A 234,173-nucleotide genomic window follows, 5' to 3' on the forward strand; every position below is an offset into this window, starting at 1 on the left:
AATGGATTACAAAATTCACTAAGTTTCAATACAAATTACTGTACGGCAATTACAAAGGCAGTAAACAAAAGAGTGGCAGTACAATACGCATTGGCAATAAATAATATGATGGAAGTGGTCAATATCAAATACATGTCAGGAATAATATATATTCACCCAGCAGCGACAATGGCCAGGCTTCCGAGATTGGCTAGACAGGGAATGGGGGATCATGAGCGATCCTCACATGAAAGCTGGTCTTGATGGAATGAGATACGAAATGTATGAGAGATGTAAACACGCTGTTGTCCCACTATATATACGTTACCTACACCACTGACGATTCAAATGCAGTGCAGTAGGTTTGGGTTGACACGTTGATGTCGTACATGCAATACCGTCTGTGCAGATGGTTTCGCACAGTCAACCTGTTGCAAACGACCCTATCCACCATGAGTGGCAGTTTGCAACAGATTTCTTTATGCCATCATTCTGACTAATCTGTCCTGGGCCTGAATTGTTTCCCTTGGGCGGCCAGGGCGGCGTCTATCATCTAAGTCATGTCTTTGTCAGTATCGGACCCACAATCTGTCGATGACAGACTGATACACATGACAGCTTTTGGGCAACACTATTCTAACCTCCAACATGCCAATGACACATAAACGTCTAGCAGGCTGCAAACGTCGCATGATCAATGATGTTGCTGCTTTATTGATTAAATGTATTTAAACATGTGTCTATGAGCGTTGGTTCCAAGAAAATAATATGCGTCTTCTCAAACCAAGTCTGAGGGACAATGGCAAATCTGGCACACGTACCCTTGCACGTGCTGTTCGAGGTAACTTGCTTCAGGACTGTCACTATGTTGTGCTTGAGAGCCTAATATCTTCGGAAATGTTCTAGCGACATAAATCAATTACTTTAATTCCCACACATTGGTGTAAATTTCAGTTTCACCTCAAAACAAAATATTCCCTACTTTTTTCTGCATAGAAATATGTAAACGGAACGGAAAATCTGTATCATGATTGAAACTGTAAACATCTGGACAGAATGTTTGAGTTCGTGTTCACTGACAGCAGCTTTTCAGAGGAGGAATTTCGCTGATTCAGAGATGGCATACAATTAAATGTATTATTACGTGTCGATACCCAAATTGAAACAATATGTTAACCTTGTAATCTGTACCTGAAATAATTTAGTTTAAAACCAACAAACAACCAACACGTGGTATACATTAAACAATGTATTACAAAATTTACCAGGTATACAAGTAAACACAAATCAGAAATTACAATGGCAGTACACAATAGTGTGGTAGTACAATATATAGGAAATACATAATCTGATGACAGTGGTCAGTGTCAAATACAAAAATACAGTGGTAATAGCAAAAGTCAGTGATAATACTATCTATTTATCAAATGGCGACAGCGGTCTAGCTTCCGAGATGGACCGAGGTAGGGATTCAGGGGTGATGGGTGATCCTCTTGACGTGATGAAATACGTGAGCGAGATGCATGCTCTCGTTGCTGGACATTTCTACACAGTGCCTTCGCCAAACTAGTGGTACCAGAACATCACAGAAACTTCAACGTAAGTCGACGGTATACCGGAAGTAACTTTCTGACGACTGCTAACATTAAATAGTACTACATTCCTGTCAACTAATCATTGTCCAAATACAATGCAATGAGCGTCTACCGAATCTCAAAAGAAGCAATTTAACAAAAATACAATGATTCTTAAACAATGAAATTTACTGCCATATAACATTCTCCCCCTTCGGAGTAAAAAGGTTTGAACAAAGTGTCAAAGTGAACTTACTTTGCTAATAAAAATACAAACATCACCAAGTACTGCACATAATAATATATATACATTGAACATAAGAATTATGAGAAATGTCAACACAAATGCAAATCATGTTTGCAGACACAACCAACTCAAGACAATGCAATATCGTTGTCCTTGCCTGTGATATGCTTGATGGATAAGGGGGCACGGATGGCCCAGTCGTCTAAGGCGCCGCGATTCGCTGGGAACGCCAGAAACCTATGATTGTGGGTTCGAATCCCGGTTCGCCCCGATATTGTTTCTAGGTTTGTCAGCACCATACCCGTGCTCGTGGGTTTCACCCAAGTGGTAAACGCCTAAGACCTGCATCACTTCGGGCTTTTCCTCCCACATTAAGCTGACACGCCGCAATATAACTGGAATACTGTTAAAAAAGCGGCGTTAAACCCAACTCACTCACTCACTCACTTGATGTATAAATAATATTCTTTCAGGCTCTAGCGCATCAGGAAATTGAAATTTATTTATGACAAAAAGTCAGTGTATTGTGGTCAGTGTACACTTGAATAGGAAACGAAATACTACTCATGTACACTTCAATTATTTGCGAGGCTAACTATAGAGCAAGAGTTTCATTTTCAATGGTGGAATAATTACTCTGATGTTTGTCAAATTATCGTGAATAATAACAAACAGGATGATCATAAATGACTAAATAGTACTACATTCCTGACGACTAACCATTGTCTAAATACAATGCAATCAGCATCTTCCGAATCTCAACAGAAACAATTTGTCACACTTAGCGGGAATCATGGTGGATGGCATCCCAAGACACCTGTAGGGGAAATAATAACAACAAGTGTTATACAATAAATTGGTTACATGCATTATTCTTGTTTGTAATATGTACTACAGGCTATTATAACACTTTCGTTGCTTGTTCGTTACGGAACTGTAATGTATTTTATTTTAAATGCAACAATAAAAAGACCAAGCGATTTACCACATGTTACAAGTGAGTGAGTGAGTGAGTGAGTGAGTGAGTGAGTGAGTTATTATTTAACGTCACATGGGTAGTATTTCAGCCATATCGTGAGGAGAAGTTATACATTTATGATACATTTATGATACATATATTTAGACTTAAAAAAAGCTGTCAACGATGGACAGTGGAATTACTAGAATATCACAGACTTGATTTAAAACTAGTTGAGAATATTAAAAAATCAGTAAGCATTAATGAACAACACAATGTAAAAATGGGCTAGAAATCGTCAGCCACTGAAGGGAGATCACCAAACTGGGGACCGTTACAGTACCTTTGCTTCCTGCATGGAACCCTATGGGATTTATATCATCCCTTCAGTGACTGGCGACAGTGTACCAGTTAAGCCTTAGATTAAACTAACGAATATACTACGTTTAAAAGCCTGGTATGCAGAAATAACTTCGAATGATATGGGACTTACATACCCTCTTAGGGGGACAATAATTTTTACGCTACTTCAACCCCCCTCGAGAGTACAGCCACTAACAATCTAAGTTATTAAATTGCACTACCAATCTTTAAAACAATACAGTAAGTACATCAAAATTTATGAATAAGGTCTATTTCTTTTAAAAAACATCACTTCACTGTTTTTACACTGAAATATTTATCCCTTGTGATAGAGAAATCAATACTGTCAAGCAGGACATGCTTGACCGTGATTCATTCATCACAAGGGATACAAAACGGAGGATCCTCACCTTTTAACAAGTATTCATGTGTTTATCCCGAATGGCCAATACGACATCGTCGCATAATGACCTCTACAAATCTGGACTGACAGCCCAAGTGAGTGAGTGAGTGAGTTTATGCTTTACGTCACATCGGCAATATTTCAGCCATATCGTGACGAGAAGTTATACATTATTTAAACATATATGTAATCCAAATAAGAACCTGTCAGCGAAGGACAGTAAAGTTACTAGAATATCACAGATTGAATGATTAAAACTAGCATACAACAATAAAAAGATATCATTAGATAGTCATGAAACAGTACAATATAAAAAGGGGCTGTAGATCGCCAGCATCTGAAGGCAGATCACCATGCTAGGGTCCATGGGGACTTACATTACTTTTGCTACCTGCATGGACCCCAGCCGGATTTACATCATCCCTTCAGCTGTTGGCGATTTTTGACAAATTCAGCCATATTAAAGGGACACACATTCTACGATTAAAATTGTGGCGGAAAAATATACTTCGAATGACGTGGTCTGACGTACCCTCTCTGGGGGACAATCATTTTACATTACTTCAACCCCCTTCGAGGAAACAGCCACTAACAATCTCAGTTATTACATTTATTCTACCAATTATAAAAAAGTATAACATGTACACAACATGGTAATCAAAATTTATGGTACAATTCAATGTCTTTTAAAAACCCAATCACTAAATGAGAACTGATATTAAAAAGATCCCTCATTGATGTAATCTTGAAAAATTTATCCCTTGTGATAGAAAAATCAACACAGTCAAGCAGGACATGCTTGACCGTGATTCTTTCATCACAAGGGATACAAAACGGAGGATCCTCACCTTGTAATAAATATTCGTGCGTATATCTGCTGTGGCCAATACGACATCGTCGCATAATGACCTCTTCAAATCTGGACTGACAGCCCAAGTAGGTGTAACCGATATTTGGTTTAATTTCATGTAATTTATTGATACCTACTTGGGCGTCCCACTTCTGTTGCATAAGATCACGTATGTAAGATCTAATTGCAGATTTAAAATCAGTGTAGGGAATCAGAAGTGGTGTCACAGATTTGATGACTGCTGCTTTTACATCAGTATCAGCCATTGTGTCACCAATGATACATGGACATAGCTTGGCAACCAACGAAAGACGATGTCATATTGGCCAGTCGCAAGATAATGAATTTATTCGAGAATTTGGATTAAAGTGGATGTTTCGAAGTCATATTTTTAATCGCCCGAAGGCACGAAAGTGAATCAGAGAAAATAATGAATTGTTTATGTTTAGATTGATACTGATATATTTTAGTGCTGTAAAAATGGCGTGTGCTTCTGCTGTGAATATTGAACTGTTATCAGGTAATCATGAAGATATTGTTCTGGATCCAATGACGGTGGCACTTGCAACTGCGCCACCATCCTTGGATCCATCTGTAAATATAGATTTATAAGTGTCGTAAGTGTTTCTTAATTGATGCTATTCTTGTTTGTAAAAAAATTGGTTAGTATCTGATTTGTTTAGTTTTGTTGATGAAAAAGGTTGAGTAGGAGCTATATCTTGGAGGTTAATATTAGAAGCTGATATGGCAGATTTTATTCTGATTCTGAGTGGTGGAGTGAGTGTTGATTTCATATTGTAAAGATCTTCATAGGGAGGATTGAATATGCATTTAAAAGCTGGATTTGACTGATGAGAATATAATTTAGTTATGTATTGTCAAGATAATTTTAGACGGCGTTGTTTAAGAGAGGGCTCATCTGCTTCTATATATAGACTGTGAATTGGCTCCAAGGCAAAGCCTCCGTCCTTGGTGATGGATAGTATATAGTTTCATTAAATTACTTTGGCAGGCTCCACCATAGACGATGGAGCCGTAATCAAGTTTTGAACGGATCAACGACCTGTATAAGTGTAAGAGGGTTGTCTGATCCCCTCCCCAATTTAAATTAGATACAACTTTCAACAAATCGAGTGCCTTCAGACATTTAGCTTTTAGTGATTTAATGTGTGGTGAGAAATGGCTATCAAAGATGAGTCCCAAGAATTTGGCCTCCTTTACAACTTTGATAGGGGTGCCATTCAAAAATAATTCAGGGTCTTTGTACGGCTTATATTTCCTGCAAAAATATATACAGTTAGTTTTTCATTTGGAACATTTAAACCCGTTCTCTAGACACCACTTGTGAATTTTATTGAAACATAAATGTAATTGCCTTTCTATTGTGTGCATATTTTTACCACGACAAGATATATGAAAATCATCCACAAAAAGTGATCCATCAACTGAATCATTTAAAACTTTTGCCAAACTGTTATTTTTTATACTGAATTAAGTGACAGACAAAATACTGCCTTGTGGGACACCCTGATCTTGATCATGATGATCAGACAGGGTTGTACCCACTCGGACTTGAAATTGCCTGTCTGTTAAAAACTGTGATATAAAATTAGGCAAGCAGCCTCTTAATCCAAAATTATGTAAATCCTTTAAAATGCCATGCTTCAAGGTGGTATCGTAGGCTTTCTCAAGATCAAAGAAAATTGATACTACGTGTTGTTTATTACCAATTACATTTTTAACAAAGGATTCTAATCGTACTAAATGTTTTTCAATAGTACTTCTGTTTTTGCGGAAACCACATTGAATATTAATAATAAGATTGTTGGTGTCCAAATACCATACTAATCTATTATTCACCATTCGTTCCATGGTTTTGCAAACACAACTTGTTTAAGATATAGGACGGTAATATCAGGGATCTGTATGATCCCGACCAGGTTTTTGGTATAGGTACTACAATGGCATTATGCCACGAAGGAGGAAAATTCTCTGAAGTCCATATATGGTCAAAGATATTTAAAAGCTTGCTCAAGAGCGGTATGTAGCTCATGCAATGAAAATACTTCATTGTAATCTCCACCATTATTAGAATCAAAATTATTTTTTTTCTTTTCCTGTTGTTTCTGATATCCCTGAAACTCGGGGACATAATTTGTCCATGAAGAGTTTTTGGCAAGAGTTTCGCCAATTATATTTGCAATATCGAATTTATCAGTTATTAAAATGTCACCTTCTTTTAGATAATGTACAGAAGATTTTGAACCTTTACCTTTTATTTTTTAACCATGTTCCACACCTTGGATATGGGTGTACGTGAATTAAGTTTGGAGACATAGTTCTTCCAAAATTGACGCTTATTTTGTTTCATAAGAACGTCGTTCCTTGGCACTAGTAATTTTAACAGTAGTATCTTGAACAGCCTTTGAAACTACAAAAGGGTTGATCTTGAGAAGCAGACCATCAATGCCTTCTACAACTAGAAATATTGGCCATGAGTCACTGTTGGTTGGAGAAGATTCATCATCAGAAGATGAAATATTATCTACGTCAACATGTCTTCTTTTGTTTTTGCTACGAGAACCAGTGTGTTGTGGGGTATCCATAATGAGAGAAAAAAGTTTCAACAACCCTGCTCCCCACCCATCATGGAGTGTCAACAGGGACGGTGCCACAGTGGAAGCCAGGCTACAACACCAGGGCTACAGGGATGTTATACTACAGAAATAAAGATATGAATAACTGTCGTTAATAAAAGGAAGAATGTCAGGCTGGTTCGGCCCATGGCATTTTCCTACAAAAACACAGAATTCAGCGGTCAGTATCACCAGACTGGCACATGAGCCACCGCCTTCTGGCATAGGACTCTAGGTAATATTTTATTTTACACAATCAAGGTTATCATATATATTGATCAAAACCTGTGTGATAAGATATGTCTAAATTATCAAGTATTCCATGCACAGGGCATGGCGTGACCAGCCGATTGATAGAACCGGGCCCATTCTACCACCCGTCCAGGGGAAGTTAGGGTCGAAGTGGTGTGTTGGGAAAAAGGAACACTCTTCAGGCTCTAGTGCCCTCAACCACCAGAATCCCTTCCTCCACCGACACAAGGGCGCAACCCACGGCAAACGGGCTGCCCAATTTAGTCGCCTTTTATGACCAGCAATGGGGTGCTGAGGAAACATTCTACCCCGGTTCCACACGGGGGAAGAGCTATTACCGTTACCAAGCACTCACCACGGGGAGGTTGCTCTTCACGAGTGCCTGTTACAAATGAAACACAGTTACAATCATTGTTCAACAATAAAATACGCTCACATATAACAGTAACATGTAAGTAATCAGAAACATTCTGCCAATCTGCGTATTATTAATTGTTTTAATGTCTTCCATTGTAACCAAGACGATTAGTCAGAATAGCAGAAATATACCGTTGTCATTCATTGTAGGGTCACGCAGAACAAAAACTTTGACAATTTCTGTTGAATTTACCAAATCGGCTTAGTGTACCTGTTAAATAGTTCCCTATTCTTGCTATGATATTCTTCCCATTCATATTGTCAAAAAGTCTGCAACGAATAAATGAATGATTCTCTCAAAACAGGAGAAAATGCACACACAAAATTAATGTTGCTTTGATTATTTTTCGAACAAGGACAGTTCTTTGAGTGCTGTTTTCCTTTTCACACCAAATAAGTTTCGCTGAGTTTCACCTGGACAATTTGTATTAGTCACAAAGATTTGTCATTTTCCAGAGATGTATGTGTAGCATCTCAAATTGAAATGTAAGTGATATAAGGGCATACGAAAACGCGATTTTGTAAATACTATCTGTTATGGAGAAAAGTTTACATCGGCGTATTTTCTGAATGACAAGCGTTATCGGCGAAGTTTCAGAATGATTATTGGCGATATAATTTTACTCCCGAGCTCTGATATGTTAATTTTGTAACTAAAATCCTCTACATACAGGAAATAACACCGTGAATGCTGATTTAGTCGTATGTAAAAAATGTCGATATTGGCAATACAATTTCAGCGTATGATATCCCAGAACAGAGAATTCAGAACTGTGGGGTGTATTTGTGAGCGTGATACATTCAGAGCTTTTTTCAACTTCAAAGTGGTTGATGCCGAGCGTTGGGCAGGGTCAACATCTTTTAACGTCTTTCCATATCATGCTTTCGGGGATCGTCTGAAAGTACTGTGTACTGTCAACCAGCTTCAGGAGCAGAGAGATTGTTATTTGATTGTGACAACTAATTGATATTGGCATCGTGATTGATATTGGTAACGTCATTGACATTACAACGGGATTGATATTAACAGCGTGATTGATACTGGCAACGCGATTGATACTGGCTACTTCATTGATATTGGTGACGTCAATGATATTAAAACGGGATTGATATTTACAATGTGATTGATACTGACCCATGGTGAGGCAAGATGAAACCATTATATAATGGAACAGTGGCACGCACTTTGCTTGTAAACTTGTGGGCTGTTTATGATAATTCGTCCATTTTAGCTATAATGAGTAACAATGAATTGTATTCAAATGATTTAGTGGTCACAGGTCGGATACTGGTCATGGGATAGTCTTTTGTTTTATGACACAAGGCCAAAAATACCTGAGACCTCACACAAACAGTTATATATGGACACATAACGAACCCTATACTGAGAGAAATCATAGACGTACCCTTTGTCTCACAAGGTTCCTTTTATTGCTGTCTGAAGGTCCCGACTAAACCCTGTGGATCCAAGGTCTGCAATCTGACTTCCCGATGTGTGGAAGATGGATGTGGCAATGTCTGTGTGCAAGGTAAGTATCCCACGCAGATAAGTGTATAGAGTTTAGCTTAATGTTGTGTCTAATAATTTAGTTACCTCAGAGTGGAGTGGACGATCTAAAAATTATTAAAGCACTTAAAGGTTTTTAGAAAGACTTTAGATACTGCAGAGTGAACTTATGGGTACCATTGTCAAGTTATGGTCAAACTGGGAAAATGATGCAAGTATTGAAAGGTGTATTCCTCAGTAAAATCATGTTTTCGAGTTTATTCAAAATTAACATACTGCTAGATGATACCAAGACATATTTTATTTGGTTTTATTGTCTAAACGATCTTCAAATGTATATTGTTAGTCTTTAAATCGCATATCAAGTGTATATTTTCGGAAAATGGAGCGTCAGTTAATATAAGGATCCAGTTGATCTTCTGGTTATCTTACTTACTTTTATTTATCAAATAGGTGAGGTGAGGTGAAATTGGGTTTTACGTCGCGTCCAAGATTATTGCACTTATATAGCGACGTGCATGCACGTGTGTGTGTGGCTGCTTGTACTAGTCCGGACTGATGCCGATTTATAGTGCTAGCTCACTGAGATTCCATGCCGCAGTATACACTGTATACACAGTATACTGACTCCGAGCCGACCAGTCCTTGTTTTAGCCCCTTAATGCTGAGCGCCAGACAGGGTAACAACAAGTACCATCTTTTAACGTCTTTTGGTATGACGCGGCTGGGGATCGAACCCCAGATCTTCCGCTCTCCGTGCGGACGCTCTACCACTAGACCACGGAGGCGGTCTTTTATCAAATAAGAGGTCTGTGTACGATATGTGTCAGTCTGTTAGCGAAGTTTTTACAATAAATGTTTTGGTAACAGTTAAACGCCAGTTGTGACAGAGGGGATTGTAAGATAGCTGAAGCAGACAGCTCGACAGCCGTTGTCGTGCACCACTAGTTTATTTCAACGGCAGGGACCGTGTTGAATGTTACTATACTTTGGGGATTTCTGTGGCCAGTGACGGACGTAATTCAAACTCCTTCCACACTGACGCCGCATCAAAGTTATTTGTGTACCAACTAAATAACTCTTCCTGACGTGTGGAAGTGGGGTGGTAGTTCACTCGAAACGGACGACACTGTCTGTGTCTGTTGGGAGGCGTCTTTGATGTCGCCTTCAAACATACATGTAATAGAATGAACCATTATCAAAGGCAACCATGGCAATATTTCAGTCATATCGTGACTTTCAAAGGGTATGCATAATAAATACATGTAAACTATAGAAACCTGTCAACAAGGGACAGTAAAATAACTCGACATATCACAGATTATAATTCAAAACTAGCTTGGAACCATAAAATACATCACTAGACAGAACAATACATAATAAAAATACTATACACTAGGGACCATGGGGACTTACAGTACTTCAGCTTCCTGCAAGGGTCCCAGCAAGATTTACAACATCCCTTGTCAATTTAGCAGAATTAAAAAGAACATATATTCTGCGATTAAAAACGTGGTAATAATATATATACTGTGAATGACGTGGTCTTACGTACCATCGCCGGGGGACAATCCTTTTACACTACTTCAACCGAAGTACAGCCACTGACAATCTTAGTTATCCAATTTATTCTACCAATATTAAAAGACCATTTATTAATTACAAAACACATTGATCAAAATTTATGTACAAGTTCTATTTCTTTTAAAAAACTAAGTATTAAATGAGAGCTAATATTGTTAAAAAGATCCTTTAACAATGAAACTTTGAAATATTTATCCCTTGTGATCGAAAAATTAACACAGTCGAGCAGGAAATGCTTGACCGTGATTCTTTCATCACAAAGGATGCAGAAGGGAGGATCCTCACCTTTCAATGAATGTTCATGAGTATATCTCGAGTGACCAATACGACATCGCCGCATAATGACCTCTTCAAATCTGGACTGACAGCCAAAGTAGGTGTAACCAATATTTGGTTTAATTTCATGTAATTTATTGATACCTACCTGGGTGTCCCACTTCTTTTGCATCAGATCACGGATGTAAGATCTTATTATAGGTTTATAATCAGTGTATGGTAAAAGAAGTGGTGTCACAGATTTGTTGAGTGCTGCTTTTGCAGCAGCATCAGCCATTGCGTGATCTGTAATACCAACATGGCTTGGTTACCAACAAAAGACGATGTCATTTTAACCAGTCGCAAGATCATTAAATAACTCAAGAATTTTAATTAAAAATTGATGTTTGCAGGACATATTTTTAATAGCCTGAATGTACGAAAGTGAATGAGAAAAAATAATGAATTCTTTATATTTGGATTGGTCCTTGATATATTTTAGTGCTGTTAAAATTGCGTGTGCTTCTGCTGTGAATACGGAACTATTATCGGGTAATCGTGAAGATACTGTTCTGGATTCAATGACAGTGGCACTAGCAACTGCGCCACCATCCTTGGATCCATCTGTAAATATAGATTTATAAGTGTAATAAGTGTTTCGTAATTGATTGTATTCTTGTTTATAAATTAGTGGATTTGTATCAGATTTCTTAAGTCTAGTTAATGTGAGGTCCACATTTGGCCTTACCATATGCCAAGGAGGCGCTGAAAAAAGATGTGTGGGATCTATATCTTAAATGTTAATCTTCGCAGCAGAAGATTATTGTAAATATCTACGTAAATGAGGATTAAATAAGCAATTAAATGCTGGATTTGACTCATTAGAATATAATTTAGTGAAGTACTGTAAAGATAGTTTCAGACGGCGTTGTTTAAGAGAAGGCTCATCCGCTTCAACATACAGACTTGGAATAGGAGAACTGCGAAGGGCTCCAAGGCAAAGCCTCCGTCCTTGGCAATGGATAGTATCTAGTTTCATTAAATTACTTTGGCAGGCTCCACCATAGACGATGGAGCCGTAATCAAGTTTTGAACGGATCAATGACCTGTATAAGTGTAAGAGGGTTGTCTGATCCCCTCCCCAATTTAAATTAGATACAACTTTCAACAAATCGAGTGCCTTCAGACATTTAGCTTTTAGTGATTTAATGTGTGGTGAGAAAGTTAAATGGCTATCAAAGATGAGTCCCAAGCATTTGGCCTCCTTTACAGCTTTGATAGGGGTGCCATTCAAAAATAATTCAGGGTCTTTGTACGGCTTTTATTTTCTGCAGAAGTGTATACAGTTAGTTTTAGATTTAGAAAATTTAAACACGTTTTCGAGGGACCACTTGTGAATTTTATTTAGACAGATTTGTAACTGCCTCTCTATGGTATGCATATTTTTACCACGACAAGATATATTAAAATCATCCACGAACAGTGATCCATCAACTGAATCAGTTTAAACCTTGGACAGACTATTTATTTTAATACTAAACAAGGTCACAGACAAAATACTGCCTTGCGGGACACCCTGATCCTGATTATAATGGTCAGACAGGGTTGTACCCACTCGGACTTGAAATTGCCTGTCTGTTAAGAATTGGGATATAAAATGAGGTAAACGACCTCTCAAACGAAAATCATGTAAATCCTTTAAAGGCCATGCTTCCAGGTAGTATCGTAGGCTTTCTCAAGATCAAAGAAAATTGATACTACGTGTTGTTTATTTACTATAGCATTTTTCACAGAGGATTCTAACCGTACTAAATGATCTATAGTACTTCGGTTTTTCCGGAAACCACATTGAATGTTAGTAATAAGGTTGTTTGTTTCCTGATACCAAACTAATCTGTTATTTACCATTCGTTCCATGGTTTTACAGGTTAAAGATATAGGACGGTAATTTGAGGGATCCGTATGATTCTGGCCAGGTTTTGGTATGGGTACTACAATGACATTATGCCATGAAGGAGGGAAATTCCCTGAAGTCCATATCTGGTCAAAAATGTCTAAAAGGGTTTTGAGACATGATTCAGGCAAATGTTTCAAGAGCTGATAATGGATATTATCATCTCCTGTTGCTGTATCATGAGCTTGGCCAAGGGCAGTATGTAGCTCATGTAATGAAAATACTTCATTATAGTCTTCACCATTGTCCGAATTAAAATGTATTGTTTTCTTTTCCTGTTGTTTCTGTTATTTTCTCAACTCCGGGACATAATTTGATGACGAAGAAAGTTTGACTAACGTTTCTCCAAGTTTATTTGCAATTTCATTTTTATTAGTGAATAACTGATCACCATCCCTAAGATGATGAACAGAATATTTTGAGCCTTTGCCTTTTGTTTTCTGAACCATTTTCCACACCTTGGACATTGGTGTACGGGAAGGTGTTTGGAGACATAGTTCCTCCAAGATTGTCGCCTATTTTTGTTTAAAAGCACGTCATGCCTTGGCATATGTAATTTTAACCTTATCCAAATTATGGACTGTACGTAGGATGTCGGCGAAAATATTTTTCTGCTTTCTTCCTGCCCTTTCTGGCCTGTTTGCAGTCATTAGTAAACCATGGTTTACGAATATGGGGACTCGCAGAGGACTTAGGAATGGTTTGGTCAGCAATGTCATTCAGTAAATCCGAAAACGACTGTATCTGATCTGGAATATTCTCGAAAATGTCATGTTTTAATTTGTCAGTACACAGTACCTCATATAAGGACCAATTAGCCTTGGTAAAGTTCCACCTGGATGATGGTTGCTCATCAGTAGGATTAACAGTTTTAAGTATAGTGGGAAAATGATCACTACCGCAGAGGTCATCATGGACTGACCATGCAAATTCATTATACAAGTTTTATTCTGTGAGTGACAGATCGAGGGCAGAATACGTCCCAGTGGCTGGATGTAAATATGTGGCAGAATCATCATTAAGTATACACAGGTTGTTGTCAGAAATGAATTCCTCAATGGTTTTTGCTTTATGACTTATATTTGCACTTCCCCAAAGCGGGTTGTGTCCGTTCAGATCACCCATGATGATGCAGGGCTTTGGGAGCTGGTCATACAGATTTTGAAGATCAGACTGTCGAAGATGAGAAGAAGGAGGGATATACAAAGAGCACAGCGTAAAAGCAATGTGCAGAGTCAGACGAACAGCAACAGAAGATTGGTATTAAGAGGGACATGACCATGTATGATCCCCTGTCGCACCAAGATAGTAGAGCCTCCCGTTGCTTTATCTCCTAGAGGAGAAAATGAATGATAGTCATTGTACTGTCGTAAGGTCAACTGATCTGTAGTTTTCAGGTATGTTTCCTGAAGACACAATGCTGACGGTTGTAAATCCTGTATTGATAATTGCATCTCATTAAAATTATGCCTAAATCCTCTGCAATTCCACTGTATTATATTGGGCAATTGAGTCATGGTGGCTCATTTGAATATCGCTCGCGTGAATATGAGGAGGAACTACTCCTCCGCCTGTCCTGTGAGGACAGAGTAGCCTCCATGTCCAAAGGCCCGTGAGTTCTGTAACGGAACCTCTGAAGGTGAAGGGACGATCGATGTTTTTTTTGACTGATTTACTGGTTCTTTCACAGACGTTTGAGATTGTTTCTCAGACTGAATCTCAGATCTGAGATCCTGAACAAGATTGAGTTGCAGGAATAGGTCGATGGATTTGAATAGTAGCAACAGGTTCTTCTGACTTGACCCATGTCAAGTGAGTCTGACAAGAAAAAGATGATGTTGCTACTGAGGGGGATACTGTAGTGGAGTAGGAAGTAGTAGATGGAGTCGTTGTCTGGTCTTTGAATAGAATTTTGGCATCCAGGTAGGATATGTTTCCTTCACATTTTAGTTTCATGATTTTAGATTCCATTTGCCACACGGGGCAAGATTTAGACGAAGCAACATGTGGGCCAGCACACATCAAATCATGATTACAGTCAGTGCTCTCATGGTTGTCACCACAACGATGACATACCACAGAGTTACGACAAGATTTGGAACCATGACCGAAATGTTGGCACTTGTAGCATCGGAGCGGATTAGGGACATACACATCCACTCCGGTGTAGAAATAACCTGCTTTAATTGACTGGGGAAGAGATGTACGGGCAAACGTCATGGGATTAGGATTTTTTGTTTGTGAAAACACCATCTTTCTTTATCGTGAAACGTTTAACTGCAGTAACAGCCTGTTCTTCCAACTCTGTAGCGATTTCTTCTTCAAACATGTCGGACAGACAACGAGCCCTGTCACGAACAATGCCTCGACAAGAATTTAATGTTCTGTGTACAGATACAGCATCCTCAATATTGGCAAATGTAGAGATAGATAAAAGATTGAGAGATTGCTGTCTCCGTGCACACTCCACCAGAAGCGAACCACCACGGAGACGGGTGATGTTCTTGACCCAACCCAAATCCCGGACACAGCCTTAGAAACAGCAAAAGGATTCAATTTGATGGGTAAGTTATCAGTAGCCTCATGCACCAGGAATCTAGCCCAGGAATCAATATTTTGAGAAAGAGTTTCTAGTTGAAATATAAATTTCCTCAAGACGTCTCTTTTTTTCATTACGAAATGAACCAGATTGTGGTAGAGCCATGTTGAAAAGAAAATGATTCAGCACCCCTGATCCCCACCCACCATCGAGTGTCAACAAGGACAGTGTTATATTGCACCGGATATCTAGGATGCAAACACCAGGGATATTATACTCCAGGGAAGATGACACGAACAGCTGTATTTGTTTACCAACTCAATGCCAGACTGGTTCGGCCCATGACAAGACATTGGAAACATACATTATTCGGAGGTCAAAATCACCAGATTGGCCCATGAGCCACCGCCTTCTTGCATAGGACTCTAGGCAATATTTAGATTTGCATAAATTGGAGTATCACATAACATCATAAAAATTGTTGAATATGATATATATCTAATGTGGCACTTTTCCATGCACAGGGCATTGCGTGACCAGCCGATTGATAGAACCGGGCCCATTTTACCACCCGTCTAGGTGAAGTCAGGGTCAAAGTGGTTTGTTGGGCAAAAGGAACACCAGTTCCTGGTCCAGTGCTCTCAATCACCAGAATCCCTTCCTCCACTGACACAGGGGCGCAACCCACGGCAAACAGGTTGCCCAAATCGGCCGCCTTTTACGACCAGCAATGGGGCGCTGTGGACATATTCTACCCCGGGTCCACACGGGGGAAGAGCTATTAGCGTTACCCAGCACTCACCATGGGGAGGTTGCTCTTCACGAGTGTTAAATGAAAGGGCAACCGCTTAGAACCTAATTTATAAAGACCTATAACTATACTGAGCTGCTTCAGCAAATTTTTCACCCAAATATTAAATAACAGATTAACTACATTTGTTGATGATAATACCATTTTAAATCCTGCGCAAGCAGTTTTTAGAAAAGGATTTCCTACTTGTGAAAACATCTTAGCAATGCAAGTGATGATGCAAATAATGAAAATATCAAAGATGAATTTATATTCGGTTTTTATAGATTTCACTAAAGCATTCGATAAAGTATGAAAAGTCGATCTATGGCATAAAATTCAATATTCTTGAATAGAAGGGAGGTGTTTCACCCTGGCCAAGAATATGTACCACAACATAAAATTTAAAATTAGCATTAATAACCAGTTCTCCGACGATTTCATTTGTCATGATGGTGTATGACAGGGTGAAAACCTTTCATTATCTCCTATTTCCATATTCCTAAACATCTTGAACAATGAACGTAAAAGTGTTGACCTTGGAAATCTGATCGATACTAACGTAACTGTAGTTTTTTTTCAGCTCCTAATACTTCTCTATGCTGATGGCACTGTTATAATAAGTGATAACCCCAAAGACATACACAAATCGTTAAATCTGACCTCTGTGCTCTATGGAAGTTAAATGTTTATCTAACAAAAGAAAAGTTGTGATCTTTGGTACCGGACCTGCAAACAAATCGAAATCATGTTTCACTATTGGCCCCGACCCCATCGAAACTGTAGATGCATGTAACTACCTTGGCCTAAACATACACAGGAATGTGCGATGTGTAAAAGCTGTCAAATCTCTGTCAGAAAACGCAACTAAAGCCATTTTCAGCCTTCAGCCATGAAGTCCCGAAATGTTACTTTGCCATTAGATTGCCTGTTATCTGTATTTGATGCAATCGTCGTCCCTATACTAATATATGGTGTCGAGATCTGGTGATAGGAGAATGTAGCTATTATAGAAAGGGTTCATCTTAAATTTCTTCAATTAGCCACTGGACTGAAAAAAACGCGACTCCCAACTTTATGTTATATGGCAAATTTGGTTTATTGAAGTCTATAAACGAGTTATCTCCTTTTGGCATAAGCTTGCTACCTCAGAAGTGTATCATAAACCATCCCAAATACTCTACGAACACATGTATACTATCCATATAGAAGTTGAAAATGTCCTCAGGTTAGAATTGATGAAGAATGTATTAGATAATTGCGGTCGATCATAGGTATTTCAAAACCCATCGGTATGTTCCACACCATGGCCGGCCTCAATTCCGTCAGAACTGGAATTCCGTCAGAACTGGAATTCCGTTGCCTAATCGACCTCCAAAGGGTCGTATTAGAAGTTCCTGAAGTATCACTCTCATTTGAGAAATATCTATTGTTCTCAAAATCAATATTTCTCCCTATATTAAAATTCAGAACTTCTTACTATAGATTACCTGTTGGAACTGCTCGATGGTTGAACATTCCAAGGGAAGACCGCCAGTGTCCAATCTGTGATTCTATCGCTGTTTGGAGATGAATTTCACTATTTATTCCGATGTGAAGCTTTTCACCTACAGCGATATGAACTTTTAAATAAGCAATATCTTCCAAACCTGTCCCAATTTTAGAAATTTATGCTTATCTACCTATAATGAAAGTGTGACTTAACATGCATGACAGGTGGTGTGTCACTTGGGGCGTCAATCAGCAATCATCAATTACAAATGACGGACACCGTCACAAAGGATGGACAAGACAAGCTGTTACACTGAATTATATACTAGTCTTTCACACATAACTAATAGCTGTATGACATTACCCGGCCTGGTGTTAGTCTTTGCTCTACATTGAAAATAACTGACTTTAAGGGTCTATATAATAAATAAAGGTATGACGCTACCATATACACCGAGCATTTACATGTACGATAAGACAGAATATCGTGATTGTAAGATATATACAAGACTCTTTATAAATCACATACACGCTGAAACATCGTATTATACAATTTCAAGAATATGCCAATCCGAGACATACATTATCAAGACAATATTGAGATGTGTAAACATTTCAAAAGTAAATAGAAAACAAATATTGACATCGATGTTCCGTCAAATGGTGGGGGCACGGGTGGCGGAGTCGTCTAAGGCGCCGCGATTCGCTGTGCAGCGTCCCTTGGGCGAGCCAGAAACCTATGATTGTTGGTTCGAATCCTGGTTTGCCCCGATAATGTTTCTAGGTTTGTCAGCACCATACCCAGCACTGGTATCTAATAACCTGTCACACTGTCACGTATGTATCGTAAGTCAGCGAGGAGAAGGTCCTTATCCTTGGATCGAGGTTGTCCTAACAGTCTCTGTCTCGTGAGAGCAGCTAAGTGAAACCATCATCAGCTTGGCGATCAGTGAGTAGTGGACATAGTCAACTCTTGTTGGAGGCCATGGTTCAGTGACTTCGTGGCGTTTCCTGAAGAAATACGTCTGCAGTTATGGAGATTTCAGAAAAGTGAGGTTACAGCTGTCGGCTATGCGTTGCATATAACGCATGCCTGAGCGGCGACTTGAGGTCCGGTGAATACTCTGTACATGCGCAGTACATAGGCGATGCATGTGTTGCAATCACGCTGAAGAGATGAAAGGTTGTGTACCTGGAGATTGCATTTCCGACACCTTCTTAGAATCCTCTGACGGTCCTTGGGAGGTGATGACAAAGTCCGAGTCTCACGGCAATTGTTAGTTCTTGATGGATCGCTATGGTATTATTGTTACTGGTGCGTTAACGTTGGTATCTCACAAAGGACGAACAGGCAAAGCTGTGACACAAAATCATATAATAGTCTTTCATTGTGTGACGTCAGTGCGCCAACTGTGCTAGATGATAAGGTTGTACTTCAGTGATTTAACTTCAGTGATATAAATATATAACAAATGAGCTGTATGACAATATTGCCTGCACTGATTTTATAATGTATAATTTTTTATAGATAACTCAACACATGTCATCAAGGTCTAGTTGGTTTAAAATAACTGGAATTTCATGAAAGTCGCCTGGCGTTCATAAATGACTAGAGTCAGTATATGCTGATGGCTGAGATGTAGACAACTGGGCTATATTCCACCTTACAAATACCAAATATGACCCGAGCTATTTAATTTTATTTCTCGATTGAATGCTACAGTTACATGTAGATAAAACTCGGACTTGTAGTTTTTAAAATATGAGCATTAGCATACATTCAATACAATTAATATATCAGCAAAGGCAGATGCAGATTGTGTGTGTGTTGGGGTGTGTGGGTACGCACCTTTCATTGTTGTCAACCGCATGTGTATGTTGTAAGCCATGGTCTTTCTCATTGTAAAAAAACGAGAGTAAACAAGCAAAACAAACGTCTCCGTCATCTTAGATTTCCAAACTACGAAATACCTCCTAAAACATGTTTACTCAAAGTAGAGCTTTTGAGCTTTTCATCTTTCTAAAACGGTGTAGGGAATATAAAAAGTTGAAAGCGGTGTTGAGCTTTCAAGCTTCCATCTTTAAAAACTTAAGTTTGAATTGAAGTGTTACCCGGACCCTGATCTGTTTTTTTTTAACTTAAACTGTCATGTCAGATTTCCTCTTTTACGTATAACAGTAAACGTAAAACATGAATTCGTGTGCCATTATCAAAACACTGACCCACCTGGGGTGTACATAAATTTGCAGCATATCCGTTGACAATATAACGTGTATTTAAGACAAGCTGCCATGTGTTTGTACGTTCAATTTTACTTTTCAATGCATTTTAAAACGAACACCAGTTAATTAATATATTTCTCAATTTGTCATATTTTGTTTGTTTGTTGTTTAACGCCTCACTCAGCAATATTCCAGCAAAATGACGGCGGTCTGTAAATAATCGAGTCTGGACCAGACAATCCAGTGATTGACATGAGCATCGATCCATGCAATTGGGATACGATGACATGCATCATTCAAGTCAGCGAGCATGGCCACCCGATCCCGTTAGTCGCCTCTTACGACAAGCATAGTCACCTTTTACGGAAAACATGGATTGCTGAAGACCTATTCTACCCCGGATCTTAACGGGTCTTGTCATAGTTATTTAATCCAATGTCCGTATACAGAAAATAACGTCGTTTTCGTATTTATAGTACGATGTCAAAGACCTTCGCTTTGTCGCGATTATATGTCTCGCAACTTCAGTCTTGTACCTTTCAAGATGTGTAGAGTAAAATATTGTGTTACAGCACCTTCGTTCTGCGACCTCCATAGTGCCACTAGGACCCGAGACCTGTCAAGAGTGAAACTCATCTTGTCCCAAGGAAGGGCGGACATTAACTGTAAAGAATGGATTGGAAGGACACCGGTGATGTTTGCTGCTGGTAAGGGAAATATAGAATTGGTTGAGTTACTCGTGAGAAAAGGAGCTAACGTGTCACTCGTCGATAGATTCGACAACAACATCCTTCACTCTGCCTGTCTGGGAGGACATGTGGAGGTTGTGAAGTATGTCCTCTCACAGGACATTGTGAATATAAATAGTAGAGTATGGTGCGGGAGAACACCGGTGATGCTGGCAGCAGAGAACGGACATAGAGTAGTGGTAGAGTTACTTGTGAATGTAGGAGCTGATGTGACACTCGTGGATAAAAAGGGTGACAACCTCCTTCATTTCGCCAGTTGGGGAGGAAATGTGGAGGTGGTGAAGTTTGTCCTCTCACTGGGCATGCTGTCCATCAACAGTAGAGGATGGCAGGAGATAACACCGGTGATGCTGGCGGTAGATAAGGGACATAACGACGTGGTAGAGTTACTTGTAAGTAAAGGGGCTGATGTGTCATTCTTGGATAAAGGACATGGCACCCTCCTCCACTTTGCCTGTAGGGGAGGAAATGTGGAGGTGGTAAAGTTTGTCCTCTCACTGGGCATGCTGTCCATCAACAGTAGAGGATGGAAGAAGATGACACCAGTGATGACGGCAGCAGATAAGGGACATAAAGAAGTGGTAGAGTTACTTGTAAGTAAAGGGGCTGATGTGTCACTCTTGGATAAAGGACATGACACCCTCCTCCACTTGGCCTGTAAGGGAGGAAATGTGGAGGTGGTGAAGTTTGTCCTCTCACTGGGCATGCTCTCCATCAACAGTAGAGGATGGCAGGAGATGACACCAGTGATGCTGGCAGCAGATAAGGGACATAAAGAAGTGGTAGAGTTACTTGTAAGTAAAGGGGCTGATGTGTCACTCTTGGATAAAGGACATGACACCCTCCTCCACTTGGCCTGTAAGGGAGGAAATGTGGAGGTGGTGAAGTTTGTCCTCTCACTGGGCATGCAGTCCATCAACAGTAGAGGATGGCAGGAGATGACACCAGTGATGCTGGCAGCAGATAAGGGACATAAAGAAGTGGTAGAGTTACTTGTAAGTAAAGGGGCTGATGTGTCACTCTTGGATAAAGGACATGACACCCTCCTCCACTTGGCCTGTAAGGGAGGAAATGTTGAGGTGGTGAAGTTTGTCCTCTCACTGGGCATGCAGTCCATCAACAGTAGAGGATGGCAGGAGATGACACCAGTGATGCTGGCAGCAGATAAGGGACATAAAGAAGTGGTAGAGTTACTTGTAAGTAAAGGGGCTGATGTGTCACTCTTGGATAAAGGACATGGCACCCTCCTCCACTTGGCCTGTAAGGGAGGAAATGTGGAGGTGGTGAAGTTTGTCCTCTCACTGGGCATGCTGTCCATCAACAGTAGAGGATGGCAGGAGATGACACCAGTGATGCTGGCAGCAGATAAGGGACATAAAGAAGTGGTAGAGTTACTTGTAAGTAAAGGGGCTGATGTGTCACTCTTGGATAAAGGACATGGCACCCTCCTCCACTTTGCCTGTCGGGGAGGAAATGTGGAGGTGGTAAAGTTTGTCCTCTCACTGGGCATGCTGTCCATCAACAGTAGAGGATGGAAGAAGATGACACCAGTGATGCTGGCAGCAAATAAGGGACATAAAGAAGTGGTAGAGTTACTTGTAAGTAAAGGGGCTGATGTGTCACTCTTGGATAAAGGACATGACACCCTCCTCCACTTGGCCTGTAAGGGAGGAAATGTGGAGGTGGTGAAGTTTGTCCTCTCACTGGGCATGCAGTCCATCAACAGTAGAGGATGGAAGAAGATGACACCAGTGATGCTGGCAGCAGATAAGGGACATAAAGAAGTGGTAGAGTTACTTGTAAGTAAAGGGGCTGATGTGTCACTCTTGGATAAAGGACATGACACCCTCCTCCACTTTGCCTGTCGGGGAGGAAATGTGGAGGTGGTGAAGTTTGTCCTCTCACTGGGCATGCTGTCCATCAACAGTAGAGGATGGAAGAAGATGACACCAGTGATGCTGGCAGCAAATAAGGGACATAAAGAAGTGGTAGAGTTACTTGTAAGTAAAGGGGCTGATGTGTCACTCTTGGATAAAGGACATGACACCCTCCTCCACTTGGCCTGTAAGGGAGGAAATGTGGAGGTGGTGAAGTTTGTCCTCTCACTGGGCATGCAGTCCATCAACAGTAGAGGATGGAAGAAGATGACACCAGTGATGCTGGCAGCAGATAAGGGACATAAAGAAGTGGTAGAGTTACTTGTAAGTAAAGGGGCTGATGTGTCACTCTTGGATAAAGGACATGACACCCTCCTCCACTTGGCCTGTAAGGGAGGAAATGTGGAGGTGGTGAAGTTTGTCCTCTCACTGGGCATGCTGTCCATCAACAGTAGAGGATGGAAGAAGATGACACCAGTGATGCTGGCAGCAAATAAGGGACATAAAGAAGTGGTAGAGTTACTTGTAAGTAAAGGGGCTGATGTGTCACTCTTGGATAAAGGACATGACACCCTCCTCCACTTGGCCTGTAAGGGAGGAAATGTGGGGGTGGTGAAGTTTGTCCTCTCACTGGGCATGCTGTCCATCAACAGTAGAGGATGGAAGAAGATGACACCAGTGATGCTGGCAGCAAATAAGGGACATAAAGAAGTGGTAGAGTTACTTGTAAGTAAAGGGGCTGATGTGTCACTCTTGGATAAAGGACATGACACCCTCCTCCACTTGGCCTGTAAGGGAGGAAATGTGGAGGTGGTGAAGTTTGTCCTCTCACTGGGCATGCAGTCCATCAACAGTAGAGGATGGCAGGAGATGACACCAGTGATGCTGGCAGCAGATAAGGGATATAAAGAAGTGGTAGAGTTACTTGTAAGTAAAGGGGCTGATGTGTCACTCTTGGATAAAGGACATGACACCCTCCTCCACTTGGCCTGTAAGGGAGGAAATGTGGAGGTGGTGAAGTTTGTCCTCTCACTGGGCATGCTGTCCATCAACAGTAGAGGATGGCAGGAGATGACACCAGTGATGCTGGCAGCAGATAAGGGACATAAAGAAGTGGTAGAGTTACTTGTAAGTAAAGGGGCTGATGTGTCACTCTTGGATAAAGGACATGACACCCTCCTCCACTTCGCCTGTCGGGGAGGAAATGTGGAGGTTGTGAAGTTTCTCCTCTCACTGGATATGGTGGACATCAACGCCAGAAACAGCAAAAGTCAAACAGCAGCCAATATAGCGACGTCTCGAGGGCGAAGAGACATTATTGACCTTCTTATGTCACATGGTGGTCAAATGTATTAGGTGACAAGTTTGTGCAGACACGCATATTCTTACAGACTTTGACATATTGAATACATCCATGTAGTTATACACATTGATGTGTAGAATAACTTCTTGTCGGTATCGACTCTGACATGTTGTATATATTCATGTTGTTACAGGCAAACACGTTTTGAATACATCCATGTTGTTACAGGCTTTGACGTGATATAATGCCATACCGTGGCATCCTTCGTCCGTCCGTCCGTACGTCAACAATTTATTCAAACAACTTCTTCTTCTGAACCACGAATTGGAAGTGGAACTAAGAGAGAGATATCAATTATATTTAGTGGGCAACATCCCTACGTGGTGGGGATTCAAAATTGTACAAATGGTGGGGCTGACCCCCCAAGGGGCTGGGGGGCGGGGCCAAATAGGGGTAATTTGGCTATTTCCCTTTAAACGACTTTTTCTCTTGAGACAGATATCAAATTTATTTGTTTGGAAGCATCTCCGGTGGTGAGGATTTAATATTGTACAAATGGAAGGGCTGACCCCCAAGGGGCTGAGGAGCGGGGCCAGATAGGGGTATTTTGGCTTTATTAGCTCACCGGCACAACGCAAAAACGGTAGAACAACAGGGCCGATGTTCTCGTCGCGGTAGCGCTGTCCATTGAGATTTCCCTCTAACACTATCAAAGGGGTCCTCTGTCTTGCTGTAATCCCACCCCATACCATACCGCTGCCACCACCCGAACCGATCTTCTTCCATGACACAATGATTGACGTAACGTTCACCTCGACGTTGGTACACTCGAATCCGTCCATCGCTGTGGCTGAGGTGAAAACGAGACTCGTCAGTGAATAGAACTTGTCCCCACTGCATGGCCGTCCAGCGTAGACGCTGTCTGCACCACTGTAGACGTGCTTGATGGTGGTTTTCTGTCCAAATGGGACGTCTGGCTGGTCTTCTGGCGACAATCCCTGCACATCTGAGGCGACGACGTACGGTTTGTGAAGATATTCGTCGAAGGCCAGGGATGCTTCTTGCAGTCACTGTTGCTGGCTGGAATAGATTCCGTAGGTGTGTTGTTCGAATCCAGTTGTCTTGTCGATGATGGGTTACGCGTGGCCTGCCACTCCGAGGATGGTCTCTGACTGCATTCGTCTGTTGCCAACGTTGCCATAAACACCAAATGGTGTTTCTGTGGACGTTGATTTGTCTTGCAATATCACGTTGACGCGATCCTGCTTCAAGCATACCAATGGCTCGCAGACGCTCATTTTCGGACAGGCGTGGCAGTTCGTAATGTTGAATAATTGCGTAATTTTGTTGTTTCCCTGAGTGGTTGTTGTCAGCACGATTCTAAACGGACAGACAAATTCAACAGATATATATATACAGATGCTATACAGATGCTAAACAATGCATATGGAATCCCGTTTACGCACGTTTTTATACCCATTCTTGGGTTGTGAAATGCATGGGGCTTGCATAAAAGTCAGCTTTTGCATGGGATGTATGCTTTTCTGTGGCAGTTGCGTTTTTTGACTTGATTCCATACATGCACTACAATATTGAAAACCAAACTTTACTTGTTTGAAAAATACACAAATATATTGGTGTCACAGGAACTTTGTTGTTGTTGAGTATAAATATATGTGATTGTGTCTCATTCAAGATTATGTTCACTTCTTGCTTATTACGATACTCCGTGCTTCAAATTTATGCAATTTTGGTTGAAAAAGTTGTCTATATGTATATATTTTGTATATCTGTTATATTCTATATTGTAACATGATTATCTTTTAATGTAAAAGTGTAGTGTAGATGACATGTAAAAGTGTAGATGAAATTTGTATTCAGGCACCCAGTGACATGCCTTACACATCTGATGACGATTACCACCAACTTTTACAATTATTTATTTAGTGTACATGATATGTAACTATGTTTAATTTTCAGGTCCCTCAATGATCATATGGAAGAAAATAAAAGCAACAAAAACATTTCCATATTCCGTAAAAATCTGTCAAAAACGGTCGATTGTACCGACTAAAGCATGAGCATGTGTATATGAATTACTATCAAATAGTGATGATGGTAGGTGTTCGAGAAAAGTTGGCAGAAGCAATTCCTGGTGTTGAGATCCATTTTCATTTTGTGCAAATTATGTTTGTTTTCATGCAGAGCCACATCTAACGTAAATTCAATCGAAGTTTGGAATCGTTTGTGAAACCATATGAGTTAAAATATGATGAGGTTTTGTTTGACAGACAACTGAATCACGAATGTCATGTCTATTCCATTTTACTAATAAGTCCTCTCGAGTCAAGAAAATAGACAGAATGTGATCAAAACATTCGCAGTAAAACGTTCTCATTGAAGAGCACCGAAGTTACTTTCAGGCAAACATTAAACTTGTGACGGTCTATGAATTAGCACAAACTTATTTTCGGGCGCACAGAGAACTTAACAAAGTACACATGAACATACATCAATACAACCAGGCATACTGGCCTCCTCACCACGTCACACAGACGTAGATACGCACAACACAATGTTCATTCTGAACAACAGGAGCAATATCTCCAAAACAACGGGATTCAGTCCTGAACACATGAGCAGCTCAGATCAAAGCAAATACCAGCTCTGAACGTAACTACCGCATACACAGGAAATGGGCGTTTCTGAAAGAGAAAACAATGAACAAATTAACACAAAACATCTTAAAATACAACAAACCAACGCCGGCGCCAGCTCCAGCTCCAGCTCAAAGTCCCCAATACACATTACTCACAATGGCAACAATTGCCTGCTCCTCGGCTACCTGTTCCAGACACACAGGGGTCGGGACATACTGTAGCCTTACAGAGCGCCCAACAACACACTCCTATACTGCCATACCATCATCTACATCGAATAATGTATGTACGGGTGTGAACTAAATACATTTACAAACCACACACTAAAAATGACCTAACATACATCACTCACTTTTCTTCTGTACAAGTTAGTACTCACCAATAACTGGATAAACCACCAATCCAACGACAGATTTTTAATCTGTACTCCAGCCTTCATGCTGCCAACCTCTTGGCCTGATAATGGTTGAAAAGGCCGGGCCGTCCGAGACGCTCGTTGATAAACGGGAAGGATGCACGTGCGCGCTCGTGCAATTAGCACATCACAACCATCTTGTTTGTCTGCTAGGGCCTGCCTACTTCTAGGTTCTAAAATACAGTGCTGAAATATTCATATCAGTTTGTGATCGTGACACCATAACACAATATTTCAATGCAAAAGGTTTATTTTAGTGAGCGTCTCTAAACAATACATAAATAAGATGGGAATCATTCACGATTCACCGGGACAACACAAGATAGAATAACGTTCCTCTGATTCCTGAACATGGTGAGTGTAATATTGTCACGCTTTAGGAATGATTTGTAGAACTTGAACTAGCCCTAGGCTGTTGCTGCCTCCGACGAATAAATAATGGAGAACGACATTCTGTGTTCCGTCTTGTATTTATTGCCATACATACACAGGTGGTACATCAAGTAAAAAAGGGGGTCCCGACGGCTAGGTCGCCAAGGGAGATTACTCTAATATGTTATACACCATCACAGCCGCTAGTGGCATAATGCAGTATGATAACAGTACATCCCTTTTCTTATAAAAAAAAGTTGGACACAGAGACAGTGAGTGAACAGAGCACAGAAAACGACTACAAAGAGTAGACACATGATATTGATCATATTCAATCACTTCATTGATGCTTAACACTGCAAACTTGAATTACAACTAATAACACAAAGGTTGTCAATTCTTGTCTGACCATCAGAATGACACTGACACAAAATTGACTGTTGTATAGTCTTACAATCATCTTGAGCTAAAACTGGTAAAAACTTCACTGAGTCAATAACCTTGGGTTTGATAACCCGACCCGAACGAGTGATATATTGATTAATGTCATTGTCAATAACTTTCTGGGGACTGTGTGTTCGTGATGGGATCGGTGATGTTACAGGGTCATCAGAGGGTTTGACCTCAGCTGTATCACGAGTACAGGTAACGGCTCTGTCAGTCTGTGGAACACGTGGTAACTCACTACTTGTGACATCTATGTTCATTTCAGGTAAGTCATGCTTTTCACGTGTCTTTAGTAGGTGACGTCGGTTGCGACGACATCCCGCTCCATCGCCGGTGTGAACGGTGTAAGACCTGGAATTGTGCTGCTTTGTGACAACTGCAGGTGTCCACAAGTTATTGTGTTGTCGTACACGAATTGCTTCTCCTGTTTTAAGGGGCAACAGGGGCTTGGCAGCAGTTTCGTAGTAGTGCTTTTGTTTCCTCCGACCTGCTTGTAGTACCTTCTGGTACTGAGAATGATCAACAGATCCAGGCAATAGTTGATGTTGGGTACAAGGTAAGGTGGACCGTAATCTTCGACCCATGAGTAGCTGAGAGGGTGATAGATTTGCCTCCATTGGGGTAGTACGGTATTCTAGAATATCAATGTGTGGATCTCTGCCATCTGTTTTTGCCTTTGAAAAAAATGCGCTTGATGGTTTGGACAGTTTTCTCGGCAAGACCATTTGACTGGGGGAAATGGGGGCTTGATGTCTCATGTACAAAGTCCCATTTTTCTGCAAACTGAGCAAAGTCTTGTGAGGAGTACTGGGGGCCATTGTCAGATATCACCTTATCCGGTATCCCATGTCTCGCAAATACATCTTTGAGAGCATTGATGACAGTGGTGCTTTTGATGCTGGGTAATTTGCAAACTTCAAAGTACCTACTATAATAGTCGACAACGACCACAAAATCATGGGTGTCCCATAAGAAGAGGTATGTGGCCACAGTCTGCCAAGGACGACTGGGAATGTCATGTGATATTAGGGGTTCCCTGGGGTTAGAGTTTCTTCTCTCTAGGCACACAGAACAGTTGAGTACAAGACTTGTGATATCATTTGACATCTTAGGCCAAAACAAAATGTCACGAGCACGTCGGAGACTCTTTTCAACTCCCATGTGTCCAGTGTGAATTTTGTCAAGCAAACTTGTCCTCAGTGATTTGGGTATGACAATTTTCTGACCCTTGAATATGAGACCGTCCATGAAAGCAAGTTGGTCCGTGAAGTTCCAGAATTCAAGTATCGTCCCTGGACATAGCTTCCTATGTTCAGGCCAACCATCTATGATAGTTTGTTGGAGCAAGGAGAACTGAGGGTCAGCTTCTGTGGCTCGTCTAATATCCTCCATCTTCTTGTCACTGACAGGAACATTTGATACTATCACATGGGCATGTGCGTCCATACCTTCTGAAAGGTGCGGGTAGGTATCAGCTACAACTATTTCCTTCCCAGGGCTGTGTTCAACTGTAATGTCATACTTTTGTAGCTGCAACATCATACGCTGTAGGGGGCACGGGTGGCCCAGTCATCAAAGCCCTTTTTCCTCTTCATTTTCAACATAGTCTCTATCAGAAGTGTTTGGCTTGTGTTGGGTCCGACTTGGCCCGGGCGGTCAAAATCTACTTTAAACACGGGGCACGGGTGGCCCAGTCGTCTAAGGCGCAGCGACTCGCTGTGCAGAGTTGCGTCCCTTGGGCACGCCAGAAAGCTATGATTGTGGGTTCGAATCCCGGTTCGCCCCGATTATGTTTCTAGGTTTGTCAGCACCATACCCGTGCTCGTGGGTTTCACCGAAGTGGTAAACGTCTGAGACCTGCATCACTTCGGGCTTTCCCGCCCACATTAAGCTGACACGCCGTGATATAACTGGAATAGTGTTAAAAGCGGCGTTAAACCAAACTCACTCACTCACTCACTCACTCATACGCTGTAACCGAGCATGGGCGACAGCAAGAGGCTTGTTCATGATAGAGATGAGAGGTTTATGATCGGACTCGACTTTCACATGCCGACCATAAACATACTGGTGGAAACGCTTACAGCCGAATAGGATAGCAAATTTCCTTTTTCGATCTGTGCATAATTGACCTCTGCGGTGGTCAATGACTTAGATTCATAAGTGACAGGCTTCCCATCCTGTAAGACAGCAGCACCAAGACCATACTTGGATGCATCAACTTGGAGTGTTAGATCCTTGTCTGGGTCATAGTAGGCAAGAACTTACCCAGGTGTCTGTGTGATGATATCCTAAATTCTCTGAAACGCTGTGGACTGAGGATGATCCGGAAGGAGGTGTCGCAGAGGGCTGGTGATCGCGGACAGATTAGGAGCAAACTTGGATAAATAATTCACCATTCCAAGAATTGTTTCCAATTCAGAGCGGTCACGTGGTGGATTCATTGAGCATATAGCAGAGACCTTAGCTGGGTCCGGTCTGAGGCCTTCAGCACTCAAGATGTGTCCAAAGTATTGGATCTCTGTGACACCAACTTCAAGCTTCTCCTCGTTAAGCTTAATACCTTTGTCACGGGACCGGGAAAGCATGTTCCGCAGGTTGTGATTATGCTCCTCGGGAGTACATCCATACAACAGAACGTCATCAACTATGGATGCAACGCCATCTAGTCCTTCATAGCACTCGTCAATCCTTCCCTGAAATTCATCTTGTGCTGAACGTATCCCAAAGGGTAGTCTAAAAAATTTGTAACGTCCATACAGGGTGTTGAACATTGTAAGAAATGAAGATTCCTCAGCCAGTCTGATGGCCCAATATCCAGATCGAGCATCGAGTTTAGTGAAATAACGAGCCTGACAGAGGCTTGGAAGGATGTCTTCAAGTGTTTTCATTGGGTAGTGTGGACGCTGTATAGCACGTTTCAGGTCCAATTGATCCAGGCATATGCGCAGTTTCTTTGAGTGTGGCTTTTCAACGATTACTAAAGAGTTGACCCATTCAGTTGGTTCATCAACCTTTGTGATAATGTTTGACTTTTCCATTCGATCCAGTTTCTTCTTTGAGTCTCTCAGGAAGTGCGACTGGATCTTTTCTTGGTGGGTGAACTACAGGGATAGCACTCGGATCGATGGGTATCGCACATTCACCTGAAAAGAGCCCAATGCCCTCAAACACATCGGCATATTCTGGAAGAATGGTGCTCTTCTCAAGTGGTTTTCCAGATTTCTCACTCGACCCACAAGTATCAACTGCACAGGTAAGTTGGATAAGCTCCAATTCAAGGCATGTTTTGAGACTGAGTACAGGGTTTGATTCCGTCTCTACAACGTAATACTCAGCTGTGAATTCACGATCATCAATCTGACAAGGCAAGCTACATGTACCGTGAGTTTGAAGATGTGTACCGCCATATGCCTACAGGTTCTACTACACCAAATCAGTACCAGTTTTGACAGTGCGGTTTTCGTAGGGAGCCTTCAGTGCTGATCGAGAGATATCTGCAGGCTGTGATTTGAGGATATTCTGTAAGATTTGTATGTCTTTCAAATGTACATCCATCCAGTTAGTAAAGCTGACCATGTTTTTCTATATTTAGTACTGTCTTTTTCAACATGATGACTTATGCTGAATGTGACCACAGCTATTTTCAAGTAGGTGACATTTGGTGCGAAACTGGGGGTGGTGTGTTTAGCTTCCGGTACTCGGAAAAGGAGCTGGCTAAGCTAGTCATTTTTTATTTCTTTACTGCTGCTCTAAGGCCAAACTGTGCACACACGTACAGGTAATAGCTGTTGAATGCTTAGTTAATTTTTTTTTAAAATATAACGTTACTATAGAAGTCTATGGGAAAACATTTGGTTGTGTGTAACCATCAACTGTTTTGGCGGTTTACTGAGTACAGTTGTAGTGCCAATTTAGGGGAATAATCCAGCTGGTATGATATTTACCTGAAACCCTGTTTCTGTATTTGAATTCCACTGGTATGCCCTTAATTCCTACCTTCACAGTAACAAAAGCCTGGTTAGTATCCTCAGCTTTGGAGTGGACACTGTCGACATCACTAGACATATCCACGCTATCAATTAAGTCGATGAGAATGTCTGAGTCCCCTGAATCAATGTGTGCATCTGTCACAACCTCATTGACTTTTGCTGAGCGACACACAATCTTGAAATGATTTCACTTTCCACAATTGTCCCATTTGAATTGCTTTCTCGAGTGTCAATTTATCCCCTTCATTTATCAATTCAGCACGAAGTTTAGTAGATGATGTGCCGAACACTATGCGGTCGGTCCCTCACCATTTCATCAGATGTATTAAATGCACAATCTGTACCTAGCAGCTTTAATCTAGTCACAAACTGATCAAAGTGAGATGACCCCTGAACTTCGTTATTGAATTTGTACCTTGCGAAAACAGGATTCAACTGTGGCTGGACGTATGCTGCGTAGCAGGTGTAGTAAGTTTGAAGTAACTTTTTGTCATCAACAGAAATGCCCACCCAAAGTAGGAGGTACGAGCACTTCGATTCTTCCGACTTTACAGCCAACGGTCCGTGGAATATCAATTACACGTGCTGTTTAAAACGCCGCCACGCATCAGGCAGGTTTGATGCTTCCTAGTCCATAGATTCGGTGGGGATTCCGGAAAGATCCATGACTCTGACACCATGTAATATTCTCACGCTTTAGGAATGATTTGTAGAACTTGAACTAGCCCTAGGCTGTTGCTGCCTCCGACGAATAAATAATGGAGAACGACATTCTGTGTGCCGTCTTGTATTTATTGCCATACATACACAGGTGGTACATCCGGTAAAAAGGGGGGTCCCGACGGCTAGGTCGTCAAGGGAGATTACTCTAATATGTTATACACCATCACAGCCGCTAGTGGCATAATGCAGTATGATAACAGTACAGTGAGCACATCTGTTTTTATTTTATAAAAAAAATAAACAAAAATGTTACTAAGTGAGTTACTTTATTGTTTGTGACACATATACATAGCATAAATGTAATCAGTTATCATTTCAAATATTTGCATTTTAATACCCTTGTAATGTTACAGTATTATTGTTCTGCAACAGTTACCTCCTACCTCCAAACTTTATTCTTTTCTTATTTATCAGATTAAAAATTAAGACTTCCTTATAATAGGTAATTTAAAATCAACACGTTCTTCTTTTTATCTTCATAAAAACAAGACTCATAATAAATATATATTTTAGCGACCTGTTCATATATGATTTTTTTGTAATAGGTATTAAAATTAAAATTAGACATTGCTAATGTTAAAAAATGAGGTTTATGGTGAAATGTTATAAGATGATCTCTTGTTGGTCATTTCTTCATCACCCTTAAATTTGGGTTTCTCTTTACTTTGTAGCACAACAGACAATGATTTCAATGATTTCTCTCTATACGATGGTACTACTAACGGTTAGCCTTATTGCATTATTAAAGAAGTGGGGTTTTTTTCAGTAAACATGGTAAATAATAAATCTTTGGTTTAAAGAATATACTTGAGACAAACATAATTCTACATGTCTTTAATACTCTGTATGGTCAGTTAATTCTGAAAATAACACTGCAAACACGAAAACGTCCTTTTTTCCGTATATGGTCATTGGACGGAAAACGACTAAAAATTCATTAAAATTGATTAATTGCTGAGCGTCTAGAAAGTGTCCAAAAAAGGGTCGAGTTTTTCAAGCGTAAAATGGACGGAAAAACGAAGCTTTTTGCTCCTCCTTGTACAACTGTTAACGGCCAATCAGATGGCGCTGGTCCCCCGACGCACGTGATTCCTAAGGTTTCCTTTCGAAAGCTTTAGGTTTCGTATTTCTGGCATGCCTTGCTCTAGTATCTGTCGCGCGCAGTGCAGCGAGATTTGCTGATAAGCCAGTTTTAGGATATGTAACATGTTAATGGAATTCAGACACGCGCCAAGAAGTCAAACCAAACAATGTTACCAAGTTTATTGTGGTGACATATCCCTCGGCTATGAACAGTTACCCCTATCGGATAATGGGTTGTGTTTCATTTGGTTATAATAATAACTAATTTTTTAATGTGAAGTTTACAAGATATACGGCTAGGACGAGAGGTCGGTCACATGACGTTCTTCACGTGACTGTATTCTTGAAATGGCGTAAACACTGACTACTTCCACATTCCTGGGGAAAACCCTTAAAATTCCGTGGTACGAATTCATACAGAAACGTGGTTGCATGCCCGTTTAAAGATACCCTCGCTACAACCCATCCCAGAGAAAAAACAAACGAAAAAAACATCCAAACTATCGTAGTGACAATCTACAGAAATCTATGAATTTACCTTAGTATCTATTTGACACATCTTTACAATCACCTTCAACGATCGGCCAATTGATCAGTGATGACAAAGGCTTGAAATAGCCACAGGTTGATTAACAACTTCGGAAATTCTCCCGTCACGTTTATCGTGTCGGCCATTTTGACGTATTGTACTTGATGTAAATGTATTACGACGGTCTATCATTGTAATTGAATTACTGAGGTAATTCTGAAAAGATCTTCTCATCTAATGAGGATATTGTTTGGAATATATTTCTTGTAAACAAACTAAAACATATGTTCCTTGGTGGGGTGGGGTGGGGGGGGGGGGGGGGGGGGGGGGGGGGGTGAACTATTTTATTCCGGGATGGCCTATTAAAGCTAGCAGTAAGTCAAGGCACCATGCGTGTATATGATCTGTTATTATATGTGTTTAAATTACGGTTTGGGGCGTTAATAAAATACACTGACGCAAGAATATTCTATTCAAATCAATTGGATAATTGAATATGCTTTCTTTTACATATTACATAACAGCATTGTACAACATTTGAACAGTTGCAGTAACACACTACGGTAATCGCATTAAACACCATTTTCAACTGTACAGTATTTCAGTTATATCACGCTGTATCAGACTGATGTGGGATTAAAATCCGAATTGGTTCAGGCTATCCAACGGGTGTTCGGGAAAAGGTGAGCGTATCCTGCCAAACAAGTGGCACCCGTCACAAACACATGCAAGGACAAGTCAATTGTTCACCTGAACAAAGCACGGAAACACACAATGATGCCCGTCCTCACTTTTACCGAGCATGTTAATTATATTGTCCGTCAAAAACATGGACGAGTATAAACAATATGTTCATTCACGTTATACATGTGATTATACATTTTGACAAAATGTATTGACTCGGAGCATTATGGTTAATCACAACGTATAGACTCGGCATGCAGTTGAACTCATCACCCATCCTATTATTGATAATCCTTCTTAAAGATCTATGAAATCAGAAGCTGCAACTATCTTTTAATTGGCATGTCAGACTTCTATTTCATAACTCAGTTTTATTTGCACGGATCACTATGGAAGGGACATTGTCGCGTTGTCGCGTTGTCGCATTGTCGCATTGACGCCCTTACAAAAACAAGCAAAACGTGTCGAAATTAACAAAAGCGCGACAATTGGCCATTTGTCGCATTGTCGCGTGTTTGCATTGTCGCTCATTGAATAATCCTTTTCTTTATTTTACAAAAGGGTGACGATGCCGTAACGCGACATTTTCAAGGTCAAAATATGTCTCGTTGTCGCATTGTCGCCCCATCACAAATGTGTATAAAAGGCGTAAAGTTCAGTTAATGTTACAGTTAGGAAGCGGTAACCAAGTTACATCTGTCGTAGAAGTTCAACCTGATACATGTAAGTCTTGAAATGAAAACACAAGTCCGTCCGCGAGTTCATAACGTTTTATTGTGAGCTCTTCTCTAAAAGTGCTTCGACTCCCAGTTCCAAACACGTAGTACCTCATCAACAATCCACATACCTCCAGTGCAGTGGTCTTCCGGAAGATCTTACTCTTGACCGCATTAGACAACTGACGAGTGCACGCCTGACCTGTGACCTCGTTGCAACCCTCATGGGGTGTTTGCCGAAGGGAGAGGGGTAGGAAATGTGTGCTCCAGCCCAGCGCAGAGCTCGCGACACACTGTATACTGAATGTTGTATACAGTATATTGCAGTTGATATACTGTATACTGCATGTGATACTTATTAGCGGAAATGTTACAACTTTCAAGATTCAAGATTCAATTTGCATTTATTTTATATATAACAGACCGCCGTCATTTATCCCCGGAATACTGCTGAGAGCGGCGTTAAAACAATTTGTTTTCATAATGGAGCGCTGCAGTCATTTAAAATAGAACCGTAAACATATGTAGTACCAACTCACTCACTCTGTTTCGAATATTCAGCAGAAAATATATTATTAACCAGGTCTTTGGGAAAATATATCAGATTTTTATAAGCAGTCACATAGGGATGATAAAGGACCCCTCGCTGATTAGGTTTACTTAAGAGCAGAGTTGGCCATGTTAGATGATATAACCAAAATCCAGGAGCTCTGGCGGGGAGCAGGTCTTGTTAGTGTATGGTATGAGCTGTGGCGTTGACCCAAGAGAATAATGTAAAAAATGAGACCAACTCAGGTCTATCATGATTGGGGAAGTCTAGATTTCCACAGCTCTAGCCTGAAATTAAGAATTGTTCTAGGCTCCATTTTAATTGTATTATGTTCATTTTGTAGACATGGATGGACCAACCAGGAGAGAAATTGATGGAATATTAATATCACATGTTACCACTGATCCAGTTAAATTTATCACACAATAATATATTAGTATTTGACATTACGGCATTTGATTATTAGGGCATGATCATGTACATGTTCACTGTAGTAATGTACACACCAGTCAACTTGATTATAATTTTTATTACAGTGTAGCGCGGCATCAACGATTACTTTATGATATCCTCACTTGTCATCGATGTATTGACATTGAACAATGGACGACAATTCGAAATTCTTATAAATAGCTTCAATAGGGACAGCGCCGGTGTCAGTACAATTTTCCTTAATAAAAATATGTCTCTACAAAATATAATCTGAAGCAGACAAGAACAATATTTTTTTATTAATGCTTACTTTCATGGATAGAATTGAGTCAATCTAGGCTTGCCAAATCGTTCTAGACTTGAGCTGGATTCCTTTTAAATTTATTCTCTATGGTCTGGGAGACGAACGGGCGTCAGTATCGCATGGAGAACTGGGACAGCCTGAATCAGTGTAATCGGATATGTTGTTGAGTTTCGGTTTGGGGCTGTTTGCTGAATAGAACAAGGGCTCACGAACAAGGGCACAAAGTAGAGATTAAATCATTACCACCTCTCTTTATATCGGATATGTTATTGTGATTTGAAATCTCTTTTGGAGAATTGCGAGTTATGTATTCTCTGTATTCTTTCGTCATGGTAGCATATGTATTTTCTATGTTGCTTTTTGAATTATCCACAAATAATGATAACTACAATGTAAACCTCTCTTTGGAGATATACAATAATACTACTGAAAGGCATATCTGAAAAATGGGACTTATGGACAAATATTTCTTTCTTAAATACTACCCGTTACAGGCATTCTGGTCATTATATTATACTTTGTACAGTTTAAAAGTCAAATAATGGCAAATTGTGTATCTTTCTACATTTTGAATTAATTATAATTTCTGCAATAAAACCTAAGCATCAGATAGTGATATAAACGAATATGATCTATACTGTGATAAATGAATTATCAATTTCGTATTATGAATTAGATAAACAGAAATATGGTAGTAAAACAAATTATTTTAATCTGTTCGTCTGAGTAGGTAACGAGAGATCTAGCCAACTCACTAACGTAGCCATTTGTGAAAAATGAAATATTAAAAGTTTAGGGGATTGAACATGTACATTGAATGACAGGGAAGAAAGCAACGCAATAATTAAATTATGAATCAAAATATGTTATAAATATAACAGAATATATAGAAATATAAGTTTAATTTCTCATTGTTGGGAGGTGTTTAATAATAGATTTTGTTTGTTTGTTGTTTAACGCCGACTCAGCAATATACCAGCTATATGACGGTGGTTCGTTAATAATCCAGTCTGGACCAGACAATCCAGTTATTATCACCAAGAGCACCGATCTACGCAATTGGGATACGATGACATGATTCCACCAAGTCAGCGAGCCTAACCATATTTCAAGACATGTATTTGATATTCATAATAAATCCACAAAAGCTACACAATGGCGACAAAACGGTACCAGCATCACAGATTACTTTAATTAATATAATTACTTTAAAGTTAAGACATGTTTCTAAATAGAAAATTGGAAGGATACACTTCCGACATTTTTCGTATTTTGTTTTCGTTTGGAGAGAGAAGTTGTGATTGGTATCTGATGGGTGCAAACGGGTGTTCCCTTCCGCCCAGGCCTTACGGCAATGCTATAGCCCAAAATGAAACAAGCCTAGATGTTCAACAGGTTCAGGTTGAAATTTCCATCCCACTTGGGCTCCTTTTAAATTTAGATATAGTTTCTCGTGTCGATATGTGTCAAAAGAAATGAATTAAATATTACAGCACTGGTGAATAGGTTGTATGCGCATGTCAGCGTCGATCCTACAATATCCTTTTATGCAAAATACATATATGCTGATGAATTAACGTAGTAATGCTATGCAAATATATGTCAAGATGTATACATCAGTAACATCTCGTGATCTTTATTCGTGCTTTAAGCTCTTTTTCTACCGGAGATTCTGGGGTGTTACATCACACCAGAAAGCCAGGTCCAAATTCAAGTCATAATTTCATGGTCCGTCTTGTATGTTGGAAACCAATATCGCAATATGACTGAATATTGCTTAACGTGGTATTAACCCGATTACTCACATAATTTTTCCATTTTCTTCGTGCACGTTCTACAATCATCTACGATCACTATCTATAAGGCGGTATATCTATATTCATCCAAATGTACATACATATATGTCCACATACATACATGTATGTATTAAGCAAGTCCCACATTCTTCCTTAAAAGATAAATGCTAAGCATTTCCTCTGTATGTATTTATATATGTAAAAATCGTTTTTATGTCAACGTTGATGCAGTGAACGTACCCCAAACCTGATGCTAGAATAACATCTTATGTCTGATATGAACATATTTTGCAGAAAAACCCAGTTGTTAAACAATCGTTATAAACTATAATAAAAAGGAGCAAATAGACTTTCTTCATTTTGCCAAATTTTGGGCTGTATTGGACATATTTGTTTCGGGGTCTGTATGACAGACACACCTAATTTTTTAAAGTATAAAGATAAGTACATGTAAGTATAGATGTGGTATAAATTCAAATATGTTTGTGATTAACCCGACCTTGAAAAATATTGAAGAGTGACTGGTAACTATTTATGTCATTATTTCGAATTAGAATGATAGCACATCAGAAAAGCATGGCACTTTAATATACGTATCTTGTTAGCCCAATAGTGTTTTAAGTAAGAGCAACATGTATATCGAGAGTATAGGTTTGGTGCGTGACTTACCCCACATTACTGTCAGAAAGTGTGCATGCTCTGTTTATCGGGAATAAATGTCATAAGGCGATTCATGCAGGTAAATACGATTTACTTCAGAACTAGTATAGATTACTTTAGGTTAGGAGAAAATGTATGTAATTAACAGAACTTTTGATTTCGGCAAGCTTCGTGCTCAGGGGGTTGTTTGGGCGGGTTTAAAGGATTCGGGTCCTGGCTTGGTCTTTGTGTTGGACGTGTAGCTGGCATTTCCAGGTTTGACGTATCAATGACCAAAATGATGCCTGATGCAATTCTCTATTTTGATTTGTACCGTGTGTTTCCGTGCCTTTTCGGGTGAACAATTGGCTTGCCTTTGCATGTGTTTGTAGCGGGTGCCACTTGTGGATCGGGATGAGCTCGCCTTTTTGCGAGCACCCAGTGTCATCATCTTATAAGGTGAATAATGAAACATGCATGCTCCTGGTGTTGTCGGAATCGTGCAGTTGGCGCTACTTTTGGCAAGGGTTTCTTGTGATGATGGAACGGCTTATGTCGTTTTTGTCAACTGATATAATCAACTGTGATATAATGTCAGGGTATATGGTCATGTAATTAAGAAACAAACCGCGAGTGGGAGTTGTTTATTGTACGATAAACAACGACCACGACTCGTTTATTTCTTATATGAGATATCAACATTACGTACGACCGCGGCAATGCCAGATAAATCCATTTTATGAACAGGAGGGTTTGAATTTGGTCTTTCCCGCATAATCTCACAATTTTCACGTCTGTACCTTTTCTCCCAATACCGATTAACATTTCACTCTCACTTTCTGATGCGATTGTTCGGGCATTGCATTTATCTACCTTCCCCAGCTACATCTATTTGGAACAACTCACAGGACACTTCCCTCTCACAAATAACATCAAAGTTACGACGTCCTCAAGTTGCGAGTGCATGTTCGAATCTCCATAAATGACGTCATGATAGAACAAGGTTTTATCGTGAAATAAATATCGCTTTCCTTCTTCTTTGTTCTTTGCGATTGATCGCGTAGCTGTCTTATATCAAATGTCAATTTCTCATTGCTTTATCATGACGCATCCGTGTCATAACCAATCATGTAGCAATAGCAAACACAAATATAATTGACTTAGAATAGAATAGTGTCATCATATATAATTATCCTTAGGTGTGCAATATTTCCGATTGATAAATCTAACATGTGCTTACTTTTAAGAATAGCGACTATACATTTTTATATTACTTTATCAGGTCTCTGTAACATTTGCAAAATAAAACAAATTTAATAATACAACTGAACCTAAATGTATGTTGTTATATCCTTAAGTTGCTGAGAGCAGCATTAGACCATAAACAAAACATAATATCTTTAAGAATTATGTTAATAATGTCGATGCTCTCCATGCCTCTTTCTCTATGTTTAATGTGAAACATAATAACTCTTTTTAATGATCTGAAGGAAAAATAATGACAATAATATCAAAATAATATCATCATTATTTATGTTACTTATCCTCAACTGAAGTAGTCCTCAACACTATACGTTCAGAGTGAGTGAGTGAGTTATTAATTAAAGGCACATGGGTAATATTTCAGCCATATCGTGACGAGAAGTTACATTTATGATACATTTATGATACATTTATGATACATTTATGTTACATTTATGAAACATTTATGATACATTTATGATACATATATTTAAACTGAATAAAAAGCTGTCAACGAAGGACAGTAGAATAACTAGAATATCACAGACTTGATTTAAAACTAGTTGAGGATATTGAAAGGCAGTAAGCATTAATGAACACCACAATATAAAAATGGGCTAGAAATCGTCAGCAACAGAAGGGAGATCACCATACTGGGGACCATGGGGACTTACAGTACTTTTGCTTCCTGCATGGACCCCGGCAGGATTTATTATACGTTCAGAGAAGAAACCGATGAAAATATTATCAATGTAACATACATTAATGGAAATTAGATGAACAGTTAATTGAACAAATGATATTATTCGGTCGAACATCTATCAGCCAATACTACATTATTAAAGTGTGAGACTACAGTGATTTTTGCAAGGCTACTCTCATAAATGTCATGACGCATTTGAGACCAGGTTTCTTCTATACTCGCATTAATGTGCTGACTTATTATTGCGTTAATTTCATGATTTACAGTATTCATGAAGAACATTTCACGTGGGACCAGCAGAGGGAAATATCGACTATCGACTGTTTTTTTTATATTTAGCTAGCTCAAACGATCTATTGGTTTGATTTATTGTTATGGTATCCACAAAATAAGTTGGATCCGTTTTTCCGTTTTTGTTGTTCTTTGTGTAACGCCGCACGTAGCAATATTCCAGTTATATGACGGTTGTCTGTAAATAATCGAGTCTGGACCAGACAATCCAGTGATTGATATCACGACCACCGATCCACGCAATTGAGATACAATGACATGCATCAACCAAGTCAGCGAGCCTGACCACCCGATCCCTTTAGTCGCCTCTTACGACAAGCATAGTCGCCTATGACGGCAAGCATGGGTTGCTGTAAATCTATTCTTAACCGGATCTTCAAAGGTCAAGTGGGATTCAACTGATATGTTAAGATGAAATAAAACTGAATTATATGTGCTGTTTACATATCAAAGTTTGCCAAATTGTTACAAAATGTTTGGCCACAGCAAGGCTACGCATTCACAACTTATTGTGGTAGGCGCAGTATAACTCATGAGTCTGGACTGAGGGAGGGCCGTATTCCTCCTTGTGGGTCACCTGCTTGGCAATATGGGACGGGAAAACTGCAGGGGGGGGGGGGGGGGGGGGGGGGGGCAGTTAAGTTGATGGTACAGACAGATAACAGAGATCATTTTACTAATGTGAAACCTCATTCCACAAAGGAAGAGGCGAAAGCTGAAACTTGGTGAGATTTACAGAACAAAGGCAGTTATTTCTAGTTTCTTTCTGACTCTCGAGGTTACATTTAATAAAACTTCGTGTGTGCGACACGGCCACCAGTCACTAAATTTGTGTCACAATCATTCTGTCTTCTTTCATTTGTCATCTGAAATACCATCCCTTCGTGCACTTGTGCTTCCTACTCAAGTTACCAAACACATCCTGGCTACGAACACGTACAAGATATATATTTCGCCGAGGAGAATTTACAATTATACGTTGATACGTCTAACTGCTGGCCTGGTACGCAATGTCATATTTCTTATCGCCAGGGATCACAGGTGTGATACCAGTCTCCCTCAAGGAGACGTCTGATTAAACTCTTTGCTTCGTCAATGCTTCGTCTAGCCCAAACCGGTAACTGGTACCAATAGCAACGATACAATGGCGTACAAAGACTTACAATGAGTCAAGCATCCGTCACTCGATTTCCATTTTGATTGATTGTTTGATTGATAGATTGATAGATTGATAAATTGTGAGTGAGTGAGTGAGTGAGTGAGTGAGTGAGTGAGTGAGTGAGTGAGTGCCTGTTCCACTGGTATGTCCGGATCTGGGTACGGGTCACCGGCTTAGCGTCACCGATCTAGATATATCTATGCAGAAATAGGTCATCCATGCGGATAGCGTAATCTCGATTAATGTATTCAGGAACCTTTCGTGAACAACATTTATTGAAAATGCTACCGAAGAATCAAACAACTTTAAGATTTGGCTTCTGTGGTGGAATCATTCTAATATTTCACATAACCGTTAACGTACTTCTTGAATGTTGTCACGCCATTCATTCAGACAGATCTCGAAGATATGTTAATATATATGCGAGGACAGCGGATTAGATATCGCGAGGCCGGTTCACAATCCGTAAAAGCCTGTGATATGCCATGAATAGCCCATTGCATCTCGTATATACGGTACTCCACACAGAGATTAACGAAGGGCATCAATTTGATCAGGGTTATTTAAATATCTACAACAGCTGTGTGTCAGTATATCAAGTTTCTGTCAGTGCAGAAAAATATCAAGTCGGTCAGCTGTGAACACGGTTCTTCAGCATCGGACATCAGCTGTCCTTGACACGCACATTTCAGCGCATTTCAAGCTACTGAGAATGCCCCTTGCAGAGTTGGACGAACATTCTGTGGTAGCGCTCGCGGCGGTGTCAGAGGCTATCAGCAGTATTTCCTGTCCAGGTTATTTAGGTCCGTTGTGTGTGTGTGTGTGTGTGTGTGTGTGTGTGTGTGTGTGTGTGTGTGTGTGTGTGTGTGTGTGTGTGTGTGTGTGTGCGCGCGTTCGTGCGTGCGTGCGTGAGCGTGTGTGTCGGGGGGCGTGAGGGGGGAGAACGGGGGGATAGATGATGGATTTAACAACAAGTAAGGTCATCTTGAGCGGGACGGTTTTCGTAGGCAATAGATGGATTAGCATATGAACTATGATTCTCTTTAGGTAGAAGTGTGTAATCAAACCGCACAGCATTGGTCTTTGATTGACTGTGGCGTCAAAACAAACTCATTCATGTACTTGATCTGAATGTTCATCTTCATTGTTATGGATAGTCACGGAGCCGTGATCCAGAGAACAGGGTGTCATTAGATAAAAATGAAGTAATAATAGGATTACCAGAAAAACGGGGTATAACACCCAAGCCAATAACCTCCCCTCAGGAACACCAGAGTAAGTCAGTACTAGGCTGAAAACTGCCCCATAAGTATGTATGACAGGCTAGTCGGGTATTGCTACTTGTATATGTGAAAACAAAGTTATTAAAATTAATAGCAAAACTGATGAAAGTCACCAATAAACGTGTATAAGTGTTATATCGTCACTGCAAAAATAATGAGTGTTGTCTTTAGTATTAACATTCAAATACGTGATATCTATATTAGCGATATTGTCTACGTTCCGCCGGTGAGTAAGCGTTAGGCTTACTATCTCGTAGTATAAATGTTGCAAGAAATTGTATTTCTGAAATTTTTACGATGCATCATGCTTGACCAGCCTTGTGTTTGAGTAAAGCATGCGTCGCTAAAACGTTCTCCCGGACGCCTGTAGCAGTTTTATGCACTTATAAAGCGAAGTGTGTGTGTGTGTGCATGTGTGTGTGCGTGAGCATGCGCATGCGTATGCGTGCGTGCATGCGCGCTAGTCCGGACTAATGCCGATTTGATAGTGCTAGCTCACTGATATACCATACCGCTGTTTAACATGAACACCCCACAGTATACCGACTCCGAGCCGATCAGTCCTTGTTTTAGCCCTTAAATGCCGAACACCAGGCAGGGTAACAACAAGTAACATCTATTAACGTCTTTCAGTATGACGCAGCCGGGGATCGAACCCCGACCTTCCACTCTCCGGGCAAACGCTCTATCCACGAGACCACGGAAGCGGTCCTGGGCGCCTGTAGACCCTTGTGTGACCTCCAGAGCTCTCCAGAAGAAACCTTGACTCCTCTGTGAACGGCATACTGTCCCAGTCTTGTCTTCTGAACCACAGACGCTGTTTACACTAAGCTGGGCGTGCCTGATGGTGACATGGAAGCAAATTTGGGCGTATCGCTGCACTTCGGGGACGGGTGCCTTGCTCCCTCAGCCGGTAGTGGCAGAAACATACGCAGCTGGCGGGTCAATTGTTGAGCAGTAGACTAAAATGTCTTAATGTCTGTCACGTGATGTCTTGTTGCGACTTACAGCTGCTTCACAGGTGACAATAGGCTGAGGATGCTCAACGTGTAGTGGAGTGAGGATCGGTTGGACACAATGTCCACTGATTATGGGTGCAAGGTAAGGGTTTAATGACGCTTTTAACAGTATTCCAGTTATATCACGGCGTGTCAGTTTAATGTGGGAGGAAATCCGGAAGTGATGCAGGTCTCAGACGTTTCCACTTCCACCCACGAGCACGGGTATGGTACTGACCTAAAAACATAATCGGGGCGAACCGGGATTGCAACCCACGATCATAGGTGAGGTGAGGTGAAAGAGGGTTTAACGTCGCGTCCAAGATTGTTGCACTTATATAGCGACGTGCATGCAGTGGTGTGTGTGTGTGTGTGGCTGCTTGTACTAGTCCGGACTGATGCCGATTTATAGTGCTAGCTCACTGAGATACCATGCCGCAGTCTAACATGAATACCCCACTCAGACACAGTATACTGACTCCGAGCCGACCAGTCCTTGTTTTAGCCCTTTAATGCCGAGCGCCAGACAAGGTAACAAGAATTACCTTCTTTTAACGTCTTTTGGTATGACGCGGCCGGGATCGAACCCCGGACCTACCGTTCTCCGGGCTGACGCTCTACCACTAGACCACGGAGGTGATCCCCACGATCATAGGTTTCTGGCGTGCCCAAGGGACGCAACTCTCACAGAAAATTGCGGCGGCTTAGACGACTGGGCCACCCGTGCCCCCGTATCTGACAGTGGGTTAAAACCAACTGAACATGTGTCCTCCCAGTACCAACCTTCGTAGTACATGTCACAGTTGTCTCCGGCCATCCAGGGAGGACTGCATACACACTGACAACCATCGCCCAACGCTTGACCAGATGGGCAGAGAGTTTGCTGAAACAAACAGAAACACCTGATGCAAAGCTTGACAGTTGAAATTCCAGGTAGGAGTAGGATCCCGCACCTTTTTCCTCATCAGTACCAACGTCACATCGTCAACAGTATCGACGTCACCTCGTCACCCGTACCGATGTCACCTCGTCATCCGTACCGATGTCACCTCGTCACGATGTCACCTAGCGCCGTCGCCACCTCGTCGCCATTACCGTCGTCACCAGTACCGTCGTCACCTCGTCACAGTATCAACGTCGCCTCGTCACCAGTACCGACATCACCCCCTCACCTTGCCAACAGTATCGATGCCACTCCGTCACCAGTACAGACGTCGCCTCGTCACCAGTACCGACATCACCTCCTAACCTTGCCAACAGTATCGATGCCACTCCGTCACCAGTACAGACGTCGCCTCGTCACCAGTACCGACGCCACCCCCTCACCTCGCCAACAGTATCGATGCCACTCCGTCACCAGTACAGACGTCGCCTCGTCACCAGTACCGACGCCACCCCCTCACCTTGCCAACAGTATCGATGCCACTCCGTCACCAGTACAGACGTCGCCTCGTCACCAGTACCGACATCACCCCCTCACCTTGCCAACAGTATCGATGCCACTCCGTCACCAGTACAGACGTCGCCTCGTCACCAGTACCGACATCACCTCCTAACCTTGCCAACAGTATCGATGCCACTCCGTCACCAGTACAGACGTCGCCTCGTCACCAGTACCGTCGTCACCCCCTGACCTTGCCAAGAGTATTGATGCCACCCCATCACCAGTACAGACGTCACCCTAGTCGCCTAAGGCGCCGCAATTCGATGTGCAGAGGTGCATCCCTTGGGCACGAAAGAACCCAATGATTGTGGGTTCGAATCCCGGTTCGTCGCGATTATTTTTCCAGGTGTGTCAGCAACATACCGGTGCTCGTGGGTTTCACCGAAGTGGTAAACGTCTGAGACCTGCATCACTTCGGGCTTTCCTCCCACATTAAGCTGGCAAGCCGTGATATAAATGGAATACTGTTCAAAGCGGCGTTAAATCCAACTCACCAACTCACTGACATAATCACGGTATAAATCAACTGATTCAGTTCTGTAAGGACAATTCCCCGAAAGCATTCACTTGCACAGCTTCATCTTGGGTTGGTTTCATTGCTGAAAATAGCCGACCAATCAGATTACGTGTTGTTGGATTATGGAACCCATATGGTGGACGTAAGTCTGGTATTACAACATCTGGGGCGCTTTGCAATCCAAGAATCGCTTTGAGTAAGCAAATTAATCGATCATCGCAGGCTCTGCAACAGCTCGAAACGCTTGCGCACTCTTCCAAAATGGCGGCGCGAATGCCGCTTGGTTGTCTTGCTCTAATGGAGAACGTCATAGAAGGGGCCCGATGACGAGCCGATGCATTTATGACTACTTTAAAGATATGGAGCCGACTGAAAGTGCTGGCCTTTGCCCATTTCCCAGTTGATACAGTCAAGAATTTCTTGCTGTCGACCTCAGACGCCATATTGGCTTGAGAACGAAGTGACCCCAGTCAACGATCAGTGCGATTGCAGGCGGCTGACAGTTAGCGCCCCGTTGTGAGGAGAATCGCTCTAGATCGCTTGCAAGCGATTGGCTGTTTGAAACGCAACCCACTATACAGACCTATGTCGAATTCTCGTTTAGAAAAGTCCTTTTGATTGGTTGTTAATTTGAAACGCATCTGAGGGGAATTGCGTGGTAAGAGTGAGTAAGTGAGTATGGTTTTACGCCGCTTTTAGCAATATTCCAGCAATATCAAGGCGGGGGGACACCAGAAATGGGCTTCACACATTGTACCCATGTCGGGAATCGAACCCGGGTCTTCAGCGTGACGAGCGAACGCTTTAACCACTAGGCTACCCGACCGCCTGCGTGGTAAGATATGAGACGGGTGCTTGATGCCACTTCCAAAACGGGGGCGGTGGGGTAGCCGAAGACCCTGTTCCGATTGCCCACATGGTAACAATGTGTCAATAAAAGCGGACCCGTGAAGATCTGGGGTAGAAAAGACCTTAAGGAACCCAGGCTTGCCGTAAAAGGCGACTATGCGGGATCGGGTGGTCAGGATCGCTGACTTGGTTGATGTATGTCATCGTGCAATCACTGGATTGTCTGGTCAGGACTCGATTATTTACAGACCGCCGTCATACAGCTGGAATATTGCTGAGTTCAGCATTAAACCACAAAGAAATAAACAAACAAACAATAAAAGTGACAAAATCCTTTCCTTATCCATAAGATATTTCTGCTTAAAGCAGAGTCGATTGTACGACTCCGACTATATCATGAGTAAGTGTTTATGAATCACTATGGGTGAGTGATGACACCGGTTGTTCGCAAAATAGGTGAGCGTATCTTGCCCCATCGGTGGCAACCGTCACAAACTTTAAAAAAAATGCAAATGAAAGTCAACTGTTGACCTTATCAAACACGGGAACAAATGGTACAAATCACTATAGGAAATTGTATCGGACATAACCTTTGTCATCGTTGCGTCAAACCGATTTCCCGCGTTGATATACGTAGCTGGAATATTGCTAAATGCAGCGTAAAACCCAACTCACTCACTTCCCAAACGAAACTGAAGTAATGTATCCAAATAGACTGAAGAAATATAATACGCTGAATATCGAGAAAGGCTAATGTGCAGATACAATTATCCCTGGTATTATCTACGGAAGCCGTTTATGGCCATTTGTTTGTTTATTTTGTTCGTGAAATTGAAAAACACTTGCTTGATAACGGTGTTAGAACCTACACCGAGATGTCGCTCTTAATTGTAATAAAGAAGTTGTTCATCCATAAATTCTTATCCTTACTTAGTGGTTAAATCGTTCGATCGTAACGCCGAAGACCCGGGTTCGATTCCAGACATGGGTACAATGTGTGAAGCCCATTTCTGGTGTCCCCCGCCGTGATATTGCTGGAATATTGCTAAAAGCGGCGTAGCACCCTACTCACTCACTCTTGAAATTTCAAGATAATTAGTTAACATTTCAAGATACTAAGTTGAAATTTCAAGACACTATCTTGAAATTTCAAGTTGGATATCTTGAAATTTCATCTTATAATTAGTATGTATCTTGAAATTTCAACATAACAAACATAGTATCTTGAAAGTTCAACTTAGTATCTTGAAATTTAAAATAGTGTCTTGAAATTTCAACTTATTATTTTGAAATTTCAACTTAGTATCTTGAAATTTCAACTTAGTATCTTGTAATTTCAAGATAGCGTCGAAAACAAAACAAAAACAACAAAAAACACACCAACAAAAAAAACCAAACAAATGGCCATAAAAGGCTTCCGTAATTTTATATATACAAAATTTACAATTTTTATATTAACTGTATATAGGGAGAAGGCGGTAATAAGTGCTGCACTTGTGCCCAAACCCTTTGTCTTAATAAGCAACCAATGTATTATGATCAGGGTCTATTGGTATCCCTTCAGCAAGTGCGAATCAGGTCCTAACACATCTGTTTTGTCATGTATCACGCGCTATACAGTCGAACCTCGCTTATCCGGACAATTGCTTTTTCTAAAATGTTGTCCGGATAAACGAGTTTCCGGATATCCGAATACCTTGTTAACTGACCAGAAGTCCTTCCCCTACCTCAATTCTACCGAGGCATATGTGAAATGAATGGCAAAAATATGATTTATGAAGGATCGACCAATTACTAATAAAATACATTGTGCTGTACAGACCTACGCAGCATGCTGTGACAGCGCACTGCATTATTGAAACGGCTGAAGAAATGCATATGTAGCCTAGTTTAGACTATGAACTTGTTTTGTGTACAGATACGACGGCGAGGTTAGGGCAACCTGACACACATGAGCATTAATAGCCATGTTTACCTGTTCTAGTTGACTGCCAAGGTTGAACTCATTCATGCGGTCGAGGCATCTGTACATCTTCTTTGTCGAATTGCATTATTAAAGTATATCAAGATGAGACATCATATACATTCATATATATTTGTTGAGCACGAAACCTTGAAGTATAGCCAGGACATTTCCTCGAAACTATGGGCGGCCATGTAGCTTCAATAGCTTAATAAATTATATCACTGAACATAGGTCAAGGTGTATTCAGTAAACAAAGATCTGAAGGGCTGTATTTCCTTCATCGAACACACTATGCGTTCATCACAGATTGTGACGGACTACGGATACGAACGAACTAGCACTTGTTTGGCAGGTAGGTTTTGTTAAGATATGTTATCTTGTTCTCTCTCTACCCTCTACTTCCTTAATCACAATTTAAATCCCAAATAGACTTTCGGGCCTAACACTGTGGCAATTTTAGACCCTCTGTTTCTGTATTTACTTGAGCTCATTTCCCCCAATGTTTACATCATCTCATAAGACTAAGTCATCAATGATGTCAAAGCTGTCTGACATGTTTCTTATGAACAGTGTATGAAGCTAAACAATGTCCAAGTCACTTAAGCCAAAAATACGCGCTATCCATTTGATCGACGTTTGTATGTGATTTTGGGGGAGAGGAGGTGCTAACTACTACTTAAAAACAGAGATCATATTAGATTACTAATGAGATGGGGATAAGGCTCAGGTTATGAAACAATCTGAACTCACAGTCTTGAATTACTACACAATACACTGCCTGGGACCCCAGCTTCAATGGCTACAGTGTGCAAAGATTGTTTGTGAATGAGATAAGCTTTGTTAGATTTAGTTCTCAGGATATTAGTTCTTGAAATGCATGACGTAGCAGTCCTCTTATGTACTCAATATATGCTATTTCAGTATCCAAGTATCTTCAGGCGACATTTTCCAGACAGTGGAAAATATTCATCCTTATTCCAACACAATATTTACAAGCAAATGAGGAAAAGAGACAAACAATTTTTGTGATGAGTGAAGCACCGTATGTGTGTGTGTGCGCGTGCGTGCGTGCGTGCGCGCGCGCGCGCGTGTGTGTGTGTGTGTGTGTGTGTGTGTGTGTGTGTGTGTGTGTGTGTGTATATATATATATATATATATATATACTTATTGCCACTTCCATGCTATATATTGTATATAGCGCGTGGAAGTGGCAAGAAGTATTGCACTTGTGCCCAATCCCTTTGTCTCCTTGGACAATAAAATATATTTGGAACAAATAAAAAAAACACACACATCATACCATATTATATGTCTCTTATTCCTGTGTGTAGTATATTAGATACATGCAAAAAAACAGAACAAGTATGTAGGTAGACTTTATGGTCAAGTGCACAGAGCGGATTAACAGTGACAAGTGACAAATTGTTTATTTTTGTCTCATCGGAGATAGAGGTTGTAGGCATATACATTATTATAAAGGTACACTATAAAGTATCTCTGCTACCCACGATGTGGGTTATAAGAGACCATACATAATGCATAGTAAAACAAATTGAATTAAAACATATAAAAAGCAGTATAAATATATATGGTGTTATTGGTAGTGAGATTTTCTTCGAACAGCCATTTTGTAGCACATACTACCTAGTGTTGAAATAATATTATAATCATTTAGAATATATACAACCTCAATATTATCACTTAAGTTGCCATTATGGGGTTAAATACTTGTGGAAGGTGGGTAACACGAATATCATCATAAAGTGAGCAGTTGAGAAGAAAGTGAGTTTCATCTTCTACACATCCAGGGCAATATTTACAAAAATGTTGGTTAACTGGCATAGGAGGATTAGAATAACGTCCCAATTCAATATCGAGCTTCATTGAACTGCATCTTAAAGATGATAAAACCGACCTTTTTATAACGGGGAAGGAGGACATAAGGCTCTGTATAAATAGCTGTTTTAAATGTTCTATAGGTTCTCATTTTCAGTCGGGGGTGATTGCATTGGATTCTTTATTATAATCACTTGAAAGTGTTAAAATCGATTTGTGCTGAGCTCAGATTGGTTTGTACGGGATGCCGCGAAGTGATTTGTAACATGCTCTCGTGCGCATAGCAGATTAGCCAACTGAGTGGGATTGCACGGTTCCCTCCCATAACGTAGACCTCCCATAACGTAGACCTCCAAAATGCAGACCTCCCAAAAAGCAGTTAAAATTAGCTCACTAATTAATTGGGCCATGCTGGTCACACCTAATTAATGAATGGACTGGTCCACTCCCCTTCTATGAGGGATTATCAATATGTTGAGACAATGAGCAGTAGTGGACAACAACAACATTGTCTTAAAAAAACTCCTCCTTTCTTTAATCTGCTCCCGATACATCACAAATCTTATTCAAACAGTACCTGTAAACAAGTTGTGGGATTTGTGTAAGAACGTTTTGGGAAGATAGCGATTGCACAGAGGATGAAAGCTATATCATTATCACCTAAAAGTGTTGAATTTGGATTGTACGGTTTTATTGTACGGTATACATTGTTATAATGTAAAATCTCCGCGGAAAATCGCATTTTTTAAAACAGTAGTCCTCGGAAAAATCATCCTACGCGTAAAAATATAATCAAAGATTTAAAAGTACTCCGAAAAACCGTCGCGGATTATCCTGTTTTTGATAAGAGCTTTCAGCACCAAACATACCTTTATTATTATTCATAACACAATACTATTATTGTCTAATCTTAAGTTTCCGGACATCATACGTTTTCTATCACGAATACTTGCACTATAACGAGGGGCGTGGCATCACACAGAAATTGTAACTACTCCGATCATGGCTTGTTTTTATGATAACGTTGTCTTTTATAAATGAATGAGATGTTTTACAGTTGTTCATGTAAAAAAACTATGAATGTTTAATCAGCAGTATTGCTCGCAGACCTGGCGGGTGCGCTGAAGCTATTCCCCATTTTTGATAAAGTGCTGATTTAATTTCGAAATTTTACTGCATCCGCCATCTTTGTTTATTTGACTTTACTTTTGCCACTGACTTATTACATTTGTTGGTATGAATATTGTCCAAACGGCACGAAATTGAATGCAATGTTTAAAATATTTCTGGGGGCTCAGTCAACAAACTACGACTGTAAATGTATTGTACAACCGATGCAAGAAAATAACAAAAGATGTTACAAATCCAAATTTTGAACATGTGGAATATGAATACTAATACCTGTACTTTTTAGAACAAGAAATTTACACATTGACGTATTCAGATTTAATTGATATTTTGCTTTATTTATATAAATGCGAATTGCTAGCAGTTTAGGAAGTTATACACAGCATCTTGAAAATGAACAAACAGAAGAAGAATAGTTTATTTATGTGCCACTATTTAAGCACCCAACCACGTAAGCTACTAAGTAAACAATGTCATTTCTTAGTCACTATAAATTAACATTCACTGCAACACAATAGTTTATCCAACATTATGCCTTTAATAAGAAAGTGAGAAAGATTACTAAACATTGAATGATACATAACGGGCCGTGCCTGCATTATACATACATGTACATACATACATACATACATACATACATACATACAGACAGACAGACAGACAGACAGACAGACAGACAGACAGACAGACATACATTAATGAGAAAATGTATCTTCTACAGCTTTATTATTACATAATTTACAAATTCTATCCTGTAAAGGCGTGATAGGTTTAGCAAATCTACCAATTTCAACTTGTAAGGGTAATGTGCCACAGCGTAACTTGCTTAGGATACTAGGATGAAACCTGTTCATAGTACATGTAACATACGGTTCAGCAGACAGCGAGTGTTTGAACAATCGATAAGTACGAAGCTTATTTCCATTTCGTAAACCTCTATCATTCCACAATTCTGAATACCAATTATGCTCATCTAACGCTAATAACTTATATTTTAGACGGGTAAAATCGAATTGGGTTAAATGCAGACCGTCAGAGACAGTTAGATCTAAACTATTAAGCAAATCAAAAACATTGTTTACCCAGGGTTTACGGAATTTTGTAGACCATTTTCTAATCCAACAAAGAAGTCTATTTGGATCGACCGCTTGAATTCGCCGCCAAAAACGAAATATTTCAATATACTGTTTTGTATGTGGGCTTGTCCATCCTAATTCGCCACGGACTGATAGATTTGGAGTTTTGGTAATAACCGCAAGCAAGAAACGAGCAGCTCTGTTTTGAACAGAATTAATACATCTGAATTGCTTGAGGCCCCTGATTGCCGAACCGTTCGAAAGTATTGGCTGAACAAGATTATCATACAGTTTATCAAAAACTGAAAATTACATAGCACCCGCTAATTTAAATTTGCAGATAAGAACACCAAGAGCTCTATTTAATTTGCTGATGTTGCCAATTCCTTAACAGAATAAGTAATATCCAAATTATATAGCCTGCACCTTGTTGCCTTTGAGAGAGTCTGTGTCTGTAGAGCTGGTTTGGTCATTGTCTATTTGGTATTCACTCGCTGGAACACAAATTTTGGATATTAGCATTGTACTGTTATTTTGAGCATCCGGGTGCATATATGACATGTAAATATATTTCCGATTATAGTACTTGTTGTTCATGCATATGTTCTAGCAATAATCAATTTCATAAATATTCGGTTTGCTTAATTTCTACTTTGAAAAGCTTCTTTGGTCTGTATAATTTAGCACGCGCATGGTTGGGTGCAAGCCAAATTATGTTTATTTCTCATAAATTAAAAACCACCAGCGGCGGTACTGGAGCATATATATCTATTGTCATACAATACAGAATAGTACATCAAGGATGCAATTTCCATGTACAGATTATGTATTTCTGAAGCTTGGGTACATGAACTGGTTGAGTGACGTATTTTACGTGATTTACATCATTAAAATATAAAAGAATCTACACAGTGATACAGGTATAAATGGCGAGTTGTGATTAAATTTTATTTAAAGGGACACTGATCTAAAGCAATTCCCCGGGTTGTTGCCTTTGTTATTGTTTTTTCCCAGTGAGTACCCGGATGTATAGCAGAAATCTAGACTAGTTCCCGACCTCTGCTGCGCCATTCGTAAGCGCATTAGTCACTTTTATGGGTACACATTTTTTTTGTATATCCCACAGCTTCTGGCTTAACTATCGCTGCGTGACTTCTTATCAGGCGCGTCCGTGATGACGTCACACACGATAGCAATGAGACAAGACCGAGACTGTTGTGTTGCAATGAATAGCTCACGTGCTGGGTGGCAAGGGTCGTCAAGTTTCACCTATCAAGTCGACGCACCTGTTTTTTAGCAGTTAAATATTTCCGTTTATGTGATTAAATACAAAGTTAGAGTGCCGACATTTAGCGTTAAACTGTCAAGTCGTGAATGGGGATTAAATTTCGACGTAGTTAGACACACGTGGGCCCTTAGTGCAAGATAAGATATTTATCCGCGCCGCTCTTAAGGACAACGTTCCCTGCAGAATACCACGGAGAGTTGTACTGTATTAAGGTAAGATATACGAGTCTTCCACGTACCTATGCAATGTATTACATAATGAAGACACGGTTGCCATGGACGCTGCTTTTAGCAGCGATTACTTATTATTTGCAAAATGGTTTTGTCGCTTGTATAATATCACATCTACATTCATTATCATTACTAGGAAATATATAACATAGTGGTGACAAACACCTTCGATACCTAAGAGTCATTGCTTGCGATAATAGTTATGGCTTTGTCGCTTCAATAAAAAATCACTTCTAAATTCATCATTATAATTATTTGTTATATAGATTTGTTATTATCGTATCGTACTCTGTAAGTTTCGGTAAGAGAATACAATGCCCATTGAATATATCATAATTTATAGATTAATATGTAAGAGGTTTTCAAGTTATGTGAAAAGAGCCAATTTGAAAGGATTCAATTCCGAAAATACTTACTCGAGTGAAATATGCGTTAGATTGGGCTTTTCAATAAAAATACGCACTGTCAATAATTACTACAATAATTATAACTGTGCGAGGAAGGTGATCTAGTTCAACATTGATTACAAAGAATGTTTAAAATATGTAAGCTTTCAGAAAGTTTTATGGTAGACATGTAGAGGACATTTCCACAGTTGACACATCAGTGACAAAAATTATGTCCGATGGAATTCCCTATTTTGACCTGTACTATACAGTGTACGTTCACGCGAATTTTTAGGTGAACAATTGACTTGCCTGAGCATGTATTTGTGACGGGTTCCACTGGCGGGACAGGATACGCCCACCTTTCCGCGAACGCCTGGTACGATGACTATTTGATAGTGATTCATTAACCAATGCTAATGTTATGGGCGGAATCGTACTATCGACTGTGGTTTTGAGTTATTTCTCACGAATATGAAAAGGGTTGTCATCATCTTGTTTGGAAACTCAGAATATACCACTTCCCCTTCACGATGCTTAAGCACGTAATACAAATCTCATGCTCAATATGATAATCACCCAGTACTGACCATCGTTTTAAGGCCAAGAAATAAGGCCGAAATACCTTATAAATGTCGTATATTTTCCTTACTTACTCGCTAGTCAATTTCAAGATTCGTTGTTGACGAGCAGCATGTCTTTGTTGTGCTGACCTCGCTGGACACAATGTCCTTTGTTCTACTGTGATGCACGTGCCCATCACAGTCCAGAGGTAAACAAAGGCTGTGTCAACAATGTGTCGATCAGTGTTATGGCCAAAACAAGTCTGTAGAAGACAGGTCTGTAGGAGACAGGTCTGTAGAAGGGGTAGAATAGGTCTTCAGCAACCCATGCTTGCCATAAAAGGCGAATATGCTTGTCGTAAGAGGCGACTAACGGGATCGGGTGGTCAGGCTCGCTGACTTGGTTGATGCAGGTCATCGATCCCAATTGCGTGGATCGATGCTCATGATATTAATCACTGGATTGTCTGGTCCAGACTCGATTATTTACAGACCGCCGTCATATAGCTGGAATATTGCTGAGTGCGGCGCAAAACAACAAACCAATCAACCAATCATATTGCGAGAATGCATTCTGAAGACTGAAGATTGTATTACAGGAAGCAATATTACAACAAGGAGGAACTTCTTGCAGGCATCAGGAAATGTTAAAGCAACATCGCAGCACTACATTCATCTTACTCCCAATCCCCACAACCCCTTTATCCGAATCCACAAACCCCTAACCCCCAATCCCCACAACCCCTTACTCCGAATCCACAAACCCCTAACCCCCAATCCCCACAACCCCTTACTCCGAATCCACAAACCCCTAACCTCCAATCCCCACAACCCCTTACTCCGAATCAACGAACCCCTAACCCCCAATCCCCACAACCCCTTACTCCGAATCCACAAACCCCTAACCCCCAATCCCCACAACCCCTTACTCCGAATCCACAAACCCCCAATCCCCACAACCCCTTACTCCGAATCAACGAACCCCTAACCCCCACAAACCCTTACTCCGAATCAACAAACCCCTAACCCCCAATCCCCACAACCCCTTACTCCGAATCAACGAACCCCTAACCTCCAATCCCCACAACCCCTTACTCCGAATCAACGAACCCCTAACCTCCAATCCCCAAAACCCCTTACTCCGAATCAACGAACCCCTAACCCCCAATCCCCACAAACCCTTACTTCGAATCCACAAACCCCTAACCCCCAATCCCCACAACCCCTTACTCCGAATCAACAAACCCCTAACCCCCAATCCCCACAACCCCTTACTCCGAATCAACAAACCCCTAACCCCCAATCCCCACAACCCCTTACTCCGAATCCACAAACCCCTAACCCCAATCCCCACAACCCCTTACTCCGAATCAACGAACCCCTAACCCCAATCCCCACAACCCCTTACTCCGAATCAACAAACCCCTAACCCCCAATCCCCACAACCCCTTACTCCGAATCAACGAACCCCTAACCCCCAATCCCCACAACCCCTTACTCCGAATCAACGAACCCCTAACCCCAATCCCCACAAACCCTTACTCCGAATCAACGAACCCCTAACCCCAATCCCCACAAACCCTTACTCCGAATCCACAAACCCCTAACCCCAATCCCCACAAACCCTTACTCCGAATCAACGAACCCCTAACCCCAATCCCCACAACCCCTTACTCCGAATCAACGAACCCCTAACCCCCAATCCCCACAAACCCTTACTCCGAATCCACAAACCCCTAACCCCCAATCCCCACAACCCCTTACTCCGAATCAACAAACCCCTAACCCCCAATCCCCACAACCTCTTACTCCGAATCCACAAACCCATAAACCCCAATCCCCACAACCCCTTACTCCAAATCCACCCCTTCCCCCTTATATCAGGTGCATTCACCGTTGTTGCCTATCAGAGACTAATCACTCATAAGTTGTTGAAGTAGAACTATCGCGTCCCACCCATGCACCCAGACACCCAATGCAGGTATTAATCTAGACGTGCTGTGAACTTTCTGTCTCCGTTGACGACATATACAACTTGCAGCCACAATCCTAGCTACCAGTATATTCGGCTGCCACAGCTGTTCTGTGTAAACTTAAAACGGATTAGTCGTTGTGACAGTTTAAGACCGCCCCCGTGGTCTAGTGGTAGAGCTTCCGGTCGGAGAGCGGAAGGTCCGGGGTTCGATCCCCGGCCGCGTCTTACCAGACGACGTTGAAAGATAGTACTTGTTGTTACCCTGTCTGTGGCGCGAAAAGAAGGACTGGTCGGCTCGGAGTCAGTATACTGTCTGAGCTTGGTATTCACGTTAAACTGGGGTATAGTCTGGAAGTTAATTAAAGGTACCGACGTTTACTACAATATCCGAAAAAACTATCGGACCTACTCCAGTCAAAGTTGGTATGAGATTATTAAACAGTCATACATAACTGGATATTACATTTAAAGTCAATCGGCGCATGAATATAAAATCTGTCTATTTAGCTATCACTATATTTCATCTCAACTCGAATTACGCACGTTGAGACGCCCAACGCTAACACCGTATTCGTGCGTGCGTGATTCCTGTGCACCCTTTCGAGTTGAATTGATTGGTTCAACTGTGTCATATGGCCCTGCGACGCAGGGGTAGCATTACGCAGATGTCTGTTTCAGTGAATGCTCGTTCCACCGATGACTAACAGGTCTGGTTGGACCTGTGGTAAATACCGTACATATACAAGTAAGTGACACTGTGACATCTGTGTTAGTCTTTCTGTTATAAACAAAATAGCTAGATGTTTACCTCAGGTGTACATTCTTCGGGTCAATTTAACGCACCGACGTGTAGCACATGGTTGAATATGTGAAATAACGATTATAGTTGCACATATTTCACATATATACTTTATCAAAGACGTTTTACAATATATAATTTAATTCGATTTCCGTACCGTTAATATGTTAATATACATTATATGATTTCGCATATGAGTTCGGGTTATATTCGACATATTTTACTAAGCTGTAGACAGTCAGCTTACTGGGATAGAATATAGGAAATGTCAACACCAGAGAGTAACCAGTCTCGATTATCCTCCGATACGTAATCCATTGGTGCGAAAGACAAAGTGTCAGTGAAAGTAATGTGACACAGTTTCTGGCGTTGACGGTCTGTATTTGAATAAGTTTGCATACTGAGTGGTCGGGTAGCCTAGTGGTTAAAGCGTTCGCTCGTCACGCCGAAGACCCGGCTTCTATTCCCGACATGGGTACAATGTGTGAAGCCCATTTCTGGTGTCCCCCGACGTGATATTGCAGGAAAAAGCGGCGTAAAACCATACTCACACACTAATTAAGCATACATTGTTCAGATCAGCATAGCTGAAGAAACAAAAGCAGGCTTACGTCACAGTCAAGACGGCCGGGAAATGGAGCTATCAAAGCATTCAAGAAATTTGTGTTTCAAATCAGATTGTTTTCGCCGTAGTCTCGGATTTGTTGTTATGTTGTATGTCATCTTTTACTTGACTTGACGTGACGTGACTTACATGACGTGACCTTACTTACGTGACATGACTTGACCATGATACATTTCCGGGACACAATTTCACGTACTTCAGAATCATACGCATGGTAGACATCCTAAAAGATGCCAGAGAGAACGAGAGCGAGAGCGAGAGCGAGAGCGAGAACGAGAGCGAGAGAAAACCTCGTAGCCTCACTTGCAGCCGAGTGCGGGGCGATCGGGTAGCCTAGTGGTTAAAGCGTTCGCTCTTTACAACAGCATGCGTGTAGAGAGATCACTGTATGTCTGTGCCGCTCCCAGTAAACGATTGTGACATTGATTTGTCGCTAAACTGATCAAAGGTCTGTGACTTGAGGTTTTCCTAATAGATTCCCGATTCGTCACATACCTCGCTAACATCCCTGTTATAATGTACATAAATCTTAAACCATGAATTCTGCAACACGATTCGCTTCCTTAAACACGTGCCGTCAAATATGTGTACTTTCGATAATGCATCTTTCCATGTACTTATCACTTGATATCATCGTCTGGGTACGCAGTTTTGGCAGGATAAAGAAATCTTTACCGGTCCAGTTTTCAGCTCGATAAGTTGATATGTTGTTCACGATCTAAAATATATGTACTCTTATTTAAAAGGCAGCTAATCATGTTTGATTTGTCATAAAGCATATCATGTGCATGGCAGATTTGGATCGGGGATCTATTAGGGAAATACTCTGGTGCAGTCCGAAGCTCTGTGTAGTGACAAGTCAATATTAAAATCGTTTATAGGGAGCAGCGCCGAGATACGGTTACTGCAGGTGATCCCCAGGAAAAGACAAACACCGCGTCCTGGTGATCCAAACCTCGCGAGACTTAAAAATATGAAAGCAGCGATAACATACCTCAAGAGTCTCCACAGTGTGTGTAAACATTATTTGCCAATTATACTGAGGAGCGAAAAAACCCAACAACATACCTCTAGGCTGATTATACCCAGCCACATGTTGTTGTTGCAGGAATGCGTGATGGTTAAATACACAAAATCCAATTTTACTATAGTTCTTTCAATTTTCAATTACATAAAAAGTAAACTCAGTATACTTTCTTCAGCCCTAACTTTATATGCTCAGATGTAGATTATATTAATTTGTTGTAAAAGGTTGGGGAGGGGTCTACTCAATTAAGGCTCTGTTTGAAATGTTCATATAATGATTTGAAGATTTGGAACAGATTCGCCCTTGGGTGGGTCTACCTTCTTGTGTGTAAACGTTGTTAGTAGGGCTAGGGCGGGTAACTCGGGTTCTCGGGTCGGGTGGGTACTGAGAAGGACCCGGGTACCCTCGGGACTACGCGGACCTGTGATTAGTCATGTGATATATTGTTTAATGACAAAATGATCTACAACTGAATATGGTTACACTACAAGCCACTAACGTTTGCATTTCTTTGTGACCATGCTCCCATTCCATCTCACCTTTAGGTTTGAATAAAGATTTAACTTCAGTCAACTTCAGTGTATGAATGACCAGATCGTTTTATACTTGTATCTTAATACATTTTGTCTAGGTCTACGGTCAAACTATTCCCAATCAGACATTTTGTACCTATCTCTTGAGACCTGCAGCGGGTACCCGGGTATGGTCAGGTAATAGGGGTTGGTGGGTACCCGGGTAGGGTCGGGTAATAGGGGTGTGGGTACCCTGGTAGGATCGGGTAATAGGGGGTGGGTACCCGGGTAGGGTCGGGTAATAGGGGGTGGGTACCCGGGTATAAAGCAAATTTTGGCATTTTATTGCAAAAAAAACCAGTTTCCCCGCGGTTTCTAAGCTAGATAAAACACTCCTCCTCGGTTATGCTTGGGGATGTAAAACCCGAGGCGACAGGGGAGAGGAAATGTAAGACCGAGGGCGAAGCCCCTCGGTCTTACATTTCCGATCCCCGATCGCCGAGTGCGATATAAAATTTGCTTTATATTGTCCTGAAAAATTCGAGTGTATGAGAACTACGTTTTGATTCGCTGTATTGACGTAAGTTATAGAAAGTTGATCAGATCATGCATGTGCCGGTTATCACGCACTGCACGTGCAGATTGCCGATACTTGGGAGAGGTTTTACAATTGTCATGTCACGTGACCAGCTTCTTTTTAAACGTGCGCATTCCCACAGTAACCACACACTTTTACCGTGAACATGATGAGCGACGAGGACATCTTTCTAACCCATGCTCAGAAAATGGACGCTTTCTACTACTCACCATTAGCGAAACCCTAGGCAGACAGATGTTTCAGCAATTTTCCGATAGGACACAACACGCTTCAAGGCATAATCAAGCGACTGTGTCGGAATGCAGGAATCGGGGGAAAGCGAACAAATCACTCTCTCAGGGCAACATCCGCCACCAGACTATACAGAGCCAACGTTGATGGGCAACTTATTTTCGAGCAGACAGGTAAAGCAACATTTTACGGATTGAAGTTTTAAAAATATTTTTACTTCCAAATTGGTGGCAAAGATAACATATAAATTATTTGTGGGCAACTATTTTGGAGTAGTGTTATCATATGAAAGGTACAATTGACAGCGTATATGTTTCAGGCCATCGAAGCGAAACTGTGCGCACTTATAAACGGACATCCGAAGATCAGAAACTGCTGGTGTCGGACATCATCTATGGTGGGGGAAAGCAGAAAAAGTCTGTTACTGCCACGAGACCATCTCCAGATGATGCTACTGCGCCGCCGTCAGTTGCTACTGCTACTGCTACTGCTATTCCGTCATCTGCAGCACCGCCAACAGCCGTTTCCAGTGAAATTGTCTCTGATCACGACTTGCGAGAAAAAAACAAAAAAGACGCTTCGCGGAACATTTGTGTCACATTCAACTTCAGCTGAACTGTAAATGGCATGGTTTATGGCATCTCAGAATAAATATTGAAACATGTGTGTGTTGATTTATTTTAAAGAACTTATCCGCTACCCCACGCCTGGTTTGCGCCATGGGTCAGGTTAATAAATCTGTTGGTAAAACCTCAAGTGAGGGACAGGTCAATAAATATCTTGGTAAAACCTCTCCAGTGACGGACAGGTCAATAAAGAACCTGATAAACTCTACCAGAAAGGGACAAGTTAATAAATCTTCAGTATGGACCTCCCTCTGATCAGCAAGTATACTTGTTGGATAATCAGTAGTGAGCGGTACATGCAGACTGGCGGTCATTCCACGATAGCAATGCACCCACGAAACTATAGACATAATTTACCCTAGGTTTCTAAGACTGTGTAATTACCTCATCAACGCTTTGCGGCCTTACAACTTAAAATTACGACCGCTTCGTCAGCACAATACAATATTAATCGACATTACGCGTCACATGTATGGGATAATAACAAACTTGAATTTGTTGTCAGATGCAATACAAGGATTACTGAACAAATCTGTCGACACAGTATTTTCCAACATTGATAAGTGTATTGTATGCTTTGTTAGACCCATTGGACTCCTTCAGACGTGAAAAGAAAAACAAAGTTTTGAAAAAGATGCTCATGCAAATATATGGTTTGAGATTTGACTGGGTTGATGCATGTCATCGTATCCCAATTGCGTGGATCGATGCTCTTGATGTCAATAACTATATTGTCTAGTCCAGACTCGATTATTTACAGGCCACCGTCATATATCTGGAATATTGCCGAGTGCAGTGTTGACCAACCATCAAACAAACAAAAACCTGATCTCATATCACGATTTTGAAAATACTTGTGAGCCTGATAAGTTCATAGAGGCTGACCCGAACACTGAACTTATACAATAAAGTATTGATTCTCAAATATCAAGTGAAGAAATCTTGCATGCAACAAAATACCTGGGTAGGTGATAAGTATAACCCCAGCAGAGATACGAAATCAGAATTAATTAATACAAAACCTCAAAGTCAGAGAATAATCAGAATATATGACATCAGAGTTAAAACTACATGTATTATATATATTTCACAATTGAATTCTTTTTCACACCGTTGACATGTATGACTTTCAGCGATCAATCCACATTTTCACCACTATGTTGCCATTATTAGTCTGTTGCATCGAAAAATCGAAACCGTTAGTCCCTGGCGTTGACGTTTTACATTTACAGTAAACTACGTTTATAACGAACACGCTTATAACGAACTTACCGATATAACGAATTTATTTTTTAGTCCCAGCCATTTGTTGTGTATACGCTGTATATATGCTTATAACGAACTACGGTTATTACGAACTTAAATTAGTGATCCATTTGAGTTCGTTGTAACCGTAGTTTGGTGTACATATATTTCATAGAAAAAGATATAATTATGTCTTGAAGCAGGATCGTATATCAATGGTTTGTCTCTGGCACAAGCCCCCCCTTTACCGTCCCTTCCACATTATTAAACGAATTGTCTCCAATACGGCGAAACAACGATAGGCTGAGGTCTACTCACCACTTCAGAAGCCCTCACCAGGTCAACAAGTTGCTGTTTGACGCTGGGTGTATATACGGCCATAATGACCCCTAGACAAACTGTCGACCGCCTCCGTGGTCTTGTGGTAGAGCGTCCGCCCGGTCCGAGCGGAAGGTCCAGGGTTCGATCCCGGGCCGCGTCATACAAAAAGACGTTAAAAGATTGTACTTGTTGTTACCCTGTCTGGCGCTCGGCATTAAAGGGCTAAAACAAGGACTGGTCGGCTCGGAGTCAGTATGAGTGGGGTATTCATGTTAAACTGCGGCATGGCATCAGTCCGGACTAGTACAAGCAGCCACACACACACATACACGTGCATGCACGTCGCTATATAAGTGCAATAATCTTGGACGCGAAGTTAAACCCAATTTCACCTCACCTCACCTCACAAACAGTCAGTGTTGACACATGCAGTGTACGCGTGGACACACACCTCGTGGCACCACACTGGTCAGCTCACGGGTCATCTCACGGGTGGACACTGCCGGAGAAGTAACCGGCTTACTGACATGCCGCGACTTTGCTAGCCAGACTGTAGGGTAGTTACCGGATTCAGATCCAGATTCTTTATTCTCCATAGACCACCGACGGTGGTACAAGAGCATACATAAAGTACAGAGATAAATATAATATGTACATCAAGACGGCTGTGTGCATTTATATTTAGCATTCAAAGTGTTAAATACAAATAATACATATTTTGATAGACGTTTCAGCTCATTTAGTTTGGTCGTTGAAAATAGGCTTCTTAATGAAAACACTTTTGACCAAGTTAAGTATCTTCTAGGAATAAGTGCAAGTCTTTTGTTATCAAAAGCTGGACATCGAAACATATAATGGAATTCATCTGCTATTGCATGTGAGTTGCAGAGTGAACATAGACGTTGTTCTCTGGGTACATTATTCCAACGGCCAGTCTCGACTGGTAAATTGTGGTTATTAGTGCGAAATTTTAAGAGCGGGTAATAAACAGGTTTAGGGAGGTAGAGATAGTTTTCAAATAATGGCATTTCTTTAAGATATTTATAATAGAAACCTTTTGAACTCGACAATATTGAACTTCTCCAGGATTGTAGAAAATGATCGGTCAATATTCTTTCCACAGAAGAGACTAGCCCCTTGGTGTTGAAATTACATGGCATATCATAAATTTGGGTCAGGCCACAGCAGCTTTTTTAGACATTCTAGATTACATAACCAAGGGTGAATATTGGAGTTTACGTCAGCATCCATCCTTGTGAATTGATATATTAGAGTCGAAAACTTATTTTGTTGAGATCGAATAATATGTCTATGCCAAAAACCTATAATTCTCTTAGCTACTCTAATATTAAGGGTGGTCCTGCCTAATTCTCCATAGACCATAAAGGAAGGAGTTGATACTTTCAAACCAGCCGCTAATTTAAGGAATTTTAAATGAACTTTTTCAACCATATTCAAACATTCAAATCCCAACACTTCCGCGCCGTACAGTAAGATTGGTAACACCATAACATCAAATGCTTTAATAATTCAATCGAGTGGGAGATTGATATTTCGGGCTTTCTTCAGGAGACAGTACATACATTTTGTGGCATTCTCGGTTAAAGATTTGATTTGATTTAAAGATTTTGACTTTTGGCAAGTCCAAATTTCCTATTTTTATTGAATTTTATTCCTTAATAATCATAGAAGTCTACCGTTTCTAATTCTTTATTGTCGAAAATGAAGGGGGCGATTTTTTTTCTTTGTAGTACCACTGCCAAACACAACAACTTTAGTTTTAGATATGTTAACGTTAGTTTTCATTTTCGACAGTATAATAAGAGGGAGTTTAAAGAAGTTTGCAGAGATCCAGGATCCGTACCAAATAGAACTATGTCATCAGCGTACAGCAGTAACAGGAGCTGTACACAGAGAGTATATGTTTCCTCTGACAGCGTTAACTTGACACCTTGACAACAGTTTTCTATCAACCACGGTTCGAGGTCGTTAAGGAATATTGAAAATAGAAGGGGAGATAAATTTTCTCCCTGGCGAACTCCAGTGTTAGAAGAAGTTAGAAGTGTGCTTGCCTATTTGAACACATGAGTAGTTTCTACCGGATACCTCACCGGATACCTCAGTCTGGGTGTCCAGGGATCCGGCACCGAATACCTCATTCTGAGTTTCCAAAAACACGTCACAATTTGGGGGGTGCATTTTGTTCAATTAAGTGTGAAACACCTAAAAATATATTGGAAACTAACCATGAAAATTGAACATTGCTGACGGTATCCGGCTGCAATTTTTCGAGATGTTTTTCTCCTAGTAAATAATGTTAGCCTGGGCATAGCAGATAGCTGTAGTAATATTCTGTGTTATTTTAGTTGTAAATATCCTCTTAAAGTTGAGATCTATGGGCATGTACTTTTGGTGAAAACATTTTTCAAGTTCATATATATTTCATTTTAGATGTTCAGCGTATTAAATTAAAAGCATTCAGTCCTGGTATGATGGTATCCTTACATTTCATCTTCATATTCCCAGTTTGTTCTAGCCTAGTGGTTGAGGCGTTTGATTCACCACATCGGTACATTGCTTGGTGTCACCCATCATGATATTGTTGGAATTGTGCTCATAAAGTGGCATAACACCATACTCACTCTGACAAAAAAATGAAAGTCATTGGCTTTGTGCTCACTTGGGCCTTTGTTCCTGGTGAGATTAAAAGATTATTTTGGAACTGTATCAGTACTTGTTACATCTTGACAGACGAGTTTCATTGAAGTTTGAAACAGAATATCATTAACCCAAATGGGTGCATAAGACTAATGGCATCCACAGAAAACACCTAATAAAGTACCGGTACATAAAAATATCAATGTAATTTTTCTACTGACATGGAACTAAAAACTTTGTTCAGTGAGCTGTATTTATTGTAGGAAAACATTCAGGGCATTAGTATATTTGATATATGTAAGCACCTATGTTATGAATGATCAATATCATATTTCTTAAAGAAGCAAAACAAAAAAATTTGTTAAGATAAAAAATCATATTTATTGATTTTATGACATTTCATTGGTTCAGTAACCAGAGGTGTTTGCAAGAACATTCAAAAACAGAAACAGATGCTTCAATGCCATTTTCTAAATAAACAAATTGTCAAATCTCAGAAGAATTTCAAGGTAGAAGAATATCTAAAGTCAGTTATGTTTGTGCAGTAAACCACATAAGTCATTCAGATTGGTATAGTCAGCGTCAGTGTACACCAAATAAACATAGTCTCACTGCTGTGGTATTAATTCCTTTAGACTTGATTAATGTCGTAATAAAACAATCTACAGAATCACACTGATGTGACATTATTCATTCAGAATCATCACTTTCTGAGGTGAACCTGTTAGTTGTTCTGTGGAGGATTATTCAACATCCAGAGAGTCCTTTGTATGACTTGTCTGATCTGGTGTCATTGTGAAATCCAGGTACCTGAAACAATTTATAACATCTTTAAAAGCTTGTTATTAAAAATATAAGAAACACACATATATTGACAAAGGGTAAAAAGTTGGTTTCTCAAGGAGTAAGGTAATGACAATTTATCAAGCAACTGTTAACCAAACCATGTTAACCAATGTGAAAAAGCCATAGCAAACAGTAAATTTTACAGAAAATACAAAATTGTAATTGATCTTCTGAAAACAATTCCTGTAGTGCCATAACGCTCACCTGAATTTTTCTCAAATGTTTGCATTACATCAAAATATAAGGAAGGGTAAACAAGGCAATGCAAAATTGCATAAAATAGGTTCTTATACATAAAAACAGAACTACCGTATTTGACGTAATAAGTGCCTCGCTCTAATAAGCGCCCACGGGAATATTTGCTAATACATGTATATTGGCTAGTGAACAATCCCAATTAATCAATGACTTATTTATTTGCGTATAATACACACTCGTGTGTGATATGCACCCTTAATTATGGGGAATTTAATTCTGGAAAAATATATTTGTCGTACATAAACATTTCAGGCTGCCAGCATAAACCACAACATTTTGAGAGCGCCCTGGGCGCTTATTACGTTGAATACGGTATTCATAATTATCAAAACTTTCAATCACACAAGTCATGTAAGTGATCTCAAAATACTATTAAATGAGTGAGCAAGTTGGTAAAGTTTCACACAGCTTTTAGCAATATTCCAGCAATATATCTGCGGGGACACCAGAAATGGGCTTTTCACACAGTACCCATGTGGGGAACAGAACCAAGTGCTTGGGAGAACGCATTACCCACTAGGCTACCAAATACAAATATCATCTCAAATACAAAAGTAAGTAACATTAAGATTTCATACAACAGATATTTTCGCCAAATATCAAGTCACTATACAACTGATTGAATTACTGATCAGAGGAGCAAATACATTTCAATGTAGCAGCTGAATCAGGCTTAATTTGAATCGTTCCTTGCTTTAGTTGCAATGGGAGCCACATTGAAAATAATTATCTCACTTATCATTGATATTTAATATCTACCATTAATTGGTAGGCCAAAATAGACACCGATACAAAAAATCATCTGAAAAGAACCACCTGAACAATCGACTAAAAACTATGTATACATTTAAGGGACCTTAATTCGGCTACTGGCAATAGTATGGGCGGATACAGAGAGGGGGGGGAGGGGGGGGTAGGGCGCTGCAGGGGTGCGCACCCCCCTTTTTATTTCAAAAAAAATCTTTATTTCTGTATAAATTACCACCAAAGACAATAAATAGATCTAAATTGTGCACACCCCCCTTTTCAAAAAAGCTGTATCCGCCCATGATTAGTCATGAGTAAAATCATTATCATATTTTTATCATTTATGCTATCTTTAATTATGATTAACGGGAAAAACTGCCAAATATATTGGTCAAGTGTAATCATAATTTAAGTACCGTATTCGACGTAATAAGCGCCCCGCTCTAATAAGCGCCCACAGCGATACTTACTAATATATTGGCCTGTGCGCAATCCCAATTAGCACCTCTTCCAATTGATCAATGTACTTATTTATTCGTGTATAATACGCACTCGTGTGTTATATGCACTCCATATCATGGGCAATTAAATTCTGGAAAAATATATCTGTCGTGTATAATACACAGACTTTTCTTTTGTATCATTTCAGGCTGTCAGCATAAACCACGAAATTTACGATCTTTTAACTATTGTTTTCACCAAAAGTTTATTCAAATAAGAGCCCCCTATTTCTTAATTTGAGAGCGCCCTGGGCGCTTATTATGTCGAATACGGTAGTTCTATTTGGTTTTGGAACTTTTCAAGGGTAATTGTAAATATATGTGTATTCCTATTTGAATACTCATTTGATTGTTATAAAGTTACACAGTATTGCATCTATCGTCTGTTTCTAAATACAGTGGAACCCATCTTTGACTTGTGTGACATAATTGAATCATACCCCAAGTTCATTATGCATTGTTATGCATCTGCACAGAGTGGTCCAAGTCCTTGTCACACACATAGTTTGCTACAAGGCAGAATCCAATAACTACAGTTGAGACAACAGGTTGTATCCAGACAAACTGTCTGATAATCTCAAGTATGGTCTAACTTACTTACTTACTTTGGAGATTTAACGTGCGCTTTCCGACTGATGCGTATTTCGCACACGGGCCCGGCCAGGCCATTTAATGTGTTTCCGAAAGGGGCGAAAGTGGTCTGTGCAACCCAAGAGGGGGGTTTTAGGGGTTGCTTATATAGAATTTGGGAATTTTGAGATTTGGAATAGATGCCTATGGGATTGGGGAGGAGAACTAAGGGAGCTGGGTATGGTGGATGTTTGTTTGTTTATGTGATTTTGATTTGGTAGGTTATTGTGTTTTTAGATGCGTTTTATTAGTTCCGTTTTTATTAAGAATACGCCTAAGGCCTTGAAGTTTTCTAGTTTATTTTGTGGGTTTAGTATTGCTTCTAGAGTTAGAGCCTTGTTTAGATTGAGGGTGGTTTGTAATGCGGTTCGATGTGTTAGGTAGTGTGTGCAGTGGATGAGTGCGTGTTCTGGGGTTTCTGGTTGTTTGCAGTGTGGGCAGTTACCTGTAGTGTGTTTTTTAAATTTTTTTAGGTGGTTATTTAGGTTGGTGTGTCCTGTTTGGAGTTTAGTGATTACTCTGTCGATTTTTTTGGATGGATGGAGAATTTTTGGTTTGGTTAGTGGTTTGCTGAGCACTTTTTTGATTTGGCTATTTGAGTTTAGATATAGGTTATGCCATTTTTTTGTGATTTTTTGCTCGTTTACACTTTTAATTTCTGATTTTGAGATGGGCAAGTTTAAGCTTATTTCTGGGATTTTGAGGGATAGTTTAGCAGCTTTATCGGCGTTTTCATTACCGTATATTCCTACGTGGGCGGGTATCCACAAGAAGGTTATTTGTTTGCCTGCCTTAGTTAGGTCGTTGGAGCTTTTAAGTATTTGAATAATTAATTTAGGTCGGTTTTTGGTATTTTTGTTTTGGAGGGCTTGCAGACCACTTAGGGAATCGGTAAGTATTAGGATTTTTTTGTGTTTTTTGGATTCTTGATTATGGAGGGCTGAGGCCATGCCCATTAGTTCTGCCGTGAATATTGATTGGTTGTTTGGGAGTCGGAAGGATTGTGTGGTTCTAGTTGGTTGTGTGGTATGGACTCCGAAACCTGTGTGTTTGGAGGTCGGATCTGAGGATCCGTCCGTGTAAATGTGACACCAATTTGGCCAATTTTCGTGTATGTATGCTAGTGTGGTAGTTTTAGCTATGTTTGGGTCGGTTTTTTTATTTATTTGGCTAGCTAGTGTTGTGTCTATTTTGGGTATTTTAAGTTTAGGGGTGAAGATATTTGATTGTTTGCAGTTTTGTTTAAGATGTTTAATTTGGTGTTCATTTAGGTAGTTTGTTATTCTTTGGGATATTGGGGTAAGTAAGGGGTGTTTACGAGCTAGAGCTTGGTTTTTAGGGCTGATGTTTTGGTTTATTAAGTTTTGGATGAGAGGGTTTGATTGGGACGCGGCCCAGAAATTTAAGCTTAGCTGTTCCCTGCGTAGACTTAGTGGCATTTCTCCTGTTAAGGCCTGAAGTGAGGTGTAGGAGGTGCCATGTTGGGTGCGTGTAATTAGTTTGAGAGCCTGATATTGTATTGAGTCAAGTTTTTTAGATAGAGAGTTGTTTAGGGTGTTGTATATTGCGCAGCCGTAGTCTAGTTTTGATCTAATTAGTGATATGTAGAGAGAGAGGAGGGTATCTTTGGATGCTCCCCAGTTAGAGCCAGTTAGGCATCTTAGGGTGTTTAGGTCTTTACTGCATTTAGTTGTTAGGTTTTGGATGTGAGCATCCCAGGTGAGATGTTCATCGAAAATAAGTCCTAAGAATTTGGTTTGTTTTTGAAATTTGATTGTTTGATTGTTTAGCTGGAGGATTGGGGAGGCGGGTTTCATGTTTTTATGTTTGAATACTATTCCTGTTGTTTTTTCTGAGTTAAGGGAGAAGCCCCATTTGTCAGCCCATTGTTGTATTTTATTAAGAGATTTTTGGAGTAAATTTTGGACCATGTTCATGCTTTTAGTGCGGATCCAGATGGCTCCATCATCCGCGAATTTTGATGTGTTTACTTTAGGGGATAGGCCCTCGAATAGATCGTTTATCATTATATTGAAGAGGGTGGGGCTGAGGATACTGCCCTCTGGAGTACCATTTTCTAGGGGACATTGGTCCGATAGAGTTTGGTCTATACCCACGGTTATTTTACGATTGTTTAGGAAGTCCTGGATGTAGTTTATTATCTGACCTTTGAGTCCTATTTTTTTAAGTTTTTGTATTAGCCCATCGTGCCATACCATGTCGAAAGCTTTAGAGAAGTCTAAGAAGATGCCTGTGGTATATTGTTTATTTAGTTGTCCTGTCTTAATATCTTGTTCTAGTCGGGCGAGGTTATCTAGGGTTGAGCGGCCAGGAGTGAAACCGCTTTGATCTGGGTTTATGATGTTATTTTGGGTTAAGTAATGTTGTAATCTATTTTTAGCCATTGATTCCATTACTTTACATAAGTTTGAAGTTAGGGATATTGGTCTATATGAGTTAGCTTGATTAGCTGGTTTATTAGGTTTAGGGATTGGTATGACTAGGGCCTGTTTCCAGGGAGTAGGAACCTGTCCGTTTAGGTAGATGAGATTGTATAGTTTGAGAAGTTAGGTCTAATCCTGGGGCTGTGCCCTTTTTCCTGTTTTGGATTACGTAGAGGAGCTCCTCCATTGTGTAGGGTTGATTTATTTCTAGATTGTTATTGTTTGGTTCTTTTGTGGGTTTGTTTTCTGTTGTAAGTTTATCTTGGAATTTTTTACTGAAGTTGGTGTTACTGCTAACGGCCGAAAAGTGGTTGGCGAGATTATTTGCTTTTTGGGCGGGGTTGGTTGAGTTGTCAATGTTAGGGGTTTTTTTATGTCGTTTTAAGCCTCTGATGGCGTGGATTTTGCGCAAGACCATTCTGGCATCTGTACGGTTATTTATACCTTCGCAGAATTTTTTCCAGTCTCTACTTTTGGCTATTTGGACTAGTTTTTGAACCTGGTGGTTTAGTTCGTGGGCTATGTTTAAATATTTGTAGTCACGTTTTGCTTTATTGAAGGCTGATTTACGTTTTCGTCTAGTCTGTTCTATTTCCTCATTCCACCATGGTACCGTCGGTTTGCCTGTCTTAGATGTTTTGAAGGGGATTGAGGTTTTGGCTGCGTTTATTATATAGTCTGTTAGGTTTTTACAATAGGTTTCTGGATCATTATTTTCTATTTCGTTTAAGTTAGCTTCGTTGCAGATATCTTGGAATTGGTCCCACTTAGCTTTATTGTAATCGAATTTTGGTTCTTGGTTTTCTGTTTGGATTGGTACGTTTGTATTTCCTATGGTTATCTTTATGGGGAAGTGGTCACTACCTAGCGGGACGTCGTGCACTTCCCATTGAGTACTTTGGGCTAGATCTGCGGTGCATATGGTTAGGTCGATAGCCGACATTTTTTGGTTTATCTTATCGTACCTCGTGGGTTGGTTGCTATTAAGGAGTACTAGGTCGTTTGTTTCTATCCATTCGGAGATTAATTTGCCATGATTATATATTTTATCATCTATGCTCCATGTAGGATGGTGAGCGTTAAAGTCTCCTAGGAATATACTTACTTACTTATATTAGGAGATTTTACGTGCGCTTTCCGACTGGAGCGTATTTCGCACACGGGCCCGGCCGGGCCATTTAGTGGTATAAAAGTGGTAGCGAGAGGAGTGCAACCAAGGAGGGGGGTTTAGTGGTTGCTTATATAAAGTTTTGAAATTTTGAGATTTGGAATACATGCCTTGGGGGAGTGGTTGGGACTAAGGGAGTGTGTGGGGGTGAGTTGATGTTTTTTGGATGTTTAGTGTTGGTGGTTTAGTGAAGTTTTAAATACGGTTAATTAGTTCTGTTTTGGTTAGGTAAATGCCTAGGGCTTTGAAGTTTTCTATTTTATTTTGGGGGTTAAGGATTGCTTCTAAGGTAAGAGCGTTATTTGGATTTAGGTTGGTTTGTAATGTTGTACGTTGTGTGAGGTAGTGGGTGCAATGTAGTAGTACGTGGTCTATTGTTTCTGGGTGAGTGCAGTGTGGGCACTTCCCGTTTGCGTGTTTTTTTAGTTTTAGAAGGTGGTTATTTAGTTTGGTGTGTCCTGTTTGGAGTTTGGTGATTATTCTATCGATTTTTTTGGAGGGATGGAGGATTTTTGGTTTGGTGAGGGGTTTTTTGAGGGTTTTTAGGATTTGGGTTTTTGTGTTTTGATAGAGGTTATGCCATTTTTGGGTGATTTTACGTTTGTTTATACTTTTGATTTCTGCTTTAGATATTGGTAGCTTAAGGCTTATGTCTGGTATTTTTAGGGATTGTTTTGCGGCTCTGTCTGCGTTTTCATTCCCGTAAATTCCTACGTGAGCTGGTATCCAGATAAGTTGTATGTTTTTGCCTGCCTCTGTTAGTTTGTTTACGCTTTTGAGAATTTGGTTTATTAATTTGGGGCGGTTTTTGGTGTTTTTGTTTTGGAGGGCCTGAAGTCCGCTTAGTGAGTCTGAGAGTATTAAGATTTTTTTTTGGTTTTTGGTGTGATGGCTGTGGAGCGCCGTGGCGATACCCATGAGCTCTGCGGTGAATATAGATTGGTTGTTTGGGAGTCGGAAGGATTGAGTATTTTTGACTGGTTGGGCTATATGGACTCCGAAACCTGTGTGATTTGTGATCGGATCAGCGGATCCGTCTGTGTATATGTGACACCAATTTGGCCATTTTTGATGGATGTAAGCTAGTGATGTGCTTTTAGCTAGGTTTGGGTCGGTTTGTTTGTTTATTGTGTTGGCTAGGGATGTGTCTATTTTGGGGATTTTAAGTTTTGGGGTGAATACGTTTGATTGTTTGCAGTTTTGTTGTTGGTTTCCTATTTGGTGTTCGTTATGGTAGTTTATTATTCGTTGGGATATTGGGGTGAGTAGAGGGTGTTTTCTAGTTAGTGCCTGGTTTTGGGGACGTATGTTTTGGTTTAGCATGTTTTGGAGAAGGGGGTTTGATTGAGATGCTGCCCAGAAGTTTAGTGTTAAGTGTTGTCTACGTAAATTTAGTGGCATTTCTCCTGTAAGGGCCTGAAGTGATGTGAGGGAGGTGCCATGTTGAGTACGTGTTACTAGTTTGAGGGCTTGATATTGTATTGAATCTAGTTTTTTGGTTAGGGTTTCGTTTAGGGTATCGTATATGGCACAGCCGTAGTCTAGTTTAGATCTGATTAGGGATGTGTAGAGGCTGAGGAGGGTATCTTTAGAGGCTCCCCAGTTGGAGCCGGTTAGGCATCTTAGTGTGTTTAGATCTTTGCTACATCTGGTGGTTAGGTTTTGGACGTGAGCATCCCAGGAGAGATGCTCGTCGAAGATTAGACCTAGGAATTTCGTTTGCTTTTGAAATATGATTGGTTTATTGTTTAGTTTGAGGAGAGGGGAGGCCCGTCTCATATTTTTGTGTTTGAATACTATTCCTGTCGTTTTTTCGGAGTTTAGGGAGAAGCCCCATTTGTCTGCCCAGTTTTGTATTTTGTTTAGGGATTTTTGTAGTAAGTCCTGAGATGTTAAGATACTTTTGGAGCGGATCCATAGGGCTCCGTCATCTGCAAATTTTGAGGTGTTTATTTTGGGGGATAAGCCATCAAATAGGTCGTTTATCATTATGTTAAAAAGTGTGGGGCTAAGAATGCTGCCTTGAGGGGTGCCGTTTTCCAGGGGACACTGCTCTGACAAGGCCTGGTCTATACCCACTGTAATTTTGCGGTTTTGGAGGAAGCTTTGGATGTAGTTTACGATTTGACCTTTAAGTCCTATTTTTTTAAGTTTTTGGATTAATCCGTTATGCCATACCATATCAAAGGCTTTAGAGAAGTCCAGAAAGATGCCTGTTGTGTATTGTTTGTTTAGTTGACCGGTTTTAATATCCTGTTCGAGACGAGCGAGGTTATCTAGGGTGGAGCGGCCAGGAGTGAAACCGCTTTGATCTGAGTTTATTATGTTATTTTGAGATAGATAGTGTTGAAGTCTATTTTTGGCCATGGATTCCATTACTTTGCAAAGGTTGGAAGTAAGAGAGATTGGTCTATAAGAGTTAGCTTGGTTGGTTGGTTTACCGGGTTTGGGAATAGGTATGATTAGCGCCTCTTTCCAGGGGGTTGGTACATGGCCTTTTATGTAGATTAGGTTATATAGTTTGAGTAGTGTCTGGAGTAATTTAGGGGGGAGTTTTTTTAATATTTGGTAGGAGGTTAGGTCTAGTCCTGGGGCTGTTCCCTTTTTCCTATTTTGGAGTACATAATTGAGTTCTTCTATTGTGTACGGCTGATTTATTTCTAGGGCGTCATTATTTGGGTCTTGGCTAGGTTTGGTTTCTGTTTTAAGTTTTAGTTGGAATTTGTCACTGAAATTGTTATTACTGCTTGTGGCCGAAAAGTGGTTTGCTAGGTTGTCTGCTTTTTCGCTAGGGGTTGTTGAGTTATTTATGTTAGGTGTCTTTTGGTGACGTTTTAGGCCTCTAACGGCGTGGATTTTACGCCAGACCGTTCTGGCGTCTGTACGGTTGTTTAATCCCTCACAGAATTTTTTCCAGTCTCTAGTTTTTGCTATTTTAACTAGGTTTTGTACCTGGTGGTTTAGTTGGTGAGCTACTGGTATGTGGTTATGGTCGCGTTTGGCTTTGTTGAAGGCTGTTTTACGTTTTTGTCTAGTTAGTTCTATTTCCTCGTTCCACCAGGGTACAGAGGGCCTACCCGATTTATTGGGTTTTTTAAAGGGGATTGCGCTTTTGGCTGCGTTTATTATGAAGTCCGTTAGGTTTTGGCAATATATTTCTGGGTCACTATTTTCTAGTTCTACTAGGTTAGCTTGGTTGCATATGTCTTGGAATTTATCCCAGTTAGCCTGGTTGTAGTTAAATTTAGGTTCTGAACTTTCGGATTGATTTGGGACGTTAGTGTTTCCTATGGTTATGTTTATGGGGAAGTGATCACTTCCTAGGGGGGCGTCGTGAACTTCCCATTGGGTACTTTGAGCTAAGTCTGCTGTACATATGGTTAGGTCGATAGCCGACATGTTTTTATTGTTTTTGTCGTATCTGGTAGGTTGGTTGTTATTTAGTAGTACTAAATTATTTGTTTCTATCCATTCTGATATTAGTTTGCCGTGATTATCTAGTTTATCTCCCGTGCCCCAGGAAGGGTGGTGGGCGTTGAAGTCTCCTAGAAAGATGGTAGATTTGTTGCCTATCTTTGTGAGTATGTTTAGATCCTCCGGTTGGATTTTCTGTTGTTGCCAGTGGTAGATGTTTATGATGTTTATTTTTTGGTTTTTAAGGGTGATTTGGATACCATTGGCTTCTAGGTTTGGGGTGTTTATTTTGATTTCCTCGTAGCTTATGTCTTCTCTAATTAGTATTAGTAGGCCACCTGATGCTCTTATTATTTTGGTTTTAGGTCGATCATGTCTGACTATGTTGTAGTTTGGTAGGTGAAATTTGGATTTATTGGAGAATTTAGTTTCCTGGATGCACGCTATGTGTGGTCCTTGTTTTAGTTTAAATCTAGCTTTTAATTCGTGGCTGTGGGAGTTAAGCCCGGCCGCATTCCACTGAAAGATATTTAGGCCTGTCATTATGTGGGCTTTTAGTGTTTGGAGATTACGATTTTGGTTTGGTTTTTGGTTTATAGTCCTGCGATTGCTAGGTTGTAACTATCGTAGAATTCTTGGTAGGTTTGGGTAGTTAGATTTAGTCTATGTGCTACCTGGTGTAGGTTAGTGGCTTTAAGGTCTGGTTTGATTTCTTTAAGCATGTATACTAGTAGGAGTGTGAAGCTATTTAGTTTGGTGGTTAAAGTTTCGGGTTCAGGTTGAGTTTGGGGTTTGCGTTTGCGATTTTTCAGGGTTTTGGGGGCTGAAAATGTTTTATCATTTATGTTTTGATCAGTTGTGGTTTGGGAGTCATCTAGGTTAATTAGATTGGTTTCCTCACTATCCATGGGAGTTGTGTGGGTGTTTGGTTGTGTTGGAGTAGGTGTACTGGGTATTTCAATGGGTTTAGTAATGTTTAGTTTTTCGTGTGTTGCTTGCTCGTGTGTGGTTGTTGATGCCCTGGTGGCTGTAGATTGTATGGTGTTGGGGTGAGATATGGTAGGTTTAGTGAGTTTTGGTTTAGGTGCGGGTGTGGATGCGGCGACTGGTTTGGGTGTGGCGAATGTTGGCGGGTGGTGTTGGGTTTGGGTGTTTGTGGCTGATGCTTGTGGTGTTGGCATGAGGACGCCGTCGTACGGGCTCTGTAGGTGTGGTTGGTTGTTTGGTTGTGGTGTGGGTAGTAGGGGTGTTCTTGGATGCTGTGTCAGTTTTCGTGTTTGTAGTTTGGCCGAGTCGATGTTTATGTGTCGGTTGGCCTGTTGGGTGAGTGTGTGTTTGTGGGGGCATTTGTTGGATAGTGAGGAGTGGGTGTTTGTTTTGCAGTGAATGCACCAGGGGGCGCATGGCCCTAGACATTGAGGTTGAGCGCAGTTTCTACATTTAGTTTTTTGATATTTACATCCGTTAGCGGTGTGATTGTATTGGAGGCAGTTTGTGCACTGTTTGACTTGTTTGATATAGGGTTTAACTTCTAATTTAGATGACGCTCCGAAGGAGATGTGTTTAGGGGCTTCTGGATACGTTTCTGATTTTTGGAAGTTTATGATGACTATCGGCGTGTTGGTTATTCTACCGTTCCTATTTGATGTAATTCTTTTAGTGCTGGTTATTTTAGGTTGGGGGAAGGAGCCTGTGTTTAGATTTGCTTCGTTACTGTAGAATTCTAGGTCCTCCTCTGACTCTCTAGGGTTTACTCTAATTACTCCTCTAGTGTATAGTTGCCAGTTTGGGGTTTGGTGGGTTACTGTGTATTGAAATATTTCCGTTATTTTTTTGGCTGCGTTAAGTGATTGTTGGTCCGGAAAGATGATCTGAAATCCTTTGTGGGCTTCCCTGATTTTATCGAAGAGTATTTGTTGTTTTTTAAAGAATGATCCTACTTTATTGGCGGAGAGTACCTTACTTAGGATGTTTATGGGGCCAGCCGCGCAGAAGTAGAGGGCGAAGGTGACTATAGATGCGGGGGTGGAAGGTGATGCAGGTGTTGTGTTTGAAGCGTTTAGCTTCCGTTTCTTTGGGTTTGTTGTGGTTGCAGGCGAATCCGGAGTTTTGGTGGGAGAAGCGACTGTGGTTTGCTTTCCGAATTCGTGCGGGATGAGGGTTTCAGGTGTCCGATCGGAGGTGTTGTGGGCCTCCGATGGTGTGGGTGTGTCTGTGCAGTGGATGTCTGCCTGGGTGATAATGCGTGTGTCGGTCATGTCTGTGGTAGTGTAGCTGTTGTAGGTTTGTAGGTTTTGGTTTGGGGGAGGAGAGTGAGCTGGGAGGAGAGTGAACTAGGAATATAGTAGATTTATCGCTTATATGGAGTAGTTTGTTTAGATCCTCAGGTTGGACTCTTTGTTCCGCCCAGTGGTAAATATTTATGATGTTTATGTTTCGGTTATTTAATGTGATTTTAATGCCGTTGGCTTCTAGGTCTTGGTAGCATCAAGGGATGTAGCTAATCCTAAATGAACATTAAACAAGTGACATAATCTCTTCTACAGAACACATGATCAAAGCCTGCCCCACCTTTGATGTTTATCATCTCGTTACGCTCACAACAGCTCATTAGCAATATGAACTCAATGTCAACTCATGGTGGATTAGGGATTAACAGGGCAATTAGTGACAGGTGGGTATTATCACTTGCAATTGTCTGTTAATTACTTAATTGAGTAGTAACGGCTTAGTTAGTTTCCAACCACACTGACTGCTATGCTACTTATCAAGTCAGTTTACTGGTAACATGTTTCGCACAAGTGGTACCGGTTCTTAAACCAGGGAAACCCCCAAAAGACCCGGACTCCTACAGACCTATCTCCCTTACGTCCCACATTTGTAAAATTATGGAATCCATCATTAATAACAGACTAAAATTCCAAATTTCAACCAACAACCTTTTACAGGAGGACCAGAGCGGCTTTAGATCAAACCGTCAAACACTAGATCATATTTTACATCTGGAACATGATGTTAAAACTGCACTCGCCCAGAAACAATACACCCTGGCTATCTTTATAGACTTTAGTAAAGCTTTCGATATGGTTTGGCATAATGGCCTGATTCAAAAACTTAAAGAAAAAGCCATAGATGGTAGAATTTAAAATTTCATCCACTCCTTCCTAACTGACAGAAATATCACAATTAAAACCAACAACTCACTCTCTGATCTACATTCTTTACAAAATGGTACCCCACAGGGAACCATTATCTCCCCAACCTTGTTTAACTTCCTGATAGACGACATATTTCCCCCCAACCCAAATAACACCACCACTGCTAAATTCGCCGATGATATATCTTTCTGGACGTCGTCTACTTCTATAAACAAACTCCAAAAAAGGATTCAACCTTAATAAATCATATTCAAAAATGGGCCTCCCAGTGGGGATTCAAAATAAACACACAAAAAAACATCGGCTTACTTTTCAAAAAGAAACGTATGCAAAATTATACACCCAAACTAACACTTAACAATGAACCCATCTTATTCAAAAGTCAAGCAAAATTTCTAGGAGTAACATTTGACAAACAACTAACATGGGCTACCCATATTCATAACTTGGTCTCATCCTGTCAAAAAGATCTAAACCTAATGAGAGCCATCAGCGGCTCTGACTGGGGTGCTGACAAACAAACTCTACTCAACATATATAAATCACTCATATTACCCAAAATTGACTACGCCGCTCCGGTTCTCCACTCAATCACTGATAAACTTAACCAAAAACTAACATCTATCCAGTATAAGGCCCTTAAAACAGCCCTGGGCACCAGAACCGGCGCCTCCCTTATATCACTTCTACTAATCTCAGGCACTACGTCAATTAAGCTCAGGCGAGATCAAGCCACACTAAATTACTGGGCTGGGGCCCAACATAACCCCATATTTAAACAAATAACAGATAAATACACAAATCTCAGACCGGCAACACTCAAAAAGTTTAAGAACATATTAAACACTCACCCCCCAACCACACCTACATCAATGACAAACCAGCTCCTAACACCGATTGTTCACTCCACAAACTCTTTAGCACCCAAACCGACTTAACAAAACAAGACAAACTACAAATAACAAACCAATATATACATCAAATCTGGCCTAATCACTCACATATCTACACCGACGCCTCCCAAAACAACAACAACATTACAGGCCTAGGAATGCAAGTCACCCAACCAGCTCCCATCACCACAAACTTCCATTATACTAATTACTCACACACTATTACAGCAGAATTACTCGCCATTCAATGTGCATACCATTATATTAAACAATCCAAGGATACTAACTTTCTAATTATTTCTGACTCATTAGGCCCTCTATCCCAAATTCAAAACAAAATATCAAAACACGTCAAGACATCATAAACAATATCATACACATTCACAATAACATTACAGCAACAAACAAAACAATATCACTACTCTGGGCACCTGCACACATAGGATTACAAGGAAACCATCTAGCAGACACAGCAGCAAAATTAGCCACCACACACCCATCCCCATGCATCAATTTCAACACAAGTAAGGCCGAAGTCCAATCAATAATTAGAAAAAACATAAATAGTCTAAATTTCCAAATTAATATTCAAAATTCAAAGTCCAACTGGATCAAATCACTTTTCATTAAACCTGTCATCAAATGTCGCAACTTTACTAAGTCAATCATCAAGGATAAAATTATAAATAGAATGTTCAGTGGCCAAATAAATACAAATGAAACACTCTATAAACAAAACAGACATCCCCATCCAAACTGCACACATTGCAATATACCAGAAAATCTTGATCACATATTCAACCATTGCAAACAACACAAACACCAACAAGATCAACTATATAACTCTCTCCCTCCCCATTACAGAAACAATATTAGCCTATTACTTACCCGACTAGCAATCCCTCTAAATATACCCATATAGCTAAATTCCTAAAATCAACCAACCTAATTAACAGACTTTAGAACCATCCCAAACAAATCCCAGTCAACAATAGCTATCTACAAAATCACCATTTTTTCAATTTAGGTTCGGGATCCAAATTCCTAGCGCGGATTGCCTTCTCCGACGTCCACGCGACAAATTCTCCCATATCCAGCCACACATTACCATGTTCACTTATCCAGCCACATACCCAAGCCCAGCCAACTCGCTCCCGACACTCACCCCCTCCACTCTCGCCTGACCCCCCCCTCCGTAAATAACCAAGAGTCCCCTTTTCTTTTTATTTTTACTGGTAGATTAGGTTTCTCCCTCCCCTTCCCTTTTAACTATATTATTAAATAGTTATATTACTATATTAGCATATCAGCCTACCTGATTTTATCAGTATTTGTCTCTCCCACTATATTTCCAAGTAGCTTAGGTTTCTCACAGCACCATATCTCTCAAGTAAACTCTCTTATCCCATTCACCAACTTTACTGCTTTCTTTTCGTTCTTTTCTCCTTTTAATTATAGTTTTTTGGGCCAGTCGATTATACTCTTATTTCCCAATATTGTTTGTTTACCTAAAACCCGCCTGGCCCCGACTGCCAAATAGCCGGCGGCTGAAGCGGTCGTAAAATCCCCTAAATCTCTCTCTCTCTCTGGTAACATGTTTCTGTGGACCAAGGAAATGTAACATGCCAGATACTTAAAAAGTTCTACGCATCAGTTATAAAATAATGACAGTTTTGATATGCAATTCTCCCTACAGAGACATTTAACATTTGAACTGTCTGTTGAAACTATGATGATGCTAATATACAAGTCGCACAAAACAACTCATTCATATACTGGTACCTAGCCAAACATACATAATTTTTTTACGCATATGCATATGCTTGTACACATATACCTCTACTGGCATATCACACATACAAACAATCATTAGATGGATGTAATCGTTCAAAAATATTTTACTTATAATAACAAGTGAACAGATTCTGTAATAGCATGGTTAATATTGGGAGATGTTTTAGCATTTCCATTTTCACAGAATCGAAGTCATTTCCTTTCATGACTCAAATCAGCTTGTAGTGATTTAAATTCACATAAAACTGATTCATGTCAAATGACCTATCCCGCATGTGTGGCACCTGTTATAAAAATACAATTCATTACTTATTTGTGTGTCCAAATTATGCTATTATTAGAAATAATAGGTATTATTATACAGCATGGATATGATATAAGAAAGCTTTATATAGAATTGTTGAAAGTTATGTACAGGAAAACATTGAAATAAATAAATCAATACCTGCATTTATCTCAGAATCTGGTAGATTTAATAAATACTGACTTCTCCTTCATTATCTACTTAAAATCAGATGATTACATTATTGCTCAACTGATAGATTGCAATAGTATAGAATTAGTATTTTATTAATACTTATTTTGTATTTGAGCATCATTTAGATAAGCTTGTTTGCAAATCCAGTTCACTATGAATTTTTTTTTGTTTAAAACACATGTAGTAGAACATATTGCAATAGTTAAGACCTGAAAAGAAGTTATGTGTAGGATCCTCAAAATGGTATCCACAAGAGCAGGTTGTAGAATCATGTTGGTGTTTGTTGTTTAACTCTGCACTCAGCCATATTCCAGCTATATGACGGCGGTCTGTAAATAATCAAGTCTGGACCAGACTATCCAGTGATTGACATCATGAGCATCGATCCACGCAATTGGAATACAATGACATGGATCAACCAAGTCAGCGAGTCTGACCACCCGATCCATTAAGTTATCTCTTACAACAAGCATAGGTTGATCATGTTGATGGGGACCAACTTCAACCTGGAATCCCCACATGAGTAAGTATGCGGCTGTTAGCTTTGTTTCACGTTTAACGCCACACTCAGCAATATCGCAGCTATGTGGCAGGAATCTATAACCAGGGTATTTTGGAAAAAGGGGTTTTTAATATTTACTTAAAATGTAGTTTACTAAATGAAGCTTTTGGGTAAAATATGGATGCATATGAGAGAAGTGACCGTACAGGGTCAGGGCAACAACTCCTGGGGCAAGTGATTATTGGTTTTGCTTCTCTTAAGTGATAGAGTTTACCTTTCATTAGTACAATGAATTAGTAGAATTGGTCTTGCAATAAAAATGTCAGACGGGAGATAAATGGATGGAACAAAATTGTTAGTCTTGTGGTGGTCAAATAGTTCTGAGTATTACTGCTGGATTAGAATGTCAAAATAACATGATTAAGTATCTATTCGGTGCCTTCCAGTCTGACAGAGTATTTGATGGTATTTGATTATATGAGTATGTCCGAGTTGACCAATGACCCTAGGGAAGTAATCAAGGTGGTCAGTCGAGAAGAGTATTTGATGGTAAAACTAATTATAATGGAAATTGGGGTTCATTAGAGGAATGACTATTATGACTCATTTTTCATGATGTCAAATATGATTTTGGTGGGAGGAGCTAAAAGGATCACCGATAGTATTTTGGGAGTTGTCCGAGAGTGGTGCGGGGAGTCGGGAGCATACAGCTGAACAGAACGGTTCACTGTGGTTTTGGGATCCCGAGTCAGAAAAGAAGTAGAGTTAACGTTCATCAGAAAAACCATCAGGCTCTTCAACCATCATCTAGGTATGTGTTGTATTTATATCAGGTAACAACAAGAATATATCTGAGGACCATGTGTGTGTATTTATGATTAACTCTATCATAAATAAAAAGGACTGGAGCAAACCATCGGACTTGTGATTTTGAGATAGCTACATCATCCCTAGAACCAAGGAGTAGTTGATAAGTAGAAGTGACCATAGGTAGAAGGGTAACGTACCCGGAACCTAAGGTTACATATGGCGGAGTTGCTCTAAGATCACCGTACCATGCTCATCACAAGTTTGAACAGTTTGCATCTGCAGCTGAGTTGCTGGACACTTGATGGTTGTTAGCCTGACACGAGCCGATGCTATTTGCCATTCACAGTAGGTGATGTCCTGTAAAGCGTGAATTGATTGTGAGGGAGGTGTTTTGCCCTTGTATTTGTGAACTATGCTCACCAGCGGGACTATGGTTCACTGTTTGAAAGCCGTGGAGTGGTCAGTTTCCCATGAAGAGACTGTGTTATTGATTTCTTTGGTAGTACGGCTACGACCATAACAGTGATATTGATTTTCTAGTGTGGGACAGTCACACTGATGGAGGACCCTGGCTGCACGCTTGTGTGCATAGGAACTTTCTGCAGTATTATAGGACTGTTATTATCTCTCATCACCACCAATGAGCACGAGAAGTCTTGAAATTATGATGTTGAATTTGGACATATTGTCAGAGAAGAACCAAAGTGACTCAAAATGTTTCATGACAATGAAAATTGTTCTGCCTCTGATATTACAGAGACAAATGACAGTTTATTTTCAAGAGGACTTGGGAATAAGGATAAATTAGAGAACAATTTTGCAGCTTTAGCAAGGGCTTTTTCCCTAAGTCAGTTTTCTCTTGAGAAATTCAATGGAAGTGATCCAGAAATTGCAAGTTCATGGTTAAGCAGATATGAGAAATTTAATTCTTTACATAATTATTCAGAAGAATGGACAAAGACAGCATTTAGTTTATGGTTAGACAAAAATGCTTTGAAGTGGCATGAAGCTCAAGACTTCAGTGAAAGGTCCTGGAATGAGGTGAAGACAGCTTTCCTTGCAAGGTACAAACTAAATTCAGCAAAAAGATATGAAAGACTAGACAAGCTTTATAATAGGAAACAGAAACAGTCTGAGGATTTTGAGGACTTTCTTCAAGAATTGCAATATGAAGCAAAACGTCTTGAAAGACTAGACGACAACTTTCTCATGGATGCCTTCATTAGGAATTCTCAACCTCACATTAAACAGTTCATTTTGACAAGATTGCATAAGACCAAGGATCAAGTCCTGGAAAGTGCAAGAATAGCAGATGCTGCATTTGGACTGGCCACATCAGAGAATGACAGACTTGTGTCTGTTATAGAGGAGCTCGTTGGTCAAGTATCCTTATTGACCAGTGTAGAAAATACTCGAACAGGAGGGAACTTTTCATACGAGCATCAGGATGACTCTATGTACAGAAAGCAGTACATTAAATCTGCGACTGAGTGTACTGATGACCAACAACCAGTGAAGAATGGGACACAAACATTCCATCAACATCACAGAATTGGTTGTGCATCAACACATGTTGATATCAGGGACATGAGTGACATTCATGTGCCCTGTGGACAAAACTGGAGCCCTGCTCCAAGGAATATGAACATGGAGGAGCATAGGGTGTCACAACCACAATTATGGAACATTTATGGACAATGAGGTAGGACACATTTTAGTATGTCTGAGAGTTTTGTGAGATCTATGCAATGTTTTCAATGCTGTAGGATAGGGCACCTAAGCAGATTCTACTTTTCTAATTAAGCCAAACATATGCAAGGGTTAACAGGGGCAGTGCTACATGTGGATTTGAGCCTGCTGCCAATATAGCAAATATTGATTTTGATAATGTTGGTAACATCATAGGCCACTCTTTTACAATGAGAAATAATACAGAACCAGATCATAGAAATGATAAGTGATTTGAGCGAGATTGTTGTTTTGACTTGTAGTGTGGGCTTATCTCACAGCAGTATTAGGGTTAAGATATCTGGAAAGACTTACAGTGCCCTATGGGACTCAGGTTAAACTTTGAGCTGTATGAATTCAAATATATTCTCAACTATTGGAGGTGGGAGTAGATTTCCTATAACGAAATGAGGTGCAAGGTCATTGGTCGGTGCAGAAGGAAAAATGTGTTTGGCATATCTAAAATTCCTCTTACAGTTGGTCAGCTATGTGTTGTACAGGACTTTGAGGTCTTTTAGCCTTATCAATTGATATGTTGTTAGGCTTAGATTTCTTGAGAAGCCAGAAGGCTAAAATTGATATTAGCCATAATAGGTTGACTTTGTAGGATGGACTTACAGAGATAAATTTCATTGCCTATTCAGATTAATACCAACCTTGTTACATGTATATGTGATGTGGTACCACCACCACACAGGAGATTTTGTTGCCGGTGTACATTAAGTTAGGCGTTTTGAGGCCGATTGAGTCTATTGCAGAATGGTTACGTGTGAGGTGCTAGATATCTCACTTCATCTGTCAATCAAGTACCATTGTTTAGGTTGATGAACCCTGCTAGTTCAGAGATTAAGTTAGCAATAGGTGTCATTGAAGAAGTCGATATTGCCAATGTGTATGGAGAGTTAGGAGACAGTGACACCACACACACCACGCCTATCACCACAGGTGACAAAGCATTCAACCATGTTGATATTGACGGGACTCATTGATTGACGGGAATATGGATATCCAAATATGAAATGGGAGTTGATAAGTCGTAGAGGAATGCGATACCAAGTCCGGGTGTCTCGAAAAGCGAAGGGGTCCTAAGTGAGTTTCTCAATTCAGAAATTGTGGAGAATTTCCATGTCAGAAGAACAATGACAGGGAAAGTGAAGAAAGAAAACAACAAAAAGTAAACAATAGAACTGCACGTAAGGAAGTGTGAAAATCATAAAGGTATATGATATACGGAGGATATGTAGATCCAAGGTTATAATAACAAGTTGGTTTTAGTCCCAAGTTATAGTGTCATGTGTCAAAGCAAATGGGTACCCAGATAGGAAATCAAGGATGATAATGAAAAGTCATAGAGGTAACATGCCTACGCAGATATGAGATGATGAACAACGTCGTAGAGGTAACATGCCTACGTAGATATGAAATGATAGTAAGTCGTAGAGGTCACATGCCTACGCTGTCAAGCCGTGGAGGAGACATGCCCACGTAGTAATAATGTCGACAGGGACGTAGAGGAGACATGCCTACGTTATTGGAATATAAACACATAGATGAGGACATGCCTATGCTGTTTCAAAGCTTGAAAGATCAAGTCTAGAGATGCCTGACAGTCTCTAGTGGTGAGGTAGATATGTTTCTACCTCAAGTTGCTGAGTATATTGAGGACAGTCGAAAGACTAACGATGAATTCACTCGGGACGAAGGACAGAGGGTCGATTTGTCTCGTAGCCTGGGTGAAGACCTATAAATCGGTCTTGGGATGTAGATGATTGGCCAGTCATATTTGTACAGAAGAGTTTTGCCTAGTCAGAAGGCTGTTGTATACCTCCTGTTGAGGAGAGGGAATGTTTCAAGAGAGTACAGACGGAATATTAAAGAGTTTTTTTTCATGAGTTATGATGCTGACACAGACAAAGACACAACAATAGGAGTGAAAAGGGACATACGGTTATATATTAATGGGATTGAAGATGTAAGAAATCAGAAGTTGTTTAAAAACAAGGCCTTTTTAACTTAAAAATATTCAACTGACCCACAAGTACAGCATATTATTGACACATGAACGGGAACTGTATGAACATAAGCGCTGTGTTCTGCGGTTAACTTAATGTTGCTAGACATTATTTATGAGAGAGTAATATGTTGTATGGTACATTGGTGACGATCAATTGGGATTGTTGTTTATTGTTTTCACTTAGGGAAGATATGGCTTCATAGGGATAACAGAGTAGGAACTGAGATCAGATTTAAAATCTGAGAGACAACTTGGATATTTGTGTTCTACAGGACCCTTAGGCTTCGCACTTAAAGCTATGATGACACTACTCATGATGTGGAACCCATTGACGACATGCATTCCGGATATCTATCTCTGGGGTAATACCTTCAGATATATGGGACGACTTAACGTACAAACAGACATGGTATCATATATTCACTACTGAATTGCCGAAGATCTCTAACAATCCAATTCTGCTTAGAGAGACGTGAAGGAATATTACTATTAGTCTTCAGGTGAATCATACATCCTGTGATGAGAATATTAGGGCTATATTGAATTTTACTTATCGCATACATGACGACACTTTCGAAGACATGTTAGAAGGGGTTACTTTGATCAGGAACATTATTGTTCAAGATCAAATTGTTGGTTCTCAGACTTGCTCCAAGAGAGCATTGCCACCTTTTATTGGTGAATTCTCACATAATTTGTTTGGTACCGCCGTGACAGTGACGTGAACATAATACATCAACATATCAATATCTTATCAAATCGAATGAGAGCGGAAGAAGCAGCTTTTAATGTGTCACAGGATTACAGTGGTTCGTACATGTCTAAGGCCAATGACAGAATGGACGGTTTGAAGCAAGGTATAAATGCAAATCATAATGAATTGCCTGAACTGATAAAGGTAGAGAGAGGATGGTAAGGTACGATGGTTTCAGGCCATGTATGCATATTGGATACAACTTGTTGCAAAGGAATTACATTTTGCTACTATGGTTGAAAGAAAGATTAATCAGTTGAGCACAGGATTATATAAGTTATTACAAAATGTACTATCACCCGAGTTGATACCTTTCCGACATTTAAGGCGGACTCCATCAAAAATAAGGAGAGCATTGAAATGTCACAGTTTTAGAAATTTAAGTGATCTCAGACATACTAGTGTCCTCTTGTATAAATGTTGATGTTATACTGTATTCAAGATGTTACTTTTACTACATGTTTTATGCTTTTGTGCTACCTATATGCATTTATTTATAATACATATGAATGGGTACACCTACCATATGAGAAAAACATATGTTGAATTTCATGAGAGAAAATATATCTGTTATATGTTACGAGGATGTTGTATATTGTGCATTGTATTGCACCTCAGGAGTTGATAGATTCCATGTGCGATCACTGCCCAATGAGACATTTGACAATATTCTATATAGGTGATGTCCAGTGACTTTACGATAAGTTGATGTTGAAAGAAAAAAAAATAATATTGTGATTGTTGAGTCAGGTGAGATGTTGTTTGTTTACTGAGTATAGATGCTGAAGCTTAATTTCAACATTTACTTGAGAAATTATAAGAACAAACTGTTGTAATCTTCAGTTAAAGAGGACTTCATGGAGTGTAATGCACAAATTTAAAGTAATTTCCTATTTGATTTATAAATGACTGAATTTTGGACAATTAACTCTTTTGGACATCAGAGTCAAAGTTTTTGCTGTCATACATGTAGGAATGAGCAACCTCATTCTATAAGATGATGGAGAGAATCATTTCTTTATAAACTTCCAGGACATGTTTGATTATTTGATATGGAGAACTTTTCCCACTGGATCGAGACCATAAGAGTCAGAGTAAGTTGAAGATGTTCTAGAACATACGGACATGGAACATGTTGATGATACAGAATAGTAAGATTATATATTGCATACATAGAACTCTGAAACTGATCAGCAGTTGGTTATTTGATGTTGTGATACTATTGTGATTTTTTTTGCCTGAAGAAAAATGCTCAGATGTCTATATATATATATATGAAATCAAAACGTTGAGAAGATGTTTTATTTCACCAATCTGCATCTACCGAAAAAGAAAAAAAACACACTGAAAACTTTACAAAGTATAATAATTTGATTATGTCTTTATCAGCCTTCACATGTCATTATTCTCAGATAGGTACAACCCAAGACAGATCCTATCTGAGACATTACCTTGTAAAATTTCATTGTATTGATTTTTCTCGTCCTCAGATGCATACACACACAAGTTGTTACATATTGATATTGTACTATTGTATTTACATCTTATATTCTATTATCATTGGTCAATCGCATGGGACATGCTCTACAACGAACGGGAAGGGCATGTATAACCAGGGTATTTTGGAAAAAGGGTTTTTTAATATTTACTTAAAATGTAGTTTACTAAATGAAGCTTTTGGGTAAAATATGGATGCATATGAGAGAAGTGACCGTACAGGGTCAGGGCAACAACTCCTGGGGCAAGTGATTATTGGTTTTGCTTCTCTTAAGTGATAGAGTTTACCTTTCATTAGTACAATGAATTAGTAGAATTGGTCTTGCAATAAAAATGTCAGACGGGAGATAAATGGATGGAACAAAATTGTTAGTCTTGTGGTGGTCAAATAGTTCTGAGTATTACTGCTGGATTAGAATGTCAAAATAACATGATTAAGTATCTATTCGGTGCCTTCCAGTCTGACAGAGTATTTGATGGTATTTGATTATATGAGTATGTCCGAGTTGACCAATGACCCTAGGGAAGTAATCAAGGTGGTCAGTCGAGAAGAGTATTTGATGGTAAAACTAATTATAATGGAAATTGGGGTTCATTAGAGGAATGACTATTATGACTCATTTTTCATGATGTCAAATATGATTTTGGTGGGAGGAGCTAAAAGGATCACCGATAGTATTTTGGGAGTTGTCCGAGAGTGGTGCGGGGAGTCGGGAGCATACAGCTGAACAGAACGGTTCACTGTGGTTTTGGGATCCCGAGTCAGAAAAGAAGTAGAGTTAACGTTCATCAGAAAAACCATCAGGCTCTTCAACCATCATCTAGGTATGTGTTGTATTTATATCAGGCAACAACAAGAATATATCTGAGGACCATGTGTGTGTATTTATGATTAACTCTATCATAAATAAAAAGGACTGGAGCAAACCATCGGACTTGTGATTTTGAGATAGCTACATCATCCCTAGAACCAAGGAGTAGTTGATAAGTAGAAGTGACCATAGGTAGAAGGGTAACGTACCCGGAACCTAAGGTTACAAATCAAACCTGGGTCTTCAGCACGAAGAGTAAACGCTTCAACCACTAGGCTACCCCACCACCAAAAATTCCCCCATGATAAAGTTGTCATCATGGTTATTGTTCAACTAGTTCAAGTGAAAATGTTCATACCCTTAAAATGTCTTATCTTCCACTTCACGATGATCTCTGATGCAAAACTTCCCTGTCATTAAAGCTGTTCTTGATTCTTCACATCTGGAAAAATATGTTGAGGCTATTAATCATTCTCACAGAGTAAAGGGAGTATATGAAATAAGACAGTGAGTCACATTAGCATACAAATTATCCAGTTAAGGTTAACATATTTCTACATTATATACATAAGCAAATACTAACATATGTTAGACAGGCTACTTGTCCTATAAAAATATAATTATACATTTACTTACATGTTGGCTATAAAAGTCAATGTGTCACATGTGACAGGCTTACATGTGGTAAATTACTTTAAAACGTGATCTATGTAATATTCACATATTCCTTACCTTAATGTGTCACTTCAGCTGCCAGCATGACCTCAGCTGCAATCTCAATAGTTGTCCAATTTTGACGAAATGACCGATCGTGTTCAGTGTATAAGCTGGGCCTCGTCTCTAATATAACTTGGCGCAAGTTGTCGACGCGCATAGAGAGCCGGGAACCAGCTTATGTCGTGTTAACTGGTTCCCGGCTCCCTATGCGCGTCGTGAACTTGCGCCAAACAATATTGTGATATTAGACGGGGGGCAAGCTTAGTGTTAACCCGGAACAAGCCATTTTACCCATATTCCCCTACGGTCCAGGGCGCCATTTTAGAACATGGATGTAAACAAACCTCGTGTATCGATATACACTGTGATGCTTGATTACGATAAGCTTACCTCGTGTATCGATATACACTGTGATGCTTGATTACGATAAGCTTACCTCGTGTATCGATACATTGTTCTCATTCACCTCCACCACGGAAATGCCGGCCGAAGTTCCTCTGAGCCATCCACAACGCGAAAGTCAACAGTATTTGGAAAGGCGATTGGCAGCAAATGCGGATGCCAGGTACGTAGCAGGGCTTCGTGACCTTATGATTTCTGTGCAGAGATCTAATGGAACGGATTGATTTAGATATTTTCCTGCTCTACATACTTTACCGTAAACGCCAAGGGTCCTGTTTTAGTATTATGGTCAACTGTTTGTTATGACAAGGATTAGCATAAGGGGTGTAATGGATTTGCGGGTCAAGTGTATGTTGAATGACCCTTGCTTTGTTGTCAAATAATTGTTTGACAGTTGTTAAATATGGGGTTATGTTTTATCTCTGAATGTTTGGGATGAAATATTTTAATAAGGACAGTTCTAAGTTGGAATCTCAACTGGGGTCTTTTCAATTGAATTCAATGTACAGCATGTACAGTTTGGACATTTCTGTAATATGAATGCTACTTATGTTTGCAGAATGTCTGGATGAATGAATAAGTCAGTCATCTGCACAGCATCAATGGAAAAAGAGAAGCAATGAGGAACAAGAGAAGAGTAGCAGTGAGTGGTAAATATTTGAAATTATTCTGTTTGGTTCATCATGTTCATGTAGCTATTCTGCAAATATTTCTTCAGTTTGCTTGTTCTTTATCACCTGTTGACATGGATGGCCTAATTATCAAAGGCACCACAACTTGCTGTGCATAGTTGCATCTCTTGGGCTTGACAGAAACCGATGGTCGTGGGTTTGAATCGAGGGTAGCATCATACACTTGCTTGTGGGTTTCATCAAAGTGGTAAACATGTAAGACCTGCATCGCTTTGGGCTTTCTTCCCACATCAAGCTTACATGCCATGATATAACTGGAATACTGTTCAAAGAGGCGTTAAACCCAATTCACTCATTTAACACCACATCCAGCAATAGTTCGGCTAAATGACAAGGATTATAAGGAATCAAATCTCAACTAGACAAACCAGTGATTAACGTTATGAGCTCGATCCAGACGCACCAATGATGACTGTTATGGACAACATCCCACGTTATTGGGTACAATTACGAGCGATCAATGAGCCCACTTGCTACCTCATCTATTACTTTGGCTTGTATGGCAAGCATAGGTTGCTAGGAACATTTTTAAGAGATGTCAGTTAATGATTGTTTCAACTCATCAGCATGGAACAATATATATCTCAAATGTTTGGTATATAACAAAACTCAACGATAATAAATTAAGTGAATTTGCTGCCTTTTATCTGTAAGTACATGTTGCAACAATTCTTTTCTATTGCTACAATCTTTATACATAATTCTGCAGAAACTGAAGTCCAGCTTGAGATACCCGGATGACAGGTTGACAGTCTGGAAGGACCCTTCCAGATTTCCGAAGTGATTGGCAGACAGCGATGAGGAGAGTCCTGTTATTTCAATGGGGGCCTACCGAGAAGTTATATGCCAATTGACACTGGGACACACTCACAAAGGCTTGTCTGGCTAATGTGAGAAGACCATCCAATGCCAAGTTGGAGTGGGACCCTTTAAGGACGTTGAAGAAATTATTGTCTTTGGCCATGTGGTAATCACTTGAAAGGAATGATGTTTGCGACTACTTGTCTATAAATGTGGACCCAAACACCAAATAGAATGTTCACAATTCTACTAACACAATGCAACAGGGATAGAGCCCATCTGGCCTCCCCTCATCCTGGTTCCTGTTTTTCCATGGCAATATAGAAGGAAAAGGATGTTTGAGGGCAAGTAACTCTGAACTGGTGAGCATGGTCTGCTGATGCTTTCAAGGGAACAGTTATCTCGCTCTGTTATGAGTATTGAAGAATAGGAGGAAATTGCATACTGCATCAGGAACCATCATGTGAACACTGTTCAATGTGTGATATAGGCATATAAATAAAAAGAAATTGATAATTTGTTTGTTGTTTATGTTTCATTAGCCAGCTGTGCAAATGGGGATTTTCCAATATTTTGCCTCAGTTTGATAGCCACAGTTATCGTATGAAACCATGCATTGCTTGGACATCTTTGGAATAACACATTGATCTGCTATGTCAAAGGTCAATGTCATAGCCAGACAAAAAAATTGTTAATGGCCCAACTCTTCCTTAGGGCAGGGATAGAAGTTGGCAAAAGGTCATACGCTTACTTTTTATCCCCCCCACCCCCACCCCCCCCTGGGATATAATGCGGGGGGATATAGCGATCAGCCAGTCGGGGCAGGATTCCCAAACCATTCAGTGTATTTGATTGAAATTTGGCAAATCTATCAGGCATATACTGAAGTGGTGCCTTTGTATATTTTGGGATTTTTCTAATTTTTATCTTTTTAAATTTTTATAGAATGAAGTTGGACATAGACTCAATTGGGGATGGTGATTGTTTTCGGGGCAGAATTCAAAAACCATTCAGTGTATTTGATCAAAACTTGGCAAATCTATCAGGCACATACTGAAGTGGTGCCTTTGGATATTTTGGGATTTTTCTAATTTTTATCTTTTTAAATTTTTATGGAATGAAGTTGGACATAGACTCAATTGGGGATGGTGTTTGTTTTCGGGGCAGAATTCGAAAACCATTCAGTGTATTTGATCGAAACTTGGCAAATCTATCAGGCACATACTGAAGTGGTGCCTTTTGATATTTTGGGATTTTTCTAATTTTTTATCTTTTTAAATTTTTATGGAATGAAGTTGGACATAGACTCATTTGGGGATGGTGTTTGTTTTCGGGGCAGAATTCGAAAACCATTCAGTGTATTTGATCGAAACTTGGCAAATTTATCAGGCACATACTGAAGTGGTGCCTTTGGATATTTTGGGATTTTTCTAATTTTTATTTTTTTTAATTTTTATGGAATGAAGTTGGACATAGACTCAATTGTGGATGGGGTTCGTTTCCGGGGCAGAATTCGAAAACTATTCAGTGTATTTGATCGAAACTTGCCAAAGGTATCAGGCACATACTGAAGTGGTGCCTTTTGATATTTTGGGATTTTTGTAATTTTTATTTTTTTAAATTTTTATGGAATGAAGTTGGACATAGACTCAATTGGGGATGAGGTTCGTTTCTGGGGCAGAATTCGAAAACCATTCAATGTATTTGATCGAAACTTGGCATTCATATGGATGCGACCATGGTGGATCTTTTGTGGGTAAACAATGTATGCTTCTTAAGGAACTTTAAACTGTTGACTCATTACATACAGAATTGCACATTTACTAGTGGTTACTTTACAGACAGCTGCCGGGGGGATATGTCATCTTTCTGATGACTCTTGTTCTCTAATGTGCCTTTTCCTGCAGAAGTCTAAATAACTCTTATACATTTAGTTGTATATCATTGTCATATGTTTGTCAATATTACACTGAATGAAGCACTTTACAATTGTTTTTGAAATAGTCGCAACTGATATTGAAGGTCAAATTAGCTTTCAATGTCTTTCAGTAAAAATGTTCACAGTAACTGAGGAACAGCTCTCTGTAGTGTGATGAAATCTGGTACATGTCACCCTCAGAGTGAGGCATATTGTGTTTCAAACTTAAATGAAGCTGGTATGCTCGTAACAAGTACTTGTACCTTTACAAATAATCATATTATCATCTCACTAGGACCAAAGGCCCAAGTGAGCACACAGTCGATGAGTTTATACTTTCACTCAGAACAATCTGGAAGTCTGAACATGAAATTTAAGGATATCATCATACATGTATTAGAACTGATGTTTGTTCATTAAACAGCTTAACATCTAAAAAGAATTATAGATGAAATTGAAAAAATTGTCTTCTCCAAAAGTACATGCCCATAGATCTCAACTTTAAGGGGATATTTACAACTAAAATGACACAGAATATTACTACAGCTATCTGATATGCTCAGGCTAACATTAGTTACCAGAAATAAGACATCTCGAAAAATTACATCCGGATACCTTCCGGAAACCTTCCGGATACCTTCAGCAATGTTCAATTTTCTTGGTTAGTTTCCAATATATATTTAGGTGTTTCACACTTAATTGAACAAAATGCAACCCCCAAATTGTGACAGGTTTTTGGAAACTCAGAATGAGGTATCCGGTGCCGGATCCTTGGTATCCAGTGCCGGATCCTTGGACACCCAGATTGAGGTATCCGGTGCCGGATACCCGGATTCCAGGTGGCATACTTTCAGGTGAGGTGTCCGTGCCGGATACCAGAGTAACTATCCTTTCGGTATTGTCGGATTTCCTCCGGGAATTGTTCTATGATTTGGAACCAGGGTCCTGCCTGATATAATGAGGACCGATGCTGTGTGTACGACTGACTGAGGCACCATACGTCCCGTGGCTACAATACAGAAAGCCAACTCAAACAAAATCCTAAACTCCCACTGACACCTATTTCCGACCCGTGAAGATCCGGGGTAGAATAGGTCTTCAGCAACCCTTAGCCGTAAAAGGCGACTATGCTTGTCGTAAGAGGCGACTAACGGGATCGTGTGGTCAGGCTCGCTGTCTTGTTTGATGCATGTCATCGATCCCAATTACGTGGATCGATGTTCATGATGTCAATCATTGGATTGTCTCGTCCAGACTTGATTATTAACGGACCGCCATCATATAGCTGGAATATTGCCGACTGCAGCATTAAATAAGAAACGGAACAGGATACTCATCTCCAACTTCGTATGAGACAGCCACTGTTTATATGGCTCATTGCCATTGAAACTCAGAGTGAGTGGGTGAGATAGCTCTTTTTATTATCAACAGAATTAGAATTTACCGAGTTCATAAAAATCCTTTATTACCCACGTGGTGAAGATACAGGTGGTAAGATACTAAATCCGTACGTCACACGTGTGTCGTACAAGGTTGACCTTGTTTTATTCGTTTTGATTGGATAACCGTGGCCTCTGTCACACCGGGACTACTTTTTTCATGCATAAAAATCGCGAGACGTCATTCATTTTGCGATTACAAGGCAGAAATTCATGAGAACGAGAGATATTTACAAACACTTTATTAAACCAAACAAGATAGTTACACGCATCAAATTCGGTTTGCATTCTATATAAGTTATGCATAGAGCTCCTACAGACATATAATCGAGCTAGATCTATAAATCGATTTACAATGTACGACTGCCGATCGAGCGCGTCCCATGAGCGTGACGCACCCGACCATTTTCGCAACTTTCAATTTGATTAAACGTAAAAGGATAAGCGTGATGAAATGAAGTCTGTTTAAACTATCTGGACAGATATCTAGACTTACTTGGGATGATCCGGTTGTGCCATCGGTGTCCCCTTTGAAGCGTATTTTGTGGCGCTGTTTCGGGAGGTGTTGTTCATGAATGAACCAACACGACAGCACGACCAGATCACTTAAAGTTTACAGTTCCGATACAAATCATTCGAAAACTCCGTGGAAGTGTGCTTGACTTCTGATTTTGTGGCCCCAAACATACCAAATGTGAACAGTAACATTTCCTATCTCTAGCGTAAAACGCTGTGAGTGGATCGCGGTTGTCTTTTCTTATTCCGGTGGCGACCTTGCCCTTCGATCGTTCGAAGCTGTCACTGACATGCAAGCAGATTTGAGTTTATTGATTTTCACGTCTTCAGTATATAGGGTGGTACAGTTAACATGAATGTCTTTGGCGAACAGTCTGATTTATCTCTTCCAAAATGGTACGGACATGATATAAATTCAGCTGATAGATCAAGGAAACCGAACCATTTTGGTTGCACAGACGGGACCCCGGCAGTGTGATGCGTGTGACTGTTGGTCCGATATGTAAAGCGCGGCGCTAATGTGACATTTCAAATTTTCTTATCGGTGTCCTGCGTACTAACAAAATGGCGCTTGAATTACCATAAGTTTAAGACTTTCTTCCAAAAGGATCTTGAGCGTCGGTGCTGGTTTGTTTGCAAACAGAACAGCAGGCGCATGTTGTTAACAATGCAAACACGAAAACGTCGGTTTTTTCCGTATATGGTCATTGGACGGAAAAACGACGTTATTTGGACGCTTTCAAACCATCGTTTTTCCGTCCAAATAACGTCGTTATTTGACATCGGAATTTACTGGGAGAGAACGATATCATCAAGCTCCTCCCTTTCTTGATTGGCATTGTCATTCAAGCAACAGCGTCTACCGGTATTCCTACTTCTCAGATTTCATTGGTCAGTTCTCGCGTGTTAGATTACAGGCCCGAGTTTGACGCTGTACTCGAAGCGCTTAGAGGAAGTACTGAAATCAATCGTTCTACGCATGCGGATTGCTTAATGCCTTGTCCAAATTTTCCGTTCTGTGCATGCGCGATTTCGCGTATTGTTTCCACTATATGTCACCACTATTTGACAGTGATTCATAAACACAGTCTCGTGATGAATTCGGAATCGTACAATGTCGCTTTAATTTATGGCACGTACTTGATCGGCGCGTATTTCCCATTAACAAATACAATGATAACGGTAATAATTTTAGTCAAAATAATTAGGAAAGCGCAAGGCTCAGGAACGTCTGAGTATAAGAAAAGGATTTATACTTTCGAAAGTTATATAATCGTCAAATACGCAAAAGAATATCAACCGGCTTTTAAAACTTATTTGTGTAGAAGGTGATCTTGGTGTTTATTGCCAGATAGTACATGCATATACATTTTCCCGATATTGCTTATTTTAATGTTTATTAATAGTTTTAAGGTTCGTCCGCCTAATTGACGGGATTCCACTTTCCACATGACACATAAACAGTGCTCTGTTACTGTAAACAGATTAGTTTCAAATTCCAAACTGGTCATATCTATTCAGACTGTATAGTTTTGAAAGAAACAAGTAACTCCATTTAAATTGAAGAGGAGCCCCAGTTATATGGGAGATTCCGAGATGAACCTACTCTATGGATATCTAAGCTGCCACCCAAACCGACCCAAACGGGACCCGATAGCTTAATGTATGCTATATAGTCACATGGAAGGGCACCAGAATTATACATTGTATTCCGGACGATTGCGTTCTTTCATCTACTTTTAAATGTTGCCTATACACTAATCTGGACGTACTACTCATTGTTCTATTTATGTCATCCTTTTATATATATATTTTTATCAGATATACTTTAACGCATGTTACCATTCTAAAGTCATACTCTCATATAACCTTATATTGTTCATAGTATCAAAGTTTATTCAACAACATCAAGGACAGCAATTTAAACTTCTCAAACACCCAAACACAAGGCTGTTATCAAGCGCTGGTGCAGACGTGATGCATCGTAAAAAACTGTATCGTGATGTCTTCAGAAATACAATTTCTTGCAACATTTATACTACGAGATAGTAAGCCTAACGCTTACTCACCGGCGGAACGTAGACAATGTCGCTAATATAGATATCACGTATTTGAATGTTAATACTAAAGACAACACTCTTTATTTTTGCAGTGACGATATAACACTTATACACGTTTATTGGTGACTTTCATCAGTTTTGCTATTAATTTTAATAACTTTGTTTTCACATATACAAGAAGCAATACCCGACTAGCCTGTCATACATACTTATGGGGCAGTTTTCAATCTTGTACTGACTTACTCTGGTGTTCCTGAGGGGAGGTTATTGGCTTGGGTGTTATACCCCGTTTTTCTGGTAATCCTATTATTACTTCATTTTTATCTAATGACACCCTGTTCTCTGGATCACGGATACGTGACTATCCATAACAATTAAGATGAACATTCAGATCAAGTACATGAATGAGTTTGTTTTGACGCCACAGTCAATCAAAGACCAATGCTGTGCGGTTTGATTACACGCTTCTACCAGGTCGAACATCGTGGATCTTTTTCTACCTAAAGAGAATCATAGTTCATATGCTAATCCATCTATTGCCTACGAAAACCGTCCCGCTCAAGATGGCCTTACTTGTTGTTAAATCCATCATCTATCCCCCCGTTCTCACCCCCCCCCCCCCACGCCCCCCCCCACGCCCCCCCCCCCCCCCCCCCCCGACACACACACTCACACACACACACACATAGTCCTGCACCATGACCGTGGAATATATTTATTTTATGAAAAAATAATAATCTAGAAAAAGCAAAAAGCAAGTCTAGCCAGCTCAAGCTAGCTCTATTCCACAGCATAAGGAAAATCTTTTATTTTTAGAGTCAAGAAAGATATTGTGTAATATAAGATTTCAGAGACTAAATGTTAGTCTAACACACACACACACACACAACGGACCTAAATAACCTGGACAGGAAATACTGCTGATAGCCTCTGGTCAACACCGCCGCGAGCGCTACCACAGAATGTTCGTCCAACTCTGCAGGGGGCATTCTCAGTAGCTTCAAATGCGCTGAAATGTGCGTGTCAAGGACAGCTGATGTCCGATGCTGAAGAACCGTGTTCACAGCTGACCGACTTGGTATTTTTCTGCACTGACAGAAACTGGATATACTGACACACAGCTGTTATATATATTTAAATAACCCCTGATCAAATAGATGCCCTTCGTTAATCTACCGTAGTGTTATCTGGTCAGGAGAACTACTTCGATTAAAGGCACAAGGGTGTTGTCAAATTTCAGATCTAGAAATGTCAGGATTGATTTCACGTGATATAAAATGATTACATTCATAGTGCTACTAATGGTTACGACAATCACTGACACTAATACATTCTTAGAGCTGCTAATGGATACAACAATCACTGCCACTGATACATTCTTGGTGCTACTTATGTTTACAACAATAGTGCTACTAATGGTTACGACAATCACTGAAATTGGTACATTCTTGGTGCTACTAATGTTTACGACAATCACTGACACTGATACATTCTTGATGCTACTAATGGTTACGACAATCACTGACACTGATACATTCTTGGTGCTACTAATGGTTACGACAATCACTGACACTGATACATTCTTGGTGCTACTAATGGTTACGACAATCACTGATACATTCTTGGTGCTACTTATGGTTACGACAATCACTGACACTGATACATTCTTAGAGCTGCTAATGGATACAACAATCACTGCCACTGATACATTCTTAGAGCTGCTAATGGCTACAACAATCACTGACACTGATACATTCTTGGTGCGACTAATGGTTACGACAATAGTGCTACTAATGGCTACAACAATCACTCACACTGATACATTCTTAGACCTGCTAATGGATACAACAACCACTGACACTTATACATTCTTGGTGCTACTAATGGTTTCGACAATAGTGCTAGTAATGGTTACGGCAATCACTGACACATTCTTGGTGCTACTAATGGTTACGACAATCACTGACACATTCTTAGAGCTACTAATGGTAACGACAATAGTGCTAGTAATGGTTACGACAATCACTGACACATTCTTGGTGCTACTAATGGCTACAACAATCACTGACACTGATACATTCTTAGACCTGCTAATGGATACAACAACCACTGACACTGATACATTCTTGGTGCGACTAATGGTTACGACAATAGTGCTACTAATGGCTACAACAATCACTGACACTGATACATTCTTGGTGCTACTAATGGTTACGACAATAGTGCTACTAATGGCTACAACAATCACTGACACTGATACATTCTTAGACCTGCTAATGGATACAACCACCACTGACACTGATACATTCTTGGTGCTACTAATGGTTACGACAATCACTGACACTGATACATTCTTAGACCTGCTAATGGATACAACCACCACTGACACTGATACATTCTTGGTGCTACTAATGGCTACAACAATCACTGCCACTGATACATTCTTAGACCTGCTAATGGATACAACAACCACTGACACTGATACATTCTTGGTGCTACTAATGGTTACGACAATCACTGACACTGATACATTCTTGGTGCGACTAATGGTTACGACAATCACTGACACTGATACATTCTTAGAGCTGCTAATGGATACAACAATCACTGCCACTGATACATTCTTGGTGCGACTAATGGTTACGACAATCACTGACACTGATACATTCTTAGAGCTGCTAATGGATACAACAATCACTGCCACTGATACATTCTTAGAGCTGCTAATGGCTACAACAATCACTGACACTGATACATTCTTGGTGCGACTAATGGTTACGACAATAGTGCTACTAATGGCTACAACAATCACTCACACTGATACATTCTTAGACCTGCTAATGGATACAACAACCACTGACACTTATACATTCTTGGTGCTACTAATGGTTTCGACAATAGTGCTAGTAATGGTTACGGCAATCACTGACACATTCTTGGTGCTACTAATGGTTACGACAATCACTGACACATTCTTAGAGCTACTAATGGTAACGACAATAGTGCTAGTAATGGTTACGACAATCACTGACACATTCTTGGTGCTACTAATGGCTACAACAATCACTGACACTGATACATTCTTAGACCTGCTAATGGATACAACAACCACTGACACTGATACATTCTTGGTGCGACTAATGGTTACGACAATAGTGCTGCTAATGGCTACAACAATCACTGACACTGATACATTCTTGGTGCTACTAATGGTTACGACAATAGTGCTACTAATGGCTACAACAATCACTGACACTGATACATTCTTAGACCTGCTAATGGATACAACCACCACTGACACTGATACATTCTTGGTGCTACTAATGGTTACGACAATCACTGACACTGATACATTCTTAGACCTGCTAATGGATACAACCACCACTGACACTGATACATTCTTGGTGCTACTAATGGCTACAACAATCACTGCCACTGATACATTCTTAGACCTGCTAATGGATACAACAACCACTGACACTGATACATTCTTGGTGCTACTAATGGTTACGACAATCACTGACACTGATACATTCTTGGTGCGACTAATGGTTACGACAATCACTGACACTGATACATTCTTAGAGCTGCTAATGGATACAACAATCACTGCCACTGATACATTCTTGGTGCGACTAATGGTTACGACAATAGTGCTACAAATGGCTACAACAATCACTGACACTGATACATTCTTAGACCTGCTAATGGATACAACCACCACTGACACTTATACATTCTAGGTGCTACTAATGGTTTTAGAGAATAGTGCTAGTAATGGTTACGACAATCACTGACACATTCTTGGTGCTACTCATGGTTACGACAATCACTGACACTGATACATTCTTGGTGGGACTAATGGTTACGACAATCACTGCCACTGATACATTCTTAGTGCTACTAATGGTTACGACAATCACTGCCACTGATACATTCTTAGTGCTACTAATGGTTACGACAATCACTGCCACTGATACATTCTTAGTGCCACTAATGGTTACGACAATCACTGCCACTGATACATTCTTTGTGCGACTAATGGTTACGACAATCACTGCCACTGATACATTCTTAGTGCTACTAATGGTTACGACAATCACTGACACTGATACATTCTTGGTGCTACTAATGGTTACGACAATTACTGCCACTGATACATTCTTGGTGCTACTAATAGTTACGACAATCACTGACTCTGATACATTCTTTGTGCTACTAATGGTTACGACAATCACTGACACTGATACATTCTTGTTGCTACTAATGGTTACGACAATCACTGCCACTGATACATTCTTGATGCTACTAATGGTTACGACAATCACTGACACTGATACATCCTTGGTGCTACTAATGGTTACGACAATCACTGACACTGATACATTCTTGGTGCTACTAATGGTTACGACAATCACTGATACATTCTTGGTGCTACTAATGGTTACGACAATCACTGACACTGATACATTCTTAGAGCTGCTAATGGTTATGACAATCACTGACACTGATACATTCTTGGTGCTACTAATGGCTACGACAATCACTGACACTGATACATTCTTGTTGCTACTAATGGTTACGACAATCACTGACACTGATACATTCTTGGTGCTACTAATGGTTTACAACAATCACTGACACTGATACATTCTTGGTGCTACTAATGATTACGACAATCACTGATACATTCTTGGTGCTACTAATGGTTATGACAATCACTGATCCATTCTTGGTGCTACTAATGGTTACGACAATCACTGACACTGATACATCCTTGGTGCTACTAATGGTAACGACAATCACTGACACTGATACATTCTTGGTGCTACTAATGGCTACGACAATCACTGACACTGATTCAATTTTTGACAAATTATCTATGAAACATGGTGTAACCCTTCTTGTCCTACCCGAGTGGAAATATCTGGATATATCTGTGATGCTGCTGTAGTACATATCTCAAAAATTAAATAAGAGTGGTTGCAACTTGTCATGTCCGCTGGTCGTTGATGGTGTTGTGTGGCACATCGCTCGCAAATCGCTGACCCAATTAACTTGCCAACGAAGAATACATTCACAGTGAAGGTTGACAAAACATTCAAAGTGTAGGTTAAACACAGTGGATGAAAGGATCACTTTTTTCTGTGAATGTGTTACAACTTAAACAGGTGTGAGGTGGAAACACTTCGACGGTGTAGGGAGAGAAGACAATTATGATATAGGATGGTAACACCTTCATAGTGTGCGATGATAACACCTCCATAGTGTAGGTTTTTAACACTTTCATAGTGAACGATGATAACACCTTCATAGTGTGCACAGATAACAACTTCAAAGTGTAACGTGATAACAAAGTTATATGATAATACATCCATAGTGTACAGTGATAACAACTTCATAGTGAACGATGATAACCCCTTCGTGGTGTACGATTATAACACATACATGGTGTGGGGTGATAACAGCTTCAAAGTGTAACGTGATAACAACGTTATATGATAATACCTCCATAGTGTACAGTGATAACACCTTCAAAGTGTACGATGATAATACATCCATATTGTACAGTGATAACAACACATTCGTAGTGTAGCATGATAACACCTTTTCTGTGCAGGGTGATAACACCTAGATTATAACACCTCCACAGTGTATGGTGATAACACCTTCATAGTGTAGGATGGTAACACTTTAATAGTGTACAATGGTAATTCTTTCACAGCTCAGGGTGATAACATACTCACAGCGTTAGGGCACCCCCTGAGGATAAAGGGTTGATCCTAATTTACCCATTACTTGTGTTTTTGAATGCAAACTGTAGAACCAGTGTTCCAGTTACAAAACCCTGAGAATGCAGCAACTGGCAAGATAGCGTATGTCCCTCCACTCCTTGCACAGCCACTATATATAGTTTGACCTACCTACATGCAGTGCCTGCACTGACCACAGACGCCGCACCAGGTACGTGGATTTAGCACCAAGCGCAAGCACCAGGCTCTACAGTTGGTGCATCTGGACAATGGTCCTTCATTATTACCTTCAGTTGGCTTGGTTTCTACTTTGCACTAATTCAGTTGTTCACATATGTATAATTACTGTCTGTTTGGCCAGAATATCGAGAACTTTGTATGTTAGAACATCGGTTGTGCGACTGTTAGAGGTCCAGGTGGTTATTCTCTGATGGTTGTTCTCTGGTTGGAGATCAATATGTTATGTTCTGATGGTTGTGCTCTGGTTGGAGATCCCTATGCCATTTTCTGATGGTTGGGCTCTGGTTGGAGATCCATATGTTATGTTCTGATTGTGCTCTGTTTGGATGCCCACATATTATGATCTGATGGTTATGCTCTGGTAAGAGGTCTTCGTGTTATTCCATGATGGTTGTACTCTTGTTGGAGGTCTAGGTCTTATTCTGTGATGGTTGTGCTCTGGCTGGAGGTCTACGTGTTATTGTCTGATGATTGTGCTCTGGTTAAAGGTCTACATGTTATGCTCTGATTGTTGTGCTCTGGTTGGAGGTCGACGAGTTATTATCTGATGGTTGACTCAATCTGACACGATGTCACTTACCGACTTTCCAGGTCAAAGGGAGAGCCTTCAATGTATATACAATGTGACATTATAAAGTGGTATATAGGTAGATATAACACTAGTCTATAGATGTAAATACATTTGAAGATACATATGTGTGTTTAAAGTAGATTTTGACAGCCCGGGTCAAGTCGGACCCAACACAAGCCAAACACTTCTGATAGAGACTATGTTGAGAATGTAGAGGGAAAAGGGCTTCACTTTGAGCCCCTTGTTTTCTTTAAATACGATATACCGTGACATTATAAAGTGGTATATAGGTAGATTTAACAGTAATCTATAGATGTAAACACATTTGAAGATAGATTTGTGCGTTTATAGAAGATTTTGACAGCCCGGGCCAAGTCGGACCCAACACAAGCCAAACACTTCTGATAGAGAATATGTCTAGGATGTAGAGGGAAAAGGGCTTCACTTTGAGCACCTTGTTTTCTTTAAAGACGATGTACTGAGACATTATAAAGTGGTATATAGGTAGATATAACACTGATCTACAGATGTAAACACATTTGATGATACTTCTATGTGTTTAAAGTTGATTTTGACAGCCCGGGCCAAGTCGGACCCAACACAAGCCAAACACTTTTTATAGAGACTATGTTGAGAATGTAGAGGGAAAAGGGCTTCACTTTGAGCACCTTGTTTTCTTTAAATACAGCGAACTGAGACACTATAAAGTTGTATATAGGTAGATATAATGCTAGTCTATAGATTTAAAGACATTTGATGATACATTTGTGTGTTTAAAGTGCATTTTCACTCACTCACTCACTCACTCACTCACTCACTCAATCTATCAATCTATCAATAAAACAAACAATCAAAATGGAAATGGAGTGACGGATGCTTGACTCATTGTAAGTCTTTGTAAGCCATTGTATCGTTGCTATTGGTACCAGTTACCGGTTTGGGCTAGACGAAGCATTGACGAAGCAAAGAGTTTAATCAGACGTCTCCTTGAGGGAGACTGGTATCACACCTGTGATCCCTGGCGATAAGAAATATAACATTGCGTACCAGGCCAGCAGTTAGACGTATCAACGTATAATCGTAAATTCTCCTCGGCGAAATATATATCTTGCACGTGTACGTAAACAGGATGTGTTTGGTAACTTGAGTAGGAAGCACAAGTGCACGAAGGGATGGTATTTCAGATGACAAATGAAAGAAGACAGAATGATTGTGACCCAAATTTAGAGACTGGTGGCCGTGTCGCACACACGAAGATTTAATAAATGTATCCTCGAGAGTCAATAAGAAACTAGAAATAACTGCCTTTGTTCTGTAAATCTCACCAAGTTTCAGCTTTCGCCTCTTCCTTTGTGGAATGAGGTTTCACATTAGTAAAATGATCTCTGTTATCTGTCTGCACCATCAACTTAACTGCCCTCACCCCCTGCAGTTTTCCCGTCCCATATTGCCAAGCAGGTGACCCACAAGGAGGAATACGGCCCTCCCTCAGTCCAGACTTATGAGTAATCACCTTTCAACGATCGGCCAATTGATCAGTGATGACAAAGGCTTGAAATAGCCACAGGTTGATTAACAACTTCGGAAATATCTCCCGTCACGTTTATCGTGTCGGCCATTTTGACGTATTGTACTTGATGTAAATGTATTACGACGATCTGTCATTGTAATTGACTTACTGAGGTAATTCCTAAAATGATCTTCTCATTTAATGGGGATATTGTTTGGAATATATTTCTTGTAAACATACTAAAACATATGTTCCTGGTTGGGGGGACTATTTTATTCCGGGATGGCCTATTAAAGCTAGCAGTAAGTAAAGGCACCATGCGTGTATATGATCTGTTATTATATGTGTTTAAATTACGGTTTGGGGCGTTAATAAAATACACTGACGCAAGTATATTCTACTCAAATCAATTGGATAATTGAATATGCTTTCTTTTACATATTACATAACAGCACTGCACAACATTTGAACAGTTGCAGTAACACACTACGGTAATCGCATTAAACACCATTTTCAACTGTACAGTATTTCAGTATTTCAGTTATATCACTGTGTATCAGACTGATGTGGGATTAAAATCCGAATTGGTTCAGGCCATCAAACGGGTGTTCGGGAAAGGGTGAGCGTATCCTGCCACACAAGTGGCACCCGCCACAAACACATGCAAGGACAAGTCAATCGTTCACCTGAACAAAGCACGGAAACACACAATGATGCCCGTCCTCACTTTTACCGAGCATGTTAATTATATTGTCCGTCAAAAACATGGACGAGTATAAACAATATGTTCATTCACGTAATACATGTGATTATACATTTGACAAAATGTATTGACTCGGAGCATTATTGTTAATCACAACGTATAGACTCGGCATGCAGTTGAACACTGTATACTGAATGTTGTATACAGTATATTGCAGTTGATATACTGTATACTGCATGTGATACTTATTAGCGGAAATGTTACAACTTTCAAGATTCAAGATTCAATTTGCATTTATTCATATACAACAGACCGCCGTCATTTATCACTGGAATACTGCTGAGAGCGGCGTTAAAACAATTTGTTTTCATAATGGAGCGCTGCAGTCATTTAAAATAGAACCGTAAACATATGTAGTACCAACTCACTCACTCTGTTTCGAATATTCAGCAGAAAATATATTATTAACCAGGTCTTTGGGAAGAGATATCAGATTTTTATAAGCAGTCACATAGGAATGATAAAGGACCCCTCGCTGATTAGGTTCTTGTTTACTTAAGAGCAGAGTTGGCCATGTTAGATGATATAACCAAAATCCGGGAGCTCTGGCGGGGGGGGTCTGGTCTTGTTAGTGTATGGTATGAGCTGTGGCGTTGACCCAAGAGAATAATGTAAAAAATGAGACCAACTAAAGTCTATCATGATTGGGAAAGTCTAGATTTCCACAGCCCTAGCCTGAAATTAAGAATTGTTCTAGGCTCCATTTTAATTCTATTATGTTCATTTTGTAGACATAGATGGACCAACCAGGAGAGAAATTGATGGAATATTGATATCAAATGTTACCACTGATCCAGTTAAATTCATCACATTACGGCATTTGATTATTAGGGCATGATCATGTACATGTTCACTGTAGTAATGTTCACACCAGTCAACTTGATTATAATTTTTAGTACAGTGTAGCGCGGCATCAACGATTACTTTATGATTTCCTCACTTGTCATCGATGTATTGACATCGAACAATGGACGACAATTCGAAATTCTTATAAATAGCTTCAATAGGGACAGCGCCGGTGTCAGCACAATTTTCCTAAATAAAAATATGTCAGCACAATTTTCCTAAATAAAAATATGTCTCTACGAAATATAATCTGAAGCAGAAAAGAACAATATTTTTTTATTAATGCTTACTTTCATGGATAGAATTAAATCAATCTAGGCTTGCCAAATCGTTCTAGACTTGAGCTCGATTCCTTTTAAATTTATTCTCTATGGTCTGGGAGACGAACGGGCATCAGTATCGCATGGAGAACTGGGACAGCCTGAATCAGTGTAATCGGATATGTTGTGGAGTTTCGGTTTGGGGCTGTTTGCTGAATAGAACAAGGACTCACGAACAAGGGCACAATGTAGAGATTAAATCATTACCACCTCTCTTTATATCGGATATGTTATTGTGATTTGAAATCTCTTTTGGAGAATTGCGAGTTATGTATACTCTGTATTCTTTCGTCATGGTAGCATATATATTTTCTATGTTGCTTTTTGAATTATCCACAAATAATGATAACTACAATGTAAACCTCTCTTTGGAAATATACAATAATACTACTGAAAGGCATATCTGAAAAATGGGACATATCGACAAATATTTCTTTCTTAAATACTACCCGTTACAGGCTTTCTGATCATTATATTATACTTTGTACAGTTTAAAAGTCAAATAATGGCAAATTGTGTATCTTTCTACATTTTGAATTAATTACAATTTCTGCAATAAAACCTTAGCATCAGATAGTGATATAAACGAATATGATCTATACTGTGATAAATGAATTATCAATTTCGTATTATGAATTAGATAAACAGAAATATGATAGTAAAACAAATTATTTTAATCTGTTCGTCTGAGTAGGTAACGAGAGATCTAGCCAACTCACTAACGTAGCCATTTGTGAAAAATGAAATATTAAAAGTTTAGGGGGTTGAACATGTACATTGAATGACAGGGAAGAAAGCAACGCAATAATTAAATTATGAATCAAATTATGTTATAAATATAACAGAATATATAGAAATATAAGTTTAATTTCTCATTGTTGGTAGGTGTTTAATAATAGATTTTGTTTGATTGTTGTTTAACGCCGACTCAGCAATATACCAGCTATATGACGGTGGTTCGTAAATAATCCAGTCTGGACCAGACAATCCAGTTATTATCACCAAGAGCACCGATCTACGCAATTGGGATACGATGACATGCATCAACCAAGTCAGCGAGCCTAACCATATTTCAAGACATGTATTTGATATTCATAATAAATCCACAAAAGCTACACAATGGCGACAAAACGATACCAGCATCACAAATTACTTTAATTAATATAATTACTTTAAAGTTAAAACATGTATCTAAATAGAAAATTGGAAGGATACACTTCCGACATTTTTCGTATTTTGTTTTCGTTTGGAGTGAGAAGTTGTGATTGGTATCTGATGAGTGCAAACGGGTGCTCCCTTCCGCCCAGGCCTTACGGCAATGCTATAGCCCAAAATGAAACAAGCCTAGATGTTTAAACAGGTTCAGGCTGAAATTTCCATCCCACTTGGGCTCCTTTTAAATTTAGATATAGTTTCTCGTGTCGATATGTGTCAAAAGAAATGAATTAAATATTACAGCACTGGTGAATAGGTTATATGCGCATGTCAGCGTCGATCCTACAATATCCTTTTATGCAAAATACATATATACTGATGAATTAACGTAGTAATACTACGCAAATATATGTCAAGATGTATACATGAGTAACATCTCGTGATCTTTATTCGTGCTTTAAGCTCTTTTTCTACCGGAGATTCTGGGGTGTTACATCACACCAGAAAGCCAGGTCCAAATTCAAGTCATAATTTCATGGTCCATCTTGTATGTTGGAAACCAATATCGCAATATGGCTGAATATTGCTAAACGTGGTATTAACACGATTACTCACATAATTATTCCATTTTCTTCGTGCACGTTCTACAATCATCTACGATCACTATCTATAAGGAGGTATATCTATATTCATCCAAATGTACATACATATATGTCCACATACATACATGTATGTATTAAGCAAGTCCCACATTCTTCCTTAAAAGATAAATGCTCTGTATGTATTTATATATGTAAAAATCGTTTTTATGTCAACGCTGATGCAGTGAACGTACCACAGACCTGATGCTAGAATTACATCTAATCTCTGAAATGAACATATTTTACAGAAAAAACCCAATAGTTATAAAATATAACAAAAAGGAGCCAAGAGACTTTCTTCATTTTGCCAGATTTTGGGCTGTATTGTACATATTTGTTTCGGGGTCTGTATGACAGACACACCTAATCTTTCAAAGTATAAAGATAAGTACATGTAAGTATAGATGTGGTATATATTCAAATATGTTTGTGATTAACCCGACCTTGAAAAATATTGAAGGGGGAGTGGTAACTATTTATGTCATTATTTCGAATTAGAATGATAGCACATCAGAAAAGCATGGCACTTTAATATACGTATCTTGTTAGCCCAATAGTGTTTTAAGTAAGAGCAACATGTATATCGAGAGTATAGGTTTGGTGCGTGACTTACCCCACATTACTGTCAGAAAGTGTGCATGCTCTGTTTATCGGGAATAAATGACATAAGGCGATTCATGCAGGTAAATACGATTTACTTCAGAACTAGTATAGATTACTTTAGGTTAGGAGAAAATGTATGTAATTAACAGAACTTTTGATTTCTGCAAGCTTCGTGCTCAGGGGGTTGTTTGGGCGGGTTAAAAGGATTCGGGTCCTGGCTTGGTCTTTGTGTTGGACGTGTAGCTGGCATTTCCAGGTTTGACGTATCAATGACCAAAATGATGTCCGATGCAATTCTCTATTTTGACTTGTACCGTGTGTTTCCGTGCCTTTTCGGGTGAACAATTTGCTTGCCTTTGCATGTGTTTGTAGCGGGTGCTACTTGTGGATCGGGATGAGCTCGCCTTATTGCGAGCACCCAGTGTCATCATTTTATAAGGTGAATAATGAAACATGCATGCTCCTGGTGTTGTCAGAATCGTGCAGTTGGCGCTACTTTTGGCAAGGCTTTCTTGTGATTGTAATAGGCGCCCTCTAAAGCCTGTAGAAAGGCGCCCAGTGACAGTAGAATTATAGATATATTGGACAAAAGGTCAGATGTTATACTACGGTATTTTGCGTTGTGTTCTCTTCTCCCTGGGCAGTATTCTTATGTCTCTACATTCTAGGAGGCTCCTGACTGGGTTATCAATTCTAGTTAGAAAGAAAACACAAAGAATAGAGTTAGGTTTAAAGTTTATTTAACAATAAAAAACAACAGGGGCAAAATCCTAACCTTTTCTGTTCCCTACGTAATTTCCCCCCTTCCCTACCTTCTTAAACCTATTCAACCGTATAACTTAAACTTGTACTATTAACCACCCGTCTAACTTAACTCCCAAAAGTAAAACGTCTATAAACAAACCTATTCAATCACTACTCTACTTTTCCCCCACCCATACATCTTAATCTAACACCTCAATGAAAGCCCTAAAATAATAATGAATGATCCTGATTCAGGACGCGGGAGTCGACCGTGCTTACCAGATACTGGTGAGTGACGACTGACGATTCCCTACCCAGGGTAGGCTTATAAAGCCAACACGCGGACCATGTGACCAGGAAAACGGACACAACCAATGAACACGCTCCTTACATCTCGGCTCTCTCAATCATGGCTTCCGCCTAGCCGAGCATGCAAGAAGCGTGCCATCGTCACGTCTTCCCAGCCACTACGCCCGCGTGGGCATAAGCCACTACGCGAGGACTACAAAGATAGGTACTACGTCAGCCGTTCAACTCACCCTTAAACTAACCCACCCATGACGTTCTTAAATATATTTACCCACAATAACCCCCGGTCGACTACATCCCCCCCCCCCCCCCCCCCCCCACCCCTTGATAAATCAACAAGAGTAAATATATAGAAAAACCTGTGGATTATATCAAAAAATAAAAATAAATAAATAACCGGATTTAGACACAAAAATGCGAAGAAATGCGATTTCAGCTTCTCAATCATTGGAGAATCTTGCCAGCACTTCTTGCTCTTCCATGTCTTGTGCCTCTCGGCTCAGGCGTCGTTTTGGTTGGGCCGACCGTAATTGAGCAGCCTGCTCACGTTGTAATCTTCTAGGCCCTGAAACAGGGTCTCTCCTTGGCAGAAGACAGTCCCCTGGGTCTTGGAACTGGCGGTTCCTTCTCCGCACAATGGTGATTATCCCTGGAAGGGAATGAGTCTGCGCATGTTTTAATGCCTCCGGTTTACGCTGGAAGACCCTCCGGCAGATGGAGCACTCCTTCAGATTATGGTTAGGGCGGTTTGCCCGGACCCAATGGTCCACCATCTGCCGGTATTTGGTGAAGTGTCTACTTGTGCAACCCTCCACGGCACATGTCATGCCTTCGTCTGGCCAGATAGGCCGTTCCCTTTCAGTAAACTCCGACATTTCTGCCTCACTGTCTTTAATTTGCAGTTCCATCTGAAAGCAGAACTTGAAAAGCAGATCTATTCCCAGCGAAAAAAAATATAGTGGTCAAGTTTGCCCATCCGGAACCCCTTCAAGAAAAACAAAACAACCCCAAAACAACAACAAACACAATCAAACGACAATGGAACTATCTACATATCACTGAACACCAACCCCCTCCCATCTAACTGGGACTAAACCTTATTAGCGGTTTGATAGTCCTCCCCGCACAGGTTCTCACAGCTTCTGGAGATCCTACTCCCCCCTCTGAAAAGGATCCCTCCGTGTCCGCAAATGTGAGGTCTTGGCCCTCCGCAGCAGCGGGGTCTTCCTCTGGTTGATTCAACCAATTCCTGGGACATGGAGAACCCTCAAATGGTTTTAGTTGATCAATATGTACGCTGATAACTGGCTTCCCCGGACTCCTCTGGATTCGATATGTTGTAGGGGACAGCTGACCTACTACCAAATAGGGCCCATCCCATCCTAACCCTAACTTCTGATTGGCCTTAGGCGGATACCATCGCCAAACAAAGGAGCCTCCTTCATAAGATCTAACCTTCAACTTGTGGTCATAGTTTCTCTTTTGTAATTGAGCGGCTCTACCTAGCTGGTCATTTGGAAACTGAAATATGCCTTGCGTGGTCTCCCTCAACCATTTCACATGTTCAGGGCAACGGTTATAATCAGTTGCAGGTGGGGTACCCACCATGAGATCTATAGGTAGACTTACTTCTCGACCCAACATCATCAGATTGGGTGAGCAGTGAGTGCTCTTATGCTCGGAGGCTCTATACGCCATTAGTAGGTATGGTAGATGGTCGTCCCAATCTAAGGGTTCTTGATCAGAGTAAATGCTGAGCATCTGCTTTAAGGTCCTATTGAAGCATTCAACTAACCCGTCTGATTGAGGTCTATAAGGGGTGGTTCTAGTTTTATCAATCCCTAACAAATGGCACACTTCCTTGAATAAATGAGACTCGAACTCTCTCCCCTGATCGGTGTGAATCTGCTCAGGACATCCAAATCTACAGATTACCTTAGACACTAACTTGTCAGCGACAGATAACGCTGTGTGATTTCTCAAGGCAAACGCTTCCTTCCATTTGGTGTAATAATCTCCAACTACCATAATGTACTCATTGCCATTTCTGCTTATAGGTAAAGGACCAACAATATCTATGGCCAGACATTCCATAGGAGCCCGTACAGTAAACTGTTGTAATGGAGACCTGCCTCGTCCTGGACCTTGTTTACAGCGTGCACACAAGTCACAAGATTTTAACCATCTTTTAATGTCTTCAGACATTCCTGGCCAATAAAATCTGGTTTTGATAGATGTCATAGTTTTATCTCGACCGAAGTGCCCAGCTGTATGTGAAGTATGCAAATGTTCAAAAATGGATGTACGTACAGCGGTTGGTGCTACTAACTGTAAACGAGAGCCAAAAGTATCAAATTCTACCTGACGGTACAACAGTCTATTCTCCAGCCTAAGATCTTGCCATTGTCCCCAGAGCATCTTTGCATCTGAACTCCAATCTATGATTTCTGATTTCTCAGGTCGACCACCATCCACTGACAACAACTTCAATACTGGACCTATGCCTAGGTCAGCTAATTGCCATTTGAGCAGCTCATCCCGAGTCCATACTGGTAACCAGTTAGCCACGCCACTACGAGCTGCAGAGTCACTGAATAGTCTACCGCCTACTCCAGAACTATCAGAGCCGTCATTCGTAGAATTCCCATCTTCCTTCGAATCAGTAAGTATAACATTCCTCTCCTCTACTTCAACCGGACTGACAGGTTCAGGTGCCTGAACACGGCTTTCTGCAACTTGCAGATCATCAATAGGCTCTAAGGATGTGACCAACTGACTATCATGCTGACTACAAGCCAAATCTGAAGAATGACAATCAAGACACTTCTCAAATGTACACCTTCGCTGTGACCTACGTGACAACGCATCTGCGTTCTGATTCTTTCTCCCAGGCCTATACTTGATCTCAAAATCATAGGTTTCTACAACACTAAGCCACCTTGCTAATATCCCTTCTGGATCCTTGAAGTTTTGCAGCCAAATCAAAGGAGCATGATCCGTGCGCAAAACAAACTTTCTGCCATAGAGAAAGTGTCTTAAGTGCTTAAGGAATGTTACCACTGCCAGAAGCTCACGTTTGGTTGTGCAATAGTTGCGTTGTGACTGTCCCAGAGTATGACTTGCATATGAAAGAACGTTTTCCTCCCCTTCCTGCACCTGAGACAATACTGCACCTATACCGAACCCGCTAGCATCTGTATCAAGCACATAAAGTCCTTCGTCTTGAGGAAAAGCAAGTACTGGTGCAGTTACGAGACATTGCTTCAACTGATCAAACACGTTCTCACAATCCTTAGTCCATTGAAATGGTATACCCTTTCGAGTGAGCTGCACCATAGGAGAAGTGATATCCGAGAAGTTAGGTACAAACTGCCTGTAGTAACCTACAAGACCTAGGAAACTGCGAATATCTGACCGGGTCTCTGGTCTAGGCCAACTTTTGACAGCTTCTACCTTTTCTGGACTACATCTAAGACCATTGGCTGAGACTATGTGTCCTAGAAAAGCAGCTTCAGGTTGAAATAGCATACACTTTTTAGGTTTGAGTTTCAAATTAGCTTGTCTAAACTGAATGAAAACTAACTTAAGATTGTTTAAAGCGGACTGAAAATCTGACCCAAAAACGATGACATCGTCCAGGTAACACAGACACTTTTTCCACTTTAATTTTCCCAGTACCCTGTCCATCAACCTCTCGAAAGTAGCTGGAGCGTTAGTGAGTCCAAACAGCATGACATTGAACTGATGGAGTCCGACATGAGTAGCGAAAGCAGTTTTATGCTTATCTTTCGGAACCATTTTGACTTGCTAATATCCGCTAGCTAAGTCCAGGGTACTAAACCAATGACAACCACCTAACGTTTCAAGTGTTTCATCTATTCGGGGAAGAGGATAGGCATCCCGTAGAGTGACGTCATTCAATTTTCTCAAATCAATACAGAACCTGCAGGATCCATCTTTTTTGGTTACTAGACAAACAGGAGCAGACCAAGGACTACTACTAAGCTCTATAATGTTCTGTTGCAACATCTTGTCAATTTCCTCCTCTACAAACTGTTTCTTAGTTAAAGGAACCCTCCTAGCAGGTAATTTGATAGCGGTTGCTCCACCAGTATTGATGGTATGCATAATCTCATCTGTCTGCCCCAACAAACCATCTTCACTCACGAAAACATCCTGAAATTCTCCCACTAAATCAGAAACAGACTGTTTTTGGCTTTCTGAAAGATCAGTGGAACAGCGATCAACCAGTGACTGCAAGTGACTAGGTAAGTCCTGGCCTTCAGCATTAGCGGTAACAACATCCTCACACGCAACCAATTGCTCAACCATGCCAACTGTACCCATTACGGATGAACTATCTATGGTTACCCTCTTGCTATTAATATTTAGCACTGAAATGACTACAACATCCTTGTCATGTTGGACTAGACTCCTAGCCACAAAAACTCCTTTGTTTCTCCAATAATTGTTTGGCTCAACCAAACCCGAATCAGCACCAAATGAACCGTCAACAGTACATTTGATTAATTTCTCAGAATTCTCAGGAACAGTAACCTTATCAATAATTCTGACCCCTGCACAGTTGCTTGTGTTCAATTTGTACAACTTGAGCCTACCTCTAGATGTAGACAGTGTCTTTCGTCTCACATATACCTCACCATCATAATCCTCCAGGAAATCCATGCCAAGAATACTACCTATAGTACCCAAATCTGAAACCGCAAACTCTTGTTGAAACTGCACCTTTCCAACACAAAACTCAAAACAAGCAGAACCATGAACAACTATAGGTGTACCGTTGGCCGTAAAGAAATCTTTATGAACTTCCTTTAGCTTATCATCCTGTAAACCCAGTTTAAGGACATCATCTTGTGAGATAATCGAGACTGGAGACCCAGTATCCAACAACAGTCTTGAGGTAACCCCTTTCATCTGAAAATCTATATGCAAACATTTCTGAGGCTTCAAAGAACGCAAAACAATTTTCTCCCGTTGACTAGACATACCAGTCCGTGTTGACGAAGATGACTTCATCGGTTTCCCTACACCTGATGCTGACAAAGATAACCTCTTCCCCAACTCAACACCATGGAGTGAAGATTGCTTCACCAAGGGATCTACGCTATTCCCTACCAACTTAGGTAAATCTACTTGCACTCCAATATCATCAGTTAAAATAGTTTTGTCTTTCACATCAGGGGAAGATAACTTCACCGGAACTACATCTTCACGTGGCCTACCCATCTGTCCAACATTGGCTGAAATCCCGGCCTCGATCGCAGCCGCATCTAGTTTCCCGATTCAGGTTTATTGGTAACAGACTGATCCGGTAAACCCAGCTTTGATAAGTAAGGATACCTATCACGAAAATGACCTGGTTGATTGCAGACATAGCAGGTATTGGGCCTAACACTACGTAAGCTACGTTTGAAACTTTCCAGACAATCATCGATCAACTTGGCAACTGCCTCAAGTGTCACCCCAGTACTACCAACTGGTTGAACAGTTTGATTGATTCCTGCTACTCTGTCTAAGGTTTCAGGTTTCCTTCTCCTGCTACCATCGACAGCTTCAGACTCCATGGCGTATGAAATAGCATTTTCAAGTGTTTAGAGATGTGCAAAAGTGACATGTTTCCTCATGTCAAAGCTGTGCAGGCCAGTTAAGAACTGATCAATTAAATGTACCTCTAGTGATGAATAAGTGCTGGTAGGGTAAGCTATGTTTGCTAATCTCCGGAGCTGATACCCATAATCCGAAACTGTTTCGTCACGACCTTGTCGACGATTTCGGAATTCACTTCTATAGGCTACATTACGTTCTACTGGGTTAAAACGCTGACTCAATGCATTTTTGACCGCCTGATAACTATTGAGTTGTCTTAACGTAAGATTACTCAAACGTTTTTGTGCTGCGCCTCTCAAACACATACTAAGTTGTTGAGCCTTTTCATACTCGGTCCACCCATTCAATGAAGCAACTTGTTCAAAATGAACAATATAATCTTGCCAATCACATGACGTCCCGTCAAATTTGTCAGGTCTAACTTCCCAATGAGAAACCCTAGTCTTCTCAAATTCTGACAAAACAGTGCCCGCTGTATTTAATGACCTTGCATTATCACAACCTCTGGGTCTCGGAAAATCAACCCTTGACCTATCCTGTGACATTCCTGGTGTACTGAAATGAACAGAACGGCCACCCGTCATGATGCCGTCTGGAAAAGAGTGACCCAACAACGGATAATCAGCGTTCCGATGTGCAGGTGCGTTATAGCTTGACCCCAAATATGTATCCCTGCCAGCTTGCCCACTCCTTAAATCGACAGCATCTCCTACAAACGGTAGAAGTGTGTACGTGTAGAGGTAGGATACGTATTTTGCTGAGGGGGTGGTAACTCACTTGTCAAATCGATAAGTGGTTCCTGTGCATTAACACCAGCACTATCAAGAAAATGATCATCATCGGTCTCAGACAGAACTGACCAATTTAAACCTAAACCCTCAGTCATATTTTCACTTGAATTTTAACTTTACAGAAACAGACTATAACTAGAAATTGAAAAATATAACCCGATCCTGGTCTCGGCACCAACTCTGTAATAGGCGCCCTCTAAAGCCTGTAGAAAGGTGCCCAGTGACAATAGAATTATAGATATATTGGACAAAAGGTCAGATGTTATACTACGGTATTTTGCGTTGTGATTTCTTCTCCCTGGGCAGTATTCTTATGTCTGTACATTCTAGGAGGCTCCTGACTGGGTTATCAATTCTAGTTAGAAAGAAAACACAAAGAATAGAGTTAGGTTTAAAGATTATTTAACAAAACAAAACAACTGGGGCAAAATCCTAACCTTTTCTATTCCCTACGTAATTTTCCCCCTTCCCTACCTACTTAAACCTATTCAACCGTATAACTTAAACTTGTACTATTAACCACCCGTCTAGCTTAACTCCCAAAAGTAAAACGTCTATAAACAAACCTATTCAATCACTACTCTCCTTTTCCCCCACCCATACATCTTAATCTAAAACCTCAATGAAAGCCCTAAAATAATAATGAATGATCCTTATTCAGGACGCGGGAGTCGACCGTGCTTACCAGATACTGGTGAGTGACGACTGACGGATCCCTACCCAGGGTAGGCTTATAAAGCCAACACGCGGACCATGTGACCAGGAAAACGGACACAACCAATGAACACGCTCCTTACATCTCGGCTCTCTCAATCATGGCTTCCGCCTAGCCGAGCATGCAAGAAGCGTGCCATCGTCACGTCTTCCCAGCCACTACGCCCGCGTGGGCATAAGCCACTACGCGAGGACTACAAAGATAGGTACTACGTCAGCCGTTCAACTCACCCTTAAACTAACTCACCCATGACGTTCTTAAATATATATATTTACCCACAATAACCCCCGGTCGACTACATGATGATGGAACGGCTTATGTCGTTTTTGTCAACTGATATAATCAACTGTGATATAATGTCAGGGTTTATGGTCATGTAATTAAGAAACAAACCGCGAGTGGGAGTTGTTTATTGTACGATAAACAACGACCACGACTCGTTTATTTCTTATATGAGATATCAACATTACGTACGACCGCGGCAATGCCAGATAAATCCATTTTATGAACAGGAGGGTTTGAATTTGGTCTTTCCCGCATATTCTCACAATTTTCTCGTCTGTACCTTTTCTCCCAATACCGATTAACATTTCGCTCTCACTTTCTGATGCGATTGTTCGGGCATTGCATTTATTTACCTTCCCCAGCTACATCTATTGGGAACAACTCACTGGACACTTCCCTCTCACAAATAACATCAAAGTTACGACGTCCTCAAGTTGCGAGTGCATGTTCGAATCTCCATCTGAGACCTGCATCACTTCGGGCTTTCATCCCACATTAAGCTGACACGCCGTGATATAACTGGAATACTGTTACAAGCGGCGTTTAACCCAACTCACTCACTCACTCACTCATAATCATGTGTTTATGAATCACTACCAAATAGTTATAACATCAGGTGTTCGCGAAAAGATGAAGGTGTCCTTCCCCACCGGTCACACCGGTCACAAACACATGCAAAGGCAAGTCCATTGTTCACCTAGAAATAATCATTATCCACAATCATAAGACATTGCTGCTAAAGTCAGAGTCCATCATTGTACAACTCCAACTATGAATCACTATCAAATAGTGATGACACCTGGTGGTTGTTGGAGTGAAATCTGAGCATCACCCACTATGTGCCGAATCATTCGTAATTCGAGATAAGCAGGGCGTCCATAGTGTTCATAAAGATTCTGATGGGACCATACATATAAATCGCCACTCATATCATAGGGGACAAAAGGTTTCTATCTTACCCGATTTCACTGTATATAATTTGTTATGAGTGAAATATAAACTACGGTTATAACGAGCACCCTTATAACGAACTGACGGATAAAACGAACTTACTTTTTTGGTCCCGATTATTTGCTGTAGTTATACTGTATATATGCTTATAACGAACTACGGTTATAACGAACTAAAATTAGTAGTCCCTTTGAGTTCGTTATAACCGTAGTTTACTGTATGATTGACGAAAACGAAAATGATAAGAAATCTCTACCGATAGTGTCCCCTTTACTATTCCGACTATATCACATTCATGTGTTTATTAATCACTACCATAAAGTAATGATAGCAGGCGTTTGGGGGAAGGGTGAGCGCATCATGTTCAAACGGTGGCACCCGTCACAAACACATGTAAAGACAAGTCAATTGTTCTCAACTTGATTTGCTTATACAATCCTATTTCCTACTTATAACATTATGTTGGTTTACTAGATTTGTCTTGACTGTATTGCCTCATTGTTTGTTAGTTTGTTTTCCTTTCAAATGTCGTGCATCAGCATCCCGAAATCCTTGTAACTTAAAATATATTTGATAGCTAAATGAACTTTCACTGCAGTTTTCACTGGTAATTATAGTCGTTCAAAAACTTTCAATACTATGGATGTGTACATGTTTAGTGTGCATATTCCCGACTGTCGTCTATCAGAAATATTAATTATATTGATAATATCAAAATTATGGGAAGTGGGTATTCTTGTATATACTTAATGTGGTCTTATTTTTATACGTCAATAGTATGCATCTTAATATTTAGCGATAACTTGGAGTAGAAAGTGGAAATGTGGACAATCTTCATATACTCTCTTGGACAACCAGAGGTGGCTTGTTTGGGACTGGTGATACCGGTAGGACAGGACACGTTACCCTTTTCGCGAACACCTGGAGTCATCACTGATTTTCAGTGATCGATTCATAAAAATTTCGAATCCCAGGTCACCCCGATTATCTTTCTAGGTTTGTCAGCACTATACCGGTGCTCGTGGGTTTCACCGAAGTGGTAAACGTCTGAGACCTGCATTACTGAGACGGGCTTTCCTCCCACGTTAAGCTGACACGCAGTGATATAACTGGAATAATTCAAAGTGGCATTAAACCCAACTCGCTCACCGCTATTTTGCCTTTAACACCAAATGGAATCTGTTCGACGGACAACCTAGACTGGGTATTCTCTGTTTGACGGTTTATATAATGGAGATTTAAGTTGGACGTTTGAGGACTAGTTGACATCGCAATGAAGGCTATTTGAAACGTTTATTAATGGAAGTTGTTAGTGTGATCCGCGCTTTGAGCAACTATCTGTGACATAGCAGACACAAAGTCGCCAGAGACAGAAACTGTTTCAAGTTCAAATGGTAAAGTTTGAAACTTCCTCCAATTTGCCCCATGTCCTCGTTACTTTCATGCTTTGACTGCTTGGCGTATCTTACACCATGAAGCATTTGTATGTTGAACTATACACCGATATATTTACAATGTCAAAATAAAGAAGGTCTTATGAATTTGCACGGAGGCAAGGGCTGTTTCCATGACCCTTGAAGCAGAGAAACACTGGTTAGCATGCGCAATGCAACGCTGAGCATGCCGTGAGGACTATTTTCTGTCACTGAGGAAATTACCGGTATTAGGGAAAGAAGGCATGAAATTCGCCAACTATTGACTGTTGTTTTAATGACACTTGGTCTGCAAGTTTGCCACATTGTGAAGCAAGGTTTAGCAATCTGTTTTTTAGAGAGGTGCAAACAGAAGGACGTAGATCTACACAACAGAACAGTTGAAACATCTGCTGTGTCGTGTTGCAAGGGCTCGCAGACAAGCTGGGACATTTCACAGTGGAGATGGTGGTAAAAAGAGAGGATTAATGTTAATGCTTTGTTTGAAAAACAAACCTTTTTTCTCTCACTTTACTGAAGGAGCTATCTGGTCAAGCCTGGCCCCTAACGTTGAGTTTATTTGTGCATGAATGGCTAAGAAATTATTCAGTTTTAACAGTTTCAATGTATGCACGTATTTGATTTTTACTTCATCCTTAATAATGAGATTATTAACCGACTGTATTTCCGTGTATCATATGCTAGGAATACAAATTGAATTATATAAGCCATTGACCTGTGTATGATTTTTACGATACCGAAACGCGAGGAAAATAATCGATCTATCCCATAATTTCATTTAAATATAAACGTTTAGTGTGTCTAAGACTTGTTTACATCCCATCAAGTGAAAACGCGGTCCATGTTTGAGTGAATCGACCTATTTATCACAAAGTGCCCAATGATTTTCAACGTGTTTGTCTACAGAAACACCACACACCAGAAAACCGACATCGAAATTTATTGAGAACGTCACACAATTTATCGATCAAGTAGACATTGCATCGATGTATGGGTCTAAAAGTAATTCCTGCTAGGTAACCCGATTGAATTTTTATTGGATTGCGATACTAAGTTGTTTTATTGGGTTATCGCATCAGTAACACTGATCATATATGATTAGACTTAACTTTGGAATCTTATAGCTATGAAGTAATAAAATGAAACGTCTAATAACTGGACTGTACCATACGTTCTACTAACGGGATCGGGTGGTCAGGCTCACTGACTTGGTTGATGCATGTCATCGTATCCTAATTGCGTGGATCGATGCCAATGATATCAATCACAGGATTGTCTGGTCCCGACTCGATTATTTACAGATCGCCGTCATGTAGCTGAACTATTGCTGAGTGCGGCGTTAAACAACAAAAAAGAAATTAACATTGTCAATAAAGACCTACTTGTACTCTGTGCTTAAAACCGAGATGCTGACTTTATGTAATTGGGTAATCATTTACTGTTAGATTGATAAACGTAAGAAATGAGTTGACAGGCAGACAATGTGATATTTGAACGAAATAAATCAAAGTTGCTGGGACTTCTAATTTTCCCGAGCCTACTCTCCTTCACCTCGAAGTGCCGGATGTATTTTGAATTATCTGGAATTCAAACACGCACACAACGACTTCTAATTATTTTTGAAAATACTTTTAGAATTTTTATTTCTGATGACAAACTAAACTATTTGACTTATCTGGAGTTCAAGACATGCGCAGTGTTGATATCAGAGCAGAGTCCCCGAATATATTCTACAGGGGCTATTAAGTCACAACGTCTTTAATGATAAGTCGAGTAAATATTAATAATAAAAGGTCTTTCTGTGTATTGCAATGTCGGGGCTGGTTATGGCTGATTATACACGTAGCTGCGCACAATTACGAGTTTTACTTAGGTTGTCAGTTTTAATTTATTAGACCAAGCTGTTCTAAATTTTGCCGCTATCAAGTGAAGTCTTAAGTGTTTCAAGTATCTAATTGGCTCTAATTTAATTGATTTTATCGGGGCTTTTTTTTTATTTGTTCATGGAAGTTAAATTCTGGTAAACACCAAATACAGCTTTGACATGCAGGGAGAAAGCAACTGACTTCTGTCCCCACCAAGGCCCCCCTCTCTCTCCTCCTCCTCGTCCCCCTCCTCATCCTCCTACTCCTCCTCATCCTCCTATTTCGAGCTGGTTGCGTGTTACTGATCTGTGACAGCTACATGTGGAATGTGTTCTCACTGCGGGAGGGCAGTGACCAGTGGTCACACAGACTAGGTGAGGGCCGTTGTGGGACAGTGGAAAATACGTCAGGGCATGGACACGCGGTTGTTTATAGACCGGGGTAGGTTGGGATTTACTCCTACATTAATCTCACACTGCTGAACGTGGCGCTAATCTCCCTTCTCACTACAAATGCTGGTATGGCGTCAATAGCACAATGTGCTATCGAACCTCTTGCTGGAACCTTGTTCGTTAAAAGCGTCGTATGATCTCATAGACTTTAGGTAATTGACATAAAGTGCCCTCAGCGTTTGAAACTATTTGTCAATTGGTCCTCAGAGCAAATACTGACCTTAAGCTTTTCAAGGATTAGTACGCGGGACTGATGTTTAAAGCGGCGTTAAACCTCACTCACTCACTCACTCACTCACTCTTAGTAAATTTTGGGGTGAGGTGAGGTGGGGTGAAATTGGGTTTAACGTCGCGTCCAAGATTATTGCACTTACATAGCGTGTGTGTATGTCTGCTTGTACTACTCCGGACTGATGCCGATTTTATAGCGCTAGCTCACTGAGATACCATGCCGCAGTTTAACATGAATACCCCACTCAGACAAAGTATACTGACGACCAGTCCTTGTTTTAGCCCCTAATGCCGGGCGCCAGACAGAGTAACAACAAGTTCCATCTTTTCACGTCTTTTGGTATGATGCGGCCGGGGATCGAACCCCGGACCTTCCGCTCTTCGGGTGGACGCTCTGCCATAAGACCACGGAGGCAGTCTTAGTAGATTTTGGTACATCGTCTTGTTAGGTACAGAGGTGTTTGGTTTAAACATATTTTGTTTACAAAAAGTGAATGTGATTGGGTACAAGTTCTCCAAGTCCAACACCTGCTCCCAGATATTTACAACATTGATTTACAGCTTGTACTAAACATGGATGGACCAGAAGAAAAAAAAAGAATACAGATAGGAAAGATAAGTAAACAGTGGGAACAATGCAGATTACATAAATGTCTTTGTGTTACGTATATAACACTGTACATAATTGCATTTTTTATATTATCTTGATGTGGTAAATCCCCATTTACAGAGGTGTCCTCGGCTTGTTTGTTATAAAACATATCAAGTTACATCTACTGGAATTAAGTAGTCATCCCGCAATCTGTAGATGTTCGAACAGTGATTGTATCATTTTAATTATACTATTGAAAAGAGGTAAAAGAAAATCTGATTCTTGCATATTACACGGCAAGACAGATTAACTATGATATCAAGATATAATGCTATTTTAGTGTTATAGTTCCATGAATCAATCAATATTTCTAATAATATGTTTGTTTTTAAACATTTGACCATATTTCCTTCATTTTGTACAATTTAAACTTGACCTTGTAAAATTTCAGCGATTTTTACAAAATTCTGAACTGATCCAGTAGTTAAGCTGTTCTTTTACCTCGGTTCTCCTGGCGCGACGGCTTCCGTTGTTCCGAGCCATATACCACCAAACGCTGTACGTGACGGGTCCGAGAGCACGTGAGCTGTCCAATTTTTCAACCTATTTCTCGCGCTAGGTCAGCCTGACCTCCACGTGCTGTCACAGCACATTGCAAATATTTGCTCACGGTCTCGGGGTCGATATTCGGGCGAGGAGTACGTTATCGGAATAGTTTCATGTTACAGCTAATGAAATACGGACACAAACAATGAAATAAATCTGTCGATACCTTTGTTTGAAAGAAACAAATATCTCCTGAGTTTGTACTGATTATGTGAATATATTGTCAAACATCGAAGGCTTGGGGAATAATCGAATTATCCGTTGTTCGCGAGACACGGAATGCCTATTCTAGACGTTAGATTTGATAAGTGTTCTGTGGGGCCAAATGGTTTCATCGTCTAACATGGTATGTGGTGGTGTTCATGTTCGGAGGTTTCAGTGTTGGATGATACAATTAGGATTGTTTGTCTATGCTCATGGAAATAGTTTGTTGTTCTTATTAATATCACTTCACTGATTTTACTATGTAAAGTGAACCACTGCTGAAGAAGACATATCGTTTAACACGATATTAACTTAAGGTCTCGGCATATGTACATCGGTGGGCAGTCGTCTAAGGCGCCGCGATTCGCTGTGCAGAGTCGTGTCCCTTGGGCACGCCAGAAACCTATGAGTGTGGGTTCGAATCCCGGTTTTCGATTGCCTGATTATGTTTCTAGGTTTGTCAGCATCATACCCGTACTCTTGGGTTTAACCGAAGTAGTAAACGTCTGAGACCTGCATCACTTCGGGCACTGTATATCACGGCATTCTATATCACGGCGCTCTATATAACGGCACTCTATGTCACAGCAGTGTATATCACGGCGCTCTATATCACAGCGCTGTATATCACGGCGCTCTATATAACGGCACTGTATATAACGGCACTGTATATCACGGCACTCTATATCACAGCAGTGCATATCACGGCACTGTATATCACGGCGCTCAATATCACGGCGCTTTATATAACGTCACTCTATATCACAGCACTGTATATCACGGCACTCTATATCACGGCGCTCTATATAACGTCCCTCTATATCACAGCAGTGTATATCACTGCGCTCTATATCACAGCACTGTATATCACGGCACTCTATATCACGGCGCTCTATATAACGGCACTCTAAATCACAGCAGTGTATATCACGGCGCTCTATATCACGGCGCTTTATATAACGTCACTCTATATCACAGCACTGTATATCACGGCACTGTATATCACGGCGCTCAATATCACGGCGCTTTATATAACGTCACTCTATATCACAGCACTGTATATCACGGCACTCTATATCACGGCGCTCTATATAACGTCCCTCTATATCACGGCACTCTATATCACAGCAGTGCATATCACGGCACTGTATATCACGGCGCTCAATATCACGGCGCTTTATATAACGTCACTCTATATCACAGCACTGTATATCACGGCACTCTATATCACGGCGCTCTATATAACGTCCCTCTATATCACAGCAGTGTATATCACTGCGCTCTATATCACAGCACTGTATATCACGGCACTCTATATCACGGCGCTCTATATAACGGCACTCTAAATCACAGCACTGTATATCACGGCACTGTATATCACGGCACTGTCACGGCGCTCTTTATAACGTCACTCTATATCACAGCAGTGTATATCACTGCGCTCTATATCACAGCACTGTATATCACGGCACTCTATATCACGGCGCTCTATATAACGGCACTCTATGTCACAGCAGTGTCTATCACGGCGCTCTATATCACAGCACTGTATATCACGGCGCTCTATATAACGGCACTGTATATCACGGCACTGTATATCACGGCACTGTATATCACAGCACTCTATATCACAGCAGTGTATATCACGGCACTCTATATCACGGCGCTCCATATAACGGCACTCTATGTCACAGCAGTGTAGGCACTCGTGAAGAGTAACCTCCTCGTGGTGAGTGCTGGGTAACGCTAATCACTCTTCCCCCGTGTGGAACCGGGGCAGAATATTTCCACAGCACCCCATTGCTGGTCGTAAAAGGCGACCAAATTGGGCAACCTGTTTGCCGTGGGTTGCGCCCCTGTGTCGGCGGAGGACGGGGTCTGGTAGTTGAGGGCACTGGTTCCAGGAACAGTGTTCCTTCGCCCAACACACTACTTTGACCCTTACTTCGCCTAGACGGGTGGTAGAATGGGCCCGGTTCTATCAATCGGCTGGTCATGTCATGCCCTGGCATGGTTACTACTTTATATTCTATTACTTGTTTATGGACTTTATTATTCATTCCAAATGCATGTCTATAACATTGCATGAGTCAAAAGCCTGAAGGCGGTGGCTCATGGGCCAATCTGGCATAATTGACCTCCAGGTTCTATTTGTCTGGAGATAATTGTCATGGGCCGAACCAGCCTGACTATTTTTTAGCTACCTGCGTCCTTCTTGCTGGAGTATAGCATCCCTGTAGCCCTGATGCTTGTAGTCGGCTTCCACTACAGCATCGTCCTTGTTGAAACTCGATGGTTGGTGGGGAGCAGGGATGTTGAATCACCTTTCTCTATCATGGCTACCCACCAATACACTGGTTCTTGTTGAAAAAATAAGAGAAGACATTTAGACATAGATACTAATTCATCCTCTGATGATGAGTGTACGTCACAAATTAATGTTGACTCCTGGCCCCGCTTTCTGGTGGTCGATGGAGTTGATGGAGTGCCACTTAAAATCAACCCTTTTGTTGTTTCAAAAGCTCTCGAAGGCATTTGTGGAGACGTCAAGAATGTCACTCGTCTCCGGAACGGATCCCTGCTTGTCGAATGCTCAAAGCGACAACAGTCTATTAACCTACTTAATGCTCATCATTTTGGACCAACTGAAGTTGCTGTCTCTGCTCGCAAGTCTCTGAACTCATGCAGAGGTGTCATTCGAGATCGTGCCAGATGTCTTCCTTACATGTCCGAGGAGGAAATTGCTGTAGAACTTCAATCTCAAGGAGTCACCTGTGTGAAAAGATTCACCAGGAAAGATCATGACAGAGTTGTGCACACTAAAACTTATCTTCTCACATTTTCTCTTCCTAAAGTACCTTCTTCCCTCAAGGCCGGTTACTTCAACATTGGAGTGGACGTTTATATACCTAATCCACTCCGCTGTTACAAGTGTCAGAAGTTTGGGCATGGGGCCAGGTCCTGTGACAAATCACCTGTGCTTCCGTTGCAGTAAACATCATGACAGCACTGACTGCTCAGCAGACATCAGTTGTGCAAACTGCCATGGTGAACACTTCTCCTCTTTTATATCTTGTCCAATCTATCAGAAACAATCACAGATTCTCAAAATAAAATATACGAATAACATTTCTTTTTCCGATGCCATTCAATTACTGCCAACTCAAACTCATACAACTCCTTCCTCATTCTCCTACTCTGCTGCAGTTTCCACCCCATCCCGCAAAGTAGACAGTGCATGTCAGACAGACATCTGCTGGGTTTCCGACAATCAGACACTTACACATTCCATTTCTGGAGACGGCAAGAATTCTTCCACGTCTGCCTCGCAGACTGAGATTCAGCCTGAGCAGCTAATACTGCCTCAGACTGTGACTCAGGCACAGTCTGAGTCACAGTCTAACTGTGAACCTGAAACTGAACCCGAGACAGTACAGCAAGTAAACAAAACCAAACATCTTACAAACAGAGAAAGGAAACAATTAAAGAAAAAAGAACTAAAGGCCCTCAAACACATAGAGGTGCCGTCCCCATTGACAATCCCTGTAGAGGTTCATAACAGCTTTGAACCTCTAGATATGGACGTCACTCCATCTCCGCCAATTCAACGGAGAGGACCTTCCCCCGCTCACGATCTCCAATTGAACCTCCATGAGTTGTTATACTAACTTACTACAATGGAACTGTAGAGGCCTTCGGAATAATTGAATGACCTTCATCTATTAATTCAAGATTAACAACCATCAGCATTTTGTCTTCAAGAAACTTTCCTCAAATCAACGGATAATTTTAATTTAAGACAGTATGACTCCTACCACTGCTTTTCTCCTCCGGGTGATAAGGCTACTGGAGGATCTTCTGTTTTGGTGAGGCAGGGCGTAATTCATAGTCCTGTTCCTCTAAATACTCCTCTTCAGGCTGTTGCAGTCCGTGTCACATTGAATGTTGTATTTACATTGTGTTCTTTATACATTCCACCATCATATTCTCTGCGACAGTCCGATCTTCAGGCACAGACCATCTCCCTAAACCCTGTGTTCTCATAGGAGATTTGAATGGCCATAACCCTCTTTGGGGTAGCAATGACACTAATACTAAAGGAAAGATACTTGAGGATTTTCTCTTAAATAATGATTTATGTATTTTCAATGATGGTACTCCAACATATCTACATCCTGCAACTGGCACTTACTCTTGTCTCGACCTGTCAGTTGTAGATTCTTATTTACTTCAGGAATTTGAATGGTCAGTCCACGATGACTTATGTGGAAGTGACCATTTTACAATCTGTGACACCATCTGATGTTTCTCCGTCAACACGATGGAATTTTCCTAAGGCGAACTGGGCTTTATATGAAGCCCTTTGCACTAATCATATAAAACCTGATGGTTTTCTTGATGTTTCTGAACCTATAAAAGATTTTGCCGATAAACTAAATAAAATAGCTGATGAATGTATTCCGAAGTCCTCTTCAAATCCTTACTTACGTAAACCATGGTTCAGCAATGATTGCAAACTAGCTAGGAAGGCAAGGAAAAAAGCTGAACAATATTTCCGTCACCATCCTATGGTCCACAATTTAAATAAATTTAAAATATTAAACGCTAAAGAACGGCGTACATTTAAACAAAACAAGCGTCAGTCTTGGCAAAATTATGTCTCCAAGATAAATTCACGTACGCCGATATCTAAGGTATTGAACATGATTAAGAAAATTAAAGGTAAGGGTTCTAAATCTAGTGTCCACCACCTTAATAATGGGAATTAATTATTAACCGATACTTCTGACATTGCAAATAAACTTGGTGAAACTCTGGCTCAACATTCTTCCTCCTCGAACTATATGCCCCTAAATTCCAAAAATATCAAACACAGCAAGAAAAGAAACCTATAAATTTTAATTCAGATAATGGGGAGGATTACAATGAAATCTTCTCCATCCATGAGCTCAATACTGCCCTTGGGCAAGCTCATGATACTGCTACAGGGTCTGATAATATACATTATCAACTCTTAAAACATTTACCGCAATCCTGTTTAGAAACCCTCTTGATGATATTTGATAAAATCTGGACGTCAGGAGAATTTCCTTCTTCATGGCGTGATGCTATAATTGTTCCCATACCTAAACCTGGACGTGATCATACTGGTCCTTCCAATTATCGACCAATTTCATTGACTAGTTGGGTTTGCAAAACCATGGAACGCATGGTCAATAACAGATTAACCTGGTACTTAGAATCCAATAACTTAATCACAAATATCCAATGTTGATTTCGTAAAAATCGCAGTACCATTGACCAATAGTTCGACTTGAGTCATTCGTTAAGAATGCCATTGTAAATAAGCAACATGCAGTGTCTATCTTTTTCGATCTAGAAAAAGCATATGACACTACATGGAAGCACGGTATTTTAAAGGATTTACATGACTTTGGGTTGAGAGGCCGTTTGCCTCAATTTATATCCAAGTTTTTATCTGACAGACAATTTCAAGTCCGCGTGGGTTCTACCCTGTCTGATCATTATAATCAGGATCAGGGTGTCCCACAAGGCAGTATTTTGTCTGTCACATTGTTAAGTATTAAAATAAATAGCCTCTCTAAGGTTTTAAATGATTCCATTGATGGATCTCTATTCATGGATGATTTTAACATTTCATGTCGTGGTAAAAACATGCATACTATCGAAAGACAATTACAAATGTGTCTAATTAAGATAAATAAACGGTCGTTGGAAAATGGTTTTAAGTTTTCAAAATAGAAAACAAATTGTATACATTTTTGTAGGAAATACAAACCTCATAAAGACCCTGATCTGGTTTTAGATAGCACTCGTATAGGTATTATTTTTGATCACCATTTAACCTTTTTACCACACATAAAATATTTGAAAAATAAATGCATGAAGGCCCTTGACCTACTGAAAGTTGTTTCAAATTCCAAGTGGGGATGGGGTCAGAAAACCCTACTCCAATTATACAGAGCACTAATTCGCTCTAAACTGGATTATGGCTCCATCGTCTATGGTGGAGCCTGCAAAAGCAACCTTAAACTTTTGGATACTATCCATCATCAAGGTCTAAGACTATGTATTGGATCTTTCCGAACTTCTCCTATTCACAGTCTGTACGTTGAGGCTGATGAGCCATCTCTTAAACAACGCCGAATTAAATTATCCTTACAGTATATCTCTAAATTACGCTCTAATAACTCGAATCCAGCATATGACTGTGTTTTTAACCCCTTTTATGAAAATCTCTATAATAAAAAATCATCGGTTCTCCCCCCACTTGGAATAAGACTTCAATCTGATATTCAGCCGCTAAAAATAATCTTGAAGATATAGCCCCCACGCAGCTTTTGTCTTCTCCACCTTGGCAGTTAATAAAGCCAGAGGTGGATCTGACATTAACTAAATTAAAAAAATCAGAAACAAACCAACTTATTTATCAACAAAAATATAATGAATTAAGAAACACATACAATACTTACAAATCTATATTTACTGATGGATCCAAGGATAATGGCGCTGTTGCCAGCGCCACTGTCATTGGATCCAGGACTATCTCCTCCAGGTTACCCCATAATAGTTCTATTTTCACAGCAGAGGCCAATGCCATTTTAACAGCTTTACAATATATCAGTAAACAGTCAAAATATAATAAATTTATCCTATTTTCCGATTCTCTTTCTTGCCTGCAGGCTATCCATAATATATCATGTCAACATCCACTTTTAATCAAAATTATTGAATTATTTAATGAACTTGCTACTGGCCAATACGACATCGTCTTTTGTTGGTTGCCCAGTCATGTGGGCATTAGAGGCAACACAATGGCTGATGATGCAGCAAAAGCAGCACTCAACAAATCTGTGACACCACTTCTTATCCCATACACTGATTATAAACCTGTAATCAGATCTTATATTCGTGATCTGATGCAAAAGAAGTGGGACACCCAAGTAGGTATCAATAAATTACATAAAATTAAACCAAATATCGGTTATACCTACTTGGGTTTGTCAGTCCAGATTTGAAGAGGTCATTATACGACGATGTCGTATTGGCCATTCTAGATATACAAATGAGTATTTGTTAAAAGGTGAGGATCCTCCGTTTTGTATCCCTTGTAATGAAGGAATCACGGTCAAGCATGTACTGCTTGACTGCATTGATTTTTCCATCACAAGGGATAAATATTTCAGTGTCAAAACACTTAAGGACCTTTTTAATGATGTTCATTCTCATTTAATATTAAACTTTTTAAAAGAAATAGAACTTGTCCATAAATTTTGATGTGTTAAATGTATTATTTTACATATTGGTAGTGCTTATTTATAACTGAGATTGTTGGTGGCTGTACCCTCGAGGGGGGTTAAAGTAGTGTAAAATTATTGTCCCCCTAAGAGGGTATGTAAGTCCCACATCATTCAAAGTATTGTTATGCATGCCAGAATTTTAAAACGTAGGATTTTTGTCATTTTATTATAAGGCTTAACTGGTATACTATCGCCAGTGACTGAAGGGGTGATATAGATCCTGCCAGGGCCCATGCAGGAAGCAAAGGTACTGTAAGTCCCCATGGTCCCTGGTGTGGTGATCTCCATTTAGTTACTGACGATCTCTAGCCCATTTTTATATTGTGTTGTTCCTTAATACTTAATGCTTTTAAATGTTCCGCAACTAGTTTTAAATCTTATCTGTGATATTCTAGTTATCATACTGTCCTTCGATGACCGATTTTTATAAAGTTTAAATATATGTATATTTCATGCATAACTTCTCGTCACGATATGGCTGAAATATTGCCGATGTGACGTAAAGCATAAACTCACTCACTCACAGCAGTGTATATCACGGCATTCTACATCACAGCAGTGTATATCACGGTGCTCTTTATCACAGCAGTGTATATCACGGCACTCTATATCACAGCAGTGTATATCACGGCACTCTATATCACGGCACTCTATATCACGGCGCTCTATATCACGGCGCTCTATATCACGGTGCTCTATATAACGTCACTCTATATCACATCACTGTATATCACGGCGCTCTATATAACGGCACTCTATGTCACAGCAGTGTATATCACGGCGCTCTATATCACAGCACTGTATATTACGGCGCTCTATATAACGGCACTCTACATCACAGCAGTGTATATCACGGCGCTCTACATCACAGCAGTGTTTATCACGGCACTCTATATCACGGCACTCTATATCACGGCGCTTTATATCACAGCAGCGTATATCCTGGCACTCAATATCACGGCATTCTATATCACGGCGCTCTATATCACGGCGCTCTATATAACGGCAGTGTATATCACGGCACTCTTTATCATGGCACTCTATATCACGGCGTTCTATATCACGGCGCTCTATATCACAGCACTCTATATCACGGCACTCTATATCACGGCGCTCTATATCACGGCGTTCTATATCACGGCGCTCTATATCACAGCACTCTATATCACGGCGCTCTATATCACGGCACTCTATATCACGGCACTCTATATCACGGCGCTCTATATCACGGCACTGTATATCACGGCAGTGTATATCACGGCACTCTATATCACGGCGCTCCATATAACGGCACTCTATGTCACAGCAGTGTAGGCACTCGTGAAGAGTAACCTCCTCGTGGTGAGTGCTGGGTAACGCTAATCACAGCAGTGTATATCACGGCACTCTATATCACGACACTCTATATCACGGCGCTCTATATCACGGCGCTCTATATCACGGCGCTCTATATAACGGCACTGTATATCACGGCAGTGTATATCACGGCACTCTATATCACGGCGCTCCATATAACGGCACTCTATGTCACAGCAGTGTAGGCACTCGTGAAGAGTAACCTCCTCGTGGTGAGTGCTGGGTAACGCTAATCACAGCAGAGTATATCACGGCACTCTATATCACGGCACTCTATATCACGGCGCTCTATATCACGGCGCTCTATATAACGGCACTGTATATCACGGCACTGTATATCACGGCACTCTATATCACAGCAGTGTATATCACGGCACTCTATATCACGGCGCTCCATATAACGGCTCTCTATGTCACAGCAGTGTAGGCACTCGTGAAGAGTAACCTCCTCGTGGTGAGTGCTGGGTAACGCTAATCACAGCAGTGTATATCACGGCACTCTATATCACGGCACTCTATATCATGGCGCTCTATATCACGGCGCTTTATATAACGGCACTCTACACCACAGCAGTGTATATCACGGTACTCTATATCACGGCCGCCTGATACTCCAGGTCGCAACGTTAAATCTCCTCACCTATGAGCACCACACATCAACATGCACTTCCTTTTTGCGAACACCTGGTGTCATCACTGAGTTTGCGTGATCCATTCATATAATTTATCATTCATTAAAGCTTTACTTTTAGGACCAATGGGATCGAGACTGATAATTCAGTTGACCTTATATAATTGTATGACTGCAGGCAACGGGGGTGACTTCAATATTCCCTTTATGTCAAACAATATTCCAGCAGCCCCAGCCTTTAGTGTCTACAGTCTCGTTTCAATCGAGCATTTCAAAGAACGTCATACGTTTCTTGCTCAAATGTCGTTTGATCACGGTTACAACATTCAGTTGTTCTTATGGGGAACTTGTGGGGAACATTTCCAAATGTGACAAATAAATGGCAAAACTTATGTCCGATGCAATTTCCATAAATCTTCCCGTGTTTTCCGGGGGGACAAAGACCGGTAGGAGAGGGTACCTTCTCTCGAACACCTGGTATCATCAAAAAGTTGACAGTGATTCATAAACACATGCTCATGATATAGTCGGAATCATACAATCGACTCTGCTTTTGGCAGAGATTTCCTGTGACTATGAAATTTTTTTTTTCCTTTCTTACCTTTCTGATTGACATTCATTGTGCAGCGATGCAGCTTTTTTTAATCGTTACATGTTATCGTGATTTGACACCTCTGAGTATTTGAGTAGAATATTGTGTGCCCCCAACATCAGATTTACGCTGCTACGCTCGGTTGTCTCAATGGATTAATATGGATCACTGTGCTGCAGTGACCACAGGGAAAATGTCTTTCAAGGGGTCGCCGTGCGCTCAGAACGTTTGCAATCACATCACAGACACTGTTTATCAGTCAAATACGTCAATTGTATTCCGTTTACAGGTCTAATGTTATAACAGCTTGAATGTCGTCTCCTCTCTGACCGCTAGACGCTGTGGACGATAACTATGTAACTTGTCCTTTTCTTTGACAATGACCTGTTAAGATCGTACGTCAACAATTCAGGTCGCTTTTAGGGGGTCACGATTTGTTTTATATTCACGTTTTATGGAAAAGCTTGCTTCTTTGTAGTGTTTTTGTATTTTCGAAGGCGTTCTATATACATTGTATCAGGCAGACATATGACTTGACAGTAAAGACGATCGGAAATTATATGTGCGACGGAAATGGCTCAATGCAAAGTTTCGGCTCGTGAAAATGTAAGATAAGTAAGATAAGTAGAAGGATAACTGGACATCAATATCAGGAGGTGTATTCATCGTCAGCATTTAGCAATCAAAGTAAGTTGCATTTCTAGGACAGTGGTGGTCTAGTCGTCTAAAGCGCCGAATTCGTTGTACGTTCGTTTTGGCGCGACAAGAAGTATTGAAATGGATTCAAATGCCAGATTTGTTCTCATGGTTCAAACAATACATTATTTCCGTCATTAACTGTAACAGGGGTTACTTTAATAAGCTTTTGTCAAGCTGTCATGTTTTATTTCTTTCAATATATTGTCATGCAAAACCGTGTAAATGTTCTTGATAAATTAGCAAATTATATTTTTTATTGTTTCATCTAAATGGACAATGCCTATTTGAAGACATGCCATACTGAACACCTGATATCATGACTATTTGATAGTCATTCGTAAATACGTGTTCATGACCCGTACAATTGGCTCTGTTTTCAGCAGAAAGTTCTGATGATTATGGAAAAGGTTTTGTCACTTTTATTGTACAAAGATGACCTCGAAATTCTCTATGGTGTCCCGGACTTCGAGCGGGGTCTCCTTGTTGACTACATTATATCAATATAGTGTATGCATAAATACATGAAAGGAATATCCTACATAATTAATATATCAGTGAATTGTGATTGACTCGCGTAATCTAAAAGCGTGGTAGATATATTTAGCAAGTTGTGTAATAGTGTATTTACATTTAGAAGACATAAGATTTACAATTTTTTCATATGATGGATTAGTGTGAACATATGTATCAATAAAATGTAACGTAATGTTGAATATGAAGTACAAATAAGAAGGAAATGATATTCATTTTCAATGTAGTTGAAGTCCAATTTTTGATATTGTGGGCAAAATCTTTTGTTTTCTTCTATATTGGTATGACGTCCAGTTTCGATCATAAGTTTATGGCAGCTGCATCGGAATCTTGTTAGGGTTTCTTTATAGATCTTCTTGTTTACTTCCTGAAGGTACATTTATATTGTTAATACCGATTTGAAAGTTAAATATGTTTTAATTTTTGAATATCTGAGATAGGTTTTCAATCCAACGTTGTTGACCACAGTCCACGATACGTTGTTTGAATTGTGAAATGAATATTTGCGGATCTCCAACATCTTGAATTATCCAGGCGTAGCCAAATCCATACTTGAAAAGAATGTTTTTTTATATATGTTGCCCAGGATATACGGTCAGCTTCATCTAATTTGTACATCATTAAATACGTTTGCTTCGGTAGACGACCAGTGTTCATAGAGATTAATTTTGTCCAGTATTTAATACATTTACTAATATAATCCACATATAATCGTTGTCTTCCAGTTTCATCAAGAACAGCGTCATTGCTTGCATTATTTGGTAGGTTAAGAGTCCGTTTGTAATATTTAGTCTGTACCATCTCTATAGTTTCGTAGTATTGGAACCCCCAAACTTCAGAGCCATATGTTAATATTGGTAAAACCATGGATTCGAACATCTTGATTGCAGTAGTGATTGGTAATTCTCCACAGAGATAGTTTATTTTATAGATATAATGACATACTTTTTCTGCTTGTTGTGCAAGTGTTGCCGTTGCTTTTGTCCATAGCAATTTAGGAGTGAAAAATAGTCCCAAATCAGATGAAACAGTCTCTATCTTTTCTTCTCTGTAAGTCCAATTTTCATAGTTCCTTAAACGTCCACCATTTCTAAAAACGTTTATCTTTGATTTGTTCATATTTAGAGACAGTCCCCATTTTTTACAAAATTCACTTATACAGTTGATCTGTTGTTGTAATCTTCCAGTGGTATCGGCAGTGTTGGCAACATCATCGGCGTATAATAAAGAACAAATATTTGGTGCTTCTTCTGAGATGAATATTCCACGACAGTCAGATTGATTTAGTTCGTTGACCAATTCATTTATAAACAGGCAAAAGAGTGTCGGGCTGGTCATACATCCTTGTCGCGTTCCAATAAAACAGTTAAAATATTCAGTTAAACCGTTATCAGTTCTCACACAAGCTTTTAGTTTCGAATACATATCTCGTAGAATTTTTAGAACGTTTCCATGGATACCATATTTCATAAGCCGATGCCAAAGCAAGTTATGGTGAACACAGTCAAACGCTTTACTGAAGTCAATGAAGAGACAATAAAATCTCCCACCGGTTGATTTTGATAGACATTTCTGTATCATTCCATACAATGTGAAAATACTGTCGACTGTTAAGCGTCCTTTTCTAAAACCAAACTGGTTTTCATATATTATATTATTGTCATCACACCATAGCTGCAGGCGTTCGTTGATAATTTTTGTGAATATTTTCCCCAAAACGGGTAATAAAGAAATGCCTCTATAATTATTCACACTGTTCGTATCTCCATCTTTATACAGCGGAAATATAACTGCTCTGCACCATGATTCCGTATAAACACCTGATTTTATTATCTCGTTAAACAGATGCACACATATAGGTACAATAATATCCAAAGAATTCTGAAATAGTTCAGAAGAGATCCCATCACATCCTGGTGCTTTATTTGATTTCATGTTAATAATGGCTGTCTTCACTTCATCACTTGATATCTCTCTGTTTACGTCTTCAGGCGATCCACGTTCACAAGCCTCACATACATCATTGTCATGCTGTGATATGTCTGATTTTACTAAACCTTCAATAGATGACTTCGAACTGGGAGAATTTAATAGATTCTGGAAATATGAAAACCATCCCCAAGAACTGATACTGTTTGTTTTCCTGCAACATTTTATTTTCTTCATTTCCTTCCACAGTTAGTTTGTAACACTTTTTATCTCATTAAATCTATCTCTGAGTGAACGCTGAAATTCATCTTGTTTCCGTTTGCAAAATTCTTTAAAGGTTCGTCTGTGCTGTTTATATACTTGGTAATCTTCATCTCTATCCGTGTCTCTGAATCTATCCAGTGCAAAATACTTCTCCTACTTCATTCTATCACACTCTGCGTTATGTATATGTACCTCACTATTTCATGCTTTTTTAATAACAGTACTCCTTTTATGTAGTTGTTGAGACCAGATCTTTCAAAGTATATTGATTACCTCCACGATTTTAATCGTAGAATATGTGTTGTTTTAATGTTCGGCTAATTGTGTCAGCCATGGCCAACACCTGAGGGGATGGTGTAAATCCTGCTGGGGTCCATGCAGGTAGCAAAAGTACTTTAAGTCCCTATGGTCCCTAGTGTGGTGCTGACGATCGTTAGCCCTTTATATTGTATCGTTACATATAGTGAAATCTTTTTATGGTTGTATACTAGTTTTAAATAATAATCTGTGATATCCTAGTTATTTTACTGTCCTTCGTTGATAGACTTTTATTGTTTAAACGTATATATTGTGTATAACTTTTGTTAGTCACGATATGGCTGAAATACTGCGGATGTGACTATAAATCTTAACTCACCCAATCAATCATATACTTGTTTACACAATTACTAATGCATTGTAAATGTATAACATCGTTGTCTTTTTTATCTATCTATCTATCTATCTATCTATCCATCCATCCATCCATCAACCATCCATCCATCCATCCATACATCCATACATCCACCCATCCATCCATTCACCCATCCATCCACCCATCCATCCATCCATCCATCCATCTACAGTAAACTACGGTTATAACGAACTCAGAGGGACTACTATTTTTAGTTTGTTATAACCGTAGTTCGTTATAAGCATATACATGTATACAGCCTAACTACAGTAAATAGTCGGAACAAAAAAGTAAGTTCGTTATATCCGTCAGTTGGTTATAAGCGTGTTTGTTATAAACGTAGTTTACTGTATCATCCATCATCCATCCATCCATTCATCCATCCATCCATCCATCTAAACTCACCACCTCCATTTGTATATTCCTATTATTTTAATGTATTTGCACTTTGTTTCTCTTTATAATCAATGAAACAATATTTGCTTTAAATATTTCTTCTACGTTTACAAATTGAAATGAAATGTTGATATAGTTTTTCTGCTCTATTTGTTTGCTTTTGAAATATTTTTCCTTAATTTGTTCTGAAATTAGAAACACTGTCGATCACGGAATGTTTTTTTCCGTAAATGTTGAAAATCTGTGCGAGTCGCTGGTGATACACTGTAAGGCTAGCGGTGGGCTCCGACTGGGGCTTGTTTTGACACACACTGTGTACATAACGTGGTGGTCACGATGCTAGCGATGTGTATCTCCAAACTCCCGCGCTCCCTGTGTTCTCGTCACCGAGTTATCGCTCCCGGAGCCTCACTGTTGCCATTGTCGCTGTTGACGTAGCTGTGTCGGAGAGAATATAACCAATCAACGTCACAATACTTGTTGACGTTTTCACTTTGTCACCGACTCTGCACAATCAATGTTAGCTTATATGTAAGCCCCGGGACTTGCATCACGACGTCAACCAATGAGAGACGGCGTTATCTTGGATCACGTCAGTGCCATGGTAGCCTGTCGATGTAAAGTTCCCTAAGCCACCTGAGTGTTCAACGAAGCGAAGTGGACCCGTCGTAGTAAGAACGAAATAAACAGAATTTTACCGACTTTACACAAACAAACAACCCGCCCTTTTGTTTTTGGGCTGGGCTAATGGTAAACGTCATGAAACACTGGATGCTGATTGTCCAGACGTCTCCCAGCGTGAAAACGCGTAATGGGGAGCTTTACCTCAAAACGTGAAAGCTAAATACCGTGTTTGGTCTGCTGATTATAACTGGCCATCGTTGTCGACCTTTATTTACTTCTAATGAACCGCCGGCATTCGCTGATGTTTTAACACTTTGCATTCGTTTTCTCACCACAGAAACAAAAGAACCAAGTGGCCAGTCACATCGGCATCAAGTGTCCTTATGTATCAAACCAGAGGAGAGGTTGCAAAGGGCAATAATTCTAACACTTGGAGGATAATTGGAGGAGACTGCATACAGCAGTAACGGAATCGTGCCATAATGAGACTCGGTCAGGTAGGGTCTATATTAAACTTAATCAGTTTAGTTACAATTATTTACCATGTTTAAATTTTCGTATTTGTCTAGTTGGCTTTGCTCCCAAATTGGAAGTGCATTACACACACACACACACACACACACACATATATATATATATATATATATATAATATTCGTTTGTGCTGTAAACATTCATTTTACAAGAACTAGAAGACATCTATGCACTTATTTACCTAGATGACAATTTTAAAAGTTCTAAATTACTTTCTCCCAGACTTCAAATCAATGATGTTTGTAAGCGGAAACAGTGTTCTTAGTTGTGTTTTCTTATGTTATTTTCCGTTTGGTCTATTAAACTCAAAGCAATATTTCGCAATATTACTGATTGAAAACGGTGATAAGGTTCAGTGTATTCCGTCACTGGGTTGAAAGAAGATTAATCTATGTGTCACAAATGTACCTGTATCAGTCGAATGCAATTTATGGGCAGGTAGGGTTGGCATACTGGTTGAAGCGTTCGTTCGTCACAGACATAGGATCGACTCCATTCGACATTGGTACATTTGAGAAATGTATCGCGTTGCCATTGCCACATCGCACCATGAACACTTACAATGTAGAAGTTTCAGGTAAAATCGAAATATAAGGGTATACCAATAACGATTTGGTGGAAATACGTTCATGACATTTGATAGTTATTACCAATAACGTGTTAATCGAACAATACATAGATTCATGTAGGTTGCTGGTGATACTACAACCTGTAACAGGAGTGACACACATGAAACGCGATGTGTTGCTCAGAGATGTAAATGTGGAATCCAGTTTAAGATGGGGAGCAAAATGTACACTTTCACTCACTCCTTTATCAGGCCTTTGTTTGCAATATACAGTTAACATGGAAATAGCCAAAGCTATGTATTCACTATGTGTCTAAAATATGGTCTGAGATTAGTTACACGGTCAAGTTTTGATCACGTTTATCATTTGAACCACTGAGTCTGCCCGGGGAGCATAAGGTCTGGGGTTCGATCTCCGGCCGCGTCATACCAAAAGACATAGAAAAATGGTGCTTGTTGTTACCCTGTCTTGTGCTCGGCTTTAAGGGGCTGACCAAGGACTCGTCGGCTCGGAGTCAGTATAATGTATCTGAGGGGGTATTCATGTTAAATTGCGGCGAAATAGGCATTAGTCGCTGCGATTACAAGCACACAGACGCGTGCATGCACGTTACGTTAAACCCATTTTACTGCACCTAGTCCACTGGAGCAGACACCTGATGCAGAACACATGTGCACCCGAGGAAGTGTTATTCATCTTCTTCACGTGTACTGATCTTCGCCATTGTCACAGTAGGAACTGAGATCCCTAACGCAAACCATTAGCAAATGTAAAATACGTTCCTGATATGTGTTCCTTCTATAAATTAGTTTATTAAGCTGTGTCATACACATGCTTATACATTATCCACAAATTCACAGATCCTATGTAAGTTTGGAAACACAAAAGAGTCCTTGTTTCACCACACTTGTTTTGTTTTATAAAACGTCAGTCAGAATACCCTACAGGGTGGTTTCTGCGAGGTGTCGGAGAATCAATAATCTTCTTTGTTGGCTATTTCTGCCGCCTCTATCAACACTTGTCCAGGCAAAGGTGTTTGAACATACACTCACCATCCATTCAATATTTGCCTAACGTCTTGCCGCCATCAAGGGCCAAGAAGACATTTTTAACATACAAGCAATATGCATGCTCATGACAATACGGCAACGTTCAACATGCTAAATGAGACCAGGGTTTTTGTCTTTGGAAAAAGAGAGAGAGAGAGAGAGTTAGAGTGAGAGAGTGAGAGAAGGACGACATATAGCAGCCATAAATAGCATAGTAGTGTTCCTGCACATGCTTATCTTTTGCACGAACACCTGGGTTCATCACTGATTTTCAGTGATCCATTTATGCGGTTTTATACCCTTTGACGTTTTATATTTTATCTGTGTTATATTCTGCAGCATTTTCAATACTGCTTTCCACCAAGGTAATATGTGTCATATCCATCATTTTATTTTGGAATAAATAATTTATAGTATATTAGACATGTAATTAAAAATGTCAGTAGTTTAGCGGTATTAAAATAGCACCATAGTTATAGTCATGGGGAAGTATTTACAACCACCAGGATGTATAATTGTTTTGTTGTATCCAATTATACGCGTTTTTGTTTTGTAGAAAGCTAGCGCTTTCATGGGTAAAACAGAGCAATAGATTTACAATTAACCCACTCGACTATGGCTGGTTATGATGTGAAGTGTACAGTGTCGTGGCTAGTTACGATTTTAGAGCGTACATGGCGTTTAAAGCGTTCTGGTTGGTAGCGATTTTAGAGCGTAAGTAGTATAGGTAATAGGGGTTCTGGACCACTTCCCCTGGATCCAGATTTATATATAACTATACTGCTACTACAGGGGGGATTTTTTATGCCAAAATGATCATGCGATTCAATGATAGTCATGAGTTGTATTAAACAAAACATCAATATTAATTAATAATGAATAAAATTGACTATAGCCCACGAGGATATTGGAAAGGTGTAGGAGCAATAAAAAAATTAGCCACCGGGGCTAAGGTATCTAAAGATGTGGCCAAGGATTGGTTAAAGAAACAAGCGATGTGGCAAATATATTTACCGGCACCGCGTTATATACCGAGGAAGAAGTTTGATATTTTTACAACGAATGAAGTTCATCAGGCTGACCTCTTGTTTCTTCCCCATGATAAGGTAAAACGCAAAACGTATAAATACGCTTTAACCGTAGTGGATGTGGCTAGTCGATACAAAGAGGCTGAGCCATTAACCTCGAAAGAATCAACAGAGGTAGCTAATGCACTGAGTTGTATATATAAACGCGGACCACTAAAATGGCCTAAGCTATTTCAAGTAGATCCCGGTCGCGAGTTTATGGGATCGATAACAAAACTGTTAACAAAGCACAATGTCGAAATCAGGCGTGGTGAAAGAGAGGCCCACCACAGTCAAGCTATCGTCGAAAGATTTAACAGGACATTAGCGGAACGTTTGTTTGGCTATCAGTATGGGTTCGAAATGAAATCCGAGCGATTGAGATCAACCGAATGGGTGACACGATTATCAGCCGTTGTATCAGCGCTGAATAATGAAGTAACGAGATTAATAGGGAAGAAACCATCCGATGCCTTTTAAAAAGAAATCCGTGACTTCCGAATCTTCAGCACCGAGGAGAGGCAAAGAACGAAAACTTCCGGATAGAGTAAGGATAAGATATTTATACCAGCCCGGTGAACTCGAAGGAGGCCTACGTCACGCAACCGATCCGATTTGGTCCCTTAGGACATATAACATTAGTCGATTGGTTATGAAAGAAGGAGAGCCTATTCTTTATTTTCTTCAAGATGGACCGGGTAGGGCATTTGTACGAGAAGAGTTGTTCATAGTTCCCAACGGTACGGTATTACCACCATAACCATAAGCATAGGTAGTTACACCATCATTATCAATCCATCTCTTTGTATCTAAGGGGGATAATGATGTCTTGTTCATTCTTAATCCATATATCCTATGATTGTAACTTCTTAAAGAATTCATCTCGTGTTTGAACGTTCTACCGTTGAATAATGATTCTTTATACTGTTCGTGTTTGATATGCTTTTTTACAACATACTTCTTAACACCCTTAGCTTTTCTTATCTCCCCATTATCGGACTTCTTTATATACTACATCTTAGGTCTTAATCCGACATACTCCGCTATAGGGGTCCCAGCACATTCATCCTTCATCTAACCTAACACCTTTTATTTACTACGCTGTGCAGTGGATTATCTTTTGGGCAATCGCTCGTGTCGTACATATCTATTTTTTCTGCCATATCTTTATACACATCCTCGGTTTGTATTTCCATCAACAAAGAATCTGTGTCGGTATATAACACCTCGCATCTATCGCCGTATTGCTTCTTAAGTTCGTTGTAATAAAAGTCATACATTAAGTGTTTTGACAAGTCGAGAATACTCATACTGACGTACACCGGTCTGCATTTTATATTACTCTTCTGCATATGCAACGCGGCTAAGTCGTTATCGAATATCTTGCTTCTGTCAAAAGCCGGACTGGCTATAAGTTTCCTGAGTCTTTCTTCCCCATTAGATCTGACTAATTTAACATCAACATGCTTCCTTAGATTCTCCATAGTTTTGCCAAATACTGAGTTATTCATGAGCTTATACAGATTCTTTTCGATATCACTGGTAGCTATCTTTCTTAAATCTGTGTTCAACCTTATATAGGGCTCCATCCAAGGGCTTTGATCAAACTTTAGAACTCTGTGTATTTTCTTTAATTTCATACCTAACGATAGATATAACTGGAGATTTCTGTAGTGAACTATATATTTTGTCTTATCCATCAAATTTGGTACGAGTTTTTCTACGTTAGCTAACCTACTATTACCCATCAAGGAGCGTTGATAGTCCGACATCCAATCTTTATTAACCATGAATCTTTCGGGAGCTAGCGGATAACTGTTATGATCTTTATGTAACGAACTTGGATATTCCAAGTCAACTTCTAGTATGTACCCTTTATTCGCATCATTCACTTCGATATCATCGACCCACTCAAAACCACCCGTGGGTAAAGGTTGACTCATAGCCCATCCGTACAAATTGTTAGCGTCGAGATATAATATGTGCGTGTCGGGATTACTCGGATCGTATCCTTCCACTAATTTATTATTAGCCTGAGAATACCTTTTCGCCGCCATCGATATACCACCTCTTAATCCAAGTGCATATCGTAATCTGTGAGTAGTTTTAGTTCTACGCCGGTCTTCTTCAACAATGCATCCCACGATAGTCCGGGACTGGAATAGTACCATGCCGGGTCCAAGCCGTATTGTTTTAAACATGTCTTTCTAAATTCTTACAACCTAATTTATCCCAGACCGTCAGAGCGTGTTCATAATCGGCATCTGTTATTTTAGATTCTGCTAAGTTACTATAGAATGATTCAAGGGGTGGTAATTCAGTTTTGTCGAATCTAGACCAATCATCCATATATTCGTAAGGATATACACCTTTTCACAGCAACAAATGACGAGTTATCTTATCGGTATATTGATTTGTTATCGCAAAATCATCGGGATTGTTCGCATTAGCTAAATTGTCCAGGGAAGATAACAGAAACTGTACGGAGTCTATGAATCTAAGCCCATTACTTTGCTTTGTTCTAGATTTCCCATCCTTGTCCCTATAATGTATAGGTTTAGTCAACGAGAACGATATGTATTTTTCCATATTATTAGGAATGCACGTTAAACCGCCGTCGGTCTTTGAGATAGCTTGCATAATGAGATGTGAATCGTATCCCCTTAGGTTATGAAACACAACGGGGATGGGTATTGTTTGAGAATTCATTGTTAGTTTCAAGTTACACTCGTTATGCGCGGCTCACCGATAATTACCCGTGACGTGACAATGATCTCTTACGGAATCCCCATCCAGGGGTTTATTACAAACATGACAACTCGTTGACTTCTTATAGGCCCTCCAATCATCCCTCGTCATACACATGGGTTTCTTACACAATAGTTTTTCCCTGATTATTCTCTCTTCATTTTGTAGATATGCTAGGAGCTTTCCCGCTGCATCGGGACCTCTGTAAATCACGGGCTGGTTTGTTTTCCCATCATACCTTACAACTATATATCCAAACCCACAAGGAATATGTTCTTGAGTTTTGTACGTATTATTATCTTGATTATTTTCTCTGGGTTTGATAAGCGCTTCGTAGTCGGCGTAAATTACGTACGGTACTGGCATTTGATTACAATAATGTTCAAATTTTAATATATTTTTTCCCTCTTTAGGCATATCGATCCTGATAGCGGTCTGTCCAACACCTCTACAGTCTTCTTTATGCGCTTCTAATAGATCTTGTCTGCTGTACCCATGTAAGCATCTTTCGCAGAAATATTTCTTTCCCTTATATTTAGTTTGATCGTATAATAGCCTTTATCCACGTATAATGATATTTTCCATCTTTTTCGATCAGAAATGAATTGATTCTGGGGATATGTTCCGGAGCGGAGCTTATCCTGTGTACAACAATTCCTTTAGAATGTCCGAAAACATTTATAGCTAAATTATTTTCCTTTTCCACCTTATCAATTTGTGATATTGGTGTAGGTTCGTCTATACCATCGAAGTTAAGTCCATCGTTTTGGGGATAGCTAGAAGGTCTGTCCGGATGCTTGTCTATGGGGAACAATGCAGATCTTATCATCATTCTTAAACAGTCATCGGATTTATTTTTTACATTTATTATGGCTTTTTTCTTCTTATAATACGGGGGTAAATCTATACAAGAACCACCTTTGAAGGGCATATAATTTGCTATATCTAAATATAAACTATCAATTTTATCCACACCCCAACCCGAACCTCTATTAGTCCAGCGTTCTAAAGTTTCCTGTATTCTCTGAATTGATGTATCTAATGATGCGTTTATAGTATCAGATTCGGTTATAACTTCTTGATTGCTTCGGAAATATGGTTCGGTATATTCGGTGCTATCGCCTTTGTTACTTTTACACAATGACATTTTAATCGTCAGCTGGTATTTTATACTATGTAAATCATCTAACTCCTCGTTAATTTTACTCGATATGATGGGCTTAATATCGTTAACATCCATGTTGGAATTAATATCCATCTTCCAACCTCTTAGATATTTACCAACGCCAGCGGATGTGGGTACAAACATTAATTCTTGTTGATTATTATCAACAACATTATTATCATTATCATTATGTTGAATATCAACATCAACATCATTAGGTTGATTATTATCTAGTAAAGCGATCAATACAGCTCTTCTCTTTCGAGAATAACCTCTCAGCCCACTGTTTCTCGCTTGAGCTTTGAGTTCTCTAACAGTCTGGGGTTTGTTGTATTCCAAACCGAGTAAGGTAAACAATTCAGCTTTTCTCATTCGAGAATATCCACGTAGACCACGTTGCTTTGCCATAGCCTTCAACTCTCTGACAAAAACCATTGTTGTTGAATGGTATATGCAAAATGAGTCAAATGTCTAATTGGTTGTTTGTATATATATCTAAATACGCATTCTCCCCAACCTATTCCTCTCATTGATGTAATCTCTCTTCCTAGCATAAATAATCTGGTTCCTGACCCTATCAGCACCGTGTTCCTTACATAAACAATAACGACCTTTGACCCCTATCCCGCATACAGAACACGTATAGTTAATGTTTCCGCGTGACCCTATCGTTTTAGTCATGGTAGCTCCCAGTCTAGACTCATAACGCGCGTACAGTTTTTTAATTTCTTCGTCGGTCATGTTATCAATTTCTTCGATGTTATAATTTTCTCCCAAATATTGGGAACATTTTCCACCGGCTACCAAAGCCGCGAGTCTTTCTCTATGTTTATCTAAAGATTTATCAACATGTTGATCAGGCTCATCTTTGAGCATTTGTTCGATGAGTTTGTCGCATTCCATAATGTAATACCTAAGGAGATATTTAAGTCTAACATAATATAATATGGCATATCCAATACATCCCGTAATAATGAACTGTTGTGAAAGAATGAGGATTTCGAGCCACATTTTATGTCATATTAACCGCTAATGTTCAATTTGCTACATTTGCTACATTTTTGCTACATTTTTGCTTAGCAGCTGCTATATTTGCTACATTTTGCTATAATTTTGCTACATTTTGCTAAGCAATTGCATAAGCAGCTGGTTGATCGGTTTTTAATACGAGTTTACAGTGCTTCGTTGCTGCTAACAGTTTTCTGACTTTATCTTGTTCGGGCTTGGTATAAATAACATCATTTTCGCGTAGACATTCCTTGAATGAATCTCGGTCTTTGCAATGAAAGAGTGCTACCCATTTGGTTTGCTCTCTGAGATCTTTCAGGACAGAGTTGTATTTTTGAGTAAGTACCCGAACGCTATGTTGAGTATGCCATCCGGAGAATGCTAAATACAAAAGCATATCTTTCTTTTTGGTTAGTTCTTTACTCGCACTGCAGTCATCTATTACGAAAAGGGTTGATTCTCCTTTGTATTTTTTGTGACATACTCGTAAACAGTCTTGTAAACGATCGCCCGGATCGACTCTGTGCACCCCCGGGTCATTCATTACCCAATCTCTCTATAGGTATGTTTTATTAACGCTTATAGTCGGACACAGAATAATAATATGATAGAAAACGTCCCTATAATGACTTTCTAAAATATCTAGAATAAAAGCTGTTTTTCCACAGCCCGTTTGCCCGCATATGATAGCGCAGTGCGGATCTTTAGGTAAAAGATTATTAATAGATTGCTTGCACGAATCTTCCATTCTGTATATTAAGTTGCGCATCCATAATCACGTACAAATATATGTTTAATTTACCAGCCGTTTCCTGGAGCTTTGTTATCTGTATAGTGACACCCTCGCTAGCATTTTTTATTCTCCTCCCACTGCCGTGTAGTTGGTCATCGTCCGTTGTTCGCATGATGAGCCATAGCGCGTACTTCGTGGTGAGGTATTCACCCATCGATATACCCCCGAGAGACAGATCTTTCACGACCGCGTTAACTTCCGGGCTTCGTTTTTTATAGAAGGGAGTTTTTTAATCTCATCCCACTGGTGATACGCTATCATTCCTTGGCTATATAGTTGATTAGGAACGCCCTCGATAGTCAATTCTACTTTTTTTATCTTGGGATTGTAGAACTTCTCGGTATTTCTTTTAAACGCATCAGGTGGGTACTTGAACAACATTAAAATACCCTTCAACGACCTCGTGGGGACGTTTAGATTGATATTCCACATCGTATCTTTTTTGTCCCTCATGATCTTTCGGTGTCGCAGCACGCGATCATACAAAATGGCTAAACTTCCTGTATAATGGTTACGAATTTGTCTGGCTAATTCAGGATCTGTTATCATATCGTACTCCAGCGAGATATTGTCAATGGAATAGCTAGCATCTTCAGCAGCTCTGATTACTCTACCGTAGTCATTGAAAGTGAGTTCGTATTCTAACCTATCGCCTAGGGATGCTTGATAAAAGGGCATGTGGGAATCTAGTAATTCAAAGTCTAGGGGAATATAGAACCGGTTACCTAATGCGTCGGCAACAGCCCTTATCTTTTACGACGGTACCATCGCCATTTTCAGCGCCCATTCGCAGTCTCAATGTGTTCCGATTATAAATACCTTGGTACTGTAAGTTTTCCCGCTCTTTATCCGTTCTCCAGAGATCCATGTAGCAATAGTATACATCGCTATCGTCGATACTCAAAACCTCATTACCGCTAATTTTAATGTCGATTTTCTTAACGATAGCACGACCTATGTTCTGAACGGACTCCCTGTTAACGTCGGTAGAAGTCAAAATAATCGTAAATGCTAGTCGGACTGTTCCCGGAACTAACACATCGTGTGCGCCTAGATTAGGAAAGCGAACCAGAAGCGTTTGATTCTGATCTATGGTACTAGGGTTATTAGTTATAGTTACAGACTGACTCCTAATGGATCCCGAAGTCTACGTTGTAGGTTTAACTTGCGTCCGTATTGCGAAGACATTGTTATATTGAAAATATGTACCCTATGGTTCATAAAAAAATGGATGATATTAATCTAGATGAATTTGATAACCTGAATGCAATCGAAGAGGGTACTGATGAAACCAGCTTTAGTGGCCCGACTCTTATGGATGAACTTGTACAATCATCCGTTGATGGTTATTACAATGACATTAAAGATGTAAGTTCAATTGCTCGTGAATATTCAAAGATTACGATAGATAGTGATGGGGTATTGCGACTGCGTGGCGCTCCGGATATTGATCTTATGAATTCTCGTTCTCGTAAGCCCCTAGCCTTGTCTACGATAGCCGCTAAACACGGCATCGGCATTGTTCGTGATGAATTAGGTTTTGTGGACTACTCACGACTTTCCGCGATGACTCCTAAGGTTCTTCGGACTGTGCGTATTAAACTCGTTAACACAGATAATTTGGAAGCTTCCTCGATGGTGGCCTCGGACGGACTCGAAGAAATCTTGGGTACCTACTACTATAATTCCACGGTCAGTGTATCACCATATTCGGAGTTCAGTATTAGGGAATTATGAGGTCTTGACAAGGTAATGCAAACAATGCGGGGAGAACTCATCAATATTATAGCCAAGATATCCGAAATCGATAAGCATATAACTTACGAGAAAACAAAACTTAAACAGGCGGGCGATGAGTACAGTAGACGCCGCATAGCGGAAAGATTGCGTAACTTAGAAGACGAAAGATCAGCCCACCACGAAGCTGCTTCCAGTAATAGAAAGGCACTTCGTTCACAAATCAGTCGAATTCGAGAAACTATCGATCGAGTCATCAGCGATGACACTACACTGGCCGAAAAAATTAAAACATTGTTCAGAGAACAGGGAATAACCATTGCCAGTATTTTAACCGCATTGGGATTTATTATATCGACTTTGACTCTCGCGTTAACCGGTGGCACAGGTGGTACAGGTGGTAGCAGCGGATCACCGCCTACGTCGGATGGTATAAAAGAGTGGATAAAAAAGCATTTAAAAGCATTAGGTTCAGCACTGGGAAAGCTCGCTGAGAAAGCCGCGGCTGCACTTCCTGGTATAATAGGGAGTGTTTTTTCCTGGCTATTGAATTTATTAGCTAAGACCACCACTTGGCTTAGTCAAAACTTGTGGGCACTGATCGTAGCAATTGCAGGGCTGTTGTACTTATCCGGAGTAAACCAGCCGCGACTCCACCTACTCCAAGCGCTGTTTTTTCATCGATATGTTGTTGATTTTTAGCCGCAATATGTGGTGGTTTTTGTGGTTGTGCGTCAATAGATGTTTTAGCGATAGTAGATATCTGTGGCTTGACTATTCCCTTTTCGCCTGTGATTGTTTGCGTTATTAATCCGGCATTCATATCTGAATTTATACCTGGTTTTTGTTGATCGGTAGCAATAACAATTTTATTATTACAGCCTATCACTTGACCGATCTTAAGTTCCATATTACTCGGAGACATGTATAGTCCCAGCGCATAAACGTAGTCCACTTTGGATTGAGCGTACTGTAATTCATCTTGATAACGCTTTATAGACGATGGTATGTCAACTGGTGAATTAATGGCGTCCTCTACGTTTGCAACAAACTGTTTTTGCGCATCGAGGGCCGTCCCAGAACCGATAATTGACGTTCGTTTTTGGGATTGTGCACCGAGAATTGCCCATACATAAGTTCTTATCGATTCATTAACTCTTTCAAATCCTGGGTTAGTAAACTTATTTTTCCGTTTTTTTCTATCAGAAATTCATTCCAAGCGTCTGTTGTATCTTTTGGATGCACAAACTTTGTAACAGTATAAGGCAAGCCACTCTTAAAACTCATAATATCTTCCCTCCAATCATTATTAAAAAGTTGCCAGTTGTTATCCCAATTATGAGTCTTTAAGAAAATATTATGTAATCTTACATAAAGTTTGCTTCTATGCGACCACCTACGTGGATCTACTGTTTTTTTTACCATTTCTTTAGCTAAAATATCACTTTCTTCTTTAACAGATTTTTGTTCATGTACGGTATACCTAGACCATGGCTAGGTCCTGTAATGTGCCAATCTTTACTCGTAGAAACATTAAATTCATTACAAATATGTTCGAAGGCCCTCTTATCATAATGATTATTTGTGGAATTCCACGCTGGATCCAGCGGTAATGGAGAATTAATTACTTTAAGTATACGTCTAATCTGATAGTACACGTGAAATAATATAACAGACTTATATAGTTTAAATCCTGGGGCATTAACAGATACGCCACATCCCGTTGTGGCACACCATACGGCAAAGTTTAACTGATTCTGCCAAAATTGCATCGGATTGTGAAACCAATCGTGCACCATTTTATCGCTAGTTGCCGTGACCCTGTACTTTTCAAAGATATCAGGGAATTTAACCGTAAAATCAGCACCAGAGTCAGTTACTATAATCGATTGATTACTAATGTAAGTTGATTTCATATTTAAGTTATGATATAGTATCATTGTATATTTAATATGTATGTTACACTCCCGGGAATAACAAATGGTCAGTCTATTGAACTGCTTCATACTATCGATAACTCGGATGGACAACTCGAAGTCGCCATCTGTGACGTAACGTATTACCCGCTGTGGACCAATATAAGTGCTGCGAAAAGAAATTATGGGGTACGTTTATTAGGTGAAAACTATAGAATTATTGGCGGCCCCTTTTTTATACCTGATGGGTATTACAGCGTATGCTCACTCAATGATGAATTTTTTAAGCCTTTGGGAGCTAGTCTCACACAAAATGAGTCAAATGGGACAGTGAAAATAGAAACTGGAGAATTTGTTTTATTTCTTTACGATGCCTTAGCAATTACACTTGGAATTACACCACTCCCCGAACATATAGAACTCAACATAACAATACATGGAGATACATTGCCCGATTTAGTTCCCTATAAAGAGTTGTGCATCCATCTTGATCAAATCAGTACGACGGATAATATTCAACTAGAAAGTCCTTCAACTCTACTCAGATCTGTTCCAGTGAAAAATGAAAAATATAATAGCGGTAGAACGGAATCTTTCTCAACATTACAATATAAAAAATTAAAGCGTGGTATTATTTCAGACCTCAAAATTTCTGTATTAGATGTAAAACACCAACCTGTACATATAGGATAAGATGTTGAAAATTACAGAATACGAGGAAAACACTATAGTCGCCATGGGTCAATTATACGACTTATGTGCCTGAGAAATGTATGCTTGATATATATACATGTATATGTGTCTGACATATATGTCTGATATATAAGACTAAGACACACAGAGATTAAGTGTACATGGCAGTATATAGTTTTGCCCTGCATATTTGAAACAAGGGGCAATTGTAAGTTTTAACTTAATCACTGACTCACTCCACGTCAACGACATGACTATGGAGTCTCCCTGAATGGGAACCTCAACCTTTCGTCGACGTGAAATGCGTCATCCTATCAACAAGCAGCACATCTCTGACGGCTCAGATCCATTGAGAACGAACACTATCCGCTGATAAACTCATATAAATTAGTTAGACACTTCCTCCAGTGTGGGCGATACAAAAGAGTTAGACATATAGGAGGGGTGACGGAAGTACAGAGTGAGTGAGTGAGTGAGTGAGTATGATTTTACTTCGCTTTCAGCAATATTCCAGCAATATTCCAGCAACATAACGGTGACTTGGTTGATGCACGTCATCAGATTCCAATTGTTTGGATCAAAGCTCGTGATGTCAACCACATGTTATCTTTCCCAGACTCGATTATTTACAGACTGCCGTCATAAAGCTGGAATAAGGCTGAGTTCGGCGTTAAACAACACAGACAGACACCCTCTTAATGGAGTGTCAAGTTATCAATCACGTCTGGTAACCACACCAAATTTGTCCCGAAGGACTTGGAACATATGTTGGTTTATCTTGAAGATGTGCGCTTCCTTGGGGTTTCGTTGAGCACCCACATGAAAATCCGTCATGTGAATCAGTTGTAAGAAATCAGTTCACGGGAAAGCAAGTTGGTTGGACGTGTTGAGGCGATAGACAGTGCAAATATACATTGTGGTCTCGCTCTGCGGTTAACCCTTGCACAGTGACACACATACGTTGTGGGGGTTGGGGGCATGTGTAAACGGAAGTTCTACAGCGTCAGACAGTGTTAACATCTGGAATTTATCCTTTATGTTCAGCACGCGCCCTACAAGTATATGCGGATGTAGACAACACGTCCAATCACGTCCTTAGTGCAAGGGTCGGCGTCCTTACGCCAGTTTAAAGTGTGTTCTTGTTCCGGCTTAAATGTTGTAGTGCTTGCTGAATTCAAAATAATGAGATGGAAAATATTATTCATTCTACATGCGAAACAAGAGTTATATCTCAGTTTCTTACCACCGCTATTATGAAATAATAGGTGAGGTGAGGTGAGGTGAGGTGAGGTGAGGTGAGGTGAGGTGAGGTGAGGTGAGGTGAAATGGAGTATGACATCGCGTCCAAGATTATTGCACTTATATAGCGACGTGCATGCACATGTGTGTGTGTGTGGCTGATTTGTACTAGTCTGGACGGATGCCGATTTATAGTGCTAGCTCACTGAGATACCATGCCGCAGCTTAACATGAATACCACACTCAGACACAGTATACTGACTCCGAGCCGACCAGTCCTTGTTTTAGCCCTTAATGCCGAGCCCCAGACAGGGTAACAAGTACCCCCTTTTAACGTCTTTTTGAATGACGCGGCCAGGGATCGAACAACGGGTTTCTTCCGCCTGTGGCAACATAAGTGGGTGAATGAGTGAGTGAGTGAGTTAAAATTTAACGTCGCATCGGCATTATCTCAGCCTTATAGCGACGAGACCAAGTTAATATATTAACAATTTAGTCATTAATGCAAAGTTTTGTTTAAAAACAAGTTGTAAAACATATTTGCATAGCAACATAAAGCCATATCACGGCGGACGGACAACCAGAAACGGCTCCGCTCATTGCTCCCATGTGAGGAGTCGGAACTGGATCTACCTGGCTACCCTATCGGCGCTTCACAAATACAGCGTAAAATGTATTTAATAAGAAAAACAAATTTATATGTTAAACGTCAACGCCAGAGAAGAACCAGTCTCGATTCCATTTGGCGTAATGGGCAAAATAGCGGTGACAATTATATAAATGGATCACTGAAAATCAGTGATGATGGCAGGTATTCGCGAAAAGGATAAGCATGTCCTGCCCTACCGGTAGCTCCTGCCAAGAATTGCGTTATTAGATTAAAAGACACAATTATGATTTTCACGCGTTTGTTATGCGATTCTACTTTTGCAGATATTTTTGATAAACAAGGAAAGGGTTTTCTGGCATATATTTACAGATCTATATGATTCACCCCCTGAGACCAAGAGCGTTAGTAGTGACATCTGCAAGGACAATGGTTGCTTGGTATAACATTAGGAAGAGCAAGTTAGATGAAGAGAAAGGTTCTATTTAATTTTCTGAAATAGAGTGAGTGATTTATCAATATTACAGTTACATGTTTATGACACGGGAGACATAATCGATGAGATTCACACATTGTGTCCATATGGGGAATCAAACCGGGGTCTTCGCGGGACGGGAGGACGCTTTAACCATTGGACTTCAGCTCTGATGTTAATACACATGGCACTTTATGATAATGTTTGTGAAATGGAATTGGTCTATTTTCAGGTGTTGTTGGCATGCGCGTTGTGTTTGGTGGGCGTGGCCTTCTTCACTTCCCTAAAGACCTCCTTCCTCTATCTCCTGGCGCTGAAACAACAGTCTAATGGCAAGCAGTGGTAGGTTTGATTTTCAATATTCCAATATATAACAATATTCCATCTATACGACAGCCGCCTGTAACTAATCGAGTCTGGATAAGAAAAACAGTGGTTAAAATTAGGAGCTGTTTGAACGATCACGCGCAATGAACAATGTCATGGAGTCTCAACATCCGATTCATTAAGTCGCCTCTTAATCGGCATTGGCTAGTAGGGGCGGACTCCAGTGAGGAGTCTAGGGAACGTTGCGGAAGCGCGTATCTACACGTTGAGTCCAGGACTGTGGGAATCTGTATGTCTATGGTTATCGTGATCATGCGGAATGTTTGGTTGTTGTTTTGAGTCATAATTAGCAATATTCCAGCTCTATCATGGCTGTTTGTATAAACGAGTCAGGCAAATCCGTGCTTGATATTATGAGTGAATTCATGCGCCGTCGGATTGATTATACGACAGTCATCGTCGGCCACCCAGCTATGCTTGCTAATGAGATCGGGTTGTCAGGCTCGTTGACTTGGTTGATATGTCATCGTTTCCCAATTGCCTGAATTGATGCTCATGATCACAATCTCTGGGTTGTCTGGTCCTGACTCGATTATATATTGACCGCCGTCCTATAGCTGGATTATTGCTGAGTGTGGCGTTAATCAAGAAACAAAACAAAACACAAAAAAGTTGTGAAAATAAATCTATACTATAATCATAATTAGTTATAAACTACATGATGCATATCTGTTTCGCTGTCGTTTCTTGTCGCGCACCGGTATGAAGTCAAATGTTAAACGAACACATATTCAAACACCTTCATATACAAAATGTAATTTTCTGTTGTATTTGCCCTTTATCAATATTTTGGGATATTTCGACATATGCATACTGTTTAATATTGGGTCTTCATGCATGTCACATTCGTAAAGATCCGGGTCAGAATAGGTCTTCAGCAACCCATGCTTGCCCTAAAAGGCGAATATGCTTGTCGTAAGAGGCGACTAACGGGATCGGGTGGTCAGGCTCGCTGACTTGGTTGATGCATGTCATCGCATCCTAATTGCGTTGATCGATGCTTATGATGTCAATCACTGGACCGTGTGGTCCAGACTCGATTTTTTACTGACCGACGACATATAGCTGGAATATAGCTGAGTGCGGGGTTAAACAACAAACAAAGAAAACATGCTTGTCACAGCGTACTGTAAAATCATACCACTTGAGGTAAACTATTTTTTATATATTTCTCTTGAGAGTGAGTTAAAATTCAATTTCACACGACACAGATGTGATTTACAATACCCCCAGCGCAAATCTGGCACACGCATCTACTCTGGTTTCAGGTACGCAGCGTTATTCTTTGTCCTGCTCGTCCCAGAGATTGTGACCTTTCTCCGAATCATCTGGGGCAGCTCGTTTGTGGCGAAAGGTCGACTGGCAGAATGGCCGCCGTGCAAGATCATATTTCTCGTGAGTCATTATTTTAATTGTGATTTAAAGTCAATATACAGCTTGTTCCATACGCCGAGTGTTGAGCCCTAGTTGTGTTATGACATCAAATATATCACTAGGTATTTCATATCTTATATGAAACACGTGAGTGTAATATTTGCTGAGCATATTTTATTTTAATGAATTAGCATCATAATAATTAAGAGAGTTCATGGATGTCAACCTCTTTATCAAGTGAAGAAATAAGCATATACCCCGAAACGTTCTGTTCCTCATAAAGAAGTTGACAACCATCAATTCTCTTCCTTGTGTGTATCGACCCATGCTTGCCGTAAATGGCGACTATGCTTGTCGTAAGAGTCGACTAACGGGATCGGATAGTCAGGCCCGCTGACTTTTTTTATGCATGTCATCGATCCCAATGGCGTGGATCGATGCTCCTGATATTATTCACTGGATTGTCTGGTCCAACATCGATTATTTACAGACAGCCGGCATATAGCTGGAATATTGCTGAGTGCGGCGTTGAACAACAAACAAACAAAACAAACATTCTAAACTGCCTGTCTGTTCACCCCAGGGTATATTCACGACCGTCCTGGAGTCGGCGGCCCTGGCGTTCTTCACCCTGGAGGTGTCTCCCCAGCTGCCCGGGTACCTGGTCCTCCCCTTGATGAACGTTCTCCTCTTCCTACAGATGCTCCTGGAGCAGTGGAAGCGATCCACGGTAAGCCTCGCAGCATCTCTTTCAGATGTGGGTTAGATGAGGGTACTGACGTGAAAGCGACAAAACTCTTTCCATATTCATGAGAGAGAGAGCAGGGGGTGAGAGAGAGATGGGGGGAGAGAGAGAGAGAGAGAGAGAGAGAGAGAGAGAGAGAGAGAGAGAGAGAGAGAGATATGATCGCATTAAAAGCGCCAATTCTTGATTGTACATACCATGTGCATGTGTTTATGAATCACTGTCAAATAGTGATGATACCAGGTGTTCGCGAAAATTTGAGCCTATCCTGCCCTACCGGTGGCATCCATCACAAACAAATGCAAAGGCAAGTCAATTGTTCACCTAAAAACACGAGAAAATATAAGTCAAAATAGGGAATTGCACCAGACACCATTTATGTCACTGATACGTCAAATTTTGAATGTCGTCCATAAAACATTTTGAAGATTTACCGAGACCTTGGAAGTTGTAACCCTGAAGAAAGAACTTTTGAGCAATCCCTACCAAGTAGAATGTAAGAGAATAGCCAGCCTTGAGTTTCCCTATATCTTCACTTGTAGATAGTTGAGGTATGAACTATAAAACGTCAATGCAAGAGAATAACCAGTCTGGATTATCCGCCGAAACAGATTTCATATTAAGCGTAATGGGAAAAATAGCTGTGCAAACTATATGAAAGGACAGTGATGACACCAGGTGTTCGCCAGATCGGTTCACAATGCCAAAACTAAACCAATAAAGTATGGCGTGAAGCGGCGTTGTTTAAGTCCAGTATTTTGAGTGGGTGGTTCATCTGAATTAAAGAAACACTGATGCTAGCCTTAAAACAAAATATGACGCTAAATAGACTCCAACATTCTTTGGATAGTTTAGTGAGTGAGTATGGTTTTACGCCGCTTTTAGCAATATTCCAGCAATATCACGGCGGGGGACACCAGAAATGGTCCGTACCCATGTCGGGGATCAAATCCGGATCTTCGACGTGACGAGCAAACGCTTTAACCACTACTTCAGTGACTCCACTGTACATATTGTACTTGCACTTATAATAATTTAAAAACAACCACCAACAAGTATTGAGACAGAAGAACCGATCTATAAATAGATAAAGTCAAATCAAGTTTCAATCCTCTTAAGCCACAATAATCAAGTAGTTTCTAAATTCATGGATACACCTCGAAGCTTAAGTTTGTCTGAACCAACAAATTTAAATTTATCTATGTCAAATTCTGAAAAAGCAGTGAACGTCCCTGATAACTTGAACCACATCCAACACTCTCATTCTCCTCCTCTGAATCACCAGGGTCGCTGTTTTTTCTCAATGGAACGAACAACGACGAATCCTTGAAAAAATAGGATGCTCAGATCAAACCTCTTGTTTGAAGTGAGGTGATATCCTTCATAGGCAGACAATTCGGGAGAACGGCCCTTAGAAACACCAAGCTCAGCAGTTTTGTTTCCGCATGTTGGTGTATTTCGTTGCTGAAAATGTGAATACTCAATTCCATTTAGAAAGTGGTCAAATGTAATAAATGTTATTTTGGGGATTACACTTTCCTAGTAAAGTACAGATTCTTGTACTTTTTGGGTTGAGTCCCATCCGCGATTCGAACCCACACTCCCAGAGTGAGGTACCTAATCGCCAGCACACAAAGTCAGCGAACTAACCCACTTCCGCAAAATATTTTTAACTTTATTGTGTTCATTATCACATTAGTGGCGGTAGGGTAGCCTAGTGGATAAAGCGTTTAACCGACACCCCAAGGCCCGGGTTTGAATCTCCACATGGGTATAATGAGTTCAATTTCTGCTGTTCCCGCCTCGACATTGCTTAAATACTACAAGCGGTGTTAAACCCAACTCACTCACTCACCCATCTTTACATCCTGATCCGTGCGTTCTGATGTGTCCACGTGTAGTGCAGCAGTTCATAGAGAGGAGTATAATGCTGATATCTGAAGTTCCGACTTTAAATCCGAAGAAGTACTGTAGTTTGTAGTCTGACAGGATGATGCCAATGTATGACGGTTCTGATTAAACTACTGACGCACCCACCAACCACAATCACCCACCAACCCATCGTTGCCTTCGTAATGTCTTATAACTATTATGTAGTTCCACTTGAATATTAGGGGCGGTCGGGTAGCCTAGTGGTTAAAGCGTTCGCTCGTCACGCCGAAGACCCGGGTTCGATTCCCGGTACAATGTGTGAAGCCCATTTCCGGTGTCCCCCGCCGTGTTATTGCTGGAATATTGCTAAAAGCGGCGTAAAACCATACACACTCACTCACTCACTTGAATATTAGACCTGTTAAGATCCGGATAAGAATAGGGCTTCATAAACCCATGCTTGCACTAAAAGGCGACTCAGCTTGTCGTAAGAGGTGACTAACGGGATTACTGCAAGCATGGGTTGCTGAAGACCTATACTTCCCCGGATCTTCACGGCTTAATAATCATTATATGTATAATAACGCCCTACATGGAATGTGTATTCGGTGATCAGTGAATATGTACGATTAGTACGAAGAATACACATCGGTGTAGTTGAACTGTGAATCGGAACCAGCTTTTTGAATACATGAGTAGGGACTGCATGATCAAAACTGATCCCCAGAATCCAGAACGCAATAGAACCACAGTTTATAACACATAACTTGTCTTTGCATGTATTTGTGACGGGTGCCACACCTTTCCTCGAACACGTGGTATCATCACTATTTGACAGCGATTCGTACATGCATGCTCATGAAATATTGGGAATCTTAGAATCGCGAGATTTCTTATGATTATAGAACAGGTTTTGTTGCTGTTATTTACGTTGTACATTATCAAAAGTATTTACGTTTGATTTTTATGGCGAAAAACTTATATCTGTTTTCATTACTGTAAATGATTTCAGTTGTAGTCTAATGTAGAGACACATACATACCCAGGAGAAAATGACCTTTATGTATTTCACAAAATACAGTACGAATAATGACGAAGGTTAAGGTGTCAAAATGTATATGAGGTTCGTCTTTGTCAGTTGCGATGACGGGCGGTCGGGTAGCCTAGTGGTTAAAGCGTTCGCTCGTCACGCCGAAGACCCAGGTTCGATTCTCGACATGGGTACAATGTGTGAAGCCCATTTTTGGTGTGATCCGCCGTTGCTGGAATATTGCTAATAGCGGCATAAAACTAAACTCGCCAATACCACAGTTGCGATGAATTTAAGACGAAGTTCGAAAAAGATAAATGTATAAATGTAACCTTACTTATGATATTATTTGAAAACATAAACGTAACATTTTCAAAGGCAAGTCTTTAACAAGATAATATTAGGCGAAATGTAAATCATCAGTAATCATCGCACTTTGGGCATTTTCAGACACGGAATTTCCTGCCTAACCACAATGTGACGTCACCCTCATTCGTGTCGCGAGTCCTGCACAGTGTGGCGGCCATTTTCGGCATCAGTATCTTCATCCTGTCCGCCTGCCTCCTGATTGTCCTTGACATTACCGAGATGCCCCGAGTTGTCGCCCTTATCGCAGCAGTTCTCACCCTTTCTGTAGTCTGGAGCCAACCAATCAAAGTGTATATCTTTCAAGCAGAATGCTCGTCTGAAACCGTCCGCTACAACATTTCACTCCTCCTATCGATTGTGAGAATTGTATCCCTTGGAATATTCTCGATGGCTGTGATTCCCATGGGCGGAGAAATCGATATCTATGATTCTCCAAAGTTCTTATGGGATGGGATTACATCACTTGGTGAGAGCAGCGTCTTGATGTCCGTCCTCGCAGTTAATTGCTGTGCAGGTCTATTGACGTATGGGTTGACCCGAGTCTCCGCCTACTATACCACGACATGGTCGGGTATTCTTATCCCATCCATCTTGTCCACAACAATTGCATCAGTTATTTACATTCTGAACTGTTTCGATGGCATCTACCTCACCTTAAGTGTTGACGTGTGTCCAATGTCAGAGGGAAGTTTGATCGTCGCGGGATTCGTGATCCTGTTATGGCTTCTTCCCATGCTGATCATGAGAAGGAACTATTTTGTACCAGCTGATACATTCTTCAAGCCTGAACACGAGAACTTCATCACCTTCGGCTACAGTGCTGTGTGTTTCGACCAACACTCTCTTCTCAACTACTATCCTTGTCCTTTGGTGTTTCGTGAAACTGGGCTGAACGGACACGGAAGAAGCCGGGTGTTCATGTGCACTACAATGTACAGAGAGGCTGACTATGAGATGGAACAGCTGCTGAAAAGTCTTGCCAAAATATCAAAGTCTCAACGACTTAAGAAAAAGAAAATATACCTTGAAGCCCACATCTTCCTTGATAATGGCGCCGATGGATTAACACTGAAAGAATTTGCTCTTCAGTTGATGGCTCTGGTACAGAATTGCCTTGTTGTTGGTCGATCTGATAGAAGCATCTATAAAACCCCATATGGCCTACAGATTTCATGCGTCCTTCCAGGCGGCATGCCTTTGTTTGTTCATCTGAAAGACCCTACCTTTGTGAAGGCTAAGAAACGCTGGAGTCAAGTGATGTACATGAATTATATCATCGATTACCGTATCAAGATGACAACTCATATCGCTGAGATCCAGCATCAGATGAAGCTGAAGAAGGAGGTAGGACCTACGAAGTACACTCAGATGATCATGCAAATCAGGTCCCTTCTGGACAACCTCAAGGACCAGGATGAGGAACAGGAGAAGGGGTCCATATACAGTAAATGTGGCTCGGCATACAGTTCTGATCAAGAGATTAAAACAGGGGATGACATGTCAGAGACCTCGAGTCAAAGGTATCCTGAGAAGGCCACAGAGTATAGCGATGGGAGATCTACCTCCCCGCCCTCAACAAGCAATAGCTATGCCAATTTAGTTTCTGCAGAATATCCACTCGGGAAGACCACGCCGATCTATATGTCTGAAACGTCGGATCAAACTGGAAGCCATGGCAGCGGGGATGATGGCATAGGAAGACCCAGCACTGTCTTCCCTTCCTCTCCGTCCTACACAAGTTTCATCTCAACAGATTTTCCTATTTCTAAGGTCAACCCTGCTTACATCCCCGATAAAAACGAGTTGATGCCACCAAAATGGCTGCCAGAGTTTACATCAGATTCAACCTTCACTGGCCATGCCCCAAGTTTGTCAGATATCAGAGGCTCAGCCAGAGATCTGAATATGCTCGAGTTTGCATCCAATGAGAAAATATCCACAATATCTAAGGATAAAACAGCCCTGGATCTGTCCCAGTTAACGCCGGCATATGATGATAGGACGTACATTCTGGCGACGGATGCTGATATGCAATTTAATGATATGAGCGTTCTTGACCTGGTCGAAACATGCAACAGCGATCTTCGTCTTGGAGCCGCCTGTGGCCGAACTCATCCATTCGGGAAAAAGAAACACCCGATCGTGTGGTTCCAAATGTTCGAATATGCCAAAGGTTAGTTTTGTCCCTCTTGATATCTAGTGAGTGAGTGAGTGAGTTTAAATTTAACGTCACAACGGCAATATTTCAGCCATATCGTGATCTTGATATCTAACAAATAGTCCTATATAGTATATATCCTATAGCACTGTGCTCCTTCAATGTCATGTGTCGTTGCTCTTAGGAAGCAGCCATTTACTTACTATTCCAGTACAAATCATAAGTAGTAAATGTAAAAGCTATCAGTGTCACTGACAAGTTCCTCAGAAGTGATTTTAGTGCCGAATCAGTGTTCAGATTACTTTGTATAACAAAACACGACCTGTGAGTTTGACACAATCATAAGTACAATGTATGTTGGCCCTTGTTTAGTCAGGTTTCTCAAGGACCGTGGAATAAGTTAATGGTGACCCGGCGGTCTAGTGATATTTTCAGAAAGCTGTTGGTGCTTTCTTTCTTGGGAAACAGAAAAACAGAAAACATAGCAAGATTACCAGCCAAACACACACATTGTAACACAATTTATCCTTACGACTTCGCAAATTTAACAAGAATTATTTGTGTGTGACAATTGGCTCTATCGTGTAAATTACATCAGAAATCATGGTAGAAAGTGCAAAAGTTGTGAATCACCAAGGGCTGCATCTGCAGGATGATTGCTCGACAATAAGTTTCCAGTTTTTCTGTTTCCATTTTTTCCGTAAATGATGTGTTTATGATGATTTGGCAGACTTCTGGCTCATCAAGAGCGCCCATAATATTATTGGCTCCGTGATGTGCTGCCCAGGCTGCTTCAGCTTGTACAGAGTGAAGGCTCTGGAAGGAGTGTTGCACCTCTACTCGGAGCCTACATTCAAACCTTGGGATGTCTTCACAAAGGACACAGGTACGTCGTGTTAGCCTCCTGACAGCTGGAGCCAAGAGTAGAATTCATTTTCTTCATTGTCTCAAAGCGAAGTTTAGGTACAGGTGTTATTTGTCAAGCAAGCACCTGTATTGAAACAACACAATGAAACAATGAAGCCATCCTTCTCAGACCTGTCTTTGATGTCTTTGAAGATGTTTGTTTTCACAAGTATCATTTATTTCATGAACACAGGCGTAATACAGCATATGCTGTCAATCATTTTATTCCAACGTTTTTGGTTCCAAATTCAATGTGGCGACAAATAGACCTATGTTGACTTCAATTTTTCTTACAGTCACTTCCTATTAAAGTAGACTTCTCTTTAATTCAGGCGAGGATCGATGGATGTGTACACTGATGATGTTACGTGGCTGGAAGCTTCAATACTCCAACTTCGCCTACAACGGCACCTATTGCCCTGACACTGTGGAGGAGTTTATCAAGCAGAGGAGACGCTGGATTCTGTCGGATTTCGCGAACTCTCTGATGGTGTTCCGTAATCTTCCTCAGCTAATCCGCAGTAATGGCTGCTTCTCCGTCATCTACGCCATCTACTTACTGCAGCTGTTCTTCATCGTCGTCCTCCTTCCTGGTGGGTATTTGTCTGTAGACCTTTGAAGATCCAGGGTAGAATGGGTCTTCAGCAACTCATGCTTGCCATAAAAGGCGACTATGCTCATTTACATATGGAAAGTATTTATTACGAGGTGATTGTAATTATGGGAATTGTCCTGAAATAATCTTTTGTGATAGTTTCACATTATGGTCACTTACTTTGACATTATCCACGGTGTAAAATACACCTACAACTTCTCATAGCACTGTTAGTCCAGACACACAAGGTAATTGATCAATGTGTCCTTCTTAACATCATATGTATGCGACTATGCTTTTCCTAAGAGGCGATTAACGGATAAGGTGGTCAGGCTCGCTGTATTGGTTGATGCATGTCATCGTACCCCAGTTGGACCGTCTCCGTGGTCTAGTGGTAGAGCGTCCGCCCGGAGAGCGGAAGGTCCGGGGTTCGATCCCCGGCCGCGTCATACCAAAAGACGTTAAGAGATGGTACTTGTTGTTACCCTGTCTGGCGCTCGGCATTAAAGAGCTAAAACAAGGACTGGCCGGCTCGGAGTCAGTATACTATGTCTGAGTGAGGTATTCATGTTAAACTGCGGCATGGTATTTCAGTGGGCTAGCACTATAAATCGGCATCAGTCCGGACTAGTACAAGCAGCCACACACACACACGTGTATGCACGTCACTATATAAGTGCAATAATCTTGGACGCGACATTAAACCCAAATTCCCCTCACCTCACCCAATTGTGTGGATCGATGCTAATGATGTCAAAATCTAGATTGTCTGCTCCAGCCTCGATTATTTACAGACTGCAGCTGGAATATTGCTGAGTGCGGCGTCAAACAACAAATAAACAAACTATTTGTTTGTGGTGTGTGTCATTATTGAACGCTGGACATTGTACAATGCTTCATCTAAATGGGCGTTGCAACAATTATGTCAGTGTGTGGAGATGTCTTGCTTGTGAGCGATTGAAATGTTATGGTCATTGACTAGGTTGGCGACAAATGAAGTCACAAGTAATCACATGATTGCTAGTTTAACACAAATTGCAACAATGGTGGTGAGATGGGTGACAATGTGTTCATGTATACCGAACGATGATATAAAGACGTCCATATCAACTAGCTGTATGCATTGTTTACATAGACTAACAGAATAAGTGTAGGTGTAGACATTTGTATTCATATATGGATCAAACCAAGCCCGTGACTTTGAGAGCTGTAACACATGAACGAACTGCTTATGTATTGAACCACAACTGTATTATTGTGACTTTATAATCAAGGTTCGTTTATCGATCAAGGTATCACATATTCGCAAGGCAAATATACATAAAACAGAAAGTCTTTAGTACCTGTGATGTAAGATTGTTATATGTATATGTTTCTGATAGTCCATTATGCTTCCTGTAGATAGGTTAATGCGACTATGCTTGTCGTAAGAGGCGACTAATGGGATCGGGTGATTAAGCTCGCTGACTTGGTTGATGCATTTCATCGTATCCCAATTTCGTGGATCAATGTTCATTATGTCAATCATTAAATTGTCTGGTTCGTTATTTAGGTCATATATAATGGTCATATAGCTGGAATATTACTGAACGCGTGGTTACACACACAAAAAAAATCCATATAACGTTTAACTAATTATAAATATGAATGCAAGTAGGGGAATTAGAATGTGGAACAATACACTGTATTTGCAAAGTAGCGGTGACAGTTGTTTGAATGGATCACTGAAAGTCAGTGAAGACACTAGGTTTTCACCTAAATGGGAGGTCCTGCCCTTCCGGTGGCATGGACTATTCACACAATTTGTATATAAACATAGGTGAGGTGACAATCGAGTAATGGACGAGTATTCTGTTTCATTTAGTTTAGCTGTGTACATCATGTGTTATCCCTTATAACCAACAGGTTCCACAGTGATCATGTTAACTGTTGGTTTGGACATGCTGGTTGGACTAAACTTCTACATCCTCACGCCAATCGTCTCTTTCATCCTCATCCTGTATGGCTACTTGTGCATTCGTCTCACATCCAACATGCAGATCCTTCTCACGAAATTCTCCATCGTCCTTCTCGGGCTCTGCATGTCTGCAGTTGTGCTTGGTGCTGCATACTTCGTCATCATAGACTTGGTGACAGGTGAGTTGTTGTTTTGCAGCTACGTTTCTTTACTGATGGCCTCAACCCTGAGAACACAAATTGCTAAATGAAGTTTATTAGGCTTTGAAGTTAACTTAGAGATCAGTATATAGTTGTAGAGGTCATCGAAAAAAAAAGATTGCATTAGTTGAAATACATCAATATTTATCACCTTTCTACCAAGACATAATTAACCCGTTAGTTGAAATACATCTATATTTATCACCTTTCTACCAAGACATAATTAGCCCGTAAGTTGAAATACATAAATATTTTTCACCTTTCTACCAAGACGTAATTAGCCCGTTAGTTGAAATACATCAATTTTTATCACCTTTCTACCAAGACATAATTAACCCGTTAGTTGAAATACATCTACATTTATCACCTTTCTACCAAAACATAATTAACCCGTTAGTTGAAATACATCAATATTTATCACCTTCCTACAAAGACATAATTAACCGCGATCTCTTTGGTCTCGTGTACTAACCTTTCTGAAACTACATACCAAACATACCAAACAAAATTGTGCAATTGTGCAAGGAATACTTTCTCAAAACTATTCTCTTTCACGGTACTGGTGTTGCTGCTGCTAAAATTTGAGATTGTAACGACTGAAATATCTGATTGACAATTCATTTCAGACTATTCCCCAGGGAATTGAAATAATTACTGTTGGTGTGATTTTATATTTTCCACCGAACTGGCAACTACCACCATCACACACATGTACCACAGTGGCCTTGTGTCGCCAGTTATCTGTTTAAATGCCTCAAAGTACCAATTAGTCTTATGGAGATCCTAATGCAGCGAACAACTGTAAGAGTTAATGAGGCGATGGGGGGTTACAGCGTTCGCTTGTCACGCCGAAGGTCCAGGTTCGATTTGCAAACTGGATACAGGAATATGAAGTACATTTCTGCCCTTTTAACCGTACTCAACAACTAACTGATAGAACTACCTTCCTTTCTTTGCTCCATTAGGATCCGGATATGAATTGGTCTTCAGCAACCGATGCTTGTCGTAGGAGGCGACTACCGGGATCGGGTAGTCAGGTTCACTAAGCCCATTGATGAATGTCATCGTATCCAAAATTGCACAGATCGATGCTCGTGATGTCAATAACTGGATTGTCTGGTCCAGACTCAATAATCTACAGACCGCCGTCTTATAGAATGAATATTGCTGAGTACGCATTAAACAACAAACAACCAAACAAAAACCTCCCTTTTTCAGATAACCAGGAGGATGCCCTTCAGTTGCAGGAAGACTACATCCTCATCGCGGTGACCGGAAGTCTTCTGTACGCTGCTCTGCTCCACCCGAAAGAGTGCTGGCTGCTCTTCAATGGTCTTTTCTACCTCTTCTTCTTTCCCGCAATGCAGATGCTGCTTCCGGTGTATGCGTTGTGTAACATCGTTGATCAGACATGGGGAACCCGAGACAACGTGAGCCACTGAGACTTTATGTCACATATATGGAGGATATATCTTGTGTCGAGTGAAATATCATGTTTCTGTTATCGGGTGACGGGGGCCAAAGGAGATAAATATCTCCTTTTCCCCTGTCACGAGATCAGAGAGAAACATGATATTTCACGAGACACAGGGAATATCCTTTTTATTGTATACTTTTTTGTGTAGTCGTCTATAGGAAAATTAAATTATTTTCATTACAAATGTAAAACCTTGAAACGTAAATTCTCCCTAACTAACACAGGGACGGGTCACCGACCCTTGCATTTGCGACCTAAAAAAGTATAAAAAATATAAACAAAACTTACAAAAACATTTGGGGCGGTCGGGTAGCCCAGTGGTTAAAGCGTTCGCTCGTCACGCCGAAGACCCGGGTTCGATTCCGGACATGGGTACAATGTGTGAAGCCTATTTCTGGTGTCCCCCGCCGTGATATTGCTAGAATATTGCTAAAAGCGGCGTAAAACCATACTCTTTCACTCACTACAAAAAACATTTAGGGTAGCGAAATTTCTGTGTCATACATATAGATATGATTATAAACAAAATATATTCTTGAAAACATCAAGACCACTGTCGGGGGCGAAAGAATACACGCTGGTCAAGTCACAAAAAATGTTGCTTTGCGGAATGGTCTCGATTGACTAGTTAAGTGAGAAAATTACAGTTTATAATGGACACTTACGATAAAGGGAGACAATTCGAGGGGGGTAACTCTTGTATGAAGATAGTTCCGTGTTATGTTCGCAGCAGTGAAATATCCATTGTTATGTTCACTGCAATGAAAATATCACTTTTCTCAACTTCGGAAAACTCAGTCGTTGACACTTAAGAATATAACACAAGTTTCTGTTGTAGTTTGCATTTGTACATAAATATCTAAATGGTTAGAGAAGTGAAATTGTTCGTTATATCCATTGTTCATTTCTGGAGAAACGTTATCCTCTACTATTTATATACATTCCGGAATTCGTAGGGATATTGGTACTCAAATTCATACAATCTGTTTGGTTGTTTTCATATATAGTTCGATATACTTTATTCGGTACTCACGTGAATTGTATATCCTTATATGTAGTAAAGAAGTCGGGACTAGTACTTTTGAACCGTATCGTTATAACCATGCTCCACTGTATATTGGTGCATGCTATAGCCTGATGAACTTCTAATGAGAACAAACAAGAATTACATAATGTTGCCTTCACAAGTGTAAACCATAAATGTTATCACATGATTGTCCGTACATTCTACTACAGACCGCCTCCGTGGTCTAGTGGTAGAGCGTCCGCCCGGAGAGCGGAAGGTCCGGGGTTCGATTCCCGGCCGCGTCATACCAAAAGACGCTAAAAGATGATACTTACCCTGTCTGGCGCTCGGCATTAAGGGGCTAAAACAAGGACTGGTCGGCTCGGAGTCAGTATACTATGTCTGAGTGAGGTATTCATGTTAAACTGCGGCATGGTATCTCAGTGGGCTAGCACTAAAGATCGGCATCAGTCCGGACTAGTACAAGCAGCCACACACACACACACGTGCATGCACGTCGCTATATAAGTGCAATAATCTTGGACGCGACGTTTAACACAATTTCAACTCACCTCACCACATTCTAGAACAAACCGTACCGATCAACAAGAACATTATATTTTCCAGCAAAAAGCAAAGTTACCAAAACTGCTTTGCTTCCCTAAAATGAAGTTCAGAAGGAAGAAGAAGAAGAACAAAGGCAAGAAGTCTGCAGATGCAGGTGCGTGCTAGCTGTGGTAAAGTGCATGATTGTAAACAGCTACGGTGTCCTTATTTTATTTCAGACATCCCCATCAGGGTTCTCGGGCAGAATAATCCCTGGTAGGAAATGCGCGTCGTGATGCTCGGTGGCATTTGTATTTGAGGGTCATTAATGCTCATGATGTCAACCACGGTTTTACATATTTATGTTTGGGCTATAGTGGTATCGTCGGGATGTCCTAATTGCGACGGGAGACAACGTTCAACAAAAGACAAAATGATCGCTATTCCAACATCTGTTGACAAAATGTTACATATGTTTCCGGAGTCCGGTTTATGATAGATCCTCAACAACCTATGCTGGCCGTAAGAGTCGAGCAAATGGATCGGATGGTCAGGCTCGGTGACATGGCTGCTAGCATACCATCGTAAGCCAGGTGCGCGGATCGCTGCTCACAATAACGATAACTGGATCTACTGTTTCAGACACAATTATTTACAGGCCACTGTATAATAGCTGGATGTTGCTGAGTGAGGTGTTACACAACAAACAAACTCGCTCATTAATATGTTGTTGTTTCAGACATAGTTGACCCTGAAGATTCGGAGGTATCCTTAGACCAGCTGAAGCCGATGAGGAGCGAGGAACAGCTCTTCTGGACACAGTTGTTGGAGAAGTTGATTGGCAAGGACATCAACCTTGGGTTGGAGAAGGATGTCCTGGCTGATGGCCTCAAATCCCTCAGGTTTAGGACGCTAATTGCCATTTTAGTGGCGAATGTCATATGGGTTATTGGTCTTGGCCTGTTCTATGCCACTTCCGTCGAGAAGACTGATAGTCTCAGTGGCTACGGTATTATGATTGGAGTCCTGTATGGGTTTTCGTTCGTCATTCATGTTGTCGGTATGACTGTGTATAGATTTTCAGACTGTGCTCACAGACTTGGGAAGAAGATTTTCAAAGATGAAAAATCTCACTGGGTGACGAGAAGGGAACATGGTACCAAGATGCAGTTTTGAGTTCTTAAAAGTCTCATTGAACTGTGCTGAACACCACCTAAAAGGTGGTGAAACGATCAAATTCAGCGTTTGCAAGAAGCAAAGCCTGGAGTATCTACAGATACATTTGCAAGAAGATACATGGTTCTGTGACCAAGAACACAGTGAATATGTGATCTCACTGAATACCTATCTAGTTAATGATACAGTGATAGTATCCAAACCTTTCAAAGAGGATGGGTTAAGGATTTGAAGCTGATATATGATCGCATGATAATGATTTTGTCATCAATACATTCTCATATCGAAGTTTAGATGCTTCTTATTAGCAGCATATCCCTAATTCTAGGAGTACGTAGAGCTCGTGCTACAGAACACCCTCTAATGTGTGGGTACTGGGTACCTGCGATAAACGGTATGCATGACATCTCGTACAGCTTACCTTAGTCATTGTTAAACAGGATTGCAGAATATATTTTGGGGTGATCGAATGCTGACTTCCTGCACTGCTGTGCAGTTTATACATATGTTTGACAAACATAACAATTGTGAAACAAAATGTACAGTGTACATCTTCATAACGTGGTTGACATTAAACAAATATGTGAGACAGGGTAACGTGTGCGTTGCATAATGTATGCTGTTGAAGTGCTTTATATATGATACTTGTGATCAAGCTCCAATAATCTTACCCTGTCACCATTTATACACATGACATGCGTATCTCCTATTCTATACATCATGTTATTGCCGAACTTGCCATTGTGTCATTAATGATAGTTTCAAATGTAACATAGTTAAAAACGCTTTAATGTACAGAGTATCGAGGCGGTGTTAATGGCACTCTTGTATTATTGTAATTTTGCTGCCAGATAGTTAAACCATTGCAATGATTGTGTAATATTGTAAAACCATTCTTATTATGGCGTGAGAATGTTAAACCATAATAGTGATAGGGTAAGACTGAAAAACAATTATTATAACGCTCATTAAATTGATGTATTGATGTTGTTAAATTGACTTCCTTTTCTCAAAGTAAGTAAAATCTTTGAACACACCATGAAGACCTATGAGTTTGCTTCAGTTCAAATCGTAATACAATACATATTCATTCAATTTATGGGGACTATATCTTAGACATTTAAGATATGTATTGCCTGATTCACTTCAGTAGCGTTGCATAACCCGAACTAATGTTAGGCTGAATTTACTAAGGTAGTAATATTCATTCCGTTGTTCCTTTTCAGGAAGTAACTTACTCTAACAGTGCTAGGTATGTTTGTGTTATTTGTGCATTGTTTATATTGTTGACTGAAGTGTGCATTGTGTTTTCGTTAGTTTTGTTTCTTATATTCAAAGACGTTTGTAAATAAACTCCTATTTATCTAAACTGGAGTCATGTGTCTATATTACCTCAATTTATGCAGGGAGACATGTACAATATTGATATTAGACATGCACATATTCATCACTTACAAAAACAAACCATCAACTGCATGAAATGGTCAGAGCATGAAGATCCAGTGTTTAATCGTCCAAATGGTATGTGACCGTTGTATGTTGATGAATTGTTTGACAGGCATTAAAATGACAAAGTAGATACAATTTATGGAAAACAGCTTCCTTAATTACTGTAAATGCGACGTTTCGGTATAGATCTTTATACCATTGTCAAGCAAGATTGAATGATGAACATGGTACAGAATATATATAGTAGGTGGAGGATTAACAGTCAGTCTTGCTTGACAGTGGTATAATGATCTGTACTGAAACGTCGCCTTGATAGTAATCAAGAAGTTGTTATCCATAAATTGTGTCTACTTTGTCACCAGTCAACTTCTAAGTAATGCCTATCAAACAATTCATGCGTCGTCTACATGGAGACTTGGCACTCAACACCATCAACAGCCTCATCCGACTAGAGAAGAAGCACATTCAAGCCAGCATACATCTCACCTTCCTCATGAGGTGCAGAGATTTAAAACATCGCCCCAAAGGCCTCAGGATCAGATACCCCATCAACTCCTCCACTGCCAGAGCCATCCTGCACACTGCCTCTTAATCCCTTCTCACTGAACGAATCCGCCCTCACCGCAAATCAAGACTCCCTCCCTCAAAGACATCTCTGACCACATCAACCAGCTCAACACTCGACAGCCTGACACCTTTCCCTCACTCCGCTATGCACAGACCCAGGCCAACAACAAACTGCACACTAAGGCCAAGGTCAACCACATAAAGAAGTTCCAACACCTCCTCTCCAACAAGCTTCAAACCAGCACAAGTCGCCTTAACAACAAACACCACCACCAAAAGACTGTTGCCAACCTCAGCAATTCATTAAGAACAGACCAACGTCATTTCCAAAGGACTGAAGATCATACCCACCAGACCACTATGGAACCATGATGACTTCATAAATAATATCGAGAAAGGCCTTCAGCAACTCCCAACAAAGGGAAAGGTCGACTATCTGTGTCACCAGATCTGTGACATTCTTGCCAAAACAGAGACGCAAACCCCTAACCTCAGTGTAAAGCCATCAAAGAACTATAAGATGACACGACTATCCAGATCGCCCATGCTGACAAGGGCAAGACCACAGTCACCATGGGCACTGTCCACTTTCATAATCAAGTCAACAACATTCTCCAAGACCCATCCACCTACTCCAAGATCAGCTGCCTCTTCAAACAGCAAGCCAATATTGACACCTACTTCACCATTTCCACCTCCCTCAATCGATATGGCTGAAATATTGCCGATCTTACGTTAAATAGTAACTCAATCACTCACATCATCGATAACCTTCTAAGAGCCAACGCCCGAAACACACCTTAACGCAAATAACCAAAGGGTGTAGTTTATAAAATTGACTGTAACTGTGGACAATCCTACGAAGGTGAAACATCCCGCCCCATCAACAAAATCAAAGAGCACAAAACTGACAGTCTGAGAGCCTCTTTGGTTGTTCAACCCCCACAAAAGCTGAGTTAAAAATTCACACCAAAATGGTGCAAAGGGTGGTTTGTCATAAATAAATTGATAACATCACATACTGAATTAAGAATGACTATGAAAAGAAACCCCGGGTCTTCCATGTTGACAGGCTACTACCATATGAGAGTAGTGACCCACCAACATGGTGGACATCGGACCAAAGGCAATAAACCAGTTCTTGTGCCACTAGTCTCACTGCAATCCTGAAACAATCAGAGATGAGAATTAACACACAAACTCAAACTAAATTATAATAGATTGATTTCAAGGTGTATGCTGGAAAGAAGATAGTCATTAACGTGATTGGTTCTGACTGACTCGATTATTCTGGGACTTATCTGGATTTAATATTTGAGCGTGTTGGACGTTTTCCAATAATTTCCAAAAAATACGTTACGCATGCACGAGGAAGGTAGTCGTGTTTTCCACGTCTTCCCGATTGGGCGACTTCTTTGACCAATATCGGGCCAGAATAAGTACATTTTCCCAACCAAATAAAGCAAAAAGAAGCATACATTGCATCAAGATCGACTCATCGATCATTTTGAAAAGTGTGAGGCTGGTACTTCTGTTTAGCCTTCCACAAGTAATGAATGGACCCGTGGCCTTAAACCCGGGACCCCAGGATGCCAGGCAAGAACAACTCGTAAACAATGTTATAATGAAGAGAACTCAAAGATTAGATCCGAGGAAACAGGGATCGCCAGTTATTGCAAACTTCTTAAAATCGAACGATAAAAGTACACTTTTCATGAAATCAAGAGAAAACCTGCCATGAACTGCACATCAACGCGTCACGGAAGATTTTACACAGAGAATAGGGAGGACAGGCGGTCGATGTTACACAGGTTTCAACAAGCGAGAGTCAGCGAGAGACGGGTCAAAATCCGCCAAAATATAAATGCACTTATTGTGGATGGAGCTGCTATTGTGTATGACAGAGACAATGATTGCAGTAAGCAGGTAGCAGGTAAAACCTTCGATTTCCCGAGAACAACACCGAACGGCTCAGAGTTACATTCGAATCCGATTTCAATAAATGCACGTGGGTCACTATTTATAGCACAAGCCGGAAGCAACGACACAAGAAGGGAAGCTACTCCAACTGCCGGTGATTGATGTGTAGGCCAAGACGAAAAGAACAGGTGAGGTGAGGTGAAATGGGGTTTAACGCCGCGTCCAAGATTATTGCACTTATATAGCGACGTGCATGTACGTGTGTGTGTTTGTGTGGCTGCTTGTACTAGTCCGGACTGATACCGATTTATAGTGCTAGCTCACTGAGATACCATGCCGAAGTTTAACATGAATTTCCCACACAGTATACTGACTCCGAACCGACCAGTCCTTGTTTTAGCCCCTTAATGCCGAGCGCCAGACAGGGTAACAACAAGTACCATTTTTTAACGTCTTTTGGTATGACGCGACCGGGGATCGAACCCCCGACCTTCCGCTCTCCGCTCTCCGGGCGGACGCTCTTCCACTAGACCACGGAGGCGGTCCGAAGTGAACAGTAAACATGGATCAATTTCTATACTTTCATGGAGTATTAAAGGTTTGAATAAACATATCAATCATCCCTCAAATATCAAACATTTATTGTGTTCAATATGAAATTATTGGTTTAGTTCGTGCGTAGTGTCGAGGATGTAAGTGACTTTCTACCTGGATATCATACTGTAAATTGTGTCAGAACGAAACTGCACTCGGTCGCTATAGTGGCGGTATTAAGGTCTTTAATAAGATATGACATCATAAATGATGGTCTTACTCAGAGACTCTGCAAAACTTTTGAAAATTGTGTTGTACTGATTTTACAGACACCCGCATCAGCTTGGGACAAAGACACTATCTATCTTGATACTCCCTTACCTCCCCCTGAAATTTCGTCAATATATACTCTTCCAAAACAAGAAACTTGACATAGATGTAAAACCACTTTTTGCCAAATATCTAAAATAATTACATTAAATGAGAACCAAATAAGTCAAACAGAAAGATGATGTGTCTATAATTCGCGAAAACACATGCAAAGCACATAAACATAGCGTTTGGGGATCAATTTTACAGCTACATCCAAACGCAACAGCCTGTAAAAAACGTGCAGCAAAGGAACCTGCATTTAGGCATGCAGGCCCTCTGCTGAATGGGTATAACAATCCATATCAACGGCTGTTCATACAGCCCTTATAACGGCAGTAGAGGCGGTGACAGAATGCCAAGACTGAATGCAGCTCAACGGAACAACGCCATTGGGAGATTACAAGCTGGAGCAACTCGAGCACAGATATGCCACTATAATGAACTCACACTGACAATAACACAGATATTTCACTATTTATGAAATTAAGACACTTTTCAGAAGAACCTTCATTCAAAAGAAACAGATATATTTAGCAAACAGAAAGGCAAACTAATAGATGCAAGAAATGATCCCAATGTGTTCTGGAAAATTCTAAAAGACAAAAGAGTTTCACAAGATATTTCTGACACTACTCCAGATGAACCCCAGAAACGTGCATACTCAGCTGTCCAATTACAGAATAAGAAATGTTATCTAGCGTCACAAACTAACCAAACAATATAACTCCAGGACCAGATGGACTCGCTGAGGAATATTTAAATTAATTGCATGGCATATAATTATCCTGCCGCTTCCACTCATGTTCAATAACATTCTTAACAGTGGACACTTCCCAAATAGCTGGGGTAAAAGTATTATATGTCCTTTGTTTACATCTGGCAGTAAGATGTTGGTTGGTTGGTTGGTTTGTTGTTTAACGCCGCACTCAGCAATAGTCCTGCTATATGACGGCGGTCTGTAAATAATGGAGTCCGGACCACACAATCCAGTGATTAATATCACGAGCATCGATCAACGCAATTGGGATCGATGACATGCATTAACCAAGTCAGCGAGCCTGACCACCCGATCCCGTTAGTCGCCTCTTACGACATGCATAGCCGCCCTTTACGGCAAGCATGGGTTGCTTAAGACCTATTCTACCCCGGATCTTCATGGGTCTCTTGCAGTAAGAATGATACAAACAATTACAGGGGTATATCACTGATTTACACTCTCTGCAATATATTTACTTCCATTTGGAATAAAAGGCTTCAATTTGGTGTGAAAATAATGATATAATTCGCGAGGCTTCAGAGCAAATTACTCCGCTACAGATCACATGTTCACTAAACAGGCTGTTATCCAGGAGTACTGATGTAAGGAAAAGGGGAGATTTTACTGTCTCTTTAAATTTTTAGATGTTTCGAAGGCATTTGACACACTCATACATTATGTTCTCCTATAGTCATAACATAAAGCTGGGATCTCCGCCAAGTTGTATAAAATTATTGCTTCAATGTATTCTCATTTAACATTCCGTGGTATAACCAAATATGTACTTTCATCTTATTTAAACTGTTCTGGTGGTACCCGCCAGGGCTGCATCTTGAGTCCAAACATGTTTTTCATATTTATTAATGGGCTTCATAAAAATGGAATATGAAGTGGGACAAGGATTGTCATAAATCAGTTATTTGCTAACTCGTGTGCACTAATATTTGCTGATTATATTTCTGCTGTTTCTTTACTCCAAAAGAAGCTAATTGTTTTGGAAAACTTATGTAATGATACAGGAATGGAGGTAGATGTGAATAAAATTAAAATTATTGTCTGATTAAATGGGGGTCCCCTACCCCTATATTGGAAATCAAATTATTATAATGGTAGCCCTGTTGAAACTGTCATTTTATAGGTATCTAGGACTAGTCTTCTCACCCAAACTTGTATGGAGCAAAGCTCACGCGTCCTTAACATATCAAGTAAATACAGATATTATACCTTTAATTGGTTTTCAGAAGAAGATTAGTAACATAACATGCTTTGATTTATTCACAATGTTTGAATCAATGATAGTGCCTATATTCTACTATAGTTCTGGAATATGGGGAACTTGTCATTGTAAATTAATAGAGGCTGTATATTTGATTGATAATATCTTAAAGTGAAGAGAACAACATTTAACGGCATTGTTCTTGGTGAGTGTGGCAGACTAGTTAAATACTGGTGTAGACTGATACGCTTGCCCAAAAAAAGGCTTCCAAATCAGTGTTAATTAATGTTAAGATCTTTGGATGATGTAGGGAAAAGTCAGGCAAATACTCTTTCAGTATGGTTTTAGTTATGTTTGGCTAAGCCAAGACATTGTGAATGTAAGGTAAATAACGAATACAAGATTATGTTAAATGTAGAAAGATACCTTTGACATACCAACACATTTAAGTTTGTTATCTCTAAGTCCAGATGTAGTAATCATAATATTGCAGTTGAAACTGGTAGGTATACTCGAATTAAATATAGACTATAGTTAGTCTTTTTCAAAATGAAAACTATAAAGCCATCTATAACATTGATTTATTTCTGTATTACGTCTATAAAATTAACAGTGCTAAAAATAAAAAAGAAGAAGAAAATAATCTGAAAATAGGATACATGTTTCTAAATGCGTACACATACATATCAAATCTGCCTGCCCCTCTGTCTGTCAATAATTATCAGAAAATAATAACTGAGAACGTTTGGCTACAGTTCCGTTTGATACTGAAGGGTGGATGTTGTATCAAGCATTAGTAACAAACGAGACAAATAAGACATGCTATTGTTGTATTAACTTTGTTGTATCTTTCCCGTATGCCACCTTCCACACTGTAATCTTTTGTAAACTAACTATATCGACACAATAAATATCAACCTCAGCAAAACTTAGATGAATGTAAATATATTTACAGGGCATTTTCAGCAGAATCGGAAATCTTGAAGCTAGATGTGTACACAACCATTGAGGATGGTGGAGAAGCTGAGGCTCGGTGACAGTCTGCTCCAGCCATGGAGTTAGTTCATGTTGCTCTGGGGATGCACTGCCCAGCATTCCCCGAGATAACTGTGTTTATACAGTTCCATGCTTTTCAGTCCCACTGGGTAATGAGGCATGTGAAGCAATTAACCACGTTTCACCGTCCCTTCAGGGAGTGTCGGGCTACCTACAACCGTTTTGCCGACCTAGTTCGGCATTACAAGAATCTACATTCGGGAAGGAAGGGGACTCCCACCAACCCAATGCAAGTTTGTAGAAGGGCCAGCACTTCCCATGCAGGGAACGGATGTTACATGGATCCGGGACGATTGCTCTTCGGGCAGACAAAGAAGATGCTCAGAATGAGAGCCTCTGTCGCAAAGTCCTAGACAGGGCAATCTAAGACAAGTCACCGGCTATAAAGCCGAGGGCCCATGTTTCTGGACAACTCAGTCAGTGTGGAGGAACGACCCCAGGTGGAGTCCCTGGCAACACAGCCGAGAACCATGACAGAACACACGCAGGATTTGGCTAATGAGCACCAACAGGCCGGGCTTCAGTATTGGAAGGTGCAAGCGGAGCAACTCAAACACCTCACTGCCATCGACAGCCGACATTCCACTCACAAGACAGGCGTTGGACCACGCACAAGACAGGCGTGGGACCACGGACAGGCGTTGGACCTCTTCGTGAAGGCAGGGAAGGTGCTACACCTCGCAGAGGCCCGGAGGTACCTGGAGCAGTTAATCCAGAGGATTAGCAGCATGCAGCTGTAAAATGTGTCCACTGAACTGTGATTTTGGTGTGTGCATATTTATATGGCTTAACGTATATATGTCCCTAATGCTTTGTCATTGCAGATTCTAAGACTCTAAACCTGCATACATTTAATCAACGCTATCATTCATGTTTATATTATATTAAATATTAAATATATTACTAGTATCATGGTTTGAGCATGTATAGTGTTATTATACTGAGAGTTTCTGCTGTTATTTTAATTAATGTTACTCGAGGACGAGATATTTTTAAAACTGGGATTATTATAATGTACAGGTCTGTTGTATATTTCGGTCAGTTGACAGTGAGATTCATCATATTGTACATGTTGTATGCAGTACAGCATACAACCATGAACGTATACGTCATTGCTATATGAATTAACGTATATCGCCACTCATCTTACTAACTGTTTGTTTAATGTGAAAAACAAAATGGAAATACGTTCCATATCACTTGTGTCGATTTGGCAACGTGATAGTTCGTGTGACGTCCCCTATATTCGTGGGTCTGTTCCACGTACTACTTATTGTAACATAATGGCTTAAATCCACCTTGTATGGCTACATATATTGCATTTAGGATATCTAAATGCATTGTATATTCTTATATCTTCGTGTAACAAAACTTTTGTCACTGATGTGGTTTAATTCTCAACTTTCCACCGACCGTATCCTAGAGCCGAAAGACTACTTCTGGTATGACGTCACTGTTGACAGTTATCCGTTGGAGATCAGCTGAGTTGGAAGGATTGCCGGTTCAAGACCGAGCCATGTGAGTTTCCATCTTACAGATTGTATTATTATCTTATATCCACTAGCTAGTGGGCGGAGTCATTCCCTTGGGAAATCAGAGACTATTAAGTATTATCATTCTGTATTATTAATGAACTTGATGTAATCTCAGGTAAATTCTTCGTGTGAATCTTCGTGAATTTTAAATATATTTGATTAATTAATATTCTGTGGTTGGTGGTAAACCGGTAGTATTAATTGCATATTGAACCTTTTGTTTTTCTGTTCTTATTTAATTAATTTAATTTGCTGATATATGGATAACAACTTCTTTGTTTGTAACGACGTTGCAGGGCCTCTTCGTAAATTGAATACTGCATAACTCTACGCTGTATGAAGAAGGATGGTTTGTTGAAAAAGACATGCCATACATTCGGCGAAACAATTTGTCAGCGAACATTGATTCTCACTTACATACTTACTTATTAATTATATAACCGCACATTTAACAAAATAAAATTCATTCAATAAACAATGTTCTAAATGCCTTTCAGTAAACAACGCACTAAAGGCAATGTTTTTTCCATTACTATGTCAATAAAGACATTATTATGATATATTTAAATAATTATATGATATTGAGCATGTGAGTAAATTATGCTTCATGTTGAAGTCAGCAAGGTTACAATCATATCAAGATAAAAAAAAATAAGCATTGATTTGATGCAACCATGAGTTTAAATGCAGGTGAGCTAATAAATTTCTTCCAACAACTTCTACAATGGCCAAAGTTGATTGACAATCGAACATTCTGTATCACGATCAGGCAAAACTTACAGACAAAATCATAAGAAATCTCTGCGATTCGGGCTACATGTATATCATAAGCAAATGTTTAAGAATCAATAGCAAATAATGATGTTCACCAAATGATTAGCGCCACCTTTCTTACAGATGGCATCCATCAAAAACACATTCAGAAGTAAGTCAGTTGTTCATCTGAAATATGGTACAAGTCAAAATATGGATTTGTTCAGATGACATTATTCAAATTTGAAAATGTCCTTCACTTGTATGCCCTAAGCCTTTTTTTTGCTGAAGCCTTGAATGTTGTAACCCTGAACAAACAACTTTTGATCAAAAGTCGTATGGCACTCCTTGAAATATTTCTACCTCAAAAGTTATGAAACTGCACCCTATAGGATAGTTCTGGGCGTAAAGGGAAAGTTGACCATTGGATAGTTAGATAGAAGTCATGCCCCTTTCACACAGTCTTTTAGAGAGTTATTTGACGCTCTGAAACTTTATGCATAGATCTATATTTGAAATAGATGAGTCGTCCTCACTAGTCCACTGAGGCCTGAGTCAAGATTCGTATGAATAACAATACAGATGAGCATAAAAGGGGAGCACAATTGGAGTACATATGGATTTCTACTTCTTGGCTAACATGAGAAAATATCTCCTACCTGAGTTCTAATATTGAACCAGATGAGCTCATTTAATTTTAAATGAATTGTATGAGAATATGATGACACGTATCAACCAAATCACCCAGCCTGACCACCCGTTGTCGTAAGTCGCCTCATGGGTTGCTGAAGATCAGTTTTACCCGGATTTGCATGGGTACCGCACATTAGACCACGGTGCTGTCCCCATCTTAGACCACTGAGCTAAACCGTATCTCAAACCACCTGGTCATCTGTGGGCACATTAATAAAGAAAGAACGTTTAAGCAGACAATTGATAATGTAGCCGGTTACAATTACTTAAAAATGTACAGATGATCTTAGATTTATGTTCAGGCGGTGTATATAAACTTCATAGCAAAACATAGTACACTTTGGAGAACTGGATTTGACGCCAAAGTTACAAACGTTATCAAAACGTTACATGGCTGGAAACAGTCGCTGAAACACTGCAAACTTGAGGTCCAAAACACAACAAGTGATACAAGTTTCAAATCATCATTGCTATGTGTTTTATGTTTTGCCACCATAAAATATGGGCGAGCATGTATACTTTTGGCTTTGCCCGACAATATATAATTCTCCACAGAAAAAATATTTCATCGCAATATCTGCGTGGTAAGATAAAAACTATTAAAACGGTAAAGCTATTTGACCATGATGGAAGTTGAAAACCAGTTCACCGTAAATTCATGTTTTTCTTTTCACCTTCTCAAATTTGACAGTAAAGGTTATGTTTGTTAAAGTTAGCACAATCAGTGGATCAACGGTTTCCGGACAATATACAGAAACAATATCTTCTGTTTGTTATTTTTATTCCCATCACTGGAAAAGCTCACCTTTTTTGTATTTGATCAATTTCTTGGTTTGTACGATTTACAAATTCAGAAGGCTAACGTATTTCAGTCATGAACCTTTAAATAAAATATGACTGTTTTGTGCTGTGTAGTGAATTTTATGTTTCATGCCACATTCAAAATTATTGAACTCTAATACCGAGATGGCATCGAGGTGTGGGATGAAATGGTGTTTCCCCTCGGCATGTCAGCTTAATGTTGGAGGAAATCCCGAAGTGATGCAGGTCTCAAACGTTTACCACTTCGGTGAAACCTACGGGCACAGGTTTAGAGCTGACGGCCATTAGCTTGGAGGATAGTCGTGGAAGATGGGGAGCCAGTGCAGATGGTATCGATGCCTGCTTGATGCTGAAGGAATCTGATGATTTGATGTGATGTCTTGTAGGGTGGGGTGATTTTGATGGGGGCGGATTCTTGTCTGATTGGTTTTGCTTTGGGCTAGATTGTAGTGGATATGGTCCTCTTGACCAGCTTGGTAGGATAATGGTTGAGGTCAGTGTCTACATGCTGGAGATGATTAAGTTCATGGTCAAGGTCAAGGTTGCTGGAGCAAATGTTCTTGGCTCGCTTGGTCAGTGTAGAGATTATGCCAGACTTTCTTTCGAAATGAATGTATTGGTCAGAATGGGTAGGCTTTCTATAGACATTACTTGGTTGTAGTCACTTCCGCTTGATAATGGTGTAAGGACATACATAAAAAAGTCGCAACAAACCAGAAGTTGTTATCCATCAAGTTGTATGTTTTTATCATTTACTCGCCAATGTGTCGAATGCCAATCAAATAGTCACAAAGAGTTTTGGAAACCAAATAGGTCACTGTTCACAGTTCATGGCTACACTTATTGCACTGGGCAGCCACGCGAAACAAGAAAGTTATCCACTCCGTGTTGTCCTTCACGCTTTGCTGTCATGGCTGCAGTTTCCCCATCCTTGTCCCTGGCGTAATTTAAGCCTGCATCATTCATAGACTGAATCTATGTCCTAAGTTTTCCCTCATGATTTTTAATGTTATTTTTAGACATTGAGGAATTCCCGTAAAGTATTTCTGTATGTCTCCGCTCGATTGACAACGTAATCACGTGACATACATGTACTGACGTTCATCGGGAAATGAACGACAGTCAGCTTGGTTGTGTTCATCTAGGCGAAGTCACCCGCTACTGTCAATATTTCATGTTGAATACTACGGCGGGTTGTTTTTATTTGATTAATATAGTGGATACCAACTCCTGTATCGTTTGTAACGCCGTTTCAGGACTAGTTCTTGCCCCTTCATCAAGTGAATACTGCATAAGCGTATGTTGTATATATATATATATATATATATATATATATATATATATATATATATATATATACATACATATGGTCCAGGCACATGGTACAAATGCATGTATAGCAAAGAGCATAACTGAGACTTTATTATGATGTAAATAAATATATGAATCACTCTCTTGATATTGAGAATGTGAGTAAATAATGGTTAACGTTAAAGTCAGACAATGAATCATGTTTAATCTGATGCAATCATTAGGATAAATGCAGGTGAGCTAATGAATAACAATGGTCTAAGTTGATTGACTATAATGCTGATTTGATAAATGATATGTCTACCCACGAAATGTGTATTTGCATCAGACATACCGTTTGTCACTGAGGCGTCAAATTTTTAAATGCCCTCTACATGTCTGCACTAAACATGCCTTACATGTCAACAAGCTTTGAGCAAGAGTTGAATGTCGCTCTTTGAAATCGTTCCACCTCAACTGATGCAATATAGCTCGAGATAAAGGGAAAGTTGATTATGGGAAAGTTGAAATAATCCCATTTGCCTTGTTGAGAGTCATTTCACATTCTGAATCGTTATGCAAAGATCTGGATGTAATAAAAATAAGATGACCTCATTGGTGTCATCTATTTCTAGTACAGGTGGGTAAATTAGATGAAGGTAATTGCTACAAATCATCGATAAACCTCAAGCCTAAAGAGCGCCTCCATGGTTTAGTGGTAGAGCGTCTCCACGCAGGGCTGAAGCTCGGGAGTTCGATATCCTGCCGCGTCATAGAAAAAAGATGTTAAAAGATGGTACTTGTTGTTATCCTGACTGGTAATCGGCATTAAAGAGTTAAAACACGGATTGTTCGGCTTGAGGGGGTGTGGGTGACCCAGTAACTTAAGCCGCCTGATTCGCTTTGCAGAGTTGCGTCCCTTGGGCACGCCAGAAACCTATGTTTGTGGGTTCGAATCCCGATTATGTTTCTAGGTTTGTCAGCACCATGCATTTTCTTCGCTACATAAGTGCAATTATCTTGAACGCGACGTAAACCACATTGCACCTGACCTCACCTCAGCTCAAGCTGAAGTCAAATATCATTCAAATTGCCTTCTTCTGATTTTGCCAATCCGACCAGAAAAAGGAGAAACAACTGGAGTCCATGTGGATGTCTACTTCTTGGCTTCATGTCGTATATCAAAATTTCACATAAATGCGATCAATAAAGAAGTTCAGCATTTCTCATATTTTATCAGTAAACGACAGATGACAATTTCAGACAATTGTCTCCCTGAACCTGTATCAAGGAATGAAGTATTTCCTTAACTTTGTAGTGTTGTGGAAGGTAGTTTACAAAAGTGATTAATCACATGTTTGGCATGACTGATTTTGATCCTTTTCTCAAACTGCAAGAATTCAAGCTAATCCTTTGAGGTTATAAAAATCCACATGGTAATAAGTGTAACTGTCTCAAATACTTCCTGTGAATATACAAAAAGTCCTAGCGTGATTGTATTGAGCATTATGGTTGTTGGGATTTGGTGGTACAATTGCTAGACACGGCAGTGTATCTTTCTTTGTACGGATGTTTACGGAGCTTTGGAATGCAGTACAAAAGAGGTGACCACCCTATAGTTGGCGTCGGTCTCAGATGTAACGTGAACATGTAGCACTTTGTAGTAAGTGCTTGTCTGTGATAGATAAAAGTGACAAAGCCCTTTCCATTTTCATAACAAATCGAGTCGACTGTATCTTTCCGACTATATCATGAGCATGTGTTACTGAGTCTCTATTGAATAGTGATGATACCAGGTACAAAGGTGAGCGTATCCTGCACTGCCCCACAAGTGGTACCCGACACAAACACATGTAAAGGCAAGTCAATTGTTGACCTGTAAAAAACTCGGAAAATAGGATACAAGTAATAATAGGCAAATACATCAGACATATTTGTTGTCAGTGATGCGTCAAATTTGGAATGTCTACCATAAAACGCTTTGAAAGCTTTACTGCGGTCTTAAATGTTGTAACTTTGATCAAACAACTTCTGAGAAAGCGTTGTACGGCACTCTTTGAAATCGTTGTAGAAAGAGCATGATCGTTTTACCACAAAGCTGTGAAATGTAGATACAGGAATCTAGCTGGAGCTACAGGAATATTGTTCGACATAAAGGGAAAGTTGATTGTTGGAAAGTTGAAGTCATCCTTCTTGTCACGCAGTCTTGTTGGGAGCGTTTTGTGACTAGGAATCTTTATGGATATATCAGAATATGAATAATGAAGCGGCCTCACTCCTTTATTTCTAGTTGAGTTGGGTCAATCTGTGGAAAGGAATTGGCTATTTGAAGGTTATTGAACGACTAATGTAAGGTGAACATGTAACACCCTGCAGGTGACGATGGTTTCAGATGTCAAGTGAAATGTAACACCCTGCAGGTGACAATGGTTTCAGGTGTAAGGTGAAATGTCACTGCAAACACGAAAACGTCGTTTTTTTCCGTATATGGTCATTGGACGGAAAAACGACGTTATTTGGACGTTTTCAAACCATCGTTTTTCCGTCCAAATAACGTCGTTATTTGACATCGGAATTTACTGGGAGAGAACGATAGCGTTAAGCTCCTCCCTTTCTTGATTGACATTGTCAATGAAGCAACAGCGTCTACCGGTGTTTCTACTTCTCAGATTTCATTGGTCAGTCCCCGCGTGTTAGATTACAGGCCCGCGTTTGACGCTGCACTCAAAGCGCTAAGCGGAAGTACTGAAATCAATCGTTCTGCGCATGCGGATTACTTAATGCCTTGACCAAATTTTCCGTTCTGTGCATGCGCGATTTCGCGTATTGTTTCCTAGATTTAATGTCACCACTATTTGACAATGTTTCATAAACACAGTCACGTGAAGGTTCGGAATCGTAACGAGTAACTCCATTTAAATTGAAGAGGATCCCCAGTGATATGGGAGATTCCAAGATGAAACTATTCTATGGCTATCTAGGCTGCCACCCAAACCGATCTAAACGGGACCCGATAGCTTATTGTATGCTATATAGTCATATGGAAGTGGACAAGAACTATACATTGTATTCCGGCCGATTGTTCTTGCATTTACTTATAAGTCAGGAAAATGGACTTAAAAGGGGAGTTGTTGAATGTAATTATTTTAATTATTAAATGTTGCCTATACACTAATCTGGACGAACTTCTCATTGTTCTGTTTATGTCATCCTATATACTATTAGTATGTTACCGTTCTAAAGTCAACCTCTCACATAACATTATATTGTTCATAGTATCAAAGTTTAATCAACAATATCAAGAGCAGCGATTTAAACCACTGAAACACCCAAACACAAGGCTGTTATCAAGCGCTAGTGCAGACGTGATGCATCGTAAAAACTGTATCGTGATGTCTTCAGAAATTCAATTATACTACGAGATAGTACGGCTAACGCTGACTCACCGGTGGAACAAAGACAATATCGCTAATACAGATATAACGTATTTGAATGTTAATACTAAAGACAAACAATCATTATTTTTGCAGTGACGATATAACACGTATACACGTTTATTGTTAACTTTCATCAGTTTTGCTCTTCATTTTAATAACTTTGTTTTCACATATATATGTAGCAATACCCGACAAGCATGTCATACATAATTATGGGGCAGTTTTCAATCTTGTACTGACTTACTCTGGTGTTAATGAGCGAACTTTATTGGCTTGTGTGTAAAACCCCGTTTTTTTTCTGGTAATCCTATTATTACTTAGTTTATTTCTATCTAATGACACCCTGTTCTCTGGATCATGGCTCCGTGACTATCCATAACTATACAAACGTCCCTATGGAAATAGCCTGAAAACTTAGTGGCACACCTGGGAGCTTCGCATTTTTCGCATGGAAATAGTTTAAAATACGTGTTGAAAATATTATTATATCTTTACTAAACCATTTAGGCATAAAATGAAGTAAAAGGAGTAGCTCTATATCCTGTCTCGGAAACTATATAGCTTCCCTTTTAACACAGGGGGTCGTCTATACAAACGTCCCTATGGAAAAAGCCTGAAAACTTAGTGGCACACCTGGGAGCTTCGCATTTTTCGCATGGAAATAGTTTAATATACGGGTTTAAAATAGTATTATATCTTTACTTAACTATTTAGGCATAAAATGAAGTAAAAGGAGTAGCTCTATATCCTGTCTCGGAAACTATATAGCTTCCCTTTTAACACAGGGGGTCGTCTATACAAACGTCCCTATGGAAAAAGCCTGAAAACTTAGTGGCACACCTGGGAGCTTCGCATTTTTCGCATGGAAATAGTTTAAAATACGTGTTTGAAATATTATTATCTCTTTCCTGAACCATTTAGACATAAAATGAAGTGTTTAGTGACACTTTTGATTTCTGATTTTGAGCTGGGTAAGTTTAAGCTTATTTCTGGGAGTTTAAGGGATAATTTTGCTGCTTTATCTGCGTTTTCATTTCCAAAGATTCCTACGTGGGCGGGGATCCAAATGAACTCTATTTGTTTACCTCCCTTAGTTAAGTTGTTTGAGCTTTTGGGTATTTAATTTATTAGTATATATGCACGTTAAGTGTGGAATTATTCCAAATTACACCTGTACTCAGCTTGCTTAATTGCCCCTTGTGTAATTGCAATCACGTAGGTGTTGCGTAATCAGTCAACCATTTTCCCTTAATTATATAATTAGCTTTCCTGAGCTTTTAGTGGTAGTTAATAGCATACCGTTTCATTGATAACTTATGCATTTGGTGAGGCTAACTAACAAAACCCATTTATTTTATTTTGAACATCCGTTAACATGTTTGTCCTAAACGCGTCCAGAATACCTTTGTAAGCTATGATAGTGTCGTGTCCCTCACAAATACTAAATAAAGTTATAACATATCGCCATATTTGTATGAAAAATATTATTCCATAAACATACTATCACTGGCCACTGACAAACATAAGCAGTATTAGAATAAGAAACATAATTAAATCCAATATGACGTGGTGATGTGAAAGCATACAGAAAACTAAGAGAGCCCAACTTACTTCAGTTTCTGTTTCTGCATCCTGCGTATCATTCTACCTGTCGGATCGACTTGACCCGGGTGGTTAATAATCTTAAACATCACGACTGTAAAACACAGTTGCTAGACATAAAGAGAACTTTAATTTACGGCGTCTTTTAACCATCACGACAATAATACTGAGTGGTCCAAGACCGAACACTTCTAACATACATTTTCTTAAGAAAATACAGTAAAAATGCTTCACTTTGAGCCCCTTGTTTTCTTTAAATACGATGTACCGTGACATTATAAAGTAGTATATAGGTAGATTGAAAACTAATCTATAGATGTAAACACATTTGAAGATACATCTGTTTGTTTAAAGTAGATTTTGACCGCCCGGGCCAAGTCGGACCCAACACTCCTAACATAGATTTTCTTAAGAAAATACAGTTAAAATGCTTTACTTTTAACCCCTTGTTTTCTTTAAATACGATGTACCGTGACATTATAAAGTGGTATATAGGTAGATATAACACTAGTCTATAGATGTAAACACATTTGAAGATAAATCTGTGTGTTTAAAGTAGATTTTGACCGCCCAGGCCAAGTCGGACCCAACACAAGCCAAACACTTCGGATAGAGACTATGTTGAGAAGAGGGAAAAGGTCTTCACTTTAAGCCCCTTGTATTCTTTATATACCGCGATCTGAGACACTATAAAGTAATATTTAGGTGGATATAATATCAATCTATAGATGTAAATCATTTGATGATACATCTGTGAGGTTGATCGACTCTGTTGATCATAGAATGGGGTCAATTTGCATCTGATGGGGTTTTGTACAAAGTGTAACTGCCGAAATTGTCTACGTTGTCTCTACAAACTTCAAAATAACCTGTTTCTTCTCCAGTAAGTCTTTACAAACCACAAGTTTCCAATTTCTTACCCTGCCATATTTGCACTTGGGCATTGGCAGTCGTACATTTATTTTGTCGTATTTTGTGAATTTGCCTTAAGAATAGGACTGATTTTGAAATGTTAGAAGTAATTATTTCGTGTATGTAATGAAATATTTAAATGACCATAAGCAGAAAAAGCCACCCACGAGCTCCATTCATTCACAGCACCATCTGTTTAAATCCATGAAATGTAATTTAGAATATGTCTCGTTGTATACAATATTTCCAACAAGGATTTTTTTAAATTTCTTATGTCACAGGTGCACATTAGGTTATGTAATAAGAAAATTACACGTCGATTGAAACGTGGCGCTTTAATCACTGAAGTCCTATCTGTCCTGTTCGGTCTTTGTCCAGTTAAGGATATCTATACAATGAGCAATACATATCTTCAACCGGTAAGTCACGTTTTAATTAGCAAACCTATCTCGATTACAATGCAAAGAATAACACAGTTCCAAGTAGTAATTACTGCGATGTAATGAGGGGCCATCTGGTGTAGGACTGGAAGTGTATAAAAGTTGTGCTGTGTCGAGACATGAGCATCACTCTCAATATGAAGACTTTCCTGGTACTACTGGCGCTCTCCTGTGTTGCCACATGTTGGTGCTATCCTCTTCAGGATGGTCCCGGAGGACAAAAAAATGAAGGCCCTGGAGGTCCAGAAAATCCAGAAAGACAAGGCCCGGGAGGTCCCGAAGGTCCCGAAGGACAAGAAAGACAAGGCCCGGGAGGTCCCGAAGGTCCCGGAGGTCCCGGAGGACAAGAAAGACAAGGTCCGGGAGGTCCCGAAGGTCCCGGAGGACAAGAAAGACAAGGCCCGGGAGGTCCCGAAGGTCCCGGAGGTCCCGGAGGACAAGAAAGACAAGGCCCTGGAGGTCCCGAAGGTCCCGGAGGACAACAAAGACAAGGCCCCGGAGGTCCCGAAGGTCCCGGAGGACAACAAAGACAAGGCCCCGGAGGTCCCGAAGGTCCCGGAGGACAAGAAAGACAAGGCCCGGGAGGTCCCGAAGGTCCCGGAGGACAAGAAAGACAAGGTCCTGGAGGTCCCGAAGGTCCCGGAGGACAAGAAAGACAAGGCCCCGGAGGTCCCGGAGGACAAGAAAGACAAGGCCCGGGAGGTCCCGAAGGTCCCGGAGGACAAGAAAGACAAGGCCCTGGAGGTCCCGAAGGTCCAGGAGGACAAGAAAGACAAGGTCCCGGAGGTCCCGAAGGTCCCGGAGGACAAGAAAGACAAGGCCCGGGAGGTCCCGGAGGACAAGAAAGACAAGGTCCGGGAGGCCCGGGAGGTCCCGAAGGTCCCGGAGGTCCCGGAGGACAAGAAAGACAAGGTCCGGGAGGTCCCGAAGGTCCCGGAGGACAAGAAAGACAAGGCCCCGGAGGTCCCGGAGGACAAGAAAGACAAGGCCCGGGAGGTCCCGAAGGTCCCGGAGGACAAGAAAGACAAGGCCAAGGAGGTCCCGGAGGACAAGAAAGACAAGGCCCTGGAGGTCCCGGAGGACAAGAAAGACAAGGTCCCGGAGGTCCCGAAGGTCCCGGAGGACAAGAAAGACAAGGACCCGGAGGTCCCGGAGGACAAGAAAGACAAGGCCCCGGAGGTCCCGGAGGACAACAAAGACAAGGCCCTGGAGGTCCCGAAGGTCCCGGAGGACAAGAAAGACAAGGCCCCGGAGGTCCCGGAGGACAAGGAAGACAAGGCCCGGGAGGTCCCGGAGGACAAGAAAGACAAGGTCCCGGAGGTCCCGAAGGTCCCGGAGGACAAGAAAGACAAGGCCCCGGAGGTCCCGGAGGACAAGAAAGACAAGGCCCGGGAGGTCCCGGAGGACAACAAAGACAAGGTCCCGGAGGTCCCGGAGGACAAGAAAGACAAGGCCCCGGAGGTCCCGGAGGACAAGAAAGACAAGGCCCTGGAGGTCCCGGAGGACAACAAAGACAAGGCCCTGGAGGTCCCGAAGGTCCCGGAGGACAAGAAAGACAAGGCCCCGGAGGTCCCGGAGGACAAGAAAGACAAGGCCCGGGAGGTCCCGGAGGACAACAAAGACAAGGCCCTGGAGGTCCCGGAGGTCCCGGAGGACAAGAAAGACAAGGCCCCGGAGGTCCCGGAGGACAAGAAAGACAAGGCCCGGGAGGTCCCGGAGGACAACAAAGACAAGGCCCTGGAGGTCCCGGAGGACAACAAAGACAAGGCCCTGGAGGTCCCGAAGGTCCCGGAGGACAAGAAAGACAAGGCCCCGGAGGTCCCGGAGGACAAGAAAGACAAGGCCCGGGAGGTCCCGGAGGACAACAAAGACAAGGCCCTGGAGGTCCCGGAGGTCCCGGAGGACAAGAAAGACAAGGCCCCGGAGGTCCCGGAGGACAAGAAAGACAAGGCCCGGGAGGTCCCGGAGGACAACAAAGACAAGGCCCTGGAGGTCCCGGAGGACAACAAAGACAAGGCCCTGGAGGTCCCGAAGGTCCCGGAGGACAAGAAAGACAAGGCCCCGGAGGTCCCGAAGGTCCCGGAGGACAAGAAAGACAAGGCCCCGGAGGTCCCGGAGGACAAGAAAGACAAGGCCCGGGAGGTCCCGGAGGACAACAAAGACAAGGCCCTGGAGGTCCCGGAGGTCCCGGAGGACAAGAAAGACAAGGCCCCGGAGGTCCCGGAGGACAAGAAAGACAAGGCCCGGGAGGTCCCGGAGGACAACAAAGACAAGGCCCTGGAGGTCCCGGAGGACAACAAAGACAAGGCCCTGGAGGTCCCGAAGGTCCCGGAGGACAAGAAAGACAAGGCCCCGGAGGTCCCGGAGGACAAGAAAGACAAGGCCCGGGAGGTCCCGGAGGACAACAAAGACAAGGCCCTGGAGGTCCCGGAGGTCCCGGAGGACAAGAAAGACAAGGCCCCGGAGGTCCCGGAGGACAAGAAAGACAAGGCCCGGGAGGTCCCGGAGGACAACAAAGACAAGGCCCTGGAGGTCCCGGAGGACAACAAAGACAAGGCCCTGGAGGTCCCGAAGGTCCCGGAGGACAAGAAAGACAAGGCCCCGGAGGTCCCGGAGGACAAGAAGGACAAGGCCCGGGAGGTCCCGGAGGACAACAAAGACAAGGCCCTGGAGGTCCCGGAGGTCCCGGAGGACAAGAAAGACAAGGCCCCGGAGGTCCCGGAGGACAAGAAAGACAAGGCCCGGGAGGTCCCGGAGGACAACAAAGACAAGGCCCTGGAGGTCCCGGAGGACAACAAAGACAAGGCCCTGGAGGTCCCGAAGGTCCCGGAGGACAAGAAAGACAAGGCCCGGGAGGTCCCGAAGGTCCCGGAGGACAAGAAAGACAAGGCCCCGGAGGTCCCGGAGGACAAGAAAGACAAGGCCCGGGAGGTCCCGGAGGACAACAAAGACAAGGCCCTGGAGGTCCCGGAGGTCCCGGAGGACAAGAAAGACAAGGCCCCGGAGGTCCCGGAGGACAAGAAAGACAAGGCCCGGGAGGTCCCGGAGGACAACAAAGACAAGGCCCTGGAGGTCCCGGAGGACAACAAAGACAAGGCCCTGGAGGTCCCGAAGGTCCCGGAGGACAAGAAAGACAAGGCCCCGGAGGTCCCGGAGGACAAGAAAGACAAGGCCCGGGAGGTCCCGGAGGTCCCGGAGGACAAGAAAGACAAGGCCCCGGAGGTCCCGGAGGACAAGAAAGACAAGGCCCGGGAGGTCCCGGAGGACAACAAAGACAAGGCCCTGGAGGTCCCGGAGGTCCCGGAGGACAAGAAAGACAAGGCCCCGGAGGTCCCGGAGGACAAGAAAGACAAGGCCCGGGAGGTCCCGGAGGACAACAAAGACAAGGCCCTGGAGGTCCCGGAGGACAACAAAGACAAGGCCCTGGAGGTCCCGAAGGTCCCGGAGGACAAGAAAGACAAGGCCCGGGAGGTCCCGAAGGTCCCGGAGGACAAGAAAGACAAGGCCCCGGAGGTCCCGGAGGACAAGAAAGACAAGGCCCGGGAGGTCCCGGAGGACAACAAAGACAAGGCCCTGGAGGTCCCGGAGGTCCCGGAGGACAAGAAAGACAAGGCCCCGGAGGTCCCGGAGGACAAGAAAGACAAGGCCCGGGAGGTCCCGGAGGACAACAAAGACAAGGCCCTGGAGGTCCCGGAGGACAACAAAGACAAGGCCCTGGAGGTCCCGAAGGTCCCGGAGGACAAGAAAGACAAGGCCCCGGAGGTCCCGGAGGACAAGAAAGACAAGGCCCGGGAGGTCCCGGAGGACAACAAAGACAAGGCCCTGGAGGTCCCGGAGGTCCCGGAGGACAAGAAAGACAAGGCCCCGGAGGTCCCGGAGGACAAGAAAGACAAGGCCCGGGAGGTCCCGGAGGACAACAAAGACAAGGCCCTGGAGGTCCCGGAGGACAACAAAGACAAGGCCCTGGAGGTCCCGAAGGTCCCGGAGGTCCCGGAGGCCGGAGATAGGCCAACACCTCCTCAACAAAGGAACTGACAAGGTTAGCTTGTTTTTCATTGCTTCGAGGGGCGGTCGGGTAGCCTAGGCTTGGTGGTTAAAGCGTTCGCTCGTCACGCCGAAGACCCGGGTTCGATTCCCGACATGGGTACAATGTGTGAAGCCCATTTCTGGTGTCCCCCGCCGTGATATTGCTGGAATATTGCTAAAAGCGGCGTAAAACCATACTCACTCACTCACTCACTGCTTCGATTTCCAATGTACGTTTCTTGTACATAACTTAACGCAATGTAACATTAACTTTAATATTCACGGGATATATAACAAGATGAAAACGTTCAAAGCAAACTAGACCCAATATTTCCTCTTGATTCATTAGAAAGCTGTGCATACATCATTGTTGTTAGTGTTTTACCGAAGCTTTGCTTTCCTTTTCAGATGGCACTTCTTTGAAATAAAACCAATGAACACTGAAAGATTTTGTTGTACATATGTGTTGCCTACCTGGATTCGTCATGGAAATGCATGTATAATTTGGTATATGAGAAACAAACACGTCTTAGAATTAGTATTTTCCACAGCAAAATAAACCTAAGTCGTGGATGGACCAGTGGTCTAATCAGCTGATTAGAAAGCTGCTGTGGTTGGTTTGAATTCCAGGGTCGCCTTGATTGGTTTTCTTGTTTTGTCAGCGCCGTAACAATAACTGTCGGGCTTTCTTCACACATCAAGCTACCTCGCCATGATATATCTGATATAATGTTCAAAGCTGCGTTTAACCAAAGGTACTCACTTACTCACTAAGGAATAGGTTGACATTGTACAGCCAGACAATGCATTTTATCGCAGTTAGTTATATAGCAATGCTTATAATTAAACCATTTACTTTTCACTAACTAACTACTGTAACAGCTGATTTGGTTATAGTGAATGAACATTTAGCTGGCCAGCAATATGTTGACGACAATTTGCGTCCATTCGCTAGAATTATGCCGGACCACATCGTGCAGATCGTAACCGTTTATCTACGACGAGAAGGCATCCGGATATTGGACTGGTCCGCAAAGTCCTCTGACGAAGTCTAACAGACATTTGTCGTCATTACACCGTCACTGGGAAGAAACATAGTCATATTTCCCACTCTCACAATACCTTTGACATTTACGTACATATTCTTAAAGCCCCACCCTGACTATAAATAGCCCGCAAGGTGGCGGTGTTTCAGTTTCGAACAATGACTGACAATGTAAACACAACCGAGTGTCGGGAGAAACTTTTTGAAAACCATACGGGAACAAGATCACCATTGACCGTCAAACTTCGTATCAACTTAAAAGACAAACCCTGGATACCACAAATGGCTCCATATCTAGATCTAAGTCAATACATCTTCTGTAGTGTTATCATAAAAATGTGTTTGGCGTCTACATCAATCACAGTAGACGGAGCTTATTTACGGTTGCGCTATTAATAGCCAAGCACATGGTCAATGCATTTGTGGTCAAAGTGTATTGTATGTTTTTACGACAGAACAGCAGCAGAAAAACAGTTTCGGTAATGTAACAGTAACAATACATAAATACGAAATTGACGACACGATTCTTTCAGTTCAATCCGAAAATTACAGATATGTGTTTAGTTTTGGTCATTTGCATTCAGATTATATTTATAAAACTTACAAAATTACACCGATTTCTCAACTAGTGTTTAGGAAGGGGCCTTATTTGAAGCGCCAATATTTCTTAGTTTGACTACAATATATGATTATGTCACGTGTATCAACGTAACAATGCACATAAGGAACTGATAAAAATGTAATGAAATACACTAGATGTTTTGACCCACTTTAGGCGTATGTAGATAATATTGTACTTACGATACACGACAACTCCAAAACACATATTCCAAGACAACTTTAATTATGTATTTCCTTTTCTTTCACAGCATTTTCACACACAAAACTGAGTTTGATCATTAGATCCACACTTGTCCCATGTCTTGTTCGGGGGATTTACATACACTTCGCGCACAAGTTTTAAAATACAACCCGGGATCCCTTTCCGTTTTGTCCACTGTAATCCCTCAACTTCTCCAACATTCCAGAGGTATTGCACTGTTTTCGAATCGACGAATTTCTGCAAAATGGTGGCCGCACCATTCCCTAACTGCGATTGCATGTGCTGTGTCACGCACGGTTGACAAAAGAAGTGTGAACATCTTCTTCATCTGGTTCCAGATGCATGTCATCGATCCCAATTGTGTGGATCGATGCTCATGATGTCAATCACTGGATTGTCTGGTCCAGACTCGATTATTTTACAGACCGCCGTCATATAGCTGGAATATTGCTGAATGCGGCGTTAAACAACAAACAAACAAACAAACAAACCACGGTACAATGTCTCGAATGCTTTCCATGAGAATCAAAATTCATTTGGGTCCGGGATACGTTATGGAACGCACCAAAGTGTCATGGATAGATCACGGAATGTAACAATGGGACTGCCATAGCAAATTGACGTAAATTTATGACGTTTGAGGTTTATTTAAAGCTTTGGATTGGATGATATTGATGAATCCCATCGTTGGTTGTTGTAATGGGATACACGTTGTTTAAACTGCGACATAAAAAATAAACATTTCCAACATCTTGCATCATCCAGGCTTGGCCAAAGACAAACTGGAATAAGAAATGTTTTATTTAAGTTGCCCAGAAAGTTCTGTTTACGCAATCCAGGCCATGCAGCATTAGGTACGTTTGCCTCGGATGTTGGCCATTATTCATAGTGACTAGTTTAGCCCAATATTTTACACATTGTGTTACATAGATGAGAAATAATAAAGGGCGACAACTTTCTCCAAGAACAGAATCATTACAAGGCAGAGGCAGATACAGAATTATTTTTATATACTTAGTAGGAACTCTCTCAATTTGATCCATGACTTCGTATCCCCAAAGTTCGGAGCCGTATGTTAGGATGCGCAGAACCACGCCATCGACAATCTTAGCGAAGAATAAGTATTACAGGAGGATCACATGAGCTTATATCAGTATAAGTACATGTATTCGTATGTATACCTCTTGTATCATTGGGGGCACGGGTGGCCCAGTCGTCTGAGGCGCCGCGATTCGCTGTGCAGAGTTGCGTCCCCTGGACACGCCAGAAACCTATGATTGTGAGTTTATGATCCCCGATATTTTTTAGGTAAACAATTGACTTGCCTTTGCACCTTATCGCTGACACCTGGTGTCATCACTATTTGGTAGTTATTGATTAACGCATACTTATGATATACCGTATTGGACGTAATAAGTGCTCCGCTCTAATAAGCGCCCACGGCGATATTTGCCAATATATTGGCTAGTGAAGAATTCCAATTATCACCCCTTTCGATTGATCAATGTACACAAGACTTATTTATTCGTATATAATACGTGTGTTATATGCATCCTTAATTATGGAAAATTAAATTCTGGAAAAATACATCTGTCGTTTATAAACATTTCAGGCTGTCACCATAAACCACGAAATTCACGATCTTTCAACTCTGTTGTTTTTCACCAAAATAATATTCTAATAAGAGCACTCTATTTCAAATTTTGAAAGCGCCCTGGGTGCATATTATGTCGAATACGGTAGTCGAAATCGAGCAATAGATTTCTCATGGTTATAGAAAGAATTTTTACTCACAATTGAAAATGTTTTTGAAGCAAATGTAGGTTGTGATCTAAGGTGCGGGAAACTATGTGATGTAAGGAGCGTGGAAACTGAGTGGTCTAAGTTGCCGATGGGAGGTTCATTTGAAGAGAAGGTACAAATCAGTCTTGTAGCACGTTGACATAAAAATCAGAGGAACCAAGATCTTTATAAAAAGAGAAAAACACTTTCTATTGTCAGTGTCACAAATACTAGAATGATTTATGCCCGTGTTCTAATCTCTTGGCATCGTCACGTGATGTCCCTTGAATGTTAATAGCAGGAACATTAGTTTCAAGAGTCTTGTGTTCACTGTCTACCTGAACGTGAACCTTCAACCTCGTGGTAGCTGTTCCATAACGTCCTTTGTAGAAGGTGATCCTCTGTGACGTATGAAAGATGATACCCAGATATTTAATGGACTATCTGAAACTACTCCTGGAATTAACAGTTATTCTGATGTTCGTATTTTCAACATCAAGCATAAAGCAATGTGGACCTAAGACGATTGTCACTATCAGGAACGTTGGCATCAAGCTGTGCCAGTTTAAATGTACTGAACATGGCCTATGTGGGAGTTTTGAATAGGATATTGAAACTTTAACCTGTCGTTTATCAAGAGTGACCCAAAGAAGACCGAGAAGAAGGAAGGAGATATGAGTTTTTAAAAAACTTTTTCAGTTGTGAGTAAAAACTCTTTCCATAACCATATTGTTCGATTTCGACTACCGTATTCGACATAATATGCGCCCAGGGCGCTTTCAAAATTAGAAATAGAGTGCTCTTATTAGAATATCATTTTGGTGAAAAACAACAGATTTGAAAGATCGTAAATTTCGTGGTTTATGGTGACAGCCTGAAATGTTTATATACGACAGATATATTTTTCCAGAATTTAATTTTCCATAATTAAGGATGCATATAACACACGTATTATATACGAATAAATAAGTCTTGTGTACATTGATCAATCGAAAGGGGTGATAATTGGGATTCTTCACTAGCCAATATATTAGCAAATATCGCCGTGGGCGCTTATTAGAGCGGAGCACTTATTACGTCCAATACGGTATATCATAAGTATGCGTTAATCAATAACTACAAAATAGTGATGACACCAGGTGTCAGCGATAAGGTGCAAAGGCAAGTCAATTGTTCACCTAAAAAATATCGGGGATCATAAACTCACAATTGGGACATTAGTTTGGTCACGACACGTCAAATTTGGAAATATCCCTCACAGATCAACCGCGAACCATTTGAACAACTTGTGAGAAAAAGTCGTATGACACACTTTGAAACTGATGGTACATTAAAGGAAGGGCTAATAGTTGGAGCTGCTAAAATATTGTTCGACTCAAAGGAAAAGTTAACTTTGGGAAAGTTGATGTTACCAATCCGAGCAGAAGTTCTGCCCAACTGGTGTTCATGGGGATGCCTATTTCTAGCCTAGTTATCCTATCCCCAAATAATCGTCATTGAACAAGAAATTTACATGAATAAACATAAAAAATAATGATACAAGAGGTATACATACGAAAACATGTACTTATACTGATATAAGCTCATGTGATCCTCCTGTAATACTTATTCTTCGCTAAGATTGTCGATGGCGTGGTTCTGCGCATCCTAACATACGGCTCCGAACTTTGGGGATACGAAGTCATGGATCAAATTGAGAGAGTTCCTACTAAGTATATAAAAATAATTCTGTATCTGCCTCTGCCTTGTAATGATTCTGTTCTTGGAGAAAGTTGTCGCCCTTTATTATTTCTCATCTATGTAACACAATGTGTAAAATATTGGGCTAAACTAGTCACTATGAATAATGGCCAACATCCGAGGCAAACGTACCTAATGCTGCATGGCCTGGATTGCGTAAACAGAACTTTCTGGGCAACTTAAATAAAACATTTCTTATTCCAGTTTGTCTTTGGCCAAGCCTGGATGATGCAAGATGTTGGAAATGTTTATTTTTTATGTCGCAGTTTAAACAACGTGTATCCCATTACAACAACCAACGATGGGATTCATCAATATCATCCAATCCAAAGCTTTAAATAAACCTCAAACGTCATAAATTTACGTCAATTTGCTATGGCAGTCCCATTGTTACATTCCGTGATATATCCATGACACTTTGGTGCGTTCCATAACGTATCCCGGACCCAAATGAATTTTGATTCTCATGGAAAGCATTCGAGACATTGTACCGTGGTTTGTTTGTTTGTTTGTTTGTTGTTTAACGCCGCATTCAGCAATATTCCAGCTATATGACGGCGGTCTGTAAAATAATCGAGTCTGGACCAGACAATCCAGTGATTGACATCATGAGCATCGATCCACACAATTGGGATCGATGACATGCATCTGGAACCAGATGAAGAAGATGTTCACACTTCTTTTGTCAACCGTGCGTGACACAGCACATGCAATCGCAGTTAGGGAATGGTGCGGCCACCATTTTGCAGAAATTCGTCGATTCGAAAACAGTGCAATACCTCTGGAATGTTGGAGAAGTTGAGGGATTACAGTGGACAAAACGGAAAGGGATCCCGGGTTGTATTTTAAAACTTGTGCGCGAAGTGTATGTAAATCCCCCGAACAAGACATGGGACAAGTGTGGATCTAATGATCAAACTCAGTTTTGTGTGTGAAAATGCTGTGAAAGAAAAGGAAATACATAATTAAAGTTGTCTTGGAATATGTGTTTTGGAGTTGTCGTGTATCGTAAGTACAATATTATCTACATACGCCTAAAGTGGGTCAAAACATCTAGTGTATTTCATTACATTTTTATCAGTTCCTTATGTGCATTGTTACGTTGATACACGTGACATAATCATATATTGTAGTCAAACTAAGAAATATTGGCGCTTCAAATAAGGCCCCTTCCTAAACACTAGTTGAGAAATCGGTGTAATTTTGTAAGTTTTATAAATATAATCTGAATGCAAATGACCAAAACTAAACACATATCTGTAATTTTCGGATTGAACTGAAAGAATCGTGTCGTCAATTTCGTATTTATGTATTGTTACTGTTACATTACCGAAACTGTTTTTCTGCTGCTGTTCTGTCGTAAAAACATACAATACACTTTGACCACAAATGCATTGACCATGTGCTTGGCTATTAATAGCGCAACCGTAAATAAGCTCCGTCTACTGTGATTGATGTAGACGCCAAACACATTTTTATGATAACACTACAGAAGATGTATTGACTTAGATCTAGATATGGAGCCATTTGTGGTATCCAGGGTTTGTCTTTTAAGTTGATACGAAGTTTGACGGTCAATGGTGATCTTGTTCCCGTATGGTTTTCAAAAAGTTTCTCCCGACACTCGGTTGTGTTTACATTGTCAGTCATTGTTCGAAACTGAAACACCGCCACCTTGCGGGCTATTTATAGTCAGGGTGGGGCTTTAAGAATATGTACGTAAATGTCAAAGGTATTGTGAGAGTGGGAAATATGACTATGTTTCTTCCCAGTGACGGTGTAATGACGACAAATGTCTGTTAGACTTCGTCAGAGGACTTTGCGGACCAGTCCAATATCCGGATGCCTTCTCGTCGTAGATAAACGGTTACGATCTGCACGATGTGGTCCGGCATAATTCTAGCGAATGGACGCAAATTGTCGTCAACATATTGCTGGCCAGCTAAATGTTCATTCACTATAACCAAATCAGCTGTTACAGTAGTTAGTTAGTGAAAAGTAAATGGTTTAATTATAAGCATTGCTATATAACTAACTGCGATAAAATGCATTGTCTGGCTGTACAATGTCAACCTATTCCTTAGTGAGTAAGTGAGTACCTTTGGTTAAACGCAGCTTTGAACATTATATCAGATATATCATGGCGAGGTAGCTTGATGTGTGAAGAAAGCCCGACAGTTATTGTTACGGCGCTGACAAAACAAGAAAACCAATCAAGGCGACCCTGGAATTCAAACCAACCACAGCAGCTTTCTAATCAGCTGATTAGACCACTGGTCCATCCACGACTTAGGTTTATTTTGCTGTGGAAAATACTAATTCTAAGACGTGTTTGTTTCTCATATACCAAATTATACATGCATTTCCATGACGAATCCAGGTAGGCAACACATATGTACAACAAAATCTTTCAGTGTTCATTGGTTTTATTTCAAAGAAGTGCCATCTGAAAAGGAAAGCAAAGCTTCGGTAAAACACTAACAACAATGATGTATGCACAGCTTTATAATGAATCAAGAGGAAATATTGGGCCTAGTTTGCTTTGAACGTTTTCATCTTGTTATATATCCCGTGAATATTAAAGTTAATGTTACATTGCGTTAAGTTATGTACAAGAAACGTACATTGGAAATCGAAGCAGTGAGTGAGTGAGTGAGTATGGTTTTACGCCGCTTTTAGCAATATTCCAGCAATATCACGGCGGGGGACACCAGAAATGGGCTTCACACATTGTACCCATGTCGGGAATCGAACCCGGGTCTTCGGCGTGACGAGCGAACGCTTTAACCACCAAGCCTAGGCTACCCGACCGCCCCTCGAAGCAATGAAAAACAAGCTAACCTTGTCAGTTCCTTTGTTGAGGAGGTGTTGGCCTATCTTCGGCCTCCGGGACCTCCGGGACCTTCGGGACCTCCAGGGCCTTGTCTTTGTTGTCCTCCGGGACCTCCAGGGCCTTGTCTTTGTTGTCCTCCGGGACCTCCCGGGCCTTGTCTTTCTTGTCCTCCGGGACCTCCGGGGCCTTGTCTTTCTTGTCCTCCGGGACCTCCGGGACCTCCAGGGCCTTGTCTTTGTTGTCCTCCGGGACCTCCCGGGCCTTGTCTTTCTTGTCCTCCGGGACCTCCGGGGCCTTGTCTTTCTTGTCCTCCGGGACCTTCGGGACCTCCAGGGCCTTGTCTTTGTTGTCCTCCGGGACCTCCAGGGCCTTGTCTTTGTTGTCCTCCGGGACCTCCCGGGCCTTGTCTTTCTTGTCCTCCGGGACCTCCGGGGCCTTGTCTTTCTTGTCCTCCGGGACCTCCGGGACCTCCAGGGCCTTGTCTTTGTTGTCCTCCGGGACCTCCCGGGCCTTGTCTTTCTTGTCCTCCGGGACCTCCGGGGCCTTGTCTTTCTTGTCCTCCGGGACCTTCGGGACCTCCCGGGCCTTGTCTTTCTTGTCCTCCGGGACCTTCGGGACCTCCAGGGCCTTGTCTTTGTTGTCCTCCGGGACCTCCAGGGCCTTGTCTTTGTTGTCCTCCGGGACCTCCCGGGCCTTGTCTTTCTTGTCCTCCGGGACCTCCGGGGCCTTGTCTTTCTTGTCCTCCGGGACCTCCGGGACCTCCAGGGCCTTGTCTTTGTTGTCCTCCGGGACCTCCCGGGCCTTGTCTTTGTTGTCCTCCGGGACCTCCGGGGCCTTGTCTTTCTTGTCCTCCGGGACCTTCGGGACCTCCAGGGCCTTGTCTTTGTTGTCCTCCGGGACCTCCAGGGCCTTGTCTTTGTTGTCCTCCGGGACCTCCCGGGCCTTGTCTTTCTTGTCCTCCGGGACCTCCGGGGCCTTGTCTTTCTTGTCCTCCGGGACCTCCGGGACCTCCAGGGCCTTGTCTTTGTTGTCCTCCGGGACCTCCCGGGCCTTGTCTTTCTTGTCCTCCGGGACCTCCGGGGCCTTGTCTTTCTTGTCCTCCGGGACCTTCGGGACCTCCAGGGCCTTGTCTTTGTTGTCCTCCGGGACCTCCGGGGCCTTGTCTTTGTTGTCCTCCGGGACCTCCCGGGCCTTGTCTTTCTTGTCCTCCGGGACCTCCGGGGCCTTGTCTTTCTTGTCCTCCGGGACCTCCGGGACCTCCAGGGCCTTGTCTTTGTTGTCCTCCGGGACCTCCCGGGCCTTGTCTTTCTTGTCCCCCGGGACCTCCGGGTCCTTGTCTTTCTTGTCCTCCGGGACCTTCGGGACCTCCGGGGCCTTGTCTTTCTTGTCCTCCGGGACCTTCGGGACCTCCAGGGCCTTGTCTTTGTTGTCCTCCGGGACCTCCAGGGCCTTGTCTTTGTTGTCCTCCGGGACCTCCCGGGCCTTGTCTTTCTTGTCCTCCGGGACCTCCGGGGCCTTGTCTTTCTTGTCCTCCGGGACCTCCGGGACCTCCAGGGCCTTGTCTTTGTTGTCCTCCGGGACCTCCCGGGCCTTGTCTTTCTTGTCCTCCGGGACCTCCGGGGCCTTGTCTTTCTTGTCCTCCGGGACCTTCGGGACCTCCAGGGCCTTGTCTTTGTTGTCCTCCGGGACCTCCAGGGCCTTGTCTTTGTTGTCCTCCGGGACCTCCCGGGCCTTGTCTTTCTTGTCCTCCGGGACCTCCGGGGCCTTGTCTTTCTTGTCCTCCGGGACCTCCGGGACCTCCAGGGCCTTGTCTTTGTTGTCCTCCGGGACCTCCCGGGCCTTGTCTTTCTTGTCCTCCGGGACCTCCGGGGCCTTGTCTTTCTTGTCCTCCGGGACCTTCGGGACCTCCAGGGCCTTGTCTTTGTTGTCCTCCGGGACCTCCAGGGCCTTGTCTTTGTTGTCCTCCGGGACCTCCCGGGCCTTGTCTTTCTTGTCCTCCGGGACCTCCGGGGCCTTGTCTTTCTTGTCCTCCGGGACCTCCGGGACCTTGTCTTTGTTGTCCTCCGGGACCTCCCGGGCCTTGTCTTTCTTGTCCTCCGGGACCTCCGGGGCCTTGTCTTTCTTGTCCTCCGGGACCTTCGGGACCTCCGGGACCTTGTCTTTCTTGTCCTCCGGGACCTCCCGGGCCTTGTCTTCCTTGTCCTCCGGGACCTCCGGGGCCTTGTCTTTCTTGTCCTCCGGGACCTTCGGGACCTCCAGGGCCTTGTCTTTGTTGTCCTCCGGGACCTCCGGGGCCTTGTCTTTCTTGTCCTCCGGGACCTCCGGGTCCTTGTCTTTCTTGTCCTCCGGGACCTTCGGGACCTCCGGGACCTTGTCTTTCTTGTCCTCCGGGACCTCCAGGGCCTTGCCTTTCTTGTCCTCCGGGACCTCCTTGGCCTTGTCTTTCTTGTCCTCCGGGACCTTCGGGACCTCCCGGGCCTTGTCTTTCTTGTCCTCCGGGACCTCCGGGGCCTTGTCTTTCTTGTCCTCCGGGACCTTCGGGACCTCCCGGACCTTGTCTTTCTTGTCCTCCGGGACCTCCGGGACCTTCGGGACCTCCCGGGCCTCCCGGACCTTGTCTTTCTTGTCCTCCGGGACCTCCCGGGCCTTGTCTTTCTTGTCCTCCGGGACCTTCGGGACCTCCGGGACCTTGTCTTTCTTGTCCTCCTGGACCTTCGGGACCTCCAGGGCCTTGTCTTTCTTGTCCTCCGGGACCTTCGGGACCTCCGGGGCCTTGTCTTTCTTGTCCTCCGGGACCTCCCGGGCCTTGTCTTTCTTGTCCTCCGGGACCTTCGGGACCTCCAGGACCTTGTCTTTCTTGTCCTCCGGGACCTTCGGGACCTCCCGGGCCTTGTCTTTCTTGTCCTCCGGGACCTTCGGGACCTCCGGGGCCTTGTCTTTGTTGTCCTCCGGGACCTTCGGGACCTCCGGGGCCTTGTCTTTGTTGTCCTCCGGGACCTCCGGGACCTTCGGGACCTCCCGGGCCTTGTCTTTCTTGTCCTCCGGGACCTTCGGGACCTCCCGGACCTTGTCTTTCTTGTCCTCCGGGACCTCCGGGACCTTCGGGACCTCCCGGGCCTTGTCTTTCTTGTCCTTCGGGACCTTCGGGACCTCCCGGGCCTTGTCTTTCTGGATTTTCTGGACCTCCAGGGCCTTCATTTTTTTGTCCTCCGGGACCATCCTGAAGAGGATAGCACCAACATGTGGCAACACAGGAGAGCGCCAGTAGTACCAGGAAAGTCTTCATATTGAGAGTGATGCTCATGTCTCGACACAGCACAACTTTTATACACTTCCAGTCCTACACCAGATGGCCCCTCATTACATCGCAGTAATTACTACTTGGAACTGTGTTATTCTTTGCATTGTAATCGAGATAGGTTTGCTAATTAAAACGTGACTTACCGGTTGAAGATATGTATTGCTCATTGTATAGATATCCTTAACTGGACAAAGACCGAACAGGACAGATAGGACTTCAGTGATTAAAGCGCCACGTTTCAATCGACGTGTAATTTTCTTATTACATAACCTAATGTGCACCTGTGACATAAGAAATTTAAAAAAATCCTTGTTGGAAATATTGTATACAACAAGACATATTCTAAATTACATTTCATGGATTTAAACAGATGGTGCTGTGAATGAATGGAGCTCGTGGGTGGCTTTTTCTGCTTATGGTCATTTAAATATTTCATTACATACACGAAATAATTACTTCTAACATTTCAAAATCAGTCCTATTCTTAAGGCAAATTCACAAAATACGACAAAATAAATGTACGACTGCCAATGCCCAAGTGCAAATATGGCAGGGTAAGAAATTGGAAACTTGTGGTTTGTAAAGACTTACTGGAGAAGAAACAGGTTATTTTGAAGTTTGTAGAGACAACGTAGACAATTTCGGCAGTTACACTTTGTACAAAACCCCATCAGATGCAAATTGACCCCATTCTATGATCAACAGAGTCGATCAACCTCACAGATGTATCATCAAATGATTTACATCTATAGATTGATATTATATCCACCTAAATATTACTTTATAGTGTCTCAGATCGCGGTATATAAAGAATACAAGGGGCTTAAAGTGAAGACCTTTTCCCTCTTCTCAACATAGTCTCTATCCGAAGTGTTTGGCTTGTGTTGGGTCCGACTTGGCCTGGGCGGTCAAAATCTACTTTAAACACACAGATTTATCTTCAAATGTGTTTACATCTATAGACTAGTGTTATATCTACCTATATACCACTTTATAATGTCACGGTACATCGTATTTAAAGAAAACAAGGGGTTAAAAGTAAAGCATTTTTACTGTATTTTCTTAAGAAAATCTATGTTAGGAGTGTTGGGTCCGACTTGGCCCGGGCGGTCAATATCTACTTTAAACAAACAGATGTATCTTCAAATGTGTTTACATCTATAGATTAGTTTTCAATCTACCTATATACTACTTTATAATGTCACGGTACATCGTATTTAAAGAAAACAAGGGGCTCAAAGTGAAGCATTTTTACTGTATTTTCTTAAGAAAATGTATGTTAGAAGTGTTCGGTCTTGGACCACTCAGTATTATTGTCGTGATGGTTAAAAGACGCCGTAAATTAAAGTTCTCTTTATGTCTAGCAACTGTGTTTTACAGTCGTGATGTTTAAGATTATTAACCACCCTGGTCAAGTCGATCCGACAGGTAGAATGATACGCAGGATGCAGAAACAGAAACTGAAGTAAGTTGGGCTCTCTTAGTTTTCTGTATGCTTTCACATCACCACGTCATATTGGATTTAATTATGTTTCTTATTCTAATACTGCTTATGTTTGTCAGTGGCCAGTGATAGTATGTTTATGGAATAATATTTTTCATACAAATATGGCGATATGTTATAACTTTATTTAGTATTTGTGAGGGACACGACACTATCATAGCTTACAAAGGTATTCTGGACGCGTTTAGGACAAACATGTTAACGGATGTTCAAAATAAAATAAATGGGTTTTGTTAGTTAGCCTCACCAAATGCATAAGTTATCAATGAAACGGTATGCTATTAACTACCACTAAAAGCTCAGGAAAGCTAATTATATAATTAAGGGAAAATGGTTGACTGATTACGCAACACCTACGTGATTGCAATTACACAAGGGGCATTTAAGCAAGCTGAGTACAGGTGTAATTTGGAATAATTCCACACTTAACGTGCATATATACTAATAAATTAAATACCCAAAAGCTCAAACAACTTAACTAAGGGAGGTAAACAAATAGAGTTCATTTGGATCCCCGCCCACGTAGGAATCTTTGGAAATGAAAACGCAGATAAAGCAGCAAAATTATCCCTTAAACTCCCAGAAATAAGCTTAAACTTACCCAGCTCAAAATCAGAAATCAAAAGTGTCACTAAACACTTCATTTTATGTCTAAATGGTTCAGGAAAGAGATAATAATATTTCAAACACGTATTTTAAACTATTTCCATGCGAAAAATGCGAAGCTCCCAGGTGTGCCACTAAGTTTTCAGGCTTTTTCCATAGGGACGTTTGTATAGACGACCCCCTGTGTTAAAAGGGAAGCTATATAGTTTCCGAGACAGGATATAGAGCTACTCCTTTTACTTCATTTTATGCCTAAATGGTTTAGTAAAGATATAATAATATTTTCAACACGTATTTTAAACTATTTCCATGCGAAAAATGCGAAGCTCCCAGGTGTGCCACTAAGTTTTCAGGCTATTTCCATAGGGACGTTTGTATAGTTATGGATAGTCACGGAGCCATGATCCAGAGAACAGGGTGTCATTAGATAGAAATAAACTAAGTAATAATAGGATTACCAGAAAAAAAACGGGGTTTTACACACAAGCCAATAAAGTTCGCTCATTAACACCAGAGTAAGTCAGTACAAGATTGAAAACTGCCCCATAATTATGTATGACATGCTTGTCGGGTATTGCTACATATATATGTGAAAACAAAGTTATTAAAATGAAGAGCAAAACTGATGAAAGTTAACAATAAACGTGTATACGTGTTATATCGTCACTGCAAAAATAATGATTGTTTGTCTTTAGTATTAACATTCAAATACGTTATATCTGTATTAGCGATATTGTCTTTGTTCCACCGGTGAGTCAGCGTTAGCCGTACTATCTCGTAGTATAATTGAATTTCTGAAGACATCACGATACAGTTTTTACGATGCATCACGTCTGCACTAGCGCTTGATAACAGCCTTGTGTTTGGGTGTTTCAGTGGTTTAAATCGCTGCTCTTGATATTGTTGATTAAACTTTGATACTATGAACAATATAATGTTATGTGAGAGGTTGACTTTAGAACGGTAACATACTAATAGTATATAGGATGACATAAACAGAACAATGAGAAGTTCGTCCAGATTAGTGTATAGGCAACATTTAATAATTAAAATAATTACATTCAACAACTCCCCTTTTAAGTCCATTTTCCTGACTTATAAGTAAATGCAAGAACAATCGGCCGGAATACAATGTATAGTTCTTGTCCACTTCCATATGACTATATAGCATACAATAAGCTATCGGGTCCCGTTTAGATCGGTTTGGGTGGCAGCCTAGATAGCCATAGAATAGTTTCATCTTGGAATCTCCCATATCACTGGGGATCCTCTTCAATTTAAATGGAGTTACTCGTTACGATTCCGAACCTTCACGTGACTGTGTTTATGAAACATTGTCAAATAGTGGTGACATTAAATCTAGGAAACAATACGCGAAATCGCGCATGCACAGAACGGAAAATTTGGTCAAGGCATTAAGTAATCCGCATGCGCAGAACGATTGATTTCAGTACTTCCGCTTAGCGCTTTGAGTGCAGCGTCAAACGCGGGCCTGTAATCTAACACGCGGGGACTGACCAATGAAATCTGAGAAGTAGAAACACCGGTAGACGCTGTTGCTTCATTGACAATGTCAATCAAGAAAGGGAGGAGCTTAACGCTATCGTTCTCTCCCAGTAAATTCCGATGTCAAATAACGACGTTATTTGGACGGAAAAACGATGGTTTGAAAACGTCCAAATAACGTCGTTTTTCCGTCCAATGACCATATACGGAAAAAAACGACGTTTTCGTGTTTGCAGTGACATTTCACCTTACACCTGAAACCATTGTCACCTGCAGGGTGTTACATTTCACTTGACATCTGAAACCATCGTCACCTGCAGGGTGTTACATGTTCACCTTACATTAGTCGTTCAATAACCTTCAAATAGCCAATTCCTTTCCACAGATTGACCCAACTCAACTAGAAATAAAGGAGTGAGGCCGCTTCATTATTCATATTCTGATATATCCATAAAGATTCCTAGTCACAAAACGCTCCCAACAAGACTGCGTGACAAGAAGGATGACTTCAACTTTCCAACAATCAACTTTCCCTTTATGTCGAACAATATTCCTGTAGCTCCAGCTAGATTCCTGTATCTACATTTCACAGCTTTGTGGTAAAACGATCATGCTCTTTCTACAACGATTTCAAAGAGTGCCGTACAACGCTTTCTCAGAAGTTGTTTGATCAAAGTTACAACATTTAAGACCGCAGTAAAGCTTTCAAAACGTTTAATGGTAGACATTCAAAATTTGACGCATCACTGACAACAAATATGTCTGATGTATTTGCCTATTATTACTTGTATCCTATTTTCCGATTTTTTTTACAGGTCAACAATTGACTTGCCTTTACATGTGTTTGTGTCGGGTACCACTTGTGGGGCAGTGCAGGATACGCTCACCTTTGTACCTGGTATCATCACTATTCAATAGTGACTCAGTAACACATGCTCATGATATAGTCGGAAAGATACAGTCGACTCGATTTGTTATGAAAATGGAAAGGGCTTTGTCACTTTTATCTATCACAGACAAGCACTTACTACAAAGTGCTACATGTTCACGTTACATCTGAGACCGACGCCAACTATAGGGTGGTCACCTCTTTTGTACTGCATTCCAAAGCTCCGTAAACATCCGTACAAAGAAAGATACACTGCCGTGTCTAGCAATTGTACCATCAAATCCCAACAACCATAATGCTCAATACAATCACGCTAGGACTCTTTGTATATTCACAGGAAGTATTTGAGACAGTTACACTTATTACCATGTGGATTTTTATAACCTCAAAGGATTAGCTTGAATTCTTGCAGTTTGAGAAAAGGATGAAAATCAGTCATGCCAAACATGTGATTAATCACTTTTGTAAACTACCTTCCACAACACGACAAACTTAAGGAAATACTTCATTCCTTGATACAGGTTCAGGGAGACAATAGTCTGAAATTGTCATCTGTCGTTTACTGATAAAATATGAGAAATGCTGAACTTCTTCATTGATCACATTTATGTGAAATTTTGATATACGACATGAAGCCAAGAAGTAGACATCCACATGGACTCCAGTTGTTTCTCCTTCTTCCTGATCTGAATCGGAATTTCTCGTCGGATTGGCAAAATCAAAAGAAGGCAATTTGAATGATATATGACTTCAGCTTGAGCTGAGATGAGGTGAGGTGCAATGTGGTTTACGTCGCGTTCAAGATTATTGCACTTATGTAGCGAAGAAAATGCACATGTGTGCGCGCGCGCGTGTGTGTACTAGTCTGGACTAATGCCGACTTTATAGTGCTAGTCAACTGAGAAACCATGCTGCAGTTTAACATGAGTCCCTCTCAGACACACTATACTGAGGGTGAGTGAGTTGGGTTCAACGCCGCTTTTAACAGTAATCCAGTTATATCACGGCGTGTCAGCTTAATGTTGGAGGAAAGCCCGAAGGGATGCAGGTCTCAGACGTTTACCACTTCGGTGAAAACCACGAGCACGGGTATGGTGCTGACAAACCTAGAAACATAATCGGGGTTCGAACCCACAAACATAGGTTTCTTGGGTACCCAAGGGACGCAACTCTGCAAAGCGAATCGCGGCGCCTTAAGTTACTGGGTCACCCACGCCCCCTCAAGCCGAACAATCCGTGTTTTAACTCTTTAATGCCGAGTACCAGTCAGGATAACAACAAGTACCATCTTTTAACATCTTTTTCTATGACGCGGCAGGATATCGAACTCCCGAGCTTCAGCCCTGCGTGGAGACGCTCTACCACTAGACCATGGAGGCGGTCTTTCGGCTTGAGGTTTATCGATGATTTGTAGCAATTACCTTCCTCTAATTTACCCACCTGTACTAGAAATAGATGACACCAATGAGGTCATCTTATTTTTATTATATCAAGATCTATGCATAACGATTCAGAATGTGAAATTACTATCAACAAGGCAAATGGGATTATTTCAACTTTCCCATAATCATCTTTCCCTTTATCTCGAGCTATATTGCATCAGTTGAGGTGGAACGATTTCAGAGAGCGACATTTAACTCTTGCTCAAAGCTTGTTGACATGTAAGGCTTCAGCAATGCTGTTAAACATGTTTAGTGCAGACATGTAGAGGGCATTTCCAAATTTGACGCTTCAGTGACAAACGGTATGTCTGATGCAATTACACATTTCGTGGGTAGACATATCATTTATGAAATCAGCATTATAGTCAATCAACTTCGACCATTGTTGTAAAGTTATTCATTAGCTCACCTGCATTTATGCTAATGATTGCATCAAATTAAACATGATTCATTTGTCTGACCTTGAAATGCTTGTAACATTGCTGACTTTAACGTAAACCATTTTTTACTCACATTCTCAATATCAAGAGAGTGATTCATATATTTATTTACATCATAATAAAATCTCAGTTATGTTCTTTGCTATGTATGCATTTGTACCATGTGCCTGGACCATATATATAAATATATATATATATATATATATATATATATATATATATATATATATATATATATATATGCGCAACATACGCTTATGCAGTATTCACTTGATGAAGGGGCAAGAACTAGTCCTGAAACGGCGTTACAAACGACACAGGAATTGGTATCCACTATATTAATAAAAAAAAAACAGCCCGCCGTAGTATTCAACATGAAATATTGACAGTAGCGGGTGACTTCGCCTAGATGAACACAACCAAGCTGACTGTCGTTCATTTCCCTATGAACGTCAGTACATGTATGTCACGTGATTACCTTGTCAATCGAGCGGAGGCATACAGAACTACTTTACGGGAATTCTTCAATGTCTAAAAATAACATTAAAAATCATTAGGGAAAACTTAGGACATAGATTCAGTCTATGAATGATGCAGGCTTTGAGGCCAGACAGATCATGTATATGGTCGGTCAACGAAATGAAGCGTCCATTCGAAGCTATGACAGAGAATGCTCGACTTACCAAAAGCAATCGCTGAGCTCCACACTACGTCCGGAACTACGTCTGACGGTCAACCACTGGATTGTCTGGTCCAGGCCCGATTATTTATTTATAATTACAGACCACTATAACTTGTCATATAACTGGAATAGTTCTTAGTTCAGCGTTAAATAACCAACAAACTACTTCCGACAAATCACATTATGGCACGAGGAAGGTGCACGGATGGCCCAGTCGTCTAAGGCGCCGCGATTCGCTCTGATCCACATAGTGTGAAATCCGGCACTTGTTAAACAGTCTAAATCTATCAATTATGCAGAAGTTGGCTATGTATATAAACCACGCACTGCTAGAATGAACTAAATTCATAAAGAATAGTTAAAATTGTGTGCAACACCTCTGTCATTATTGTTATAGGCCTGTGTCCGCTTTAGTGCTTGCATAAAGATTGAATGATTGATGGATTGATTGACTTAAGCACAGCGATGTGCGTCCCTTGGGCACGCCAGAAACCTATGCTTGTGGGTTCCGATCCCGGAAGGTCCCTATTATGTTTCTAGGTTTGTCAGCACCATATCCGTTCTCGTGGGTTTCAGCGAAGAGGTAAACGTCTGAGACCTGCACCACTTCGGGCTTTCCTCCGACATTAAGCTGTGATATAATGTGATATAACTGGAATACTGTTAAAAGCGGCGTGAAACCCAACTCACTCACTCACTCACTCACTATTGTGCCAGGGTCCATGCAGGAAGCAAAGGCACTGTAAGTCCCCATGGTCCCTGGTATGGCGATCTCCCTTTAGTTACTGACGATCTCTAGCCCATTTTTATATTGTGTTGTTAATTCTCTCTGCTTTTAAATGTTACTCAACTAGTTTTAAATAGACTCTGTGATATTCTAGTTATATTGTACCGTCCTTTGATGACAGGTTTTTACATATATATGTTATTAATGTATTACTTCTCGTCGGGATATGGCTGAAATATTGCCGATGTGACGTTAAATATTAAATCACTCACTCATACTCACAATGGTACGAGGAGGCACACAATTGTAGTACCAATTAAGGAACATTAAATATAATCCATTGTCATCAACATTACAACACATTTTGACACTTTGGATGGTTTCCTCTGTTTGCTTACTTCGAAGTGACGTTAATGAGCTAATGCATTTAGGGTAGTTGCATTTGACACCAGAGCCCGAATTAATGCAACGAGTTGTGCTGCTAGTCAGAAACATTGACTGACCCTGGTCGGTTAACCAAAGCATCAATGCACATTGACGTGTGTCTGTATTTTTTTGGTTTCTTGATTCGATTCGATTCTAAGGAAGATATTTACCACTGCACACAAATTACCTGATTACAGATTATGTACAAGTGTTTTTATTATAGGTGGGTAACAGATCACTGATAACTACAATTTATAATTAAGATATATATTATTTATTCTACATATTTCTCTTCTACAGATGAGAAGCAGAACTACCCTGAGAGATCTCTAAATCATAAAGTTAACAAGATAGAAACTTTAGAGAACAACCCACTTCACAAAGCCTGTAGGAAGGGGGACCTTGGCCGAGTGAGACGCATCTTGTCCCGGGATTTGGTCAACGGTAGAGACAAAAAGCACAGGAGGACACCTCTCATGGTGGCGGCGCAGAAGGGGCATAGAAGAGTATTTGGCTTTCTTATTAGAAAAGGAGCTAATGTGTCACAAGTAGATGATGATGGCTTGAACATCCTGCACTGGGCCTGTAATGGCGGACATGTGGGTATGGTGAAGTATGTACTTACACAACACAGTGTTGATATTAACAGTAGAAATGCTTTTGGAAAAACATCTCTGATGAACGCTGCATATCATGGGTACAGAGACGTATTTGATGTTCTCGTGTGTATGGGAGCAAATGTGTCACAAGTGGATGATGATGGTAACAACATCCTGCACTGGGCCTGTGTTGGCGGACATGTGGGTATGGTGAAGTATCAACTCTCACAACACATTATTGATATTAACAGTACATCAAAGATAGGAGGAACTATCCCGATGAAGGCTGTTTATTATGGGCACGTGGACGTGCTTCCGGTTCTTGTGTGTATGGGAGCTAATGTGTCGCAAGTGGATGATGACGGCGACAACATACTTCATTATGCCTCATTTAGAGGACATGCAGAGATAGTAAAGTATATTCTATCACAGGACATGGTGAACATTAACAGTAGAGGAAAGTACGGAAGGACACCATTAATGAGATCAGCATATCATGGATATAGAAAAGTGTTTGATCTACTTGTGAGTAAAGGTGGTCAAACTCCCTTAACGGATGACAATGGTGACAACATCCTTCATCTGGCCACTCTTGAAGGACGTGTGGAGATGGTGAAGCAAATCCTCTCACAGAACATGACAGACATTAACGCCAGGGACCAGGATGGGGAAACTGCAGCCATGATAGCAAAGCGTGAAGGACAACACGGAGTGTATAACCTTCTTGTTTCGCGTGGCTGCCCAGTGCAATAAGTGTAGCCGTGAACTGTGAACAGTGACCTATTTGGTTTCCAAAAGTCTTTGTGACTATTTGATTGGCATTCGATACATTGGCGAGTAAATGATAAAAACATACAACTTTATGGATAACAACTTCTGGTATATTTCATGTTGCGACTTGTTGATGTATGTCCTTACACCATTATCAAGCGGAAGTGACTACAACCAAGTAATGTCTATAGAAAGCCTACCCATTCTGACCAATGCATTCATTTCGAAAGAAAGTCTGGCATAATCTCTACACTGACCAAGCCAGCCAAGAACATCTCCTCCAGCAACCTTGACCTTGACCATGAACTTAATCATCTCCAGCATGTAGACACTGACCTCAACCATTATCCTACCAAGCTGGTCAAGAGGACCATATCCACTACAATCTAGCCCAAACCAAAACCAATCAGACAAGAATCCGCCCCCAACAAAATCAACCCACCCTACAAGACATCACATCAAATCATCAGATTGCTTTAGCATCAAGCAGGCATCGATACCATCTGCACTGGCTCCAAATCTTCAACGACCATCCTCCAAGCTAATGGCCGTCAGCTCTAAACCTGTGCCCGTAGGTTTCACCGAAGTGGTAAACGTCTGAGACCTGCATCACTTCGGGCTTTCCTCCAACATTAAGCTGACATGCCGAGGGGAAACACCATTTCATCCCACACCTCGATGCCTTCTCGGTATTAGAGTTCAATAATTTTGAATGTGGCATGAAACATAAAATTCACAACACAGCACAAAACAGTCATATTTTATTTAAAGGTTCATGACTGAAATACGTTAGCCTTCTGAATTTGTAAATCGTACAAACCAAGAAATTGATTAAACACAGCTTTTTCCAGTGATGGAAATAAAAATAACAAACAGAAGATATTGTTTGGTATAGGGTTTCATTGCCGTGTACCATATTGACATTTAAAAGACCATTCCCGATTTTGAGTTATTTTGCAGTTCATCGTTCTCATTTGGAGCCAAACTGGTTGTAATTGATTCTGACCAAATTCCGAACCAAAAAAAAGCAACCAAATCGGCAAGTGTTAAATGGGTCACATGACACTGAGGAAGATTGGACTTTGGCTGGTTTCCTTATTATGTCTTCTTGATGGTTATGATGCTCATGGTTAAGACGGGATCGTACAATGAACACATTTGGTAGAGATTTCTTATGATTATGGAAATGTTTCCATCACTTTTATCATAGTCCAAAATCTTTTCTTCCGAAACTATCCTTGGAAACAACTATTTTGGACTAGATTGATGCTCTACGGTGTTGTTCTGATCAACAATAGACATGAAACGTCAATCCGTGTGCAGTTTATCAAAGTCATCGGGTCTGTCTGCTATAGACGACTAGGCGTGGATGCAGATAACATTTTTCTTGACAACATCGCATATTTGAATATTTAGATAGAAAATAGCGAAAACGTTTCAAATAGTCACATCTCCATCAACACATACATTGAAACAGGAATGGAATTGGTTATCTCTTACCATGGTTTGTCTTCCACAGAAGAACAGATTTTCTGGTCTGAATCACGACACTGACACTTTAGATAGACAATGATAAATACACACCACGGCACACAGTTCCATACATAGTGTATACACTTGTCCGGAAACCGTTGATCCACTGATTGTGCTAACTTTAACAAACATAACCTTTACTGTCAAATTTGAGAAGGTGAAAAGAAAAACATGAATTTACGGTGAACTGGTTTTCAACTTCCATCATGGTCAAATAGCTTTACCGTTTTAATAGTTTTTAACATACCACGCAGATATTGCGATGAAATATTTTTTCTGTGGAGAATTATATATTGTCGGGCAAAGCCAAAAGTATACATGCTCGCCCATATTTTATGGTGGCAAAACATAAAACACATAGCAATGATGATTTGAAACTTGTATCACTTGTTGTGTTTTGGACCTCAAGTTTGCAGTGTTTCAGCGACTGTTTCCAGCCATGTAACGTTTTGATAACGTTTGTAACTTTGGCGTCAAATCCAGTTCTCCAAAGTGTACTACGTTTTGCTATGGAGTTTATATACACCGCCTGAAAATAAATCTAAGATCATCTGTACATTTTTAAGTAATTGTAACCGGCTACATTATCAATTGTCTGCTTAAACGTTCTTTCTTTATTAATGTGCCCACAGATGACCAGGTGGTTTGAGATACGGTTTAGCTCAGTGGTCTAAGATGGGGACAGCACCGTGGTCTAATGTGCGGTACCCATGCAAATCCGGGTAAAACTGATATTCAGCAACCCATGAGGCGACTTACGACATCGGGTGGTCAGGCTGGGTGATTTGGTTGATACGTGTCATCATATTCTCATACAATTCATATAAAATTAAATAAGCTCATTTTGTTTAATATTAGAACTCAGGTAGGAGATATTTTCTCCTGTTTGAAGGTCCCAACTGATTCCTGTGCATCCGTGAAATGTAGTTTCGGGCAACGATGTTTGAAGACTCGATCTGGAAAAGATGTTACGGCTGGTCTTTTTTCACATTTTCTCTTGTGTTCTCTTTGGACTGGGTAGACCAACAATCTACTTTCGTTATTGAAGGGACGTTCTTAGTCATACTCTCACACCTTACACGAACACTAACTAGAGGGTACTCCATGTTCACTTTACATCTGAGACCAACGCTAAATATAGGCTGCCCCATGTTCACTTTACATCTGAGACCAACGCTAAATATAGGGTACTCCATGTTCACTTTAAATCTGAGATCGACGCTAAATATAGGGTGCTCCATGTTCACTTTACATCTGACACCGACGCTAAATATAGGGTGCCCAATGTTCACTCTTCATCTGAGACCGACGCTAAATAAAGGGTGCCCCATGTTCACTTTAAATCTGAGACCGACGCTAAATATAGGGTGCCCCATGTTCACTATACATCTGAGACCAACGCTAAATAAAGGGTGCTCCATGTTCACTTTACATCTGTGACCAACGCTAAATATAGGGTGCCCCATGTTCACTTTACATCTGAGACCGACGCTAAATATAGGGTGCCCCATGTTCACTCTACATCTGAGACCGACGCTAAATAAAGGGTGCTCCATGTTCACTTTAAATCTGTGACCAACGCTAAATATAGGGTGCCCCATGTTCACTTTACATCTGAGACCAACGCTAAATATAGGGTGCTCCATGTTCACTTTACATCTGAGACCAACGCTAAATATAGGGTGCCCCATGTTCACTTTACATCTGAGACCAACGCTAAATATAGGGTGCCCAATGTTCACTTTACATCTGAGACCAACGCTTAATATAGGGTGCCCAATGTTCACTTTACATCCGAGACCGACGCTAAATATAGGGTGCCCCATGTTCACTTTAAATCTGAGACCAACGCTAAATATAGGGTGACCCATGTTCACTTTACATCTGAGACCAACGCTCAATATAGGGTACTCCATGTTCACTTTACATCTGAGACCGACGCTAAATATAGGGTGCCCCATATTCACTTTACATCTGAGACCAACGCTCAATATAGGGTACTCCATGTTCACTTTACATCTGAGACCAACGCTAAATAAAGGATGCCCCATGTTCACTTTACATCTGAGACCGACGCATATATAGGGTGCCCCGTGTTCACTTTACATCTGAGAGCGACGCTATATATAGGGTGCCCCATGTTCACCTTGCATCTATGAGCAACGGTAACTATTGAGATGTCACCTCTTTGGTACTGGATTCCAATTCTCCGTACAAAGATCCAGCAACAGGTGGGGGTTCAAAAACTCCAAGGATTAAATCTCAGAAAAGAACTCACAATTTACGTCAATTTTTATTACAATTTGCGTATTACAATTTACGTCAAATATTATTACAATTTACGTTGTTATTACAATTTACGTCAAAATTATTACAATTTGCTGCAAGTATTACAATTTACCTTTTTATTACAATTTACGTCGTAACAGTGCGTTATAATGATACAGCCACAGCAATTTCCTATGACCATTCATTGCAGTAAAGAAATAACAATTACCAATTGTACCATTGATACTTTACCCACCTATAATATAATCGCCAGCAAAGGTAATTTGTGTGCAGTGGTATATTTGTGTGCAGAGGCCGGTGTACCTTATCGTCACAACTTCTTGATTTAGTTCGAGCTGTGCTTCAAATGCAACGATCCTAAAGCCATTAGCTTATTTACGTCAATTGGAAATTAACAAAGATAGAAAGTCACCACAATTTGCTGTACTGTTTCGAGTTGTGAAGGGGATTACATTTGATATCATCATATGTTTCTTTTGAAAATGGTACTGCAATCGTATTCCTTGGCGTACTGTTATGTGATTTCCGTCGGAAGTCGATCAGTATAAGTTTAATATAGACTTCCACTAGAAAGACTACTTACACTTCCTCTTATCATTCCTGGTACATTGTTAGTGCCGCGAGCTGGAAGTATTAATTGCATATTGAACCTTTTGTATTTCTGTTCTTATTTAATTAATTTAATTTGCTGATATATGGATAACAACTTCTTTGTTTGTAACGACGTTGCAGGGCCTCTTCGTAAATTGAATACTCCATAACTCTACGCTGTATGAAGGAGGATGGTTTGTTGAAAAAGACATGCCATACATTCGGCGAAACACTTTGTCAGTGAACATTGATTTTCACTTACAGACTTACTTATTAATTATATAACCGCACATTTAACAAAATAAAATTCACTCAATAGACAATGTTCTAAATGCCTTTCAGTAAACAAAGCACTAAAGGCAATGTTTTTTCCATTACTTTGTCAATTAAGACATTATTGTGATGGATATAATTATATGATATTGAGCATGTGAGTAAATTATGCTTCATGTTGAAGTCAGCAAGGTTACAATCATATCAAGATAAAAAAAAAATGAAGCATTGATTTGATGCAACCATGAGTTTAAATGCAGGTGAGCTAATGAATTTCTTCCAACAACTTCTACAATGGCCAAAGTTGATTGACAATAGTGCTGGTATGAAAAATGATATGTCTACTCACGAACATTCTGTATCACGATCAGGCAAAACTTACAGACAAAATCATACGAAATCTCTGCGATTCGGGCTACATGTATATCATAAGCAAATGTTTAAGAATCAATAGCAACTAATGATGTTCACCAAATGATTAGCTACACCTTTCTTACAGATGGCATCCATCAAGAACACATTCAAAAGTAAGTCAATTGTTCATCTGAAATATGGTACAAGTCAAAATATGGATTTGCTCAGATGACATTATTCAAATTTGAAAATGTCCTTCACATGTATGCCCTAAGCCTTTTTTGCTGAAGCCTTGACTGTTGTAACCCTGAACAAACAACTTTTGATCAAAAGTCGTATGGCGCTCCTTGAAATATTTCTACCTCAAAAGTTATGAAACTGCACCCAATAGAATATTGCTGGGCGTAAAGGGAAAGTTGACCATTGGATAGTTGAAGTCATGCCCCTTTCACACACTCTTTTAGAGAGTTATTTGACGCTCTGAATCTTTATGCATAGATCTATATTTTTCATTTTGCATATCCAAGCCAAAAATCAGATTCGTATGAATAACAGATGAGCATAAAAGGGGAGCACAATTGGAGTACATATTGATTTCTACTTCTTGGCTAAATATCTTATTCCCAAATGTCACATACATTTTATCAATGAAGGAGACCAACATTTCTCTTAAAATCAGAGTTGACATTTGCATAAATTTTATACAATTTTTCACAACCTGGATCAAGCAGCAACGTATTTTTTTACGTGTGTCGCTTGAGATAGTAGTGTATAAAATTGAATGCATTGTGCATAATTGAACTGAGTTCTTTTCTGAGATTTAATCCTTGGAGTTTTTGAACCCCCACCTGTTGCTGGATCTTTGTACGGAGAATTGGAATCCAGTACCAAAGAGGTGACATCTCAATAGTTACCGTTGCTCATAGATGCAAGGTGAACATGGGGCACCCTATATATAGCGTCGCTCTCAGATGTAAAGTGAACACGGGGCACCCTATATATGCGTCGGTCTCAGATGTAAAGTGAACATGGGGCATCCTTTATTTAGCGTTGGTCTCAGATGTAAAGTGAACATGGAGTACCCTATATTGAGCGTTGGTCTCAGATGTAAAGTGAATATGGGGCACCCTATATTTAGCGTCGGTCTCAGATGTAAAGTGAACATGGAGTACCCTATATTGAGCGTTGGTCTCAGATGTAAAGTGAACATGGGTCACCCTATATTTAGCGTTGGTCTCAGATTTAAAGTGAACATGGGGCACCCTATATTTAGCGTCGGTCTCGGATGTAAAGTGAACATTGGGCACCCTATATTAAGCGTTGGTCTCAGATGTAAAGTGAACATTGGGCACCCTATATTTAGCGTTGGTCTCAGATGTAAAGTGAACATGGGGCACCCTATATTTAGCGTTGGTCACAGATTTAAAGTGAACATGGAGCACCCTTTATTTAGCGTCGGTCTCAGATGTAGAGTGAACATGGGGCACCCTATATTTAGCGTCGGTCTCAGATGTAAAGTGAACATGGGGCACCCTATATTTAGCGTTGGTCACAGATGTAAAGTGAACATGGAGCACCCTTTATTTAGCGTTGGTCTCAGATGTATAGTGAACATGGGGCACCCTATATTTAGCGTCGGTCTCAGATTTAAAGTGAACATGGGGCACCCTTTATTTAGCGTCGGTCTCAGATGAAGAGTGAACATTGGGCACCCTATATTTAGCGTCGGTGTCAGATGTAAAGTGAACATGGAGCACCCTATATTTAGCGTCGATCTCAGATTTAAAGTGAACATGGAGTACCCTATATTTAGCGTTGGTCTCAGATGTAAAGTGAACATGGGGCAGCCTATATTTAGCGTTGGTCTCAGATGTAAAGTGAACATGGAGTACCCTCTAGTTAGTGTTCGTGTAAGGTGTGAGAGTATGACTAAGAACGTCCCTTCAATAACGAAAGTAGATTGTTGGTCTACCCAGTCCAAAGAGAACACAAGAGAAAATGTGAAAAAAGACCAGCCGTAACATCTTTTCCAGATCGAGTCTTCAAACATCGTTGCCCGAAACTACATTTCACGGATGCACAGGAATCAGTTGGGACCTTCAAACAGGAGAAAATATCTCCTACCTGAGTTCTAATATTAAACAAAATGAGCTTATGTAATTTTATATGAATTGTATGAGAATATGATGACACGTATCAACCAAATCACCCAGCCTGACCACCCGATGTCGTAAGTCGCCTCATGGGTTGCTGAATATCAGTTTTACCCGGATTTGCATGGGTACCGCACATTAGACCACGGTGCTGTCCCCATCTTAGACCACTGAGCTAAACCGTATCTCAAACCACCTGGTCATCTGTGGGCACATTAATAAAGAAAGAACGTTTAAGCAGACAATTGATAATGTAGCCGGTTACAATTACTTAAAAATGTACAGATGATCTTAGATTTATTTTCAGGCGGTGTATATAAACTCCATAGCAAAACGTAGTACACTTTGGAGAACTGGATTTGACGCCAAAGTTACAAACGTTATCAAAACGTTACATGGCTGGAAACAGTCGCTGAAACACTGCAAACTTGAGGTCCAAAACACAACAAGTGATACAAGTTTCAAATCATCATTGCTATGTGTTTTATGTTTTGCCACCATAAAATATGGGCGAGCATGTATACTTTTGGCTTTGCCCGACAATATATAATTCTCCACAGAAAAAATATTTCATCGCAATATCTGCGTGGTATGTTAAAAACTATTAAAACGGTAAAGCTATTTGACCATGATGGAAGTTGAAAACCAGTTCACCGTAAATTCATGTTTTTCTTTTCACCTTCTCAAATTTGACAGTAAAGGTTATGTTTGTTAAAGTTAGCACAATCAGTGGATCAACGGTTTCCGGACAAGTGTATACACTATGTATGGAACTGTGTGCCGTGGTGTGTATTTATCATTGTCTATCTAAAGTGTCAGTGTCGTGATTCAGACCAGAAAATCTGTTCTTCTGTGGAAGACAAACCATGGTAAGAGATAACCAATTCCATTCCTGTTTCAATGTATGTGTTGATGGAGATGTGACTATTTGAAACGTTTTCGCTATTTTCTATCTAAATATTCAAATATGCGATGTTGTCAAGAAAAATGTTATCTGCATCCACGCCTAGTCATCTATAGCAGACAGACCCGATGACTTTGATAAACTGCACACGGATTGACGTTTCATGTCTATTGTTGATCAGAACAACACCGTAGAGCATCAATCTAGTCCAAAATAGTTGTTTCCAAGGATAGTTTCGGAAGAAAAGATTTTGGACTATGATAAAAGTGATGGAAACATTTCCATAATCATAAGAAATCTCTACCAAATGTGTTCATTGTACGATCCCGTCTTAACCATGAGCATCATAACCATCAAGAAGACATAATAAGGAAACCAGCCAAAGTCCAATCTTCCTCAGTGTCATGTGACCCATTTAACACTTGCCGATTTGGTTGCTTTTTTTTGGTTCGGAATTTGGTCAGAATCAATTACAACCAGTTTGGCTCCAAATGAGAACGATGAACTGCAAAATAACTCAAAATCGGGAATGGTCTTTTAAATGTCAATATGGTACACGGCAATGAAACCCTATACCAAACAATATCTTCTGTTTGTTATTTTTATTTCCATCACTGGAAAAAGCTGTGTTTAATCAATTTCTTGGTTTGTACGATTTACAAATTCAGAAGGCTAACGTATTTCAGTCATGAACCTTTAAATAAAATATGACTGTTTTGTGCTGTGTTGTGAATTTTATGTTTCATGCCACATTCAAAATTATTGAACTCTAATACCGAGAAGGCATCGAGGTGTGGGATGAAATGGTGTTTCCCCTCGGCATGTCAGCTTAATGTTGGAGGAAAGCCCGAAGTGATGCAGGTCTCAGACGTTTACCACTTCGGTGAAACCTACGGGCACAGGTTTAGAGCTGACGGCCATTAGCTTGGAGGATGGTCGTTGAAGATTTGGAGCCAGTGCAGATGGTATCGATGCCTGCTTGATGCTAAAGCAATCTGATGATTTGATGTGATGTCTTGTAGGGTGGGTTGATTTTGTTGGGGGCGGATTCTTGTCTGATATATAATGAACTCACACTGACAATAACACAGATATGTCACTATAATGAACTCACACTGATAATAACACAGATATGCCATCATAATGAACTCACACTGACAATAACACAGATATGTCACTATAATGAACTCACACTGACAATAACACAGATATGCCATCATAATGAACTCACAGTGACAATAACACAGATATGCCAATATAATGAACTCACAGTGACAATAACACAGATATGCCACCATAATGAACTCACACTGACAATAACACAGATATGCCACCATAATGAACTCACACTGACAATAACACAGATATGTCACTATAATAAACTCACTCTGACAATAACACAGATATTTTACTATTTATGAAATTAAGACACTTTTCAGAAGAACCTTCATTCAAAAGAAACAGATATATTTAGCAAACAGAAAGGCAAACTAATAGATGCAAGAAATGATCCCAATGTGTTCTGGAAAATTCTTAAAGAGAACAGAGTTTCACAAGGTATTTCTGACACTACTCCAGATGAACCCCAGAAACGTGCATACTTAGCGGTCCAATTACAGAATAAGAAATGTTATCTAGCGTCACAAACTAACCAAACAATAGAACTCCAGGACCAGATGGACTCGCTGAGGAATATTTCAAATTAACTGCATGGCATATAATTATCCTGCCGCTTCAATTCATGTTCAATAACATTCTTAACAGTGGACACTTCCCAAACAGCTGGGGTAAAAGTATTATATGTCCTTTGTTTACATCTGGCAGTAAGATGTTGGTTGGTTGGTTGATTTGTTGTTTAACGCCGCACTAAGCAATATTCCTGCTATATGACGGCGGTCTGTAAATAATGGAGTCCGGACCACACGATCCAGTGATTAATATCACGAGCATCGATCCACGCAATTGGGATCGATGACATGCATTAACCAAGTCAGCGAGCCTGACCACCCGATCCCGTTAGTCGCCTCTTACGACAAGCATAGCCGCCTTTTACGGCAAGCATGGGTTGCTTAAGACCTATTCTACCCCGGATCTTCATGGGTCTCTTGCAGTAAGAATGATACAAACAATTACAGGGGTATATCACTGATTTACACTCTCTGCAATATATTTACTTCCATTTGGAATAAAAGGCTTCAAATTTGGTGAGAAAATAATGACATAATTCGTGAGGCCACAGAGCAAATTACTCCGCTACAGATCACATGTTCACTAAACAGGCCGTTATCCAGGAGTACTGATGTAAGGAAAGGGGAGATTTTACTGTCTCTTTAAATTTTTAGATGTTTCGAAGGCATTTGACACACTCATCCATTATGTTCTCCTATAGTCATAACATAAAGCTGGGATCTCCGCCAAGTTGTATAAAATTATTGCTTCAATGTATTCTCATTTAACATTCCGTGGTATAACCAAATATGTACTTTCATCTTATTTTAACTTTACTGTTGGTACCCGCCAGGGCTGCATCTTGAGTCCAAACATGTTTTTCATATTTATTAATGAGCTTCATAAAAATGGAATATGAAGTGGGACAAGGATTGTCATAAATCAGTTATTTGCTAACTTGTGTGCACTAATATTTGCTGATGATATTTCTGTTGTTTCTTTACTCCAAAAAAGCTAATTGTTGTGGAAAACCTATGTAATGATACTGGAATGGAGGTAGATGTGAATAAAATTAAAATTATTGTCTGATTAAATGGTGGTCCCCTACGCCGATATTTGAAATGGTATTATAATGGTAGCCCTGTTGAAACTGTCATTTTATAGGTATCTAGGACTAGTCTTCACACCCAAACTTGTATGGAGCAAAGCTCACACGTCCTTAACATATCAAGTAAATACAGCTATTATATCTTTAATTGGTTTTCAGAAGAAGATTAGTAACATAACATGCTTTGATTTATTCACACTGTTTGATTCAATGATAGTGCCTATATTCTACTATGGTTCTGGGATATGGGAATTGGTCATTGTAAATTAATAGAGGCTGTATATTTTATTGATAATATCTTAAAGTGAAGAGAACAACATTTAATGGCATTGTTCTTGGTGGGTGTGGCAGACTAGTTAAATACTGGTGTAGACTGATACGCTTGCCCAAAAACAGGCTTCCAAATCAGTGTTAATTAATGTTAAGATCTTTGGATGATGTAGGGAAAAGTCTGGCAAATACTCTTTCAGTATGGTTTCAGTTATGTTTGGCTAAGCCAAGACATTGTGAATGTAAAGTTAAATAACGAATACAAGATTATGTTAAATGTAGAAAGATACCTTTGATATACCAACACATTTAAGTTTTTATCTCTAAGTCAAGATGTAGTAATCATAACATTGCAGTTGAAACTGGTAGGTATACTGGAATTAAATATAAAACTATAGTTAGTCTCTTTCAAAATGAAAACTATAATGCCATCTATAACATTGATTTATTTCTGTATTACGTCTATAAAATTAACAGTGCTAAAAAGAAAAAAAAAGAAAAACAAAGAAAGAAATAATCTGAAAATAGGATACATGTTTCTAAATTTCTTACAGATACATATCAAATCTGCTTGCCCCTCTGTCTGTCAATAATTATCAGAAAATTATAAGCGAGAACGTTTGGCTATAGTTCCGTTTGATACTGAAGGGTGGATGTTGTATCAAGCGTTAGTAACAAACGAGACAAATAAGACATGCTATTGTTGTATTAACTTTGTTGTATCTTTCCCGTATGCCACCTTCCACACTGTAATCTTTTGTAAACTAACTATATCGACACAATAAATATCAACCTCAGCAAAACTTAGATGAATGTAAATATATTTACAGGGCATTTTCAGCAGAATCGGAAATCTTGAAGCTAGATGTGTACACAACCATTGAGGATGGTGGAGAAGCTGAGGCTTGGTGACAGTCTGCTCCAGCCATGGAGTTAGTTCATGTTGCTCTGGGGATGCACTGCCCAGCATTCCCCGAGATAACTGTGTTTATACAGTTCCATGCTTTTCAGTCCCACTGGGTAATGAGGCATGTGAAGCAATTAACCACGTATCACCGTCCCTTCAGGGAGTGTCGGGCTACCTACAACCGTTTTGCCGACCTAGTTCGGCATTACAAGAATCTACATTCGGGAAGGAAGGGGACTCCCACCAACCCAATGCAAGTTTGTAGAAGGGCCAGCACTTCCTATGCAGGGAACCGGTGTTACATGGATCCGGGACGATTGCTCTTCGGGCAGTCAAAGAAGATGCTCAGAATGAGAGCCTCTGTCGCCAAGTCCTAGACAGGGCAATCACAGACAAGTCACCGGCTATAAAGCCGAGGGCCCATGTTTCTGGACAACTCAGTCAGTGTGGTGGAACGACCCCAGGTGGAGTCCCTGGCAACACAGCCGAGAACCATGACAGAACACACGCAGGATTTGGCTAATGAGCACCAACAGCCCGGGCTTGAGTATTGGAAGGAGCAAGCGGCAAAAACTCAAACAGCAGCTCTGCCGCACTGTTCCAGCATGGCCATCGACATCCGACATTCCACTCACAAGACAGGCGTTGGACCACGCACAAGACAGGCGTTGGACCACGCACAAGACAGGCGTTGGACCTCTTCATGAAGACAGGGAGAGAGGCAATTGGGGTGCTACACCTCGCAGAGGACCGGAGGTACCTGGAGCAGTTAAACCTGATGATTAGCAGCATGCAGCTGTAGGAGTAAAATGTGTCCACTGAACTGTGATTTTGGTGTGTGTACAGTTATATGGCTTAACGTAAATATATCCCTGATGTTTTGTCATTGCAGATTCTAAGACTCTAAACCTGCATACATTTAATCAACGCTATCATTCATGTTTATATTATATTAGATATTAAATATGTTACTATTATCATGGTTTGAGCATGTATAGTGTTATTATACTGAGAGGTTCTGCTGTTATTTTAATTAATGTTACATGAGGACGAGATATTTTTAAAACCGGGATTATTGCAATAATGTGTGTATGTATGTGTGTGTGTGTATACTGATGAGGGCACAGTATCGGAGATAAATATAATTTGGTTTCTTAGTTAGTCACTATTCTTTTCATTGGAATGTTAAGATGGTATGCTATAACTTCAATATTGTATTACAGTGCTTGATGTTAGCTGGAATTATTTTAATCCTCTTAAACCCCCAGAGAAGATTATCCTCTGAGGTAATTTTTGTCCGTATATATGTCACAAATTAGTGATAACTTATGAAAAACGTAATTATCTGTTTCGAAAATTATGTACCGCATTATACGTGAGGTACCAAATTTGGTATCAAGGTTGCTTGGTGCAATCAATCAACGATTGTCGAGTTTAATGATCTTAGAGTACTCTTCGTATAAGGTCAAAGAGAATATTTACGTTAGTGACAAAACCCTTTTAATTATAGATTTTCCATCCTTTTAAATTTTGATCAAAACAAATATATTTCAGCAATAATTGATTGCAACAAATTTTATTATACATTCTGATGCTCTTTGAAACTCAACAAGACATGCCAGAAGATACCGGATATTATTTTTGTATGCTTTGAATTATGATTTCGTGCCGTTATCATGATGGATTATGTTTTTGTTGTTGGGGCAAGGAGTTATTATCCCAGCAAAAGTTGTCAGTAAGTTGTTGTTAGTTCTTCATGACATATGAAAGGAATCCAGACAGTTACATTTATTCATTTATTTCATTTACCACCAACCACAGAGTTTTAATTATTAAAATATTATTAAAATTCACGAAGATACACACGAAGGATATACCTGAGATTACATCAAGTTCATTAATAATTCAGAATGATAAAACTTAATAGTCTCTGATTTCCCAAGGGAATGACTCCGCCCACTAGCTAGTGGATATAAGATAATAATACAATCTGTAACATGGAAACTCACATGGCTCGGTCTTGAACCGGCAATCCTTCCAACTCCAAGCTGATCTCCAACGGATAACTGTCAACAGTGACGTCATACCGGAAGTAGTCTTTCGGCTCTAGGATACGGTCGGTGGAAAGTTGAGAATTACACCACATCAGTGACAAAAGTTTTGTTACACGAAGATATAAGAATCTACAATGCATTTAGATATCCTAAATGCAATATATGTAGCCATACAAGGTGGATTTAAGCCATTATGTTACAATATGTAGTGCGTGGAACAGACCCACGAATATAGGGGACGTCACACGAACTATCACGTTGCCAAATCGACACAAGTGATATGGAACGTATTTCCATTTTGTTTTTCACATTAAACAAACAGTTAGTAAGATGAGTGGCGATATACGTTAATTCATATAGCAATGACGTATACGTTCATGGTTGTATGCTGTACTGCATGCAACATGTACAATATGATGAATCTCACTGTCAACTGACCGAAATATACAACAGACCTGTACATTGCAATAATCCCGGTTTTAAAAATATCTCGTCCTCATGTAACATTAATTAAAATAACAGCAGAACCTCTCAGTATAATAACACTATACATGCTCAAACCATGATAATAGTAACATATTTAATATCTAATATAATATAAACATGAATGATAGCGTTGATTAAATGTATGCAGGTTTAGAGTCTTAGAATCTGCAATGACAAAACATCAGGGATATATTTACGTTAAGCCATATAACTGTACACACACCAAAATCACAGTTCAGTGGACACATTTTACTCCTACAGCTGCATGCTGCTAATCATCAGGTTTAACTGCTCCAGGTACCTCCGGTCCTCTGCGAGGTGTAGCACCCCAATTGCCTCTCTCCCTGTCTTCATGAAGAGGTCCAACGCCTGTCTTGTGCGTGGTCCAACGCCTGTCTTGTGCGTGGTCCAACGCCTGTCTTGTGAGTGGAATGTCGGATGTCGATGGCCATGCTGGAACAGTGCGGCAGAGCTGCTGTTTGAGTTTTTGCCGCTTGCTCCTTCCAATACTCAAGCCCGGGCTGTTGGTGCTCATTAGCCAAATCCTGCGTGTGTTCTGTCATGGTTCTCGGCTGTGTTGCCAGGGACTCCACCTGGGGTCGTTCCACCACACTGACTGAGTTGTCCAGAAACATGGGCCCTCGGCTTTATAGCCGGTGACTTGTCTGTGATTGCCCTGTCTAGGACTTGGCGACAGAGGCTCTCATTCTGAGCATCTTCTTTGACTGCCCGAAGAGCAATCGTCCCGGATCCATGTAACACCGGTTCCCTGCATAGGAAGTGCTGGCCCTTCTACAAACTTGCATTGGGTTGGTGGGAGTCCCCTTCCTTCCCGAATGTAGATTCTTGTAATGCCGAACTAGGTCGGCAAAACGGTTGTAGGTAGCCCGACACTCCCTGAAGGGACGGTGATACGTGGTTAATTGCTTCACATGCCTCATTACCCAGTGGGACTGAAAAGCATGGAACTGTATAAACACAGTTATCTCGGGGAATGCTGGGCAGTGCATCCCCAGAGCAACATGAACTAACTCCATGGCTGGAGCAGACTGTCACCAAGCCTCAGCTTCTCCACCATCCTCAATGGTTGTGTACACATCTAGCTTCAAGATTTCCGATTCTGCTGAAAATGCCCTGTAAATATATTTACATTCATCTAAGTTTTGCTGAGGTTGATATTTATTGTGTCGATATAGTTAGTTTACAAAAGATTACAGTGTGGAAGGTGGCATACGGGAAAGATACAACAAAGTTAATACAACAATAGCATGTCTTATTTGTCTCGTTTGTTACTAACGCTTGATACAACATCCACCCTTCAGTATCAAACGGAACTATAGCCAAACGTTCTCGCTTATAATTTTCTGATAATTATTGACAGACAGAGGGGCAAGCAGATTTGATATGTATCTGTAAGAAATTTAGAAACATGTATCCTATTTTCAGATTATTTCTTTCTTTGTTTTTCTTTTTTTTTCTTTTTAGCACTGTTAATTTTATAGACGTAATACAGAAATAAATCAATGTTATAGATGGCATTATAGTTTTCATTTTGAAAGAGACTAACTATAGTTTTATATTTAATTCCAGTATACCTACCAGT

General features: G+C 40.6%; 7 protein-coding genes across 52 annotated transcripts; 5 read left to right on the forward strand and 2 right to left on the reverse strand.

Moving 5' to 3' along the window:
- Nucleotides 1–20,566: 20,566 nt before the first annotated feature.
- On the forward strand, nucleotides 20,567–24,004 carry LOC124119329 (ankyrin repeat domain-containing protein 17-like). Its single transcript, XM_046481816.2, has one exon. The coding sequence runs from the start codon at nucleotides 20,567–20,569 to the stop codon at nucleotides 24,002–24,004; it is 3,438 nt and encodes a 1,145-aa protein (XP_046337772.2).
- Nucleotides 24,005–28,487: 4,483 nt separating this feature from the next.
- On the reverse strand, nucleotides 28,488–29,384 carry LOC125372734 (uncharacterized protein K02A2.6-like). The gene has a single exon (XM_048383224.1). The coding sequence runs from the start codon at nucleotides 29,382–29,384 to the stop codon at nucleotides 28,488–28,490; it is 897 nt and encodes a 298-aa protein (XP_048239181.1).
- A 20,508-nt stretch (nucleotides 29,385–49,892) lies between these two features.
- Nucleotides 49,893–174,843, forward strand: LOC124119335. 3 transcript variants are annotated; one of them, XM_048383279.1, is made up of 13 exons: nucleotides 49,893–50,097; nucleotides 115,776–115,978; nucleotides 142,424–142,583; nucleotides 157,918–158,027; nucleotides 159,341–159,467; nucleotides 160,030–160,176; nucleotides 163,544–165,635; nucleotides 166,351–166,506; nucleotides 166,859–167,119; nucleotides 169,027–169,257; nucleotides 170,497–170,708; nucleotides 172,389–172,482; nucleotides 173,047–174,843. In XM_048383279.1, the coding sequence occupies exons 3-13, from the start codon at nucleotides 142,569–142,571 to the stop codon at nucleotides 173,481–173,483; spliced, it is 3,882 nt and encodes a 1,293-aa protein (XP_048239236.1). In that variant the 5' UTR covers nucleotides 49,893–50,097; nucleotides 115,776–115,978; nucleotides 142,424–142,568; the 3' UTR covers nucleotides 173,484–174,843. The 3 variants fall into 3 exon arrangements, with proteins under 3 accessions (XP_048239236.1, XP_048239235.1, XP_046337780.2); XM_048383278.1 differs by lacking the exon at nucleotides 115,776–115,978; XM_046481824.2 differs by lacking the exons at nucleotides 49,893–50,097; nucleotides 115,776–115,978 and adding an exon at nucleotides 54,965–55,285.
- Nucleotides 129,795–130,737, forward strand: LOC125372735. The gene is made up of 2 exons (XM_048383225.1): nucleotides 129,795–130,032; nucleotides 130,277–130,737. Exons 1-2 carry the CDS (start codon nucleotides 129,795–129,797, stop codon nucleotides 130,735–130,737), a joined length of 699 nt encoding a protein of 232 aa, XP_048239182.1.
- Nucleotides 174,844–192,986: 18,143 nt separating the features above from the next.
- LOC124119337 (protein PELPK1-like) lies at nucleotides 192,987–197,310 on the forward strand. 21 transcript variants are annotated; one of them, XM_048383259.1, is made up of 15 exons: nucleotides 192,987–193,120; nucleotides 194,258–194,515; nucleotides 194,582–194,689; nucleotides 194,831–194,863; nucleotides 195,014–195,196; nucleotides 195,263–195,304; nucleotides 195,371–195,445; nucleotides 195,512–195,685; nucleotides 195,728–195,769; nucleotides 195,911–195,985; nucleotides 196,019–196,060; nucleotides 196,235–196,300; nucleotides 196,343–196,384; nucleotides 196,526–196,877; nucleotides 197,273–197,310. In XM_048383259.1, exons 1-14 carry the CDS (start codon nucleotides 193,043–193,045, stop codon nucleotides 196,871–196,873), a joined length of 1,566 nt encoding a protein of 521 aa, XP_048239216.1. In that variant the 5' UTR covers nucleotides 192,987–193,042; the 3' UTR covers nucleotides 196,874–196,877; nucleotides 197,273–197,310. The 21 variants fall into 21 exon arrangements, with proteins under 21 accessions (XP_048239216.1, XP_048239215.1, XP_048239223.1 ...); XM_048383258.1 differs by lacking the exon at nucleotides 196,019–196,060 and adding an exon at nucleotides 196,118–196,168 and having other exon boundaries at nucleotides 195,911–195,976; XM_048383266.1 differs by lacking the exon at nucleotides 196,019–196,060 and adding an exon at nucleotides 196,094–196,168 and having other exon boundaries at nucleotides 195,911–195,943.
- A 7,352-nt stretch (nucleotides 197,311–204,662) lies between these two features.
- LOC124119325 (protein PELPK1-like) lies at nucleotides 204,663–208,375 on the reverse strand. Of its 24 annotated transcripts, none has more exons than XM_048383301.1 (15): nucleotides 208,178–208,375; nucleotides 208,103–208,144; nucleotides 206,918–207,025; nucleotides 206,702–206,776; nucleotides 206,594–206,635; nucleotides 206,453–206,527; nucleotides 206,270–206,335; nucleotides 206,204–206,236; nucleotides 206,054–206,128; nucleotides 205,955–205,987; nucleotides 205,772–205,837; nucleotides 205,706–205,738; nucleotides 205,406–205,555; nucleotides 205,096–205,306; nucleotides 204,663–204,700 (listed from the first exon to the last, which is right to left on the reverse strand). In XM_048383301.1, the coding sequence occupies exons 1-14, from the start codon at nucleotides 208,304–208,306 to the stop codon at nucleotides 205,100–205,102; spliced, it is 1,134 nt and encodes a 377-aa protein (XP_048239258.1). In that variant the 5' UTR covers nucleotides 208,307–208,375; the 3' UTR covers nucleotides 204,663–204,700; nucleotides 205,096–205,099. The 24 variants fall into 24 exon arrangements, with proteins under 24 accessions (XP_048239258.1, XP_048239245.1, XP_048239241.1 ...); XM_048383288.1 differs by having other exon boundaries at nucleotides 205,772–205,846; nucleotides 205,913–205,987; XM_048383284.1 differs by lacking the exons at nucleotides 206,054–206,128; nucleotides 208,103–208,144 and adding exons at nucleotides 206,843–206,917; nucleotides 207,158–207,241 and having other exon boundaries at nucleotides 205,772–205,846; nucleotides 205,913–205,987; nucleotides 206,129–206,335; nucleotides 206,993–207,025; nucleotides 208,238–208,375.
- Nucleotides 208,376–215,184: 6,809 nt separating this feature from the next.
- On the forward strand, nucleotides 215,185–217,962 carry LOC124119332 (inversin-like). The gene is made up of 2 exons (XM_046481820.1): nucleotides 215,185–215,236; nucleotides 216,911–217,962. Exons 1-2 carry the CDS (start codon nucleotides 215,185–215,187, stop codon nucleotides 217,960–217,962), a joined length of 1,104 nt encoding a protein of 367 aa, XP_046337776.1.
- The last annotated feature ends 16,211 nt before the right edge of the window (nucleotides 217,963–234,173 follow it).

The sequence above is a fragment of the Haliotis rufescens genome, unplaced genomic scaffold (assembly GCF_023055435.1).
Source record: "Haliotis rufescens isolate VD_foot unplaced genomic scaffold, xgHalRufe1.0.p SCAF_46, whole genome shotgun sequence".
NCBI lineage: Eukaryota > Metazoa > Mollusca > Gastropoda > Lepetellida > Haliotidae > Haliotis > Haliotis rufescens.

Coding starts and splice junctions, on each gene's coding strand:
- LOC125372735 (XM_048383225.1), top strand. CDS start 129,795: ATGTCCGAGGAGGAAATTGCTGTAGAACTTCAATCTCAAGGAGTCACC. Junction 130,033..130,276: donor TGGGCATGGGGCCAGGTCCT/GTGACAAATCAC, acceptor ACTCTGCTGCAG/TTTCCACCCCATCCCGCAAA.
- LOC124119332 (XM_046481820.1), top strand. CDS start 215,185: ATGAACACAACCAAGCTGACTGTCGTTCATTTCCCTATGAACGTCAGT. Junction 215,237..216,910: donor CCCTATGAACGTCAGTACAT/GTATGTCACGTG, acceptor TCTCTTCTACAG/ATGAGAAGCAGAACTACCCT.
- LOC124119335 (XM_048383279.1), top strand. Junction 165,636..166,350: donor AATGTTCGAATATGCCAAAG/GTTAGTTTTGTC, acceptor ATGATTTGGCAG/ACTTCTGGCTCATCAAGAGC. Junction 169,258..170,496: donor CATCATAGACTTGGTGACAG/GTGAGTTGTTGT, acceptor TCCCTTTTTCAG/ATAACCAGGAGGATGCCCTT.
- LOC124119325 (XM_048383282.1), bottom strand. CDS start 208,306: ATGGTCCCGGAGGACAAAAAAATGAAGGCCCTGGAGGTCCAGAAAATC. Junction 207,026..208,102: donor AGAAAGACAAGGCCCGGGAG/GTCCCGAAGGTC, acceptor AAGGCCCTGGAG/GTCCCGGAGGACAACAAAGA. Junction 205,307..205,405: donor AGGCCCTGGAGGTCCCGAAG/GTCCCGGAGGAC, acceptor AAGGCCCTGGAG/GTCCCGGAGGTCCCGGAGGA.
- LOC124119329 (XM_046481816.2), top strand. CDS start 20,567: ATGTGTAGAGTAAAATATTGTGTTACAGCACCTTCGTTCTGCGACCTC.
- LOC125372734 (XM_048383224.1), bottom strand. CDS start 29,384: ATGTTGCAGCTACAAAAGTATGACATTACAGTTGAACACAGCCCTGGG.
- LOC124119337 (XM_048383256.1), top strand. CDS start 193,043: ATGGTCCCGGAGGACAAAAAAATGAAGGCCCTGGAGGTCCAGAAAATC. Junction 195,305..195,370: donor AGAAAGACAAGGCCCCGGAG/GTCCCGGAGGAC, acceptor AAGGCCCTGGAG/GTCCCGGAGGACAACAAAGA. Junction 195,686..195,727: donor CGGAGGACAAGAAAGACAAG/GCCCGGGAGGTC, acceptor AAGAAAGACAAG/GCCCCGGAGGTCCCGGAGGA.